Below are 243,793 nucleotides of genomic sequence, written 5' to 3'. Positions count from 1 at the left end.
ATGGACACTTAGGTTGTTTCCATCTCTGGCCTATTGTAAGTAGAGCTGCAATGAACATTTTGGTACATGACTCTTTTTGAATTATGGTTTTCTCAGGGTATATGCCCAGTAGTGGGATTGCTGGGTCATATGGTAGTTCTATTTGTAGTTTTTTAAGGAACCTCCATACTGTTCTCCATAGTGACTGTACCAATTCACATTCCCACCAGCAGTGCAAGAGTGTTCCCGTTTCTCCACACCCTCTTCAGCATTTATTGTTTCTAGATTTTTTGATGATGGCCATTCTGACTGGTGTGAGATGATATCTCATTGTAGTTTTGATTTTCATTTCTGTAATGATTAATGATGTTGAGCATTCTTTCATGTATTTGTTGGCAGTCTGTATATCTTCTTTGGAGAAATGTCTATTTAGGTCTTCTGCCCATTTTTGGATTGGGTTGTTTGTTTTTTTGTTATTGAGCTGCATGAGCTGCTTGTAAATTTTGGAGATTAATCGTTTGTCAGTTGCTTCATTTGCAAATATTTTCTCCCATTCTGAGGGTTGTGTTTTGGTCTTGTTTATGGTTTCCTTTGCTGTGCAAAAGCTTTGAAGTTTCATTAGGTCCCATTTGTTTCTTTTTGTTTTTATTTCCATTTCTCTAGGAGGTGGGTCAAAAAGGATCTTGCTGTGATTTATGTCATAGAGTGTTCTGCCTATGTTTTCCTCTAAGAGTTTGATAGTTTCTGGCCTTACATTTAGGTCTTTAATCCATTTTGAGCTTATTTTTGTGTATGGTGTTAGGGAGTGATCTAATCTCATACTTTTACATGTAGCTGTCCAGTTTTCCCAGCACCACTTACTGAAGAGGCTGTCCTTTCTCCACTGTACATTCCTGCCTCCTTTATCAAAGATAAGATGACCATATGTGCATGGGTTTATCTCTGGGCTTTCTATCCTGTTCCATTGATCTATATTTCTGTTTTTGTGTCAGTACTATACTGTCTTGACTACTGTAGCTTTGTAGTATAGTCTGAAGTCAGGGAGCTTGATTCCTCCAGCTCCGTTTTTCTTTCTCAAGATTGCTTTGGTTATTCGGGGTCTTTTGTGTTTCCATACAAATTGTGAAATTTTTTGTTCTAGTTCTGTGAAAAATGCCAGTGGTAGTTTCATAGGGATTGCATTGAATCTGTAGATTGCTTTGGGTAGTGGAGTCATTTTCACAATGTTGATTCTTCCAATGCAAGAACATGGTATATCTCTCCATCTATTTGTATCATCTTTAATTTCTTTCATCAGTGTCTTATAATTTTCTGCATACAGGTCTTTTGTCTCCTTAGGTAGGTTTATTCCTAGATAGTTTATTCTTTTTGTTGCAATGGTAAATGGGAGTGTTTTCTTGATTTCACTTTCAGATTTTTCATCATTAGTGTATAGGAATGCCAGAGATTTCTGTGCATTAATTTTGTATCCTGCTACTTTACCAAATTCATTGATTAGCTCTAGGAGATTTTTGTAGCATCTTTAGGATTCTCTATGTATAGTATCATGTCATCTGCAAACAGTGACAGCTTTATTTCTTTTCCGATTTGGATTCCTTTTATTTCCTTTTCTTCTCTGATTGCTTGCATATGGTTCTAAAACTGACCTTTGTGTAATGTACAAAATTGACCAAGTAGTATGCATTTCCATTTTTCCATGTAGAATATTCATGAATGATATCTGAAATGTTGTAACACATATTAACAGCAAATGTGGGAGACAAGAGGCTAGTAAATTATTTTATACCTTTTCTTAGTGGACCATTCTTCTCATCTGATTTTTATTTCTGGGATAAAAGCTATTTAAACAATAGTTTTCAGATGATTACTCTCTCAGTGATAACTGGGAAGACTTTTACCCACCCGCCTACCCCAAAAGGCTCAAATAATTTTTAGAAGTACTAAAAATAGTGTGTTTGATTTGAGGAATAATGATATTACATAGTTTCAAAGTATCTCCCCACAAGAAACCTATACATTACAAAGATAAAATAGTAACTTTACTATTTGACTGGAGAAACGTGGCAGGTATGACCTTAATTGAATAATCAAATGTAATACTACCAGTAACGGGATTAATTGACAGCAACTGCCTCTGAAGTGATGCACTGAAAAGCACTCAACATCACCTCTGCAGTATCCCAGCAAGAAGTCCATAACCTGGATCTAGTCACGAGGAGACATCAAACCCAAACTGAGAGCCGTGCTACAAAATAACTGGCTTGTACTCCTAAAAATTGTCAAGGTCATGAAATATAAAGACAGACTCAGAAACTGCTCCAGATTAAAGGAAACTAAAGAGAGACAAGATGAAATGCAATGCATGATCTTGGATTTTTTTTTTTTTTTTGCTACCAAGTACATTATTGAAATAATCAGAGAGATATGAATAAGTTCTGTAGATTATATAATAGTATTATAGCAATATTAATTTCTGATTTCAATAATGGACTGTTTTTAAAAGAGAATTCCTTGCTTTTGGGGAAACACACTGAAGAATTTAGGTGTAAAAAGGCAATATATCCACAAATTACTTTTAAATGAGAGAGAGAGAGCAAGAAAAAAAAATGTAGTAATATATTTACATTTGGAATCTTGGTGATGGGTATTCAGGAATTCTTGTATTATTCTTGCAGCTTTTCTGCAATCCTGAAATTATGTCAAAGTAAAATATTTCTTTTTTTCAAAAAAAAAGTGTGTTTGATTTCTTCACTGAGACTTTTTTAAACGCCCTATTCCAATACCAGCATTTTTTAATGCAAGTAGCTTGATGCATTTCAAAAAATTACATTTAATTCCTAGATTTCAAGTTCAAATTTGGAGCCAAGAAACCAACCCATTCAGTTGAATCAACATTTATTAAATGCAGTGTGTTAGGTCCTGGCAAAAAACAGTGATGGCACAGACAGAATCCTGCCTCCGAAGTTTCCCAAACTAGAGGAGAACCAAACTCATAAATAAGATCATAAGATAGTCTTGAAGTCTTCAAGATTGGAGGAGACTGGCCAAATAGTGACTCAACTTAGCAAAATAAACCTTAATGCAATGTTTTTAGAAAATCAAAATTAATGCAAGACATACATGACGAACAAAATGTCAAATTTTCAAATAAAGAGAGGATCAGCAGTATTGATTGTTTTTTCCTTTTGCCTTAAGCTCCACTAGGACTCTGTTAGGCACTGCTTCACCCCTACCCTCCGGGACGGCCAGTGTTTTCCAGACCCATCTAATTTTCAGAAACGTAAAATTTCTGATATTTAGATCTCAATAAAATTATTATTACTCGGTGACTGCAGTTGGGGTCCTCTGACACACTCATGGTCTCTGGCATATGCTGTCTTTCCGGCATGTATGGCACGCAGTACCCGACGCAGGGGAAACACTAGTGTATCTGAGGTACGACGCGGGGTGTTGCAGGGTCACACGCGCGAACGTCACAGAAGTCAGGATTTGGCTTCAGATCTTCCCTACTTTGGATTGGCTGTTAGTCAACAAGGTTCTGGTAACTGTTGGCAACCGTCAGAACAATCAGCCGCAGGCCAGGCTGGGTTGATCATAGGTGCTGCTGAGTCCCCCTGTGTCCTGATGACTGGGTACCTCGAACATCTGCCCTGTGCCTTCCAACACACGACAAGCCAAGCGAAGGCGGCAGATGCCGCCCTGGAAATCAGCCGTAGAGTAAGCATCGCCCCGTTCCCCAGATCACGGAGCATTTCGGGGCGGGGGCAGGGGCGGGGGCGGTGAGGAGGGGGCCTGTCAGATGCCCTAGTCTTCTGGAAGCCACCCCTGGGATCCAGGGTGGAGGGATGGAGCAACGGCGGACCTCAGCCAAACCCTCCACTGGGGCTAGAGGCCTGTAATCACCTGGGTGGGGGTTGGGGACTGCCCCTGATCCACACTAACTGATATATACTGACTTTTTCCCACTTAATATCTCCTGAATATATAATTATGGCAGTTTAGAGATTAGGTAATAAGGCCATAAATTTGGAGTCTTGACTCTCCAAAGGAGATATATATATACACATATATATAACACTGAAATGTTTCCCTAAAGTGCAGATCGACACACCGGGGAGGAAAAGTTCTTTGAGGGACAATACAAGCAGAGTTGAGGGCAGTTAAGATAATGGCTAAAAGAATATTTGAGTGGAAAAAAAATGTCAAAATTGTGTTATGCCACTTAGGACCTAGCAAGGTGTTCTTGAGTTCTCACACTTGTCTAGAAAGGCTGGGGGCTATGATGATTAATCAAGGCTGAAAGTTCTGTAATGAACTGAAAACTTCACACTAAATCTTAACTAACTTGTGGTGCCTGTGTATTGCATGTAGGTATAGGAATTTATCTATCATTAGTTTTTAATACAGTCTTGATTCTTCTAGGATTTAATAATCCCACAATTTTCAAACATTCTTCTCCTTTATCCAGATTCCAAGGCATCTGCCGTGGAAGAAGTTGCTTTTATTCTTTCCATGCTAGAACTGTCTACACCGAAGTTCTGTGTTGGATTGTTTTTATTTTCCTGTTTTGTCAATCCCTTAATTTGAAAGCTAACATTTCGTCCTCATCAGGTTGCTGAAATTTTTTTTTTTTTTTTTTTTGCGGTACGCGAGCCTCTCACTGTTGTGGCCTCTCCCGTTGCGGAGCACAGGCTCCGGACGCGCAGGCTCAGCGGCCATGGCTCACGGGCCCAGCCGCTCTGAGGCATGTGGGATCTTCCCGGACCGGGGCATGAACCCGTGTCCCCTGCATTGGCAGGTGGACTCTCAACCACTGCGCCACCAGGGAAACCCCTGAATACCTTTTCTGAGTGGTATCCTCTACCACCCTATGCAACACTGCAGATTCAAATTCTACCTTCTTGAAATCCTCCCTCTCAGCTCCCACTGTCTTTTTGTTTCTCTTCCTCACTTTATAAAAATCCCCGTCTTTCTCCTTTTCCATCTTGGTTCTCTCCTCCTCTTTCTAAATATAGACACTTCACGATGATCTTACCTGGGTCCCGCTCTCTCCTCTGTGCTGGCCGACTGGCCAGTCTGTACACACCCACCCTGGAATCTCTGGTGAGATCCGTTCTCCCACTTGCAGCTTCCTGGTGGATGGCTTGACTTGTATGTTCCACCAGTGCCTCAGTTTCAGCATTTCTCAACTGCAAGCATCTTCCCTCCCAGTCACCTGTCTCATCATCATGTCATCACACAATCATCATCACCTGTGACTTCCCTTGCCCTTATTCTCTGCCTCTAGTTACTTGCCAGTTCCCATCAGTTCTCTTTGTACATCACACGTCATATCTGTTCCCTGCTTATTCTCCCTTGCTACTGTCCTGGGGCAGGCTCATCAGCTCTTGACTTGATTTTCCAGAGGCAGCCTTGCTTCCTATCTGGAGTTCTGTCTGCACCCCAGGCCATCATATATGGTGCTGCTACAGTCATCTTCCTGAGATTTAGCTTTGTCACATCTTTTTCTCCAGTTTGAAAATCCTATAATACTTCTCTATTGCCCCAGAATTGAGTGCGGTGATGAATTACCCAATAGTTATTAAGCCCATTCTTTTACAGCCCGACAAAACAAGGGCACAAAAAAAGGAGGAAAAATGATTTTGAAATAACTTGATATTGCATATTACTTAAAAGCATTGATGTAGTTGTCATGGGAAAAATCAGAACTTTATTGGAATTCCTTACACTGATTTTACCGTGCAGTTAGTATATATATTTCATGTATATGTATATATATCTCGTATAAAATTAAATTAAATTTAAATTTCAGATTACATAAAATATGTGATTTTAGGTTAGCATTCTTAGGACCTATAAAAGTTTTGTTTGAGCAGTAGGTGCACACTTCTGAGCCTAAATTTCAAAGTTAGCACAAATAATATGACCCTAATCCACCTTTTAAAATTGATTCCTCACAATTGCCTTCCCTGTGCCTTTCCCTGCAGCCAAAGGCTGTACAACCCTAACGCCTCACACGTTCTTCCCCTGCTTTTTCTCCTTTGTGTACTTACTCCCCTGTGTCTAAAATGCCCATCCATCGATATCTGTGTCTCAGTTCTCCTCACTGTTTCAGACCCAGCCCAATTGTCAGTGCTGCCCTAAAATCCTCTCAAAGTTCCCAGGGTTGACAGTATTTTCTTCTTCCTCTGAATTCACCAGAGCATATTTTCCTTTTCTCTTAGCCCTTAATATTTGCAACCTTCTTTTGCAACATTGTGTATACTTCCTTCTCTTACTAATAGTTTAGTCATAGAGAGTAGGCACCTTTCCTGATTCATTGCTACATTTACTAGCTAGTCTCAGACTAAACTAGTCATAGCCTGAACTAAGACAAAGTAGTTTGTGGTTCAATAAATAGCTGAATGATCTGTTTGGACCTACGACTTAAAAAATGTTCATATTAAAGAGTGCTGTTGTGTGCAGCTGTTGTGAAAAATAGTATCGCAATTCCTTAAAAAACTAAATATATAATTACCATGTGATCCAGCAATTCCACTTCTGAATATATACTCAAACCAAGTGTAAGCAGGGACTCAGATATTTGTATACCCATGTTCATAGCAACATTATTCACAAAAGCCAAAAAGTGGAAACAACCCAAGTGTCCATTGATAGTTAAATGGAAAAACAAAATGTGGTATATACATACAATGGAATATTATTCAGCCTTAAAAAGGAAGGAAATCCTGGCGTACATCACAACATAGATGATTCTTGGAGACATTATGCTAAGGGAAATAAGCCAGTCGCAAAAAGACAAATACTGCCTGACTCCATTTATTTGAGGTACTTAGGGTAGTCAAATTTATAGATTGAAAGTAGAAGGGTGGGTGTCAGCAACAGGGGAAGAAATGAGGAGTTAGTGTATAATGGGTACGGAGTTTCATTTGAGGAAGATGAAAAACTTCTGAAAATGGATGGTGGTAATGGCTGAGCAGCAATGTGAGTGCACTTAATGCTACAAAACTGTACAGTTATAACAGTAAATTCTATATTATGTATATTTTACCACAAAAAAAAAAATAGTCCAGGGCAAGAATTCTTGCGCTTCTTTAGATGAAAGGAATATGCTGCTAGTGAAGTTGTTTGTTGTTTGGGAACTAGAACTGCTCCACCACGGATTCACTGAAAGTTGAAACTTCTTGGCACGTTTTTGGGTTCTTTGGCATTTTGACACTTTCTTGTTACCAGATTCGTATGAAGTTTTCAGTTGGAAGGAAACATGCCATGATAAAGAGCTGTGTAAATAAATAATTAATTACATCAGTGATTCACATATTATGACGATAGTTTCAATTTTCCTTTTCATGTTTTTATTTTCAAAATTTGATTTAAATCCTAAAATACTCATTCCATGGCTAAAATGTTCAAAATGTGTATTAATTTCTGATTACTAAGTTAATATGTGTTTATCATAAAATATTCAAACATTATTGAAAAGTGGATTGCTTTAAAAGTGACAATCCCTCATGATCTCAAGTGATAACTTGTTAATAATTTGGAGTGTGTGCGTTTTGTGTGCATATAAATATCATTGGTAACAAAACTGCCTATGACATTTTAACTTAAAAATATATTTTGGATATCTTTATAGCTCTAGATATCCATCTGTCTACATTTTTAAGCTACTGCACAGCGTTCTATTGAGAAGTTACATTTCTTTTTTTTTCGGCACGCGGGCCTCCCACTGCTGTGGTTTCTCCCGTTGCGGAGCACAGGCTCCGGACGCGCAGGCTCAGTGGCCATGGCTCAGGGGCCCAGCCACTCCGCGGCATGTGGGATCCTCCCGGACCAGGGCACGAACCCGTGTCCCCTGCATCGGCAGGCGGACTCTCAACCACTGCGCCACCAGGGAAGCCCAGAAAGAAGTTACATTTTAATTTAACCCATATTCCAATTAATGGGGCATATTTCACAACTACAATGTATGTATGAGATGAGCAGTGGTATTCACATTTTGCATGTGTGTGTATGTACTGGTGTATTTCTGAGTGCTAGATGTGAAATTGTGGGAGTAAGTTAAAAGCAAGTTTGTAATTTTAATAGATAGCTGCAAAATTTTAATTCTAATTTGACCAGGCTTTAACATTCCAAACACTTTGGTGAAATTGAGATTGACTGTGTACAGTAGAAGCTGATGGTTTGGATGTTAAATTAAAATTCCCAGATGTGGTTGCCTAAGACTGATCTATTGGGTTTTTCTAAGCCCCAGATTCAGCTCACTTACCATGGACACAAAAATACCCTGATGGAAATGCCTACACCTGAGCCAATAAATTCTCTAAGCCCCAAGATTCAGGTTGTGTAGCAGGGTCGCAAAGGAAGTTTGGGATATATATTAGCAGCTGCTCTCCATCCCTGGGGTATCTGCCTTTTTCACTTCTTCAGATATTTGTTCATCCCATTAAATCTAGCTCTTCTAATGTCCTCTACTAAATAATAAAACCATTGTCAAAATTTCATAAATCCCTTACTGACATTACTACCTCACCACCCACAACAAATCCCAGCTGAAATTTGGTGATTGTTTTGACTCTGGTAATTACAATGTTTGTCAGATTCCAGAAGTGCAATGATTATACTTTCCACTTTTGTTGTATCTTGTTAGCTTAACTCCCTCATTGATAAATTATAGATGGGCTTTAATTTTTCCATATCATCTTAGGCCATGTGGCCTATACATGTTATTCTGTAGTTTAGTAAAGGACCTTAAGAAGAAAGAGCAAAGCAGTTAAATAGCTGTTGTTGGATGTGTGTTTTCCAAAAATAACCTATGGGAATAAAATCGCTACTTCTCCACCAAAAATTCCCATTGTGCAAGTGTGTCAGTAACTCTTGAAACATGAATACACTGTTTCTTTGCAGAGAAAAGAAAACATTTATTCATTCATTCATTCGTCTGACATGTATTGAGAATTTACAGGGTGCCAAGCCCCTACATGATAATGTACATTATACTCTACTCCCTCCACCTCCAACCTTGATACTGTGTCTTCTGCAAATATGGAAAACCTACCAAATGTCAGTCCTTCACACTTGAAGGTATATTTACAGATATTTAAAGACCAGATTACTCTTCCTCACAGAGAATCGAATACTTGGTTTTGGTGTATATGTACACATACACATTTTTTCTCTTGATTAAAATTTGTTTACACATCTGTGCCCGAGATTAAGGATAATGAAATTCAACCACAAAAATGATTAAGTAATGTATAATTGTAGCGTTGGAATTTATCAGTTTAGAGTAGTTGCCTCCATATTCACCTTTCTTTTGATCTTCTTGTAGACATTATTGTTATTGACTGTAAATGTCTCAGTATTTTTGCTCAGTGGAATGTGGCTTGACAGATTAATTATATGTTATCAGGCAGTTGAAGATCAACTAAAGATATGTGGCCACAAGAAGGATGCTGATGTCTTTGAGCTGTTTCTTTCTCAAAAGTAAGTGTGCTTTATATGTGAAATAGAAGAGCGTCATGTTATGTTTCATAGATTCAAATGTTCTCTTCCATTGTTTTCCCCTTCTGTGGATAGGCAAGTAGCACACGCTCGTTGGCATCCACAGTCTCTATTGGAGATGCAGGATCCTGAAGTGGATAAAAACAAAGATTATGGAGTCAGGCTGAGTTTGAATCCCAGTTTTATCTCTTCCAGCTGGGTGACCGTGGGTGGGTCATAAGCCTCTCTGTTAGGGATGTCAGGTTTAGCCAATAAAAATATAGAACATCCAGTTACATGTGAATTTCAGAGAAACAAATGAATATAATTTTTTTAGTATAAGTATGTCCCACACTGCATTGGGACATTTGTTGTTTCTTTGAAGTTCACATATAACTGTGTATCCTGTGTTTTATCTGGCAAACCTACTGCCTGCATATAACAGTGCTATCTGCTTCACAGGGTTGTTGTGAAGATTAGGTGAGTTAGTAGAAGGTAGAGAAGGGTCTGGTACACAGTAAGTACTCAATCAGCATTAGTACAGTTAATGTTACTACTACTATTAGAGAATAATGGCTCATTATACCACTATACTATAATAATAACCCCTATTATACTATAATCTCTACCTAACAACCTTTATACTAATTTTACTGGTAAGTATGAAACTTCTCCCTTATATAACTTCTTTATATCGATTTCTTTGATTCCACTCCAACTCCCCAAGGTGGCAGACAGCAAAGTTGGGTTCTTCTTCTACAGAGGAATCACGGTGCCTGAGATAGAACCCAGGTGGAAGAGGAAGTATGTGTTCCGTTAGATGCTGACAGCACAGGTTTTACTAGCCCACAAGTGACACCTGTGTAGTCACAGTTAGCATTTTCATCATAATGACCGTATTCCTACTCTTCTTTCCCTTCTTCATACTTTTTGATCTCTGTGAATTCCATGTATTATTTTTAAAGATACTTAACGTATTTCTACATGTACGTAATATTCGGAACTTAGCTGCTTTTTGAAGAAAATGTCCTACTTTATCAATGAAGTTAATCACTTTATCTCTAGTGATTTGAGGAAATCCTTTATTAATAAACATATTTCTTTTGTTTTATATTAATATGTTTTAGTTTATTAGTGTGGTGAATAATATTTAAAATAATATTTATTTCTGTAATGGCCCTGAATCTCTTGGTAGTAAGGGAATATATAGCTGACAAATATAAGCTTTTTTAAAATATACATCTTAGAATGGAACAAGTATGTGGGTAATTCTGACAAACTTAAGGTCATGCTTTGAACCTTCCTATAGATCAGTTGGTTTTATAATAACAATAAATATTTTTCTTGTCTTCAAAAGATTGCATCTCTAAGCCTTTCATGATTTTAAAAACTGTACACACTTGATCACTAAGATAAGTAGATAACAATAAGAAAAGCTTTAAAACACTAGAAAAAAATAGAAATATTGATCTTCTGACAGTGGTAATTGGTGGTCTTCTCAATTAAAGGACAATACGTTTTGAATCCTAAGAATACTAAGTCATCATTTAATCCATTTGGGTACAAGAAATGTTTCACTGTCCAGATGCCAATAAACTGGGTAAACTGGCTTATTTGCCTAAGTCTTTGTTGCCCTTGGAAAATATCCTATCAGTGTTTCCTTGAGAAATCATGCAGCACATATACTGTAACAACAGAGCTGACGTATTATTGTCAGCCTGAGTCATTGCCAGCATTAGTAGTAGAATTTCCTATCATTGTCTTCCATTGGCCTCACCTTAAAAATGTAACAGCTCATTATTGATTTAGGATGGGTTTATACGCAGAATAAACCCTTCTGACTTGAGTTAAATTCCCCTCAACAGTAAGCCACTTTATTACATTATCTAATAGCAGAAAGTTCAGCACCAGTACTACTAATACAAGAAAATTAATGACACTTACTTGACACAGTTGATATTTTTAAGCATTAATGTATTAAAATAACTTTCCTGGGAATTCTTGGAGAGATACTCTAAGTGGGGCTTGAGTTTCTCTGCTACCATGTAGTGATTGCTTTATTTTCCTTAGGAAATATTGAAGCTAACATAATATCATTGTTGTCCAATGCAATAGTTTAAATGTGTCAGGGTCCAAATTCCCCTCCCAGAAATTAGCTACACATCTACAGTGAAAGAGGAGAATGCATTTTGTGTGTAAATCTATTACAAGTTGCTTTGAAGAAGCCTAGAATATTTTGTTGTGCCAGGGAAGTGCTCGAAGACTAACGGTACATGTCAAAAGGACAAGGTGGGCTGCTTGAAAAGTCTTTTGTTTGGGATAATTTGAGAATAAAAAAAAAAAGTACGAAAAGATTAAGAAAAAACTACTCAAATGAGAAAGGTGGAGATGAGAAGGAATGAGAGAAATAAAGGGGAGGGGAAGATCTTTTTTACGGAATACCAGCTAATAAATGTAAAAAGAATGAGAGCATTAGAAAAATTACCATTTCATAATACCAAATCTACTGATTCAGGTAAAGGTTATTAATCAAAGCTAAAGCCATTAAATAGTTATTGGGGACCACTAATCTGTTCTCTGCAGATTGGCGGTTACCAGAGGGGAGAGGGATTTGGGGGTGGGGCATGATATAGGTGAACGGGATCAAGAAGTACAAACTTCCAGTTGTAAAATAAGTCTTGGGGATGTAATGTACAGCATGACCACATGCCGTGGAGGCTGCAGAGCCTGTTTTCCGCAACAGGAGAGGCCACAACAGTGAGAGGCCCGTGTACCGCAAAAAAAAAAATGAATAAATAAGAAAGTAAATGTTAAAGTCAACAAAGAAGAGAAGGTGACTATTCTAAATTTAAGAAGACTAAGGGGTTATACTAACTGAAAATGCAATGCATGAATGTTGATGGGATTCTGGGTTTAAACAAAGAAAAAATCTATAAAAGAAATGTAGGAGCAACAGGAACAATCTGAATATGAATAGTAGTGTATTAGATGATATCATTGAATTCAATTTTAATTTTCCTAAGAGTGATAATGGTATGGGGGTTATGCAGGACAGCGTCCTTATTTGAGGGATGCGTGTGCCGAAGTATTTACGAATCAGAGTCTGCAACTTATTTTCAAATGATTCACCAAGAAAATTATCAACCCACAAATAGATATATTGTATATATAGATAAGAGAGTGAGCATAAATGTGGCAAAATATTAAAAATTACGAAGGCATGCATTGTACTACTCCTTCAACTTAGGTTTGGAATTTTCCAATATAAAAAGTGGGCGAGAAGGGTTTCATTTGTTTAGAAATGTTGTTTGCATGACAAAAAATATGTTTTCACAAACATTTAAAAAAATTAGTCCCTCAGTGTCCCAAGGTTAAACATAATTGTGAAAGGGTGTTGCTACAAGTTAGTAAATGTAATATTAATTAACATTAGTATTTTTAAAGTGTTTAGAAAAGTACCTTGCACACAAAGTGTGCTCTATAAGTGTTTAATAGAGACATATATGTGTATATACCTGGCCTGGGCTCACGATTTCTGTCCTAAGAAATAAAAGAGATCAGAATACTCCAGCCCACAGCAGTCAAAGGGCCAACTGTCTGCAGAGGCCGTGCTCTCTTTGCTGACAGCTCCTCCACCACACCCTACGTCTGCCCCTTCGCTGAGTGAGCTGCATCACCAAAGAGACTCATGACCACTGGGGCAGCTGGAGTCCTGCACAGTTCAAGAAGGATGGGTAACATTTTTGACCCCATATTTAATAAACAACAAAGGGAGAATAAAACACTTAACCCAGTCTCTGTCTCTTGGTGTCCTACAATTTCCATGTCTTAAATCCAGTTTGGCCAAGATCTGGACAACCTCAAAGTAAGGACCCTGCAGGCGCTGTTGAAGCAGGAGTCAAGGCTGTTTCCCATATTTACCTTAAGTCCCATGTCTTCTGCACTTTTCTTCCTCTGCTCTCTCCTCAGTGAAATCTTTTAAAATTAAGGTCCCCCAAAATTCAGTCATAATGAGGTATAAATTTCTACTAATGTCATAAAATTCTCTTTTAGTATTCATTTTACTAGCTGACAAAAATCTTAACCCAAGTGAATGAAGTTTTGAAGACGGAATTTAGGAAGTTAGCACATATAAGAGTGCCAGTAATTTTGAAAGGACAGAGAGAGGCCTTTCCAGTTCCCCCCGAGTCATACTACATAAGCCACCTTACCCATGAATGAATTAATCATTGCTAATGTTCCCTTTTTGTTTTCCTTTCCAGGGAACTGACAGAGGTCATTGATCTTTCTAGGTTTAAAAAATTAAAATACTTATGGCTACATCATAACAAGGTAATATGATATTTGATCTTAAATGGCTCTATAATTAAATTGCTATCTTAATTTCATGTTTTTAATAGAACTGATCCTGAAAAGTATTAATACTTTATACTCCTAATTTTAATTTAGGTAAGAAACTTTATATATATGCAGGTATATTGAATAGCACGATTTGTGAAATGTTATCAGACTGGAACCTTACTTTTTTCTCCCATGTGCTTTCAAAACTGCTCAGTGGAAGCTATTGCTTCCCAGTTTCCCGGAAGAAAACTTGGGCAGTCTCATGACCTTTCTTATCTCTCTTATGTAGTTCAAAAGCTTACAGTCCATTTTGAGACATAGTCATACTCTCAGTTCAGAAATGAGAATGTGGAGGTGAATATGTTAATTCATAAATGAGACATCCCTCTGTCTCCCCTCCCTTATCCAGCTAGGGCTGACTGCAGATGGCCGCCTGCCTGCTTCATTAGCAAGGGGGGTGTGGTTGGTTGTTTCCCTTGCCTCTCACCTCCACCCAAGCCTTCTCCAGGGTTGGTATGGAATGGGGAGGAGTGGAGGCACAGGAAAGGCAAAGGAAAAACAAAGTTTCTATTTGATTTGCACCCTCTGGTGTCAACATGTTCAGAGTTTACTTCTCTTAATGGGTTATTCAGAAGCTCCCCTGCTAGGTTCCTCCAACTCTAATTTCCTCTTCGCTGGCCACTCCTGACCTCCCTTTCACCTTGTATCCCAGTGGTACTTACAACTGAGCATCTCCTGGCCTTGGCAAACTGCCCATTTGGGCAGGATCCTTTGTAAAGTGCCCTAGATCAGCATTCCTCCAATGGTCCTGCATGTGTTTCCCAGAACTCACACACCTTTGTCCTGCTCTCAGAAGGATTGATTACCTCCCAGTTGCCACCCATACTGATCCAGCTTCTTCAGGAAGTGCCAGGCACTAAGCCAACATGTCCCCAACTGCAGGGAATGCTTTTCAAGGGCACTGAGTGTGGCCCTTGAAGCTTTTCTTCGAGGCTAGGGTTTAGCTGGCAGTGCCTCCTCTGTAGTGGAGTCCTGAGTGGGGCTCCAAGCTCTCTTCAAGTCATAGAGCAGGACTGAACTACAATTCAAGCCAAAACAATCATTACAGTCAGTCACTCTCAAATTTCTAAAGTTGGACTTTCCAACGGCTTGTATTTTGTTCATTATAAATTGATGACCCAATCTTAGCATTTTAAATTTAAACTTTCAAACACCAGCTGATTAAAAAATAATGATTTGAGTTTTCAGTAGTAGTCTGCTTGTCAAGCAATAGTCCAGATTCACAGCATTGAATCTTTAAGCATCCATGTTTATGAAAGTATTTCAATATTACGTTGCATTTTCAGTCTGTTCTTTTAACCAAGTGGAAAATGGAAAATGAAAGTTTTTCTAGTATTAAGTGCAAGCTTAAGTTTCATAAGCTTAAAATAAATTCTAGGAGAACAAACACAAATACATTCAAGGCCCAGGCAGCTAACAACTGAAATGGAAAGTGCACACACTACTTAAGAGCATACAAGTTCAAAACTCTTTTAAATACCCTGCCAAAAATTATCCTGGGTCACAGTGTGTGACCTCTGATTAGAAAAAGATGGAACTCATCAAGCATGGCAAAAGTGACTAATCTTTGCTTTTCATGTGTGTTCCTTGTGGAGTTCAGTATTCAGTTTTGAAGGAAAGAATGTACAAATGTTGGCAGTATTTCTAAAGGGAGAGGTATAATTAGGGATTTTGTAATATTTTTTGGCTTTCTTGTAGTGGACACTGTCCCACCTTCAGCCAGTCATTGAATTTTCACACAGTTGAATTACAGATACATTACGTACATAGGAAGGGATTGCATACACTGTCAACTATTGTACTTTCTTTTGTTTTGGAAGGGGTGGGTGGGGAAAGGGTGCAACAAAGGGCTAAATTATCTTCTTGTGTTTGGTTATTTATGCTCAACATACTATATTATTTCCAAAATAACCATCACTTAACTTTGTTTTTTAAAAATAGACATTTATTCCATATAATCCTGAAAGGATATCATATTTGAAATAAGTTATAAGTGGTCAGGAGATGAGTGAATAAGCTAACGTGAGTTTTTCTATTGATCGATAATTGACTGGTTGCTAAGTTGCCTGTGTATTCACACTCTATGAAAAATTAAAATCTTATTCAGGATCCAAAACTCTAATGGGCATATTACCTATGATAGTACTTCATCAAAATTCACATGGAAAATTTTGATTATCACTTTTCTTTAATATCTAGATTATATTAGGTGGACCACTAAGAAGTTACTTTGCCAGAATAGAAATGGTATGAAGAATCATGGTGAAAATCATCAACATTGACAAAGGAATACAAATATTTAGAATTGTAATGTTTTGTTAACAATGATCTAAATTTGTGACCAGCATTGTTCTTACATTATATTAGGCTACCCTTTATTTAGGAACAAGTAAGGCACAAAATAGTAAAATAAAATGAACATACCTTTTTTTGTTTATTCATTTATTCAATCAACAACTTTGTTGAGATGTATGTACTGACCATTATTGGTTGTCCATTCATTATCCATTCTATTCTTTTACCTATACAGCAGAATCTGGGTTAAGGTATTGGTACATACTTCTTTTTAGTCAGATAGGTGGCTCCATTCCCAGTTCCAAGAGGTGGAGCCTGAACTGTTTAAACCAATCAGGATAATCCCATCTTCCTTGTGAGTGGCTAGTCAATGAATTGGCTCATAACCCGGCTGTCGTAATAGATATATTGGAGGTAGCTACTAGGAGACTTCTGTGAAAGGTTTCCTTATTCCTGAAAAAGAGCACTAGAAGAGAGGTCCCTTGTTCCCTCTGGATGTTTTCTTGCCTGGCTAGTAAGCCAGGAACCATCCTATCAACTTGCGGATGTATCCAACATTGTGAGAAAAGCAGAGCTCAGAGAAGCATTGAGATATTAAAACTGAAGCTTTCACAACCTCTGGACTCCTTGATATGTGAGATAATAAGTGTTCTAATTTATGTGCCAGTTTGAGTTGAGCTTAGGAGTTACTTGGAGCCCAAAGCATCCTCTGTAATATGGTTTATTCTGTACTTGCATTAGGCTACTGATAGAATATAAAAATAAATGTGATGGTGCCTGCTCTAGTGATAGAATTAGGAAGGGCAGAAGGTGTGGCTGTACTCCTGATGAGGAAACTGTGGTTGCGAACTGCCTGGAATGGAATGAGAGAAAGCAGTGGTTTGGGGAGACAAAGGATGAATGTAGTTTGGTGTGTTTGGAGCCTAACATGCTTGAAGGGTGCACACTTCTCCCCATTATTATGTAGTGGATGATAAAACTGGAGCTTCTGGTCTGACCTGGAACCAGCAAATTAGATAGGTACAAGTTGTTTCTGAGGACGTGCAATGCCCCAGCTTTCCTAGGTTTGCTCAGGCTGCCCCGCTTCCTTCATTATGCTCTCCGAGGGCTTGCTTTCTCCTTGTACTGCATAGATATCTACTAGTCCTGCAGCTCCTCTCTTTTCTGGGTCATCTGTTTCTAATCTCCGCCGATGTAATTAGTGGGAGGCAACTGCTCTTAGGTGCGTATTAACTGAGGCCTTCTGAAGACTCCCTGCCTTGTCTCATCTTTTAGCAAGGCTGACCGAGGGAATTTTAGGTCAGTTCATCTTCTCCAGCTTTCCTAAGAAAAGAAGCTGGGTCTGCTCAGACGGGTGATCTAAGTGATTTGCATTTTATACTACAGATTCAAAGGTATATAGACATTTGATCTGTTTGTGTTTTGGGTCATTACCTCAAAATTTTTCTTTTACAGACGTTTAGTAGTGAGCTCATAATATTGTTGTCACAATGCTGGTATCCTTCTATTTCTGGAAGACCTAGCATTACTTGGGTGTATTTCATGTGTCACAGATTAGAGTAAGCATTTGATGAGAAACCTGTATATAATGCCTCACCAAGCAACTGTCCAAAATGGAATCTGAGTTTCTACCATGTAGCAAAAACTGAACACTTGACAACTTTTACAAACTAAATTTAAATAAAAATACCTATTCTGGCAAGGTCATTGTTTATAAACGTCTTCATCTAAAACATAATCAAAATACTTATTTATAATAACATTTTCCACACTAAAATAATATACAATAATGTATGGTGTACTATACACCAACTTTATTTTTTTCTTTTTTCGGTACGCGGGCCTCTCACTGTTGTGGCCTCTCCCGTTGCAGAGCACAGGCTCCGGACGCGCAGGCTCAGCGGCCATGGCTCACGGGCCCAGCTGCTCTGCGGCATGTGGGATCCTCCCGGACCGGGGCACGAACCCGTGTCTCCTGCATCGGCAGGCGGACGCTCAACCACTGCGCCACCAGGGAAGCCCTATACACCAACTTTTGATCCAAGTCAGATAGCCTTGAGTTTGAACCCTTGCTCTGTTGTCTTGAGAAAGTTGTTTTTTAACTTCTTTTAGCCTCAGTTTCCTCCTAGGTAAATAAGGGAACAAAACAACATGGGCTATTAGAAGGATCATATTAGATAATGGTGAAAACATCTAGCTTAGTGCTTGGGTCATAATAAGCACTTAAAAGAGGGCTTCCCTGGTGGCGCACTGGTTGAGAGTCTGCCTGCCGATGCAGGGGACACGGGATTGTGCCCCGGTCCGGGAAGATCCCACATGCTGCGGAGCGGCTGGGCCCGTGAGCCATGAGCGCTGAGCCTGCGCGTCTGGAGCCTGTGCTCCGCAACGGGAGAGGCCACAACAGTGAGAGGCCTGCGTACCGCAAAAAAAAAAAAAAAAAAAAAAAGATATGACTGTCCCCTTGACTCTGAACCAACAGTTCTCAACTAGGAGCGACTTTGCAACCCCTGCCACACCTCCCACACACAAGGAGAACATTTGGCAATGTCTGGAGACCTTTTTGATTTTCACAACTGGGGTGTGTGTGTTCCTGGCATCTAGTGGGTAGAGGCTGGGGATGCTGCCAACCATACTACAATCCACAGGGTAGCTTCCCCAGCCCCCCAACAAAGAATTATCTGGCCCCAAATGTCAATAGCTGTAAAGGTTGAGAAATCCTGCTCTAAAAGAATGCCTCCTTAATTTTAAATTCATGCTGGTGTAAAATTTTCCCCACTAGTACCTCAGCAGTTACGTGTAAGAGCTTTACCTTGAATGTAAGTGCTCTCAGCTCTATGAAAAATAATAATGGTTAAATAGTAAATAATAAAAGCTATCGTTTATTGAGCCCTTGCTATGTGCTAAGCCCTGAGCTAAGATATATGATTTGTGGAATGTCACATTCAGTATAAATCCTATGGCAATCCTTAGACTCAGTAGTACAGATTTTCCTAAATGGATAATTATAATAACATTTTACTTTAACAATGGTTTGAGTGTCAGAACAATCAGCATGTCTTCCAACTCCTATTCCTACATCTTGACTTCAACAACTTGGTACATTGCAATGTCTATCTAAGTCCTGTGAATTCTGCCTTGGAATTATCTCTCAGTTCCCTCTACTTTGCTCTTCTCCCACTGTTATTACTCTACTCTGGGACCCATATATTCTTTGGAATTAGCATAACACCATTTTTGTTCATCTCTTGCTGTTATACTTACTATCTCCTCTAAATAGTACTCTTCCCTGTCATTTTTTTTTTCCAAAATAAAACTGGGCAATAACACTCCTCTGCACAAAATCTTTTATTAGTTCCCCAAGATTCTCATGATCTGGCCTTATCTCTTTTCACTACATTCCTCCCATTCATTTCGCCCCAACAAAAGGTACAATCTTAAAATTCCAATAATCATGGTCCAAAGATGTTAATGCTCTTGGGAAAGTTATTCTATAGTCAAGATGAAATGGTTGAGTTTATTAGTATTCTTGAGTTAATGTGTAACGCAAGAGAAATTAAAACCTCAACTAATTAGAATGTTCTGTTAATGTGTGGTTGAGCAGGCAACTGGGAAAAAAGAGAGAAGAAAAAGTCGTGGTTTGCCCTGGTGTTCTCTTTCTAGGCTGATGTTAGGTGTGGCTCTCATTAGATCAGGGAGTGGATGGAAGGTAGTGAGTTGCTGTCAGGAGGCCAGCAGGAAGAGTAGAAAGGGATATGAAGCCAACTGGGACCCACCCCTCACTGTGTTGAAGGGTCTCTCCTACCTGGGGGAAACATGGCTCCTTTTGTGACTTAACAAAGCTGAAGTGCAGTTACTGGTGGTTCTCCTGCATGAGTGCTCACATAATTAGGTACAGATGAGACTGTGAGACAATGAGATGAGCAGCACATGTGCCTTTTATAGCTTCATAATTTGTGACTGTTACAAATATAAGAAAAAATTAAAGACAATTCACTAAAGAAACCCATTTTCAAACTTTGATTACAAATCTAAAATAGCTTTTCTGAGATACAAGAGGGCATGAGTAAAATTTCCAATAAATCCTCACTAAATCAGACAGGTTGGCATCTGTCTATCTGAATCAACCAATCAAAGGTCAAAACAGTTCTATTTAACTGATGACAGTAGTTACTGTGATAGGCTTTAATAAACATGTGAAACTAATTTACAATCATAAGCATATATTTCTGTATATATAAATTAGGAAGCACTTGATCAATAACTATTTCATATGATTCTTCTCCCTGCTAGATCCTGTATTAAGCAGTAAATTTAGCCTTGTTACATTTAACTTAAGGGCTGCTTTTAGAACATACCAGCCCCACGTTAAGACTCTACCATGCCTCATCCTCATAACTCAAACAAATCTGTCAATTTCTATTGAGGTTATAAAGTCAGTATTTTTAAAAAAGTAGTGGGATTCTCCTTGCAGGGCAACAGAAACATTTCTGAATTCAGTTTAAATACTCCTACCATGTACTTTAATGGTGCATTTGAGGAATTTTCAAGAGCGTTTTGACTATTTTCAATTCTTACAGTACACCGAATTTCTAATCTAACTTTAAAAGCAAGATGCAGCTTCACCATATCATTAGGAGAATGGAGAGGTGGGAAGGACAACAGACTGAAGAAACATCGTTTCTTTCCTTAAGGAAGACACAAAACTAGTGATCAAGTAATTGCACAAGTCATAGGAGGTGTTGGATGTGGACAAGAAAAGGAAGATTCATGGGCATGGGGGTTGTCAGGAAAGGCCTTATTTAAAAAAAGATGAGCTGTAAAGTAACAGGATTATTCTGTGCCTTGTCTTCTCCTTGGGGATGGTGGCTGGTTGAGCTGTTAGCACTGACATCCTGTGTGGTCAGATTACAGAGTCCTCGGCTAAGCTGAGATCTGTTGACCCAAAGGACAGTGAGCCTGAGAAGAGGAGATGGTTCATAGACTGGGGCATAAAGAAAGGGAATTCAGAATTAGACAATCTCGGAGGTAGAGCTTGGGGAGGGGAGGTAGAGCATTGACTGCAGAATTAGACCATCTCTCAGGAGATCTGACTTAAAATGCTGGAGCAGGTGGAAGTTTAGAGAAACAAAAAGTGGGTCAAAACAGAGCAAGAAGACAGCAGTGAGATGCAAAGAGATCAAAGAACGGTCTCAGCAAATCCCTGGAGCAGTGGAAACTTCTTGAGGCAGCCTGCTCAGGCATGGTTGGATAGGCCTTGCCAGCCTAGGGCAGTTCCTTTAAGAATAATCAGAAATGTACCAGGAGGAAAAGCCGTGCAGGCAAAGAGAAATCGTGACTCATACACAGATGCAGAAACGATTCAGCATTATCGGAGGAGAGAGCCCTTGGCACATAATAGGCACTTAATAATATGTGATGGTGAATTAGTGGATATATGGAGCCAAATCCAATGTGACTATAGGGCAGAGAAATGTAGGGAAGGTTGTGAGAGCAAAAGGATAGGCCAGATTCCAGAGGCTTTGAAAACCTTTCAGGGAGTTTGGTGGAGACGTGGTAAGAGAAGTTCGAGTATTAAGTTAGCTAAAAGCACCCTTTTTATCATACGTATCTTCAAAGACAATCCAGACATAAACTCATGGCCCAGATCAAAAGGTTGCACATAATTAATAAAAACAGCAAACGCTGAACTTCTATGGTTCTTATTAAATTTTTATATCTGTATGTAATTACATGTAATTATTGTAGAAAGAATATTGTTCTCTAACTCTCATTTTCAGCTCCATGGAATAACATTTATAACTAGAAACTATTGTCTGGCAGAACTATACCTAAACAACAATGCAATATTTGATATACAAGGTATGTCTTAAATTTTGTCTTTTGATTGAATTGATTTTCAATTAAATAATAACTTTCAACTATGGTATTGCTCATGGCATGCAATAATCTGTTTTAACATTTCTGTTGAAAATATATGATGGAAGCTGTTATTTTTTAATGTTCTTGTGTACATTTCATTTTAAGATGTGCTGTTTGATTATGGTTTTAGCTCAATATTGTCATGTATCTTATTCAAGATGTAAAAGAATCTTTTTTTAGCATAGAAATTTTGCCATTCTACTGCACAGTTGGACACAAACTAGATATTGTGGAAGCAAATTTTAATGTTTGGGAGCATTAATAAAAAATAATGACTTCATAAATAGTTCTAAATATTTTTACAGGCTGTAATTTTTCCCAGCCAAATTTCTGTTTCACTCTGAGTTAATTTTGTACCTGCAACAATCTCTAAACTGACAATTTCAAGCCTGGTATAAAAGTACATGATATACTAGGATCATGAGATACAAAGAAGTATGGTACAAAACATTTTTCTTCTGTATTACATGCTGCAGAATTGAAATATCGTAAATTTTGAGATCCAGTATGATTCCTTGTTCCATGAAGAAAGGAAACCTTGCCAATTCAACTATGATGTCGTTATTGCAAAGATACAACACACTTTCACTTATGTTAAAAATGTGGGAACATGTGCAATTTGGAATCAATAAGATGATAGGAATATTTGGCTTCCCATTGTGTAAAGAAAATATTTAGTTGAGCAGTTTGGGGGAGATACTGATTTGAATAACCATTTCCTGGATGGGCACTATAAACTAAGCAACATTGGCAAAACAAAACAAACAAAATAAGGATAACGAATACAACCCCTTCAGAATCAGACAAAATCATTGCTACAGAAAAAAAAAACAGTGGAAAGAAATTGGCTCTATATTCCCAAATTACAGTCACTTATTTGAATTGTTATGCTTTGTTGTATTCTTAATGAAAATTCATCATATTATTAATAATTCCTCCCTTCACCAGATGTCATGTATTTGCTTTTGCTTAGGTAGCATGTTTAATTAGCATTAAAAATGTTTAAAATCTTATACAAATATTTTAATTTCTTTTAGGCCTGCACTCTTTGCATTCGTTGCATATACTCCTGCTGCACCACAATGAGTTAACAAACATTGAGGCAACAGTAAAGGAATTAAAGGGAATGCTAAATCTGAAGACCCTAAGTATTAATTTGCACTTTTATATAGCCATAACTTAAAATAGTGATAACACAGGACATTTTTTCATTCTTTGAATTTAAATTAGATCAGTGTTTATAACAAAACTACTTAGTTTCCAGAAAACAAGACTAGATCTTTTTCTTTTTAATAATACATTTTTGAAAGAACAACAGGTAGAAAAACAATTTTTGTGAAATGATATGGCATGCCAAATGGAAATGATGAAAGCAAAAAGAGAGGAGGTACATGTTTAAATCTGTGTTTTTGGTTTTACCTCTAAAGGCAGTTTTAGCACATATTATATGATTCCATCTATTTATATAAATGTCCAGAATGGGCACATCTATCCAGACAGCAACACTGAGAGGTAACTGTTTTTAAATAGTGGCTGCCCAGTGCTGGGGGGATGAGGGTCTGGGGAGTCACAGTCTGGGGTTTCTTTTCAGGGTGATGAAAATGTTCTAAAATTGAACGTGGTGATGGTTGCACAATTCTATGAATATACTAAAAACCATGAATTGTATACTTAAAATTAGTGAACCGTGTGATATGTGAATTGTATTAGTAAAACTGACACTCCCTCCCCCTACACTAAAAAAAAGAGCACGTTTTAATGTAATCTTCCTATTGGGTGAACAGCAAACAATTCATATATATATAAATCGCACCCAGCAAGGAACTGACCTCAGTATTTGAAGAAGGTGTGAGGTGGGTTGGAAAAATAGATAATACACAGTTCCTACTCTCAATAAGTTTATAGTTGTTCAGTTGGTTTGTTTGTTTTTAAGCTTATAGTGTCGAAGGGTAAATAAACTGGTACACGATTGCAATTCAGAACAAATGGTTCTAGGAGGACCAAGGGAAAAGACTCAGAGCAGTGAAGGGGTTTTCAAACCTCAGAGTTTGTAGACTTCTTTATACAAGGTCATAAAATAGATGGTTTTTTCCTATTTATTTTCTATTCATTTCTCAGAATTGCCAAAGATAGTGTTTTGAATATGTGTAAAGTGGTGTTGATGGTGGAGCTTCTAACCAGCTCAATACATAGTTATTAAAATTTTCAAATATTTTGAGTGTTAATCAGTTATACCTACTATATTAAGGAGAAATGATTTAAGTTCTTATAGGTAAGATTCTTTAAACCCAACTATTAAAAGTACCCCAAGTTCTAAGGAATTTAATGCTCATTTTTGTGACGTGATAAGGTCTGTGAAAGACTTATCAGGATTGGCCTGCATATTTGAATTACCTGGCTTTTCTGTGCTGAACAAATGCTTAAAATGTCTTTAAATGATTAAAAGACTGGTTATACTAGATCTTGAACTCTCTCTTACCTTCATTTTTCTGTAAAATGGGCTAATAACTACCTCTCAGGATTGCTTCAAATATTAAGCTAACTCTGTAAAGCATTAATTGGTTTGAAGGAGTAACAACAAAAAATTGTTTTATTATGGTTTATGTAAATTAGATAATGAATTAAGATGCACACAGTCTAGAAATTCTGCCGATTGGTAAATAGATTTTCAAAAAACGGACATTTTGAATAATAATTATAATAACATGTTTGAATGTTGAGAAAATGCTTTCTCATTATATTCTCATTTAAATCTTCATAGCAATCCAATGATGTGATTAGAATTATTCCCTCTTTAATGGTAGAAATGCAGGGCTCAGAGCTTTAACCAGACTAAGGAATGTTGAAACTTAAACTCGTGCCTTGTTTCTTCTGTTTATCAGTCATTCATTCAATAAATATTTATCATGCATTCACTAAGGACACTAATAGATGGAGATACAAAAGTAAACAAGAAAGACCCTACCTAGACCTTTACGGAGCTTATAGTTTTGTAACTCTCAGCCTAAATATTTCTTACAGAACTGAGGGGGCTCGATGCAAAACTAATTGGACAATTTGCTAAATGTAAGAACTGAATAATTTAAGCAAGCTTATTTTACAATGTAAGATTTGGAGGTTAGCCATCAAGGTTGCCCCATCATAGTCAACAGTGTTATGCCTTAAACAAAAGTGCCTGGTGGCAGGGGGGGTAAGTGGAGTCTGAAATTCAGCCCTTGCCTGCCTTACCAGCCGTGTGTGTGGGCGCAGAATGGTGTCAGCCCTGAGGTGGGGTGCAGGAGTGCCTTTTCTAGTTCTCTGAAAGGCTATTAGGTCAGCCTGGTAGTATAAGGTCCATATCATTGCCTGTCACAACATTTTAAATGACCTCTATTTAAAATCATAGTGACTATAAATTGTTCCAACTGAGAATCTTGTAGAGGGATCATTTTTTGAAATGGAGAAAATGCTGCATCAGGTTACCCAAAAATGCATTTTCTGAAAATTTTTGGTAGCAAATATGCACATTTTGAACCCTTGCCCTATTTTGGTTAAAGATATTATACAAAAAAGTGTTGGTGGACTTCCCTGGTGGCACAGTGGTTGGGAATCCACCTGCCAATGCAGGGGACACGGGTTTGAGCCCTGGTCCAGGAAGATCCCACATGCTGTGGAGCAACTAAGCCCACGAGCCACAACTACTGAGCCTACATGCCACAAATACTGAAGCCTGCACGCCTAGAGCCCGAGCTCCGCAACGAGAAGCCACCACAGTGAGAAGCTTGGGCACCACAACAAAGAGTAGCCCCTGCTCGCTGCAACTAGAGAAAGTCTGTGCGCAGCAACGAAGACCCAATGCAGCCAAAAATAAATTTTAAAAAATTAAGAAAAAAATGCTGGCATTTACTAGCTACTAATTATATTGTGCAGTAATGTCCCCTGATTACGTTCCTATGAACCTCCTTTGCAATCACAGATTAGATTCAGCTCATTATCTACAATAAGAAATCCATGTATTTAAAAACTATATAAATTTATTAATTTATTTATTTAATTTTGGGTGTGTTGGGTCTTCGGTCTTTGTTGCTGCACGTGGGCTTTCTCTAGTTGCGAAGAGTGGGGGCTACTCTGTTGCGGTACATGGGCTATTCATTGCGGTGGCTTCTCTTGTTGTGCAACACGGGCTCTAGGTGCGTCGGTTTCAGTAGTTGTGGCACGTGGGCTCAGTAGTTGTGGCTCACAGGCTTAGTTGCTCCGTGGCATGTGGGATCTTCCCAGACCAGGGCTCGAACCCTGTTCCCTGCATTGGCAGGCGGATTCTTAACCACTGCGCCACCAGGGAAGTCCCCCATGTATTTTCAAGTGTTAAAACTTCTCAAGTTATAAAACTGTTTAAAATGCTAAAATATTATTATTATTATTCCACTTCAATTACAGCTCTTCATAGGGTGAGAAAATAGCCTGGAGGGTAAACCTCTAACCTATTTCAGCATTGCACCCTCCACTGGCAATGAGGAGAACTGCCAAGAGATTACCCAGTATACACGTGGCTGGGAACTTCAGGGAGGCCTAAAACCAGCTGCAGAGTGTGAGGTCCTACAAACTGGAATTCCTGACTTCCAGGTTGAGTCAGGAGGGCCACACCTTTTCTCTCCAGGCAGACTACCTTTCCACACCCTCCCCCTCTGGCTCCATTTTCCTCTTCCCTTCCCTCCTCCAAACTCTTTCTAAATCTGCATGTGTCAAAGATTTGCTTGTGGCTGTGGACTTTCACTAAACTTCAGTCTCCCTGCCTCTTTCCCAGCACAGAGAGAAAAAACACCACCGACAACAGCAACAAAATACTTAACCCATTCTCCTGTTCCTAAATCTTTAGTCTCCTCATTTTTCTCAAATTTTCTCTATGTTGCATTAAGCTCCAGTATTAGAAAGTATACTTGAACTCCTACATTCCGTAATTGTTAAGACTTGCTTCCTAGCAGAGACTTAAGGATTCACCCTTGGAGACAGGAAGTGCCCCTTTCAAAGAGAAGGTCTCCATTTTTTACAGATTCTGCTCTTAAGCACGTCCTGCCTTTCCTCATTTGGCCGCAGTCCACTGCTGATGGCAAATAGCCAGGGAGTGAAGAGGGATGCTGAGAGGTCAGCGTGGGACTATGGTCTCAGTGGTCTCTTCATCTGAGACTCTTTACCCTGAAATGCCCCTCAAGGTGGGACCACTCCTCCCAAACAACACAAGAGAACAGTCCACTCAATAAAAAGAGCCAACTGGGTCTTTCACTGCTGTTTGTCTTGAAACAGCATCCCTCACTCTCCTAACTCTTGCTTTAGTCCAGGTTTGCCTTTTAAAAATCAGGGATCATTTCCATATTCAGTACAATCATGTGGTGTGCTGTGGCCCAGAGATTTTAGTTAAAATGAGATGGTAACAATGGAGATGCTGACCTTACTAAGTAACCTTGAGCCAGAACCTCTGTCTGATCATTGACAGTTGAGCTTCTTTCCACAGGCTGTTCTGTATGGGCACAGATGGAACTGCTTTTAAATCCTCTACATCATTTTCCTATCTATTAAAACGGATATGTTGGTACATTATTAATTACATCAACTTTCTTCAAAGGTGGTCTAAAAAACATCCAGGTTCATTTAAATGGTGATTTTAAATTTTGCCTTAAAAGTTAAAAAAAAATTAACTGGAGCCAATTATTTTGATGACTTTTTTTCCCTCTTCTGTTTCAGTAAGAAGTAGCTTCACACATGTGACTCATGTAACTCAAGCTTGTGCAGTAAGGTAGTAGAAACATTTTGCTATATTATTGGGTAAATGTAAATTGCTTAGACTCAGAATCCCAAATTAAGATAAGCAAGACAGTGCTGGCGCCACCAAGGTGTACTCTATAAGTAGCCTAGAGGGAAGGTGGATTAAATAGTATTAGCCTATTGAAAGTGAAAGTGTAAACAATTTCGCTTCATAGTTTCTAAAGGAATGTACCCATACATCATAGAAGGTTTTCAGAACTTTCAGACACAGGAAACGAATATCATATCTTAGAAACTTTATTTATGGTAATTTTAGTAGCATCAATCCAAACCTCATAAATCCAAAATGTTAAATGCTTAATAGTATAGAGGGGAAAAAAGATAATTCAAAATAAGATTGCTTCCTTCTAACATTTAAGAGTAAGAAAAAAAAAGTGAAGAATAATAAAAATGAAATTCTTTTAAAATTATTTAATTCTAATTATTTTTTAAAGTTAATTTAGTCAGCGACTAGGCTTAATAGCCCAGTTTTCTGACTTGCTGTCATTTAGATTTTATTTTATGATGAGATGAATGTTGAACCACAATAAGTGCATCAAGTTTTTAGTATTATGACACCTTTTTAATAAGTAATGTAATAGTAGTAAATCCAAATTTGGTGATTTGTTTAGCTGAAGCCAGAAGTTTTAAAATTTACGTAAAGCAGTTATTTAAGCACTAGGAAGAAAAACCAAGAAAAGAAATGAAATAGTAGTGTTCTCAGAGGGAAAAGAGAATATGAAGTGTATCCTAAAAGTAAACATCATTGAAAGATGTTGGTACATTTTCCATTAACATCATATGCAAAGGCAGACTCTACTCCCAGCTGCTATAATGTAGGATAGTGTTATGAGGTGTCAGATGTTATTCTCCAAGACAGTAACCACAGAGCAGACTTCTGCACTAAAGCATCTGTGAATTTTTCTCCCTCCTGAACTCTCATTAAAAAGAACTGTCTTTTGATGGGCTTCCCTGGTGGTGCGGTGGTTGAGAGTCCGTCTGCCGATGCAGGGGACGCGGGTTCGTGCACAGGTACAGGAAGATCCCACATGCCGCGGAGCGGCTGGGCCCGTGAGCCATGGCCGCTGAGCCTGCGCGTCCGGAGCCTGTGCTCTGCAGCGGGAGAGGCCACTGCAAAAAACAATTGCGTTTGGCTTTTTTTTTTTTTTTTTTTTGCGGTACGCGGGCCTCTCACTGTTGTGGCCTCTCCCGTTGCGGATCACAGGCTCCGGACGCGCAGGCTCAGCGGCCACGGCTCACGGGCCCAGCCGCTCCGCGGCACGTGGGATCCTCCCGGACCGGGGCACGAACCCGTGTCCCCTGCATCGGCAGGTGGACTCCCAACCACTGCGCCGCCAGGGGAGGCCGTGTTTTGCTTTTATACCCTTGAAGGGTGACCTTTTTTCTTCTTTGTCTGGCTCAAACTACAAGGTATGATCCCTGTGGATCTTTTAAAATCTATCCTTATTACTGGTTTAGTATACATCCGTTCTATTCCCTGTCCTGTAGTTATAATTATTTGCTACCACTTTAAATTCCTTCTCTTTTGAGATTAAAATTCAAACCAGTTTTGTCACTTAAGAAATCTTGAAAAATATCCATTTCATTTTTCCTCTCATTTCCCCCAATACATACATATTTCCTTTCTTTTAAATTTTCTTGTTGCCCCTGGCTCTACATTTTCTTTTTTGCCTTTCCTCTTATAACTTTTGTTTCTTATGCACCAGGTGTCTTCCATTGCCTGCTTTAAGTCCCTCTAAAGCTCATGTTTTCCACAGCGAATAGCTACCTATAACGATTTTATTAGCCAGAAAAGTTTGTGTTTATACAACAAATATCAGAATATTTTATTGCCTGCAGAGAAAACATTCAGATGATTAACTTCTTCAGTTTTTATCTAGTTTGTTGTCTTTCAAGCATCCCCCTTGACCCCCCTCTTCTTTATGTTGCAAGCTCTTCTTTATAAATATTCATCAGTTTTTTCTGGGTTTCTAATGCTTAATACTTTCATGCTTTTATCAAACATCTTTGTATTTTATAACTAGTCAAATGCTACAGCAGTACTCCTAGATTTAAATGTACGTTAAATGAGCCTCATGTTGTTGAGTGATGTTTTTGTACACAAGCTGGAGCTCTTTCTGCTACTGCCATCTAGTGGTTCTCCTCTTTTCCAGGAGTATTTTCTAGAAATTACGTGTAGGTGGAATTCAATAGCTAAAGATATCCAAGTGGAAATTATAAGAGTTTTATTTCACATTGTATTGAAATAACCCTGTTTAATATTATCTAAAGAAGAATAGGGAAAGTACCTTTTCCATGGAAATAAAATACAACTTCTAGCTGAAGATTTTAAAAAATATACCTACATGCTGATGCCTAAGGGATGTCATGTCAGAAGTGCCTGGAGCTCTTCCGCATCAGCATGCCTCCCACCTCCAGCCTGGTTCATTAAGTATCCTAGCACCTGCGCACAAGGAAATCCGAGTCCCCTGTGCCTGGCCAGAGGTAGATGAGATGCAAAACCCGCATCTCTTCACCTCTACTCCTGCTGAGATCTGAAGCTGCTACTGGCATTTATATGTTCTGAACTAGGTGCAATGGTGTGAAGCCGAGGAAGAAAATTATAATAGAACAGTGTGCCACAACTCTGCCCATCTCCACGCAGGCACCCATGTGACTTTTGAGACTGGAAGAAGATAACTAATGAACAAATACTTTAATAAAGAGCAGCATCAAGAACCCTCTAGAGCTGATATTGCGTTCTTTCTTTACTGATTAATTTACGGACATGTTAAACGTTTCCTCATTTGTGACAGATCTGGGTCAAAGATATGTCCTCAGCACCTAGCACAGTTCCTAGTAGATAGTAAGCACTCCGAAAATATTTGTTGAATGAATGAATTTAACAGATAGGAAAAGTAAGTCCTGCGATGAATAAGTAAGGGTTTGGTGAAACCATTGGTCTGTGAAGCAGAGCTTTATATACTGTTATGTTTTATATTAAGCTTGCAATTTCTCATATTTTATCAAGTGATAAATGTAACTGATTTCGAAACCTGACATCTTAATTTGGATTCTTTCTTTGCAGCTCTCTACCAAAACCCTTTATGCCAATATAACTTGTACCGTTTATACACAATCTACCACCTTCCAGGAGTAGAGCTGCTTGACAGAAATCGTAAGAACACCTCTTCTTGCAGAGAAATATTTGAGAGTCAGTCTTATAACTCAGTGGTTTAAACTGCTGATGTTTTTTTGGAAATAATTGTCTTTGTAAAGTTTTTCAATTATTTATTTTTGAAATTTTTGCTGTATGAAATTTGCTATAGTTTAGGAATTCATGTCTGTTGACCACTTTATAGGAAAGGCCATCTAACTGAGCATGAGGAAATGTCTCCTTTTGATTCTAGTTTTGACAGTAATGTGTTGAATGCCAATTTACTGACCCCCCCGGCACGCTTAATTTTTTATTTCAAAAATGAGACAATTGGACTAAGTCTCATAGGCCTATTTAAGTTCTAAAAGTTATATTCTTTGAAATTCTGTAAATATGTATGTATATATATACTAAAACATATATAATAACTTCTATGTGATATATTTTTAGACATTGTAGATAAACTAGTATGTCTGATTTATATGAGCTACAAAAAAGAAAAATCAACCTCAGTGCATTACATTTTACATTTTTTGAGATCTATTTTACCCAGAAGTTCTTTATTACCTATCTATCTACTTACCTTTCTACAGATTTGAACATTCTTAATAACTTACAATTGAGTAACTTCTAAATGAGAATATATTAAAACCTTATGTTTATTCCTCTTCTTCCTCATAGCCATGAGGAAAAGAAGGGATGTAGCACAGCTGCAATTTCAATCATCCATGGTGATGTGTTAGAATGTGATGCGATAGGATTGATTTGTGCCTTGGGACATGAGGGACATATATTGAGCACTTGTAAGACTATGGAAATAACTTTTTACAAATTAATTTTGACAGGATGTTCACATACAACATGGGATAAATCCATTTTTAAAAGTAATTCTATTTTGAATCACTCTGCATATCTATTTATAATGTTATATAATAACATTACTTTTTGCATTTATCAGAAGTTACAGAAAAAGAAAGAAGATCAATGATTACGATTTTTAACCATAAAAAGTCTCATATTGTTCAATCAATAGCATTCAGAAGAAAAGTAGATGCTTCATGGAATCCAAGATCACCACTTAAGCAAAAACCAGCCCAGAGAGTACCTTCAGGTATTTAGAAAAAATGAAAAAAATGAAATGAAAACTCCTCAAACTTTTGGTTAATTTAGTTATAATAATAACTTCAATTTACAATAAGCTAAACAGATATGTAGTGAAATAAATATTTTCCAATTTTATTAGCCTACCTAAATATATAACTTTCATCTTCATTTGTGTGTATTAAATAAGGTAATGTGATAAGGAGATAATACATTGAAGTCCTTACCCCAGTATCTAGCACAGCATAAAGGTCTCAATGAATAAGCTACACTTGCTATTATTACCATTGATACTGGATAATTTCAACAATTAAGGCTATAAGTTTTTGATAATATAGAAAAATATAAAGAAGAAATAAAGATCATCTGCAATTCCTCCATTCAGAAATAAGCACTATTATTTTGTTGTACTCTCATAGATGGTGATCATATGCAAGTATAACCTGAATATCTTCAGTAATGTTTCATTAGATGGAATTTAATTTCTTGTATGTAACAGAAATCCAACCACAGTGACTTAAGTAAAAAGAGGTTAACTTTTCTCACACAACAAAGAGTATACAGCGTCCAAGGTTAGTGTAAGGTTCAATGATATTTTCAGTGTTCGAGAATACATCTATCTTTTGTTCTGCAATTCTTTTTAAAGAAATATGTTTATTTGGTCACAACAGCTAAACCTGCTATTAGGTTTAGTAACATACCCTAGTGAATTTAGATTTTTGACCCATTTAGGATCTGTATTCTATAAATTTTATTTTATTTATTTTTTTAACATCCTTATTGGAGTATAATTGCTTTACAATGATGTGTTAGTTTCTGCTTTATAACAAAGTGAATCAGTTATACATATACATATGTTCCCATATCTCTTCCCTCTTGCGTCTCCCTTCCTCCCACCCTCCCTATCCCACCCCTCTAGGTGGTCACAAAGCACCGAGCTGATCTCCTTGTGCTATGCGGCTGCTTCCCACTAGCTATCGATTTTACGTTTGGTAGTGTATATATGTCCATGCCACTCTCTCACCTTCTCACAGCTTACCCTTCCCCCTCCCCATATGCTCAAGTCCATTCTCTAGTAGGTCTGTGTCTTTATTCCCGTCTTGCCCCTAGGTTCTTCATGACCTTTTTTTTTCTTTTTCCTTTCTTAGATTCCATATATATGTTAGCATACAGTATTTGTTTTTCTCTTTTTGACTTACTTCACTCTGTTTGACAGACTCTAGGTCCATCCACCTCACTACAAATAACTCAATTTCCTTTCTTTTTATGGCTGAGTAATATTCCATTGTATATATATGCCACATCTTCTTTATCATCTGTTGATGGACACTTCAGTTGCTTCCATGTCCTGGCTATTGTAAATAGAGCTGCAATGAACATTTTGGTACATGACTCTTTTTGAATTATGGTTTTCTCAGGGTATATGCCCAGTCGTGGGATTGCTGGGTCATATGGTAGTTCTATTTTTAGTTTTTTAAGGAACCTCCATACTGTTCTCCATAGTGGCTGTATCAATTTACATTCCCACCCACAGTGCAAGAGGGTTTCCTTTTCTCCACACCCTCTCCAGCATTTATTGTTTGTAGATTTTTTGATGATGGCCATTCTGACCAGTGTGAGATGATATCTCATTGTAGTTTTGATTTGCATTTCTGTAATGATTAATGATGTTGAGCATCCTTTCATGTGTTTGTTGGCAGTCTGTATATCTTCTTTGGAGAAATGTCTATTTAGGTCTTCTGCCCATTTTTGGATTGGGTTGTTTGTTTTTTTGATATTGAGCTTCATGAGCTGCTTATAAATTTTGGAGATTAATCCTTTGTCAGTTGTTTCATTTGCAAATATTTTCTCCCATTGTGAGGGTTGTCTTTTTGCCTTGTTTATGGTTTCCTTTGCAGTGAAAAAGCTTTTAAGTTTCATTAGGTCCCGTTTGTTTCTTTTTGTTTTTATTTCCATTTCTCTAGGAGGTGGGTCAAAAAGGATCTTGCTGTGATTTATGTCATAGAGTGTTCTGCCTATGTTTTCCTCTAAGAGTTTTAGAGTGTCTGGCCTTACATTTATGTCTTTAATCCATTTTGAATTTATTTTTGTGTATAGTGTTAGGGAGTGTTCTAATTTCATTCTTTTCCATGTAACTGTCCAATTTTCCCAGCACCACTTATTGAAGAGGCTGTCTTTTCTCCATTGTATATTCTTGCCTCCTTTATCAAACACAAGGGGACCATATGTTTGTGGGTTTGTCTCTGGGCTTTGTATCTTGTTCCATTGATCTATATTTCTGTTCTTGTGCCAGTACCATACTGTCTTGATGACTATAACTTTGTAGTATAGTCTGAAGTCAGGGAGCCAGATTCCTCCAGCTCTGTTTTTCTTTCTCAAGATTGCTTTGGCTATTTGGGGTCTTTTGTGTTTCCATACAAATTGTGAAATTTTTTGTTCTAGTTCTGTGAAAAATGCCATTGGTAGTTTGATAGGGATTGCATTGAATCTGTAGATTGCTTTGGGTAGTATAATCATTTTCATAATGTTCATTCTTCCAATCCAAGAACATGGTATATCTCTCCATCTGTTTGTATCATCTTTAATTTCTTTCATCAGTGTCTTATAGTTTTCTGCATACTCGCCTTTTGTCTCCTTAGGTAGGTTTATTCCTAGGTATTTTATTCCTTTTGTTGCAGTGGTAAATGGGAGTGTTTCCTTAATTTCTCTTTCAGATTTTTCATCATTATTGTATAGGAATGCAAGAGATTTCTGTGCATTAATTTTGTATCCTGCTACTTTACCAAATTCATTGATTAGCTCTCATAGTTTTCTGGTAGTACCTTTAGGATTCTCTATGTATAGTATCATGTTATCTAAAAACAGTGACAATTTTACTTCTTTTCCAATTTGTATTCCTTTTATTTCTCTTTCTTTTCTGATTGTGTGGCTAAAACTTCCAAAACTATGTTGAATAATAGTAGTGAGAATGGGCAACCTTGTCTTGTTCCTGATATTAGTGGAAATGGTTTCAGCTTTTCAGCATTGAGAACGATGTTGGCTGTGGGTTTGTCATATATGGCCTTTATTATGTTGAGGTAAGTTCCCTCTGTGCCTACTTTCTGGAGGGTTTTTATCATAAATGGGTGTTGAATTTTGTCAAAAGCTTTTTCTGCATCTACTGAGATGATCATATGGTTTTATTCTTTCAGTTTGTTAATATGGTGTATCACATTTATTGATCTGAGTATATTGAAGAATCCTTGCATTGCTGGGATAAACCCCACCTGATCATGGTGTATGATCCTTTTAATGTGCTGTTGGATTCTGTTCGCTAGTATTTTGTTGAGGATTTTTGCATCTATGTTCATCAGTGATATTGGTCTGTAGTTTTCTTTCTTTGTGACATCTTTGTCTGGTTTTGATATCGTGGTGATGGTGGTCTCGTAGAATGAGTTTGGGACTGTTCCTCCCTCTGCTATATTTTGGAAGAGTTTGAGAAGGATAGGTGTTAGCTCTTCTCAAAATGTTTGATAGAATTCGCCTGTGAAGCCATCTGGTCCTGGGCTTTTGTTTGCTGGAAGATTTTAAATCACAGTCTCAATTTCAGTGCTTGTGATTGTCTGTTTATATTTTCTATTTCTTCCTCATTAAGTCTCAGAAGGTTGTGCTTTTCTAAGAATTTATCCATTCCTTCTAGGTTGTCCATTTTATTGGCATATAGTTGCTGTAGTAATCTCTCATGATTCTTTGTATATCTGCAGTGTCCGTTGTTACTTCTCCTTTTTCATTTCTAATTCTATTGAGTATTCTCCCTTTTATTCTTGATGAGACTGGCCAATGGTTTATCAATTTTGTTTATCTTCTCAGGGAACCAGCTTTTGGTTTTATTGATCTTTGCTATTGTTTCCTTCATTTCTTTTTCATTTATTTCTGATGTGATCTTTATAATTTCTTTCTTTCTGCTAACTTTGGGTTTTTTTGTTCTTCTTTCTCTAATTGCTTTAGGTGTAAGGTTAGTTTGTTTATTTGAGATGTTTGTTTCTTGAGGTAGGATTGTATTGCTATAATCTTCTCTCTTAGAACTGCTTTTGTTGCAACCCATAGGTTTTGGGTTGTCGTGTTTTCATTGTCATTTGTTCCTAGGTATTTTTTGATTTGCTCTTTGATTTCTACAGTGATCTCTTGGTTATTAAGTAGTGTATTGTTAGCCTCCATGTGTTTGTATTTTTTACAGATTTTTTCCTGTAATTGATATCTAGTCTCATAACGTTGTGGTCGGAAAAGATACTTGATAGGATTTCAATTTTCTTAAATTTACCAAGGCTTGATTTGTGACCCAAGACATGATCTATCCTGGAGAATGTTCCATGAGCACTTGAGAAGAAAATGTATTCTGTTGTTTATGGATGGAATGTCCTATAAATATCAGTTAAGTCCATCTTGTTTAGTGTATCATTTAACGCTTGTGTTTCCTTATTTATTTTCATTTTGGATGATCTGTCCATTGGTGAAAGTGGGGTGTTAAAGTCCCCTGCTATGATTGTTCTGTTACTGTCAATTTCCCCTTTTATGGCTGTTACCATTTGCCTTATGTACTGAGGTGCTCCTATGTTGGATGCCTAAATATTAACAATTGTTTTATCTTCTTCTTGGATTGATCCCTTGATCATTATGTAGTGTCCTTCTTTGTTTCTTGTAATAGTCTTTATTTTACAGTCTATTTTGTCTGATATGAGAATTGCTACTCCAGCTTTCTTTTGATATCCATTTGCATGGATTATCTTTTTCCATTCCCTCACTTTCAGTCTGTATGTGTCCCTAACTCAGAAGTGGGTCTCTTGTAGACAGCATATATACGTGTCTTGGTTTTTATCCATTTAGCCAGTCTATGTCTTTTGGTTTGAGCATTTAATCCATTTACATTCAAGGTTCTTATTGATATGTATGTTCGTATTACCATTTTCTTAATAGTTTTGGTTTGTTATTGTAGGTCTTTTCCTTCTCTTGTGTTTCCTGCCTAGAGAAGTTCCTTTAGAATTTGTTGTAAAGCTGGTTTGCTGGTACTGAGTTCTCTTAGCTTTCTCTTGTCTGTAAACATTTTAATTTCTGTGTCAAATCTGAATGAGATGCTTGCTGGGTAGGGTAATTTTGGTTGTAGGTTTTTCCCTTTCATCACTTTAAATATGTCCTGCCACTCCCTTCTGGTGTGCAGAGTTTTTGATGAAAGATCAGCTGTTATCGTTATGGGGATTCCCTTGTATGTTATTTGTTTTTCCCTTGCAGCTTTTAATAATTTTTTCTTTGTGTTTAATTTTTCATAGTTTGATTAATATGTGTCTTGGTGTGTTTCTCCTTGGATTTATCCTGTATGGGACTCTCTGTGCTTCCTGGACTTGATTAACTATTTCCTTTCCCATATTAGGGAAGTTTCCAACTATAATCTCTTCAAATATTTTCTCAGTCCCCTTCTTTTTCTCTTCTTCTTCTCGGACCCCTATAGTTCAAATGTTGGTGCACTTAATGTTGTCCCAGAGGTCTCTGAGACTGTCCTCAATTCTTTTCATTCTTTTTTCTTTATTCTGCTCTGCAGTAGTTATTTCCACTATTTTATCTTCCAGGTCACTTATCTGTTCTTCTGCCTCAGTTATTCTGCTATTGATTCCTTCTAGAGAATTTAAAATTTCATTTATTGTTGTTCATCATTGTTTATTTGCTCTTTAGTTCTTCTAGGTCCTTGTTAAACGTTTCTTGTATTTTCTCCATTCTATTTCCAAGATTTTGGGTCATCTTTACTATCATTACTCTGAATTGTTTTTCAGGTAGACTGCCTATTTCCTGTTCATTTGTTAGGTCTGGTGGGTTTTTATCTTGCTCCTTCATCTGCTGTGTGTTTTTCTGTCTTCTCGTTTTGCTTAACTTACTGTGTTTGGGGTCTCCTTTTCGCAGCCTGCAGGTTTGTAGTTCCCATTGTTTTTGGTGTCTGCACCCAGTGTCTAAGGTTGGTTCAGTGGGTTGTGTAGGCTTCCTGGTGGAGGGGACTAGTGCCTGTGTTCTGGTGGATGAGGCTGGATCTTGTTTTTCTGGTGGGCAGGACCACGTCCAGTGGTGTGTTTTGGTGTGTCTGTGACCTTATTATGATTTTAGGCAGCCTCTTTGCTAATGGGTGGGGTTGTGTTACTGTCTTGCTGGTTGTTTGGCATAGGGTGTCCAGCAGTGTAGCTTGCTGGTTGTTGAGTGGAGCTGGGTCTTAGTGTTGAGATGAAGATCTCTGGGAGAGCTTTTGCCATTTGATATTTGTGGAGCTGGGAGGTCTCTGGTGGACCAATGTCCTGAACTCGGCTCTCCCACCTCAGAAGCACAGGCCTGACACCCAACTGGAGCACCAAGACACTGTCAGCCATAGAGCTCAGAAGGAAAGGGAGAAAAAAAAAAAGGAAGAAAAAAGTAATAATAAAATAAAGTTATTGAATAAAAATTATTAAAAATTAAAAAGTAATTAAAAAAAGAAAAAGAAAGAGAGAGCAACCATACCAAAAAACAAATCCCCCAATGATAACAAGTGCTAAAAATTATACAAAAAAAAAAAAAATCCCAAAACGGACAGACAGAACCCTAGGACAAATGGTAAATGCAAAGCTATACAGACAAAATCACACACAGAAGCATACACATACACACTCACAAAAAGAGAGAAAGAAAATAATATATATATTGTTGCTCCCTAAGTCCACCACCTCAATTTTGGGACGATTCGTTGTCTACTCAGGTATTCCACAGATGCACGGTACATCAAGTTGATTGTGGAGATTTAATCCGCTGCTCCTGAGGCTGCTGGGAGAAATTTCCCTTTCTCTTCTTTGTTCACACAGCACCTGGGGTTCTGCTTTCGATATGGCCCCGCCTCTGCATGTAGGTTGCCTTAAGGCGTCTCTTCCCTCCCCAGACAGGACGGGGTTAAAGGAGCAGCTGCTTCGGGGACTCTGGCTCACTCAGACCGGGGGGAAGGAGGGGTACGGATGGGGGGCGAGCCTGCAGCGGCAGAGGCCGGTGTGACGTTGCACCAGCCTGAAGTGCGCTGTGCGTTCTCCTGGGGAAGTTGTCCCTGGATCCCGGGACCCTGGCAGTGGCAGGCTGCATAGGCTCCCGGGAGGGGGGTGTGGAGAGTGACCTGTGCTCGCACACAGGCTTCTTAGTGGCTGCAGCAGCAGCCTTAGCGTCTCATGCCCGTCTCTGGTGTCCGGGCTCCTTTAAGCGGCTCTCTGAATCCCCTCCCCTCGCGCACCAGGAAACAAGGAGGCAAGAAAAAGTCTCTCGCCTCTTCGGCATTTCCAGACTCTTCCCGGACTCCCTCCCGGCTAGCTGTGGCGCACTAGCCCCTTCAGGCTGTGTTCACGCAGCCAAACCCAGTCCTGTCCCTGGGATCCGCCTCCGAAGCCCAAGCCTCAGCTCCCAATCCCCGCCCGCCCCGGCAGGTGAGCAGACAAGCCTCTCGGGCTGGTGAGTGCTGGTTGGCACCGATCCCCCGTGCGGGAATCTCTTCGCTTTGCCCTCTGCACCCCTGTGGCTGCGCTCTCCTTCGGGGCTTCGAAGCGCCCCCCCTCCACTCCGCCACCCGCAATCTCCGCCCACGAAGGGGCTTCCTAGTGTGGGGACACCTTTCCTCCTTCATAGCTCCCTCCCACTGGTGCAGGTCCCGTCCCTATTCTTTTGTCTCTGTTTTTTCTTTTGCCCTACCCAGGTACGTGGGGAGTTTCTTGCCTTTTGGGAGGTCTAAGGTCTTCTGCCAGCGATGAGTAGGTGTTCTGTAGGGGCTGTTCCACAGGTAGATGTATTTCTGTTGTATTTGTGGGGAGGAAGGTGATCTCCACGTCTTACTCTTCCGCCATCTTGAAGGTCTCTCAGCTGCTTTTTCAAACAAGAATCCAGTCAAGGTTCACGATTACATTTGGTTGTTGTGGCAGATTTCTCTTTTAAAATAGTCTTGGGCTTCCCTGGTGGCGCAGTGGTCGAGAGTCCGCCTGCCTATGCAGGGGACGCGGGCTCGTGCACCGGTCCGGGAGGATCCCACATGCCGCGAAGCGGCTGGGCCCGTGAGCCATGGCCGCTGAGCCTGCGCGTCCGGAGCCTGTGCTCCGCAATGGGAGAGGCCACAGCAGTGAGAGGCCCGCGTACCGCAAAAAAATAAATAAATAAAAATAAAATAGTCTTAAATTTTTTCCATGACTTTTTGTAGGGACCAGGCCAGTTACATTATGGAATGCCTCAATTTGTATGATTGTTTCCACAAAGTATAATTCAACGTGTCCCTTTATCCCCTATATGTCCTATAGAATAGAAGTAATGTCTGGAGGACACGTTCTGGATGCGGAAGGCTATAGTGTAGAGCAGTGGCTCTCGAAGTGTGGTCCCAAAATCAAAAGCAGCAGCATCACTTAGTAATTTGCTACAGATGCACATTCTTGCCCCAAACAACATCTACTGAATTGGAAACTCAGGGTGGACCCAGGAAGCTATGTTTTAACAAGCCTTTCAGGTGATTCTGATGCGTACTCCCACCAGAGAACAACCAATGTAGAGGCAAGAACACAAGGTTTAGATCAGATTCTCCTGGATTTGAACACCAGCTCTGCTAGTAATTACAATTTTTATTTTGGACATGAATTTGCTTCACCTTTCTGTTTTTTAAAATGGGGGTAATATCTTCCTTTGGCTGTTAGGATGCTTAATATGCAAACCATTGCAACACCTGATCTGACACATATCAACTGCATGATAAGTTGGACTGTTCTCTTGGTCAGCCACTTCCTTGTTTTTTCTTTTAGTTCATGTAAAAGCTAATGCTCAAACTGAATGTTTACTGGATTAGTGGGGGTAAGCCATGCTGTGGTAGGAAAGGAATCTCGGGATAGAAAATCTCCACTCTTAAAAATAGCTAATACACCCAGTAACAAGCAACATATGGTAACTCCCATCTGTTTTTCAGGGCTAGAGAGTTTTTCAGGTGTGAGGAGAATAGCTGATTGCTACCTTTAGTGCTTTACATTTCTTTCATATCAAACCTCCAAAAACAAAATTAGGGAAGAAAGGATAGGGAGAGTATTTCATTGCATTTGAAATTTTTTCTTCTTAATTCACATTCTTAATTCATAGAAAGGCTGACTGTAAGCCTCCCCCAAATTGGCAGCATAACCGTAATCAATCTCCTCATTTTCTACAAACCAAACATATATAATAAAATTAATAAAACTCACTCTGTAAGTTTTTAAAACTTGTGCCTTATAGTTTTTATAGTTTCTATATTTGTTCTTACTGTGACATGCACATTTAGGACTCTAAATTCTTTTATTGGAAATAAACTATTCTTGAAAATGTTTATAAAGCAATTGTAACACCACATTTTGATTTTATTATTCTTAACCCTAAAATGAGAAAGAAATCAATTGTATTCCAAATAGATTGAGAAGCAAGGACAACTTGAAGTTTCTTCAAATTTCAGGAACAAAATTAAAAGACACAATTGGAAGAAATATTTGCAATACATACAATAGGAAAAGTTAATGCCCATTATCTCGAAGGACTCCTATAAATCAATTTGAAAACTAGTCACAAAAGATACGGACATTTATAGAAGGAAAAAAATGTGATGTCTAACAATCAGCCTCACTAGTGAGCAAGTAAGTGCAAATTAAAACAATGAGATACCATTTTCATCCTGCAGGTAGGTAAACACTGAAAAGGTTGGTGAAGTTGAGGGGAGAAAAGAGCGCAGCTCATAGTCTTCCAAGAAAGTTGAACCAGGGTAAACGGGTTCAACTTTCTTGGAAGGTCATATGGCAGTATGACAGTATCCACCCATATATAAAATGTGTAACACATTCAACACAGCAATTAAATTTGAAATCTGTCTCCTACAGAAGTATTTGCACACATGAACAAAAATATATGTATAAAGTGCTAATTGAAACTTTTTGTAATAGAAAAACAGAAAATCTAAATGGTTACTCATAGAATGTTAGCTTATGGCACATCCATACCCTATGAACAATTGGATTTAGAATCATTCCATGGTATATTTTGAGTACAAAAAAATATGTTGTGGAGTAATATAATGCAGAATAATGACAAAATTAGAATTTCGTCAGCAAACAAATCTTTGTGTATATGTCTGTGCGTGAGTGCACGTGCATACGCACATAGCGGGCTGGAAGCATACATACAAAACTCTTAACGGTGATACTTCTGATATAAGGAATTGGACAGGTCAAAGGGAGATTTCACTTTTTCCTATTTTCTTGTTTATATTCATCAAAAGTAAAATGTGAGCTTTTTGTAATTAAAAACGTAGAAAGAATCTGGGGAGATGAAAAAAGACATGGGAGACTTGGGTTAGCCACTTGTGAAGGGAACAATGCCTTGAACCCCTCTCCTAAGGCAGAGACTGTGTGCTCCCTGCTGCCTGTGAGTTGGCAAGAGCTCAGACTGTGGGCTTTGCTGGCCCAACAGGTGCTGGTACATTCCATCACTAGCCTGGCACTGGGCCTTCTGGAGAGGAATAAACAAAGTAATGACAGTCTCTAGAAAATACCATAAGAAATTCAAGCTTTGAGGACTAGCCTTTGAGCTCCAAAGCTAGGTAAGATGTAGATTCTTGTGATCTAGGATTTGTTTATTTTGTGTCTTTGAAGTTAATGCCAAGAATCCAAGAGGTTTAAACTGCCCTAAATATTTTTTACTCATTTGGTCTATTAGTCCATTTACAGATGCATGTGCCTATCTGAAAAAAGAAAACGGATCCGTTTCCGCACATGAGACTGAGTATCTTAATTATAAAAATTTCCATTTGGATTCCGTTGGTAACTAAATTGATTGAGCATTTTGTTCTCAGAGTTTTGAGACGCGTATTGTATTAAAGAATTTGCCTTAAAACCTTAGACACACCTAAGGCACTATATCTGAAAGAAAATTTGAGTTTGAGGTTAGGTATCACGGCAATTTTGACCGATTGAACTATTTATCTAAATGATTGCTCAAAAACCAGAGAGCCATGCTCTAGACTTTTTCCTTTATAGCATTATTTCATTGTTTTAAAATGTTGACTAAACATTTGAAAAATACTAATTTAGAATTTTTCTTTTAGACTTTGCATTTGCGAATAATGTAGACAAGTAAGTGATTTTAAAACTTTACTATTCTTACCAGATTATTTCATAATCGTGTTGATTCCCTAGATTATTCCCATTTCCCAAAATGGATTTTAATGGGTTAAAAAAATGACTAACTCTTCAATAGATCAGAAAAATTGCTGTCTTCCTGGGATATATGAGTTCAAACTATGTGTTCATATTTGACATATTTAGATTTTTTAATATTATTATTATAACCTAAAATAAATGAAAATGTGGGGTGAGGTGGAGGGAGAAGTTAGACAAAAAAGTTAAAAAAGAAAAAGACAAAATCTTGAAAGTAAGCATAAAAAAACCTTAAGAATTACCTGATATTGTAAATGAAGGTCTTTACTTCTTTGTTTACTGTTCCCCTAAATATGTTCAGTGAGAGCAATTATTAACATTTTATATTCACTGGAATTTACATTTTCAAAAGAAATAGTTCATAAAACTATGAAAAACATTAAATTTATGAATATTGATGAATTTTAAAATCATCATTCTGTTTTAATATTGCACTTAGGAATTTTTTCTTTGGACTCAGTCTTGAAAAACAGTATCTCCAAGCGCTTTTACAAAATATAGTATAATATAGAGTTATATAGTAATTAACTATTATTAATTATAATTAAAAGTTATAATAACTTTTCAATAAAATGTACATAAGATACTAATATGCATATGATATCTCTATATATTTTTTAATCATTTCATTTAACCACTGATTTGAAATATGAATGCTTGAATATGTGAGACCTATTATAGCTGATCCCAAATATATTCACTCTATTTTTAAAATAAACAATATATACAATAAAAATGGTGTTACTTGTCCTGAAAGTCATTTGTCAGTAGGGCCCAAAAGTTATTTGTCAGTGGTACTACACTACAGATAAAAAATATGGCACTGATTCACTTAAATTAAACATTGGTCTAACTGATTTTTTTTCTGACATAATTGCCATTTTTTCAGAACTATGTTTGATGACCCAGAAGATGCTGTTTTTGTAAGGTCCTTGAAGCGATCGGCAATGGCTATTACCTATCTGAACTGGGACACAGTTCCAACACGAGAGGAAAAATACCTTGAAGAGAGAGACACAGAACCTGTCCAAATGCTCACAGTTACACTGAGATAATCCTTGGGGTTTCTAGAAATCCTAGTAGTTTTCAGTTATACATTAAACTTTTCTGTGATTAGCATATTATATATTTATTGTGGTATTATTTGAAACATTTGAATGTAAACAGAAACACCAAGGAAAAATAATTCCTACATTTTATCTTGTTTCTTTTGAAGTAAAACATGTATATAGAATTGTATACAAGTCATAAGTGTTTTGCTCAAAAAAATTTCCAAAAATGAACATGTTCAGGTAACAGGCATCCTAGATCAAGAAATGGAACCTTACCAGCACTCTAAAAACCTCCTCATTCCTGTTACCAGTCCAATGACCTGTTACTATCCACCTATCCTCCTGATTTCTAAACCATATATTTATTGTGTCTGTTTTTGAAAGGCATATAAATGGAATCATAGAAGTTGAATTATTTTTTTCTGGCTTCTTGTACTCAACATTATAAAATTGTAAAATTGACCATGTTGTTGCCAACAGCAATAATTCCATTCTCATTGCTGTATAGTATTCCATTGTATGACTACAGCATATTGTATGACTTTCACTCTCACCTTTGGAGGCACATGCCAGTTCTGGGTGTGGGTTTATGATCTGTGGTTGGCCTACACCAAAGCACTCTGCTAGAGGGAAGGGAAAACAGAAAAGCTTTCAGCAGTTGCCTTGTGCTGATACGCAAAACCGGACATGTAAGGTAACCCAAAACGCATTGCTGATCTTCACCAGCTAAGCTAAAGCGCTAGATCTAAAGCTTATAAAAAGCACAAGGGGGCTTCCCTGGTGGCGCAGTGGTTGAGAGTCCGCCTGCCGATGAAGGGGACACGGGTTCGTGCCCCAGTCCGGGAAGATCCCACATGCCGTGGAGCGGCTGGGCCCGTGAGCCATGGCCGCTGAGCCTGCGCGTCCAGAGCCTGTGCTCCGCAATGGGAGAGGCCACAACAGTGAGAGGCCCGTGTACTGCAAAAAAAAAAAAAAATAGCAGAGGGACATTTCCCCTTATCTGTTGATGCCTAGACAGTATCACACTGTACCACAGACCCACTGGAGAAGTGGGGCTGAAATCAAAACAAGCAAGAGATGAAAACCCTAGAGGGAGTAGTGAACTGTCACTGAGAATCTGTGATCTCCTTCCCCCTGTGGGCACTTGTGATTCTGTGCACAGCCAGAATCTGCAAAGTCCGGTATGGTCCCTGGCAGAAGGTTGCAGCTGAGGAGAAGAAAAAGTTAGGTATTGATGTAGGTGAGTGGCTGATATTAAGGAAAAATGATGGTGTGTTGCTTCCAAGATTAGGTCATAGAAAGAATCAAAGTCTTCTCTTCCTCTCTCTCCTTATCACTTATTCTGCAGGAAGCCAGCTGCCACGTCATGAGGACACTTACACAGTCCTCTGGAGAGATCCATGTGGTGAGGAACTGAGGCCTACTTCCAGAAGCAAATAAGGAACTAAGTCTTCTGCCAACAACCAAGTGAGTTGCAAGCCATCCTCCAGACCCAGTTAACTACCTTGTAAGCAGATCTTCTAGATCCAGTTTAAGCCACAGATGACTGCAGCCCTGGCTGAAAGCTTCACAGCACCCTCCTGAGAAACCCCAAGCCAGAACCACCCCATTAAGCTGTTTCTATTTCTGGCTGCAGAAACTGTATGAGATAATGCTTATTGATGCTTCAAGCTGATAAATTTTGGGATAATTTACTACATAGTAATAGATTAGTAATACAATAACCCAGCCTAATCCATGGTGCTAGAAGTATTTGTTGTAAGCAAGCATGCCTTGTGAAGCCCCTGTCAAGCTGAGAGGTATCACAGTGACGTCTTCAAGGGTCATACGGCAGCAGAGAGCTAGTTACTGGTCAAATAGTAGTTTCTAGGCATGCTACTGCATTCATTCTAGAACTGGGAGCCTGAATTGAACTCATCCTGAACTGAGTACCATTAGACCCACCAAGCAATAATGTTGGGCAGGTAAAGCAACAATCCATTTCATGATGGAAATGGTATATGTTGGCTCAGATTTAAGATGGCTCATAAACTGCATAAACAGTATTAATTTTTAATTAGATTGCAGTAAATTGAGGATGCGATATTGTAATCTCCAGGTTAACCACATAAAGAATAGAAAAAGAATGTGTAGTCTGATATTTTATTTTATTTTATAAATTTATTTATTTTATTTATTTATTTTTGGCTGAGTTGGGTCTTCGTTGCTGCGTGTGGGCTTCCTCTAGTTGTGGTGAGCAGGGGCTCACGGGCTTCTCATTGCAGCGGCTTCTCTTGTTGCGGAGGATGGGCTCTAGGCGCGCGGGCTTCAGTAGTTGTGGCACGCAGGCTTCAGTAGTTGTGGCATGCAGGCTCAGTAGTTGTGGCTCGCGGGCTCTAGTACGCAGGCTCAGTAGTTGTGGCACATGGGCTTGGTTGCTCCGCGGCATGTGGGATCTTCCTGAACCAGGGATCAAAACTGTGTCCCCTGCATTGGCAGGCAGATTCTCAACCACTGCGCCACCAGGAAAGCCCTGATATTTTATTTTTAATCCCACAATTACTGAAAAGGATGAACAATTTATTCCAATTACAAACATATGGCTAACAAATTTTACTTAATCTCCTTTTTAGAGAACTAATGGAAATATATCTCATCTGTATGAAGAAAAAGATTTGCTTTAAAATGCACTCCTCAATACTAGGCACTTTTTGTTCAAGAAAGAAGGGCTTCTAGTGGCCATGATTGGAAAACATTATATTAAATACCATTTGCAGAAGAGCACACAACAGAAGATATGATCCTTACTTAAGTAATCTAAAACTCTACCAAAATTGAACACACAATTGAGAGGGTGTTTTTAATTAAGTTCTTAGTTTTAAACAACAAAGACCCATTCAAATGGGCTCAAGTGAAAGCACATTTATTTCAGGATCCATCAGATGATCTTATAGCTAAGAAACAGAAAACACTGATCCATAGATTAGTGCAGGGCTGCGGTTTCAAGCTGAGGCTCTGGAAGCAGACACATCTAGCTTAGCTCTTCCACTTACCAGTTATGTTACCGGGACAAGTTAGTTAATCTCTAGGCTCTGATTTCCTCTTATTTAAAATAATAATAATAGTTACTTCATAGAGTCTCAAGGATTAAGTTAGATCATGTATGTAACGGGTAAAGTGGCTTTCTCAAAGAAAGTGCTCAATACATGTCGGCTGTTAGAGGTGACCCTTGAACAAACTTGGGTTTGAACTACTCGGGTCCACTCACATGCAGATTTTTAAAAATAAATATGTAGCACTGTACTACACGCTCCACAGCTGGTTGAATCCACAGATGTGAAACTGACAATATGGAGGACTGATTGGGAAGTTATACTTGGATATCGAGGAGAGTCCTAACCTCTGCGTTGTTAAAGAGCATTTGTGCCCCTTAGGAACTATACCTACCATCATAGACTGAATGTTTGTGTCCCCTCAACATTTTTACATTGAAATCTAATTCCCAATGTAATAGTACTTGGAGGTAAGGTCTTGGGGAGGTAATCAGGTCATGAGGGTGGAATCTCATGAATGGGATTAGCACGCTTCTAAGGGGCCAGAGAGCTAGCCTGCCTTTTCTGACATTTGAGAACACAGCAAGGTGGCCCTCTGTAAACCAGGAATAGGACACTCACCAAGAACTTGACCATGCTGGTACCCAGATCTCGAACTTCCAGCCTCCAGAACTGTGAGAAATAAATGTTTCCTGTTTCAACAACCCTAATCTACAGTAATTTGTTTTAGCAGCTCAAACTAGGACACCTGGTCTGTTAGGGTTCTTCAGAGGAACAGAATCAATTGGGTGCATGCATATATAGAGAGCAAGTTACTTTAAGGAATTGCCTCATGGCATTGTGGAGGCTGGCAAGTCCAAAATTTGTAGGGCAGGCTGGTGTAGACTCGAAATTTAGGTATGATATGATGTTTCAGTTTTGAGTCCCAAATCCACAGAGCAGGCATTTGTCTACTGGAGCTTATTTTTGTCTGTAGTTGTTGGTGCTTCCATGTTGCTGGCTTCTTCCGCCTCAAATCTGCTATATATGAGGCAAAAAAAAAGCCCAGAGAAAAAACCAAAGGGTCATTGCCTGGATCCTGAGGGGCCTAGCCAATCTGCCCTCTTCTGATTGTTTTATATATAATGTTTAGGGTTTTTAGTTTTACTAAGTACAAGGAATAAGGAAAAGTATGTCTACTCCATCTTCCCAGAAGCAGAAGTGTTCAGATTTTTTTTTTTTTAAATGTAGTTCAATTTGTTTCCTTTTGTGGCTTCTGAGTTTAGTGTCACATTTAGGAAGATCTTCTTCATGCCAAAGTCATTATTTTCATGGTTTCTTCCGGAATTGATAATTTTTTTCACATTTAAATCTTATCCATTTGGAATCACCTTGCGATTAAGTAGTTTTATGTGAGTTTATGAACTAGCTAGCTACATTGCCCTGAATTGATCAATTACACAGCTACCTGATTTATTCTAGACAAGTTAAGATCACTATTTAAAAAGATGCCTTTATTGATTTATAAAACTAGAACTTAGTCCTTAAAGGCCATAGAAACTAGGCTAAGAGCCACCTTTTGGTGGAGGTGGGGGCAGAATCTCCTGTTTATCTGCTAAAGTAATTATTATGAGAAGAAATCTGCTTTTTCTGAAATTAATATCTTGCTTTTCATCTGTGCAAATGATGCTTTAATATCATCTTAATTTACATAAGCATGCATTAATCTCTATACAATTTCAAGTAAATACGAGGTTTTCCAAAATAAACATCAGTAAAGAGGTGCAAAAACACCTTGTACTGAGCTTCTTTTCCAACCAAAATAACTATAATCTAACGCAAAACTTGATGTGCCTTTGTACTTTTTCTAAGAGCATATAAATCTCAAAAATTTTAATTTATGTGCCTTCATTTTCCTGTTATATTTACATATATTTAACTTTTGAAATTTGATCCCATTTGTTTTCTAGTTGTCACAAGATGTATTACTGATTCTTTGTTTCTGATTTATAGAAAGCCAGATGAGAAATTTGCTCATGTAACCAAACCCCATAAACCTAGTGCAGAGCCCAGTGGATTCAACATTTTCCCCTCCTTTTATCCCTCTCTTGTCTGTGTCTGCTCAGTGGCTACATTCTCTCAGGTACCTCTACATGTCAGCTCTAGCAGCTCTGGAACTGAATCCCCGTAATTTATAATTGTCCCAAGGGAGAAACAAACAACCAACCTCCCTCTTTGGCTTCAGGAATGTAAACTTTCTGAAAAGTATCCTTATTGGCCTAGTTGCAAACCATGAGAACTGGAAGACATCTACCTCCCGCTCAAGAAGGGGACTGATTTGCTTCAGAAGCAGGGGAGATGATCCTGAGAAGATAAAAACACTGCAAGAACATCTACTTTAAGAATTTCTATTAAGTTTAATATCCAATAATATTAAAACTCAAGTAAACTCATATACATCATGATGACTAAAATCACTCATCTTTTTAAGAGCCTAGGGATTATCTACCACATCCTGTAAAATAATGGCTTGTCTTCAGAGCTCTGTTATTATCTTACATCTGCAGAGAAACTACAGTGATGGTAACATATTAAGAGTGTACAATGTTGTAGTCAAAACTGCAGACCTTGTTGAGTTCCAGTTCTGTACTTTTGGATACATTAGTAGACCTCTTTAGACTTTAACCTCCTTATCTGTGTTATGGGGATAAAAATAAAGTCTACTTCATGGGGTTGTTGTGAATATTAAACAAGATAACTTCAGGGATACAGTAACTTTCAGTGGTAGCTATTATTACCACCTATTGGATCAAAAAGCAGAATCCAATTTCCTAATAAACACACTGGCTAATTTAATATTCTATTACATCTGCTCTAAGTATAAGACATATTGGAATAGTAAGGCTATTCTTATCCTTTAGGTCTATTTTTGTTTGAGAAAAGTTTCTTGATGGCATATTGAAAAACAAAAAAACGGGTAACACCTGTTTTGATGGTGTTACAATGGAAACATCTATTTTTGGTTATTTATGAAAAAGGAAGGGAGTATAATGAGAACCAACCTCATTTCTCTTAAACCCCTCTTCTGACCACCCCTTTCTTGAAATACATCCATGGAAATTTTGATATTGACATGGCTTATATCTAAAGTTCTCTTTGTCCAATTGGAAAGTTACTATTAATGCCAGTTGTAGCTGTGTTAGAGTTCTGATTCATATTAGCATTCATTTCAATGAAGGGAAAATTACCTCTACGTTGCCTCATCTCTTGACTTTCCTATTCCCTTCTGCTGTTTCATAACCTTCCATGCTATCCAAAGACAGGGACCATGATAATACCACACACCCAGAAAATAATTAGAATCAGGGAACTCAGGTTAAAAATCATACTTGTGGAAGAGGAAGGCCTGGGAGGACTATTTTTCTGGTCAAAGATAAATGTTTATCAGTGTGTAGATTGAGGTACCTTGATGAGTGAAGGGAGGCTCGTCATGATTGACAAGTTCAGGTAAAATCTGCCTGTAGAATTCCTACCCACTTAACACTTAACTGTGATTTACTCACATGAAGTCTTCCTAGAGCAGCATGGTACAGAGTGTGCAGAAGATGTATGTGCTGGCACTGGGAGAAAAGTAACTGAGTGTAAGGAAGAGGAAAAGCAGCAAGACAGAAAAATCTAATCAGTGAAGTGAGGTGAGAATTCTAGTCATTTTGATTTGTAATTGTGAATATTAAAATAATTATACTGTGTTCTCCAGTATTTGCTAAGTTTCCTAAAATGTTTTAAGTTCTCTAGTATTTCTTTAATATTTGCCACCCTCGACAGCAAAACACTATGAAACAAGATGTGAGGTGGCTATATCATTAGGCACAATTTATTTTACAAATCAACACAAGAAACTTTGAAACACAGCACTATCTTCAGATCTCATACTCTAGCTTTATTTAAATACTCAGACACTAAAAACTGATGCCAGGACAGTCTATAAGTGACAGTTACAAATCAGTTTGTGGACAGGAAGAGCCACATGAAAAGCTTACAGGAAGGTAAAAGCCTTTCAAGTGGAAAATGGCACATGAGTTAGTGTTATAATTGTGGACACAGTATGTTTAGCCTTTGTTTAATTGACAGTTTCGTCAGACATCTTTTTAAATGCACATGCTGAGATAACTGTGGCTATGCCTTAGTTCCTCCTGGGGGATTTGACATTTCTGAAGGTACAAAGACTGTAGATAAAACACCACTGCAGGAACTATGTAAAGTTCAGGCTGCTCAGGATAAATTCTATAGAAAAACTACAATTAGCTGAACTATGGCAAAGATCCTTTAACATGTAGCTTTTCTTCATTTCATTGCATCTTTTTTTTTTTAACATCTTTATTGGAGTATAATTGCTTTACGATGATGTGTTAGTTTCTGCTTTATAACAAAGTGAATCAGCTCTACATATACATATATCCCCATATCTTCATTGCACCTTAATAAGTAGAACTTCACTATTGTAAATGCTATTTATATGCATTTTATTTACATATAAGTTATGATTCTTTTAACTACCCATCTCTATGGCTATAAAATTTTTCTTTCCTGAAAATCTCCTCTCTCCTACAACTGTTCTGCTTGCCTCTTTGTTCCCTGAAACCTATATTTCTTCTTTAAAAGGGGATTTATTTTCCTTTGAGAACAACTGCTGGGAGGCCTGCCTCAGAAAGGGAATAGAAATGTTTCTCCTATATTTTGGAAAAAAATTTTTCTCCCTAGGAATATGTGACCAATTATTGAACAGAATCAGTAGGAAATTAGGGCTTGGTAGACAGAGCTTTGCTGGAGAGCACGTATTCTATGAAAAGTGGAATCCTGCCACAGTGCCATGCAGGTGTGGAGGCAAGGAGGACACAGTCTCGTGAGTTTTCCAGCTGCCTGCCAGGGTGAGGACTGTCCACACTGGCACTTGCTCCGGCTCTTACTCCTCGGACTGCTGTGGACCTACAGGAGCATTCTGTAAGCATTCCAGCCCAGCATCACTCTGAAGAGATTCTCTCTCCCCTTCCACAGAATCTTTAGGATTGCAGTCGTCCTGGGAGATTCCTGTTTCAGCCTCTGTCTGCTCTTCATTAACACAGTTAGAATTGACATTAAGTTTGCCATCTGATAAAAAGAAAAAAAGTGAGTCATTTTGTTCCTACCATGTGCTGGACACTCTTCTAAGTACTTTACGTGTATTCAATCATTTAATCCTCATAACAACCATGAGGCCAAGTATTATCTCTATTATCATTTTTCACAAATGGAGAAACTGAGAAGAGAGGGGTTTGTTAACTTGCTCATAGTTGCACCACTAGGAAAAGAACAGAACTGGCATTTGAACTCAGGCCTTGAAATCAAGATTGCTGACTGGCAAAATCCACATTCGAATACAGTTTTGCCATGAGTTAGCTTGACGTGCTTGGTTAGGTAACTGCCTGTACAAGGCTGTTTCCTTATCCATAAAGTGGGGCATAATAAAGCCTATCCTACATTTGTGGAGAATAAAGGTGTAGAATGGTGTGTGATACGGGCTGATGTCTAACAACCAGGAGTTCCCATTCTACTGACTGTCCTCCCATATGGCTTCTCTAGTACCTGTCAACATAAAGGATATACAAGTTTGGTTCAGAAAACAGGAGAACGCACAGCAGTCAGAAAGTCTGACTATTCTCTTAACAATTTATTTCTAAAAATTTAATTTTGTATGAATTCAGCTTTGTACCAATCATCCGTTCCCACTAGTAGTGTTTCTCCACCAGGTGGTAAAGTGGACACAGTCCCTTGAGGGGTGGAGATGGACGTGCTTAGTGTTAGAATCACCTGGGCAGTGTTTTCAAACTATCACTCCCCAGAATGTGCTATATATCCTCTGGGTAGTGTGGGCGGTTCTCTTCTCCAATATATGAATCATTGCTCAAGCAACTCACTGTTCCTGATGAAAATGAGTCATATACTTCAGGAGGGAGGGAGAGGAAAAATAATATGGAACTCACTGCCCTCACACTTGTAGAAATTTAATTTGTTCAAGTTAATTTGTAATTTATAGATTTACTCTGTAATTTCACCTGAAGTTTCATAGTTAAGAAATTTAAAGGCTTCCGACCTTAAAATTTTTGGGTAGCCATTAGGGGAAATTTAATTATTTTCATATTCAAAGACCTTAAAATCCTTTGTGAGCAAAATATAAGTAACAACTCGTTAAGAGTGCATGGTTCCAGGGCAGTCTCATAAGTCATAACGTAGAATGTGGAATAAATGATATTCCTTAGAATCTTTTTTTTTAAATTAAATTAAATTTATTTTGGGCTGCATTGGGTCATTGTTGCTGTGTGCGGGCTTTCTCTAGTTGTGGTGAGTGGGGGCTACTCTTCGTTGCAGTGTGAGGGCTTCTCATTGCAGTGGCTTCTCTTCTTGTGGAGCACAGGCTGTAGGCGCACGGGCTCAGTAGTTGTGGCACACGGGCTCAGTAGTTGTGGCTCGTGGGCTCTAGAGCACAGGCTCAGTAGTTGTGGCCCACGGGCTTAGTTGCTCCGCGGCATGTGGGATCTTCCCGGACCAGGGTACGAACATGTGTCCCCTGCACTGGCAGGCAGATTCCTAACCACTGCGCCACCAGGGAAGTCCCATCCTCAGAATTTTATGTCTTTCATTTTCTAGTGATGGCTAGGCTGACTACAGTCTTGTACATTATTCCAGGGACTCAAAACAGGGATACATTTAAGCGTGATCCTTATGTTGGTTAACCCCAAGCTTCCTTGGTCCCCTGAGAAGACTCAGTTCCTGTGTGTCCTGTGTTAATATCATTGATCCTTCCTTTCCCCACTGACCAACAGTATGATCTTGGTTTTTATACACTTACGCTTCTCCTCTTCACTCTTTTCTTTGGCAGCCTCCAACTGTTGCTTCTCATAAATGTCCTTGAGACTCTTACAGATTTTCTTATGTGCAAACCAATGTGTTTTCTGGCAGGTTTGATCGCAATATATTACCTGAAGGCAATTGTACGTTTATTTTCAAGAGGTGTAATTGCATAATTTTTCAATTATGACATTCAACCAAGTACTGTGCTGTAAAAACGTTAACTTTTCTATGCTTTATTTTAAAGGACCTCCTGCTGGTCCAAGGAGGATGAGAAACACATGGAACACAAGTGCCCCAGCCAACCCCAGACATGAGAGAAAAAATAAATGATTGTTGTTTTAAGTAAAATATTTTAGAGTGTTTTTACATGTGGCAATAGTTAATCAATATAGATGGTCACATTTAATTCTCACAACTCTAGCCCGATTTCACACATAAGGAAACTGAGGCTCAGAGAAGTAAGTAATTAAAGGAAATGAAACTGGAGAAGTAGGTTATAGCAGAATATGATAAGTTACAGAAGAATATGCTGAAGAATTTCAACCTTAAAAAACAAGAGGAAGTTAACATAATCTATAGGGTAAAGTGAATGTATAGACGCATGCATGTGGGTGACACTTGTATGTGAGAAGAAGAACCCATTCAGATATGCCCTTTATAAAGATAATTCTGACAGAAGTGGGTAGTAATCCAGAAAGCTTAAAGATTGGTGACAGTCAGAAGGGAGTTGTAGTTTTACAAGGAAGAGTTGATGAAGAGATTGTAGTTAAAGTCAACATCAGAAGATTTAAGACTGCATATTTAGAACTGTTCCATTGTAGGTTCTCATATCTGCACCAGTCTCAGTCCCCTATGTATAATTTTTCTCTTGTTTTCTTATATTGATTCATTCATTCATATTCTTTCCTTTTTGGGGATAGTCAGCATAGAAGTTGGGCAGCCTGGGAGTTTGACAGAAGGTAGAGAGGGCATAGAACAACATTTATCCTCTAGTTCTCTTCCAAAACTATTTTAAAATATTAGATGCAATACTTTATATCTAATGGATTAGAATTTATTAGAAAACAGACATCAACTATTATATTTACAGAATATTAAAACTGAATTATCAATTTGGATGAAATCTAAACCAGATGTCAATGAACTGAAAAGAACTTCATTCTTACCATTTTGCACACTGAGCATCTTTTACTTGCTCCTTTTTCTCCACAGGTGGTGCAAAATTCAACATCCACGAAACCCACCTGACCAGTGATGGCTTGGGTAAGTACCGAGAATGCAGTGGGATCAGAACCCTACAGTGGGTTAGAAGAGGAGGAAAAAAACCTCTGAAATCACCATTGAAAGACTACAGAGAAGACATGTCAAGAACAAGAGACAAAATTATTAAGGTGAGAGACTGCACAGACTATGACAAAATGATAGATGCCTTTCTGAGTACGCCTTTTTGTATACAAAGTACATGGCAGGTAAGTCATGTATCCAAATATTCAGAGAGAAAAAAACTGGCCTTATTCTAGAATAAAAGTATTTTTTCAATTAGGATTATTCAGTAAGCACACAAAGATTTCAGATATATGACAATGAGCTCAGAGTGGAATTTCCTTCTGAGAATTAAGACAATATACATATTTTGAGGGACAATTTATAGGGCACATCACAAATGTTTATCTTAATTCTTAAATGTTTAGTGCAATTTAAGTGTTTTAAAGACTTTAAACTATTTACTTGATGCTGGTCTGCAATTCTAATAGTTAAAAATTATCACCTTTATTACTGAAATTTTCCAAACTCTTAAAATTAAAAAGACATAGATGTGATTGTATTAGGGTATTAAGAAAGACCAAAAATATGAAAATTATCATATGGCTACTGAAAATCAGAATGGCTTGCTAAAGAGGATTTATGAAATTTTTTTACATGGGAAATTATAAGGGCAAATATTTATCTGCCTGGGATAATGCTATTAAGACCTATTTGAATGTTTATCAGCCTAGCATAATACTATTAAGACCTATTTAGAGCAATTACAGGGTATCGAGCTGTCTTACCTACTCAAAACAGTTCTTGTTTCTGAGTTTTTCCAATTTGCTTCTTTATTCCCAACTAAAGTTTTGCCAATTTTCATAATTTAAATTTTCATTTGCATTTGCCTTTTCTTCCTAAGTTTATTTGTTTTAATATTATCTTATCAGTTGTACACAACAGAGCTTTACAAATACCACCGTGGAACATTGTTTTACACCGTACTCATTTTGAAAACCGCCTTACTCCTCCTGAAAACAAATGATGACTGAGTTTCCTTTCACATTCAAGGGCTGAGAATTCTCTTTTGGAATGAAGATAGTATAACAGTGAGAAAAAAATAGTGAAATAAAACCTCAGATACTAGATATAAGTTAATAATTTCATAAGGAATGAATGTCTATGGCAGTTGTGCTCAGAAGAGAACTTGTTAAAAATTCAGATTGATCTATACTTTCTAAATTAGAATCTCTAAGGATGTGGTCCATGTACCTGCATTATTACAGGTAATTCTGAAACATACTAAAAGTTTGAGAATTACTGGTACTTAAATGTTACAATGAACACTTATTAATCTATAAAATTATTCTGCCTTAAAAGTAGAGTATTTGATCAGACAACAGTCTGGCCCACAGAGTATGATATATTCAACAGATTTTACAATTACTTTTTTTTTTTTTTTGTAAAAGTGACTGAGGCATGTTCAAAATCTCCCCCACAATAGGACTTCTGTGGGAGTCAGAAAGCAATGACATTCTCACAGATGTAACCGGAGGTAAAACTAAAGGATTTTTTGCTAGAAGTATGGCTGTTAATGTGAACTATTGCGTCAGAAAAAAATTGACGGTACAGTAGAGTAACCACATGAAATCTTTCTTGTCACAGTTGAATGACAAGAATTCTTTCTTGCTGTGCAAAATCTTGTCATCTACTTTGTTAAATAAGAATCTGTTTAGGCACCAGAGCTCTACCTATAGAAGATATTCAGCCTAAAAACGAACAGGATGCTTTATTCAATGTATCCTATAAAATCAGAGACATTAGCTAGCCTTCCAGATGTTGAAATACACACTGTCAATTGAGAAAGCAAAATATCTTTAACAGTTATCATCTGTTACAATGCTGGAGCAGCATTTCTTAAGTGTAGCCATGCCTCACACTTCCTGCTGAATTCTGTCACAGGTGGAAGCCAGAGTTCCACAGTAGGCAGAGGGAATCAAAACCCCTCCGTGAGGGCCCAGGCATCAGCACTGTCAGAAAGTACTATAGGGGACTCTCGTGGCAGCCAGCCATGAGAACCACCATGTCACGGGACAAGCTTAACACTGCTTCAGAGGCTTTTGAACTTGCAGGATACCGGAAGCCATTAGGCAGTAAACAGTGGCTATCTGGGACACTCAGAACCACAAGCATTGCAGATAAATAAAGTTTTCCGGAGAGCAGAATATGTAACTCTTAAAGAACAAAAATGTTTAAAGAGAGAAATTTTTCTAAATTGCATTAAATAAATACTATCTTTTTATTGATGGCTCAGATCACTAGGATAAATATCAATCACACACCATACACTCTAACTACATTCTTTTATGATACAGGGTTAAAATGGATTGTTGAGCCTTACACTGACCTGCTCTGTCTTTTTAAAAAATACTCCAGGCTGCTATTTTTAGTTTTTCTGTTTTCTCCCTTGAAGGTACAATGTCAGCTACACTTGTTAGTGCTGGAAATATCCCACAGCAGCCACTGTTAATTGCTTCTCTGATAGCCATTCCCCCAACTCCTTACTAACAGAAACATAATTTTGTCAGAGCAGCAGTGTTTAGACCAGCCAAAAGCCTTTCCCCAGAATACCCATTTCTCCAAAATACTCACTTCCACCTGTGCCACTAAGAGCACAGGTCAGCATGCGTTTCAGGGAGAGCTTATGTTTTCCAGCTACAGACCAATTTCCTTTGCTTGTCTGCCTAGGACAGGAATGTGAGCTTGGAGGAAGAGCATGAGATGCCTTGCAACTCTGAGGTCATAAGCATGTGTATGATAATCTGTATGGCTAAAGAATATCGGGTGGAAAAATAGGAAGGTGTTTGGGTCCCCAGTCCACTTCTGAGCTACTGTACCAGATCTGGTCTGCCTACCTTTGGGCTTCTGAGCATATGAGAATAAATAAACCCTTATCTATTTAATTCATAGTTGGCTGGAGTTTGATATGCACAGCCAAAACACATTCATAATTGATACACCACCCTCATAATTTGCTAACTTTAATCTTCCAAAAGCTTAAACACCAAATAGCCAAGCATATTAAAGAGCAAGGGGAAAGAATCTCTATGTGAAATCATGGAGAGCTCTCAGGAATAAATCAGTGCATGAACTTCATGAGATCATCTTGTCTGCTTAGGTCTTTCTTCTTCCATGGTTCTGAGTCGGTTAAGTCAATGTATAAAGGAACACCTGGAACCCATTTTTAGTCCTGATTTTTCAGACTGAGAATGATATAACAGCCTAGAGAAGGCAGAGAAGAACCAACATTGCCAGATGGAGGGAGGAAACCAGGCATGGGAATAGTGTCAGGATCAGTTTCTTGCCTAGTAGACAAAGGCTGATAAAGGATTTGGTTGAAATGCATAAAGCATAACTGGTGTAGATAAGGTAAACTGAAAGTTATTCAAAATAGGGAAGGCAGGGAGTGTCTTTCATACTACTTAAATAAATATATGACAAAAGGGCAGTAAATAATTTAAAGGATAGATAATAAAGTTAAAATTTACTTCCCATAACTGGCAAGTATAAATAGATTTTTTTTTTAACGTATGGAAAATTTATAAAATCAGAGGTATTAAGGTAGAACATAAGAAGCTGGGACATCCTTTGAGATTGTTTAGCAGGACACACAATGAGCCTTCTCATGACTTATCCTCTCACATCCCCTGACAGGAAACCATCAACGCAGACATTCAATTCTTACTTTCATCTAGTATGGGATTTTGTACTGGTTTTTCACACACTACACCTGAACAAGTGTGGATCTGTATTACATAGTGGATGTGTACCCACCGTTAAGGTTTCACAGAGGCATTAAAAATGTACGTATCCACTGTAACTATCTATATTCTGACATAAGGATATACTGTTTATTAAACCATGAACCATATAAATGGAAGAAGAGGATTGAGAGAGGGGAAATGGATAAACAGAAACAGTGTTAACAGGCAAACCTATCTCCATGTTCACTTCTGAAATTTTTCTAAAATAATAAAGAATTAAGTCTTTATTAAATAAATAAGTAATGCTAAAGAGAACATGACTTTAATTGTACAAAATACGGTGATTAGGTCTTACTGATAGAGTTAACTTAGTTGCGAAGAGCCTTACAATTTCAACAGGAGCAATGCTTCGCACCAGCTGCTGGAGGAGTGTAGCTTCACAGTAAGGAAATTTTCTGATACTTTCTCTAATGATCTTTTCTTGATATATTGGAAAGCCATCAGAAGGTCGGCCTTTTAACAAGCTGAAAGATATTTTTTAAAAAGTAACTAGAGTTACTTTTTAAAGGAGTTGAATTACTAAGCATTTCCTCCCAGCTGAACCCATGAACTTTGAGTAGTTTCTTCTTTGCTGCGTAAGATTTTCATTGGGTCTTCATATCATGAGGATAGACTCAATTCAGATTGCTGCTCTACCTGCACATTAGGCTAGGCCTTATCAGGTTTAGGGGCTCAGAGATGTATTTATAAAAGTAACCCCTGACATAAAACATACTAAACACTGTTATCAGATTAGCTAGTTACTTATTATCATGTCAGTTATTTGTACAAAGAATGAAAACTCTCATTGAGTCACACCCTTCTGACTTAGTTCTCTTTTCTTAGTAAAACTATCGAGAATTTGACCCCCAGGGGTCAGAGAACAAGGGTAACACACAGCTCTCCCGGGTACAGAAACAGAGATACATTGAGCGCCGCTGTGAATCCAGAGCAGCAATTATGGCATAAGCACTCCTATCCTCAAATTTGGACTTGGGCTGCTTTCTAGCTGTATGATTTTACACATGATATTTAACATCTCCAAACTTCAGATTTCTCACCTATAATCGGGGATAACAAAAGCACTGTTGTAAAGAGTATAGAATGGAATAATCAATTTAGTTATGAGTGCCCCTTGTTTCTTACAGATGAAATGTGATCTCAACATTAACATCTGCTGCTAAAATGTTTAATTTTTAAATCCATAATGAGATCTCATATAATGGAACATTATTCATTTGAGTGTACTTTATACATTGACATGGGAAAAAACAGTACCTTTTGATCAGAGTGTCCAATTTATTCTCTCCGTCTTTTAAGAAGTTAATACATTTCTGAAAGATACAGCTGATGTAATGCATTTTCATAGCCAGTACTTCATTCATGTCTCTTTGCTTCATACATTTCTCACAAATCAAATCCATCACCTTGTAGCATTTATTCAGAGCTGCTGCTTCTGCCAGCAGAGGATTCTCATTTATAAGCATCACAATCTAGAAGAAATCCCAGTGAGCTTAGAAATTCATTGAGAGATTTTCCATGTGCAAATTAGGTAGTCAGTTTTGATTACCAAATAAAGTCTTTCTTATGGTCACATATTTACTGTGTTAATTTAAATTAGAATGCAAATTGCCACTGATCAAGTTGTAAAACTAATACAGAAGGACCCTGACATTATGGAATCTCTTGAATTCTGTGTATCAGTTATCGAGTGATTTGCCATCCAGCTAAACTAGGGTGTTAGTTGGCCAGTAGGAATCATGGTTTCACTATCTCTGTTAAAAGCACTTTCACTAAAGATAAGCATGGCATATTTGTACACCTTTTATATATAGAATCAACTAACAGAGCAATCACTACTTTTAGTTAACATTACTGTTAGGATTTCATGGCTAGGGAAACCACAATTCTCATTCATTCTTGTTAATTATAAGGAAATGAAGAATTTTACTGACAAGAAGTCTAAAAATAAAAGGTGTATTACTTACTGATTGACGACATTTCTCTTTGGAAATTTTCCTAATATGCTTCTAATGACCAATGCGAATAGGTCAAAGCGGAAAGCAAAAATAGCTTTAAAAAGGGATTCTAAGAGAGTTATCCAATCTGATGCATTATGAGTCCCACACTTCCCATATATGCCCAGATTAAGCCCAAATTTAGTGTAATAAGGAGTATTTATTTTTTCTTTATTGGTTGTGGTAGGCTTTCATAGGACAGCTGTAAAAATCCATAGTGAGATACAGTAATGTAAACATGTGTGTAACATAGGCACAGTTGTATTCTCAGAGCAGAAGTTCATTCAGTATTTGTTAACTTACGTGTTACAGCTAAATACCTGTCCCAGGTAATCTTAGGAAACAACAGGTGGCAGATTTCATGAGTTAGATCCTTTTCTTTAGACATGAAGATAATTTGTTAACTTAAGTAAAACCCATGCTGAGCTTCCTACTTGAAAATTTAACATATATTAAATATTCTTGTTAAATTAAGATTTTTTACTTATTTTTGACACTACTAAATTGATATATAACCTAGTATTTTACTTAAAATATAGCACTCAATAACAAATTATTAGACTTCATGAAATAAGTATAATCAGAATCCTTATTGGTAACAAAAAGGTTGCTGAAAACTTTCCCTACCGTAATATATATCATTAATTACCTGTTTATATTTCTGCTGTCAACTGCAATCAATTGAAGCTGTTTGCTCAATATTTTGTATACAGCATTTGTAATCAAAGGATAGGATCTAAACTTACATGTAAGAATTCTTTAAAAAATCCCAAATAGAACCCAGATTAATGATTGATTTTTTTTTGTTTAAGACATTAGACTTTATTTTATAATATACAGCAGTACACACAATAAAAAATGATATATACCCACAGCTCAACATGAGCTCACTGAAGCATTTACATAGCTGCACACAAAATAATAATATTTGAATTAGTTTCCTTCCTTTAATCTCTGCAGCATTATAAAATAATATATTTATTATAAAGGGAATCATTAATTACTGAAGAGGAATAAATAAATTCTGGGCTTAAAAATCATGTTAATCAAAAGATAGGATCACTTGCACACATCTGTTTCCTAATCACTTACAGACTCTGCTAAACTCTATTGTCATTTTTCCTGTGACTCTGTTTTTCTCCATTATAATCTCTGTATTCTGGGCATTAGCACAATTCCCCAAGTCCCTGTTGAAAGCAAACATCCTTATTGCTATAGCAGCCACTTAACCTCCATGCAAATGTATCTGTGTTAGGTACAATGCAGCAAAAAGGTGCACTGTTGGATCGAGTGTTGTGCTGTGCTTATTTTAAAAGGTCTTTGATTTGGTAGAGTGGCTATTAGTTACTTTTTTATAATAAGCCCTATGAAGACCTGTGCCAGCTTGAAAAGGGGTAAAGCAATGAAAACGGGCCACCACAAAAGCAACTGGGCAGATTTTATCTAAAGTATGGATAAAAGAAAGGTTTTCAAGTGAATAGACTATTTATACCTACAAAAAGCAAGGTGTGGTCTGAAGGAAGGTACTATAATCATAGAATAGTCTCTCTTATAAGACCAAGTGCTCTAAAAAATACAATGTAGGCTATTTTAGTTTATATACCTTTACAATTTGTCTGTATAAATATACCCCTAATCAAATTTACTCAAAATGTGTGCCTTTAAAGGTAATTGGAGGTAAAGTAATTCTTAGGATATTTAACCCTGAGAAACTAGGTTCTGTGCAAACATCAAAAATTACTCCATAGACTCAATTATCACAATAATTGAGATTACTGCAATCTCAAAGGGTGGACACAGATATAAGACACAGTGAATCAGATACATACAGGAAACTTCTTCAAATCAATCATACCCAGAATATTCTGTAATGCTCAGGCTAGAGGGGGAATGATAAGGGCCTTGTAAAGCCACACACGTTCTCTACATTGAGAAATACTGTATCCCTGGGAAAAATCCTGTCTTCCCACTCCAGCTTGCTCCACTCCTAATAGAAGAAGTGCCACGGAGAGGGAGTCACTGTTTACAGGAGTTCTGTCTTTCCTGTGTGTGCTGGGAGGGAAAGAAAGACTGAAACAGAAGAGGCTAAATATTTTTTAGAGGTTAAATTCTAAGTCCTATAAAATCTCCACTAGAAACACAAACACCTGATTCATGACTGAATTTCCTTTTTGCCCGATTAGGGTCATAAGTGTTGCCTCTAGCGGTTCTTTCAGAATGTTAAGTAAAACATTTGAGTTTTGAAAAATAAAAACAGAATAGATACCACTTGTCTGTTGTATGAGAAAGGATCTGCTAGTCTGTCATCTCTCTAGATGGTCCAGAAAATTAATTTGGGTGAAGGACCACATGAAAGGTATTTTTTGATTTGTTTGTTCCTCGAGTTTCAAAGACCATATGCAAAGGGATGTAGCAATAAAGTAATAAGATTATACACAATTTGGAACTTGAGTGTTAGTTTTCAAAAGAGTTACTTTATGAGAGTTGTCCACTTACTTTAATGACAATAAGTATATTCCAGATTCTTCTGTAACAGACAAAGGAAGTCTATTTCACTACATTAACACTTTGTATTAAGGGAAAACTTCAATTTTTGACCCAACATACTGTCTTGCTCACCAAACAGCTCTGAATTAGTTACTATCAAATCTATACATTATGAATGAAGACATACGGTAGACATTGAAGTTTGAAAAAGGACAGCATCATTGTTGCACACATGGAGTTTTATGTGATGACTCACTGAAAAAATAATATTAATTTGGATCAATTTAAAAAAAACAATCAGTTTATAAATAAACACAAAGGTCATATATAAAACATGAAGAAAATAGCAGTGGAAATAGTTCACAATAGCCCTTGAAGTTTCCCAGTTAAGCCATTTGAACTTCCGGGTTGGTCTACTGAGTTTGAAAATCTGTGTGATTTGACTATTTACTAGAAGTGTATCACTTAAATGCATCAAATACCTACTTGCATGAAAAAAAAAGTGTGTTCATTGTTACATTTCAGAACATTTCCTGGAAGGATAATTAGTGTAGTAGATGCTGTTGGTTCCCCACCCAGATTCTCTTTACCAGGCCTGTGTACTAGGTCCCTGCTGCTGGATTGTTGGCTGCTGTGGGCTTCGAGCTGCCTCCTTCCTCAGGGAACTTTCTTCATCCAAAGACAGCCACCTCACTTGTCACTATCTGGGAAGCTGTCCTTTCCCTCTGGGGACAGACCCAGCCAATTACAGACTGACATATGAAAGCCTGGCTCCCTTGCCTCTCTGGAGCCATTAATGATCCGGAGCTCACTGTGAGATGGGGTGGAAGCTAGGCTTCGGCTGAACCCATCTCTCTGCCTAGCTTTTCCTCTTGCTCTAGGCTGTGTCCCTCACTCTCTTCTAGGTTTCAAACGACAGCACTCCTTCACTGTATCAAGTGAACAAGAGAGTCTATCACAAGCTTTACATCAGCAAAAAGCAGCCCAAGACAATTATGATCCTATGTACTAAGAGCCGTTTAAATTCTGAAGCAATATTTGAATAGAAAGCAAATACAGTAGACGTTACAGTACCTTGACAGGATGCAGATTTGTTGTGGTGATAATTTTGTGCAGGGGGCTTGCCAACTTCGGGGGCAGCCTCGGCTCTTTATCCAGTCCCTGTGGTTTAGTGTAATAATCCAGTTTCTCTCGAGGAAAGAAATTGTTGATTATAGTCACACAATCATGTTGACCTTTTAATAGAAAAATAGGAAATATATAATTTCATTATTCAAAATAAGACATTTTCCATTTTTTTATTATGTTACTCTGTTTTCTGAAGTAAACATGCATCAACATCTTCAATTTGTAGGAAAGGAGAGTACAGGGGGAGGAGGAGAGGTAAAATGTTCTGGGGAACATCTATAAGCATGCTTTGTGATCAAGAAATAATCTTTTTTTTTTTTTGCGGTACGCGGGCCTCTCACTGCCGTGGCCTCTCCCGTTGCAGAGCACAGGGTCCGGACGCGCAGGCTCAGCGGCCATGGCTCACGGGCCCAGCCGCTCCGCGGCATGTGGGATCTTCCCGGATAGGGGCACCAACCCTAGTCCCCTGCATCGGCAGGTGGACTCTCAACCACTGCGCCCCCAGGGAAGCCCAAGAAATAATCTCCTTTTAAAGACACAGAATTCACAATAAATGAGAAGATTATGTGGATAACAACAACAAAAAAGCAACGTTCAACTTAAAATTGACCCTAAATGTTTAATAAAAGTTGCTTGTAATTTAAATGTCTCTTCTTCCACCCCTACACAAATGATATTCATTCTTCCCTAATCACATCTGGCTTTCTTTACAGAGAATTTAAATTTATTCTGTATAAAGTTATTATCATAATAATTACTGTTCATATTGTAAAGCTAATCTCTTCCCCCCTTGAATTTGAGAAAAACTTGGCCTCTTTGTGAAATGAATTAGAGAAAAAGCTTTTGCCCCGGTAAGCTTGGAATCCACATTACGGCTCCTCATAGATCCCTGTGCCACTTCTCTAAGCCATCTCCAGAGGTATAAATTGTTCTAGGAAAGCAAAACCTTCCCTGGCGAAGCTGGTGGCCTGTGTTTTTCTGCTGCCTCCCCCTCCCTGGCTCCCTCTCCACTACTTCTCTGGAGCAAGAAAGTGGCCACTCTGGGCAAGCAGGCTGTGCCTGCAGGGCACATTTGCAGGTGCAGGCTCTTCCAGGATCTCCGGAGGACAGACTTCTTCCTCCGCTCTGCCTGATGAGGGCTGAGAGACCAGCGGCGGAGAGTCCTGGGGAGCCGGCCCAGAAGCCGGGGCTCCCAGAGAGGGGTCCACCCTGGGTGGCCCTTGTGTCCCCTGCCCACTTGTACACAGTCCAGGGAGCATCTGCTCGATCCTGCCAACAACAGGTGACCTGTGGGGGGATTGCATTGTGGGCCAGGTGGACCCTTGAGGTTGGCCAAGGGCTCAGCCTGCCTGAGAGTTCAAGGAGAACTCAAGAGTGGACCGGCTTCCCGCTGTGTCTCAGCAGAGGACAAAATATCTCGTGGTTTGTTGACCCTAAGACCACAGGTATAGAGAGATGGCACTTCCCTTCACTGCTCCACGACGCTGTCGGCTTTACCTGACTGCCTAGGAGATGCAGACCAAAGGGGATCCAGTCTCGAAAGACTCTGCAATGCCTCCAGCAAAGGGCTTCTTCCGCGGAACATGTTCTTACAACTACAACCACACCACAACCAAACCATAACCACAACCACCAAAGAAGAAAAATTAAGCAGATCAACTACAGTATGTAAAGAGACTTTCACGGACCACAGAAAGATTCCATTTTTAAAAGTTAATAGACAAACTGAAAGAGGTAATCCTGGTTACTACCGAGAACTAAAATAGTAATGTAGAAGATGAAGGGGATGAAATATCTCAAAACAGAGAAAAACTAGGATATAGAAATCATTATGGAAGAGATGAGCTGAAAAACAGATCCAGGAAAACAAAGAAATGGATGGAGAATTAATAATTAAACAAATGATAAAAGAACACATCCATGATATGAAGGGAAATTTTAGTAGTGATCACAGTATCATTTTTGGTATTTGATGTTATTCTTAAATGCTGAAACACCAGTTTCTCTTTCTTTTCTTGTTTTAAAACCAGAAATCTCCATTGTATATATCTTGAGGAGAAGTCAAACAGTAACAGGAAATATTAAAAATATGAAGTGTTCTGTTTAGAAAATGATCATTTCTACCTACATAATCTTCAAGAAGGGAGAAAAATGACAATCAAGCAAATATACTACAAGTAGGATGTAAACACGACAGCACCAAAAGTAACAGAGAGGATGGCGTGCAGGAATTTACAACTGTACATGAAGAAATTAAGAAGATGAAGACAGATTGCACTGCTTTCTAAAACACATCCAGCTTCAATAAAAAGATAGAGGTTCCTGTTTTAAAAAAAAATGGTGCTCTAAAATAGCTTCTAGAGACTTCCCTGGTGATGCAGTGCTTAAGAATCCACCTACCAATGCAGGGGACTCGGGTTCGGGTCCTGGTCTGGGAAGATCCCACAGGCTGCGGAGCAACTAAGTGCGTGCACCACAGCTACTGAGGCCGTGCCCTAGAGCCCGCGAGCCACAACTACGGAGCCCACGTGCCACAACTACTGAAGCCTGCACGCCTAGAACCCATGCTCTGCAATGAGGGGCCACCGTAGTGAGAAGGCCGTGCACCACAATGAAGAGTAGCCCCCGCTCACCACAACTAGAGACAGTCTGTGCGCAGCAACGGAGACCCAACGCAACCAAAAATAAATAAATAAATAAATTTTAAAAAATTAAAATAAAAATTAAAATAGCTTCTAACTATCAAAGTAGTCATAGGAATATTTGAAGGTAAAGGGATCAGAGGAAAATATAGACTTAGCTTGTAACTACATCTTCTCATCAGTCCCCCAACTAGTATACTCAGAAAAAGCCTTGTTAGCAGTTGGAAATATTTGTACATAAAATACTGGCTACCTAACAATGACACTGTCGTAGGACTAGAGGTTTGTTAAAATTACACCTTTGTGAGAAGGAAAAAAATAATATTACTTTACTTTTTTCCAACATTAATCTTTCTCATTTTAGGTAGTATTTAGGTAATTTTGATATTTAATTTTTAAAAATCTGCCAATAATTTATATTAGAGTTATATACATATATATTTAAAGTTTATCTTTATAAATTTTTAATTTATATTTAAATTTTAAAATTGAAATTATTAAATATTTAGTTTTATGAGTTTTTAATTTATGAATTGTGAATACCTACAAATAAAATAGTACTATTAATATAGAAAATGAATGCTGGGGGTGGGGGCTGGGTGGGGACCAGTGCATCATTTTGCGCCATTATTACTATCACTGGACTTGAGTCTTCTAGACTGAATGGGCTCACTGAGTCAGCCCTTGGCAGGATTAATGAGAACATACACACAACCAGACACATGCTAGTAAAATTTTTTACTTTCAAGGATAAACTGAAATTGAAATACAGTTCCAGACTAAGAAATGAAAAGTTGACAAAGAAAAATAAATCACATTCTCACTTACAAAACCAGGATTTAGAAAACTGTGAAGTAACTTCTACATATGATTGAGAGAATAGAACAGTGATATAAGAATCATGAAACTAGCCAACATATGACTCGCATTTCAGAGAAAAAGAGAGTTTTGGTTATGATGGGTTTCAAACAATATACAACCTACGTACCATCTGAGAATGTCCTGTAACCAAAACCTAAATGAGAACAGAGATCTCAAGATGCAGCAACGAGAAAAGAGAGGAGAGAGTGAAGAACAAGAGCCCTTGGCAGCAGAGTTAGTTAATTCCAATGGGTGGAGACAGCATGATGGAGAAATTATACTGTAGATGGTGAGGACTGCTGAAGCAGAAAGAACACACCATGAATGACACTCTAATGACATATTGGCCCAAACATTCTAGACTTTCTCAGGCAAGTCCACAGCTAGTCGTAGTGGTGGAGGAGGAAAGGAAAGGCCTGTTGCCTGACAAGGCAAACACAGAGAATGTGGAGAAATAAATGAGTTACAAGGATTTCATCTTGTTGGGGTTGCTAAATGGGCAAATGCAAAACCTTAAGGGTAGGGCACAGGGTATAGTTTTGCTCTTGTTTCTAGATAGTAACTGAGAAATATGGGTTTAACTGGGAGCATTGTGAAGAGGAGAGTACGCACTGGTAGAATATAAAAGCATTCTTGATCTTTCAAGTTAATAAAAGGAGAAAGAAAATTTACTCTAACAAGACCAGGCCAATCACATTAAGGAAACACACACACACACACAAACAGTCACATACTGAGTGAGACGGGAGGGACTTCCATGGTGTACTGGTAAGTGAGGAAAACAAGTTGCAAGGAATATATTTGTATGACCTTACTTTTAAAAGATGAAAAGATCTTGCACGTGTGTGAGTACGTATGTATACATATTGATCTGCTTGAGGGGAATGAAAGTGGGAGAATGAGTTTTTAATAAGACTAACTATAAGGAAAATATAATGTCAACTTGAAAGGGTACAATGTAATTTTCTGTCTATGAAATTAGTCTAAATAGATTAAAATGGAATGAAAGCATTACCCTCACTTTAGGATGGAATTGTGGACAGGCGTACATTAGATTTTTATTAACGTAGTATTGATAGTATTAAGAAAACAGAGAAAAAGAAAAGCATTGTATTAATGGTTGAAAGTGCAGGCTCCTCCACTTCCAGCCCTGTGATCTGGGGAAAGTTACTTAACCTCTATCTCAGCTCTATTTCATTACATTGTGGATATAATGAAAACTTGTAGAGTTAAAGAGAACTTCAGATCATCCAATTCCCTGGCTTCTTCGTACATATCAGAAAACTGAGGATCTGGAGGTGAAGGGACTTGCCTGTGATCTTGTAACTAATTAGGAGCAGATATGAACTAAAGTATGAGTCTCATGATTCCTAGTTTAGTGTTTTTTCTTACTAAACGGACACCCTCAAAATTAGCTGAGGGCTGAGGTGGTAGCAACCGGGGAGCCCCTAACTGTGGGAGATAAATATTTCTCTGAAGTTTGCACAGCAAAGCCATACCTTTTTCAAATCCTCCTGAACTGAAGTAAAATAAAACAAGAATATTTGTTCTTAAAGAGCTGTCATAAAGTGACTCAGTGACTGTTTTGACTTAATCAACAGTACTTACTATTAGTAGTTTTAAGTAATATAATAATAAAATTTAACACCATATACAGTTACTGTCCCCCATATCTGACTAATTCCCACTGTACCTTAGCTTACATGTAATTTCTCTCTTGAAATTCCCTTGGAATGGGAGAGAAGATCCCTCTCTTTGATGTATTTTATGGAACCCTTAAGTCACCCATTGGAATACATTTTCACACAGTCATTGCCTTTATCCTCTTAGTGCCATGAATGGAGGAACACCCTCTGTCTTATTCACCAAAGCATCTAGAGTGATGCTTGGTCTACAGGTTGTGAATGTTAAGTATCTGTTTAATGAATCATTAGGCCTCACTGAGCTACTTACTACATTCCCGATAAATCAGATATTTCTATCATTGCTTTTCTATCAATGGACTCTTCTAACTGCCAACTCATTGGGGCCAAAATACCAAACATCAAATATTCATTCCCACTCTCTTCTAAACCCCCTATATTATATCAAGTAACAGGATTAACACACCAAGAAATATTGGGCACACGCAATAAATGTTTGTGGTTGATGAGGATGATAATGAAACAGCTGTATATTGTATTATCATTAATGCTCCTTCCTAATCATTGTTGTAATTATTATAAACAGCAATAACTGATGGCATTTATTGAGAGCTACATGTAAAGCTCTTTCGGTCTCTCATCTCATTTAATCCTTTCAATAACCATGTAAACATTTTTGCAATGGGGAAACTGAAGATCAGAATCATTAAGTAACTTGCTGTTAAGTGGAACAGCCAGAATTTCAACCCAGGATCGCTGACTCCACAGTTCCTGTTCTTAAACATTAGGTTAAACTACTTCCTTAGAGGAGTAAAATATTCTCATTCAGGCATTTGACTGCAACAAAAAGGCCTCACCACACTCTGTATTTCAGAGTGGAGATTCAAAATAGCTTGTTCATGTTATCCAAAGTGTCATTAGGTGTTTCATTAAGTTAGACAAAACTGTAAACATTTGCTTTTTTAAAAATAAACATGACAGGGCTTCCCTGGTGGCACAGTGGTTGAGAATCTGCCTGCCAATGCAGGGGACACGGGTTCGAGCCCTGGTCTGGGAAGATCCCACATGCCACGGAGCAACTGGGCCCGTGAGCCACAATTACTGAGCCTGCTCATCTGGAGCCTGTGCTCCGCAGCAAGAGAGACCGCGATAGTGAGAGGCCCACGCACCGCGATGAAGAGTGGCCCCCACTTGCCGCAACTAGAGAAAGCCCTCGCACAGAAACGAAGACCCAACACAGCCATAAATAAATAAAATTAAAAAAAAAAAAAGTGAAAGGGAGACAAGGTCATTTACATGGCTGTTATAAAAAAAAAAAAAAAGAAAGAAAAATAAACATGACAGTATTTACACTCTGAGAAGCAAAGTGGTATTTTTTTCCATGGGGGAACTCTGGGTATAAGCTAATGTAAAACTGCCATAAAAACTCACCCACAAAGGCTGCCATCTGAGCTGCTGTTCTTCCTACAGAGTTGACAACATCTGTCTCGGCACCAGCTTCCAACATTACCCACGTGATGTCTTTATTACCTAGAGTTAAAAAGAAACATACTTGTTAAAATTAAGGACTGCACAATTCAAATATTCCCTTTTAAATAATCTGTACCCTTTTTTTTCCTGCTGAGTTTTAGGTTTCTATTTTGTGGATATTTTCATTTTTTCCAAAATATAAATCATAGCTATAGCAAGTAAAATGCTATAGAACCTGCATAGAAATTAACCTTATTTTCTAGAAAACACATCAAGCAATACAAAAATGGTATGGAATTGAATATAACTTTTTTTTTTTTAACAAGACAAAGTATGTTTTTCCTATGATAATACTTAGTATTAAAAAAAAGAATAATGCTTAGTATAAAGTCAAAACAAGGGGCTTCCCTGGTGGCGCAGTGGTTGGGGGTCCGCCTGCCGATGCAGGGGGCGCGGGTTCGTGCCCCGGTCCGGGAGGATCCCGCATGCCGCGGAGCGGCTGTGCCCGTGAGCCATGGCCGCTGAGCCTGCGCGTCCGGGGCCTGTGCTCTGCGGCGGGAGAGGCCACGGCGGTGAGGGGCCCGCGTACCGCAAAAAAAAAAAAAAAAAAAAAAAAAAAAAAAGTCAAAACAAAAAATAAAAAACAAAGACAGAAAAAATAAAATGACTAAAAGTCTCCCCTTAATGTCTACTAACTCATCCCATCCTTCACACCTACAGGCCCTGAGATAACTACTGACAGTTGAGGATCGATCTTTTTATACTTTGTCCTATCTACACATTCACAGTGATTCTATTTGTGTTCTTTCACTAAAGGAATCCTTACAGATAATCTGCTATTATAAACTATACTCAGTGGACAGCATTTCCCATTACTTTTTGCAGGCTTGAACTATGATTTCCTTAGGAACAGTTCCTGGAAAACACTGTAGGATCAGAGGTTATGCATATTTTAAATGCATTTTACCAGGCTGCCTTCCAGCAAGGTTGGGCTGATGTACACTCCCCAAAACAGTGCACAAAAGTTCCTGTGCCAAGACTGGGCATCATCATTCCTCCTTAACCTTCGCCAATATGTTTAAGTGAAAGGTTATCATTTGTTGTTCTAATCTGCAGATCTTTGAGAGCGTTTTAAGCGTATTAGCCAGTTGTATTTCTTTTGTTCTCTGTTCAATTTTCTGTCTAATTTCCTACTGTAGTATTTGTTTTCTAACTGATTTATAAGAACTCTTCATATATAATGATACAACCCTTTTAGAAATAGTAATAACTATTTTCCTTAATTTTTTAATTTATATTTTAACTGTATGGTATTTTCTATATATGGAAATGTTTTAAGATTTTATGTAATCAAATTAGGCAATGTTGCCCTTTTTGAATTCTATATTTTATACTATGTTTAGAAATGCTTTTTTTCCCCGTGGTTTATAAAAATACAGATTACTGCTTTTAAAGCATGGTAATATTAAGTTACATATTTATTTTCTTAAAAAACTGTAACAAGGACAGATAATTCCACTTAATTTTAGATATTTCCCAATTGTCTTTATTCAGCAAATTATAAGCAACATGAATCAGAGTAAGTTTCTAAATGGATCATCATATTTAGTACTTAAATGTCACTGAAGCAAATAGCCCTATCATAGCAGGTATTCTCTCAAGAGAACAACAAAGAAGCTTTCATATTACTTCAAAATATAAAACTATAGAACAGCAAAGGAACTAAATTGTAAGAATAATAGATCTAGCTCCACAACTCTAAACAAAATATATTGTCAATACAAAGAATCAAGTGATTTAAATAACTAAAGAAACATCACCAAATAAACTATATAACATACTTCATACATTATAGCTTTTCAAAACCGATTCCCACCATGTCTTTCCACAAGACATGGTCTTAAAATTACTATAACAAAAATGTGCTTAATTTAAAAATGTACACATACTTATAACAAATTTGTATAGGTGACTATTATTGGTATATTAGAATAAATGCTAAAACTTCACCAGAAAGTGCAGCAAACATGAGGGCCGTGTATCCATGTTCATGTTGATGACAATTTACATCAGCTCCATGTCGTAAAAGTAATTTGCACATATCAAGTTTTCCTTTATATGCAGCATGCATTAGAGGAGTCATTCCATTCTTTAACAGAAAGGGAAAAAAAGTATTAAGTTTACTTATTTACCTTTCCCCCTGCCTATTAACAATTCCTGCAATTAAATTAAAACACAAAATAAAATGAATTAATAAAATCATCTTTATAATCTGCATTTTTATACTCAATTCCCCACTTGGATCTTCCATAAACTGCTGAAGAAAAAAGATGGTTTTATTACCTGAGGTTTTCTACAGATTAGCAAACAGATTCAGAGAAGAATTGCTCAACTTCACATGACTAGTAAAATGGCCAGGGCAAGGACCAAAACTTAAATTTATCAGGGCTTTCATCTCTACTACACATACTTAGCTCCTGGGGAAACAAATGAACAAGCAGATACAAATGCGTTAAAAAAAGAAAAGAAAAGAAAAAAGTAAGGAAAAACCTTAAAGCAAATAGAATGCTTATCAAGGGGAAAGTTGAATATGGTATATCCATAGCATGGAATAGTACGGACTAGTATGTTACTAATTGAATACATTTGTATCTATTGAACTGAAAAAATTTCCATGAATTACTGCCAATGAGAAAAACAAGATGTGGGTAATGTATATTAGAGTGTTCTCATTTTTAAAAAATGATCCTCAAAATCACATTTATATTTTGATCATATATATGATTTGGTTATATATATGATTATATGAATATGGAGAAATGATTGATAGTGTTTACACCAGGCTACACTGTTTAGTCTCCATATGTTTTGTCCATATCCAATGAAACATCCAACTTTATATGTTGAGTACCTAATACTATTTGGTGGATAAATAAATGAGATGTTCCCTGTAAGTAAATCTTCTCAGAATCCAGGAGAGACTCTCTGAGTGCTGGAATTTCAGAGTTACTCTGGATGAAAACCTCTCTAAAACACATAATCTCTTTTTTTTTTAGCAAATCTTAGAATACTAACATAATTTGAATTGTTCTTGATGATTCTAGACATTATCTAGATAATATTATTTATTATCTATTTAATACATATCTATTTAATTATTATTAAATTATAAATAAATTATAATTTATAAATAAATTATAAATAATTATTATTATTAAATTATTATTAAATTATTATTATCTATTTAATTATTATTATTATCTATTATCTATTTAATAGATATCTATTTAATAGATATCTATTTAATATCTATTATCTAGATAATATTATTATTATCAGAGGCTTGTTGATGTGAGAATCATAGGAAGGTTCTACAAGAGGCAACTTAGTAGTAGTCAATGTTTCTTGAGAGTAGTAATGGGAAAATGATAAGGAGATTAAAACTTTAGTAGTTTTAAAAACATTAAATATGATGATCCTAAAAATAAAGTTTCTCTCCCATAATTTTTAAATCAAAGAATTCATCAATATTAGTCTATTGAGTTACAACTCTATATCATTAAATGCAGCATTCATTCATTCAGCAAATATTTATTGAGTGCCTAAGATATGTCAGACACAGATCTATGCACTGTGGGTGGCAATGAGCAAATTCCATGCCCCTAAAGTCTAAGTCCCTGGCACTAAATTTTAGTAGGGGTGACAAGGCAGATGGTGATAATAAGTGCTATAGGGAAACAGCATCGAGTAAGGGGGAGAGGGAATGGCAGAAGGTAAGACGAGATTGTTATTTTTAAAAGGACAGTCAAAGAATGTCCCTCTGAGCAGGTGACATTTGAACGAAGCCCTGGAAGGAGCAAAGGATGTAAATAACTAGAGGAAGAATGCTCCAGTAAAGAGAATGCAAGTGTAAAACTCTTTGAGGGAGAGGAGCATTGGGTTCAAGGAATACCGAGGAGGCCAAATCTGTACGCAGCTCACTCATAGAAGCTCCAGGAACCTCCTTGTCTTGAATCTGGTGCCCCTAGGTTTAAACATTAAGTACAGGAGTGTGTCTCATGTTTTAACATTAAGTAGGATGCCAATGCTTGTGGAAGGTTTCTGCAAACTTACTCAAGTTACAGAAAAGCCATTCTATCTTAAGTTGTTCAAAGGGTTTTTAATGCATTATATCTATTGAGATGATCATATTTCTCTTTTATTCTGTAATATAGTGAATTTTTTCTAAACTGAACCATCCTATCATTCTTGGAGAAACCTTACTTGGTTAAGTCTTATTATTCTTTTGATACACTACTGGATCAAGTTGGTAATATTTTATATAGTGTTTTTGCATCTGTATTTACAAAGTGAATTGAGCCCACAGTTTGCTTGGGCTTCTTCCTGTTTTGGCATCAGCATTATGCTAACTTTATCAAATGAGTTAGGCAGCTTCCCATCTTTTTATGAACTAATGGTACAATCTGTGTAAAATGAGAATTAAATAGTCCTTGAATGTTTTGTAAAGCTTACTCAGGTGTGCAGCTTTAGAAGGTAGTTGGCACTTAAATACATTTATACAAATCTTCCTTAATTATCCCAGTTTTTCTATTTCTATACGAGATAAATACGTTCATTTTTATTTTTCTAAAAAATCACTACTTTCATATGGGTTTTCAAATGAATTGGCTTTAAAAAGTTATGACAATTCCTCTTATAATTGCAGTTATGCTCTCACTTCCTTGGTGTTTATTTATTATTTTCTTGCTTATACTTTCCAAATTGTGTCTATTTTTTTGGTCTTAAATTGATAACTTTGTTTTATCTTTTCTTTTTTAACAGCTTCACTGTGATATAATTTACTCATTTAACGTTACAATTAAATAGTTTTAAGTATTTTCAGAGTTGTGCAACCATCACCACAATCAATTTTAGAATATTTTTGTCAAAACCAAATGAAATACCATACCTATTAGCAGTCATTCCCGTTACCCCTCCCCATCCCATTACGCAGCCTTAGGCAACCACTAATCTACTTTCTGTGTCTATGAACTTGCCCATTTCGGACATCTCCTATACATGAAATCATACAATATTAGTCTTGTTTGATTGGCTTCTTTCACTTGGCAGAATGTTTTTGAAATTCACCCATGTTGTAGCATGCACCAGGACTTCATTCCTTTTTGTGACTGAATAATATTCTGTTGCATGGATATACTACACTGTGTTTATCCACTTATCAGTTGATGGATGTTTGGACTGTTTCCACCTTTGGCTCTTATGAATAATGCTGCTATAAACATTCATGTTCAAGTTTTTGTATTGTCATATGTTTTATTTTTCTTAGTTACATACCTAGGATTGCTGAGTTATATGGTAACTCTATGTTTAATCATTTAAGGAATTGTCAACCCATTTTAAAGAGCAGCTGCACCATTTTATATTCCTACCAGCAAAGCACGAGGGTTCCAGCTTCTCCACATCCTCACTAATACTTGTTATTATCTATATATATATATTTTTATTATTACCATCCTAGTGGGTGTAAAGTGGCCTCTCATTGTGTCTTTTTTTTTTTGCGGTACGCGGGCCTCTCACTGTTGTGGCCTCTCCCGTTGCAGAGCACAGGCTCCGGACGCGCAGGTTCAGCGGCCATGGCTCACGGGCCCAGCCGCTCCGCTGCATGTGGGATCTTCCCAGACCGGGGCATGAACCCATGTCTCCTGCATCGGCTGGCAGACTCTCAACCACTCTGCCACCAGGGAAGCCCTCATTGTGGTTTTGATTTGCATTTCCCTGGCAGCTAATTTTGAGCCGTTTTTCATGTGCATATTGGTTATTCATATGTCTTCTTCAGAAGAAGAAGATCCTTTGCCCATTTTTTAATAGGGTTACTTGCCATTTTTATTATTGAGTTGTACGAGTTCTTAATACGTTCTAGTTACAAGTCCCTTACCAGATATGATTTGTAAAACCATTCTGTGGGTTTTATTTTTACTTTCTGGATGGTGTGCTTTGAAGCACAAAGGTTTTAATTTTTATTTTTTCTTTATTTTTTCTTTTGTTGCTTGTGCTTGATGGCTTAAAATTTTTTTTATTTCTATTTTATTTTTCTTAACTCACTTCTTATATTTTCTGAGTATACTTTATTCTTTTTATCTAATTTCATGAGTTGAAAGCTCAGAACAACACAAAGATTTAAAGTACAATAACAAGTGCTACAAAATTTCCTCTGAATGTGACTTTGGCCACATGACACAGCTTTTGATAAACAGTAGCTTTTGATAAATGTTGTGTTTTCAGTTGTTTATAGTAGGAAATTTCTATTTCTTCTTTTACCCAAGAACTATTCAGAATTTTTAAAAACATTCAGGTTATATGTTTTATTCTTTGGAACATATTTTTGTTTATTTTCAGTGTTATATTGCATTTGGTAAACTTGTTTAAAGTTAGTTAAATTTTTCCTTTACAAAATAGTATAATACAGGACTTCCCTGGTGGCGCAGTCATTAAGAATCCGCTTGCCAATGCAGGGAACACAGGTTCGAGCCCTGGTCCGGGAAGATCCCACGTGCCGCGGAGCAACTAAGCTCGAGAGCCTCAACAACTGAGCCCGAGTGCCGCAACTACTGAATCCCACGCACCTACAGCCTGTGCTCCGCAACAAGAGAAGCCACCGCAATGAGAAGCCCGCACGCCGCGATGAAGAGGAGCCCCGCCCTGTTCCCCCAAACTGGAGAAAGCCCGCGCGCAGCAACAAAGACCCAACGCAGCCAAAAAATAAATAAATTTTTTTTAAAAAAGAAAAAAACTCGTTTCTAAAAAAAAAAAAGTATAATACATAAACCAATTTTTTTTTTTTTTTGCGGTATGCGGGCCTCTCACTGTGTGGCCTCTCCTGTTGCGGAGCACAGGCTCCGGACGCGCAGGCTCAACGGCCATGGCTCACGGGCCCAGCTGCTCCGCGGCATGTGGGATCTTCCCGGACCGGGGCACGAACCCGTGTCCCCTGCATCGGCAGGCGGACTCTCAACCACTGCGCCACCAGGGAAGCCCATAAACCAGTTTTTAACAGTGTTAAATGTAAATGGAGATGTACTATTTCTGTCTTATATAAAGTGCATAGACTGTTAGGTTATTCAAATTTTCCATCCCTTGAATACTTTTTTCTACTTATCATTTTCTAAAAGATGCTATCGTGGTCTTACAAATTTCTCCTTTGAATTCTACTTTTTTCTTTATAAACCTCAAAGCTTATAAGATTATTAGTGAAGGCTTAAGGCTGGTATATTCCTGGTGGTTTATCAACTTTCTATAAGAAAGAGTCTTCATCTTTTTTTGTTTTTTTTTTTTGCTTTAAACTTTTTTTTGCGGTACGCGGGACTCTCACTGTTGTGGCCTCTCCCGTTGTGGAGCACAGGCTCTGGATGTGCAGGCTTAGCGGCCAAGGCTCACGGGCCCAGCTGCTCCGCGGCACGTGGGATCTTCCCGGACCGGGGCATGAACCCGTGTCCCCTGCATCGGCAGGCGGACTCTCAACCACTGCGCCACCAGGAGAAGCCCTTTAAACTTTATTTTGTCTGATATTAACTTTACTACCCATGTGCGGGTAAAGGGTTAACAAAACACCTCCTTTGCTGCATGAGAAACTGAAATTCAGTTAATGTTCTAGTACTAGAACTGTCCTGTATAATATCTACTAGCCACACATGGCTAATGGCTGCCATACTGGACAGCTCTGAAGAGAAACTACCATCTCAGAAAGTTATTCTGGATTGCAATTCTAGAAAGTTGAGTTTAGGTCAGTTAACCCTCCCGAGAAGTAGAATTGCTGGATCAAAGGTATATACATTTAAAAATGAGAAATATTCTAAAATTTTCTCCAGAACATGATGCCAATTTATACCTAATCCAGTAGCATATAAAAGTCCAATGTTTCACAAGAAATGATATGGAATTGGTTTAACGGTCACTTATTCGATTACCAGTAAAATTAAACATGTTTTTACATCCTTATTATCTTTTGCAACCTGTCTGCTGACATTTGCTTTAGAGCTTGGTATAACTTGAGCACAAATGCTAGAAAACAACTCTTATTATTAGATTTTATCCATTCTCATAGGAAGTAAAACTTTATTAAATGTTTTAAATTTTACCTCATCCAAGCAGTTGACATGAACATTCTTGCTGGCTAACAATGTTCCAGCTTCTTGGACAGTACCTTAAAAAAAAAATAAAGTACAAAGGTTTTTTATATCTAGAACAGAAAAAAATCTAACGTCAAGGAAACAGACTTCAAAGGGTTATCTGTAAAACTAAGATGAGTCAGGTCAGGTTGCTAAGAAATAAAGCATCAATCGCATACTGTTTATTCTGCAAAGTAATTATCCCAGAGAACAGATACATATAGACTAAAATAGCTGCATCTTGTTTTTACTTCCACTGGCCTTATAGTATATTAAACTGGCCACATTTTCCTTTCGGCAGCAATACAATAACCACAAAGCATAACACTTTTAATACTGAAACAAATCTTAAAGGGCATCTAATCCAACCCACCATCTGAAGCTTAAATTACAGTCAATGTAATAACAGTTCAAAATACAGTCAGTATTTATGTACCTTGTCACCACTACGTCCTGTGAATTGATGGCACGCTCCTAATAGAATTCTTGGTTTGGAAATGCTGAGGTAAATGTATCTTTTATGCCTCGTACTATATAAAAGTGCCATATGGTCAGTATTCAGACTCTCATACTGAAAGCCATCTGATGTAAACCTGAAGGTCAGTCTCTGTAAATTTGTAAATAAGCTGTAATTGGGCCACGACTATCAGGTTTTCCAGCCTTCTGTAAGGCATACTAAGGCATAGTTGCAGGAGAGAATGTTGCTATTATCATCCTTAATAGGAGCCAATCACATGTTCTGCCAAAAAATTTCTGGTGTGACAGGGAACAGGATAATGAAATTGCATGTTCTCAGGGAGAAAGGATGAGATAAGCCTCTCCTCTAAAAGGACATAAAAGAATAGAAGCATCCTCAACTAGGAGTTATTTCTTGTCTTTAAATTTAGAATTATAGTTCAAGAATGTGTTAAACTTTGCAATTCTTCTAGAGCTAAAGGTGGAATGCAGAATGAAGCTTAGCCTGCTTCTTTCTACCCAACCTGCTTCTTAGGCACATGGTCTGAGTGCCCCTCACCAACAGAGGGGAGATACAGAAATGTCTCCTAGATTGATAGCGAAATAGCTCAGCTGGGGAAATGTCAAGTGAGTGATCTACGAGGCCCCGAATTATGACAGCAGCTATTGTGCCAATAGTTCATTTGTCTGGTCCCACACTCCACCTGGGCAGTTGGTATCACTGGCTGAATGGCTACAGAGGGAGAGGGGAAAGCCTTCAAGCATGCAAGCAAGTTGTGCAGGGCAGCTTATCCATACCTGTGGCTTCTCACCAGAGATTCTCAAACATCTTTGGAAAGGAATTAGAACAAACTCCTGCACACCAATTTCACTTGAGGAAGATGCTTCAGCTGAACCCCATTATCCACTGAGGAATAACTGAAGTTATTTTCCATCTGACTGAGACATGTTTATGCAATAAAGGGAGAATACTACAGGGATTGTGATCATGCCAGAGCCTGCTATATGTTAGGGAAAGGATGGGGATTGCAATCATAAACATTTGGCTCATATTAGACAACAGGCCAATAATTCTATAAAATGTTTAGCCCAGTGGCTAACAATGCATGGTAAATCTGTCCAATCGCAGGGCAATTAAAAAAAAAAAAGTGAGTTGTTCACTCACATACCATGGAATACCAGTTAGTCTTTTGAAATGCAGGGACCAGGATGGGAAAATTTTTCTGAAACTGTTTGGGCTTTTAGAGAATGAAAACATATTTTGGAAAATAGATGAACAAAATACCCACAAGAGGAAAAACTTTTGATGATTTCTAACTTGGAGTTCCTAATTTAATGACATTAGGAAACTGTAGAAGGTCTAGAATAGCATGGAAATGGGACATACATAGTTTACACAGAAGGATTTTTATTTTTTGTCATTCCTTACTGTGCATAGTATACTCTCAAACAATATTTTGCAATTAAAAGATTATTTGCTTTACTTGGGAAAGAAATATGTTAAATCTGATTTAACAAACTCTTAAGATGAGGGGATGTGGTACTATAAGGGGGATGGGAAATGAGTCAACATTTATCCTCACTGGAGACAAAAAAGAATAGACATAACTGACGAAAATAATATTTAATAATTTGTTTCCCTTGTGAGAATTTCTCCAAGCTGCTCCAAAGAAGAAAACACAACCCAACCTGCTCCATTAGGGTGGGATAGATAACTTATCTGGATGGACCAGCATTTTAGCAGAGAAGAGATGATGATAAGAGTGATATTCTCACTGTTACTGCCCTCTCTTATATCACACTAGAGCCCTTTCAGGACCACTATAAAACTGAACAAGTCCTATAAAACCCTCAGTTTTCTTATATAGGAAGCAGAAATAATAACATCCATCCCACAGTGTTCTTAGGACTAAGGGCTTGTCTTGGTGCGGGGCACAGGGTACAACCTCAGTGCATATTAGATGCTCTTGTTATTTATATTTACAGCAGCATAATATAATTCATTGCGACATTTCTAATATCTAGTTTGGGACCACTGGTCTCTACTGAAGACAAGGAGAAATAGCCAAAACAAACAAAAAGGGAGAAACAAACTAACGTGTCATTTTCTGTTTCCAGCAATCCATCAGATAGTCATGAGATCTGAATATTTATGAGTTTCAATCACTTAGTGGGATCCCTCAACAGGAATGTTTTGAGGAATCTATATCTAAGTTAAGTATTTAAAAAACGATTGGCTTGTTAGTTGCTGTTACATTTATGTATAAGTAAAATCATGTATAAATTAAAGTGTCTGAATTTAAAAATAATATATGGATACAGACTTAATCATAGATACATAGTTATAAATGTATTTTAAAATAGACTTCTAATTACAACATACATTTTGAAATAGTGAATCTGTTTAAGTGTAAAGTTTCTAAATTCTCCTATGTGTATCTATTTTTAGACTTTGTAACAAAATGTCTTCAAGTTAGGATTATGAATCACTATATAAAAATTAGAGTAACTAAAAGAGCTGTTGTTTTGTAAAGGAAGACAATGAAGCCCACAGAGGTTGCAAAACCTGCCCAGTCATATAGTTAATGGTAACTATGTATTTGAATTTAAATTTGTCCTTTAACTCTATTCTATAATTATTAGTAGACCTGAATCTTTCTATATACCAGAGGTACTAGAAATAACATTATTAACTACACAGGACCTTAGAGCAGGATCTCTTAACAGCCCCAAATTGTAAACTGAAATGTCTATCAGTGTCACCAGATAAGCAAATAGTAGTTATATCCATATATAGAAAATAAAAGAAAAAAATAAGAAACAAATTATTGGTGCAGTATGGATGAACATCAATATCATGATGCTGAGTGAAATGTCATGCAAAAAAAAAAGGAATATTTATTATACTTACTGTATAATTCCACTTACATAAAATTCCAGAATAGAGAAATCTAATCAATAGTGACATCTATCAGTGGTTGCCTGGAGACAGGGGTGGAGGGAGTGACAGATTACAAATGGGTATGTAGAACCTTTTGGGAGTGACAGAACTGTTCACTGTCTAGATTGCAGTGGTTTCATGGATGTATACTTCTGTCAAAACTGACTTTTAAAAAACTGTACACTTGAAATATGTACCATTTATCATACTTTAGTTATACTCCAATAAAATTGGTAGAATAAACCTTATTGTCCAAGTCCGCTTCACATCTCCTTTAACACAAACAATAATAATAAAAAAAATAATTACGTTACTTTCTTGTGAAATTGGCAACAGTGATCCCAGGGATTTCAAGTACTAAACAAGATAAGTAATGAAAGACTTTCTGGTTTATATTCTTAAAGTTTAATTTATTTTGAAATAGTGCTTCCTCAGTGTTTAATGAAAAAGATATGAGAGCTTAGAAGAATGGGTCAATCTACAAATAATATAACCCAGTTAACTGTGCTTAAGTGATTTCATTTCTCTTCTGAAATGTTGTGAAATGGATGCTGTTAGTGACTATCATTTAAATGGATATGTGAGAAACAGCTTCTCAGTTTCATCTGGAACTTCTTTTTGGCATTCTAACAAATAAACAACCTGTAGAATACCTAGGATGTGTATTTACTCAGAAGAAGAAATTGTCTAAAAGTGTCCGGTAGCAATGTGCAGTATTCTCTGGACTGTAAGTCCCACTTACAATCGGCTTAACTTCTGGAGGGCAGTGGTTAGCCGGAGGGAGAACTCAAAAATTTGTTGAGTTTATTCCAGATTGGCCAAGATGACAGGTCACACGTGGCTGGAAACTTATTGTTAGTTCCACGTACTAGTACTGACTAAGCCAGTGGTTCTCCAAGTTGAGAAATGTACTGAAGGGAAAAATATCAGAACTTTACTCACCTCCTTTAAAGAAAATTGCTTCTTATGAGCACGAATATAAACTTCGCTTATGAGCTTCGTTCAACTGTAAGCCAAAAATTATTTTACAAATTTTAAATGCACACAAAACTACAAAATCAATGACGTTTACAATTAAAATTAATTTAACTTGACAGATGAAAATATTTTGCTGCAATTAAATTGCCTCTCAAAGTGAATAAGATATGGTATGGACTCTGGTGCTGGTTTCATTTTTTCATTTTGTTTAGTTTGTTTTCAAGTCCAGCATATTTCTAGGACTGTGGGCCATATGATATCTCTGCTCTGCCACTTATTACCTGTATTATATTGGGCAAGCTATTTGAACTTTTCAGTTTCTTGGTTTCTTCTCTATCAAGTAGAGACTGCCATATTTACCATAATAATAGCCAATAGAGTATTTTAAACACATTACTCATACTAACTCATTTTATCCTTATAGCAGTGTTGTGAGGTGGGTACCATTTTTCACATGGAGAACCTAAGGCTCAGAAACAGTAATTTGCCCAAGGCCAAGTCACCAGCAAATGAATGAGGTAGGATTCCAAATCAGACTTGAAAGGTTAACTACCATCCTATGCTGTCCCTCATAATGTTGTAGCTTAAAAATAATTCCTAGCTTATCAAGTTTAAACGCATGGATATATGTAAAGTGCTAAGAATTATGCCAGGCCCAAAGTAACAATCAGTAAAAGTTGGCTATCGTTGTTACTTTCTCTTATCTCCCATTACATTTTTTTAAGAGTATGGTAATGTCCCACAGACCTTCACTTGACAAGAATGTATCACATACTATGTCTATCTCACTTCTTCTCCCATCAGCTTGGACCAATTAAATAGGTGAGACAGTGTCCGTGTAATTTGTTGCACGATGTAGGCCCAGAAAAAAATCACAGTGCTAACCAGGCAAAATTCACATTAATTCTTTTATTTAATTTTAAAAAATAAAAACTAGTGGACACCTAATAATGTATCCAAGGATTCCCTCCCTACGTCTCCACACACACCACCTGCCGCTTTCAGAGACCCCCTTTATAAAACTGCTCACTTGTTTACACTTTTGAGAGAGGGTGATAGCTCTGGACTGCTTAAAAACAGAATTTGCATCCCTGGTGGATTATAAGTTGATGCGTTGTCTCCTTTTTTTGCCCAGCACTGTACTTGGCACAGAGCTGAGACTCACATGGTTGCTGAGCTGAACCCCAGGGCCACCAAAGGCACGGAGACGTGAACCAGAGACAGGCAGAAAAGGGAGACTGCAGTGCCAAACAGGTCAGCGAGGACCGTGCTGGACAAACAATCTGCAACAACTCCAAGTCCCACAATTCTAGGCAAAGAACACATCATAGCAAATTACAGCTGTGACTGAGTTCAGCCTGTCGAGATCAGATGGAGTGGGCTCAGCTCATGAGCACCTGTTGAGTTCCAATTCGGTATTTCTCTCCTTTACGTTTAGACTTTTCTTGTCAGTATAAAGAATACATGTGCCTTTCTCTCTGTAGGTCCAGATGGGAGCCAGGCTACTTAGAAAAAAAGAAAGACTGGAAATTGGGAAGTTTATATTGCAATGACTGGCTCCTCTGCCGTTCGAGGGAGCTTAAAACAGCCAAATGAACAATGCCCGCAGTTCCCACACATCCGTATCGCCGCGCCGTGACAGTGCAGAAGCCACGTAGTCACGCTGTTGTCACCTGCCAGGTAACGGGACTTCGGGAACTCTTCTGGGACGTCCACTCGGAGACGGAGCGGAAAACATGGCTTCTGGCTCGTCCCCGGGGCCTGCGTCTCCCTCCCTAGGACCCAGAGCGGCGGAAGTGGGACGCGCGTTGGGAGAATGGAAGGGAAAGCGCGGAAGAGCGCGATTAGAAGGTCGCAGCCCTGCGAAGTGCGCGGAGCGGTGTGGACGCCTCCCCAGCCCCCTCGCTGTTCTGCGAGTTCCAGCGGCGGCCGGGGGTTTCTGGAAGGAAGCCAGGGTGGCCCTGGACTCAGAAGCCTCAATGCGGCAAATTACAGACCTTGTTTTGTGCCCTTGTAAAGAACCCTTCTCCTTAGGAGCTCCCTCCACCCGCCCCAAGCGAGGGCGGGGACAGCCAAGGGATCCAGATCTTTCGGCCTCCGGAAGTCGAAACGGCCCTCAGACACCGATCTAAGAACCTGAAACTTCCAGGCCACTACCGCCCAGACGGACTGTGGTCAAAATCACCTTAGGAGTTTTGAAGAATGCACATTCTGAGGCCCCACCCCGGGTCGCTCATTATCATCCGAAGTGGAGCCTGGAAATGTGCACCCTTCCAAAAGCTGATTTAGAAGACGAACGTCTGCAACCTCCGCTCCCGTCCCAGCGGCGCTTCTCCTTCCCCACCTCTCCGCCCCCGCAACCGGTCCCAGATCAAAGGTAGGAGTGCTGTTTCCCGGTGGCAGGATGTCAGCCTCGCAAAACCGCAACCCAGGGTCAGCCGGGCCGGGGGCGCCGCCCGGGCTCCGCCACGCCCCCCTTCCCTCCCAGGCCAGGCAGGCAGCGCCCCCGCCGCAGCCCAGCACCCACACCTTTTCCGATGACTTCCAGCAGATCCTTTTCCTCCTGGGTCAGCTCGCCTTTCTTTATGTGAACCATTGCTTCCGCCAGCTTGACAGGTATTGTTTCTTTGGGAGTATTAAAAAGAAACGACGTGTCTGTATTAGGAACGCCAGCCGCAAGGTTAGGCAACTTGAGACTAGGACATTAAGTAGCCAACCGCGGAAGCGTTCGAATTCTCTCCACCCTCCCAGGGGCTGGCGAGCAGCGGGCGAGCTCGGGCGAGCCGGGCGGGCAGTCTCTGCAGGCCCAGCAGTAGTCTCCGCCCCCCGCGAGTCATTGGCCCGGCCGGGAGGAGGAGCTGCAGGAGGCGCCAGCGAGATTCTCCCATTGGAACAGCCTGGGAAGGAAAAACCAAATGGAGAAAATCAGAGGGGGGAAATTAAATGCCTGTTACACGTCTCCCACCGCCATCCTTTCCGGTGCACGTATTTAGGGACACACAGTATTTAAATTCTCTTTCTGGAATTTCTGTGTTCGGCAGTTTCTGCTAGGGGCATGCATCTCCCTTGCTCTCGCTATACACCCCCCTTCATTTCCCAGGGAGTGGAGCGGCCCGGGACGGGGGCGGGCTGGGAGGCGGGGCGGCGTGGTAGGCGGGTCTGCGCCGAGCTCAGTGTGTCGGTGTCAATGTGTCTGTCCTTCACTCCTCCATTGTCTGCCGCCACCACTGCCGCCGCTGCCACCGCCGCTGCCGGAATCGCTGTAGCCCCCAGCCTCGCGCGTCGCCGCTACCTCCTCGGACAGGTGAGAAGCAGCCCAGGTAGGGCAGCGGGGGAGCCGGGAAGCCTTCGACAACCGGAGCCAGAGCCCCACCGGGAGCTTCCCCCCTGCCGGTGCTGGCCCTAAGGAAGCATGTGCCTGCTGGGGCGGCTTCCTTCCTCTCGGTGGGGAAGCCGCCCCTCCACCCCATTACCATCACTTATACCGCGTATCAGTGCCCCGGAGTGAAGACCCGCCACTTGCCACATTTGGCCGTCCCGGGAGACCGAGAGCGGCCAGGCGCCGGCCACGAGGTGGGAAGTGGCGGGTGCCCATCGTCCCGTGCGTGGCATCGCCAGATGTAACTCCTGGGGAAACCAGGGTTGAGGCTTTGGACTCGGGGTGGGGTGGAGAGGAGAGCCTCCCATTACGAGCGAGATGAACGCATGTGAGAGTAGTCTCGGGAGAAGGTAGTTCTCATTTGGCAACCTGCCCTCCTCACCCCTCCACCCACCCACCCCCACTTGTCATCTCCTCTGGCGTCTGTGGGAGCTGTAGAAGAAAACCGGATCTGATCGCTCTATGGTGCCCGTTAAGGACGTTTGGAAGCAATTTACACTTGAACTAATACTTCGTTTATGAAAGACAGCCGGGGATGAGGGGGGGAAGGAGGGCCTCTTCTCTCTTCTAGAGTTCCCAGTCTCTTTGTAACTCAGATCTTGAGATTTATGGAAATAGGAAGGGGAGGGAGAAGGGGCGGAGATTAAATTGGTGTTGCTGTCTATATATAGCATTAGATTAGCCTCTTAATCCAACCTTCATTCAACTGTAATATGTAGCTTCAGGCTTTCACTATAGGAAGCCAGGAGCCAAATACAAGCGTGTACCCTCCTGTGACTCAGAGACAGGACTTGCTTGCTAATACGAAGTCAGTCGTTCCTCCCGGGTGCACATCCATAACATATTTACAGCATCAGCGAAAGCTTCTGTAGAAATTAGTGTTTACTGTTGTTTCTCTACAGTCTAGTATTAGTGTTTCTCCCAAGACGCGTCTGCTTCAAAGAGAAATATTTGTATAATTATGTAGATTTTTTTTGTTAAGCATCCCCCCCATACCATCACTTTCTCCCCGCTGTGCCATATATGAAGTGAAGTGTATTTTCCTCTGGCCTTACGCCTTCATTTCTTGGAAGCATTCACTAACACTTGTGAAATCCTGGAAGATGTTCATTATTTCCTGCCTTTAACAAAATTTTTTCCCCAAATCCCAGATATTTTCTTGTCTAAGGCTTCATCTTTACAGGCTGGGGCAGATCTGAGCCAGAACATATCACATGAAAATGGTTTGAAATTATTCATCCCAATGTATAACAAAGAAACTTTTGTTTGGGAATGCTTTAATAATGATGTGACTGTTCAAACAAGTAGTAAGGCTTTTGAGTGACCCATCTTTTGTAACACTTAGAATACTGCTATTGCCACAGTTACAACTGATTGAAAACACAGTATTATGAAGAAGAAACCCAGAGACCTAAGAAAATGCTTGCGGAGTAACCTTTCCTTACCATGTGACTTAACATTTTACAAGGGATGTTACAGAATTGGGTGCTTCATTGACAGTATTTCCATCTCTTGTGCCAAATTGGGGCCATGGTTACTTGAAGGTCACACCTGTTTGTCTCACTGAAGTTGTCAGTTCCTCAAGGATAGCAACTTATTATCTATTTTCCTGGTGCCTTATGGCACCTCCTTGGTATTTAGTCCTCTGTGAGTACATGAATTCAGTAAAGCTAGAGTCAATGACATTTAAAGTAAAAAAGCTAACATCTGCCTAGAAATGTATATAAATAATATGTTAAGTTTAAATTTCTAGAAGCAGATACGTAATGGATTGTGTTCATCAGATGGATTCCATTAATCGTTTTTGGCCAGTGTTAATATTTAATGTAGGAATAAGATTAGCTAATGACCATACCTTAGACTAGATCAAGGAACTTTTTTTGTATTAAGAATGTATTCCCATCAAAGGAGTTTTGTTGGTAATAAAATAGCTACTACTTATTGTGTCCTTAGTCTGTGCCGATATTCTACCAGATGCTTTGTTATAAGATTTGTTTAATCATTGTTGTAGCGACCTAGGAATTAGCCAGTATTACCCCTGTTTCTGAAAATAAGAGGACAGAAACAAAAAGAAGTTAATTTGCCCACAGACCCACAGTTTGGAAGTATCAGAGCCAAAATTGGAACCTAGATCTGTCTCCAAAACCTTTTCGCTTTTCATTATTCTCTATCTCTGTGGCTAGCAATAAGGGGGAAATTATATATTCTTTAGCTAATAGATAACACATTCATGTGGTTTAGCGTGACAAAGGTACAAAAGACTCTCTGACCTCTTTGCACAGTTTCTTCTCCATGCCCTACAACCCATGGTGTCTATTTTTCTCATACCTTTCTGAGAAATTGTATGTGTTTATATAGCTTATATGTATAGTTCCACTTTTTTTTTTTCTTACAGAAATGAGAGCATACTAACACATTGTTCCACAATATGCAATAGAATTTATGTGTTGCTTTGGTCTCTGTTTCTTTCTTCTCCTTTTAAAAAATAATGATTTCTGAAATGTATGAAATCCTTATATGTGTCCCCATCATCCCTTTTTCTACTGCTACCACCCTGGACGTCTCTTGGCCTGTTGCAATGGATTCCTAAGTAGCCTGCTTTCCAGCCAGCTCATTCAAGGCACCACCATTAAGGCACCACCACCAATATACACTGAGCACTCATCATGCACCCAAGGATGAGACATACTTTGTAAAGACAGAACTGATTCACTTAAAGCATGTCAATGGCTCTCCACCTGCTGCAGAATAGAGGCTCTGGTCTCGTACTTCTGGTTCCTCTCCACCAGCCCAGGTTCGGTCTAGGAGGCTCCGACTTCTGGTCCCAGCCGGCATTTCCAGTCAGCCAGCCCCTCCCACATACTCTGCTCTAAGGTCACCTCACTGCTGATTCCCTAACATGCCAGTAGTTTCCACCCCTTTGTTCCTGCTTTTCTCTTCCTGGAGTGACCTCCCTTCCCTCTTTACCGAGTCTTTCTCTCCTTCCCAGATCTGATGAAGTGTCAGCTTTCAAGATACTTTCATGGTCCCCTCTCCCACCCCATCCAGGAGGGGAATACAGGCCCTAGTAAACATTTTTATTCCCGTCCCTCAGCCAGGGCGATAAGAACAATCTTTCCTCAGGAGTTGCTGGTACAGTTGCTGACATCCTCTAATTTTCTCCTATCTTCTTAGGAGCCCTGGTCCCCACCCGCCTTGCACCCCGAAATTAACATCATCTTTGCTTCTTCATCTGGATCCCCATGAAAATAACCTAAGGCAGGCACCTTTTTCATGACATCCTAGTTCAGTTTTTGGTAATCTATTTGACCCCTTCTCCTTCTAGACTGTAAATTAACTAGAATTAGTTTACCTTTGCTTCTCAAGATTGTGACCCACGTCTCGCACCTAGTGTATGCTCAGTACATGCTGAGTTGAATTCAGTTTGATCTCCAAGTTATTTTAGGTGGATTTGTTTCCCTACTTGACTAATCCTTCCCGGCAATGTGAGGTGATGTGGCCCTAAGCACACACAGTCATAACCAAGGGCAGAAGGTCTGTAAATGTTTTCGGTCTCAAGCTGCTTGACATTCTGATGAATGCTACCAACCAAGAAAAAAAAAATTGTTCATATGTACGTGTTACAAATTTTGCAGACCATTCCTGGACTCCCTCTTTGAAGCCCTTGACGTATAGCTCTGTGCTTTAAGAGAATGCCTTTTTCTTTTTATTGCAGTGTAATAGCTCATTTTTGAGTGTTGTAACTTTTGGGGTAATGTTTTCCTTGACATTTAACTTTCTTTTCTTAGGTACATTTCTTGACTGAGTGGATATTTGATGATATTAAGGATTTTTATTTTCTTTGAAACTAATATTGTGGTTATATGTTTAAAAGGTCCCTTATCTTTTAGAGATATGTACTGAATTGTTTAAGGGGGGGAAATGGTAGGACATCTAAGACTTGCTTCAATATAATTTTGTGACAGTGGGGGACAGGGACTGAGTAAGAGTATTAATGAGACAGAGTTCACTGTGTTGTTAAGGGTTGAAGGTGGGCAATGAGTACATTGACTTCATTAGACTGTTCTCTCTGCTTTTGATATGTTTGAGATTTTCCATAAGGAAGTTTTAAAAAGGAAATCTGGATGTATTACAGCCCCTAAGAAATTGTCGTTGTAGTTTAAACCAAAAAAAAAGAGAGAGAGAGAGAGAGAGAGAGAGAGAGAGAGAGAAAGCAATATGGATACAAATGCTCTTTCTCTATACTTAGAGTTGAGCTTATGCGGTTATCCATTTAATGTTAAAACAGTTACACCTAAATCTGCAAAAGACTGTCTTGTGAACAATGCATTTCCATAAACTGTTCACATCACCCTTTAGCTTCTCCACAAAACGAAGAGGTAGGTGGCATATCTCAGTGCTGTGTCACAAGCTTATGAATATCCTACTGGCAGCTAATCTTCATCTTTTTTAGACCCTGACGAAGTAATTTGCAGACACGTCTCAACAAGGGGTGCAAATATATTTCGTTTAACTGAGAAAATCAAGACATGAATGAAGTGGAGATACTGATTTTCTTCTGTGTCACATAAATCAAGTCAGAAGGCATTTCCAAAAAAAGAAGTACTTTGGTAATGTCATGAGCAATAGTTAGAGGAGGTATCTCACTGCATGAAAATCGGAAGCACACTCAGGTGTGTCTGCCACGTCCTTCCTCGGGATTTGCTTAACTAAATGCCTGCTTTGACAACTGCTTTCTGAATTCTTAAAACTTTATAACTTGCGTGTCTTGATGTTTATGTTTCTTTTATAATGTTTTGCACTTATGAAATGTTAATGTTTCCAGAAGCCAACATGGAATTTTTCGGTATCATTTATAACATTTCTTCCCAGATTTGGTTTGAAGCATTCTTAAAGAATATTTAATTAAGCTTCAAAGCCAAGCCTTCACAGTGTCTAAGGACAATGTAGCCAGTCCAGTCTCATTGCCAGGTAATGCTGAAGCACACATTAGTGTATATCCACCTTCAACTCATATATATTTATATTAGCTATGTCACTGTGGAATTTAAAACTCAAGGCTGGTGCCTCTTATCTCTGAGTATAGTAAAACAGTTCCAGTAATTAAAAATAGAAAGCTATTTTTGCATCAGAAGGGAAAAGGTAGCATTCACCTTCCCAATAAATACATTTAAGCTAGAAAACTGGTGTTTTTATCTCTTGTTATTTGGTTATCTATTGCGGGGTTGTGTTAAAAAGACCCGGCAGACAAAGCAGCCCTTAAAACTACATTCATCAGCCTCTGAGTAAAATCTCTTCCTGGTCTGTTGATGGTGGAGTAAAGCAGTCCCATTAAGTAGCCTCTTCTGACCTGGTAGGAAATGATTATGGATGAGCCCTGGGAGACAGCCAAGCACAGCCATAGCTCTGAGAATTAGAGTGGGAAAACCAAGACTCAGTGATGAGATGGCTTTTCCAAGGCAATGTCTCTTGCTTTCACTTTCTTCATATATAAAACAGGGATACTAACCAAACTTACAGGATGACTCTGAGGACACTTGAGGATCCCCTGTGAACTATAAAATGTTATATAAAAATTAATTGTTATTTTTAGGGCCAATTCTACCTGTTTTTACAGTTGAGAAGAAGATGAATAACACAATTACAGGCCTAGTTAAGAAATCATTTTAAAGTAAAATTGTATAGACGTTAGTATTTGCCATAAGCCCAACTTCCTACATTTTGGAAGAGATTTATTTTTCAAGAGAGACTTTCATAAAAGATATAATTCTAGTAATTCTATCTCAGGATTAACTTATTAAAAATATTAATCAGGATTAACTTTTTTTTAATAATAATAAGAAAGTTCTTGGTATGCATCTGTTGTTTTCAGCGAATCCCAAATGATAAGACATGATATTTGTTCCCAAAAGGCCTCTATCCTTTAGGAGAAGACCCGCCAGCCCCTGAAACAACAGGGACTAAAGTCATCATCCAAAAGCCGCCCCCCGGCCTCTGTCAGCCGACAGGTTAGACCCCTTTGAGAACTTCCCTTTGCCTGTTCAGGTAGCTGTCCGGCTCCGTCCAGTCTTTCAGCTCTAATGTGAACAATGTGGTTACTCCCTACCCACCCACTGGCTTCCTGCTCCCAGAATACCCTCCTCCACCCATTTCTGCATATCACATTTTACTCCAATCCTTCTCAGCTCAAATGACCCCTTCCCCACACAGCCTTCTCCAGTCCCCAACCAGAGCAGTACAGTCACAAGTGCAGATTCCAGAACGTGTGGAGCTCAGTGGGAGGACTAGAGAAAGTGAGATTCTGAACAGAGTCTGGAAGGATTGGTGAATTTGGGCAGGTGAGCCAGAAAATGGAGAACATTCCAGGGAGAACAACCCCCAAGAAAACAACTCCATACAATATTATAACATGTTATAAATATTTATAAAATAAATATTGGCTGTAATTTTCTGGCCAACCGTATTGGAACTAGAAATTTTTTCTTTCAAAGGCACATTTTCTTCAGTATGTCAACTTTTTTAAAATCATGGAAGTGGAGATTATATTTTAAAGCACACTAGGTTTGTTCTTGCTCTCAAGTAATTTATGACATCACATGTTTTAGACTAAACTGAAAATTATAAAGCAGTATCTTCAGAATTGGTGGTAGCAGGAAAGTTAATAACGGACATAAAAAGAAACATAGAAGAGAAAATCATATACTTATTCGGATATTTTGCCCTTGAATACAAACTAATTTGAAATTATCCAAAATAGCTAGAATATCAATAGCCAAAATAGCTAGAAAATAAAATGAGTAGGAAATTGTGAAATTTATTTTGCAAGTAAACTATGATGCATGGAACTGTTTTTATCTATATAGTGCCTTAAAGGAATTTTATTCTCTCAGTTTGATTTGTTTTCCAGTTGGACTGTTCTGATTTTTTGTTTTCTACTTTTATTGATGAATGGAATAAAGACATGGCTGAAACAGTTAAACCTGAGAGATGCAACTTGGGGATTAAATAATCAGGTTAATGTGAATCATTTTAATGCGGGATTGTGGTTGTCGTTAGGAGTTTCCGCAGCATTTTTCCTTTGTATCTATTAGGGGAAAAAATACACGACAATTTAGAATAATTTCTAAATTAAAAAAATCTGCTGCATACCAGTATCAGCAGTATACACAAGAATACTTTTCTTTCTTAACTCATTCTGATGTCTATGTTGGGGCCATGGGTCTCTTCAGCAAGTATCTTTTAGGCAGTTAAATGCCAACTGGAATAATTTGGCCTGTTCTAAATTTGGCATGTGTTGAGTGAAAAGTGCCAAAAAATATTCTGATAGTCATATTTGTAAACTGCTTTGGAAATAAAAGGTTTAGGTAACTCACTGAGTGAACCATTCTTTTGGCAAATGCCAAAGAGACAATGCTTTCATTGTTCTTTCTTGATTTTTTAATTTCAGGTGTATCCTTTGGTGTTTTTTGTTTTGTTATCTTTCATTCTCTTAATTATATATATATAATAATATATTAGTAGGAAAACAATAATAACAAATTTGTGAGATGTGTAGAATTGTGTTTCCTCTTTTCGTAGTTCGACTTATTTTTATGTTAGAAGAGGACTTTTAAAAAATAATTGTTAGATGCACTGTTATTTTGAGGACTTCTAAATAAATCTCAAGAAAAGTGCTAGGCAGAGGTGAGAAACAGTAAGGAATATTAACTCTTAGCACTATGGAGACTATAACATAAGCCACCATGGGGTGTTCAGTTTTATAATATCCTACTGTATCCTCTTCTTTTTTGCATATTCACACAAAAGACTTTAATGCTTTTCAAACCAACCTCGACAGCTTCCTGGATTTGTGATCATTTCTAAGGAAAAAAGAGAACATGACATATGTTTTTCTCAGTATACAAGGTAATAGAATGGGGTTATTGTAAACAGGAAGGAGAAGCCCATATTGCTGGTACAGAGGAAGCTGCTGGCTAGAGGAAAGGACGCCACATCGGGCGTGGAGGAGTATGAAGATGGTGTTTACGTTAGTGTTGAGCCTCTGCAGGAAAGAAGTTGAGAACCAGCTCCAGTAGTACCAGAAACCATGGAGCCATAAATTTCCTACGATTCACATGTCCTTAAGAGGCAGGATTTCTGTTAAATCCTCTTGCTAAAGACAAATGTTTTTCTCCTTACTAGAACTCCACGGAGAACTATTTGGCATTTGGGAGGTAACATATGTTAATTCAGTTTATCCAAGTGCTGAACTAGATGTTAAAATTAATATTTATGCTTCACTTTCTGACTCTAAACCATAAAATTCATGAGGCAAATAATAAAAAAGCTGCTTTCAAGAATCATATAAATGTTACCCAACAACTTCAGTTGGTTCTTTGGAGAAGTGCACTGCAAGTAGACAGTTGACGGGTTCTGGCCCTGACCGTTCTGTGTTTGTGAGGGCCTGATTTTCCTGCTTTGATCTCTGCTTTATCACCAAGGTTAGAATGGAATGCCTGACCTCAAGGCAAGTGGCGTGACATCTCAGAACCTTATCAGAGTGTGAGATGAGGGTCTAGGTTTAGCTCTTCAGGTTTCAAAGTGTTCCATACCTCATGGATATCCATTATAAGTTAAAACGTAAAAAAACAAAAATGCAACACACATTTAATTGTTAAAGCATTAATAAATGCAACTCAAATTCATCATGTGATATACTTTAACATACTGGAGACCATTACTTCTTCTTAACTCACACTGCCAGGTTTTTCTGTGCAGTGCTTGGGTCAAACCTCACCTGCTAGAAAGTGAGCACCATGCATCTTGCCTATGTATTTTGTCTGATTGGTCCCATCTGTATCCCTATTGACCAGTACCAGATAGAGGTATGTTTAATAAATGAATGCAAATGAATGATTTTAAGCCTTTTGAAAAAGTATACTTGAAAGTTTGTAATGTGGCACTGGTCTTCTCTCTCTTTCTCTCTCTCTCTGTCTCTCAATTTGAGTTTCTGTAATTCACTCCTTTAAAATTGTATCTGGGAATACAGTTTCATATCATCAGTGTGCTGTGTCCCATTAAGTCCCAGGCTAGGCTAGGGCATTTCTATCCATTTCACGCTGTCCTCATTGTAAAATAGGCATGTGTATGGTAGGTAACTTTTTGTGTGTGTGCAGCCTTTCAAATAAAGCTTCATCTGCTAGACAGGCTTGGGCAGGTCCCCTCCTGGGAGGATGGGGGCCGGAGTGGCCTGGTTGAGAGAACTCACAAGTGAGAAGACATTTGGACTCCTGTCCGTCACCACCTTTGAACTTCCTGAAGTTTCATTCCCATGTTTTGTAAAAGCCATTGCTCCAAAGCAACATTCTCCCACTAGTAACCAGTCTAGGGTGTTTTTTTTTTTTTTTCCTGAAGATTCTGTCATCTTCTCCTCCTTGATTACAATGCTAAGAAGAGAGGAACAGACTTCAGTCCCCCTCGCCATAATAACTTATCTCCTACTCTTCTATTTGTACTGATAGTCATAAACACTCCCATCAGTTTTGTGTTTGATACAAAATTAGCCTTAATCAACTGAATGCTCTCTGGCATTTGACACCACTCCCTGCTGATTTTTTTTTTAACTTAATTTTTTTTTTAGAGCAGTTTTAGGTTCACATCAAAGTTAAGAGAAGGGTACAGAGATTTCCCATATACCCTCTCCCCCCATACATACGTAGCCCCTCCCCATTATCACCACCTGCCAGAGCTACTCGGTGATGCATTTGTTTTTTCTACAATTGACATTAATGTTTGGCAAACAGAAATAAGTCTTTCAAGGAAATATCTGGCTGGTTGCTGCTCTGATGTGTTTAGACCTGTGTGCACAATTTTCAATTCTTGAGAGCAAGGCCCATCTCTGGCTTTGCTTACCTTTGTTTCCTCTTTAATGCAGGGTTTTCCAACCTTGGCACAATTAAAACGTTGGGCGAGATAACCCTTTGTTGTAGGGGGCTCTCCTACAGCGTTGTAGATCGTTGAGCAGCATCCCTGGCCTCAACCTACTAGATTCCAGTAGCAGCCCCCTTCTCCCAGCATGACAAGCAAAAATGTCTCCAGACACCGCCAAATGACCCTTGGGGAACAAAATTAACCCTGGATTGAAACCAGTGCTCTAGTACAGTGCCTGATACACAATAAGCCCGCCCTAAAATACTTGATAAATTAATAAATATATTTAAACCACAACTAGACATTTAATCATTGGATATTTCTGTTTCATGCCACCATTTCCTCTAAATTCTCTGAACTTACAACTTGAAATACCATAGGTATGCAATTGTTATCACTATCCTGTTGTCTTGCAGACAAAAGTTCTAAGGCTCTTAACTAGAACAGAGGTTTTAAGACATTTTGCTATTCAGATACCCTGAAATGTTACGTTTGAGGAATGAGTTTTCTAAAGGCCAAAGTATGTACAGTGTGTGTAGTTGAAGGTGTGTTTGTGTTTTTCAAAGTGTTGAGACATAAGAATGACATCAGCAAGATTAGGCCATCTGGGAAGCTGAGTGGGGCTGGTCAGTTGCTGGGGGAAGGGAAGGGCCTGGGAGAGATCCCAAATGGGGAAAGTGGAAGGGCCCAGAGAAGGACATGTGCTTGCCCCAGGGACTGCTTACAGAGTCCCTTGAGTAGATGGCATGAATTGATAAGCAGAGTGAAACTATTTCAGAGTTAATTTATACTTCTTGAAAGTTTTTGAAAATAACTTCATTGAGATGAAATAAGCGACATTATGTAATTGTCTTTTTTTCAGTGAAGAGGTTGTACATTAATACTTAAAATGTAATTTCTGGAATATTTTTATTTACAGGGAAGCAAGAATCATTATTCAAAAATAAGATAAAGTTTAAGAAGTGAAATCAATTTGGAAATGTCATAATGAAAATTTAATCATGATGCTTTTTTGTCTTCTTAAGGCAGATTTAAATGAATATAGTTAACTTAGTGTACTTTTTTTCGCAGCACAATTCCTTTGGGCTTCGATCCCTCTTTCTTAAAAGGTCATTGCTTAACACAATTTAAGTTCCTACCATTAATGTCCCTTGCTGCAAACTACCGTTGTAAAATTTTGAGGAGAGAACTATAGTTTAAGTTTTGTGCTTTTTAAGAAAGATATCTTTGTTCTTTTATATCATTAATTATAAGAATGAAGAGGATATGAATATAATAGTAATATTTTTGTATTAAAGAAGTATTTGAATTTATTTAGAAACATTTTTATAGGTAGGCTATTTGTTATTTTAAATTTTTAATGTTTTTTCAATTATTATAAATACTGAAACTTAGACAGAATTTTCTAGGAGCTATAGCGAAGTTTGTTGTAGAGGCTGGGTGATTTTGAGTCCAGAGAGGCTGTTAGAAAATCATGGTAAGGATATTGAACAAGCTAATGTTATTCTGGACAACAAAATTGTGTAGTGTAATTATAGGCAGATATTTAGCGTATCACTTTAGAATGTTCATAATTTAAAGTTTCACAGAGCAATTTAATTTTGTTTTTCTTTTGAGAGAAGGATGCTACAGTGTTATCAATTCAAACGATCCCTAGATATGACAACTTTTTGTACAGGAGTTTATGATGTTTGTTCTTGCAGTTTTAGCTTTAACGGAAAGGAGAATAGTTTATAATTATGGGCAATTTTTAGTTTTCTTTTATGGTATATTATTTTACCCATTTGAAATATAGAATAAAAGGTAGTTCTTGAAACTTACTCCCAAACACAGAGTACATCCTGAGAACGTTGCAGTAAAGTGGGTCAGTTATATTTTGAGTTTTGTGTGCTGGTGTTATTGCATCTTTATGACACACTTTATACTTTGGGGATAATATTGTTGCCCTATAATTTTTATTATCTTAAAATCGGAAGTCTCTCTCTTCCCATTGTCTTAAGTAATATTGACGGTACAAAGAGAGTTTCACTTTGAGCTTTGGTACTTTTTCTTTTCTTTCCTGCTGTAGCCACATAGTTTTGAAATTTGGGCAAAATGCTCTGCAGAGCTACTTTATTTGAAAAATATTAATTAAAAAATTCCTATCCTTTGAGTGTGTTTTCACCTTTTTATCAAGTTTGTGTGTTGGGCCATAGGGAATGCTTTAGAACTGGGTTGCCTGACATGATAGCCACTAGACACGTTGGCTATTTCAATTTTAATTTTAATTAATGAAAATTAAATAAAATTAAACATTTAGTTCCTCAGTCACACTAGCTGCACTTCAAGGGTCCAATAGCCATATTAGACAGTGCAGATAGAGGACATTTTCACGGTCACAGATAGTTCTGTTGGGTACACCTCTCCAGGATGGGTGTTGGCAAACTGCAACCTGGGGGCTCATTCTGATCCACTGTTTGACTGGAATATAGCCATGACCACCTATTTATATATTGCCTATGGCTGCTTTCAGGCTATAACAGCAGAACTGAGTAGCTGGAACAGAGACCATGTAGCTCACAGAGCCTAAAATATTTTCTTTCTATCCCTTTATAAAATAAGATTGACTCCACTTTAGAGTATCCATATTTATAATGTAAAGGTTGTTTGAATAGCATAGTTATTTTATGTGTAGCATATATTAGTAATATTAAATGCCTTACATAAGGCAGATAATCATACTTCAAAGATGAGCCAGACCAGAAGAACAGGCAAGAATAGAGTATCAGGCCAAATCTCTTGATTACTAGTTGAGAACAGGCATCCACTAGTAGGGACAACTAGAAGGTACAGCCTTCTGTGATAGGTCAGACACTTTCCAGAATGGAGAGAATTAAGGAAGAATACGAGGGAAGACAACATGCAAGGTGTCAATCTACTCAGGGTGGGCAGGGCAAGTGGCAGAATTAATACACAGTAGCCATGAGACCCTTCAATGCTGCTGGCCCATTGTCACACTTGGACCCAGAGTCTGGTTGGGAGTAAGGGGTGGAATATGAAAAGAGCATGAGGGCAGTTAGAAGATAAAGTGAGGTGGGGGCGATATTTATCTAATATGTTAGATTTAAAAATCTTTCAATTAAACTTTTCCATTTAGACTTAAATAGAAATTGATTCAAAAATGTTTATTTCATTAATAAAGTACGTGGTTTCTAATGTTTGGTTGATTGTATCGCTTTAGAATTTTTATGGCCTTCTTTTATCTTCTAAACTATCCAAGAAATTTAGTCTCTTAGATGACATGTGAAATACTTAAATCCATTTTGTTTTACCACTTTACATACAATTTTTAAAAATTCTATTTTAAACCGTGGAGCTTTTCCATTTTGGTGGGACATAAGCTTCTTTTCTTTTTATTTTTTTAATAATTTATTTTTATTATTTATTTTTAAAATTTTGACTGTTGGGTCTTTGTGCGTGGGCTTTCTCTAGTTGCAGCAAGCAGGGGCTACTCTTTGTTGGGGTGCACAGGCTTCTTATTGTGGTGACTTCTCTTGTTGCAGAGCACAGGCTCTAGGTATGCGGGCTTCAGTAGTTGTGGCACGTGGGCTCAGTAGTTGTGGCTTGTGGGCTCTAAGAGCGCAGGCTCAGCAGTTGTGGTGCACAGGCTTAATTGCTCCACGGCATGTGAGATCTTCCCGGACCAGGGCTCGAACCCGTGTCCCCTGCGTTGGCAGGCAGATTCTTAACCACTGCACCACCAGGGAAGTCCTTTGAGCTTATTTTCTATGTGAGTGTTTGGGTTATAGTTTTTATGGAAGCGAAATCATCATGATTTCAGTTGATTTCAACTTGTAAGTTGTAATGCAGTCTAATAAAAGTGAGCTTTTGGGCTTACCTGGTGGCGCAGTGGTTGAGAGTCTGCCTGCTGATGCAGGGGACACGGGTTCGTGCCCCAGTCCAGGAAGATCCCACATGCCACGGAGCGGCTAGGCCCGTGAGCCATGGCCGCTGAGCCTGCGCGTCCGAAGCCTGTGCTCCGCAACGAAAGAGACCACAACAGTGAGAGGCCCGCGTACCGCAAAAAAAAAAAAAGTGAGCTTTTGACCTTGGCCTAAGAGAACTGCCTTTGTTAGTCTTCTTTTGTTACTTACCCAGGTTTAAGCCAGCACAGTTTCTTAGTCATCTTCCTTTGTTACTTTCCCAGGTTTAAGCCAGCACAGTTTCTTAGTCAAAGTGCCCTTGCTCTTCTTCAGCCAGAGCTCAGTGAGTGCCTTATAAAGGCTGACCCTCACTGGAGCAGATTATAATGTAGCACCAGAGCTAAATTTAGAGGGAAGCCAAGCCTCTACTCCAAATAGTAACAGCTAAACGATAGAGACTTTTGGTGGACAGAATATCTTCATTTAGTCTTTCAATACCAGTAGGTGAGTCTCTGTGTTTGTTTTATTTTGCATGTCGTGTGTGTCAAAATCTTTGCATACTTTTTTTATGTTTATGTGTTCTTTTATTATTTTCCCCATAGACTATATTGAGGTTGTGTAAAATAAGCCTGCATAACTGGGCTATGAAGAAACAAACTTTTGTATTTAGAACTAAAGAAAGTATAAACAGAGCTAAAGAATTTTTAAAATAGAGTAATTCTCTCCAGTGTAGGCTGTGTTTGGTAGTAATTCCCCATTAGCAGGAAAATAGAAACAAGGTGTAAAGGTAGAGTTAATTAGGGAATTCTATATGTTTATATTCTAGACGTTAAAATAAGTCTTCTAGAGGGGGCTCCCACTTTAAAAATATTTTTAAATTCTAAAATAAAAACATCTTTGGCAAAAAAAGAAACTCCTTCCTTGCTTGTTCACCTCCTGGAGGAGTTTCAGGCTCTATTTTTGGTTTTGTATCTCAGTAGGAGACCCAAACTCTTTAACAGGTATTTTTCTTCGCTAACACAAGAAAATATTTTGTATGGTATTTCGGTATTTGTTGTGTTTTGGGAGGTGTGGAAACATTAAGAAGAACACACACACACACACACATGTATATTCATTACTTGTGCTCCAATGGAAATGTTTGCTGGTATAGAGTGAATCTGTTGAAAATTCCAACAGGGAAAATTCTGAATGAAAGAGTTTTGCAGTGAATATAAATAATGCATTAGAAACTCTATTTCCAACATCTTGCAAATGAAATGAGATTTCATTGATTAAAGTTATTGCTTTTGTAGTTATTTCACTGTGCAGCTGCTGCCCCATACACATACAGCAATCATTCCCTTCCCTATACTGGTTAGCTAGGTGTGTCCCGCTGTTGTTTCACCTGTCACATTGTACTGTAGATGTTTGTGTTTTATCTCTGCTGGGCTCTGTGTTCCTTGAGGGCTTGGAATCCGGCTTAGTCACCTTTATATCTCCAAGCAGGATGTAGTAAGTTCACTTTATAGGATTGATAAAAATTCTCTCTACTTAAACCATAAAAGAAATTACTTTTGGGCTTTGTTACTTTATTTAAAACATTTTTTTTAGTTTCACTTTAAAAATGGTGATTCAAGTTTTCAATGATAAACAGATTGATTTCTATGTGAAAATAGAAGTTTCTCTTTTTTCATGGGGTTGGAAGAAAGTTTTAGTATATAAATTGAATAATAATTTTTCCACATTCTTGAGGATTTTTTTAAATTTTTGAGATATAATTAGTGGTATAAGTAATGGAGAAAATCTATACACTTTCAAATCACAATTTTAAAAATCTTTGAAAGATAATTAAATCATTTGCTTGACATTCTCTTAATCGTTTGGTCCTCATAATTTAGGCAATCTAGACATATTTTCAGATTGTAATATTTATGACAGCAAGGTTATTCTCAGTTTGTAAAAGGTCTTTTAGAGCAGATTTTTCACTTTTTTAAAAGATCATTTTTGATATTTTTAATTATATATTAAATCCAATAGGAGAATTTAAAATACCCAAATACTCATCCTTTGAGGTTAAGCAAACAAATGAAAAGCTTACTAACAGTTTCTTGTATCGTTCTTAAATGTTCCTTGCCTAGAAAAGGAAATATTACATGTACCCCCGTTTTTAACCGAAAAATTATGCTTTACACTCTTTCATTCAACTTGCTTTTTTCCTTTAACAATTTTACTTGAACATCTTTCCATATCAGTGCAACAGCTTATTTGACAATTATTTATTAAATTTAAATGCTTACTCTCAGTATTGTTTTAGGTGCTAAAGATACAGTATTGAGTAAAACCTACAAAATCCCTACCCACATGGATGTTGCTCTTGGGGGAAATAGACCATGGCAAACAGATGCTAATGAAATGACAGGGTCTGCTGTGAGCTATGAAGAGAAATAGAGCTAGATGAGAGGGAGATAGAGAGAAGGAACCTTGTTAGTCAGGGTGGTCTGGGAAAGTCTCTGAAATGGAGGCATTTGAGTGAGTGCAGAGAGTTAAAGCCATGTGAATGGCTTCCCTGGCCCACTGGAAGAAGCAAAGAGGGCAATGTGGCTGGAGCAGTGAATGATGGGACGAGGTATATGTAGGAAACATAATCAGAGAGGTAGCCAGGGCCATATGTAGTACATTGGATATAATTTATTTTGTAAAGCTTCATAGTTCCATTTGATGGCTTATTATAACTTATTGAACTAGATAGGTTTATGAGTATTCAACTTCCATTTTTTTATGCATCCAACAATGTTGCAGCTAAATCCTTTTATATATACACATACACGTATATTTGCATACTCGTGTGGGTATAAATTGTAAAGTTATACAAATTCCTTGTAAAGGAATTGCTGGACCATAGGTTATGCACATGTAAATATTTATAGATATTCACCAAATGCTTCCCAAAAGTATTGCATGGAGTTTATCCTTTATATCAAAGTTTATGTCTGTGGTTATTTTCCTTGTGTCTTTTGTCCACACTAGATCTTAAAGTTTTGCTAGTTCAGTAGTTAAAATTATCTCATTTTTAAAAGTATATTTAGTATGGGTGAAGTCAAACATATACTTATTAGCTATATATTCTATGAACTGCTTATTCGAAGTGCCTAATCTTATTTTCTTTGTTTTCAGAAATTTTATGAATAAGCATCAGAAGCCAGTGCTAACAGGCCAGCGGTTCAAAACTCGGAAAAGGGGTAGGTAGTGTTGTGTGTTTGTGTGTGTGTGGCGGGGACAGGGTTGGGGGAAATGTGTGTCTCAAGTTCTAATCAAAATATAAGGTTGGTGAATGTCACGTTTAACAATACAACAGCCAGTTATTTTACTAGCAAAAGCGAGTTTCTTCGGGAAGAGCCCAGAGGAATTGCAGTTCGGGGTATGTGAACAATGGGGCAAGTCAGAGAACAAGGAAGAGGAACTTGCTATTATAGGGAAAAGAGGAGAGTTGAGAGGAGCTATAATAACCCAACAGTCCATGTGAGGAAGCTGGGAGTCCAGAGTATGGAGGCTACTCATAGGTTGGTCTGGTACATTCTCTGATTGGCTGGGCTGTGGTTAGGTGGAGAGAAGTTCTCTGCTTCTTTCCGGATAGTTAAGTAGGCAACACCTTTCCGTTGGAGACTAGAGAGGAAGGCATAAGTATCTTCCTGTTTGGAGTAATTGATGGTGCATGGCAGGGTATAAGAGCTCCCCCTACAGGTCTGCCCGGACTCCAATTTTAGCTGAAATTTCTTAATTAATTCCACAAAGAGGAATTGGGATTATCTTTGTTTCCACCTGACCTCACTAATTTCTGTCTTTTGAACTCTGACTGTAAAATCTGAAGGTGTGCATTCAAGCCTCAGAACCACCAGTTACTTAGGTGTTTGATTTTGGACAAGTCATTTAACTTGTCTGAGCTTTGTGTCTTCATCTACAAAATGAGGATGATTATATCTGTTCGGGTTGCCTTACTCTCATGTGAGGCTATGAAGGCAGTTGATAAACTTTACTGTTTTTAACATCAGCGTTTGCATTTGGTTTTTGCTTTCTTTGTGTTTTTAAGAAAACATTCATAAGCCAAGATAGTAAAACTAAGAGAAGAGTAAATTAGGGAAGACATTAAAGAGTTTTAGCCTTTTCAGAATTTAGAAAGTCGAATTAAATTTACTGCCCTAAATATCTGTAAAACTCAGGATATTTTCAAGTGTCTTTTATCGTGGGAAGAGAAGTGATATAGCCAGTTTGATGGTGGCTGGTACAATTTCTATATGTGAGTGACTCCTTTTTGTTATGTTCATCTTCCCATTCTTTTTGTGTAAAGAATTTTTAAATCTTTTATAATATTTAATCAGTTTTGTATAATTATGTAGATATCCTCTTGGTTTTAAGAGCAGTTGAGTCGAAAGTTGATAGGGAAACTTTTTAATCTATTTATTTATTTAAGCTGTGCCAGGTCTTAGATGCGGCATGTGTGCTTCTTAGTAGCAGCCTGCAAACTCTTAGTTGCGATATGCATGTGAGATCTAGTTCCCCGACCAGGAATTAAACCCTTGCCCCCTGCATTGGGAGCACGGAGTCTTACCCACTGGACCACCAGGGAAGTCCCAATAGGGAAACTTTTTAAAATATGAAACATGGTATGAAATTATTATGTTGACTGACACTGAGGAGAGTGACTGAAAAATATTTAAGGAAGTATCATGTGTAAAGATAAAGGATGATTGAATATCTTTTTGAAGGCCTCGTAGCTGATTATGAAGCAGAATGCCATGTAATGGTCATCGAGTGCTAAATTGTTGAACTGATAAGCTATATCACATGCCTTTGGCATTTTCAGCCAATGCGTGTAGCTGAAGTTCTCTTGCAATGCTGTGACTATGTAAGTAGCAAGTGTAGCCATTAGAAAGAAAAGAATTCTCAGTACAATAGATCATTTGAATTAGAAGAGATTGCAAGAGTCACTAGGTAACAGTAAGGACTAAAATGCTGCCTGCCAGAAAGCTTCACATTCCCACTAAAAAAATGAAAATTAAAAAATATTTTAAAAACCAAAAGATACGGTTATTTTGTATAGTATTTCTGTCTTATACTCTTTTTTATTTTTATCTTTTGCATCCTTGACTCATCCCCATAAGCTAAGTATAAGTATAGTCTGAACCACCTCCTTCTATTATATTTAGCCCTCTTACAAACTGTGTCCCCACTACACAATGTGGATTGAAATCTGGAAGCAGGTAGCAATGCAAGGTGCTGCAACCAGCGTACGTTCTTTGTCTCATTGTTTAAAGCCGTCTTGAAAAACATAAATGACGTCGATGATTTCCAAAGGACTTAATCAGAAACCTAGTTACAGTTAAGCTATTGTTGCGCCTAGTAATGTGATAATATTTAATGTATGCCCAACTGTCAGGTGAAGGAAGGTTTGCCATCGCCTGCCCGCTGAGGGAACGTGTTAATCTCAGACCTGGATCTCCAACTCGGGCAGCTTCCTTAGTGTGACGCTGACTCACGGTAGCTGAGCTCCAACGCCAGGAGAAGGCCCAAGGATGTCTTGCACAAGAGCAGGCGTGATTCAGCGAGTAAACTGGCCCTTACGGTCAGTCTTCAGTTTTGGACTGGAAAGGTTGCCTCTAGCACTGAACTGGTTTGCCTCTGATTCATTTGGTGGGCAAGACTGTGCCTGTGTCTGATAGCTGCGGGAATACTCACAGAGAGCCACCCAGAAATATGTTATCTATCATTTGTCAGTTGATCTAGATTTATATAACTCAGGTCTGTGGGGGATTAGAGCAGCACTTGGGCCATTTTGTGCCAAACTGCTGACTGGAAAAAAAAAAATGGAGTCAACCTCATTTTCTGCTTTTCATAATAGTGAATTGCATCCTGACGATTCATTGTGCTTTGGCTTTTCTTCTGCTAGTATGATGGGGCTGAATTCAGGTAAATGGTTGGCAGTTTTGTAGAGCCAAGAAAAAAAATCTACGGAGGATATTTCAAGGTCATTTTAATAGGCTGTCTTCTGAAGCTCTGTCTTCAGTTTGTACCTATTTCCTAGCAAAGTTAATGCTCTTCCCTGCCAAGTTAGTATAAAAATGTATTTCTTTTTGCTTAACATCAAAATTAAACATTATGGTTGGACACATCATATCAAACGTATCCTTTGTGAAATATGCACATCTTGCTTATAATATTTTCTCCAGAGAGATTATGTTTTCTAGTGTGACTTGGAGGAATCTGAAAGGATGAACACTTCTCCCTTGAGCCATTGTTATGCTTAGTGAAATGAAATATTTAATAATTGAACTGGCCTCCCTCTAAATTTTGTGGAGAAATTGGATTAAAATTAGTGAAAATAGGAGGGAAAGAAATGACCAAACTTCAGGCCACCAGAGGGACCACAATACTCAGGTTTCTCTTTGAGGCTTTAGATCCGTTTTGGTGGTTTTAAATCACTCTTAGATTTGTAATAAGTGGTGTTAGGAACTAATGAGGTAAATCTTTAAATATATACGGAAGTAAATCTGTGTGTGTATAGTTAGAAAACCCATGATCGTTCTTATTCATTTACTGTAACTCAGTGACCTTCAGAAAGGGAGGGTAGATTGTTATTTGTCGCTTAACACATTGGGAAAATGCTGTCTTAACAATTTACCATAGTTCTTAGAGAAAGCAATGCATTTAGATAACTTACAGGTGTATTTGAGTGTCGGAAATAGGCCTGTTTCTCTATGTTGTGTGAGGGTGATTATGACTGACTCTTCAGTGTCACACTTGTGATTCACCAACACAGTATAAATGTGAGACCCTAATTGTGTACTTCCTACCTCAAGGGAGTTTTGACCTGCCAAATGGAAACTCAAGGAAGCAATGGCATATTTTCGTTAGGATTTTGTTGGTACTTCTGCTACACTGTCCTCAAATGAAATACAAATCATATACACTGTTGATTGTTTCAGATGAAAAAGAACCTATGGGTAAAATATTGTCTTGTTTCCCCAAACTTCCAGTAATGTTCTTGCCATTTTCCTGTACAGGAATTTAGTTTTCCTCTAGATGGACACTTATCTTAGCAGGTGGGAGTTTTGCTTTTCATCCTGCAAGAGAATTATTAATCCTCCCAGGCCATCATGACTTTTTAAGATTCCTAAGCTATACTTGATCATTTTGACCTAGTGCATTATTACTCACTGTTGAAATATGTCTGGCCATGATGTGCTGTCTTCCTCCTTTTACTTTCCCTCTCCCTTAGCAAGTCTTTTGGAAAAGTATAGCTGGTGGATGAGGGCCTTTTTACAAAGAAGAGTTTTTAAGTTGTCTCTTAGATTCAAAACAAAGCTGTCTGCATGAAGTTGTAGCTTACCTTATTGCTCAACTTATATTTTCCAGTGTCTTGAATTTATAATTTTCAAACCACCAAAGTCTGTTCTAACACCTGAGTCAATGTCAAAGCATGTTGGGGTCCATTGTGCAGATGGCCTCAGTTGATTTTGGGAGCTGGTCACGAGACTTAATAAGCAGCTCGTGGTCTTTTTACTTATGCTTTTGTGTTCAAGGAGAGGGAACACAAGGTGGGTGGTGAATTACCCTTTGGCTGGACCCCGAGTAGGGGATGATGCTTGCCAATGAGTTCATCCTGTGGGTCACAGTTACCCACTTCTTCCGAGCCCCGTGATCTACGCTTCTAGGGTGCCCATTCTCTCCCTCCCCCGCTTCACAACAAGACCCCAATTATGTTTTTCCTGCGGTCAACATTTGCATGTTCTTGGCTGCATAATGTTTTGCTTATGGCATCAAAAGGACTTTTATCTCTTGTTCATGACGAATAGTGTTCAAGTTAATTTACATCTGTCTTCATGGTATCTTATGCTGCGTGACTCTGACTGGTACTGGGAATGCCATTCTTCTCTGTTTCTGAGGCTGTGGTATTAACCCCTTACAACGCATCCCTTCTGTTAGGCTGTAGGTAGGCAGTCTGTACAAACCAGGCAGCTGCTGTCTGGTTTTTACATGTAGTTTTTAATTGTTATCAAAGTCATGCGTGTACGTGGTTTAAATAGTCAAACAGTTCTGCAAGACCCCAGCGGAGCTCTTTCTACTCTTTAACCGCTTCTTTTAGCATTTGCATTCCTGTGGCCAAATAACACTGCTGTATGGCTGATGCTTGATGTTTCTGTTGGAGGTATTCTAGATGCATTTCCTCCTATGGGAGATAAGGGTTCAGCTCTTTCATGCCTCACCCACCTGCAAACCTCTTCTCGTTTTCCGTCCTTTCATTATATCACAGTTTTAGCTAGACTCCTGTTTAGGGTGTATATTATTGTGACTTGGTACATGTTCTTCAGAGTGAACTATTATTTGATTTATTTTTCTGAACACCATTTTCTCTTTGGATTTAATGAGTTTAATAATAATCAAAATCTTTTTTTTTGCTTAGTCTTCTGTACCTTAAGACTAGTCAACCCCATCCTTTCCCTTGTTATGTAAATCTCTTAATATAAACACTTTAGGAATTCTAACAATGATATTACATTGAAGGAATTCTGACTACGTATCATATCATATTGTATGATTGTATTGAAAAACCCTCTTCCATTTGGTTTGCTCTCTAGGCCAAGTGTCCAGCTGTTAACCTGAAATGCTTGAAATGTCCTTTCACCACTGTCCTGAAGAGTACTGTTGTCTGTCTCTTAGATTTTTTTTTCTCTTTTTCCTGGGATCTCGTGACTTACTAAGATTGTGAAATCATGAGTTATTCTCTCATTTCGGTGTGGTGTCTGTTTCAGTCGCTTTTAAAAAGAGTGTATCAGAAACATAATTTTTGAGGCCTTGAATGTCTTGAAATACGTTTATTCTGCTCTTATGTTTGATTAGCAGTGTGACCGAACACCGGAATTCTAGTTTGGAAATTGTTTTTCCTCATAATTTTGAAGGAATATCTTCAGGTTTCTGGTATTTCTGTTGCGCAATTCAAAGTCATTCTGTTTCTTGATACTTTATATGTGATTTGGTTTTTTGCACCTGAAACTTCAGAGAGTTGCTTTATTCCCAGTGTTCTGAAGTTTCACAGTAATGAATGCACCTTGTGGATCCATTTTCAGTCCTTGTGCTGGGTCCCTAGACAGTCCTTTATTGGGAAACTCATGTCCTTCAATACTGTAAAGCTTTCTTGAAATTTTTAAATCCTTTCCTTTCCTTTTTAAAAAAATATATTTTTATTCACTTATTATTTGGACATTTGACGGGTCGGCTCTTTTTCTTACCCTTCTGCTCCTATTTTGTAGGTCTCTGACTTTTTTCCCAGTTTCTAAGAGATATTCTCAGCTTTCTCTTTTAACTCTTCAGTTGAGTTCGTATGTTTTTCTGTCATTTTTCATTTCTAGGAACTTTTTCTTTTAATTCATGAAATGTTTCTTTTTCTATAGCATTCTTTTCTTCTTCTCCTTCTTCTTTTTTTACAGTTGCAATATCTACTTATCTCTAAAGACACATGTGATAGAATTTTTTTTCTTTTTTTAACTTCTGGGTTCATCTTTTGCCCCTCTCTCCCCATATGCAGACTCTGCATAAGGGTGGGGGGAAAGGTGAAATCCTTTGAACTGAATCCTACATACTTTGCCTTTAACCTAGCCTTTTTTTTTTTTTTTACACCTCTTCTGACCTCTAGTTTGCTAGCTTCACATTTTTTCAACAACATATGATCTTTATTTTGTTCAAGATTTTGCTCCAAACTGACCTTCCACAAGATGTCTCCCTAGAGTCTGCTGAGGAGAGGAACTTACCTAATATCTGTACCCCTAAATCCTCTGAAATACTTCAGGGCGTCTACAAAGTCCAAACTGTTTTCAAATTAAATACCGAGATATCATTTGCCCCTTTCACACATTCTCTCATGAGTTTACAGTGGGTGGCCACAGGTTGTGTGATATTGCAACAGATTGCATGCAGCATGTTTGGAACTCTGTCTGCCATTAAGCCAGAAATTAAAGAGCTTTGCAACAGTGTAAAACAGTGCTTCTCTTCTCACTAATATTTTTCATGTAATAAGTAATTTTATGCTCTAATTTCTATAAAGTAAGTATCCATGAATGTAACCTCCATAAACAAGAGCTCTTTGGAATCTTTAATACTTCTGAAGGGCCTCAAGGGGTCATGAAAACAAGAAGGTTGAGAACATCTGCTCTGAAGCTGGATATATAAACGTATATAGCTCACGATATTTTTTAAATATTTAAGTACTCTGGAATAATATATCTTGTTAAAAAAAAAATTCCTCCAGGAAATAACAAGTGTTTGGTGAGGATGTGGAAAAAGGAGAACCCTTGAACAGTATTGGTGGGAATGTAAATTGGTGCAGCCACTATAGAAAACAGTATGGAGGTTCCTTAAAAAATTAAAAATAGAATTACACATGATTCAGCAACTCCACTTCTGGGTATTTATTGGAAGAAAATGAAAACACCAACTCAAAAAGATACATGCACCCCAATGTTCACTGCAGCATTATTTACAATAAGCCAAGATATGGAAACAACCTGTCCATTACTCGGCCATAAAAAGAAGGAAATCCTGTCATTTGTGACTACATGGATGGATCTGGCGGGCATTATGTTAAGTGAAATGAGAAAGGCGAATTCTGTATGATCTCACTTACGTGTGGAATCTTTAAAACAAAAACAACAACAACAAAACAGCTCATGGGGCTTCCCTGGTGGCGCAGTGGTTGAGAGTCCGCCTGCCGATGCAGGGGACACGGGTTCGTGCCCCGGTCCGGGAAGATCCCACATGCCGCGGAGTGGCTGGACCCGTGAGCCATGGCCCCTGAGCCTGCGCGTCCGGAGCCTGTGCTCTGCAACGGGAGAGGCCACAGCAGTGAGAGGCCCGCGTACCGCAAAAAAAAAAAAAAAAAAAAAAAAAACAGCTCATGGATAACAGATTGATGGGTGCCAGAGGCACACTGGTGGGGACGTGGTGGGGAGGGGGCAGTGGGTGAAGGTAGTGGTCAAAATGTACAAACTTCCAATCATAGAATAAGTAATGAGGATGTGATGTACAGCTTAATAACTCTAGTTAATAATACTGTATTGCACAAAACAGAAACAGACTCACAGACTGAGAGAACGAACTTATGGTTATGAGGGGGGAAGGTGGAGGGAGGGGATAGTTTGGGATTGACATGCACACACCGCTATATTTAAAATGGATAACCAACGAGGACCTACTGGATAGCACAGGGCACTCTGCTCAGTGTTATGTGGCAGCCTGGATGGGAGGGGAGTTTGGGGGAGAATGGATACATGTGTATGTATGGCTGAGTCACTTTGGTGTGCCTCTAAAACTATCACAACCTTGTTCATAGGCTATACTCCAATATAAAATTAAAAGTTAAAAAAAATACTGTATTGCATACTTGAAAGTTGCTAAGAAAGATCTTAAAATTTCTCATTACAAGACAAAAATGTGTGACTATGTAGGGTAATGAATGTTAGCTAGACTTATTATGGTGATCATTTTGTAATATATACAAATATCAAATCATATTGTATTCTTGCAACTAATATAATATCATATGTCAATTATATCTCTATTAAAAAAATTTAAAAAGAGATACCCCTCTTGATTTTCTTCCTCCCAATCTTTATTTTGTTTGTTTATATATTCTCCCTTATTCTTAAGTGATTCTCCCCGCATCATTTTCTTTTTCTGTCTTAAGTGGAACAAAATTTTAAGTTTTGATTGTTATATTTTATTGTTTATCAGATAGATAGGGTTAGTAGTTTACATTGGCCTATCCTATGAGTGACACAAATGATCAATCATCAATTTTTTAATGTATTAGAGTGTGGCCCCTTGCAACAGAAATAAATTGCTTGAATAAATATTTAAACAAGGGCTTTAACATGAAAAACTAGTAGAAAAACAGTCATCCTTCAACTTTTAAATAATCATACTATCAAATAAAAACCAGTGAACAAAGGAAATGTATGGTTGTATTTGGGAATATGTTGTGTAAGTAAAAGGATAATTGTATTCTGTATTTATTTTAGATGAGAAAGAGAAATTCGAACCCACAGTCTTCAGGGATACACTCATCCAGGGACTTAATGAAGCTGGTGATGACCTTGAAGCTGTAGCCAAGTTTCTGGACTCTACAGGCTCAAGATTAGATTATCGTCGCTATGCAGACACACTCTTCGATATCCTGGTGGCTGGCAGTATGCTCGGTAAACCATACATTAGAGCACCTTCTTGTAATATTATGTACTTTCAATTCTACTGAAAGATTTTCTTATGAGATAGAATCTTTATAAGCTTACATTTATGATAGTTGGTAAAAAAAATGTAAATGGGAGTCTACAACTTTTGCCTAGATTACGATTTAGAATGGTATTAATGTGGCTATGAAATGATTGTTAGTTAAGAGAGGCTTTTTTAAGTTAAGTTAGTTAACTTAACTTAAGATTGTTAGTTAAGAGAGGATTTTTGTTGACATACAACATGATTGGCCCCTTGACTTTAGGTAAAAGCCAGTTTTTCCATGTGTCCCTAATATTTGAATGTTTCTGGAGTGGACTTACGAGGAGTAATTTCTACAGTAGAGTATAACTTTATGTTTGTCATCTAGATCCTTCCAGTATATATCATTAAATGCCAATTGCCATAGCACTTTTCTTTTGAGTCCCACCCTTTTTTTCTTTTTCTTTCTTTCTTTTTTTTTTTTTTTGATATAGTGAGCAGTGAGATTTAACTGTGTCAACAAATTTAAAAAGAATCCCCATTAAATTTAATTCTCATTAAAATTTATTTTATCCATAGAAAACTGTCTACGAAATATAGTTTAAATCTAGTTTTTAAAAAATTCTTGTAATTGTGAGTGTATAGGTAAAAGGATTAAAGATAGAAGTTTGGAAGTTGTTAAAGATAGATAAAAAGCAAAATAAAAACTATGTCTTATAGAGCAGGGACATCAGGGGAAAAGGCTTCAGAATACTATTTAAGTGGTATGGTATATTGTTCTAAATGTTTATTAGGTATCACAACCACCCATTTTTCCTTTCATAGTTATTCTTAGAACTTGGTTTTCATAATTAGTTCCTATGGTAACCATAAATCACTGGAAATTGTCAGATCCCCAGGCCAGTGACTTTCAGCTGCCTAGGGGCCCTTCGCAAATGTGTGGAAGTGTTTTGGTTGCTACAAAGACTTGGGAGTGGAGGCCAGGTATGCCACCTACTTTGCTATGCAAGGAACATTCAGTACAATGAAAAATTGCCCTGCCCAGCGTGCTGTGAGTGCCTTTCATTGAGAAATGCTGCTTAAGCCAATCTACTTTAAGCCAGGGTGTATACATGCATTTTTAGGTAGAGCTACCCTTTAATTCTTCCCTCTGAGCTCTTAGATCTATCTGTACTGGTACATGGTCCCCTTTACTTTCAGACCCCGTTTTGATCTGAACTGCTTGTTTTCACTGCGTACCAAGTTTATTTTGTTTTATCATTTATGAAAGTCTCAGTTTATCCCTGTAGATAATTCAAGTCCACATATAAAAAGCTCTTTATCGTGTATTCAAATCCCAATACACAGAGATAGCTATTGTTAATATTTTGGTTAATCCTTTCCTAGAAATCTCTTTACCGAAATACATAAACTTTTGAGAATGGGATGATATTATACAAATGTGATACTCTACATGCTGTTTTATATTTACTCTGCAGTATGTTGTTGCCTTTCATGCCCATGAGTGTTATGTTACCTTAGATGATTCTAAAAAGAATGAAAACCATAATTAACAGTGAAGTTGAACCTTTCCTGATGTGATTATTGGCTTTTTCCATTTCCTTAGTTACGGTATACTTTTATCAATGCACTGGTAAATTGTCTGCAAGAATAGTCTTCGGTCGGTTTTGGTTCTTGCCAAAGTCACACATGACTTCATCATTTAATTCAACGCACGCTTTTCAGTTCTTAGCGCCTTCCTGGCAGCACTGTTGACCCTTTCATCATTCGTGAAATGCTTTCCTTTCTTGCCTTACATAGGACCATTTAGACTCCGTCCTACCTCTCTAGATGCCACTTCTCACGTGACTCCTAGGTTTCCATACTTGTCCCCTTACATATGTTTAAAATTATATGCTTTGCATTGATTATCTCAAGACTTCATTTACCATCTCTATAATGATGATCAACAAATTTATATCTGCAGCCTAGATTTCACTCCTTCACACCACACCTATCCATCCAAAAGAGGGGAGGGCAAATGTTTGGTACAACTTATGAGCACAGGCAGTACAACCCCAGATGTCTACTGAGGCCAGACCTATGATATAATGAATAAAGTCAGCCAGCTACATTCTTTTTATATAAACATTTTGTTTACAAATGGAGTATGTAAGAATTTTCTTCACACCTACAAAAATATTTACCTTCCCCTGTTATTCTTGAGACAAGTTACCTTGGTTTTTCAGTCGTACCCTTTGAAGAGTAGATACAATAAATACTTTACTTTTCCCGGGGCTTCCCTGGTGGCACAGTGGTTGTGAATCCGCCTGCCAATGCAGGGGACACGGGTTCGAGCCCTGGTCTGGGAAGATGCCACATGCCACGGAGCAACTAAGCCCATGTGCCACAACTACTGAGCCTGTGCTCTAGATCCCGTGAGCCACAACTACTGAGCCCATATGCCGCAACTACGGAAGCCTACAACCCGTGCTCCACAACGAGAGAAGCCACTGTAATGAGAAGCCCACACACTGCAATGAAGAGTAGCCCCCGCTCTCCGCAACTAGAGAAAGCCCGCGCGCTGCAACGAACACCCAGCACAGCCAAAAATAAATAAATAAAATAAATAAATTTATAAAAAATTTTTTTTAAAAATTCTTTTACTTCTAGTTTGAGAAAAACAGCAGGATCACCAAAATTTTTAGAAATGGCAATTCATACTTCGTCCCGATATCAGGGAACAAAATTTTAAATGTGTGGTGTAGCAATATTATCAATGTGTAACAAATATTTTCTTTTGTAAGGGATTGCAATTTTTAAATCTTACCTCTTAAGAGAAAAGACTATAGTTTCAAAATCAGACTTTTCAGTTATGTAACTTCTATCAGATAGGAATCATTAGCCCAGGGTTTTTAGAAGATTATCATCTTAATAAAATTTTGTTCCAGGTGGTTGTATTCATTACAAAGAGCTAATTAAGTCTTGTGCGTAAATTAATTGCATGAGAATAGACTCCTGAAGGAGCGGACTTTTCTAAAAACTAATTTACTTATAAAACTGTATGCTGGAGCCTGTAAAAAAGTTGGTTATGTGTAGCTCATTTCATCCAAAGATCTGAAATATGACTCAAATCAAAACACTAAAATAAATAGAGTGGCCTATACAAGTGTATACTCTGCAAATACTTGTTGAGTGTGTAATAGTTATTACTCTAACTTGGCTTGCTCAAATTTCTACCCTTATTCTGATAAAGTAGAATCAGAAAACAAAAATACCTAGTGTTCTGACTCCGGTCTTCTAATCAACCAATGTTTGTAATGACCACCATTGAAACTTACAGGAGGAGCCTTTGAATGAGGAAAGTGGAGTAACGGAAAAAAGGCATTCTTTTGGTCTATCCATTTATTCCATGATTACTGTATAGGCCATGGGGAAGAAAGGTTAGAGAGGATAAAATACACTCTTTCCTAGCCAGTGCAACTGCTGGGTGATCAAATACAAATGACAAGGGGTCAGAGTGTATACTGTTCAACCCTGTGTGAATAACTGAGTTGGTGGAGGAGGGAACATTTTTAATGCCTACTGAAGTAGAAACCAGCAAGATCTGTAAAAGCCAGGTCTGGGCAGTTCCAGTATTGGTGAACTGGAGTCCAGCAAAATATCATCAAGCCTAAAAAGTGAATCATGTCCCGATGTGGGAAAACATCAGGAACTGCACTGAGAATAATCAAGTTAAATTCACTGAACAAATGTTATTGTTTAGCTGCCATGGTTAAAGATATACTTTGGAAAGAACCAGACTTGTAGTGGTAGGATCTAGTGAAGGCAAGTATGTAGAACAACAATCTCATCATACACTATGGTAGGAATAGAAAATCGAACAACCACTTTGCATTATGTTAGAAATGTAAACAAATCATAACATGTATGCATCTTTTATAAGTAAATTAGTTTTTAGAAAAGTCACCTCCTTCAGGAGTCTATTTTCATGCAATTAATTTTTGCACAAGGTTTAATTAGCCCTTTGTAATAAATACAACCACCTGTACAAAATTTTATTAAGATGATAATCTAAAAACTGTGTGTGTCTACACATGCACATCATTCTATGAAACTTTATGTGACGTCTACCTTTATCGTTTTCCTTGATGTGCAGGAATTGATCTCTTCTGCAAATGCTCTTCTGATTTCAGCATCGTCCTAATGGTCATTACCTTTCCCTTTTTAGCCCCTGGAGGAACACGCATAGATGATGGTGACAAGACCAAGATGACCAACCACTGTGTGTTTTCAGCAAATGAAGATCACGAAACCATCCGAAACTATGCTCAGGTAGAGCCTGTCACTGAGAGATTGTTGTACTGGAAGGGAAACATTTGAACAGGATTTAGGAAAACATTAGGTTCAGAAATTCTACAGGCCACTTTTTAAATAGGGATATTAGATATCCCTATAGGGATAATCTTAAGCATAGGAAGAGACACTGAATTGCATTCGTAATAATGGACATTAAAGCTTCACCAAAGTAGAGTTTCTTTACCTTTCACCTATAAGAGATAAGGGGAATCATAATTTCTGGAGGAGTATATATTGGTCCAAGCTTTAGGGAGAGCAGTTTAGCACTCTCTTTCAAAACTAAAACTACACATTCCCTTTGACTCAGCAATTCTACTTCGAGGACTTCATCCTGCAGACAGTGGCAGGTGTAAAGTGACGCAAACAGCGGCAGTTATTATAGTGTTGCTTGTAATAATATCAAAGGATGAAAACAATATATAAGTCAATCCATAGAGTTTAGTAATTCATATTAACAGACTCTTGGGTAACTGTTTAAAAGAAAGAGGCAGGAAGATACTTGTAATACATAAAACCGATAAAGGATTCATATCCAGATTAGACAAAGAACTGTAAGTCAATAAGAAAAGGACAAGCAACCTATTAGGAAAAGACTTACAGGCATTTCAGAAAAGAGGAAACACAATTCCTCCAAAAAACAAAGGAAATGAGTTCAAACTCATTGAGAAAATTTCAATAATATCGAGATACCCTTTTGCATTCATTAGATTGGTGAAAATTAAGAAGTATTTAGGCCCTGGTGAAGATCAGGAAGCGGTGGTAGTGTAAAATGGGACAACCTTGTAGACATTACCTTCTAAAGCTGAACATATGTGCATTGTGACCAGCCAGCTTAGGGTTGGTGTGTTCCTATTCTGATTCTTTCACTGACTCTTCTTAAAAGTCAGTTTTTATTCTCATCTAAACCGTGAAGGCAAGTCCCAGGTCAACAAGTCTTCTTGTTTTACACATTTCATTATATATATATATATATATATATATATATATATATGAAAAAGGCCATAGGAATCCCTGGCACCTACGTGATTTCAGATGCTAGAAACTGTCTTTACTTTGTTTATTAAAATGTGTAAGGCATGCTAAGCTGAGTAATTTGGGATATGTGGCCATTAAGAATTTAAACTTCAAAAATTATTATTTTAATCACATGCTATTTTAGCATAGATATTTCTTCCCCTTTTTTATATTTAAGAAATGTGTAATAGATAAAAACCAAGGAAATCTTTAAAAATGGACCAAAAGGTTAAGCACGTGGGTTCAGTGGACGATGTTCTAACCTGTCCTCTCTAAATCTTTGCTTCTACTGTCTTACGTCAATGGCCACAAACACCTTGGGCCAGGTGGATACTGAAGCAGATGTTCTCAATTCAAAAGCTGTTCGTTTAAAATTCTCTCTTGCCTTATGATATATTAGATAAGTTCACTGAGGATCAGAATTACTGAGTTCTGTTCCTGCTCTGATACTTAGTAGCAGTTTCCAGGTCTGTCAATGATGTTAACGCCTGCCTTACCTTCCTCAGAGAATTTTTGTTAGGATTCAATTAATGCAAGTACAAGGTGTATTATTTGCTATTTGAGTCCCACTGGGAAAGAAAGATAAGAAGGCCTGGAAGAAAAATCAGTACTCTACTATTCTCATAAAATTGAAAAGATCTATATAGACTTAACCTCATCATTATTTCTAAATAGGATAGTTTCTTTTACTTATGATTTATTTTTTCATATGGAATATGTATATTTGAAAGAACTTTTGATACATTATTGTTTCTAAGTTTATTAAACATTATTATATACTGATAGACTGACAGAGGTCAATGGGGTAGTCAGGGAGAGAGATTAAATTGAGAAAGGTATTTGAGTGGAAGTTAATTTTATAAGCTGTTAGTTCATTGAAGAGTACTTTGGTAGTATAATGACTTTTGCTTTCATATGTAAACATTTACCTGTGGGGATTTGGATAATCATTCTTGGATAAGGAGAATTCTTTTTCCTGATGATAATCACACTAAGAAATATGTGAGTGCTCGTGTAAGTTGGAAATCACATCTGTGGGACTTCAGTATAGTTTATTTATTTTTTTCCTTATTGCATTATCAATTCCCTCCTGGCTCATTTTTCTTTCCTCATAAAGGGCAACACTATAATTTTTACTCTTGAACTCCATCTTGATCACATTAAGGAAGAAACACAGAGTTTTAGATGAGAGTATATCACGTGGGTATAAGAGAAAAGAATTGTATTCAGAAATCATTTTGACACTTATTAAAATAGTATTTATAAAATCCCCATTTAAATAAGAACATTGTATTAGTCTGTTCGGGCTGCCGTAACAAAATACCACAGACTGGGTGGCTTAAACAAGAGAATATTATTTCTTGCAGTTTGGGAGGCTGGGAAGTCCAAGATCAAGGTGCCAGTGGATTTGGTTCCTTGTGAGGTTTCCTTTCCTGGCTCTTAGAAGACCATCAGTCCTGTCAGACTAGGGCCCCACCCTTATGACCTCACTTAACCCTGTCCCGAAGTCCCTACCTCCAAATGGTCACATTGAGGGCAGGACTTCAACATATGGATTTAGGAGGAACAGGAACTCAATCCATAACAAACATCATTCCTCTTAAAAACAGTCTAGAATTCCACTGGCACAGTTGCAAACCCTGCTTGAGAATTCTAACTAGATTGTGGAGGCCAGTAATCTTTATTGCTCATCTGCTGAAATCATGTTTGTGTTCACCTGGAGTATATTCTCTCCTGAACTCTGATCTCCTCTTCATCATATCCAGCGTGTAAGTGATTCTATCTGTGATCCCCTTAGTTTCAGTTATTTTCAATCTCTGCATCACACAGTTTTAAAATTATATTCATTTCATTTTCATCAAAGTTATTTTTGGTTCTCACCTGTTACATTCTCAAGTGAATCTGTTTTATTCTACATGTGCATTTTGATCCTCTTTTTCCCTCAGGTCATAATAACTCCTTGAAATGCTGATAGTTCTCATACCACAGTCTGAGAATGTTTAACTACACCTTTTTATTAGTGTAGACCCTTGTAGTTAGGGTGAGTTTCTACACCTCCTTCTGTTGCCTTTTAAAATTGTTCACGTGATATTGACTGGTTCTCTTTTATGTTTAGGTCTTCAATAAACTCATCAGGAGATATAAGTATTTGGAAAAGGCATTTGAGGATGAAATGAAAAAGGTAAAAATTCAACTGTAATGCTCTGTTTGCTAAAATGATGAAATGATGAAATGAAGAGGGACAAAAATTTTGTGATGGTCCAGAAGTACCATGGACCTCTTAAGTTTTTAATAAATGTTTGTTGAATGAAGGAATGAGTATGACAGATCATTAGCTAATAGCTGTAGAAAGAAAACGTGATTAGCTTAGAATTTTTCCTTCATGTTTAATGTAAGCCAGCATGCTTTGTTCAAAGGAATAACTTTACAGAATATGTAATTAGTTAAAGCTTGTGAAGAGCATAGCACAGCAGCTAATACTCAGTAAAATTCCTTAATTTTAGAAGATACAGTTTAGCAAAGGGGATAGAAGCACATCTTTGGAAATAGTGTCTGGGTATAAATCTCAGTGGTTTTTCTCATCTATAAAATAGCTGCAATAAAAGTACATACTTTATGGTTGTTGTACTAATAAATGAGATGAGCTGTAAGGTACTTAATACAGTAATTGGCCTCTAATAAGTAGCCAAATAAACAATAGCACCTTATTAAAGAAGCCCTCTTTTCAGAAACTGCAGCATGTTCCTCCTTCTAATTTGGAGCTCCTCTGTATTTATATATAGCAGTCACTACATTAACTTGTTACTCTGATTCTAGGTATATGCCTAAATTATAAACCAAGAGAATAAAGAAATCATCTACTTTGTTACTTTGTTACTTTGCAACATCTACTTTGCTGCTTACCTACTCTTACTTCCCTTTGTTCAAAGCGGTTCCATGTATAATGAAGAACATTTAAACAGTAAAATCATTGTTTTAAATTTACATTCTCCATGACTCAACTTTCACACTTAAAAGAATCCTTCGGCATGGATACATACAACTATATGTATAAAGACGTTCATCACAGTATTGGGATGTAACCTAAATGTTCATGGTGGGAGATGGGTTAATTAAATTATGATCTCTCAATACAGTGGAATAATATGCAGTCATTTAAAGAATGAGGCATAACCACGTGAATTGATAAAAGAAAATGTCTATGATGAATTGTTGAATGAAAAAGCAACCATTTGGTAGAAGTTTAACCTTAGGCAGGTCACTTAAGTTCTTTGTGCCTCAGATTTCTTTGTCTTAAAGCGAGGATCAAGACTTTTGTAATTATTAATACACATGAAGTGTTCAGAAGACTGTCTGCTTCACTTAACAAGTTTGAGCTATTATCAGTGCATAATTCAGTAAAAGCATGTGTATATGCATCTAGTTATTTATAAAATGTAGACATATATAATTGCATTTAGAAATCTGAAAGAACACGTCAGACTGTTAATAATGTTAATTCTAAGGAAATAGGATTAAAGAGGAGATTACTCACATTTTTATATTATTCTGTGTTGTTAGATTTGTTCTACTAGCAGGTATTACTTTTTTTAACATGAAAAAACATTTAAATGGATAAAAGTGGTCCATTATATTGATAGATGTTTAGAAAATAACAAGTGCATCATTAAAATAGAGGGATAGATATGACAAAAAAATGATGTTAAAGCATTCAAATAAACATCTTATCATTTTGCCTAATAATATCACTCATGTTTTTCTTTTAGTTCATTTGAACCTTGAAAACTTTCCATTTGATTCATTTGATGAACATGCTTTCAAGAATTATTTATTTTTCACAGTGTATCCTTTTTTTTTTTTTTTTTTTTTTTTTTTTTTTTTTGCGGTACGCGGGCCTCTCTCTGTTGTGGCCTCTCCCGTTGCGGAGCACAGGCTCCGGACACGCAGGCTCAGGGGCCATGGCTCATGGGTCCAGCCACTCGGCGGCATGTGGGATCTTCCCGGACCAGGGCACGAACCCGTGTCCCCTGCATCGGCAGGCGGACTCTCAACCACTGCACCACCAGGAAAGCCCAGTGTATCCAATTTTTAGAGAAAATTCTGCTGCAATACATGTAGCATCTGATTTTAATGCTGACTAGTATAATTGAGCAATGTGGATATTAATTTTAAGAAAAGATAATTTTTGCACCATTTTGTTATAATTGAGGGGTTTTTTGATGCATATGAGTATATTAATGTGCTTAAACAAGTAGTGTTAATATTTTAATCTTGGGGGCTATTTTTCATTATTTACTTCAATCTTACTTATTTTGATAATAAGAGAAAGAAGCCAGATTAATATAAAGTAGCTACAGTTTTGTCGGTTTTTTTTACCCCATTCCTGGGGCTTACTGGAGCTTTAACCATTGATACCTCCTTCCCTCACTCCCTCTTTTCTTGTGAACTTAGAAAGTGACTTCTTTTTAAATCAGTGAGATTTTAATAGGCATAAATTGGGAGTGAAATGGACTGGTTGGTTCCAGTTCTGCCACTTACTCATCATATAAATATTTGGGGTCACATAACCTCTCTGTAATGTAATAATCCTTTAACTGTTGGGAATGGTAAGTTAATATAGTCCTACCCACTGCACAGAGCTAATGGAATTTCATTGGCCCTAAAACATTTAATAAGCCTTTATTGATGCCAGTGATTTTTTGTCAGTACAGAGTAATGAAAAAGTCAACAGGGCCCCGATAGTGATACTGGGCCCTGGGGAATCTCAGTAACATGCCCAAGGTCTGTTGAAACAGAGAAAATAGCCATGGAATATAAATATAATATAGTCAAAGCCCTAAGTGGAGGAGGGTTAGGAAGGAGGGCATTCTATAAGCCTGGATACTCTTAGAATTCAAAATGGCAAGTGGGGTCTAATCCCCTTTGCTTTGGCTTCCCTTCAACCACTCTGGGGTTGCTACTTTGTTACTTTCCCTACTGCTGGGATAAGAGGATGGCAGCATTGTGACCCAGAAGGACCCAAACAACACTGTCATCCTCTCACTACAAAATCACAGCAGAGGCCTTTACTCTGCTAGGAACTTTTCTTTATCTTACATCCGTCATTACCTCATCACCAGGGCTGGTGGTAAAACTGTATGATCTAGGAAATACCTAGTTTGAATTTCATTTTTGTTTGTTTGTTTATTTATATATCTTTTATTGTTTTTATTTTTTTATTTTAACTTTATTTTTTTATTGAAGTATAGCAGATTTACAATGTTGTGTTGAATCTCATTATTTTAAAAGAGGCATCAAGAACCTAGAAAACCCTTTTTTCACTCAGCAGTCTTGTTTTTAGAAAGTTTTTTATGCTGTGGGCTCAGAAAAGTATATGCTACATGTCAAAGCTTATTGACTCCTGTTTTTTTTTGTTTGTTTGTTTTTTGTTATAACCCAAAGAAGATGGGTAGATGTATTGTAGGATGAGGATGGAGGGGGGAGCATGCATAGAAGTGAAAAACATGAAAGACAATAGTGTATTTCAGAAAACGCTTTGTAATACTTACACTTTGTCATATACAAAGTCGAATGTAAATTATTTATGTGACCCATTTACATTGTTCTCCAAATGTCTGTTTTCCTTCCCATGAATGCTATCTATAGCTTTGTTGTAAGTGAACTTGGAAGAAAGGAACTATGATAACGCATCCAATTTATAATCGAACATATGGGTGTGTCTCCAATGAATAAGAAGTGTGCTGCATAAGACCCACCGGTTGTGTGACGTCTAGCTATGGATGTACATTGTGTGTTATTTTTCTACCTTAGTCCTTTACTTTATAGACATGGTTTCTTTTGTTTGACCCACAGCTTCTCCTCTTCCTTAAAGCCTTTTCTGAAGCAGAGCAGACCAAGTTGGCAATGCTGTCTGGGATTCTGCTGGGCAATGGTAACCTTCCTGCCAACATCCTCACCAGTCTCTTCACTGACAGCTTAGTCAAAGAAGGTATTTATGCTCATTTTCTTACCTGTCAGATGTGAAAAGAAAAGAAAAGCCAAAGATAGAAAAATACCAGTACCTCTTCTTAGTGTTCTCTACTTCCCACCCATCCTCCATGTAAGAGACTTGTGTGTGTGTGTGTGTGTCTTCAAACAATAAGAGAATTGTACATATTTATTGTAGGCAATTAGGAGAAAAAATATGCACACCTATACAAAGACAAATAAAGAATAATAATAAGCTGGAAATTTTGGTTTAAGACTCAATGCCTAGGTCAAATACCCTGAAATTGATCTGGACCAACGTAGATGCTTACTGGCATACTTCGTTGGGACAGTGCTTCATTGTGCAGGACTCTTTTGTGCTTTGTGAGTCATTTAACCTTTTTGCCCTCAGACACAGAATGCCAGCCTAAAACACCCGCCTGCATTTAGCAGAATAGCCAAAAATGGCCCTTCACATTCCTAAATGCCCCCTTAAACTGTTTTTCATTTCCCTGGTTGGGGCCATTCTTCTGAACTGTTTCCCCTCAAGATGTTGTGCTCAGATGTTCATTTTGATCACATTTTTAAGATATTCATTCTGTTTTAGAAGTCCAGGTGGCTGCCTCAGAGTTTTGCTTTAATTTTAAGACATTAAGAGTTTGATGGGCATACATACGATTACTTGATTATAGAATAATACAAAAGTGGGCTTTTTTTCTTGCAGGAGGATGATGATATTCAAATTATAATGCAACACAAAACAAAGAGTTCTTTTTTTCTTAAAAATAAAAGAGCTTTTGTGAAAACATCTGTTTCTTCTTAGAACTTGGTTTTTCTCCTATAAATGTGAAGTCCCAGCCCCATTAATACCTGCAGTGAAATGAGTTATAGTTTCTTGTAGCTGAGAAAAGAATAGTAAACCAGGGCTTCCTTGGTGGCGCAGTGGTTGAGAGTCCGCCTGCCGATGCAGGGGACGCGGCTTCGTGCCCCGGTCCGGGAAGATCCTACATGCCGCAGAGCGACTGGGCCCGTGAGCCATGGCCGCTGAGCCTGCATGTCCGGAGCCTGTGCTCCGCAACGGGAGAGGCCACAACAGTGAGAGGCCCGTGTACCGAAAAAAAATAGTAAACCAAGAGTCAAATGATATTACTTAGAGATTCTCTATAGTTTTCAGGCTCTCTAATTGTTATTAATATATTGTTAATACTATAGCACTTTAAAGTATTCTCCTGAAGAGAATTCATGATCCTTCATGTTTTACTTACGGTGCTAGACATTTTATACTAGGAAGACAAGATAAAATGTAAATATTAATTACATCAGATTATCCCTAGTGTTTATAACAGAAAATAATTGCCTTTCTGGTTGTATTAAAAACCTAAATGATGTATACAATTTCTTTTGAAATGTATTAAAAAATAAATTATTAGAAGGATAAATGGACAGACCTGATAAAGCAAATGCAGCAAAATATTAACTGTTATAGAATCTAGATGGTGAGTAAATGAGTGTTTATTGTTCAACTTTTCTTATGTTTAAAATTTTTTATGGTAAAATGTTAGAGGGGTAGGAAAGGAGAAGAAAAATACCTTTGTTATGGAAGTGACGTAGTACCTATGTCATTATGGTTTTTCTTTATACTCCAGCATCTCTAGAAACAAAAGTATTAAGCTTCTGCTTCCCAAATAGGAAGGGATTATGAAATTATACCTTTTCCCCAACCTCCCACCCAACAAATGGCTATGGGGAGACCCTCCACTCAGTAGAATCTCAAGTACAAAGAAATTTCTCCAATCCTTCCACCAAGAGCCACTTTTAATGTAAAATGATAGGTTTGAGCCTGGTTTTTAGACTCCTAGTTTCAAGCATGCTTTATTTCTCTTACTTACAATGAGGATTACAAGATCTGTTATCTTTATTTTTATTTAATTAAATAAATTTATATTGTGTTTTATATTGACTTTTGGAACGAATGGTAATGTTAAAAATCCAGGTCAACAAGTTGATAACATAAAATTATCCAGGTCATATCACAGGTGTTATTGTCATAGACAATTTGGGGGGCTTAGTTTCTCTGCTATTCAAAAGAAAAGAATTGGGTAAAGTTGGTGTCTGTATAAATTTTATTATATATATATATATATATATATATATATATATATATATATATATCTCAATTGAATTTGTTTACCAGCAAGTAACTGGAAGGCAGGACTCAAATTTGTATACAAGGGCATTTCTTTTTTTCTTTCTTTCTTTTTTTTTTAATTTTTTTTTTTTGCAGTATAGTTGATTTACAATGTTGTGTTAGTTTCAGATGTATAGCAGAGTGATTCAGTTATACACACACACACACACACACACACACACATACATACATTCTTTTTCAGATTCTTTTCCCTTATAGGTTACTATAAAATATTGAGTATAGTTCACTGTGCTATACAGTATGTCCATGTTTGTTATCTATTTTATATATAGTAGTATGTATATGTTAATTCCAACCTCCTAAGTTATTCCCTCCACCCAGCCCCACCAAGGGCATTTATTTCTTATGTAACAATAAATATAAAAGCAGAGCAGACTTCAGGGTGAACAGCAATATCATTCAGGACTCAGGCATTTTCCCCCATTACCATAGCATCGACTTCATTCCAAGGGTGGACTCCTTAGCCTTTAAAAGAAGTCTGCTAGTCCAGTTATGGCACAGGCTTCTTCATTCAGGTTCAGTGGAAGAGCACTTCTGAACATAGGATAATTTATCTTGCCTTCAGCTGATTGGCTGAAATTGGTCACATGACCCACCCAGTAGTAATTGTTGGGGGATGCTATGGCCAACAACTTAGATCACTAGGCTAATCATTGCAGAAGAAGGTGGTGCCAGGGCTTAGACTAATTAGATGGAAGTCACCTGGCCTGAGCAACATGGGAACTCTCTTAGGAAAGAGGAAAGGAGAATAGACACTGCTTAGACCATCAACGATACTGAAGCCTTCAACTCAGAAAAATCAGTTTAATATTTCAACTACTCCTTAACTCTTCATTGAACAAATGCAACATTAATTTAGAAATCTGGAGTGTTCACAGAAAAGCTATTAGTTATCTGATTATTTATATTGGAAATAAATCTTATTATAAATATGGGTATGTAATTGAGTAGATTCCTGATTAACATAGCTATTTTTTTTTTTTTTTTTTTTTTTGCGGTTCGCGGGCCTCTCACTGTTGTGGGCTCTCCCGCTGTGGAACACAGGCTCCGGATGTGCAGGCTCAGCGGCCATGGCTCACGGGCCCAGCCGCTCCGCGGCATGTGGGATCCTCCCGGACCGGGGCACGAACCCGCGTCCCCTGCATCGGCAGGCAGACCCTCAACCACTGCGCCACCAGGGAAGCCCAACATGGCTATTTTTAAAATCTCTTTTAAAATATCCAGAAAAGATTTCAGCTTAAAACAGCACTGACATTTTCATACCTTAACTCGTGAATATTTTAAAATGCTTTTTACAAAAAGCAAAACTGGGAAGTAAATGATGCATGTTCATCTATAGCTTTATTTATTTATACCGGTCACTATTGATGTTCTTTCACTGGTATTATTTATCAGCAAATTAGTTGACACATTGACATTTCAGTTTTATGGCTTGCGGTTTATTTGGTGTACCTCAGGATCACGGTTAAAAATATGAAATACTGGTGAACCACAGGGTGAAATAGAGGCAAAACACTAGAAGATCCTTGGCTTTGAATCTGGCTTTGACCAAGGTAAAAATAAATAAATTTACAGTTATAACAGGTTGGAATTAGGGAGTCCAACTTTGAAAAGTACTTTAACATTTTTTTTCCCCTTCTTATGAAAATATTTCCTTGAGTAATGAATAGTACAGTGCCTAGAGAGCTTTCCATTTTTCCTTTGTGCCAAATCAAGTCTTTGAGTTATTTAGTCATTTCAGGACGCCTAATGGGAAATGTTGCCTTGTACATCATCACAAGTGGTTTTTGTTATAAAAGGTTTACTCTTTTTTTTTTTTTAACAGGCATTGCAGCCTCATTTGCTGTCAAGCTTTTTAAAGCATGGATGGCAGAAAAAGATGCCAACTCTGTTACCTCCTCTTTGAGAAAAGCCAACTTAGACAAGAGGCTACTTGTAAGTGTTGTTTGGGCAAAGGGTTGTATGTTTCGTGCTTCTGCCTTGGCTCTGTCAATTGTGATGTATGTAATACATAACTGAAATGCCCGAATCTATGTCGAATTGGAACATGGTTCTTTTTATTTCTGTGTTGTTGGCAGATAGAAACTAATTCCAGTTTAATCTTTGTTGCATAAATAAATGGAATGATAAAATTAAAGAGTCATAGGGAGTGCAGAGACTTTCAAATTTAGAAGTTTGTTGACGTGGTGATAACATTTATCAGAATTAACTCTTTTGCAGCTAATAACTATAGAAATGTAAAGTTTTAATATGAAATTTAAAGTCACATCGATCCCACCTAATTAGACATTTGTGATTATCTTGGGTCGTAGGTGAATGACACTGACCTCAAATACACGTTAGTTTGTTAACAAAATAAAAAGTTAAAGAAGATTCCTTGTTTATACTAAGATTCCTTGGAAATACTTAAGATATTTAAGAAAGCTAACAAGTTAATAGTAGTAATTTGAAGCTCCCAGTGTCATGATTGCTTGATTATATTTTTACTTCTCTTTGTATTTTTCAAAGAAAAGAAAAATGTTTTGTCCTCATAATTCCTATCTGCTCCCTATAATTTCTTTCTGCCAGAACCAACAGCTGTGCAGATGACAGAGATTGCTTCAAGTGAAATTGCTTTTAAAATTTTAGGACAAAGTCTAAAATTGCAAGACATGCTTGCCATCTTCTCTTTACCTAGTTACTTATCTGTTTTCTCTTCCATTGTGTTCTGTGCAAGGGTGTTGATTCATGGGATAATTCCAAATCTGGCTCATTGTAAACTCTTGTATTTTCAATGACTCAAAATTCCTTTATCTCTTGAGGTTTACCTAAAATAGCCCTATTTGGGTCTTGGAAGTCTTTAGAATATGATAAAGAAGAAAAATTAAGTCCAGATTCTTGTTAATTTCTGCCACTGATAATACTTTTCATTTAACTTATATATATATATATATTTTTTTTTTTTGTGGTACGCGGGCCTCTCACTGTTGTGGCCTCTCCCGTTGCGGAGTACAGGATCCGGACGCGCAGGCTCAGCGGCCATGGCTCACGGGCCCAGTCGCTCTGCAGCATGTGGGATCTTCCCAGACCGGGGCACGAACCCGTGTCCCCTGCATCGGCAGGCAGACTCTCAACCACTGCGCCACCAGGGAAGCCCTAACTTATATTTATTAAGTGCCTGCTCTGTGCCAGGCACAGTCCTAGAAGCTGTGGAGCCAGTAGAGACAGGACAGAAATGTTTCTTGCCTTCACGGAGCCTACTCTCTACCAATGAAGGGTATATAGAAGTCACAGAAGACAAGTGAATAGGTTGCTGATGTGGGTGGAAGTTCATATGAAGGAATACATTCGTGTCCCTGAGTCTGTGGATTAGCTGTATCTTGGCAAGGCCCCAGCCCTTTCATTCTGGGTCCCAGGCTGAAGGAACAGCTCACATCTGGGCTATTCTGTCCTCATGGCAGAGGACAGGAGCACAGGTGACTGAAGGGAGACATTCCGGTGCTTTAAAAGCTCACCTTCTTTCGTCAAAAGAAGTCACGGAGAAGCCTGGCATGGGGTAGGAAGATTTAGTCCACTCATGGGCTACTTCTCCACCTGTGAAGACAGATACAGCAAGGAGGGTCTTCACTGAATACTTGTTTAAGGGAGAGGGGTGGGGGATGAATTATTAGGAACAAAGATACAATTACAACTTAACCACAAAAGACTCAGTTATTTCTTAAAGCATGGTTCCTTAAGGATGCCAATAGGCAGAGCTTGGTTAACTTAATTAGGTTACTTCATTAAAAAATTTTTAATGTATTTCCTTTTTGAAAAATACATATCATTTAACTGTTCTTACTAGGTTTCTTTGTCTGCATATGTTTTGAACATGAAAAGCATAGGTAGCAGTTTCTACCAGAAACTCCATGAGGACAGGGTGGCTGTGCCTTAGAACCATGCCTGCCTGATATCATGCCCCCATCCCTGGAAAAGGGAGCAATGATCAAGACATTGGCTAGAAACTTTTCTAGGAGCTGAAGATATTGAAAGAAATCAAGCAGGCAACCTGTGCCTTTATGGGGCTTACATTCTGTTTCAGGGGGACAGGCAATAAACTAAATAAACAATTAAAATAATACATGGTATAATAAAAAGTGAAGAGTGCTCCGAGAGAAAAACTAAATAGGGAAGCACTGAGGAGTGTCAGTGTGGTATGAGAAGGCCTCTCTGATAAGGTGACATTTGTGTGAAGAAGCGATCTATTTAGATATCCCCAGGAAGAGTATTCCAGGCAAAGGCAGCAGAAAATGCAGAGGCTCTGAGGCGTGGCATGTTGGGGACAGCAAGAAAGAGAGGGTAATTAGTAAGAGCAAAAATGTAGGAGATCAGGTCAGAGTCATAGCAGGTCCCCTATCATCTAAGAACTCCGGCTTTTATTCTGAGTAAGGTGAGAAGTTTTTTGGAAAAGTCTCTGCAAAACGTGCATAATGTGATTTTGGGGTCTTAACAGGATCTCTCTGGCTGTTGCATTGGGAGCAGATTCAGGAGGAAGGGCAGAAGTAGGGAGACCTTAATCTAGGGATGAGGTGATAAAGGTTTTTACCTGGGTAGGATTTTTTTTTTTTTTTTTTTTGCAGTACACGGTCCTCTCACTGTTGTGGCCTCTCCCGTTGCGGAGCACAGGCTCCGGACGCGCAGGCTCAGCGGCCATGGCTCACGGGCCCAGCCGCTTCGTGGCATGTGGGATCCTCCCGGACCTGGGCACGAACCCGTGTCCCCTGCATCGGCAGGCGGACTCTCAACCACTGCGCCACCAGGGAAGCCCTGGGTAGGATTCTTGTAACAAATGCAAACTATGTTCCAAGTTAGTAAAGGTCATGACATGATTTATACTGATTTTAGCTCAGTTTAATCTGAATAATAATTTTTAAGATGTTATGTATCATTCATAAGGACTGTGGTTATAGTTCATAAAAATAAATAAAAAACCACTAGTAACATGTTTGATGATGTCTTACTCTGAACATAACTTTCCATCAGAATTTGCAGTCAGATTCTCCCTAATTTGAGTATTGAATGCTGGCACGAGTAACAGAGTAATTATTGCCTTTGGGGTCACACAGCTATGCCCTTAAATATTTCTGGCTGCATAATTTGGGTCAAGCTTCTTAGCCTTGTTGAGGCTTAGTTTATTTTTGTAGAAAAATTTCTACTTTTTACAATTATGAGTAAAATGCCCACCACCTCTTGATTCATAGAAGAAACTCAAAATTAAACTAGTTCCCTGCCCCCCAAAATTTGAAAGGCCTCTTGAATGGTAGAATAAATATCAGTGACAACATTTCAGTCAGGTGTGAAATGTTTGCTTTAACATGAATGTGTGTTTGATAGCTGCTCCCACCAACTCTGTTCTGACATTTTGAAACTGATGACTCAACAAGGCAAATTATGGGATGATGGTACAGAGAATATTGAAATTTGAGTCATGACAGAAGCCATCTGGCTATGTCCCTATGCTTGGTGGCAAACTCGTTGCAGATCTTTCTTCTGAGATTTTTATTGAAGCCACGTAGCCATTGGCCATCTATATATGCAAATCTCACCATCATAAAAGTTTGGATCTATTTTATAGACTCTGCAGCAGTGTGAAAAATGTGAGAGCTTTGAAAATTGCCTTCCTTTCTTAGTTGGGTGTTGGCGTCACACAGGGTTAGAACATGACTAAGTGTTCCTGAGACTCTGCCGAGCTGTGTAAGGTGAAATGGAAGTGAGGTGAGAATATGAGAGCAGCCATGGCGTGCTGCTCTTTTAAAAAATTTCCAACAGAATTATGTAATGAACTGAAGAGACAGTAGGGCGGATTTAGATTAGATCTCGCCATGAACTTAATTTCGAGCCACCACCATTAAGAAATACAACAAAAATTCCCTTTAGCTCTGAGCTGTTATTTTAGAATAATAGCAGCATTTTCCTTAATGAAATGCTGAATAGAGGTCCTTGAGATGATAATAGTCAATGTTGTTTTCCTCATATTATCTCAGATCATTTCAGCATTACTAAAACTGGCTTTGGTCTGTTAACTCATAGTTAAGGAAACAGTGTGGTTAATGATTTCAGTTTTTTCTAGTCGGTTTAAAATAATCCCAACGTTATTCAGTGTTATCATCTTATTGGTACTTAATAGCAAATTTAGCTCTGTTTTTGTACGTGCTGCACTTTGATTAAAGTAAAAGAAAAAGTAAATAGCAGTGCCAAATGAGTGCAACTAGTTTATGTAAGTTGTTTAGCATTTTTTATTCTCTTTCTTTGTCAAATTGCCTAATTTTGGAAGGTACCTTAGCAGATGCTCAAGAAATATATCCGAGATTTATTCTTTTGAAAAACTCATCCTTCTTCTTTTCTTCCAAATATGAGATATTCTAAGTGTTCTCTTAATATGAAAATGTTGTTCTTTACGCTTGCTGAAATGTGAATGGCATGTTGTATAACAGTCTCTCTTCTTTTCTCTCCCAGGAGCTCTTTCCAGTTAACAGACAGAGCGTGGATCATTTTGCTCAGTACTTCACTGACGCAGGTCTTAAGGAGCTCTCTGACTTCCTCCGAGTCCAGCAGTCCCTGGGCACCAGGAAGGAGCTGCAGAAGGAGCTCCAGGAGCGTCTTTCTCAGGAATGCCCGATCAAGGAGGTGGGGACCATGGACTGACATCACTGCAAACCCGTTCAGCGAGAGGGATGACGTAGCCTGTGCAGCACGAGCTTGACCTCCCTTTAGGAGACCTCCCTTTGTTTATTGCTATGAACTCGAGGCCCTTTTCATACCATTTAAGTGAGCTCGCTTTCAAAGTATTGATTCAGACTCCTCCAGGATGTTCCAGAAAATAATGAGTGTTTCCACACAAGTGCCTTATTTACCACGTTGCTATGGTTGTCAAAATGTTTCATCTGTTGAATAGATTTACTCTCCACTAGCAGTATACCTCGATTTATGGTGGTTTTCCCATTTTATTGCAGATTACATAATATGGTTAAGTATTGGGTTAATATACATAGGTTTTAATTTTAAGACAAAAAAGGGGTGATTTTGCAGTCATATCATGGGTAAAGACCAGTTGGACCAGTGACTCATTGGATCCCACTCATAATAGTCACGTATTCACATAACATAAATACTACCTTTTTGTATAGCTATCTTTCATACAGCTATGATTGTATCTTTTTTTTTTTTAAGTCCTGCCTGAAGAAAACTTCCTATTTGAACTTTAAAAACTTTTACATGATAATTCAAAAATTGCATAAAGAGTCCTTTCCTTTTGCCACTTACTCCCAAGTCCCAAATCCTCACTATCCTGCGTGCTCACAGCCTTGCAAGATACCTTTTGCGGTTTAAGGCTGGAGAATTCCAGACTGATGCTGTCCAGCAGGTGGAGGTGTTGGTCCTAAGTCTCATGGCATTAAGGTCAGCAATATATTCAGTAATCTTTCTCCAAGCAAAGAACTTGAACATGATTTAACATGGGGGAAAAAAAGCAAACCAAATAACACTGCGATACCTTTAGGTGCAGAGATGCCACCTTTCTTTGCAGCTGGGGGACGAGGACTTCCCAGTTCCTTCGGTTCTCAAAGGGTGCTTAACCCACAGCTGACCCCTCTGTACCCCAGGCCAGCAGGAAAGAAAGCAACGTATTTTCATTAAAAAAAAAGGAAGGGAGAAAAATAGCTGTACTACTCACAAAGTAGTACACGTGAGATATATTGACATTATGGTGTTTAATCACTTCTGAGGCCCTCACCTCTATTTGTGATTCTATTCAAAAGGAGAAAGATTTTTCCAAACAAGTTTAACATAAGATACACTGTTAGGCAGATTTTATTCCATACGATCAGGTTTTAGGATACATTTGCACATTTAAAAGTAATTCTGAAGGGAAAATAGCCTGCTGAGGGTTGCTGCTTTGATATGTATCATATGTAAAGTCTTTGCACTTCACAGTTTATTTACATGAGGCACGAGGATCATCAAAAGCGATAATTAAAGAATGAATTGCAGAGAATGCCTTGTACAAGCCCAAGACATTTTTCAAGAGGTTTAAAGTTAAGGATTGGAAGTAAAAATTCACAGCTCTGTTGCCTTCTTCAAACCCCAGAAAGTCACACTGGCTTAAATAATCTTGGCCCTGCTTTACTCAAAGGGGTTCCTACCTGTAAGAGAATAGCCCCTAAGAAACCACGATTCTCTTTTTTTATTTTCTATTATCCAGCACCTCCTGGCCAGAGATAAGCCTATTAATTTGGGGACTAAAAATAAATCTGCTTTGAGAACAAATCATTGTGTTTTTCCTGCCTCTCGTAACTGGAGAGTATATGCCAGGAAGGGAGGAGCTGAGCAGAATATTTGCCCCTAACCTTTTACTGATTGGGCACAGTGAGAGGGGAACTCCCCATCTGTCTGTTACTCTCTGACTCCTTTTTTTGTGAAATTTAGGTGGTGCTCTATGTTAAAGAAGAAATGAAGAGGAATGATCTTCCAGAAACAGCAGTGATTGGACTGCTGTGGACCTGTATAATGAACGCTGTGGAATGGAACAAGAAGGAAGAGCTCGTCGCCGAGCAAGCCCTCAAGCATCTGAAGGTACTGGGTCCCAACAAGGCACAGTCTTGGCTGCAGGCCAACTGCAGCTCTTAACAATGTGATATAGATGGGTTCTAATCATAATTCGTTCACACTCAGTCCAAACACGTGCTTCCTAGTGTTTTTCTTTTCAAATTTGCCACTACCTAAAATGTTTCAGATGTAAGAGCTTATGAAATACCTAAGGGTAAGTTCTTACTAAAAACAATGTCAGAAAATCCACAGAATAGTCATATATTCAATATTTAAAGGGAAATATAGTCGAACTATTGGTTCTCCTTCTACATGATAAAAATTCTTAATGAGTATTTTTTAAGTAAACTACAAGCTGACATTAGAATTTGAAAACTGAGTGGTGGAAGAAATCAACCGATTGTGTAAATTATATATTTTTGTGGGGAGATACATGTTTTTGCTTTTATTGTCCTCTCCCTATAAAAGTGTCTTAAGACAAGTGGAAGACTTAGAGCCTGCCTTCAGAGTTTACACTTGAATTGGGAAATCAACAGGTACCTAGTTTAAACTAGGTAGGATGTAAATTCAGATAACTCTCAGTATTTAGGAAGACAGAGCAGTGAGTAGCCTATGCAGGTTAAGTTGACCAGGGAAGGCTCAGAGGAGTTAAGTTTTGAGCTGAGTAGGTCTTAGAGAAAACAATAGCCAAACATCAACAACTGGAAGCCAAGGTCATTTGGGACGAAGGGAACAGTATGAACAAACCCATAAAGATGACATGTGGGGGGTCGGATGTTTAGGAAGGAGACGCCCACTCTTCCAGTGGCAGAGCCACACTTCAGTGATGGAGGGGTCACAGCAGCCCTGGGAGCCTTTGGAACTTAGGAACTCTGTCTTGTTTTCACAGGACCCAATTAGACAGACACAGTAGCATAGCAGTTATCTTTAATATAGTCAGAATTTCATATTTGGTTTCTTTTAGTGGGTACAGTGAGAGAAATCTGATAAGGTGCAGGGGTAAAAAATTCATTTTGATTGGTCACAATATTAGAATAAGATAATCCTCAAAGTGAAGATTTCCTAAGCAAACCTCCAGATTATTGTTACGATTCAAGTGGTGTCAGCCCTGCACCTCTCACGAGAGTAAATGGTTTTACTCCCCACTTCTGTTCCAGCAATACGCTCCACTCCTGGCTGTGTTCAGCTCCCAAGGCCAGTCAGAGCTGATCCTCCTCCAGAAGGTGCAAGAGTACTGTTATGACAACATCCATTTCATGAAAGCCTTTCAGAAGATCGTGGTTCTTTTTTATAAAGGTGTGTATCTATGTCGTCCTGCCACTGTGTTTCTATGTTTTGTTGAAGCTTTTCGAGGGACAGAGTAGGGGGTGAGGCGAGGGGGATATACGTTAATGATAGTCTTTGAGTTTTAGTCATGCAGCCGTATTATGTAGAGAGAGAAGATTGCAAACACCGTAGACATGCGTGGCCTCAGGAACCAGCCTGATTAGGCCCCTGTATACTTGTCACTGGTGGAAATTGCTAGAAGACTGGTGATGAACTAATAATTTTGGTGGGGGGGGATGGTGAAAAAGACTGTAATTACAAAGAATAAGGTCTGTTTTTGCATTGTAAGGATTAGCTATAACAACGGTGATTACCAAATGGTTACATATAGTATGTTCGTGCCTTTTCAGATGCCATAAAGCTGACTTTAAAATTACTGAAATAACTAGCTTTTCACTTTGCATTTTAGTTATTTGGCCCAGCCATTCTCCTGTTTTCCAAGGAAATGGCTATTTTTAGAACTTCACATTTACTGTCTTGTTATTGTATTTATAAGGATTAGGTTGCCATGACAACTGGCACAGCCAGTTTATTAAAAATGAATGCTGTTAGGGTTTTAACTGATCTCAATCTCTATACCTATAGTATATGAAGAAAATGATCCTGGACTCTTCTTTGGTCTAGGTGTTTGTAGTTTTATGAGGCGGGGGGGAAAGGAACACTTAAGAAACGAGACGTTTTGAACATTATAATGTTAATTAGAAGTTACTGCTATCTTAAATGGCATAACACAGAAAAGGCTAAAGTATAAATTAATACCAACCAAGTGTTTCTTTTCTTTTTGATGTGTTCTTAAATTTGTCTATCTTGAATGACAAGTTGGGCATTTGGAATGTAAAAATTTTACATTACTGATTACTAGCTATTTTTAAAACGTTTAATAGCATTTCACAAAGAGTTTTAACTGGCGGTCCAGATTCTTCAAATGCATACGTCTTGCCCACAAGGGTTTGGGTGTCTCAGCACTAAGGTATTTGGCACAATTTCCATATCAGTGGGAGACTGTGATGACTGCCAAGTCCCATTTGAAATTCAGTAATAGGTGTTTTTCTGTGGCCAGATCTGAATTGGCCCTCTTGGATGTGGTCATGAGATAGCAATGTCCTAAAACTAGGGCTTAAATGATACCCAGGGTCATGAGATAGCAATGTCTTAAGTCTAGGTGATCCATCAGAACCAAACCTGCAGGTTCTATGGCCAACCCACCTGTGGTACCCAGGAGCCGAGAAAGAGGAGCAGCCCCCCACAGCCAGTGGCCATTCTGTCCACACTGGCCACACCTGGCCCCATGTTAAACTGGTAGAGAGGCCTGTGAGATAGGTTTCACATTTGCTTCATGAGTGGTCAATATTTTCCACTACAGAAAAGCAAATTGTTTATAAACTAGCTGCCTAAACACATCATTTCCTTTCTTGTTGTCTAATAGCCAACCCAACCAAACAGTGTCTCTTACCAAATCCTTGTTTTTTGGGGTTTTTTTGCAGTACGCGGGCCTCTCACTGTTGTGGCCTCTCCCGTTGTGGAGCACAGGCTCCGGATGCGCAGGCTCAGCGGCCATGGCTCACGGGCCCAGCCGCTCCGCGGCATGTGGGATCTTCCCGGACCGGGGCACAAACCCGTGTCCGCTGCATCGGAAGGCGGACTCTCAACCACTGTGCCACCAGGGAAGCCCTAAATCCTTGTTTTTAATTTATTTTTTTTTTTTTTTTTGCGGTACGTGGGCCTCTCACTGTTGTGGCCTCTCCCGTTGCGGAGCACAGGCTCCAGATGCTCAGCGGCCATGGCTCACGGGCCCAGCCGCTCCGCGGCATGTGGGATCCTCCCGGACCGGGGCACGATCCTGTGTCCCCTGCATCGGCAGGTGGACTCTCAACCACTGCGCCACCAGGGAAGCCCTAAATCCTTGTTTTTAACTGAGATGTAGTTGTTTGAGCCTCGTCTGCAGCAATACCTCATTTCATTATTATACTTAATTCAAAACAACAAAAAATAAACTACTTTTTATCAGTAAAGGCATTTAAGTGGCATATAAACTATCAAAATCCTATTCTTCAAATTTCTCATTTTAACCATTAATGAATGCCAACATCCTTCCCCATTAAACTTTTTATAACAACTACGAACAGCTAGCAAAACTGATTGCTTTATTTCCTATTCTTCAGCCCCAAATGCTAAGGAACAGTGACCTGAAATTATAAAATAACCAAGCAGTGGGCCCTGAGAAGTAAAAAGAAGAGGCATTAGCTCTTCCTTAGGCCATTGATTAACTAGGTAGTCAGCTTTTTTAAATAGATTGTTTCAGTTAGTAAGGTCTGTGGCAAGTACGAGCAGGCCCAAGGGAACACAGGGGGATAAGTGTCATTAACAGTTTTATTCTGGCTCAGTTATTTGGAAATGAAATCAGGAAGCTTTTACAAATGGAAACCTAAACTATATCACTGAAAAGTTAAAACTAAATGTCATTTCCTAGGTAATTTCATAATTTTCCACAAAATTATACATACAGGCTGCTTTTTTTTTAGTAAAATAATTGCTCTTGAGAACATGGAATCCCCAAGGAATGATTGTTCCATACTACTATTAGGAGAGTTACTGTGTTTACCTTCCTTTTTGAATAGTAGCTTTTACTTTGACCTTATTTCATCCAACAAACACTTGTGCACCTGGAGACATATATTTCATTTGTTTTTATGAGGATTTGGGTGCCCTTGTTGTGTATTTCATATGCCTAGGAAGGCTTGAGGACAGCATGTATTAAAGCACTCCTTTCCCAGTGCTCGTGTACACGTGACTCACCTGGAGCGCTTGTTAAAACAGATTCCCCAGGGATTCTGATTCAGTGGGTACAGCACTGGGCCCGCAAATGTGCGTTTTAACAGATTTCCAGGTGATGCTGTGACTGTTCATCCGGGACCACTGGTCTAAAGGGTATCGGATGTGAGAAGTGACAAATCCCATGAACCATGGTAACATGGTTAAGATTATACTTATCATTAATTCCATACACACATATACATTTTACAAATATCAAATAGTGTCTTTGTTTCTTTTATCTAGTGATGTGGATCCCTTGACATTTTGCTTTCAAGCAGGTTTTCAAAAATGTAATGGAAATCATTTCTTCTTTCCCATTTTAAGTCTCTATTACATACACCCACCTTACTGTATTTCCAGAACTTGAGGATAACAGAAACATGAGGGTATGATTCCTCATGTCCCCTTTGAAAACCTAATTACTTAAATGAATGATATTATTAAAGTATTTTTAGATGTTTTATATAAAAAACAGTGGAATAAAAGTGAATAAACTTTAAATAATAATGCTTTTCGGCAATGAAAGGAGAAAGTGGTGATTGGTCACTCAGTGAAGATTTACTTTTTGTACTAAAATCTAGATTTTTATATTTCTAAGGCAGTAGGAAAAATAGTAAATTCATCACTACTTTTTAAATATCACATTATTCACTTTCTAAAATAATTTTCTTTCTTCCTGAAGCTAAGTACCATAGTCTCAGCATGCAGGTCTGAAAAATATATAACTACCTTCTCAGGTACCATTAGTATCTCTATCATGGCTTTTATTGTTTGCAGATATTTCTTAGGTTAAATTCTGTTCCTCACGCACATTTTTCTAAAAGAAGTTTCTTATTCTTGTTCTAAAAAAAAAGGTTATTTGCCTTCTCACCATATAGTGCCAACTTTCTTAAGGTAAATTATTTTTGACTTGTGTCCCTATGTGCCACTGCTAATAAAAAGTACTGAATTTTCTAAGTTCCAAGTGACACAGTTTTCAACTTAAATATTTAAATAACTAACGTTACCTAAAACTTTGCAGTTCTCAAACCACTTTTACAATATTGTCTCTTTGACCCTCATGAAAACCCAAATTTTGAATTATAACTCTACACATTGAGACATATTTAGTTTTTTCTCATCATCGATTTGTACATTATACATTTATTGAATGCAAACTAGATGGCAAGTCTTATGTTGTTAAATGCTGGGAATGAGATGCTGAACAAAATAGCACTTGACTTCCTAGATTTCAGAGTGTAGAAGAAAATCAAGGATCATAAATCACCCTGTCGGTGGCTAAAATAAGGCTCGTACAGATAGATGCTGATGAAGAGTGAAAGGATGTTAAAGGAGGGGCCCCTAACTCAGAGCTGAAGCTAACTTGGAGAAAGAAAAAGGAAGGCTCTCAAGGGACACAAGTATTTCACCAGAGATGATGAAGAAGTTGGCCACATTGAGGGGAGAGAAGTGTACTGTAATGTGAGGGGGTTCTGTGCAATTGTAGAATGTCTTCCTTTCTTGCTGTACTTTTACTGATCCTCCGTATTCCTAGTATGCATTTTGGGAGATCCCAACACTTTGTCATCTTCATCTCCCAGTTATAATGAACTCCTCTCCCTACTTTTCCTTAGTGGGAAAAAAAAGTTCTCTCTCTTCTTCATTTGTCAAGGAGTTCCTTCCTTTTTAGATGAGACTTTTCCCTACACAAAAGTTGACTTTCTTTTTGGTGTTCGTGCTTTGCCGCAAAGTCGCCCTGTGTAGGTGCTTATGTCCCTTCTTTATTATTTTATTCCCCTGGGACTAGAAATTTGGTCTTGCAGCAGGTGTTTATTACTAAATTAGCTTCTTCTAAGAACTCAGCTCTGCACAGTTTGTCTGATTTTCAATGGATGAGACATCCTATAAGTTTCACCTGTCATGTACTGTCCTTTTCACAAGCACAGTCACTGACAAGGATTCTAGTGGTTGCATGGCCTCTTTCGGCCTCTGCGGGGCAATAAAACTCTCAACCTTCAGAGAATGAGCTCTCAGCCTTCAGAAGGAAAACCTGAGACAAAGAGTATCGCTAAACTACACTCTCCGTTGCCTTTCCAACCTGTACATTGTGTCATAACACGATTCATTAAGGCGAGGAGAAAAAAGAGAATTTCTCTTTACATGTTTAATTCTATGTTTTGTTTTATAACATTAACAATAGCAGTTATATAGTACATGCATATAATTTATAAAACAAAAAATACACATATGTTGTGTGTACACACTCAAAATTGTCTTACTGATAGGGGAGCGTGATCAAAACAGTTTGGAAATTATTGGTCTAAATCACAGGCATTTTAAAGATGTGATAAAAACAAATTATATAAAAGGGACTTTAAAAATCCATGTTTGAGCTAATTAGCATTCCTGAAAGGTTTCTGCAAAGCCATCTTACCCAGTAACAGGTCACTTCCTTGAGCTGTAAAGCATCTGCTCCTCATTGGTATGAAAACTGGACTTTGATGGCAAGAGGTAGGAGAATTCTTTCATCATTGTGAGTGGGGAGTGTGGAGCTGGAAGCACGAGAAACTAAAAGACTAGAAGCTAAGAGTAATTCCTTAGGGCTCCTGGTTATAATTTTTATGTCTAGTCCTTATATATGAATAAATCTAGACTTCCTTCTTCCTTTGCAAAATGTAGTGTATTTAATGACCAAAATAAAACAAACTTTATATTTTCTAAAACCAGTCATGTGCATTTTTAGTCAATTTCACCTCTTCAGTTGAATCCAAGAGCCAATTATTAATTTTAAAAAAACAAAGTTTTTGTTATGAAAAGATCACTGAGGTTTTGAATGAAACCAGTATCAAATCATTTCTCTTGTTTTCATAAGTTAAAGGTATATTTTAACTGCAAAAACATCATTAGAATGATTTATCAGCATTTGCAATGGATTGGGAAGGCGTTGGGGACGATAATAAATCCTTTTTATCTGTTTTCCATCTCATTTCCCACACAAGGATCCCAAAAGATAACCCATTAGAACATTGGCAAAGTCTGTAGGCTATTTTTTTCATATTCCCCTTTCTATTCTTAACATTAAATATTCTAAATTAATGGTAACTTGAGGGTATCAAGGAATATTTGTGGAATTTAGAGTTCTAGGTAATAGTTAATAGATAACACTTTTTGTTTCTCTCCTAACAGTGTACAAGGAAAACATTACTCATGTGATTTAGATATTGTGCTGTGGGGAAGTAAATTTAGGACTTAGCGATAGAGTAATGTAGAACTTTGGATTATGTGTGTATTGGTCCCATGGTACACCCAGGAAGCTCATCATTATATTTAATTATTAACATTATTATTGCATCCTGTCTGCATTTTTTTTCATTTGCTTTCTTTTCCTCCTAAAGTAAATCCCCTTAAAAGACCAGTCATTTGTGGTTGCTGCTTAATCAAGATGTGTTTGCAGTTGGTGGCAGGACACAGAGTGTTCTGAAAGGCTGGAATTGATGATTCATTGGCAAAATTACAAAATAACCTAGTTTCCTGCCACCAAATTAGCACTGTGAGATTTTCAAGTCCCAGTCCCATCACCATCACTCCCCTAACTACTAAAATACACAGGGCACTGCGCTGTATGGAAATAAGCTTGGTTCTTGTCTTCTGATAAGTTTCAATACGAATTTCTTTTATAAAAGAGCTTTAATATTTGACGTGATTGCTTCCTATTAAACTATAAGACATGAAGTTGCTTTAAAACATGACATGTATGTAGTAGCTTTGAAACCTTTGATTTGAAATTGCAGCTGATGTGCTGAGTGAAGAAGCGATATTGAAATGGTACAAAGAAGCACATGTTGCCAAAGGCAAAAGTGTTTTTCTTGACCAGATGAAGAAATTTGTTGAGTGGTTACAAAACGCAGAAGAAGGTATGATTCCATTTAACAACTCTGGTGACCATTTAGCCAATCCTTTCTCACTGTAATTCAAAATAGCTCCCCCCTCCACAGATTTTTCTTGCCTTCCTAAAACTAGAGTTCTGAGGTGTGTTCCACAGCAGACATTTTGTCCACCTCTTAGCCTTCCTTTCTGAATCAAGGCAATGAAAAATTCTGCAAGATAAACAAAACAAAACCAAAACCTCTTAAATTATTCCTAATTTAAGGGACAGAGAGGAATCAACAGCTGTGAAAGGAAAAAAAATACATTGGCTTAATCACTTTTATGGGATTATATCGATTTTTATGGCACCTTTACCAGTTGACTGGTATTTAAAATGGCAATACAAGTTGGAAGAACAATAATGATGAGACTTAATCCAACTAAGCATGAAAAGATGCAGATCCAGAAAAATATAAATAGTTTTAGTCACCAATAATATTTCTGAGCATGTTGCATTTTTAGAAAGGTAATTTCGTTTAAAGGCAAAAAGGAGCAAAAGTTCGCTGCCTGCCCTCATATATGACTCTCTTACCTAGTAAATGGATGCCTAGGCGAAATGTCTTTTTTAGTGGGGGAGGGAGATAGAGTAGAAATTCTTTCATGGCCTTATTTAAAGGTGTCTCAGAAGAAATGACCTGACTTTTCTTTCTTCTCTCCTAGAATCTGAATCTGAAGGTGAAGAAAATTAGACAGCTCAAGAAGCACAATACCTAGGTCACCACACAACACTCTTACTGGGAATGCTGAACCATTTGAGGAGAGAAACTTGGCTTCTGTTTTCACAAAGGAAAAAAAAAAATAGGATAGGCTTCCCTTGTGCAGAGGGGGAAATGGTTTTTGTTTTTGTTTTGTTTTTAAATGGAGCCCTGAGGCATCAGCTATTATACTTGGGACTCTACCTCTCACTCACTATATGCTAACTTAAAGCCATTCAACAGGGAGTCCAGTAGGTGTCTGAAATTAAATACTCCACAGACTCCTCTTTTTTAGCTGTATTTTTCAGGTACTGTGTGGTGAATGCCCCACTGGTGTCTATTACAGGGCCACTTTGGTAGTTGTGTATCTGCTCGTGTATGTGATTTGACAAACAGTTTTTTAAAATAAATGGCTTTTTAAAAATCTGGGCTTATATTTTCAGAGATTTTATTTCTTTACTGTCCTGACTTCTTACACAGATGACATTTCAGTGTTAGGCTTTTTTTTCCCATCCAAAATGCTGAATTGTTCTTGTCTATGAAAACACTTCTGTTCCTTTTGTCATCATAAGTAATACACTTCACTTATCTTTGTAGTGAAATAGAAATCAACCCCAAAATACAGGCAGATAGCAGTAATACCAAGAAGTGATTTTTTTTTTTTTGGGTGGTATGCGGGCCTCTCACTGTTGTGGCCTCTCCTGTTGCGGAGCACAGGCTCCGGACGTGCAGGCTCAGCGGCCATGGCTCACGGGCCCAGCTGCTCTGCGGCATGTGGGATCTTCCCGGACCTGGGCACGAACCCATGTCCCCTGCATCAGCAGGTGGACTCTCAACCACTGCGCCACCAGGGAAGCCCTAGAAGTGATATTATTAATAATAATTATTATGTATATGTGAGAATGTCATTTTCATTACACAGGAAATAATAAGGACAGAATAACTGCAGCCAAGAATGACTGGAAGTCATAGGATAAAGAACTTTAAAAGTATTAACTTGGACTTCCCTGGTGGCGCAGTAGTTGAGAGTCCGCCCGCCGATGCAGGGGACACGGGTTCGTGCCCCGGTCTGGGAGGATCCCACATGCCGCGGAGCGGCTGGGCCCGTGAGCCATGGCCGCTGAGCCTGTGCGAACAGAGCGTGTGCTCCGCAACGGGAGAGGCCACAACAGTGAGAGGGGCTCGCATACCACAAAAAAAAAAAGAAAAAAATATTAACTCATCTACTGCAATATAGTACACTGCCCTGGAGATGAAAACCACGTGGTACTAAACAAAGACAATTCTAGAATGCATTGCCTTTATAGCATAGTCCCTTGAGAGAAAAGCAGGAAACCGAAGGGAGGGGTATCTGATTTCTTCCAGTCCGTCAGTTCATGGCAAGCCTCCATCATCTACCTATCCTTCCACCTATCTAAAAATTAGAACTATGAAGTTAAACGGTAGTCACGTTATAGAGTGCATATGTAATGTGTTTATTTGAAGTGAAAAAAATGAATCATTTTCATTGAAAACAAAGTTGGCAAACTAATTTGACAAGTGCTGACTACCAATTGGGATACGTGACAGGCACACTCTGTAAAGTAAGTTCAATCTTCATCTCCGATGTTTTGACGAATATATTTAAAGATAAAATAATGCAAATTACATTCAATTTGTAATAAAAATTTTAGATGTCAACTTTTATGTATTTTATATTTAATTTTATGGCAGTACGTCCCCCTACATTTTAGGGGATCGTGTGTAAAGCATGCGAAGGGCACTGCAGTAGAGGATAATTTCCAAAGGGTCCACACTAAGACCTAGAAAAGCAGAGTTGTCCAAGGTCTTAGAGTTAGTGACCAAGATGGAACTAAAAGTCCCACTTTTGAGTCCCACGCCTTTGCTCTCTTTTTCCTATATTCTGCTGTCAAGTTATTCATGAGAATGTAAGTTTCTACAGTTCAAAAATTTTTTCAACTAGCACTTCTATCGAATAAACATCTGAGAAATCAATTTTGTAGCCTATAAACTATAGGAGTTGTAGAATACTAATACTTATCTCTTCTAGCGCATAATATTTTCCCCAAACGAACTTAAGGTAGTGATTTTCAGGTAAGCAAGCATCTGGGGAGAGGGAGGATGCTTATCAGCAAGAACTTAATAACAAATCATTCAACCAAAGCCCTTTCTTTCTCTGAAAGACGTGTCTCTTTTTCTTTTTAAAAATAAAACTTGTCCTAATTATAAAAGTAATTACATTAGTTATCTATCGCTACACAACAGATTATCGCCGCATTTAGCAGCTTTAAACAACAGATATTTATCCTATCCGTTTCTGTGGTCCGGATCTAGGAGCTGCTTAGCTGGGTGGCTTCCAGCTCGGCCTCTGCTGAGGTTGCGGTCAAACTATTGGTTGGGAGTGCAGTCCTCTGAAGGCTGTAGCATCTGCTTCCAAGCTGACAGCGGTTGTATGATCAGGCCACTCAAGATGCCTGCTCTCTTGCTCTGGCTACATCCCCTGCTCAATCAGTCCCTGCCTCACGTGACTGACCTTCCCTCCTAATCATAGTGTCTAATCAGTAAATGCCTACTTGACCCTGGCCCCAGGTGGTGATTATTCTGATCTTTAGATCAGAGCCCTACTAAGATAGTTTGAAAGGGGCGTGCCCCTCAGTTGGTTTCCCTGGTAACCAATGAGCCCACCTGATATCAATTCCCTCTATAACTGGTAACCTCCCTGTCCCCGTGGTACCGAAGACTGCTGCCGCGTCTCACCCTGGTGTCCTGTCTGCCGTGTGCCGCATCCTGTGGCATGTCACTCCAGGACTTTGCTTCAGACACGTAAGATCCCCCATCCATTAAACCATTAATGTCCCTGTTGCTGCCTCGGGGCTCTTTCTTTGGTCTTGAGGCTGGGGGAGTACAGGGCTTGCCAGCCTGTGGGGTGTAGCCCAGCAGCAGTGGTTGGTGGACCTCAGTTCCTCACTGACTTTTAGCCAGAGACTTGAGTTCCTTACCACAGTGTCCTCTCCTTAGGCTGCCTGAGAGTCTTCATGGCCTAACAGCTGGTTTTCCCCAGAATGAGTGGTCTGAGAAAGGGAGCCCTGGGAGGAAGCCATCTTTAATAACCTAGTATTTGAAATGACCTCCCATACATCCCATCTACACATTCTTTGGGTTACACAGACCAACCCTGGTACAATGTGGAAGGCATCTGCCTGAGGTGGACTACCAGGCAGTGGGGAGAATTGAGGGCCATCTTGGAGGCTGGCTACCACAGTATTACGAATCTACATGCTAAAATAATTCCTGGCTAGGTTAAAACTGTATGTTAACCATATTGTTTTTCATCTGGATAGATTAAAACTAATGTTAAAACAATGAAAGCACAAAAGACAATTTGGAAATATCTTTATAACTGAGGCCTGGGAAAACCATGACACAAAAGCCAAAAAAATCTGATTATAAAACGTTAACACTTTTTCTCTGTATTGAAAGATATGCATAAGTCTTGGGCAGGGATGGGAGAAGGAAAGGGGAAGGAGAGTTTTTTTCTTTTTAATCTATATACTTGGATTTCTTTAGAAAGAGCATGCAATATCTTTATAATTTAAAAACTAATACATGTTTATTTTGGAAAATATAGGAAAGCTTTTGGAAGAAACTAAACATCACATAGTATTCTGCCACAGAAATGAGAACTTCTAATGTTTTTATATTTTTACAAATATGGTTTTGCTTAATTCTTTAAAAAATTAAGTCCATTCTGTACCAGTTCTTTTATTCTGCTCTTTATTAAGTGGTACTTGGTACTACATCAATAACTGTCCTTCAAATACATGATTTTAAAATATATATAATTGGTATGGACGGGGCATAATGACTCTATGTTCAATATAAGGTATTATATAAATTTTTGCTTTTAAAAATAGCCATTTAAAAGATTCTTACATAAGTCTTTGTTCATCTTACGGTTATTCAGAAAAAAATAGAAATGGAATTTGGGTCAAGGGATTTAAATAATGTTAACACAACGTGGTCTTATTTTCTGAATTTGCAGTTTATACATGTGAAGGTATTTAACTCCCAGGCAATATCATTTCAATAAGAAATTGAAAAATTATCTGTTAACCTCTAAAAATATGAAAGTTTTAAGATTCTGGAATTCAGGTCCAATTAGTAAAATTCTAGAAGTGGGGAACTGAAAATATTTCATTGTCAAGCCAAGCAAAGCAGCAGTCTGGAAGCACATCAGGTCCTGCATGGTTATAGACTCATGCGGTTTGAGCCACAGTGGTGTCCCCGACTCAGTTGGTTCAGCGTGTCTGACCTCAACTTCTCCCCGCTGATAGCAGCTATTTCTTAACACTGTCTTTCTGAAAAATGATAGGCTTCAATGTTCCTCCTGATAGATGCCTTTAAACTGCCATGGCCCTCTACTTGTGGAATAGATGGAAATAAAATATTTCTTCCGTGAAAACGTTAGAGCGAATCTTGGCGTCCTTAAAGTCTCTACACCTTGATTTTGTGTGTTTCAACTATTTATTGATGTACAAGAAAGAAAAACGCATAGTCTATGGATTGAATAGAAATTAAGCACACCTGTGGGAGCAGGGCTCAAATAAAGAACGTAAACACGAGCAGAGTCCCAGAAGATGCCGCCTCCCAGCCTCCACTTCTACCTCCTCGAGGTAAGTCATCATCCTGAGCCCTGACAGCATAGGTTCATTTGGCCTGTGTCTGCATACAGTATTGTTTCGTTTGTGCTTTCTTTTATTTGACTTTACCTTGTTCCGTTGTCTTTTTTTGTGTTTAATTCTTTTCTGGTATGTGATTAAGCACACCCGGTCAATCAAGAACATAAGAAACATGAGGACACTGTTTTTTTTAATTTTATTTTACTTATTTATTTTTGGCTGCATTGGGTCTTCGTTGCTGCTCACGGGCTTTCTTTAGTTGCGGTGAGCGGGGGTTTCTCATTGTGGTGACTTCTCTTGTTGCAGAGCACCGGCTCTAGAGCGCAGGCTCAGTTCTTGTGGTACACAGGCTTAGTTGCTCCGCGGCATGTGGGATCTTCGCGGACCAGGGCTCAAACTCGTGTCCTCTGCATTGGCAGGTGGATTCTTAACCACTGCGCCACTAGGGAAGCCCCGAAGACACTGTTTTTTAATGAACCAAAATGCTGCACTATTTCCTTTTGGCACAGGGAATAATTCCTAGGTGCATATCTGCTTATCAGAGATAGTTTTGGAGTGCACATATTTCCTCATAGTAGTCATTACGAAAAAGAAAATTATCCCTGCCTTCTCTGAAGGAGTAGTCCCATTTGATATGGGCAAGATAGATTCTTCAATCAAATTAGAAATTCTTGTGGCTTCAGTTGGGTGTCCTTGCTCCCACACTTTGCTTTTGCTGCTGTGTAAGCAGAGGAGTAGAGAAACGAACTTGGAATTGGTTGGCTTGAACTTGGAGGCACCATTTTGTCATTCATTATCTGTTTAACTTAATTAGCAAGTCACTTAACTCTTGGTATTTACTTTGCTTAATTGTAAAATAAGGGGCTGGACAAGATCAGTCCTTAAACTGGGTCTTCATCGTTCAGAACATCCAAAGTTGAAAGCAAAACTGTTTTCATCAGCTTCTCAGATTCTTAGGGCTGGGACCTAAGAAAGGTAAAATATAATGAGGCTAGATTGCTGGTTCTTAAATCTCAGCGTGCATCAGGACCACCCAAGGGACTTAAAATTGATTGTTGATCGCACCTCCGCACCTCCGCTGCTGAGTTTCTGACTCAGTAGGTCTGGGACAAGGTCTGAGGACAACTTCTCGGTGATAATTGATTCCCCTGGTGTCGGGACCACACTGAGAGCCACAGAGCCAGATGGTTACTAAGGTCCACTCCTGTGCTGACTTCTGCAGTCCATTAGGTCTTCAGTAAAGGAGGTGGGTTGTATCTTGGTCATCACTGTATCTCCGATTGCCATGCATAGCTTCCAGAAAGTTGGTGTTCAGGAAATGTTTGAATGAATAAATGAACAAATGTGTATTAAGAATTCCTTTTTAAAGGGTTCATCAGAAATTCATCCTAATGTGTTCCTATACCTTCTTTAAAATTTTCAGCATTGGGAACACAGCCTGACTGCTACTTGGTGAGAATTTGGATTAATGTGCTATATTAATCATCATTATTGATTGTATCATTCTCTGAAACAGAGCCAATAAAAGGTGGGGCTATAATTTATAAAATGATCTGAACTTATCATTTATTTGTTTCCAAAAGAAGCAGAAATATTTTCTCATGAGGATTGTTTAGCCAGGCTCTGCAACAGTACATTTGTGGGTGTTGACCACACAATGTTGACCGACTGTGAACCCCTCAGCCTACCCTCTCCATCGTAGAACAGGCCTAAGAAAGGGAAACTCTCACTGGGCTAGATCACTAGTTTTCAAACTTTACCGTGCATCAGAATCATGGTAAAGGACTTGTTAATCATTCATCATTCAAGAGGGCCTGTTAATTACAGATAGTTGACAACAGGGCCAGAGTTTCTGATGCAGTACACCTGGGTTAAGACCTGAAGACTTGCATCTCTAACAAGTTCCCAGGTCATGCTTCTGCTGAATCAATGACCACAGACTGAGAACCACTGGACTAGCTGGTTTCTAAACCCTTGGGAATAGGCATGTTGAAGAAACCCAGCCTCACAGAATGGGAACTTGATTTAGACTAACTCAAACGCTATTGAATTTCTATAATTTCTTCCCTAGCTCTCTCAAGCTCCCGTCTCCTCTGTATCCTTAAGTATTCTGAAGAGGTATGAGAGAGAGTTTGAAACATTTCAACTCAGACAGTCTTGACTTCTTGCAATAGAAAAAATCCTTTTGAGTAAATGCTGGAACCTTTCTTAATATTCTCTTTCCCTTTGAACAGGAAAACCCAGTGGTTTTTCTAAGTGTAGACCCCAGACCAGCGGCATCAGCATCACTTGGGAAGCAGCTAGAAATGGAAATTGTCAGGATCCACTCCAGACCTGCTAAATCCAAAACTCTAGGGGTAGACCCAGCAATCTATTTTAACAAGCGTTCCTGGTGATTCTGACCCATGGTTAGGTTTAAGAACCACTGGCCTAAATTAAACTTCAGGTGTCAGATTATCTTGAAACACATCCCTAAAAGACATAAGGGTAGGAGGAAAATTAGAACAAAGGCAGGACCAAGCTTTGGCACAAAATAAGGGGTTACTGAGACGATAGATTTCACTACTTTTGAAGGCTGGATCAGAGACTGAACAATATGTCTGGGGTCAAGCTGACCTGGAATGCTTCAGGGAGGCATTTTTTGTGGTTTTTTTTCCTTCTTCTTTGCTAATTTAAGAGAATAAAGGATGTCAGTGCCCCGTAACATATTATATAACTCACACCAAGCTATGGAAGTGGCTGTTAGCTAATATGAACTCATTCCCAAGTGCATGGGAACACCTTCTGAAAAGTTATAGTTCTTCTAAAAACTTTTTCTCTCAATTTCTTATCTTCTTACTGAGCAATGAAATGAAAAGGTATTGGGGTTTTTTTTTTCTTCTTCACAGTAGCTTATCATGGATAAGTACAGCAGCAGTTTTAGTAGGAATAAGCAGCACATTTTCTAAATACAGTAGAATCTGGAAGATGAGTATTCTCAAATAGACTTCTGTATAATAGAGAGGAACATAGGCGTATCAGAGTAGGAAAAGATGAATTTTATAGGTACATGCATATGGGGTCTAGATAGGAGGATTACATTTAGGCTAACTGGCTTGTAAACAAAAGATTTTAAAATTCGCATGCCATATTAATACTGAGGATAAAATAACAAATGAAATTTCTGATCATTTATCTTTCTTTTGGCCGAAACTTTAAAGGTTTTCCATGGATTTTAGAAAAGGTGTTTACTTTGCCAATACAGCCTCTAGTCTTCTGTTCACATCAAAACCCATCATAGTTCATGTCTGTTGATTCTGTTCACAATTCACATCATAGTGAATACTAAATGGCTTCTGAAATATTATAAACTGTGACAATGGCCCATGAACTATTTACAAGTGCATTTTACAATTTCCAGATATTTGAGTTTTTCTAACATATTATTGTTGCTGCTTTCTGGTTTAATTTCATTGTGGTCAGAGAGCTTGCTCAGTATGATTTCACAGCTTTTACATTTATTGAGGCTGTTTTTTTTTTTTTATAAATTTATTTATTTTTCACTGTGTTGGGTCTTCGTTTCTGTGCGAGGGCTTTGTCTAGTTGCGGCAAGCAGGGGCCACTCTTCATTGCGGTGCGCAGGTCTCTCACTATCACGGCCTCTCTTGTTGCAGAGCACAGGCTCCAGATGCGCAGGCTCAGTAGTTGTGGCTCATGGGCCCAGTTGCTCCGCGGCATGTGGGATCTTCCCAGACCGGGGCTCGAACCCATATCCCCTGCATTGGCAGGCAGATTCTCGACCACTGAGCCACCAGGGAAGCCCTATTGAGGCTGTTTTACACTCACACATTTCGTCTGTCTTGATGAATGTACCACATGCTCTTGAAAATAATGTGTAATCTACAGGTGTTGGATGGAATGTTCTGTAAATATCAATGAGGTCATTGTGGTTGATGGTGTTCAGAGATTCTGTCTTTAATGATTTCTTTGCCCAGTAGTTGCATCAATTGCTGAGAAAGGGGTATTAAAATCAACTCTGGTTATAAACTGTCCATTTCTCTCTTTAATTTGACCTGTTTTGCCTCATGTGTCTGGGAAGCTCTGTTATCAGATGCATACATATTTATGATTATGATGTCTTTCTCATGAATTGGCCAATTCTTCATTAGAAAATGTCCCTTTTTACCTCTAGTAATAACCTTTGTCTTGAAGTCTGCTTTATCTGATGGTACAGCCACTCCACCCCTTTTAAGGCATACTATTTGTTGGCATATCTTTTTTCATTCATGTCCTTTTCAATCTGCGTCTTTATATTTAAAATATGACTCTTGTTCACAACATAACTGAGTCTTGCTTTTTAAAAAATCCATCTTGATAATCTCTGCCTTTTAAATGGTGTGTTTGGTTCATTATTGACATAGTTGGATTTAAGTCTACAATTTTAGAATTTTTTTCCTATTTGTCTCCTCTGTTTTTAGTCCTATTTCCATCTTTTCCTGCCTATTTTTAGAATTAATTGAATAGTTTTTAGAATTCCATTTTAATTTACCTATTGCCTTCTAGCTGTACCTCTTTATATTTTTAGTGATGGCGCTAGGGGTTAAAATGGACAATCTTAAATTTTCAGTTTAGAGGTACTATTGTTATACTTTGCATAAAATATAAATATCTCATAACTGTATAGGTCTTCCTACTATCTCCTCCATTCTTTGTGTAATTGTTATCATATATATGACATCTATAAATATTGTACACTGTAGAATACAATATTATCACTTTTGTTTTCAACAGTTCTGAGTATTTTTTTGATGAAAGAAAAACTTGTTTTATGCCTACCCATTGATTTGCCATTTCTGGCGTTCCTCTTCTTTCGTGAATATCTGAGTGTTCACCTGGTGCCATTTCTCTTCATTATAAAACAAAATCCCAAATCCTGTTTTTACAGTTTGTAGAGGTATAGATCTGCCCACATTCTTCATTATGAAAGAATATTTTCACTGGATGTAGTGTTCTGGGCTTGCAATTTTTTTGTTGTTGGTTTTTTTTTTTTTTTTTTTGCGGTATGCGGGCCTCTCACTGTTGTGGCCTCTCCCGTTGCGGATCACAGGCTCCGGGCGCGCAGGCTCAGTGGCCATGGCTCACGGGCCCAGGCGCTCCGTGGCATGTGGGATCTTCCCGGACCGGGGCACGAACCCATGTCCCCTGCATCGGCAGGCGGACTCTCAACCACTGCACCACCAGGAAAGCCCTGGGCTTGCAGTTTTTAACTCGCAGTGCTGAAAGATCTTGTTCCACTGTGTGAATCCATTTTTTCCAACGAGTTGGGAAGGTGGCTGGGGAGGGGTGAGGAATTCAAGTCATTGTCCGGGAACTTCCCTGAAGCTAAAAGGTACACATAGACATAGATATTATTAGATAGCATACATATCATACTTCTGAAAAAAGGGGAGTGGGATACACTCACCAGGTGCTCTTCTCTCCCTACAAGTGTCAACTCCTCCCATTGCTTGTGTCCCCACCAGTATCTGCCTGATTTTTTGTCTCTCTCCAGTGCCTTCAAGTAATTATTTTTCCTAATGTGTTTAGAGTTTATATCTGTTATCTATGGGGAGTTCAGTCTTACAGAAATTAGCCGTTACCAGAAGCAGGACCTTGAACAATGAATTCTTTAGGGAAGTTATTGACCAGCCCATCACTGCAGCTTGCAGCTGTAGTCACACAATACCCACACCTGTCCTTGTTCGTTTACATACTTATTAGATGTAAGCTTTTTTCGACTCAGCTACATTTGTCTTTTAAACACCCTGGGAAAAGTCTGTAGCCTCCACATTTGGAGAGCTAATTTAAGGAACGATTTATCATGTTGCTGTTAATGGCTTAAAGTGGGGTTCAGTTTGCCCCCAAAGTCAAGAGAGATCTAGGAGATAACAAAGGAGAGCGTGTTTCTGCTATGAACTTGGCATCTGACTATACCACACTCAAATAAAAATTCACATCCTACTCTGTGCTAGATCCTAGTCAGAGGTATGTATGAAAGTTGGTTAACTCATGTTCAACTTGATTGCTCACAGCTCCGAAGAGAAGGCTCTGGTTCCAGAAATCCTCCTTCATCTTAGATTACCATCTCTGTCAGGTATTAGTTACTTTGGCAGAAGTAAGAAAAATCTAATGTTTTGTAAAAATCATTGTAGGTTCCGTAGGAAACAAAAATCTCTATTAAAACTTAATCTGGGGGCTTCCCGGGTGGTCCAGTGGTGAAGACTCTGTGCTGCCAACTCAGGGGGTGCGGGTTCGATCCCTGGTCAGGGGAGTAAGATCCCACAGGCTGCGCTGTGTGGCCAAAAAATAAAAAAGCAACTTAATCAGGAAGGCAGGTATACTCGCCACCATAAATAATAACAATAATCAGGGACTGGAAATTGATGGTGTCATGGGAAGAGAGAATTCCTTTTGGTCATAATTTATATCACAAAATTAATATCAGTGAATGAGTATCAATATCACACCTGGGGTGGGGTGCAGTTATCAGGTCTCTGATAGTTTTGTTTCATTAAAGCCACCTTTAAAACCTAGTATGACTTCTTACATTCTAGTTGACGGAAAAAAACAAAAAAATACAAATACTGGCATATTTCCTGGTAATTGTAGTATCACCTCTACTGGCAACTTGTTGAAAGCACTTAAAAATAATGATGATAAACCACTGTAGAAATAGATTGTGGGTTTCATTACATCCCAGAACTTCTTCAGTGAGCTATGATTTCAAGATATAAGGATACCAAAATCTGTACTGGTTAGAGTTCTACCAGGGAAATAGAACCAGTAGGATATACATATATATCTATAGATATAGATATAGACACAAAAACACAGATATATACATACATGGGGACATATACACTATTTTGCATAGGAGCTACATGGAATAACAAAATTATATTAATCCCATTTTAAAGTGCTGAAAATATGACTTCAGTTTGTCTTCAGGTTAAAATAAAATCAACAATGTCAACAAAAATCTCTAAAATGGATATTATAACCTTTTTCATTCTTAAACATATTCTACAAAACTGTGCTATGTTTGAAGTCTGCAGTAAATGGTTTTGGAGACATTTAGTCTCCAAGTGCATCAGATTGGGATTCAAAAGACCATGGTCTCAATTGTTGTTTAATTAAAAAAATGAGAGACCATGATCTCTCTGTTCTTCATTCTTCTCTTCTCTTGATGGGTTTCTTCTTGCCAAATCAGAGGGTTAGACATGATGACCTCTAAGAACACAGATCTTTCTAAGTGTCCGTGATTCCATAATTCCATACATAGGAACTGAGACTTGGAGCTGCTCTAAAACTGCCTTCTGATCTCTATGAACCATATCGATATGCTCTCAGGATACCCTAAAAGAATGGTTGTAATAGGAAAATTTAATATTTGCCAATGTCACAAATCACCATTTTTTTTACATGCTCCATCAAATTCATAAAAGCCACTGATAAATTCCTCTACCACACTGTGGTTAAAAATAATCATTTAAGTCAAATGTTAATTCCTGAAGTTGTTTTAGTTAGATGAAGTCCAAAGGCTTATTTATTTTTTTCCCCTTGTGTATATAGACAAGTTATCTTCCATATACAATGACCAACAAAGTTTCAAGCAAATAAACTCCCAGGAGGTTTTTATGATTTGTGTATTGTTTTAAATGTGGGGAAAATATTCTTGTTCTTAAAATCATGCTGAAAATAAAGAATGATTCTAATGGTAAAAGATTTGCTAGTTACTAAATGAATACAGTAGATGTCTCTAAAGATTGGACTGCAAAATATGTTAGAAATGTGTACACTCAGGAAAATTACACAGAACTCATGAAAGAACGTACTGCTTCTTGGAAAAATAAAATGAAATAAAGAAGCCACCTGGCAAGGGCTTGCCAAATAGTGGTATCAAGGTAGCTCAGGCAGGTAGTTAACAGCAAGACAGCCCCACTCCCATGGGAAATGTATGTGCCTTTGTCAATATCAGAGTCCCCTACTAGCATCTCACTTTTGCCCCGGGGGCCATTTATCTTTCCTTCGGACATAATTTCATAATGCAAAAATGAAGAGGAAAGGGAACTCGGGGTATAGAGAATGGAAGGGATGGGAAAAAGGAAGAATTGAGGCTGATTTAATGAAATGCTTGTTCCAGTGACCCACTTACTATTTGTCCATCTCTGTTAGGAGGTGGCCTCAGAACAGGATACTGTTTCAAAAAAAGTAACAGCCCATTTTCCAAGAAATACGGAGTAGTTTAGATAACTCACTGTACCTTTCAGTTGTTAAAAACTCGGGTAATAAACTTGATTTGTCCAACACAATAGCCAACTAAAGTATGTGGCCTCTTAGTGTCCGTTTGGGAAGACAGCTATGCTCTCTAGCATATCACTGACGCTGCACATACTGGTGTCTGTTTTGGACGAATTGGGTTTTCTTTTCTTCACTTTATAAACACTGATAAAGAATTTTAAAAGTAAAACACATCGTGCTAAAGATCCAATTTTTGAAACTGGATTGGAATGTTTAGAGGGGTTGCTGGCCCTCAGAATTGCAGAACCCAGAGTGAATTAAACGTGACTTCATGCCTTAACTTAAAAAAAAAAAAATTGATCTCTTACAGGCCATCTTTCACAGGATTTTAGCAGAAAGTGCTGTAAGACATGGACAGACACACACACATACACACGGAGCAGCTCTGAGGTTATTATCTTGGAAGGTAAATGAGGGATAAGATGAAGAAGCAATCACAGAATCCAATCCAGGAGAATGAAGGGAGACAAAATAATATTCTTAATTCTACATGGAAGCAGAAGGAAGCCACAGGCAATCTGGGCTCTGAACCAAATAGGAAAGAGGATAATCAGAGAAAGCCTTAAAGATCAATATTTAATTAAAGAGCATAAGAGTATTGCAGTTAGGAAACACTTTTCATATCAATTTGGTCTCATAGTTCCAGACTTATCTCAGAGCAATACAGGTTCAAGATGAGTTTACTCCAGTGAAATTTATAGAAACTCAAATTAGCTTAAGCAGTGTTGAAGAAGAGCTAAAACTTACTGCTTAGAGTCACTGATTGGGCTTAAGTATTAATGTTTCCTTGAATCTTTCTCTAGGTGTCTATCTTATTCAAAATTAATTTTTTAGTATTTCTGATAGTGAATAGCCTTCTAATCTGTATCTTAGGTAGTCACACATAGGAGAAACGGAGCTCTTTATTATAAGGCAGCTAAAGCAGCACCATTCACCTAGGGTTTCAATCACCTTTAGGCCAGTAACCAGAGGCACAGGCTCGAGCAGTGCTGGCCTCAAAAACACACCTAAAAGCAGCACTAGAGGCAACAGGTACAGATCCCACAAAGGAGATGAGTGAAAGCTGCTTATAGACCATTGTTGGATTAATTTCCTATTGGCAGACAAATCACCACATGTATAGTAGCTTAAAACCACTGTCTGGTGGTCAGAGTCTAGAATGGGTCAGCAGACCTGTGTTCTTGTGTAGGCTGTAGGGAAGAATCCAGATCCTTGCTTTTTTCAGCTTCTAGACACTGTCTGCCTTCCTGGGCCTGTGGCTCCTTCCTCCATACTCAAAGCCAGCAGCATAGCCTGTTCTGTGTATGCCTACTCTCCCTCTTCTAGGACTCTTGTGATTACATTACACCTGGATAATTGAGGAAAATCTCCCCATATCAGAATCCCTAATTCGATTACATCTGCAAAGCTCCTTTGCCGTGTAAGTAACATATTCACAGGTTCTGGAGACGAGGATGTGGATATCTTGCAGGGGTATGTGTGTGGGGTAATTATTCAACCTACTACAGTTGTCAAAATGTCAATCAGAATATAAGGAAGCTTCCTATTGTATATAAGGAAGGTTACAATGCTCATTCGCAATGAACTAAGAGAAAAAAGAAATTATTAGCCCAGGATACTTTAATTCAGCCTTGATTAAGTCAAAGGGGGAAAAAAGTCCCTATTTGAAGATCCTTAAGTGAAACAGAAGAAAAAATAGAAAGATGCTGAAGGAAGTGACGCATGAACTTACGTCACTAAATTAGTCACTACTATATGTTACAGAGAAAGGAAGACAGATAGAGGACAATATATAGCCTTTATTTACCATAAAAAGTAAGTTAAATCTACGTTTAGTCTGTTCCTTATCATCCTAAAGTGAATATCTTTGTACTAAAAGGGGAAGGAAATTTCCCCTAATATTTCAATTTTCTAACTTTTTATATTCCTATTTTATATTTGTTTTATTAGAGATTCCCTAAGCATTGTTGACCCTAGAATTGTTTTGTTTCATGGAAAATGGTGTTTGTGAAAATATTTGCTTTGGAGAACAGCTTGTTCACTTAAAGTTGTAGACAATGTTTGTTTTTAGGAGAATGAATTTATTCACCAGCCTCCTGATAACTGCTATGACTTCACTGATCTTGCAAAAGCAACTCAGCCAAAAAAAAAAAAAAGGAATGACAAGAAAATTTTAAATTAGAAGACTATCTCATGGACTCTTTATTTGTGAAAGTTGATTTTGCAAGTAAACACTTTTTTATTTGATTTTTGATTTTAATAGCAGTTCATTTTCATTTTAAAAAGCAGTTATTTTTTAACAACTTAAAATTCTCTATTCCTCAGTAACATAGTACTTTTGAGTCTTCTGATTCTTCTATCAATTCTTCGGATAGTGTGCTATTGGATCTTGAACATAAGTCTCCAGTTTTCCCAGCATCTCTGTTCTTCTTTTATATATTTGAAAATTTTCATAATTAAAAGTGAAGAGATTTTAACTGTTCTTGCAACTATTCTAAAATATATATTTGAAATTATATTTTAGGATCTGATGGCACTTCACTTCTTTCATTGCCAAATGAAATACTGAAAGTTCTGTGATAATGCAGATGGATTTCAAATCCATACAAATTTTGGAAATATCAAGTATATCAAAATAATATTGAAGCTTTTATTTATGACATGGATTTTTATCACAGTAACACTTTGGCTAAACTAAACTTAGTAGTGAATACCATCAGCCATAAATGGAAGGAAGACCCAAAACATAGGGTATCTCCAAAGTCTAAGATATTCTTAAGTTTCAATAATCTCAGAAGTATAAATGGTTCAAAATAAAAAAAAATTGAAAATGTAAATTATTTACATTTACCACATCATGCGGTTTTGAGAAACTTTGAATAATAACTTTTTTATTGTGGTAAAAATCCCATAACACAAAATTTACCATTTTAACCATTTCTTAATGTACAGTTAAGTAGTATTAAGTGTATTCACATAGTTGTGCAACCAATTTCCAGGACTTTTTCATCTTGCCGAAACAAACTCTATACCCATTAAACAACAAGTGCCCATTTGCTCTTTTCCACAGTCCCTGACAACCACCCGTACACTTTCTATTTCGATGAATTTGACTACCCTAGATATCTCACAGTAAGGAAATAATTCAATATTTGTCTTTTTGTGACTGGTTTATTTCACTTAGCATAATGTCCTTAAGGTTCATCCACACTGTAGCATGTGTCAGAATTTCCTTCCCTTGCAAGGCAGAATAATGTTATAATATGTATATAACCACATTTTGTTTATCAACTCATCCATTGATGGACATCTGAGTTGCTTCCACCTTTTGGTTATTGTCATTAATGCTGCTATGAACATGAAAGTATGAATATCTTTTCGAGACTCAGAGTATACTCTCAATTCTTTTGGATATATATCTAGAAACAAAATTGCTGGATCATATAGCCATTCTATTTTTAATCTTTTGAGGAAACGCCATACTGTTTTCTCTAGTGGCTGCACCATTTTGCATTCCCACCAACAGGGCACAAGTGTTCTAATTACTCCACATCCTTGCCAACACTGGTTATTTTCTATTTTTTGATAGTATTAGCCATCCTAATGTATATGAGGTGATGATATCTCATTGTGGTTTTGATTTTGCTTCTTCCTAATGATTAGTGATGAGCATTTTTCATATGTTTGTTGGTCAAATAATACATTTCTAATTTAATTTTTTGTTTTAATCAGTGTCTGCCATCTTCAGAGTGACTAAAAAAAATTAATTTTTCAAATATTTAAAAACTAAATAAGTACAGATAAATAGTCTACCAAATCATGCTCACTTTATAAATTTGTAACATCTATACTACTGAAGATATTAAAACTTAAAACTGAATGAAGAGTTTTGGGATCCTGTGAATGTAAAACAGAGATCGGGTTTGCTGTTTGAAGCTGTACTTGGGCAGAGCCCCTACTATGCCTCTGGGTGTCACCTGAAACTATTTGACTTGCTTCCACCTGGGATACAGCTCCTATAGCTCCTCCCTGGACAACTTGTCCATGATGGGCAGTGTCACCCTCGGTAGCTCATTGTTTGGGAGAACCAGGGACACATCCTTAAACTCCTCTTGCTTCAGAAGCCCCTAAGTCAGCTGGCCAGGGCTGGATGTCACCAGTGAGGAGTCTAACACTCCCAGAGCCTGCTTGGTCACCAAGGAGCTACAGATGTCCTGCTGCGTTACATAACTGAGTCTTCTTTCTTTCAGCGTGATTATTACTTAGCTCTTAAAATGTTGTATCAACCTAATTGTTCTCCTGTAAGCTGGTAAAACTTTTTGAGCTTCATATTTCTCTGGACTTTTGAGTATTCAACATATTTCTAGCATCTTCTTGGCTTTTGATCTCATCAGAGAACGCATTAGCTGGCAGCTTTCTCTAAAGGCTAACAGATACAAACCCAAAGAAGGAAAGTCATAATTGTATTTTAAATGTACCCTGAGTGTCAATGAGCCCAAATCTGTAAAATGTTACTTGCTATTCCTTCTAAATGATTTGATACCCTGAGTGGTACATAAATAATTGAATAGTGACTTTTAATTAAGGGTCTGAAGTGAAAGCTGCTTTATGCAAAATTAAATGCTTTTTGATAGCTAATTGAGAAAACACTTTTAAACACTAAAAGTACCGTATCAGGAAACTGAGCAAATTGCCAATTTGATTTGGTAAAGTGTTCTCTGATGACACTTAGGATTTAGTTTCTTTTTGTAAATGAATGTTTCTTTTTGTTCACAAGGCTCAGAATTTTATTTCAATATGGCCAATACTTCAAACACAGGCCATGTAATGTATTAAATAATATATTAATGTGAAAAATCAATATATCCTATGACTACTTAGGAACTAAATAATATGTTTCATATCTTTATCTAAGTTTTGCAGATAGTAAAGGTAACTAAGCATTATGTATTGAATTGTGCCTCCCTTATTCATATGTTGGTGTCTTAATCCCCAGTACCTTAGAATATGACCTTATCTGAAATAGGATCATTGCAGATGTAATTAGTTAAGATGAGTTCATTCCGGAGTAGGATAGGCTCCTAATCCAATATGAGTGGTGTCCTCATTAGAAGGGGAATATTGGATACAGAGACGCACACAGAGGGATGCCAAGGAATGCCAGAGGTTGCCAGCAAACCACCAGAAGCTGTAACAGTGGCATGGGACAGATTGCCCTGTGCTGCTCTCAGCAGAAACCAACCTTACCGACATTGATTTCAGACTTCCAGCCTACATAACTGTGAGACAATAAATTTCTATTGTGTAAGCCACCCTGCTTGTGGTACTTTGTCATGGCAGCCCTAGCCAAATGTTATGAACTGAATGCTTGTATCTCTCAAAATTCATATGTTGAAGCCATAATCTCCATTGTGAGGGTATTTGGAAATAGGGCCTTTGGGAGGTCATTAGATTTAGATGAGATCATGATGATGGGGCCCTGAGTTGGAATTAGTGTCCTCATAAAAAGAGCCATCAGAGAGCTTGCACTCTCTCGTTCTCTCTCTCTGCCCTATGAGGATACAGCAAGAAGGTAGCCATCAGCAAGGCAGGAAGAAATTCCTTCACCAGAACCCAATGATGCTGGCACCCTGATCTTGGACTTCCAAGCCTCAGATCTGTGAAAAAATAAATATCTGTCTTTTAAGCCACCCAGTCTATGGCATTTTGCTATAGCAGCCTGAGCTAAGACACCAACTAATATACTAGGTAACCCACATGGAACTCCAAGTTGAATATGGAGCACAAACAGCTCTGCTGAGTGTCTGAAATCAAGTTGACATAAAAATTTCTTTTAAAACATTGAAGATAATTATAATTAATTGTCAAATTTGTGAGCATCCAAAAATTGATCAGAAATTGTTTTTAGAGACAGATGAATAAAGCAAATACTTTTAAATTTGAGTGTAATACTGTGTTCTAAAGTGCTTCAGTATTGGGAATCTTGCCACTCAAAGCTAATTTAAACATTTGCGAAATTAAAGCACATAGTAATCAAATAAGTACACAGGCTCCTGTAAATGTGAGTAGGCAAATATAATTGTCATTTCAGTAATTATACTTATACCCTAAGGCCAAATAATCAATTTTCATTTTATCTTCAAAACAACCCTGCAGGGTAAAACTATTTTTAGTCTGACTTTACAGCTGATGAACCAGATTAGCAAAGCTAAATTACTCATCCAAATTTTTACAGATAATAAACCATGTGTGACTTTTAGGTGTGGATATTTAAATGCTATAACACCCTTAAAGAATATGCATAAATTTCAAAATACAAATTTTAGTAAGTTTATTTTACAAGTCTATCATTATTTTTATAAAAAACTTAAAAATGAAAATTATCCTTAGAATTTCTATATCTGAAAGGCTGGCTCTTTGAAGTATGTAGTCATTTTAAAGTTGACCCTTGAACGACGTGGGTTTGAATTGCATAGGCCCACTTATATCTGGATTCTTTTCAATAAATATAGTACTTGTATTTTCATTTTACAGCTCTTTAAACAGAGTGTGGGGGGAAAACCCTGTGTTGGATTAGAGATCACAATATGTGGGATCCAAAAGTGCTAGGATTTGAGTCCTGATTCTATTCAAACTGTTTAAGCTTCCTGCCCTTGGGTGAATCATTGGTTACTTTCTTTGTTTTTGAGACAGAGATAATACTTGGATTTTTGATTTCACTGGAGGTTGGCACTTCTAACCACTGCATTGTTCAAGGGTCAACTGTATATTTAAATATATTATCTCAATGAGGTTTTTTTTCTTAAGTAAAGAAGAATTTCTAACTCATTGGTGAGATTCTTATTTATTTATTGTTTTGATTCTGTAACAGACTCTTAGTTAGGATTTTATCCTTAACTTTTCTATCTAGTGTTTTGAGAATTATGTAGAATGGAATAAATTGTGTTTTGCAAGTGTAAGTTGCTGTTTATTATGACTGATACTCTAGAATATCAATGCCATCTTAAAGGTCTCTAATCTTATATTCTGTTTAAGATCTGTTGGCTTTCCTTACCAAATACATCAAAACAAACTATTCTGCTCTTATTTGTCAAAGGTTTTACCACAATTATTACTTTTCCACAAATATTTCCCAACCTTCCTTTACTGTAGTTATTGTAGTCCCTATTACAGAAGTTTATTAACGTCTCATACGGTTGCTGTCACCGTTGAGTGAGATGAAATTTATTTCATAGTATAGGTCCTCTCATACACAAGATTATGCAAATTACCCAGCTTCTCACAAAACTTTAGTGACAATTAGTTGAGATAATCAATGTAGTATGCTTGACACATTGTCAGCACATAATGAGCCCTCATTACATATTAGTTGTAATAATAATAATGTTAACCACAAGATGAGATTCTTTTAATAATAGAGATTTATGTTGTAATAATGGGTTATCATGTACATACTGATAATAGTTCATTTTAAATGTTAAGAAAAGGAATGGGAATAAATCTTTTGCTTATGTTCAATAAATTAAAAAAAAACAATAAATAATTTATTCTTTTTCTTTATACTTTTACCTATTTACCAGTAGGGCTACCCCAGGAGGTTAAGCCAAGAGACCCAGCTTGCTACTGGGGACCTTGGAGGAATCATGGTGCCTGCGCTGGTGTGGCACTTGGTGCCTACCGGTGCTTTATGACCTGAGTCTCATTCTCTAGGACTCCCTATGGGACCAGAAAATGGTTTCCAAATTGTGGATGACTCTATTGGTCCATTGCCCTAAGACTGCTTCCTTTGCAGTATTTGCTGAGTGGAGGTGCTAAATAACTTGAAAAGTGCAGCTCCTCGTGCAGAAAAATAAGTTCATGGTATCAGATGCCTGGAAGGATGAGGGTTTGGGGTATTTCTGCTGGGTAATGCCTTTGGAAGTCCTCAGAAATTTCCATGGTGAGTCCTAGAACTTAGTTAACTATATCAGTGCCAAGCGGCTGAAGAAAATTATGTCTGTGCTGTCTTCCTTCACAGTTCTAGGTACTATGATCTCAATTTTTTTGACTGATGACTGTAAAAAAGTAGATTGTTCTTCGATTGGTAATTAGATGATTGGATGACTGCCAAAAAAGTGTAGATTGCTCTTTGATGGTTTTAATACCTGGCATATATTTTTGGGCCAGAACAAGACTAGCAGAAGCATTTTATTATATATTTCTGTGAGTAACCTCTGAAGCAGAAAAGATTCAACTATTCAAATTAAATAGAAACTTTAAATAGCTAATATAATAGTGGAGGAACTTTAGAAATGTCCATGTAGTAAAAGGCAAAGACAATTCTGGACCATTCTAAGAAAGATCTTAAGCATTTCAGCAAGAGTGTGTCGTAAACAAATTTATGTGGAGCATGAATTGTGTGAGAAAAAGAGTGGAAGAAGGAAAACTGGCTCAGAGACTGTCCTGGTAATTCAGGTGCAAAGTGAGTGTTGTGTGCGTGTGTCTGTGTGTGTGTGTGTGTGTGTCTGTGTGTGTAATATGAGATGTGCAAGACCTACTCTGAAGCCATTGAATCAAACTGTGTGGAAGTGAGGCCAAGAAATCCAACCATATTTTTTAAAACTTCCTCAAATGATTTCAAGGGCAACCAGGACTAAACTTCCTGGCTGAGATGAGGATAAAGCTAAAATTAAATTGTTGCTTTTTGCCCTATCTCCAAATTTTATCTTGTTCTTAGGAATCTTTGGGCTGACATTGCTACTGAAGCAACCTTGGGTCCACTTGCCTGCTGTGTAGCAAAGCCAACTGACTGACAGCAGGCTGTGGTGAAGGAAAGTACAGTATTTATTTGCAATGTGCCAAGGAGAACGGGAAGCTCGTCTTCCAAAGACCCAAACTCCTCGATGGCTTTCAGGGAAGAATTTTAAAGGCAGTGTTTGGGGTGAGGGCTACAGGGTGTGTGGCTTTCTTCTGATTGGTTGGCAGTGGGATAACAGGGTGATGTTTGAGGAGTCTTAATCAATCTTCTGGTCCCCACCAGGGGTCTTGATTTCCAGCAGAACAACTCAAATATGTGTGTCAGATTGTTATGCATTTCCTTTGAGGAGGAACTAAGAATGTTTATAACTAAACTATTGTCATTACTTTTCTTCTTTAACTGCTTTTCCTTTGTTTCTGCAGTCCCTCACTTCCCTAATTAGTAACTGCTTGAGTCTGCTCTTTGGAACTCAGGGAAGGCCTCAGAGAGTAAAGCCTTTTTCTACAAACAAGAAATGGCAGGCATGGAGAGGCTTTTGTACCCAGGAGGGCCCCTCAGGGTCCTGCTCAGTTTCAATCCCCCCTTTTTCTTTGATGCTTCTCAATCCTGAGGGCAACAAGGGAGGGACAAGAAAGGGAATAAAGTTTTGGATAGAGAGGTTCATCTTATACTCGGCAGAGGAACTCGGTTTTAGGGGACTCAGTGTCAATATCACTTAACTGATGATGGACTTCCCTTCCTCACAGACCCTTCCTTTTGTCTATATAGCCCTGTACCCTGTTCTTGCTTTTCCTTATTGCCTAGATGAAATCTCTTGGGGTTGAACAAGAACAACAAAATTTTACAATGAAAAAAAATCTAAAAGATATCATCAGTGGAACAACTTGAAAGTTCAGGGATCTTCTGAATAACTAATAGTCAGAGGTCCCTAATAGTTACAGAATGAATGACCCTGGATGACATTACCAAACAAAAAGGATCATGTGGAAAAGAACAATGTTATTGCAATACTGTGTAACATCTCTTTTCAAATGTAAACATTTCAGATGCTGGATAACCTTTTACTCATTCTAAAGAAGAGATCGATGGCCTCAGACCTTGACAGGGCTTCACCTCATCACCCTGGTTCTTTAGTCACTGTCAGGGCAACCAAAAGCATCATTTCCCACCTGGGGAGTTGCTGTGGCCTGCCCTTTCAGAGGCCTCCTCTAAAAAGTTAAGTATAAATAACAAGTTCTGGAAAGTCTTTAATCCGTGAATTAGCATTTCAAAGATCAAAGATAATAGACCTCTGAAGTCTCTCTCTGTACCAAAGAGCTGTCACCACGCTAATAGTTCAGAGGCTCCTGGTCTCCCTGTTTCCTTCCTGTCTCTATCTCTGTTCTCTCTTTCTCTCTCTCCCCTCGAACCGTTACAGTTTTAGGAATATGCTCTTTGTTTCCTTTCCCTTGGTGGTTATTCTACGATTGTCTGTCTTTCTCTATTTTCTGTGCTCATCCGGCCGTCCTTCCTCCTGTGCCTCTCATAAAGCAAATATTGTTTGAGCTTCCACTTTGTATTTGGCTCTGGACTAAATTCTGGATATTCAACAGAAAATAAAACAAACGTGATCCTTGCCCTCATATGTATATATGTTGCTTGCATTTTCCCTTTCCTTCAATCTACTTTCTCTTGCTCTTTTTCTTTCTACTTCTTTGACCTCCGTTAATTGGCTATAATGCAGAATGAAAAAAATATTTAACGCAATTTATATGTATATATTGCTAATCTCTCTCCTCCCACTGCCCTACGTTTTGATGTTTGTTTCACTTAAAAATCAAAGTAAAACAATAAGTGAAACTAACCAAGCAGAGTCTGGGATATTATCCAGTATTCAAACACATTAATAATTCTCAGTAAAATGTATCAGGATTTATTTATATCAAGTGGAGTAAATGAAGGTTAAATTGATACTTAGTCTCATGATATTTTTGGTCAAATTTTGCTACTAAAAGAATCTCAGCATCAGACTGATAAAAAACTTTGCTAATTTCAGAGCTTCCTTATTTTAGAAAAAGGACGAAGGATTTCAGACCTGCTTAGCACATGCCTGGCGCATAGTAGGTAGTCTTAGAAATATGTGCTGGATGAAATTTCACCCACTTCATTGTCCACATGTGTGCAGCATGTAAGGACAAGTGTAACTCAAAATTAAGAGGTTGGATTCTCCCTATTGACAATAAGGGAAGAGTTTTCCTCCCTCTCTTTTTCTTGGAGCATTTATTTTAGAAAACTTATAATTGGAAGTACTTTCTTCTGTTTTTGAAATGTACATAAATCCTTTTGAGGATGACATTGGCATTTGGTCAGCTTTGTGACCCAAGAATATGTTTCTCAAGAACCTGGGAGCCATCTCTCTGAATATGAACATCAAGGGAGATAGCACCCCTCTCTCCCAGTTTCTGGGGAATGGTAGTACACTAATTTAGGTGGGTGCTTTGTTCTAAGTTGCAGAACTACCTCCTGTCATAAAGATCTGAGAATTTTGTTTTTTTTCTTGGTAAAGCCAGCTAGCTAATATAGATGGTTACCTAATTACCGGGTAAAGTAAGGATGAACTATGTGTGTGTGACAAATGGTGCTGTCAAGTCCTCTTACTTGAGAACTAGTTATTAGTTATTTTTTTAACATGTATAAGGTGAGTTGTATCTGCTTGGCTAAATAAAAGCATAAGATTCCTCTGTTCTTGCAACCTCTTAGAGGGATTTAATGCTTATGCAATTAAAAAAAAAAAGGTGTTTCTTTCTCTACTGTCTTTGTGGAGAGGATTTCTGAGTTGGGAGATGATTTTGTTTTTAATTCTATTTCCCCAACGATTTACACCATGATGTAGTAGCCGTATTTTAAAGATAACGTTCAGCTAATTGTAACTCCTTCTTACTGAAATTTTTGTTTGCTAGTGATAGATTTCAGTTAATGTTAAATTAGCCTTTTGTGTAAAGCATGGGCAGTTGGTAGGTGTCACTTGTAAAAGTCATATGTGCACTTCTTAAATATTGTGGCCTGAGACGGAGATTGCTGAGGTGGGGGATGGTCTACTGATATCTGAGGAATTTGAAAGAAGAAAAGAAGGAAATCTTCTAAAGTCAATGGCAAAAGCTAAAAAGAGAAAAGAAGTGTGTCTGAGCTGAGCAAGTTTGAGAGATTATTTTACTCCGTGGGTGTGATGGTTAATTTTATGTGTCAAATTGACTACTCTAAGGGATGCCCAGATAGCTGGTAAAACACCATTTCTGGGCATGTCTGTGAGGATGTAAAGAAGGTCACCCTCACCAATGTGGGTGGGTGCCATCCAACTGCTTGAGGGACTGTGTAGAGCAAAAATGCAGAGGAAGGTCGAGTTTGCTCTCTTTGCCTGAGCTCAGACATCCTTCTGCCCTTGGACATCAGTGCCCCTGGTTCTCTGGCTTTCAGATTGAGACCTGGACTTGAATCACCGGCCCCCTTCTGATTTTCGGGTCTTTGGACTCAGACTTACACTACTGGTTCCCCTGGTTCTCAGGCCGTCAGACTTGAATTAAATTACACAACTGTTTTCCCTGGTTCTCCAGCTTTCAGACGTCAAATGATGAGGCTTCTCAGCCTCCATAATTTTGTAAGCCAATTCCTATAAATAAATTCCCAATGCCTCTCTCTCTCTTTTGGTCCTGTTGCGTCTGTTTCTCTGGAGAACCGTAACGCAATGGGACTCACTACAGTGTCCCTGTGGAGTTATTCATTTTAACTCATTTAGGATCACAGACACGGGTGCTCTCATGTAAACTTAGTTTTATCCAGACTTTTGAGTGATGTTTCTTTGGTCACCTCTGCATATTTTTGAAATAATTGTGTACATTGTAGATCTGCAGGTATTTTTGGAATTTAGATATTTAATCTGTTAAAATATCTTTGGCTGCATATAATAAATACCTGACTCAGTGGCCTTATGAAGACATACGTTAGCTCCTGTGCAAGTTTAGAGGAAGGACAGGGCTTCATGATTGGCTAAGCCCAGTGGCTCTGATTTCATTTCTTTTTTATTCTGTTGGTTGTGCCTTCTTTGTGTTATCATAATCCTTAGACTGGTTTCCCTTACCATGGCATGTGCCATGCTTTAAAACTGCCTACTATGAGAAGCAACTTTTGCCCCAGTATTTCAAGTAAGACTCCTGAGATTCTCCTTTATCAGACCACTTTGTTCGCATATATACACCTGAAGCGAAGCCTGTGGTCAAGGAAGGCCACTAAACTAGCTAAGAACCAGCCTTGTAGATAGAGTGAGATTCCCCTTCCTTTGCATCACATGTGTTACTGGGAAACAGTGTATACTTTCAGCACGGGAGAAGGTAGCTGGAGTAAATGGGTACTGGATAGGTACCAAGGCACAGTGTGTTGAATAGGCCAAGATGTGTCTGTTACGTAAAATTTTACAAGGTATAACCTGCCAAGGCACCCGTGAGCTAGTGTTACTAGGTGCTAGAGAAGACTCAGGGTTCGCACGCTTTGCATAGTTTCTCACACTGTTATTATCTTATAGGAATGATTCATCACCCTGTGACACATCTCTACTGTGGTAGAGATGAATGGTGCTGACTGCAGTTCATTCTCTGGAAGACTTCACAGTCTCTTGCACCAATTACCTCAGAAAATGAGCTATATGGAGTGACTGGGACATTTAAGAACAGGTGCAAGTTTGCTTTTCTCCCTTCCTCTTCCCAGGATATGACAAGCCTAGAAGCCTTGTATTGAGAATAGTCACATCACTAGATAAGGGAGCTTCTGTCATCCCGAATCCAGTGGCAACACAAAGCAGAAGGCTCTGCTATCTCTGATGAAACAGCATAAGCAAGGAATAAACTTCAGCTGTGTTAACGCATGAGATTTCAGGGTTAACATGACAACATCATAACCTAGCTTATCCTGATTGACTTATTATGTCACATTATTGGATCACATCTGGCATTATTCAAGCCCTATTATAAGTTTAAGTGCTTTTTTCTCATATTTATAAAGTAATATTTATATTTGTGGGGGTTGGCCACTGCTTTATTACAACATTTTCTCTTTATGGTCCAACCTTATTATCTTTCGGAGCTATAAATTAATATATAAAACATGCCTTTCCTTACCTAGCCCTGCCACTTGGCCTATAGGCTAACAACATAAGTATATGTTACTTTTATGGGTAAAATGGTTAAAGTTTTAAATATGAGTCTTATGGTTAAGAATTCAAGTAATTACTAGAAGAGAGTCCACTTAAAAGCAGTTTCTTAAGAGTACAAATGAGCTACCTTGAAAATACTGCTTTGTTGCCGTTAAGTTGAGAACATAAAATAATGTTTTACATTCACATACTACTTTAATGATTCCAGATTTGTTTCATATGTTTTATCTCTTTTCCTCCTCACTCTGATTAAATGAGATATTGGAAAAGTGGTATCACTTCAGGCTATAGACGAGTAAACTGTACGGTCAGACTTACCCAAGGCCTAACCCATGGCTAAACAAGATTTATAGACTCCCAAATAAGTGGTATTTATATAATGCCACATGTCAAAACCACTTCTATGAATATAATAGTTGTATTTCCTATGATTTTCTTAAAAGATGAGGCAATAATCAGTCTTACTTTTTACAGCATAAAGTAATTTACTGCATTTTTGTCTTAATACTTGATGCTTGCCAAGAAACACAAGAAATGATTTAAAACTCTCTTGTGTGCTATCTGGTGAGTTCTTATAACAAACTTCAAATCTCAAACTATGTATCTCTGAAAATAGCATGGGAATATTTTATTATAAAGAAGTTAATTATAAAAAGCATTTATTTTCCAACTGAAAATCTAGGTTTACAATGAACGTACTTTAGAACCTGGCAAGGCAGGTAGCATGGTGTATTAGATATTGTGCCAGGGGTCCCCAAATCCACCCTGTATCAGTGAGTCACTCGAAGGACTCTGAAAAGCTGTTAAATGCATGGTTACAAGTTATTACAGTGAGAGCACACAGATTAAGATCAGCAGAGGGAAAAGATGCATGGGGAGAGGTCCAGGAGTAATCAGGTATAAACTTCCAGGTGTTCCCTCCCAGTAGGGTCACATGGGGACATGCTTAATTCTCCCAGCAGTGATGTGTGACAACACATGCAAAATGTTGCAAACCATAGAAGCTCCCATTAGCCTTGATGGTTTTTCTTGGGGATCAGTCAGGTAGGCATGCAGCCCTGTGTGAGTGACCACAACTCAGACTCCAGTCCCCCCAACCCCTGCCAGAGCAAAACAGGCATTCACCACAAGAACAGCATGGCCTAAGGCCACAGGCATACAAAGCACTTATCAGGTAGAATATGCCAGGGCTCAGCTCGTCTCCCAGGAACTGGCCAAGGGCAGTTCTAAAGACTGGCCTCTGTTTGCAATGTGCAGGGTTTGAGTAACTCAGGCCTGCTCAAAAAATTGAACACTTTTGTGACTAGATATAAAATGGGACCTGGAATTAGGAAGAGGCAATTCTGCTGTGTGACCAGTAGCAAATCCCTTGTGATCCCTAAGCCTCAACTTTGTGATCTTTAAAATGATGTTAATAACATAGGAAACCATAATGATCTCATTGGAGTATAATAAAAAAAATGAAGGAATGTATATAACGGAGTCTTATAGTTTATAATTTATTCAAGTGATTATGGAAAGTTGGGGATAGGAGCCTCATAATAAACATATGATAGTGTAAATGCATTTATTCATTCATTCGATAAACATTCATTGAATGCCTAGAATTTGCTAGGTACTAGGAGAGAACAAAATGTTAAAGCTTACTAACATGCTTCTTGCTCTCACAGAAGTTATTATATATTAAGAATGGGTAGAGAGCACTCCCTCTTGCGAGAGCACCAGGATCACAACTTACTGCTGAACAATCATCGACAGGAAGACACTGGAACTCACCAAAAATGATACCCCACATCCAAACACAAAGGAGAAGCCACAATGAGACGGTAGAAGGGGAGCAATCACAATAAAATCAAATCCCATAACCACTGGGTGGGTGACTCACAAACTGGAGAACACTTATACCACAGAAGTCCACGCACTAGAGTGAAGGTTCTGAGCCCCACGTCAGGCTTCCCAACCTGGGGGTCCGGCAACGGGAGGAGGAATTCCTAGAGAATCAGGCTTCGAAGGCTAGTGGTATTTGATTGCAGGAGTTCAACAGACTCCACTCTTGGAGGGCACACACAAAGTAGTGTGTGCATTGGGACCCAGTGGAAGGAGCAGTGACCCCATAGGAGACTGAACCAGACCTACCTGCTAGTGTTGGAGGGTCTCCTGCAGAGGTGGGTGGTGGCTGTGTCTCACTGTGGGGACAAGGACGCTGGCAGCAAAAGTTCTGAGAAATATACCTTTGTGTGAGCCCTCCCAGAGTCTGCCATTAGCCCCACCAAAGAGCCCAGGTAGGCTCCAGTGCTGGGTTGCCTCAGGCCAAACAACCAACAGGGAGGGAACCCAGCCCCACCCATCAGCAGACAAGTGGATTAAAGTTTTACTGAGCTCTGCCCACCAGAGCAACATGCAGCTCTACCCACTACCAGTCCCTCCCATCAGGAAGCTTGCACAAGCCTCTTAGATAGCCTCATCCACCAGGGGGCAGACAGCAGAAGCAAGAAGAGCTACAATTCTGCAGCCTGTGGAAGGAAAACCACATTCACAGAAAGATAGACACAATGAAAAGGCAGAGGACTTTGTACCAGATGAAGAAACAAGATAAAACCTAGGAAAAACAACTAAATGAGGTGGAGATAGGCAACCTTCCAGAAAAAGAATTCAGAATAATGATAGTGAAGAGGATCCAGGACCTCGGAAAAAGAATGGAGGCAAAGATCGAGAAGACGCAAGAAATGTTTAACAAAGACCTAGAAGAATTAAAGAACAAACAAGCAGAGATGAGCAATACAATAACTAAAATGAAAAATACATTAGAAGGAATCAATAGCAGAATACCTGAGGCAGAAGAACGGATAAGTGACCTGGAAGACAGAATGGTGGAATTCACTGCCACGGAAAAGAATAAAGAAAAAAGAATGAAAAGAAATGAAGACAGCCTAAGAGACCTCTGGGACAACATTAAATGCAACAAGATTCACATTATAGGGGTCCCAGAAGGAGAAGAGAGAAAGGACCCGAGAAAATATTTGAAGAGGTTATAGTCAAAAACTTCCCTAACATGGGAAAGGAAATAGTCACCCAAGTCCAGGAAGTGCAGAGAGTCCCAGGCAGGATAAACCCAAGGAGAAACACACTGAGACACATAGTAATAAAACTGACAAAAATTACAAAGAAAAATTATTGAAAGAAACAAGGGAAAAATGACAAATAACATACAAGGGAACTCCCATAAGGTTAACAGCTGATTTCTCAGCAGAAACTCTACCAGCCAGAAGGGAGTGGCATGATACATTTAAAGTGATGAAAGGGAAGAACCTACAACCAAGAGTACTTTACCCAGCAAGGATCTCATTGAGATTTGATGGAGAAATCAAAAGCTTTACAGACAAGCAAAAGCTAAGAGAATTCAGCACCACCAAACCAGCTCTACAACAAATGCTAAAGGAACTTCTCTAAGTGGGAAACACAAGAGAAGAAAAAGACCTACAAACCCAAAACAATTAAGAAAATGGTCATAGGAACATACCTATCAAGAATTACCTTAAACGTGAATGGATTGAATGCTACAACAAAAGACACAGGCTCGCTGAATAGATAAATAAACAAGACCTATATATATGCTATCTACGAGAGACCCACTTCAGACCTAGGGACACATACAGACAGAAAGTGAGGGGATGGAAAAAGATATTCCATGCAAATGGAAATCAAAAGAAAGCTGGAGTAGCAAAACTCGTATCAGATAAAATAGACTTTAAAATAAAGAATGTTACAAGAGACAAGGAAGGACACTACATAATGATCAAGGGATCAGTCCAAGAAGAAGATATAACAATGATAAATATATATGCACCCAACATAGCACCTCAATACATAAGGCAACTGCTAACAGCTATAAAAGAGGAAATCAACAGTAACACAATAATAGTGGGGGACTTTAACACCCCACTTATACCAATGGACAGATTGACCAAAATGAAAATAAGGAAATACAAGCTTTAAATGACATTAAACAAGATGGACTTAATTGATATTTATAGGACATTCCATCCAAAAACAGCAGATTACACTTTCTTCTCAAGTGCACATAGAACATTCTCCAGGATAGATCACATCTTGGGTCACAAATCAAGCCTTGGTAAATTTAAGAAAATTGAAATCATATCAAGCATCTTTTTCGACCACAGTGCTATGAGATTAGAAATCAGTTACAGGGAAAAAAACCGTAAAAAACACAAACATACGGAGGCTTAACAATACATTACTAAATAACCAAGAGATCACTGAATAAATCAAATAGGAAATCAAAAAATACCTAGAGACAAATGGTAGTGAAAAAATGATGACCCAAAACCTATGGGATGGGGGCTTCCCTGGTGGTGTAGTGGTTGAGAGTCCACCTGCCAAAGCAGGGGACATGGGTTCATGCCCTGGTCCGGGAAGATCCCACATACTGCGGAGTGGCTGGGTCCGTGAGCCATGGCCGCTGAGCCTGTGCGTCCGGAGCCTGTGCTCCCCAATGGTAGAGGCCACAACACTGAAAGGCCCGTGTACCACAAAAAAACACAAAACAAACAAACAAAAAAAAAACCCTGTGGGATGCAGCAAAAGCAGTTCTAAGAGAGAAGTTTATAGCAATACAAATCTACCTCAAGAAACAAGAAAAATCTCAAATAAACAATTTAACTTGACACCTAAAAGAACTAGAGAAAGAAGAACAAACAAAGCGCAAAGTTAGTAGAAGGAAAGAAATCATAAAGACCAAATCAGAGCAGAAATAAATGAAATAGAAACAAAACAGTAGCAAAGATCAATAAAACTAAAAGCTGGTTCATTGAGAAGATAAACAAAATTGATAAACTTTTAGCTAGACTCATCAAGAAAAAGAGGGAGAGAACTCAAATCAATAAAATTAGAAGTGAAAAAGAAGTTACAATGGACACCGCAGAAATACAAAACATCATAAGAGACTACTACAAGCAACTCTATGCCAATAAAATGGACAACCTGGAAGAAATGGACAAATTCTTAGAAAGGTATAAGCTCCCAAGACTGAACCAGGAAGAAATAGAAAACATGAACAGACCAATCACAAGTAATGAAATTGAAACTGTGATAAAAAATCTTCCAACAAACAGAAGTCCAGGACCAGATGGCTTCACAGGTGAATTCTATCAAACATTTAGAAAGAGCTAACACCCATCCTTCTCAAACTCTTCCAAAAAGTTGCAGAGGAGGGAACATGCCCAAACTCATTCTACGAGGCCACCATAACCCTGATACCAAAACCAGACAAAGATACTACAAAAAAAGAAAATTACAGACCAGTATCACTGATGAACATAGATGCAAAAATCCTCAACAAAATACTAGCAAACAGAATCCAACAACACAGAAAAAGGATCGTACACCATGATCCAGTGGGATTTATCCCAGGAATCTTCAATATAGGCAAATCAATCAGTGTGATCTACCATGTGAAGAAATTGAAGAACAAAAACCATATGATCATCTCAATAGATGCAGAAAAAGCTTTTGACAACATTCAACACCCATTTATGATAAAAACTCTCCAGAAAGTGGGCATAGAGGGAACCTACCTCAACATAATAAAGGCCATATATGACAAACCCACAGGAAACATCATTCTCAATGGTGAAATATTGAAAGCATTTCCTCTAAGATCAGGAACAAGACAAGGATGTCCACTCTCACCACTCTTATTCAACATAGTTTTGGAAGTCCTAGCCATGGCGATCAGAGAAGAAAAGGAAGTAAAAGGAATCCAAATTGGAGAAGAAGTAAAACTGTCACTGTTTTCAGATGACATGATACTATACATAGAGAATCCTAAAGATGCCACCAGAAAACTATTAGAGCCAATCAATGAATTTGGTAAAGTTGCAGGATACAAAATTAATTCACAGAAATCTCTTGCATTCCTATACACTAACAACAAAAGATCAGAAAGAGAAATTATGGAAACAATCCCATTCACCACTGCAACAAAAAGAATAAATTACCTAGGAATAAACTTATCTCAGGAGGTTAAAGACCTGTACTGAGAAAACTATAAGACACTGATGAAAGAAATAAAAGATGACACAAACAGATGGAGAGATACACCATGTTCTTGGATTGGAAGAATCAATATTGTGAAAATGACTATACTACCCAAAGCAATCTACAGATTCAATGCAATCTCTATCAGATTACCAGTGGCATTTTTTATAGAACTAGAACAAAAAGTCTTAAATTTGTATGAAGACATAAAAGACCCCGAATAGCCAAAGCAGTCTTGAGGGAATAAAATGGAGAGGGAGGAATCAGACTTGCTGACTTCAGACTACACTACAAAGCTACAGTAATGAAGACAATATGGTACTGGCACAGAAACAGAAATATAGGTCAATGGAACAGGATAGAAAGCCCAGAGATAAACCCACACACATATGGTCACCTTATTTTTGATAAAGGAGACAAGAATATACAAGAAAAGACAGCCTCTTCAATAAATGGTGCTGGGAAAACTGTTCAGCTACATGCAAAAGAATGAAATTAGAACACTTCCTAACACCATACACAAAATAAACTCAAAATGATTTAAGACCTAAATGTAAGGCCAGACACTATCAAACTCTTAGAGGAAAACACAGGCAGAACACTCTATGACATACATCACAGCAAGGTCCTTTTTGACCCACCTCCTAGAGAAATGGAAATAACAAAAATAAACAACTGGAACCTAATGAAACTTAAAAGCTTTTGCACAGAAAAGGAAACCATAAAAAAGATGAGAAGACAACCCTCAGAATGGGAGAAAATATTTGCAAATGAAACAACTGACAAAGGATTAATCTCCAGAATTTACAAGCAGCTCATGCAGCTCAATATCAAAAAAAAAATCCAATCCAAAAATGGGCAGAAGACCTAAATAGACATTTCTCCGAAGAAGACATACAGATGGCCAAGAAGCACATGAAAAGCTGCTCAACATCACTAATTATTAGAGAAATGCAAATCAGAACTATAATGAGGTATCACCTCACACCAGTTAGAATGGGCATCATCAGAAAATCTACAAACAACAAATGCTGGAGAGGGTGTGGAGAAAAGGGAACCCTTTTGCCCTGTTGGTGGGAATGTAAATTGATACAGCCACTATGGAGAACAGTATGGAGGTTCTTTATAAAACTAAAAATAGAATTACCATATGACCCAGCAATCCCACTTCTGGACATATGCCCAGAGAAAAACATAATTGAAAAGACACATGCACCCCACTGTTCATTGTAGCATTGTTTACAATAGCCAGGTCATGGAAGCAAGCTAAATGCCCATCGACAGATGAATGGATAAAGATGTGGTACATATATACAATGCAGTATTACTCAGCCATAAAAAGGAACGAAATTGGGTCATTTGTAGAGATGTGGATGGATGTAGACACTGTCACACAGAGTTGAAGTAAGTCAGAAAGAGGGAAACAAATATCGTATATTAATGCATATATGTGGAACCTAGAAAAATGGTACAGATGAACCGGTTTGCAGGGCAGAAATAGAGACACAGATGTAGAGAACAAACGTATGGACACAAAGTGGGGGAAGTCATGGGGGGGTTGGTGGTGGTGGGATGAATTGGGAGATTAGGATTGACATATATACACTAACATGTATAAAATAGATAACTAATGAGAACCTGCTGTACAAAAAAATAAATAAAATTCAAAAAAGAAAAAAAAGAAAAAGAATGGGTGGAGAGATAAGTGAAAAGACCTGGGCAAAAGGAGTGATAAAAGTGATGATGGGGTTGGTAGAAGGTGTGATGGGAATAGCTTAGATGGGTAATGTCACCTGGTTAGTGTTCCTCACCAATTATTCCAGCAATTCAGTTTATTCTGGCCCAGGGACTGTGACCAGAAGGTGTTTGGACCCCTTATGACTGAAAGCTTTATAAGCAAGTGTGCACTCTGCAGGCCCTCACCGAGACGTGATAAGATAGAAGCTGCTTGGGTTGCTGGGTCAACGCATAAAGACAGCTGTTTTGACTTTCAGTTTTGCATGTGTGAGGAATAAACCTTTGTTAGAATTATGAAAGTTCAGGGTCACATTTTCATTGCAGCATAATCTACCATATCTAATAGAGTACCTAACCCAGACTCAGGAATTAGGAAGGCCCAGAGTGAAAAGAATACCAGGGAATTAAAATACTTCAGTGTGCTTGGATTAAAGAATGCTTGAAAGGCCAATGAGAAGAATTAGCATGAAAGGTCCAGGCTTTGAAAAGCCTTGTAAACCATGTTAAGGAATTTGACAAATGGCAAAGAGCCATTGAGAATTTTAATTTAGAATGACAAACAGGTCAAATTTATGTTTTAGAGTGATTATTCTTGTTGCAGGATAGGGAGTAGATTGAAGCAGGACAAAATCTGAGGAAAGGAGGCATGTTAATAGAGCCTGTAGCAGCAAGCCAGAGGAAAGCTATCCTCAAGTGTTGGGGAGACTGGAGGTGAAGGAAAAGAGTGTAAATAAGCCTTTACAAAGGCTTTGGGAAGGCGTTCTAGCAATGTGTTCAAATAGTCCAACGTTTCTGTAAAACATGCAAACATAAGATATTTTAACCCTAATCAGCTGACATTCTCTGCTCCAACTTCTCCTCTGTCACACTTCTCCCTCCTGTCAGGTGGCTTTGTAGAGGCTGTCCACATATTTGAATTAAGCTAGGGACATATTTAGTTTGGGTTTAGTGTGATATAGTTATGTAGCCTGAAGTCACTTCCATATACAGATGTTCCATATATATATTCCATATATAGTTTAGCTATTTTCATGTAGGAATGTCTTCCAGGAAAACTCATATTGCTACCATGTTAATCCACTCCATGAAACACAAAGGTGCAGTGCCAGAATCAGAACCTGTTATGAATTTATCCTGTGGAACCCAGCACAAAAAGAACATGGAGGAGAAAGATTGTGATTTGCAGAACCAAAAGGAAGTCTGTGGAAAATTCTTTCAATCATTAGATATGTAAACTTGTAAATGGAAGATTCTGTCTCAACTGTATGTATCTCATCAAAATGGAAGTTTTCTCATATCAGGTACAATTGCATAAAACCTATAATATGTCACTACTTATGGACATCAATGCAAACTTACTGAGTTGTCGATTCAAGAGTATTTAAGATTATGAAATGCCTTGAAAGGAAGAGAATATATATGAAAGAAATTTGTTAGCGTGAGACCACTAACATCAAAGATACCCCCAATGCCTTCTGGTATTCATGCCCTTGTACAATCTCCTCCCTTAAGTCTGGGTTGGCCATATTGCTTGGCTTTGACCAATGTGGTAGAAGTGATGAATTCTTAGTAGGTGAATTCACCTACCAAGTAGTAGATTCACCTTAGTAGGTGAATTCTGAGGCTAAGTCCTAAGAAGTCTTGCAGCTTCTGCCTGGATCTCTTGAAACATGTACTGTAGGGGAAGCAATACATTGTATAAGAAGCCCAATTACCCTAAGATTGCCATTCTGTGAGGAAGCTCAAGCTAGTCATGTGAGAGGGCATGCATCCTCCACCTATTTCAGCCATGACAGCTGAGGCTCCAGGCATTTGGTGAGAAGCCATCTTTTATGTCCTGCCAATTCAAGCCTCCATGTGATTGCAACAGATTGAGAAACCTCAAGTGAGAAATGCCTGACTGAGTCCAGAAAACCCACAGAACCATGGGTGATAATATCAAATTATTGTTTTAAGCTTCTCTTATTGGGCGGGGGGTGGTTGTTAGGTAGCAATAGGTAACTAAAATAGAATCAATGTGGTATAGTAAAGACACCCCCCAAAAATCTTTTCCACACTCCTATCAAGAGATTGGGTCTAATTTCCTCTCCCTTGGAATCTGGCCTGACCAGTTAATTCTCTGCCCAGAGTACAAGAAGTGATACTGTGCCAGTTCTGAGGCCTGTCTTTGAGAGGACCGTAAGCTTCCACTCTGTTCCTTAGAGCACAAAGATGTTATGTGGTAAATTCACACAGAGACCATGTGGATAGTCCCCAAAACTAAGTGGAGAGAGAGAACATCTCAGCTGAACCCCAGCAGGTGAGGATGTGAAAACAGACTCTGCAGACCAACCTGGTTGCCACCTCAATATCACCTAAGAGTCCTATCAACGTTATAGGGAGCAGAAGAATTGGCCAGCTCAGCCCTGCTCAAATTCTTGACCTATGAAATTATGAGATAGAATAAAGAGATTATTTATTTATTTATTTTTTTCGGTACACAGGCCTCTCACTGTTGTGGCCTCTCCCGTTGCAGAGCACAGGCGCCGGATGTGCAGGCCCAGTGGCCATGGCTCACGGGTCCAGCCGCTCCGCGGCATGTGGGATCCTCCTGGACTGGGGCACGAACCCGTGTCCCCTGCATTGGCAGGCGGACTCTCAACCACTGCGCCACCAGGGAAGCCCCAAGAGATTATTTTTTAAGCTATCAAATTTAGGGGTAATGTAATATATTATGCAGAAATAGATAATGGAGATCAGGGGTTTCTCCAAATTTATGAAACATTACCAATAATGCATTGTGACTGTAAGTTGTAGAGCAAAAAAAGTTAAATTATTGATAATAAATAAATTTCAATCATACTAGAGAGAAGATAATGACTTTTCTATTTTCTCTGTGGAAAATATTACAAAACATTTACCACATAAAAAAGAGATCAAAGTAAGTAGCCAAAAAGAAAAAATGTATTATACAGTTATATAAGGCAGTAAATTAATAAAAGCTATGTTTTTTTTTTCAGGATTTTGTGAGGTTTTAGGACTGATCATTTTAAAAATTTATAATTTGTTGTGTTTACCTATTCTAGACAATTACTTAATTTTGTACCAGATTTTATTTTTTGCACTTTGTTATTCTTTTTCTTAAAGTGTTCCTCCAAATTTTCAGAACACTGAGGTCGAAGAGAAGATTCTATAAAGAGAATAGAATCTTCAAAGAGAATAGAATAGAATAGAATCTTCAAAGAGAAGATCAAAAAAATACAAAATGTCATGAGTTAAGTATCAGGAATCATAACGGCTTTGGACTTTTCAACAACACTGCAAGACAGAATTTAATAAAGACCTTCAAACTTCTAAGGAGAAATAATTTCCAACCTAGATCAATACACTGGGCAATTTCAATAAAATGAGAGAGACGAAATATTTTCTGACCAGTTGTATAAAGTCTCAAAAAATTTACCATGCTCCTTTATTTTAGGAAAGTGCTAAACAATGTGTTCCAATATATTTGAACTTGTAAACAGGATATGACTTAACTCAGACACACTTTTATTTCCCAAAATTATGTGTCTTTGCCCTAAATAGTACCTGGTAGATTGCCAAAAATATCATGAAGACACAGTTGGCATTTTATGGCAGTAACAGCTACTATACAAAACCCCCTGAGTTGAAATGACAAAAGTCACCTTACGAACTGTACTCCTTAATAAACAGTTATTGTTTTAAAGAAAAATTTGTGCAAGAAACTAAGTTTGAAAAATACACAGGTGGTTTTACTATTTTTTTTTTTTTTTTCGGTACACGGGCCTCTCACTGTTGCGGCCTCTCCCGTTGCGGATCAAAGGCTCCGGGCGCGCAGGCTCAGCGGCCATGGCTCACGCGCCCAGCCGCTCCGCGGCATGTGGGATCCTCCTAGACTGGGGCACGAACCCGTGTCCCCTGCATCGGCAGGCAGACTCTCAACCACTGTGCCGCCAGGGAAGCCCGGTTTTACTATTTTTTTTCTAGAATACCATTGTTTATATAATTTAAAATATCAGATTACTGCTACTTTAGGCTGTAAGTATTTCTCTCCCCGCTCTCAACTCTTTCACAGTCTAATCCCAAAGTGATCATCCAGGAACACTGTCAGCGCCCGGGGAGTCCCCGTTCACCCTTTCCCAATCACTGTTTCCACACACACTCCCTCAAATGCACGACTACCTGATATTTATGGTTATCGATCCCTCGATTTTATTTATAGTTTTTAAGTCATCTCTAAATACTGTCATTAAATTTATGGTTTTGAGTTTTATATAAATGGAATTATAAAATCTACATTCTTGCGTTTGGGTTTCTTTCACTCAACTCCACGTTGGTAAGACATATCCATATTGTTGAGTTAGCTGGATTTTGTTCATTTTTGGTTTGGGATAGGTTTCCACTATGTGAGTGTACCATGGTTTAGTTATCCATTTCTAGTATTGATGGATATCTGAGTTGTTTCCAGCTTGGACGATTTCCAGTGCAACAGAAGCTGCATTAGACTATATCAATCTCACTTTTAGATCTCATAAACTGTTTATAGGTGAGGCAGAAAGATACATTTTTATAAAAATTAAGAACATTTAGTCACCCTTATAAATGCTAGGTTTCCTTCCATTTTTCTCAAACATAATGATAGCTTATTTAAATAAGCTATAAAGCTGTTGACCACTTTAATTGCACCTTTTCCTGTTCATTCTAATATATTTGTATTAATTATTATTAATTATTCGCTTTCAAATAAAAATAATGTATTTACTGAAGTAGCCATTGGACTAAATAAATACAACACATACTGATCTACAGCACTTAAAATGAAACACACTCAGGCCTCAGAATTGAAATAGGGTAGATTTCCAGAAAGATTTTTTTAGGTGTGATGGAACATTAATAAATTGCATCAATTCCCTCTAAATTGTAATCTCACTGGTACATTGTTAATATAGTGAATAAAGAAAAATTGGAAGGGAGAATGTGGAGACAAAAGAGGCAAAGGGCCAAGAGGATTATCCTGTCACTAAAGCTGATTGTCCCACCTCTTTAAAGTCAGCTGATCAGGTTGGATTTGTCTGGCCATCAAGCTGAATTTGCCCATTAGGCCCTGGAACTGTATGTAATTTTGTAATAGCTGAATATGCCACCAAAAATAGTCACTTACAGACATTTAGAATTGAGATTTTAGTGTCATATATGAGAAGATAGTCATATATATCTATATGTTTTAGTCTTCTTGGCATCATATGGAGGGGAAAATAAAGCAAGTAAAAGCAATAACAAACTTCAAGTTTAATTTGTGGTTAGAAGAAAAACATTTTCTGAAAATGAATTATGATTTGAGGTCTTTTAGCATGAATTGTGAAACATCCTGCATAGCAAAAGGGAGTCTGAATATTATTGTAGGAGGGATGAATGTGTTGCATTTAATTGCTAAAGTTTGGCAAAACATCAAAAAGGATAACAGAGAAAATAGAGCAAGAGATAGACTCGGAAGAAGACAGACAGTTATTGATCAGCTCCTTCGTCTCCTTCTTGGCCAAGAAACTCCCTTCTCAAGCTTCATTCAATGCAAAAAGCTGCAAATCATTACAAAGGAAAGTTTCTACAGTTCTTTCCTTTATTTCCCTGGAGACACAAGAGTATCAGAGGAATAGATGACAAAGAAGTTTGTAATAAAAAGAAAATCGTTATAAATAATTTAACTGGATCAATTCTAGTAAAATCACTGAGAGACATTTAAAAAATTGGCGCTTAATTTATTTAAGGATATTTTATTGACTAAGGAAAATACAGTGGGGTTTAGATATAGCAAAGTGTACTGTAGTTGAAGCAATTTAAATTTGCAGTATTACTGATATTTTATTTGACTATAAATTGTGCACGAGCAATTTTATGTTTATCAATTTCATGTTTATATTTCTGAGAAGTCTAGAAAGTCTTTTGGTAACATAGTTAAAAGTTCTGTACAATACCTTAGGAGTAATTTTGCTTAGGATTTGTTGAACACAATCAAGTCTTGGTGTTGAATTATTAAAAAAAGAAATGTTGACCTTAAACTGAACTGATAGAAAAAGAAAAACAGAATTAAAAAAATTAAGATCATGTTAAGCTAAATCTAAGCCACAAATAAAGAATTTTTAGATAAGGATTGTTAAAACATGCAATAGATTACCCAGATGAAGTGAGAGAATTTCCTTCCATGGTAAAATGATGAAGACTGAAAAATTGAAAGATCGTTTGAAATGTGACTAGAGAAATATTTTTAGGACAGAAGGGGAATATGTAGTCACAATTATTTTTCAGGAAAACACACCTCTCAGATCTCTCGTGGGAGCATAACTGAAGCCAGCCCCAACGCTATACTCTGAAATTCATCACAGCATTTGTGCTGATGTTTCTAGCCAATTACTGTGGCAGAGATACCAAGGCAGGCTCATTACAGGAGGGTGTGCTGGATGTCTCTGACATTTGGCTTTGGCTTGAAGACTCCCTGCTTTCCTTGCCAAAGCTTTTAAAATGTGCACTGCAGTCTAAGACTTTCCTTCCTTCCTCCCTCCCTTTTCTCCTTCCTTCCTTTCCTCCTCCTTTCCTCCTTCCCTCTATCCCTCCCTCTCTTTTATCCTTCCTTCCCTCTGTCCTTCATAGAGGTCAGACCTGAATTGTGTTCTTTTAGCTCTCCTAGCCTCCTATGGCTCCTTTCCTATTTTCCCTCACAGATGTTTCTCCCAATGAATCTCTTGTGCATCTAATCCAGTCTTGGTGTTTGCTTCTCAGAGAATCTGGACTAATGCATGAGAATTCTGTTTGAATTAGATCAAAAACAAAACAAAACAAAACACATTTAAAACAAAGGAGAAAGAGAAAGGAGTATAGCAATCTCCTAAATTGTTAGAAACTCATCTCATATTAAAGATTTATTTAAGGATTAAGAAATTATATGTAAAACTGATTAGATTTAGTTTGTTATTCCTATTTAAAAACAGTTTAAAAAGCTGTTTTCTAGGAGACTCAATTTTTTTTTTTTTTTTTTTTTTTTTTTTGCTGTACGCGGGCCTCTCACTGCTGTGGCCTCTCCCGTTGCGGAGCACAGGCTCCGGACGCACAGGCTCAGCGGCCATGGCTCATGGGCCCAGCTGCTCTGCGGCATGTGGGATCTTCCCAGACCAGGGCACGAACCCGTGTCCCCTGCATTAGCAGGCAGACTCTCAACCACTGTGCCACCAGGGAAGCCTGACAAATTTCTTTTATAAAAATAAAACTTCCTCTTCCACTTAACAAAATAAACAGTCTCTTACCTTAGTCTCCAATATAATTCTCTGAGAAGAACTACAGTCCAATGTCCTATTTTTTTTCCTCACTCAAAAACAGCAATTTGTCAACAAAGGTGCAACATCAAAGCATAATTTGGAAAAAGGACATTACCTGTGGCAGATTTTATTTTCCAAAGATACACTACAGTACCTAGCATCCTCTATGCTCTTCTGCAGTGTGACTTGTAACCCTCCCATCACGAGGTGGGTCTGCTTTCCCCTCACTTTGAAACTTGTCAGGCTTGGGTTCTCCTGACTAGTAGAGAATGGTGGAGGTGATCTTCCTTGGATCTGTGCGTTGATATCTCTTACTAACTTTGGAAAATTCCTGACCATTATTTTCTCTTTACATATTCCTTCTGCCCCGTTTTCTTTCTCTTTTCCTTCTGGAACTATAGTCACACACACACTACTAGATTTTTGTCTCACAGGTATCAAATGCTCTGATCCATTTTTCCACTTTTCATCTTTGTGTTTTAGTTTTGACTTATCTTCAAGTTTACTTTTTTCTTCTGTTGTGTCCAGTCTGCTGAAATCACATTTTCAAAAATCTCTGATTATATTTTTCATTTTATTTTCATTTTCCCCTTAGTAATCTTTATCTTTCTGCTGAAATTCTCCGTGTGCTCCTGTATGTTTTCCACTAAATCCTTGAACACATTTATCATTTTGAGTTTTCAGGACCTGTCTGATAATTCTAATATCTGGATCATCTCTGGTTCTGCTTCTACTGACCATTTCTTCTTTTGACCATAGGTCAAATTTTTTTGATCATCCAAGTCTTTCATAATTTTTGATTGTGTGTCAGGTAGTGTGTATAAAAGGACACTGAGAGTAAAGTAAATAATATTTACCAGCAGAAATGGGTACATCCTTTATTCTGCCAGGCTGCTACTATGGGTACCTAAGTCAGTCTGCACTATAGTTGAGCTGGATCAGGATTTGTTACAGGTTTAGTTAGGTTCAATTCAGCATTGGCTTCAAATGTTTTTGAGGACACAATCAAGATTTTCCTTTTATAGGAAGGAGACCTCATACAGATCTCTTTGTACTTTACAGCTCAGTCACCAGCATTCTCAGCCTCAGATGTGCTTTACAACTTGGCTGTTACTTTTTTTTTTGCTGGGGAGTGTTCTTTGCTCTTCTGTCGTGTCCTTGGCTTTCACTCATGTCCTTATGAGTCCTCTCCCTTTCTTGCTGTTTTAACTCAGCTTTGGAGGGCTCTTGCAGTATACTGTAAAGAGATTTTTCTCTTCTGCTAATTCCTTAGTCTTTGGCAGCCACTGCTTTGGATTAGGTAAAGACCCAGATTGCTTTGTCTTTCCTGTCCTAACCTGTTTTTAGCCACTGTCATACTTGAGGATGTTTGTGCCCATTGAGATAGCTGGGGAGGGAGCTCTCTTGCCTGACCACAGCCTATAGAGCTTCAAATCCTTGTACTATGTGAAGGCCCATGGGTTAGAGTTGGCAAGTAGTTGTACACTCACTCTGTGGCTTTTGATCCTTGGATTATAAACTGTCACACTAGACCATACACCCACATTAAAAGATGGTTAAATGATCAGCTGGTTTCTCTTTATCCCTCTCTATGGCAGTCTTCTTTCTATAGCTAATCCATAAGAGATAAAAACACTGTGGGCTTTTTCTTCCTAAGAATGTCTTATTACTTCTTGGATTTTAGTTCCTTTAGATGTCTTTGGTTCCTGAGTTCCATGAGAGATTTTTTTTTTTTAGTTGAGGTGAAATTGATATATAACATTTCATACATTTCTGGTGTACAACATTATAATTCTACATCCACATACACCACAAAGTGATCATCACCAAAAGTCTCATTATCATCCATCATCATACAATTGATCCTCTTCACTCACTTTGCCTACCTCCCCACCCCTTTCCTCCCTGGTAACCACCAGTCTGTTCTCTGTATCTGTGAATTTGTTTGTTCATTTGTTTTGTTTTCTGATAGGTTTTTTTTTTTTTTTTTAAAAACTATAGTTTTGTAGCTTTTCTAGCTCATTCTTGTTAGGGTGGGAGCAAATGGTCTTTTGCAAATTTCTACATTCAAATTCTAAGGTGGAATCCCACTATGTTCCCTTGTTTTGTTTTCCAATTTGCAGTACTTTCTTTGTTTTCCCTCTTAAAGGCCACAACTCCTAATGCAACCCTCCTACAACTTTAGCTCTTGCCTGGTTTCCATAACTGCTCCCTTAAATTGCCCCCCAGACTTAAGGGGAATTATAATAACTACCTGCTCTTGCTAGCTCTGAGCTGCTTCACTATCCTTTGTTGGCTTCCTTTAACCTTGTCCATATTTTTCAAAACAGTCCCTTTATTAAACTCTTCTCAGTCATTGAATGAGCCACCTCCTTCCTGCTGGGCCCCTGACTGATAGGGGACATTCCTATGAGAAAAAGTAAGAGATTCAACCCACAGACAGATAGTAGAGTGTATTATGAAGAAAGCAAATAGAGAATTGTCACAGTTGGTTGAGTTATGTTGAAGTGGTAGTAACATTGGTGACATCCACGAATGAGAAGAGAAAGAATAGATTTCCCCCCTAATTCTTCTTTAATAAGCCTCTGGCTTCTCAAATGGAAAGCTGAGCCACCAAGTTTTATTTGGGTTTGAAGGTCATTTTCCAGATTAAAATTAAAAAAAAAAAAAGGAACTCATTTGGGTGTATACAAAAGGTTAATGTGGAATACCAAGGCTAAAGAATTAATGTGGCTTTCTTGGTGAAGTCGGGTCTGGGAAGGTAAAGAGAGATTAGAAGAGGAAGCAGACAATTCCAAGAAGACAAATTATTTTTATCAGCTGCAATATTTTATTTAACATATACAGTATCATTTGCTATCACATAACTTACTCAGCATGAACCCTTAGGTTTCATATAAGTACCTGAATATTTCTCTCTAAGAACCTTTTATGGTAGAAGGCACCATGAAATAACCAAACCTTTATTGGCTTAGCTTAGTGCTTGGAACACAGCAGGTTTTCAAAAACTGTTAGATATATTAATACTAGCTGACATGTATTAAGGACTAGCTGAGTCCTTACACTGTGCCAGGCGCTCTGCAAAGAGTGCTTGACATACCGTTAATATCCCAATTTATAGGTGAGGAATCTGAGGATACATGAAGCATTTCTATAATAGACACTCAAAATGATAATGAATTGACAGAGGTGGAGACTGTGTCATTAAAATTTTTTCACAGTTGTTTGTGGGAAAAAACCCCTCAGCTTATTGAAATGCAAGATTGGAAGACAAAAAAACCTCTTGATTTTCTTTTGCATGTATGATAAAGTTTATCAGCATTTTTGCAAATCCCTGAAGGATACATCTGACCTGACAAGAGTCACAATTATGGGCCATATACCTTACCTATTTTCTGAGAAAAGCAGAGATTTCATCTCTCCGTTTATTCTTTCACTTATTTCCTTCCTTTCATTTTCCCCCACTTCATTCTCTCTTTTAAATCGTTCACGTTCATTCATTTATTGCTTCATTCCTTCCTTTTTTTCTTCATTCAAACAAGGCCAGGTGCTTAATTTTAAAATCTCATTCAAAATGGTGCCACGTCACCCGCTGGGGCCAAGAACCGAGAGGTGCTGTCATCTTTCTCCCTGCCAGCGTGGATCTCCGTGGAGTCCCGCCCTCTTCTCCTCACCTGCTCCCCAGGAACCCGCGGCGAGGTCGCTGCCACACACTCTGGCCTCAGGCACTCTCCCTCAAGGCCTTCGCCCCTTCTCCCTCTCCCAGGGGCAGCCCCGCCCAGCCCCTGCCCTCCCTTCCCCTCCCGGATCCCAGCTAGCTGAGCGCATTTATTTGCATATTTCTACCTTTGTTCCCCGCCGGCGGCCAATCAGCACGCGGGGCGAGGCGGGGGTCTGGGCGGGGCTCGGGCTCCGACTCTGTCTTCAGCTGCTGCGGCCGCAGGTTCCAGAGCGGGTAGGAACGGCCGCGGGCACGACGCGCGCTGCAGCCACTGCCCAAGCCCCGGGCTCCCCACCGCGTCTCCGCTGCTGCGTCGCCTCGGCCAGGCCCCGAAGGCAAGGACAAAGAGGCTGCCTGGAGGCTCCGCCGGAGCCAGACTTTACCTGCAGTTGCCGGGAACCTCAGGCTCCAAGATGGTTTGCGGGGGCTTCGCGTGTTCCAAGAACTGCCTGTGCGCGCTCAACCTACTCTACACCGTGAGTATCCCGAGTCCATTCCTCCCCGCCTGGGGGCTTTGCACCTGTTCGGGTGCTCCGTGACTTCCCTGTCTGGCCAATGACTCTCACTTCATCCCGCACCCCCTTTCTGTCTTCCCACGCTCTGGCCTCCCCCGCTCGGCCTCGCCATCCGTCCCCGCCGGGGACCAGGAGCCGGCGACTGTCGCAGTCTTTTCCTTTCATTGTGAAGCCGCCGTCTTTCTGGCTCACTGGCCGCGTCTCTTCCCCATTGCTCTACCCCGCCCCCTCACCCACCGCCTTGTTTTTCAGTTATTTGAACAGACCTCTCCACTTTCCCATCCTTATACCTTCTGCAACTCGCTCTTGGCTCCCAAATCCATCTGGGGCGGATTTGGAGGCGGGAGCCGCCTTGGGTTTGAGGACAATTTTGCAAAAATAGCGTGATCTGAAACTGACAAGGCGGCATATGGATGGTGTGCGTCGTGTTTAGCTCTACGTGCGCCTGTGATTTTAATTGAGGCCACCGTGTAGGTTCACAGGATATCCGCAGCTTCCGAAGTTTGTTTCGTGCTTACATAAAGGAATGCCTTTTTGCGGGGAGCGGGAGTTGGGGGGGGGGAGTTTTGCTTATACCTGATGCTTTTCCCATGTATCTCCCCTCTTATCATTATCCTAAATCCATTTTAAGCTAAATTCTCCAGTAAATAAGCGAGCCTCCACCCAGGTTGTTTCTTTCCCTGCCAACCAGCTTGGGCTTTTTAGTTTTAACCCTGCAGTGTATGTTTGTAATTTTTGAGGGGCAATTCAGGGTGAACAGGAGAATGGGAGAGTAGATTGCCGTTTACCAATGGCCTACCACGTCCCAGATTTTACATACACTTTCCTTTTTCTGACAATCATCCGAGGCAAGGGGCATTGTCTAAATTTTATACGTAAGATAATAGACCGAAAAGGGCTTTAATAACTTTACATAGTTGATAGTTGGCGAGTCAAGAAGTGGAACCCAGGCTGTGGGATCCAGATCTTTCCACAGGCTTCTTTACCATGCAGAAGAAACTTCATCTTCTGTCATCATCCCTCCATCATAGTCTTGCTCCTGTCTATAAATACACCTGGGTTTGTTTTGCAGCACCCACCCTGAAAACAAGCCCAGCTCCTGTGCATTAGCAGAGAGCTAGGCCATCTGTGCAAGCTTAGGTTACATCCTTGGAGTGCGGAGTCTGCCTGTGGTCCCCAGCAGGAGGGAGAGGCTGGGTCCTTTTAGCATTACTGTTCCCTTGTATGTGAACAGGGTTGCAAAGCTTTGAAAGCAAGACATAAACCTGTAAAAAGTATGTCTTTCTGACTAGTTAGTAGGAATCTAATCAACATGTCACTAATCCTAGATTTGGGAAAAATTCTAGACCACCTGGTGATTCAGGTACTTGTAATCGGAGATCCATGTCAAGTTTCAGATGAGAATCCACCTTTGTCTCACCTGAACATGCCTATCACATTGATTATTTATTAAGTAAAAGCTGACCAATTCTCCAGGTATTTTCTTTTGTTAGCATGAATGGCCTGTTTAGAACTTCACATTCCCCATTTTATGCTGACTTCTGCCCCTCCCCCTCATGATTTAGCTACCTGTTTGCCAGACATTTAACCTTATAGTATCTGCTTACACACAGTAGAATGTCTGCGTTGCATACTTACGTCACTGAGGAGGTCTATATAGATTAATATGCCGTATATATATTTTTTTCTAAAGGCAAGTTATTTTTAAATCTGGTTCTGTTGCTTTTGAGATATGTCATTTCTGCTTGAATCTCTTGTGTATTAGGAAAGCAAAGAGAAAGGTAACTCTGAAGGAGCATATTATATAAGACTTTTATATCTGTTCTAAATGATTGACCTTCAGAGTGTATTCTATTGATTTTAATAGCACTGTAGTAAAAATTAATTGGAAATTCACAGGACTGTAAAGATGGTTGGCCCTTTTAAATCTAAACCTTTTTATTTTTTTTTAAATTTATTTATTTATTTATTTATGGCTGTGTTTGGTCTTCGTTGCTGCCCGTGGGCTTTCTCTAGTTGCAGCGAGCAGGGGCTACTCTTTGTGCGGTGCGCGGGCTTCTCATTGCGGTGGCTTCTCTTGTTGCGGAGCACGGGCTCTATGCCTGCGGGCTTCAGTAGTTGTGGCTCGCGGGCTCCAGAGTGCAGGCTCAGTCGTTGTGGCACACGGGCTTAGTTGCTCGGGACCAGGGCTCGAACACGTGTCCCCTGCATTGGCAGGCGGATTCTTAACCACTGCACCACCAGGGAAGCCCTAAGGCTTTTTAGAAAAAGGATATTTCTTAAAATGAATTACTGTCTACTGCTTATACATTGTGAACAAGTTTAGATGAGTTCAGCAGTTTAAACTGGAAATGAATGAAAGGTAAACATTGAACCAGGACTTAAATAGATGATGAAAATGTGCCATTGCTATTATTTAGATTCTGTATCTTCCCTGGTTTCACCTCAACATTTTAAGATGGGAAATGTCAAGTGGTTGGGGGAAGGGTTAAGGCTGAAGACTTGGGAGACATTTCTTTTTAAGGCATGAATAGGAGGACCCTTTATAGGTTCCAGTCCCACCTGGTTCGCTGCCTCCGAAATAAGCTCAAAGTTGTGGGATTGGATCTGAGATTATTTCTAAAAGTGTTAGTAAATCCAGGATTGCATATGGGTGTGGTAGGTGTAAAGGCCATGGTCTGCGTTGAGTCATCACTCTTGCCTTGAAGCATTTTCTTGAGGAACGTAGGGCAGCCTAACTGTCCACATGCTCAGGTGGCCTGCTTATGACCTTGAGATTAGGGCAGAATTCATGACCAGTCCAGAAAGCATGTCATTAAAATAGGTTGGATGGAACATCCCCCAAACTTGTCATGGATTTTTGATCACTAGCCAAAGGTGGGGCTGATTTTTGTTGTTGGTTATGGTTTGGTGGTTTTAATTAATAGAATCCCTAGTAATGAACAACTTTACGTTAGTGTAGTGAATATCAACAGTTTATAGATACAGGAGGAAAGGGAGAAGCTATGGTTTCTTTATGCACTTTCATGATGTTAAACAAAAGAGAGTGACTTGCTCTAGAACTTCCTACATTTATAGAAACTGAATGTTTCTTCACTCAACAAATATTTATTGAGTGTCTACTGTGTGCAAGGCACTGTTCTCAGTCTGGGAATACAGCAGTGAACCAAACTGGGCTTTGAAATCAACATGCCTTATGAAGCCTCTTTTTCATTCACTATCTTCTCTACATACGATCTCAAGAGCTTTCTTCAGTCAATAAACATTTGCTTACTGTGTGCATTCTGCTGAGAACTGTGGGAAATAATAAGCACATACAAAGGCAAGTACCTCCTCTGTGAAGACAGGATCTAGTGGGGATTTATTTGTGGCACTTTAGGTGCCACAAAATTTAGGACTAGGGTAGGTCTTTGTGGGTTGGAGAAGAAGGCATGATTGAGTTGAGGAAGTGTGGAAATAGCTTGGTCTTTTTGATACTGTTCAGGATATAAACACAAGTGAAAACTGCTTTGGGAAAACGGTCTATTTTATTTTTAATCGCTTATTTTAAAATAATTTTGATTGAAAGTATTTTAAAAAAGTGAAAAATAACTTTAATTATTCCTAGTGATTTGTGGGGAATTTTAGAAGGTATGAAATAAGTGTTATATTAAAATATGTAACGTTTTGAATATGTCTCCTTGTGCTTCTTAAGCAGAGAAAAAAGACTTCTAGGAATCGACTGCTGTTTATATGTATGTGTATGAATAGTTTTAATTAAGAACGTAAGGAACAGAATATAACTCATGGTCTTTAAATAAGGGTCATTTCAGTTTTGCTTCTTATTCTATATTTATTCTTCTAAAATCTAAGTTTGCTTCTGTTGGTTTTTTGCAATATTTTTTCTATATCTTGGGTTGCTTTGGGGAAAAAATCTCCATGCAGTCAAAAATTATACCAATTTACATTCATTTTAAGACATATGTTTATTTGCGTTTTAGGTATCTCTGAAATTGAGGTTGTCTTAAAATAGGTAAAACATAGCAGATAAATATATATATATGTATGTATGTATATATATATGTATGTATGTATATATATATACATATATATATATATATATATCTGTACAGTCTATGGAAAGAAAAACAGCTGGGTTTCGGAAGAAAACCTAAATTTGAATACCAACTGTACAGCTTGCTTGGAATTTAACCTTGGGCAAACGTCTCCATCTGAGTTTCACTTTTTTCATTTATAAACTGGTGATGATATTTTTCATTCTTCCCTTGTGGAGTTGTTAGGATAAAAGGAGAGAATGTGGATAAATGCTTTGAATGTGCTATAGAAAAAAGAGCAAGTTGTTACAGCTTCGTGGAAAAAGTTGAATTATTTTAAATTTCTGAATTACAAACCTGTAAGTTACAATGGAAAGGTTTTCAAGCTACTGGGATTTCTAACACTTACAGGCTGGTGTTAACTCAAGCAGGCCCTACGGGGGCAAGAGTTCATACCCTCAAAGCAGTAGTATTAATCTTTCAGTTGTAAGAAAAATATGACTGAGGTATGGTGAGTATAAATTTGGAATGATTTTCCTGTACATTTTTAAAAGTCCTATTCTGGTCATTAGAGGGCTGGAAAAGTATAATTTTGTTCAGTTTCTACTCCAAAATAAATGAAAAACACTAATACTTCAGCCAAAGAAAAAAAATCTACTTTTGTAATTGCCTTCAAATTATTATATTTGACATTTTTCAAAATTCTGATCATTATTTTTCAAATTATTCTTATTTAATATGTGGTTAGGCTTATGTTATTTCTCAGCCCTTGTTCAAACTACTGAATGAATTTAAAATATTTAAGTGGTTGCTGAATATTTACTTGGATTTTGAATTTAAAAATGATTCACTGTTTACAGAACCTGGAATTTTCACGTGATGCTGTTGAGCTGGTGTTCATAGTCGGCCTTTGTGCCAAATATGTTTGTGAAATTTCCCAACTTTTGATTTTAAAACAGTTACCGAAATGTGCTATTTATGTCATTTCTTACTTGAAATGAGGTCATTTTCTTTCACAAAGTTTAACAACATAATTAAGAGGCTTTTAGAAAGAAAGCAAATTTATTAGGGGAATAATTGTATTTCAGCCTACGTTTGAAAAGTGAGATTTGAACATCTCAGTGGTTTAATTTGCATACAGTTTTAGGTAGTTTAAAAGTGGGCCACATCACCTCAAACACATATGAATTACTGGTGAAGACAGGCTAGGTTTAGTTCGTCTTCCTTCTTATCACATTTCACCTGAATTGTTCCTCCATATTGTCTTATCACTGTAAACTGAATAATGCACTTGTAATAGTGGATGAAAACTCTCAGAGAATAAACCCGAATTCCTTAGCATGCCATTTAAGATCTTTCACCATCTGCTCTTCCCGTGTGCATGTCTTCATATATTTCAGCCACAGAGGGTTCCCCAGACATTTTGCCCTTTGTTGCCTGTCTTTGCTGATCCTCTGCTCTTGACCTATAATACCTTGTTCTGTCTTTGAAACCTACTCAAATAAAGCCTCCCGTTTCTTAAGTCAGAAAGAATTGTTTCCTTAAATTTTCACTTGGGAATCAGTCTTACTACTTGAGTGCCACCCCAGACTAATTCAATGAGTATTCAGAGAGAGGGAGAGGCATGTGATTTTTTTGGTTTAAAAAAAACCCTTTTTAAAATCTTCCTAGCTAATTCTAAATTACAGTGAGGGCTGAGAGTCAGTGTTGTAAGATTTAATTTACTCTATCTTTGCCATTAACCATACCAATGCTCCATACTATAGATTGCTTTGTGTTTGCTTTTTCCCCAGCTAGACTATCCACCGTTTATTGGCGGAGATCATAGCTTTCTCTTTGTTGCATCCTTTGGTTTGTAGCATTTTTTTTTTTTTTTTTAGCACAGAGCTTATACTTTCTAAATACTTCTTGAATGGAATTTGCAGAATTGGCTGTTCCCTTTTCACCAGAGGTTAAAACATACCTAATGAAAGCTTGCATAAACAGGATAATTTGCTCAAAATTAAATCTAGAAGGCAGCCAAATATTTTAAGACATGAAAATTAGCGTTGGGTTAAAAATAATAAATAGGAATTGCTTTTATCTGTCTACTGTAGAGTCTAATATGTTTCTTGAAATACTCTTTTCTCTTTTCTCTCCCATTGTTGGCCAAGCTCTCCTATGCATCTGAGGTTTTCCTGTAACCTTTCCCGTGAACAAATCAGCTTTCCGTAAAATTGTACTAGAATCATTGTTGGATAGGGTTCTTTATATTATTAGTCTAATTTATTATTATTAGTCGAACATAAATGTTAAGACGAACCCAAATAATTTTTCTTTTATTCATTCCAATAATATTAATTAAGCAACAGCAGCAGTAAGCGAAACAAACCAAAAGGTCCTGCGTTCATGGATCTTATGTTTGGGGAGGAAGGTAGATGATAAGCAAATAAGCAAATAAGTTATACATCATGGTAGAAGGTAAAATGCTATGGAGAAAAATGGAGTAAGAAGGCTGAAGCACAGTGGGGCAGTGTGGGGGGGTAGGGGAGGATAAGGGCATATTTTTATGTGTGGTGGTCAGGGTTAGCCTTCTCGGTAAGATAGCAGTGGAACAAAAACTTGAAAGAGATGAAGGACAGACATCTGGAAAAAGTCAGTGGAGGGAACGGCCTTTGAGAAGATCCTGAAGGAGTATTTCTGATTTATGCAAGGGACAGAGAGGACGCCTGTGGCTGGGACCGAGTGAGCAAGCTGTGGGTGGAGTGGTTGGAAATGAGCCAGAGACTTTCTGGGACCCAGATTGAAGGAACTGAACTTTTACACCAAGGGAAATGGGGAGCCATTGGTGGCTTTGGGCCTGATTTTCATTTAAACGTTTGTCTGGCTCCTGAATTGAAAATAGATTATAGATGGCAAAAGTAGAAACAGTGAGATCACCTGTAAGGCTACTGCAGTAATTTAAGCAAAGATGATGGAGGTTTGGACCAATATGATAGCAATGGAAGTAAGAGAAATGGTCAGATTTTGGGTGTATTTTGAAGGTGGTGCCAACATAATTTCCTGATAGATGAGAATGGGGTGTGAGAGAGACCAGTCACAGATTACTTGTGGTTTATGGCCTAAACAACTGGCTTGCTGAATCTGCTATTAATGGGAATGGGGAGACTGGGTGTAACAGGCTTTGGAAGGAACATAAGAGGTTCAGTATTAGATGTGATGCCAATCAGATACCCAAGTGGAGATGTCAGATGGCAGGTAGTCTAATAACAGTGGAGTTCAGGGGAGAGGAATAGCTGGAGGTTGAAATTCAGGGAGCCATCATTGTAGAGAGTGGTATTTAGAATTGCTACTAGATGAAATCAACCAGTTAGTGAGGATAGGTAGAGAAGGGCAGTGATCTGTGAACTGAACCAAGGACACTCCTTTTCTTTTTTTTTTTTTTGTGATACGTTGGCCTCTCACTGTTGTGGCCTCTCCCGTTGCGGAGCACAGGCTCCGGACGCGCAGGCTCAGCAGCCATGGCTCACGGGCCCAGCCGCTCTGCAGCATGTGGGATCCTCCCGGACCGGGGCACGAACCCGTGTCCCCTGCATCGGCAGGCGGACACTCTACCACTGCGCCACCAGGGAAGCCCAGGACACTCTTATAATAACAGTTTTCGGAGACAAGGAGGAACCAGCCAAGGAGCCTGAGAAGCAATGGCCTGTCAGGTAGGAGGAAAACCTGGTAGAGGTGGGTGTCTTAGAAGCCAAATGCACGTCATTTTAAGGAGGCAGAGTTGAACATCTGTGTCAAATGCTGGTAAGTAAGATGAGGACTAAGTTATGATTCTTAAGTTGGTCAATGAAGAAGTCACTGAAAAAAGCAATTACCCTTTTATTTTGTCATATGATAGACTATATGTCCCTCAACAGTAAGGACCGTGTCCCAATCACTCCGGCTTTCCTGAATGCCCAGCACAGCCTTGCCATATGGTTGACATTTAGTTGATTGAAAGAAGGAGGCAGTGCAGGGCTGTTTTGCCCATAATTCCACGTCTTCTCTCCCAAAACTGCTCCGAAGAAGGAAGACGTAGGGTGGGGTTGAAACTTCGTTGGCAACTGTGAGTGCTACCTCAAACCAGTTATCCTTGGAAAATGGCAAGTCAGGATACCTTACTTTTGATTCTCTTTATATAATTTCTTCACAGCAGATATTATATATTATGTATTCTGTGCCTTGTAAGTATAAAGCAATCTGCTTGGCACCAAGGAGAACATAGAGAAGAAAAATATGTGACAACAGCACATGAGCCTTCCTTGTATCACTTGAGGAATGAAAATGAGACGAAGAACTGCAGTCTTGGCTTCAACACTAAATGTCTGGATATTTAGCAGTATCCAGATTATTTACAGAATTTTCAAATTTCCATCCAGATGTTTGGTATCAGAGAAACACATGCTTCATAATCACTGAATTGTTCTTCAATTGTTCACATTAGGCAGAAGTTCAGAGGGAGAGTTCAGTGTCACGTGTAATTACTCTTATGACTGTTGAAGCATGGAGAGGTCTGGGGCCTTAGTTTTTAATGTATCGGTGGATGCTGCGTTACATTTTGGTGGTATAGTCTTTGTAAATCTTATTACTGTTTTAAGTTTCTTACGCTCCACTATCATCACGTCTTCTCTCTTGCTTTAGTGCTGACAAAACATTTGTGAATGATTTAACTGCAGAATCGCATCCAGTTTTTTCAAAGTTCTACATTCCTCTTTCGTCCTCAAAGCAATTCACTTACCCTGGTAGAATTTGGATGCTCAAAAAGTGTAGCTGCTCTAGAAATGATTCAGGTCTCTCTTTGCATGTTGTTTCTGCAATGTGGTGGATATTTGGTGAAAGAATGAAACTCTCTTTTATAGGTTATATAGAGAAAGAATAATCTGGAACACACGAGGCTGGATTTCTTCACCCCAAATATTGATTACGTTCGGGAATAAGCATTTTCCTATCCCTAAAGCATAATGAACAAGATCATGAGCTCTTTATGTCTGCAGTGTATTTTGAGTACCTCTTCTGTACCAGGCACTTAGCCACATGCTAGGAATATCAGGTCAACATGTGCTTTGACTGTATGGCTCTCAAAGTGTAGAGGGCTCATTAGAAGAATTCAAAGTATGACTGGAGGTGGGGAATAGTGGCTAATGAGTTACCTTGAGAGGTAAGCCAGGCCCTTCGCATTCTTGGATTTGTCAGTCTGGTATTTGGACTTTATTCTGAGATTAGAAACAAAAGATAGCCGGCATGGGAATCACCTGATCTATTGGCTTTAAGTTAAAGACCATCAAAGACTACCATATTAGGAATAGAGTCCAGCTGCTGGTAAGAGAAACCCAGCTACTGCTGCTTCAAATAGTAAGCTCTATTATTTTCATGTAGCAAGATGTCTAGAAGTAGGTAATCTAGAGAAGGTGCACAATGCAAGCATGTTATCAAGGTCCCAATTATCCTGCCCTACCATCCTTGGTATGTGACTTTCTTCTTTGTCACCCAATTACATCTGCAACCCTAGGCATTAGGATTTGTTCCCTGCTGGAAGAAGGATAACGCTGTAAAATGCTTTTCCTCATAAAGCTCTCTCTCTCTCTCTCTCTGTGTGTGTGTGTGTGTGTGTGTGTGTGTGTGTGTTAGTTCTATTGAAGTATTAATGACATACAATAAGCCGCACATATTTAAAGTATAAATTTGATAAAGTTGTGACACATATATACACCTGTGAAGCCATCATTGCTTTCACGACCTTGAACATATCAACCCCCAAAGTTTCCTTATCCTCCTTTATAATCCCTCTCTCCTGGCACATAACCTTTGCTCCCAATTTGCAGGCAACCACCGACCTGCTCAGGAGTAAAATTGAGGCTGGAGTCCGATTTGGCAAGCCTGGGGCGGGTGTTTGCAGGAGGGAGATGGCCTAGGACATTTCTCTGGCTCATTGAGTCCCTTCTCGTTTGGCCCTTAGAGTAAAAAGTTTCAGGAAGGTCTTTTAGGCTAAAAGGGAGTGCTCCTGTTTTGTAAAAGCCCATTGACAAAGTGAAGTATTTAGAGTTAGTCTAGGCGGGGAAGGTGGTCCCAGTGGGGAAGGTAGACAGGGTCACTGCAAGTTTGCAAGTATTAAAAATGTTACGATAAACACTTGCAAGATGAAGCTTGCGTTGACCAGAATTCTTTATAAGTTATAAATGAACGTAAAAGAATGTGTTGGCAAGATAGCACAAACTCTTAGAAGGATATAATTGGGAGATTCAATAGTTGGATCATCAAGTATGGCTGGATCAAGGGGCTCAGAAAAGGTCAGAACTCTCTTGTTCCTTCTATCCACTTCTCAGCCCAGCTTGCCTCTGCATAGATTCTTTTTGAGGCCAGAACTTTCCATGTGCAAGATGGCCACTGACAGAATCAATTTTAATTGTCCTTATGGCTTGCTATACCAGAGGAACCCTTTTTTTCTCTTTCAATATTCCTGTATGATCATATGGGACATACTAATTAACCCTGTTGGTTTATGGACCCAACCCATGAACCAGTCACTGTGTGTAGGAGGATGAGCAACCATGATTGCTGCTGGCAGTGGTTAGAGGGGGCCAGTGAGACGCTGTGATTATGGGTTTTATAAGAAATGTATGTGCTGGGTTGTAAAAACACCGTATGTCCCCTACAGAGATCATTTGTCCTCTGAGTAGGAATTTGAATCTTCTATTCCTAATTCTAGAATGTTCTAGCAACTCCATCATTTGAAAGGCCTACTGTAGTGGTTTAATTGTTCAACACCTACTTAAGCTAGATTGTAAAGAACATTATGCACAACACTTCTTTTCTTTCTCCTGGAGTGGCATTGTGTGTAGTTGATCCAAAAAGTGCGTAAATACATGTTTATTAGTTTTGAATAATTTTATTTGCTAGAGTGATCTCAGAGATAAAGACTGTGCATCCCGACTAGGATTTCTTGCTCCCCTACTCCAGGCAATGCACTGTGTGCTTGTGTATGAATGTTGGCATATGTGACAAATTTTCTAGGTCGGGTAAAAGAAAAATAAGTACAAAATGAATAAGCAAGGATTTGGTAGTTAACTAATAGCAAAGTTGTATGAGTGAGGACCTTATTGTTCGTTTATACATGACTGTGCAACCAGATCTCATAGGGAGTAAGTCAAGGAGACGCTAATCAAACCTATATCAATCGGGCTACAAAGCAAGAACTACAGTTTCTTATGCATTATAATATTGTCTTTACTATTATATCTCGATGTTAAAAATTACTTAACTATGTTGCTAGGCACTATGATATGGTCCTACAGGAAGAAAAAAATGCACCAAACAGAAAGGTTGCCACAGTTCTGCCTGTGTCATTGGGTATGTCATTTTGCTACTCTGATTTATCACCTATAAAATGAGGGGACTCGGTTAGGGTCACTGGCCAGATAGCTTTGTGCTGCTAGTGCCCTCCTTCATCAGAATCTATGGGATTTCCCTGGCAGTCCAGTGGTTAAGAATTCGCCTTCCAATGCAGGGGATGCGGGTTCGATCCCTGGTCGGGGAACTAAGATCCCTCATGGCACGGGGCAACTAAGCCCACGCACTACAACTACTGAGCCCACGAGCCTCAAGTAGAGAGAAGCCAGGGTGCCACAATGAAAGATCCCGCGCAACTAAGACCCGATGCAGCCAAAAATAAAAATAAATAAATTTTTTTAAAAAAAGAATCTATCCATGTGCGCACTAATGGTTTTGCCACCACCTCCTTTTTTAAGGATTTGCTTGGGGAAGCAATACCAGTTGTAGACACTTTTATAATCTTGCCTTGGTGTGGCTTTTCATAAATTTTAGCTTTTGTACTGTCTCTTTCAAAAGCTCTTTTTTGTATGGTTCACTTTTCTTTGTTTTAAAGAGAGAACAGGAAAGGTTGGTGCTTCCTGTTCATAAATAACATTGCTATCAACAAGTTAACAGATCCATAATTTGTTTTTATCAGCCTTCTGTCTCCCAAAGGAAGGAAACTATTTGTCATAGGTCTAAATTTACTTTCTATTACCATTGGTCTCATAAGGAAACTGTTGTTATTATTACACAAAAAATTCATGCAGTTTCTTTGTCTACCAGGTTCTAGTTACAAGCAGGCTTTTTAATTATACAGTTAGAATCTTATTGGAATCCATAATTTGTATATCACTCATTTGGAAGACGTCACATAATCCCATTCTCTTCAAAATTAAAAACCAACCATAACATACAATTACCACTATTCAGAAATAAATTGCTTCATTATTACCTTTAAAAGGCTCCTTCTTAGTAAAAGTTAAAGAAACACTGATAATAAGATCTAATTAGAGGCATATCATAAAACTTTAGGTGTTGTTTCTAATTTAAAAAGTTAATTATGAGTACTTGGGGATTTTTGTTACAGTGTGTTAGAGACAGCAGTCACACCCAAAAACATTTATCTTGTTTTCAATTTTGCTTTATTAAAAAAACCAAACAGGGCTTCCCTGGTGTTGCAGTGGTTAAGAATCCACCTGCCAATGCAGGGGACACGGGATCGAGCCCTGGTCCGGGAAGATCCCACATGCCGCGGAGCAACTAAGCCAGTGCGCCACGACTTCTGAGCCTGTGGTCTAGAGCCCGCGAACCACAACTACTGAGCCCCTGTGCCAAAACTACTGAAGCCCGCATGCCTAGAGCCCGTGCTCCGCAACAAGAGAAGTCACTGCAATGAGCAGCCTGCGCACCGCAAGGAAGAGTAGCGCCCACTCACCGCAACTAGAGAAAGCCCGCATGAAGCAATGAAGACCCAATGCAGCCATAAATAAATAAATGTTTAAAAAAACCCAAACATATTTTGGGGGTTTATCATAAAATTGAGTCACTTAAGTAAGTTTATGTTTGGACAGTTTCTCTGTTGTGGTAATAAATGCAAAATTTGTTTTTGATTGGACAGTTAAATCATGTTCTCTTCTACATTACAAATGAGAATGTGTATTTAGGAGTCGGGTACCAGAAGGAGGTGATGGGTGGTGTCAAGATGCATACGTGAGTCTACCCAAGTATGACAGACCTAGAGCTTCACTTTCTGTTATAAACAAGTGGAGAATCAGTGAATTACTGCCTACTGTCTTCAGGTCTCTACCACCTTCATTTGAAAGCTTTCCTTTTTCTTAAGTGGGTGCAAATTGTAGGGGAGAATGTGGGCAGTACCTGGAGATGCACAGTTGGGAATTAATGTGAAATATTTGAGAGACAAATGAGAATATCTTGATGTGAGTAGCCATGTTTGGGGAATTGTGGGAAAAAAGGCTGGATGAGGCAGGTTGGACAGATTTACAGAGGAAAGCAAAGTGGAAGAGTTTAGTATTGGTGTTCCAGTAAGAAAAGGGTTGTTACATTTTCAGGCTACTCGTAACTTGGAAATGCTTTATATGCACAGAAAGTAATATGGTGGACTCATGTGATCCCAACAGCCTGATTTCACAAATGCCAGTGTTTTGCTATGTCTCTTCTTAAGAGGTTCAAAGTTATAAAGAGCCCCTCTCTGTTCCCTTTCCCAATCCCCACCAAAAGTATCATACTCACTATCCTAAAATCAACATACGTCATTTCTATGCATGTTTATATATGACAATTTGATCTGGTAATCAACCACAGAGAAACTATAGTGGTTTTTTTTAAAAATAATTAATTTATTTTTGGCTGCGTTGGGTCTTCGTTGCTGCGCATGGGCTTTCTCTGGTTGCCGAGAGCAGGGGCTACTCTTCCTTGCTGTGCTCGGGCTTCTCATTGCAGTGGCTTCTCTTGTTGTGGAGCACGGGCTCTAGGCGCGTGGGCTTCAGTAGTTGCAGCGTGTGGGCTCAGTAGCTGTGGCTTGTGGGCTTAGTTGCTCCATGGCATGTGCGATCTTCCCAGACCAGGGCTCGAACCTGTGTCCCCTTCATTGGCAGGTGAATTCTTTTTTTTTTTTTTTTGCGGTATGCGGGCCTCTCACTGTTGTGGCCTCTCCCGTTGCGGAGCGCAGGCTCAGCGGCCATGGTTCACGGGCCCAGCCGCTCCGCGGCATGTGGAAATTTCCCGGACCGGGGCACGAACCTGTGTCTCCTGCATCGGCAGGCGGACTCTCAACCACTGCGCCACCAGGGAAGTCCTAAAGTGTAGTTTTTGTGTTTGAAAACTTATGTAAATGGTCTGTTTTATCAATATTTATACAATTTGTTTCATTTTTATGTTTGGAATTTATAGATTTAATATGTGAATTCCCTAGTCATGGTGTTTGAGGTTGTTTTACATTTTTTACTGTTACAACCAAGGCTGCAGTAAAATCCTGATACATGTATGTCTGGCTGGGGACATGGGCATTTTTCTTGGATATTAACCTAGAAGCAGAATTGCTGGGTTAGTAAGAGACACGTATCTGTAACTTTTTGAGGTGCTGCCAAATTGTTCTGTAAAGTGCCTGCAACAGTTGACACTTCTACTGGAATGTGAGTTCTAGGTTCTCTGCATCCTCGTGTCATCAGGCTTAATGTTTGCCAATCCAGTGAATGTGAGATCCACTCTGAGGTTCACTAGTGAGTACCTCATTGTTCTAATTTTTGCTTTCCTGATATATAATGAGATCTAACATCTTTCATTTGTTTATTGGCCTTCTTCTTCAGTGAACTGCCTCTCATTACCATTGACCACTTTTCAGTGTGCTTTTTGTCCTTTTAAATTGATTTGTAAGTGTTCTTTAATATATACTTCTGTGCTGGAAATATCTTCTAGTCCTAGGTATATCTGACATTTTTCTGTTTTTTTTTTATCATATAGAATTTAAAATTTTAATGTGAGGTATAGTTTGGTGGGTTAGAACATGGATTCATATCACAGTTCTATCCCTTCCTTGCTGTGTAACCTTGAGCTAATTTCTTAACATCTCTGTCCACAACTTCCCCCATCTGGAAAATGGAGGCAATAGTACTACCTACCTCTTAGGGTTGTTGAGAAGACTGAATTAGTTAATAAATGTAAAACATTTTGAATACTTCTTGTATGTAGTAAATGACATATTTGTATTATATGTGCTTTTGGGGGGTCTTGTTTAAGAGTGTTTCTTTAACCACAAAGGCAAAATATCTTCCTGTATTTTTTTCCCCAAAAGTTAAAATTTTGCTTTTTATATTTAGGCTTTAAAAGAGATTACTACTGTTATTTTTCAAAATGGGAAGGTAGTTGTGGAAGAGCTATTAATTAAAGACTGCTCTTTCCCTACTGATAAATCTCTTCATTTAATTTAGGTCTTTTCCATGTTCTTCAATTCATCTCATAATTTTCTCCATGGGTGTGTTGTAATACTTCTTTTAGATTTATTTATATGTACGTCATATTTTGGAGACCTATTACAAACTGCTTTTAAGGAAGTGCATGAAGAGATATGGAGGTGCGTCAGCATGCTGTTGATTTTGTATAGTGACCTTTCTGTGACCTTTTACACTGGAAATACAGCTTTCTGGAGGTCTAGACATGCAAGGGTCTTAGTTCAGCTTCCCGCTTCTGCCTGGTTTAAAACCCAAGTCCTTCCCCTTTAGGGACTCTTCTGATCTGGGAATTCCTTTGCACCCTCTCATGGCCACACAGTGCCAGTTGTATGCTTGCCGTCTGACTTTCAGTTCTCCTTTCCTTTCTGGCCTGTGGGAATTTCCCATAGTTTCTCTGCACTCATATATATATATATATAAATAAATATATATTATTTCAAAAGTTATTTGTTTATCTTTTTTGTTAATTAATTAATTTATTTTTGGCTGCATTGGGTCTTTGTTGCTGCACGCGGGCTTTCTCTAGTTGCGGCAAGCAGGGGCTACTCTTCGTTGCGGTGCACGGGCTTCTCATTGCGGTGGCTTCTCTTGTAGCGGAGCGGGGGCTGTAGGCGCATGGGCTTCAGTAGTCGTGGCTCAAGGGCTCTAGAGCGCAACCTCAGTAGTTGTGGTGCATGGGCTTAGTTGTTCCACGGCATGTGGGATTTTCCTGGACCAGGGTTGGAACCCATGTCCCCTGCATTGGCAGGTGGATTTTTTACCACTGCACCACCAGGGAAGTCCCTCAGCTAAATATTTAAATAAAATGTTGTCTTTTTCAATATTTTAAAGTATGAGTAGCAGGAAGGACTCAAGTTACATGGGTAACTCAGTTGCCCAAGTTCTATAGTAGGATGAGTAATACTCTTCTCCCACCAAAGTAAGTTTCACATCCTCATCCTTAGAACCTGTGAATATGTGACCTTATATAGCAAAAGGGGCTTTGACGATGTGATTAAATTAAGCATCTTGAGATAGGCGATTATTGTGGGTTACCTGGGGGCCATATATAATCACAAAGGTCTGTATAAGAGGGATGTAAGTGGCTTATACTCAGAGAAAGTGATGTGCTTAGAGAAGCAGGTTGCAGTCTGAGAAATTTGAAGATACAACACAGCTGGCTTTGAAGATGGAGAAAGGGGATATACTGGCCAAGGAGTGCAAGTGACTCCTAGAAGCTAGAAAAGGCAAAGAAATGGATTCTCCCCTAGAGCTTCCAGAAGGAATGAAGTCTTACTGACACTGTTACTTTAGCTTAGTAAGACCCATGTTGGACTTCTGACCTCCAGAATTACAAGAGAATACGTTTGTGGTGTTTTAAGCCACTAAGCTTGGGCTAATTTGTTAAAATGGCAATAAGAAAGTGATACATCCTCTCAAATGTTTTTGAAGGAGAGGTGCCTAGTATCATTGATGGGGATGACTAAAACTATATTAGAGACACAGCAGAGTGAACTTGGTGAGGAATACTCTCGAGTGAGAGGTACATAGAAGGGTGTAACCTTTTTCTTCTACCTAGAAAAAAAAAATCAGAGCAAAGATACTTGTGAATGTTCTAGATAATGTTTTCAATAACAGCATAAAGCCTAGTCTGGAACCTAGAACTTCTTATAGAAGTGATAAAGTGCCCTACCCCCCTTTTAGTTATAGACATTATTTTTCAAAGGGGAAAAGATTCTCATTATTAATATGCCTGTAACTTGGGTAGCTGAGAGAGCAGAGAGCAGTTTTCTCCTTTTGTTGAAATGCTGCTGTTGTAAATAAAGGATTTGGTTTGCTGGGAGGGTACTGACAAGGGATACCTGAATAATTCACTCCAGCTATATGGTAGGGATAACGTTGATGGTAAAATATCAGGCAGCTTTCTGTAACATGCATTCCTGACTTGTTCGTCTCCAAATGCGAGAATTGTTTTGTGTGGGCTGCTGTGACAGATTACCACAAACATGGTGGCTTCAAAACAGCAGAAAGCTATTCTAACAGTTCACGAGGCCAGAAGTTAACCATCAAGTTGTTGCACTCCCTCTGAAGGCCCTAGGGGAGAATCTGTTCCTTGCCTCCTTGCCACTTTGCCTCTTCTGTGTTCTGGTGGCTGCCAGCATCCCTTGCCTTGCGGTCACATCACCCTCTGCCTCTGTCTTGATATTGCTGTCTCCTCTCTCTGTCCCTACTCTCCCTCTGCCTCTCTCGTAAGGATACTTTTGATGACACTTAGAGGCTGCCTGATAATCCAGGATAAGTTTGTCCCTTTTAGACCCTTAATTGAGTCACATCTTTTGCCATGTGATATAGCATTCATTCTTTTGCTGTATACGGTAATATTCAGTTGGGGTCATTTTTCAGCCTACTATGTGTTCTGTTATGGTTCCTTTGCAGTCTTTGATGTGTTCTGTTTATCTGGATATTTTTGATTATTGTTCTCTACTCTGACCGACTTTGTAAAAATCTCTGACATAGCAATGATTTGTCCCATTGTAGTTTTTCATTCTCTCCTACATTGAATTCTAGAATGAAAGTCAGCAAGCTGCAGCCCATGGACCACATCCATTCCATTGCCTATTATTGTACAGCCTGCCAACTGAGAGTGGTTTTACATTTTTAAATGGTTGAAAAAAAATCAAAGGAACATATTTTGTTCCACATGAAAATTATAAGAATTTAAATTTCAGTATTTAGGGGTAGCTTGTCTCTGGCTTCCATGTGTAGTGGGCACCAACCATTTGTTGATGAATATTTAACTCGTGGTAAGAATTTCATTAATGTTGTTAAGGATTTGGTACAATTCCCAAAGGATTCTTTAAAACTGTGGGTTAGAAGATTTTTATGTGTCATATTATTCATGCTTCTGATCTTTTTGGCCCTAAGACTCGAAGAAATATAGGGTAAATGTCCTGCCCCTGAATTTAATTAAGTTAGTAAATAGTCATCACACCCAGGACTTGAAGCTGCCAAGTGTTGGTTAATTTTATATGTCACCTTGGCTGGGCTGTGATGCCAAGATGCTTTTTCAAGCATCAGTTTAGATGTTGCTTTGAAGGTATTTTTTAGTTGTGATTAACATTTACCCTCAGTTGAGTTTAAGTAATTATGGGCCTCATGTACGATATAAAACATGAAATCATTAAGAACAAAGACTACGTTTCCTGAAGGAGAAGGAATTCTGTCTCAAGACTGCATCACTGAAATTGTGTCAGAATTTCCAACCTGTCATCCCGTCCTACACATTCTGGACTTAGTGGACCCCACAATTCCATCAGCCAGTTCCTTCAAATAAATCTCTCTCTCTCACTCTCTCTCAATATATATCCTATTGGTTCTGTTTCTCTGGAGAACCCTGACCGACACAGCAAGTTACAATGATGTGTTGAGACTGTGGACCATCTTCAGTGTTGTTGACTATGCTAAGCATCACTCTCTCCCCTCACTGAGGTGAGGCCCCTCCGGCATTATCTTCCTCTCCTTCCTTGACACCTCCTTCAGGCTTCTGCCTTTTACACCTCGTGAAAGGAAATGTGTTATATTCGAGTATAACAAAGTCAGAAATAAGCTCATTTGTGATGGGCCCAAGGACTTTTTCTCAATCCAAGATTGTTTGAAGTTGTGAGAAGACTGTGAGTTGATAAAAATGAGACAGAAGGAAATGGATCTGCTGAGAAGAAGCATTTGAGAAGATGAGGAGGACTAATTTCTGGGTAGCAGTATTTGTGAGAAGTTTTTCCTCTTCTCCCTCTAAAAAGAAAAACTTCCTCTGTGTACTAATTCGGTGGAGAACATCAAGTCCATATAACACCGTAACTTGTTCCTATCATGCTACAGATAGTTGCTTTCATTCTCCAGTTTTGCTGCTTTATAATAAATGGATAAAAATGCAAATAGCTGGGCTTCCCTGGTGGCACAGTGGTTGCGAGTCCGCCTGCCGATGCAGGGGACACGGGGTTGTGCCCCGGTCCGGGAAGACCCCACATGCCGCGGAGCGGCTGGGCCCATGAGCCATGGCCGCTGAGCCTGCGCGTCCGGAGCCTGTGCTCCGCAACGGGAGAGGCCACAACAGTGAGAGGCCCGCGTACTGCAAAAAAAAAAACCCCCAAAAACAAAAAAAAAACAAATAGCTGCTGTATTTGTCCGTATTTAGCCATTTTACTTGTATGTCTATACATATAAGAAGTTTTACATACCAAGGCATTTAAAAATTGTGTCTGATAAACAATGACTACACTTATAAAAAATTACACATTTGAGTAAAGAACCATTTGAGTGAGTGATCATTTATTTTGCACCTCAAAACAAAGTTTATTAGGCCTTGAAGTGGTGCTAGAAAGTTTATTTTATATACTTTGATTCCTCCCAACAAGGTATTAAGCTGTCAGCTTGCTCCAGGAAATGGCTGACTCTCGATTGACTTGAAGATACTGGCTCTTTCCTGTTCCACCCTCCACCCCGGGCCCCCCCCACACCTATTTAAGTTGTATCTTCTATCAGTTGATTATAATCTTTATATGGCATGCTATTGAAGTGTTATTTTAAAGAAGTAACTGTAACTTTGAGTTGTACAGGTAATGACTGATTGAGACGTGTTTTACCTCTTACCCTTGATTTTGTTTTATAAGAATATAAATTAAATGATTGGGATGTAAAATAATTTCTTCTTGCTCAGAATGCCATTTTTACTCTGAGTAGCTAAAATCTCTTATACTCTTTTCATCCTAAAAGTTTTAATAGTCTCTCTCTATGTTTGAATTCTCACAGAATAGCCAATGATATCTAAAGCAATTCATTTCATCAACAATATTGTAAGATAATTTGACTGTTCCAAAGACGAGGTTCTGTGATAGGTTCTGGGGATAAAGAGAAGTGAAAAGATGGGGTCTCTAAGTTGCTCAGAGACTCCTAGGAGAGACAGGCTTGGAAACAGAATGTTAATGTGTTGAAGGGAACAGTGGAACCATATTTGAAGAACAGAGATTGCTCAGAGAATGGAGAGATGAATTTAGTTTGCTGGGGACTAGGAAGGCAGCACAGAGAAGGTTACAGTCCGGGGCTTTTTTTTGTTGTTGTTTTTTTGCAGTACACGGGCCTCCCACTGTTGTGGCCTCTCCCGTTGCGGAGCACAGGCTCCGGACACGCAGGCTCAGCGGCCATGGCTCACGGGCCCAGCCGCTCCGCGGCATGGGGGATCTTCCCGGACCGGGGCACAAACTCGTGTCCCCTGCATCAGCAGGCGGACTCTCAACCACTGCGCCACCAGGGAAGCCCCAGTCCAGGGCTTTGAAGGAAAGATATGTGATTTCCACGTGAAGAAACCAGTATGTCGGACTGAGATGTGTTGGTGTCTAAAAGTTTTACATACGCTATTATTTCAAAAGCTTAAGTAGAAATCGTTTAGGTTTAGTAAGCCAGATGGCCTCTGAGGCTCCATAATAATTTTATAGATTATTGTTTGTATTTTAAAAACACGGCCAAGGGGCTTCCCTGGTGACGCAGTGGTTGAGAGTCCGCCTGCCGATGCAGGGGACACCGGTTCGTGCCCCGGTCCGGGAAGATCCCACATGCCGCGGAGCGGCTGGGCCCGTGAGCCATGGCCGCTGAGCCTGCGCGTCCGTAGCCTGTGCTCCGTGACGGGAGAGGCCACAACAGTGAGAGGCCCGCGTACCGCAAAAACAAAAAACAAAAACATGGCCAAGGATTAATATAACTTGTTAAGACAATACTCTCTGTGAGATCATGTGTGTATTCTAGTATTGTTAGCAATCATTAGTAAGATACTAAGTAGGTGCCTGAAAAATGTTCTTGATATTAATACATAAATTGACGCTCTTCCCCTCTTTTTTCTCCCCGCCCCCCGCCCCCCGCCCCCCCCCCCCCAACTGCCCTTTGTGGTTGTTTCTGCAGTTGGTTAGTCTGCTGCTCATTGGAATTGCAGCGTGGGGCATCGGCTTCGGGCTGATTTCCAGTCTCCGGGTGGTCGGCGTGGTCATCGCAGTGGGCATCTTCTTGTTCCTGATTGCATTGGTGGGGCTGATCGGAGCCGTGAAACACCATCAGGTGTTGCTTTTTTTTGTATCCTGTTTTACAGGTGGGATTTATACCCCACTTGGGTTTGCTCTTATCTTACTGATTACTCCTGTGATAACTACAACTAATTTAAAATAACCATTAGGAAGTTAATTGCCAGAGAGCGCCTCCTGGCAAGCATCATGTGTATTTGTCCAACCAACATTAGGAACATTTCTTAGGGTTAAATTATTGTGTGTTTACATATTCTCTGTCCATTTCACATCATGACGAATGTATTCTGCAAGTTCAGTATCATCCTATTTATGTGTTGAAAATTCAGAGTTACATTGAACTGATTCAGAGACTTCTGTGTCCTTTCCAAGTCATTAATATTTGGTTGAGAATTTCACAATGATTATTTTAAGAGTTGATATTAAGAAAGCTTACATACATTTATCTCTACTTATTTCCTATTTTATCTATGTAAGAATTTTTATTTTAATCTAAGTGAAATTATAATAGATCAGCTTTTATTTATTTTTAATAATTTATTGAAGTATAGTTGATTTACAATGTTGTGTTTAATTTCTGCTGTATAGCAAAGTGACTCAGTTATACATATATATTGTTTTCATATTCTTTTCCATTATGGTTTATCACAGGATATTGAATATAGTTCCCTGTGCTATACAGTAGGACCGTGTTGTTTATCCATCCTATGTATAACGGTTTGCATCTGCTAATCCCAAACTCCCAATCCATCCCTCTCCACTCCCCTCCCCCTTGGCAACCACAAGTCTTTTCTCTATAATAGATCAGCATTTAAATAATTATTGTTGTTAGTATTTTTCTATATAATTATACCTACAGTGTATTATCAAAATAAAAATTACATGTATTCTTCTTGGACTTTCTCTAAGTGCCATTTGTTCTGTTTTCGGGGTGACTTCCTTCTAGGGAGTTGTGAAGTTGCCAGTAACTCTGTTTTATGTTATTTTAAGCATTTCCAGAAATATCCTTAACTTTGATTCTCAGTACATGATTATTCTCTTACTTGTATTTATTGTCCAGTTTTCCGTATCATGTGCTTGCTTAGCCCTGAACCAGGAGCAACAGGTAAGCAAAGATTTTTTTTCTTTCTACTTTATTATACCACATAGTACATGTAGGAAGAAAGGGGGGGGAATGATTGGAATATAAAATAATTTCTTCTTGTTCAGGATGCCATTTCACTCCACATAGCTGAAGTCTTTTGTTCCTCATTGCTTTAGTGGGGCTGCTTAGAGCCCTAAAACACCACGTGTTGCTATTTTCTGCATCCTTGAATTTTGCCCTCACTGGGTAAAAAGTGCTCCTGCTAATGGATATTCACCCAGTCTTTCCCTACTTTTATGCAATGAAACATTTGCTCCAGAATGTTTGTGGTTTCATTCTGGCAATTATTCTCTTCAAACTCTAATTTGTTTGAAGAATATGGGTCTCTCTTTTGGGGCAATGGAAAATTTGTCTTGCTACACTCTGAAAACTAGGCCTTTGACCTAAGTGCTTCTTTTAAATCACATGTGAACGTGAAGACGTTTTATTCTTGGGATAGAAATCACGCCTTCTTTTTGTTGCAGATTGAAGTGTAACCCTTTGAAAAGTTTTGATGCTCTTATAAAGAGTATTATATTAGGTGCACTCAGTTTTAAGAGTTGCAGGCTCCAGCTTTATACATTTTATGCAGGGATGACACTTTTTTTTTTAAGATTTTTTTTGATGTGGACCATTTTTAAAGTCTTTATTGAATTTGTTAAAATATTGCTTCTGTTTTATGTTTTGTTTTCTTGGCCACGAGGCATGTGGGATCTTAGCTCCCCGACCAAGGATTGAACCTGCACCCCCTGCCTTGGAAGGCGAAGTCTTAACCGCTGGACCTCCAGGGAAGTCCCAGGGATGACACATTTTAATGTATGTTTAAATGCGTTTTCTAGGGTCAGCTTTTGGAAGTTGGTTGGAACAATACAGCAAGTGCTCGAAATGACATCCAGAGAAATTTAAACTGCTGTGGGTTCCGAAGTTTTAACCCAAATGACACCTGTCTGGCTGTAAGTACAAAGTATAAAATGTTTTTTGGAGATGTATTGCCTACAGATGCATAATGGTTAACATGGAAGAAGTGGACTTTCTGATGCTGAATTGTACTTTTAAAGTGTTTTTTATATACCAGCATTACATTCAGTGTACACTATTGTATCAATTATCTGTTCTCAAATATCCATCCTGAGGATACTGAATATTCCAGGGCCCAGACAGGCACGGATGCTTTTGGTTCTTTGCCCCTAATTCCTTCCCAGTCAAATCCTCCTAGAACAAGTTGTGAAAGAGAAATAACAGCAGATCAGCAAGTAAATATCTTGGTTTGGAAGCCTATCAGGGTGGTAGGAGGGGAGTGGTCTGTATTAAATTGGGCTTCTCAACCAGCTAAACATCCCCAGGGTGGAGGACACAAGGAACCACCCTCTTTCCTCTCTCCCTTTTTCCCCATCACAACTTCATGCCCTTTCTCTCTGGGAGCTGAGCTAGCAATAGATCAATTAGAGCCATCCTGCTGCCCCAGGCCAGACCACTGACCCAAGTCCAACCCAATCCCGTATGGGGATGGACTTGGAGCTTGGCTCTCTTGGGAAGTTTACATGTGTTTATATTTTGGGGAAAATCCTATTACCCCCTTGCTGAGCCCTGAGCTGGACATCCCCTTGTTGTATCCTCTTTTGTGGGTTATTAGTTTTTTATTGCTATATAATACATTATCACAATTTTAGTGGCTAAAACAACACCCGTTTATTGTCTTAGTTTCCCTAAGTCAGGAGCCTGCGTATAGTGTAGCTAGGTCCTCTGCTCATCAGGATCTCACCAGAATGAAGTCAAGGTGTTGGCCAGGGCTACAATCTCATCTCAGGTTTGGGGTCTTGTACCAAGCTATTGTTGGTTGAATTCAGCTTCTGGTAGTTGTAGGATTGAAGTCCCATTTGCTTTCTGGTGTCTCTAAGTTCCTAGATGCTGGTCAGGTCTTAACTATACAGCCGTCTCACAACATGGCATCAAAGTCAGTGTGAGAATCTCTTCACTTTATTAAGACAGTGTCTTATGTAATGCAACATAAACATGGGAGTGACAGTGCATCATTATTCACAAATCCCGTCTGCTCTCAAGGGGTGGTTATTCAGGGCATGTACCCTGGGGGTGGGAATCTTAGGAGCCTTCTTATGATTTTGGACACTACTAAAGAACCGTGGCTCCAAGTTGTATATGATATTCGAGACAGTAATTTTTATGTGGGTGTTTTGTTTTTTAATCTGCTCGTTATAAATGTACTTTGAAATAAAAGTTCTTTTTTGAAAATTAATACAGAGCTGTGTGAAAAGCAGCCACCAGTGCTCACCCTGTGCTCCAATAATAGGAAAATATGCAGGAGAAGTTTTGAGATTTGTTGGCGGCATTGGCCTCTTCTTCAGTTTTACAGAGGTATGTACAAATAACTCAATATCTTCCGTTCTTTGTCATGAGATTCCTGTTTTACAGGGCAAGAGGGCATGGCACTTAACTTTTGGAATGTATCAATGGATGTTTTCACTGGGAGCTAGTACTGTAATAGGAGGAGCTGTGGCTTGAAATCAGACGTCACAGATTTAGCACTAAGTTTATACAGGGTGAAGTGCTTGATCATTAAATTATGTAAAATTAAATGAAGATATTAGACTGGGTTATCTCTTGGGTCTCTTCTATTTCTAGAGTTGTATGATAAATTATAATTTTGGAATAGGTAGGACATTCACATTGTTTAATATATATATTAATGTGTAATAAACACACATTTATATACAGGTATGCTTTGAAAAGTTGCCTTCCAACCCTATCCGCACTCCCCTTTGTTCCTAGCCTTCTAAAACCTGTAGGTAATCGTTGTTATTAATTTCTTACCTATATAACATATATTTGTTATATTAATATATTTACTATATTAATACATTTATATAAATGTCTAAGCAAAACCACACACATATTATTTTGATAATTTTTGAGGAATGCTAATTCCTCGTTGTCTTTATTAAACACTCAATAACTCTGGACATTTTTGATGCATCTGAATTGGCAATATGTATTTAAATTAAAACTTTTTTCTTTAACTCATCAATTCTACTTGCAGTGCTTTATTTCATGGAGATAATTGTATAACTATGTAAAATGAATACACAAGAATGTTTATTGTTTATAACAGCAAACCTTTGGGCCAGCTCATGTTTGTCAATAATGAGCTGGTGAAATTAGAGTTTATTAGACAAGAGCAAATAGTTAAAAAATGCACTGTCTGGGTTGGAAACCTAGTTCTCCTGCTTTATTAACTGTGTTACTTTGGGCAAGTTCCTTAAGCTTTCTGTGCTGCTGTTTCGGCTTTGCAAACAGGCATAATAATGGAAAGCCTCTATTTCATAGGGTTGTTTTGATGCTTAAAGGAGTTAGTATATGTAAAAACTTGTAATATTTAGAAAAATGCCTGACATAATGGCAAGTGCTGTGTGTGTTAGCTGTCATTTTGTAGACATGAGTAAATTATTGATGTACAAGTCCCCATATTATACCCCCTTAAAAAGAGATGATGGGACCCCTGTGATGGCTGTGTTAATTGCCCATGTCACACCTGTTTTAAACAAAGAACAGCATGTGTAGGATAATGCTATTAAGTAAGATTGTGCATATAACTGTGGAAGTATATGGTAGGCTATTGTAAGAATGAGCATTTATCTTTAAAAGGAAATCAGAAAAATCTTAAGTGTTTTGTATATTTGAAGTTTACTGTGTCATTTAATTTCTTGCACATTTGATTTTCCCATCAGTATGTCCCTATAATAAGTAATTTCATGGTCAACTTCCTTGTATATATATATATTTAATCTATATTCCCTAGTTTTTCTTTAGAGTATACCTCCAGAAGTAAAATATGACACGTTCAGTATATGGGCATTTTAAAAGAGTTTGATAAATATTGCCAAATTGCCTTTTGGGGGAGATTCTACCAACTTTTGGTTCAGGCACTAATTTTCGATATTTTTATCTTACAACATATTTGCCAATTTGATAGGTAAAAATAGTGTTACAGTTCTGTTTGCTCTTTTGGAAATGTGACTAGTGAATTTGAAAATATTCATGTGTTTTTGGACCACTGGTATTACTTCTTTTGTGAATTGCCCACCTACTGTCTGTCCTGATCAAGGACCTTTGGATCGCCTGTAACTCAGTCTATGCAAAAAAGGGGAATTTTGTAAAAGAATAGGAGAGCGGGCCTCAGGGCCTAGAAGGTGTTTAGAAAAGAGACCTCAAAGCTGGGGCTCACCGGGTGCTTTTAGAAACCCAGGCGCCCCAGAAAGCTGCCCACTCACCTTTTATTTCCTCCGTTCCCTTCCTGGCTCCCTCCTCCTCTCATCACTCACTCTACTTGGCTTCTTTGTCCTGCTTTCAATTTCTTTCGCATTTACTTAACTTTTTCTTGATTTTTAAATAAAATTTATAGGTTTTACTTTTTATATGGTTCAGTTTATTGCTTTTTGCCTATATGCTTTATCCAGTTGATTTTTATGTTTAGAAGGCCCTTTCTCATTTTGATTATATATGTTAAAAATGATTAAAGAAATCAGTTTAGGTGATACAAACAAATTTTAACACTTCATGGACAGTCTCCTTTCAGAGAACTGCAAAATAAGGCCGAAGGCAAGGAGCTTTTATAGGATAAAGAATAAGGAAGGGAATAATAGAAAATATCTGATTGGCTGGGGCCACATAGTCAGTCTTGTTTGGGGTGAGAAGGCCCAGAGTTGGCTTGGCCTTTGCGGATTGGCTGACTGAATATATTGCACTTCCGGTCAAGAGGAGCATTTACAGGGACACAAAGGTTACCCAAGTTTCGGTTGGCTGATGTGGCACCCTGGATAAGAGCAGCTTCATCTTGGGCCTAGAAATTTATTTCTCTCTGTATAATTAAATATAAAAATACAAAAAAATGTATTTTTTGTTTTATCAAGGTATAATTGACAAATAAAATTGTAAGATATTTAAAGTGTATATCATGATGATTTGATATACATATACATTGTGAAAGGGTTTCCCCCTATCAAGTTAATTAACCCATCCATCACCTCACATATTTACCTTTTTTTTTTTTTTTTGGTGAAAACATTTAAGTTCTACTCTCTTAGCAAGAGAGTAGATTGTACAGTACAATACAGTATTTTGTACAATATTGTATTGTACAATACACTTGTACAATACAGTGTTATCAACTGTAGTCACCACGTTACACATTAGATCTTCTCATTTTGATTGTGCGTGTGTGACATGTATTGAATTTGTGTATATAATGTATATATTACATATATATGTATAAAATGTGTGATTAAGATAGCATATTATATATACATAGATGTTTGTGTATATTGTATATTCTAATTCAGTTTCTTTTTCTCCCTTTGAGAATGAAAAATCTGTACATGGCTGTTATTATCAAACTGGAGATAAAGACCAAGCTTAGTATTCACTTTTTTTTTTTTTTTTTTTGGCCTCACCACATTTGCGGGATCTTAGTTCCCCGACCAGGGATTGAACCTGGGCCCCCTGCAATTCCTCCCAGGAATTCTCATTAGTATTCACTTTTCAAAAGAAGTTTTCACTGACATCCCTTCCTACTCTAAGCATATTTTCACTTCACTTTTTCTCAGGAAGGAGCCATCTTACTTCTGGGTTGGTCATGGCATTGATTCAAGAAAATTCATATGCCGTTTGAAAACAATCCTGTGCATTTTTCCTTTCTTTCTTTTAAAATAAAACATGGATTTAAAAGTAAAAAAAATTTGTCATAAAAATTTAAAAATATAGGTGGGAAAAAACCAGAATGAGCAACCTCCATACACTCCATTAGCCAGAGTCGGTAATGATCAGAATTTCGCCGCATGGTTTCTTTTTTATATCTGGGATTTATTTTGAGAATTTAGTTCTTTTGAGCAGCTCCATTTTCTTCTCATCAGATCATACTGCCTTCAGCTATGCATATATTATCTTAAAAGGAGGTTATTTATTTATTTTTAGAGCAGTTTTAAGTTCACAGCCAAATTGAGAGGAAGGTCCAGAGATTTCCAGTATCTCCCTGCACCCACACAAGCATAGCCTCCCCACTGTCACCATGACTCACCGGATGGTGCATTTGTCACAGCTGATGAAACTACATTGGCACATAATAACACACAAAGTCCATAACCTACATTAGGGTTCACTTTTGGTGTTGTACAGTCTATGAGTTTGGACAAATATCTCCATCATGGTATCATACAGAGTATGTTCACTGCCCTAAAAATGCTCTCTGTGCTCTGCCTGTTCATCCCTCCCAGTCCCCGCTGTCTTCTAAAATATTAAGCATTGAAGAATATGAACTCATGGGTCTTAGATTTGTAAGGTGTTCTTTCATAGAGTCCTGCTCTGAATTTATACACCATGTCCTTTTGAAACCTAGCTAGAGATTTTTTTTTTTTTTCCGATTCACAGGCCTCTCACTGTTGTGGCCTCTCCCGTTGCGGAGCACAGGCTCCGGAAGCGCAGGCTCAGCGGCCATGGCTCACAGGCCCAGCCGCTCCGCGTTATGTGGGATCTTCCCAGACCGGGGCACGAACCCGCGTCCCCTGCATCGGCAGGCAGACTCTCAACCCCTGCGCCACCAGGGAAGCCCCCTAGCTAGCGATTTTAACAGTAATTTATCCAACCTGATATTTTTTGGATAGTGACTATTTTATAGGCTCTCTCACTTTTAAAATTTTTATTTTATTCAATATTTCACAGAATCAGCGATTCTCAGAGTTTGAAGGGATGAAACTAAGTAGCTGGTGATTTCCTGACATAGATGAAATAGAAAGATTTCCTTTGAACTAATTGTAATACATGAAAATAAATTTAAACCATCAAAGAAACATTGATTTAGAATCCCCCCAAAAAAGTTATAACAATTAGTACATGTGCTTTGTAGAAAATTTAGAAAATACAGACAATTATGAAGCTGAAAGAGTAAATGTATCTACTAACTAAAATTACCTCCTCAGAAATCATCATTAATATTTTGTCATATTACCTTCTGCCTTTCTATATTTAATAAATATAAAATAAGTAACAAAGGACATGCCTTTTGCACACTGTGTAGACATTTCATAGAACTGTACTCTGGTGACCTCTTGCATCCTGGGTGTAGGTTCTAGAGTCACCAGAGTTTATGATCGGGTCAAAGTTACCCTTGAAAATCTTTAAATCATGAGCACCTTTGTAAGCTAAAAATCCAGTAATTATCTAACTTTGATCTTTTTGCATTTTGGGCATGACCTTTTCATGCTCTCTCTGGGTGTGAGGAGATAGTGGTCCAGCAATGGGACACAAGAAGAGGTTGTTCCGTTTTATCACAGCTTAATTGGAGGAATTCTGGTAAAACGTAACTCCAGATTATGAGTATTTTATTTACCCGATAGCTTTGTTTCCCCTAAGAACTGTAACTTACACCATCGGCACATATTCTGGGGTGATTATAAAAATATTTAACAAACTCAAAAATTCTAACCACAAGTTCCCTGTGTGCCAGTATTTCTGAGGCAGGGTCAGGGAAATGGTGCTCGGGCAGGCTGAGAGGTGTCAGAGAAGTAGCTGCTTGATAACAGGTGTGTAAGTATTTCAGTACTGTAATAACAAGCATGGCTGAAACGGTAGGTGGAATGTTGTTAGCTTGAGAATGGCCTGTAACACATCAGATTATCATATAAAACAACATACGTAATTAAGAGCTTGGATCCAAGATTTGAATCCTGGTTCTGGCACTCATGACCTGTGTAGCTACTATCCAGTTATTTAACCTCTCGATGCCTCAGTTCCCTCACTGGTAAAATGAGGATAATGACAGTTCGTATCATATAGGGTTTTTGGTCAAATTATATGAAGTTGTGAAATGTGAAGAATAGAGCCAGTCACAAAGTACTCTTCATAGGTTTAAGTAAATTCCTTCCCCCTAACCCCCATCATACAGACACCAAACCAGACTTTCCACTTCCTTAAATTAGACTTATGTTTCCTTGATTCAACACAAAGCATAGTTCCATCAGCCCTTACATGTTATAGTAAACATTGCCAGTCATGAGTTTTATAGTAACTCAGAAATTATTATTGTGGTAAATGGAGAAAATTTTAGATTTACCACAATTCTCTACACGTAGTTTCAAAAGCTAATGAGTAGTTATGAAGGCAAGTGAACAAAAGTTAGATTAAAAGTTGGCACGGGTCTGAAATGGGAAATATAATTTGAAATTCATTTTGTTCCATTAAAATTTTGCATCTTATTCAGTCTAAGAATTTTTGATTATTTTAATAAATAAATCAACTTTGAGGTAGCCGAACCAGAATGAACACATTTCTCAATTTAAAAAAAGGCAGGTTATATTGGTTAACTCGTTAGTGAATGTGGTGTGAGAAATGGCACGATAACTACTTATTACTTTTCTAAAAGTATACGTCCCCCTCCCTTGGAGAGGTAGGAATTATGACATTTTTTATGATCTGTGTTGGAAAATGTATTTATTGTAGGATTTTTGTTATTGCTTAAGTTTTGCCAAACTCTGTTTCTGATTTAGCAAAATCTATGATTTTTTAGCTATTAAGACATTTCAGTCTTATTAGCTAATTTGTATCACTTTCCTATTGCCACTCTAACAAGTAATCACAAATGTAGTAGCTTAAAGCAACACAAATCTATCGTCTTATACTTCTGGAGGTCAGAAGCTTAAAATGGAGACTCATTCTGGAGGCTCTAGAGGAGACCTCTTTTTTTGCCTTTTCTAGCTTCTAGAGGCTGCCTGCACCCCTTGGCTCGACTTTGGCTTGACTTTTCTTCATCTTCAAAGCCAGCAGTGTTGCATCTTCTCTCTCTGAATCTGCTTCCCAGTGCTTCTGTCATGACATCACCTTTTGGCTGTGTCTCTGATTTTTGTCCTTTCTGCTTCCCTCTTTTAAGGACCCCTGTGATTACATCACAGAGCCCACCCAGATAATCTCCCTGTCTCACGAGCTTTAACTCAGTCATGTCTGCAATGTCCCTGTTACCACGTAAGGTTGAATATTTGCAGATTCTGGGGATAATGGTGTAGACAACCTTGGAGGGCCATTATTCAGCCTACCACAATGTTCCTATTACTTTTTCTTAGGATCTCTAATTTGGGTTACATACTACATTTTTTTTTTGCGGTACGCGGGCCTCTCACCGTTGTGGCCTCTCCCGTTGTGGAGCACAGGCTCCGGACGCGCAGGCTCAGCTGCCATGGCTCACGGGCCTATCCGCTCCGCGGCATGTGGGATCTTCCCGGATCGGGGCACGAACCTGTGTCCCCTGCATCAGCAGGCAGACTCTCAACCACTGCGCCACCAGGGAAGCCCCATACTACATTTTAAAAACAACTCTCTTCCTCTTTGAACAAATAATACAAAGTGCTTCAGAGGTTCCAGATTATTTTGCTGATAAACTGAATAAATACACACAACTGTTACTTTCTCTTTCTTCTTTTCTTTTTCCCGTTCCAGATCCTGGGTGTTTGGCTGACCTACAGATACAGGAACCAGAAAGATCCTCGTGCTAATCCTAGTGCATTCCTTTGATGAGAAAACAAGAAAAATCTTTCATATTCTGATCTTGTACATTTCCTCTAAGTTAAGCTAATTTGCCTGTTTAAGGAAACAGTATATGAAAAATTACATAATTGACAGTGAATGATATATTTTTATGTTTCTCTAAATGTTTTTCTTTTTCCATTGCTGAAAAAATCTGAAACTTGTGGTCTCCTCTGAACCTCAGTGGTACCTTGTAATCTACTGTTTTTCACAGTGTCTGGCACTGTCCACTGTGGCCTTTCTTAGCGTTTTTACCTGCAGAAAAACTTTGTATGGCACTATTGTGTTGATCATATTGTGAATCTAAATGTACATCTCACTGGAATAATTAATTGTATGTGGCACTGTGCTGTGTAGATAGTTCCCACTGGAAAAAAGAGTTGAAGTTTATTAAAGCCAGAAAGTATGAGATTCTATTCTGTTAAGTTCAATAAGGGAAATCTAAATTCCTCAATTTTTTTGTCCTTTTATTAGGAAAGATGTTGTGGTGAAAACTGTTAACATAAAAGTGATAATTTAGTTCTAGTAGTCTTTCTGATTACACTAATGTACTCTAGAAATAGCTAGGTCTTTAGGAAATTGTGGTTTAGTTTTTGATTTTTACAGGTAAGTGCAAAGGAGAAATGGTTTCACGAATGTTCTAATATGTAACATTTGCCTTCAGCCTTCAAAATGAAATGAGTTTGAGAAATTCAGAAAGTATATCTATATAATGTTGATATTCTTTTATAATAATTTGAAGTCCAAAAGACTGCCTTTTTAATCAAGTTACTATTAATGCGTTGGCCCACATAGCAAAAAGATATTTGACTATCTTACAAATTCTAAATACCTCTTCCGTGAAATTTCTCTGTATTGTCACAGCAACTCGTCAAATCCAAGCCTATTTGAATGTGATCTCCCATAATTTGGAATTTAAATAGTATTGTGGTTCTGTATATTATGTTAAAAAATTAAGTATGGAAACCTTTCTTCGTCTATGAATGTTTGAATTAAAAGAAAGTAATGGAAGGATTGATAAATGAATTAAGTGAAGTGGAATTCTTCTCTTTTTTGCTTCGGGTTCCCTTTGACTGACCTAGAGCTGAGTGTTGCTATTTCAGTGTATAATCCAGCCATGGAATTAACTTCCAGCACCAGTAGTCATCCCAAAATCTTTCCTTGAAATGTTTCAGTGTCTAATATTTTCTCCATAGCGAAAATTGTTTTTTAAAAGAGAAGTCGCTCATTTTGGGGGGAAAAATATGTAAAAGTTCTTTCCTGTTACTAAAAATTACTAATTTCCTGTCTTATATTTTATGTAGTGTATGGTATTTCATTAGTAATCGTTTTGATGGCTTTTGGACCAAGAAAGAGGATAAATAGTTAATCTATAGAATTTTAGAGCATTTTGAGGGTGAGTCACGTACATGCCTCTGGAAGACTGGCTCATCTTTCAAGAAAGCTAAATTCCCTTGGTGCAATTTCCATGCTGTTGTAGGGGAAGAAAAATAATTTTTTCTCTGTTCTTCTGAGTTCTTGGCTGAGACCCCGTGTAGCAAATGACAGATAACAAGAGAAACAACAGAAATTTATTAACATGTATACCTCATGTATACATAGGAAATATCCAGAAAAACTGCTTAACTCCTCGAGATGGCTCAAGCCATCATCTTAAATACCACATCTTCAGCTAAAGGCAAAAGAAAGGTGTGTGTGGGGGGGAGGGGGGCCGTCAGGAAGCCAGTTATGGGAGGTTACTAGGAGAGACACAGTAAATAAGGATAAGGTTTGTTAGCAGTTTTAAGCCAGTGCCATTGATAAAAGAGTTTCTTGTGATTTCGAATCATCCTTTTCTTCCTGGTACAGAGAAGGAGACACCTTCACAAATGGAGATTTAAGTGTAAATTTACCTTACAGAAGAGTAAATTTCTACTCTGTTTTCAGAGCTTCTTCTGTCTGTTCTTTCTCAAAAATAATCAACTCAAAATAATCTTAATGCCGAAGAGGCATATTGTGGGGTGGCGTATTCTGCCCTCCTTCAATTTCATATTGAGCTCTGGGCGACCGTCTAAGTGTTGCCACTTGTACCATAAGATAAGATTGTAAGTGACTCATGAAAGAAGTGAGATTTTTGGACTCCGTCTTCCTTTAAGGCATTTTGTATTTTCCCGGTTTGCTTTGTTGCATTTTGAAGTTTCCATGAAGTTCTGGAATCTCCTACTAGAATACTTTTCTTGGCGTGAATGATTTTATGTGGCAAGGGCTGTTCCAGAGAGAACCAACCCATAGCCTTGGTTTATACTCTAATTGCAATGACCTTATTTAGGTCACCCTAGTTACAGACCAGGGACTGAGAAGCAAGAATCTTTAGGACTACTAAACTCTGAATACTGTCCCGAGTTCCGAATGGCTGCTGGTGAGCCTGCCGAGGTCAGGCCGATCCCAGGATGACAGGAGGGCCACTGCCTCTTGTGCACAAAATGTTGCCACAAACACATTTTGTGTCCTCAGAGGAGGGTACGTTTCAAATCAGGGTCTGTCCTGGAGCGGTAACAAATGTCTGTAAGGCCAACTCAAGACTCCAGAGCTTCTTTCTTCTAAACCTAGCATTTATTAAAAAGCAGACAAACAAAAAACCTATTTTAAAAAATTCTTTCATTCTCTATGGACTTATTTCATTTAGAGAAATGTTTCTCAGAACATTTACCCAGTCAGCCTTGATGTTAAAGTTGAAATTTTAGAAAATATAAGGCTAATACAAAGGGAAACAAAAAGTTAGGTTATAAATTCTGGAAATCCAAGCTCATATAGCTTAAATTCATTTCAGCTACTGTGTTATCTAAGCGACAGTGAGTTTGTGAAAGCCAGTTATGCATGTTCAACCTAAGTAATATGCTGCTGAATGGAACCTTTCAGAAGAAGAAGAAACCAGAAGGGTGGCTTTTAGTTCTTAGTTTCTTCAGCCAAAAACCTCCTCCCACAGTTTTTCTAAATATTTGTTTAACCCTGTTTGAGTTTTTCATCCTTTTGAAAATGCACTGACTAAATATATGAAACTGTTTCACCCTTTAGCTGGTACTGAGAAAGTTAGAATCACGTTTTTACTTAGTATTTTCTAGGGGAAAACCACTTTTGGGCATCATGATTATACAAATAGGATCATTCACATATCAGTTGTTTTATTGCGGATGACAATAAGGTTAAAGACCAAGTTGTCCAGGTTTCTGGATAAGTGAAGGGATTTGTGTAAAGTTGTTCTGCACTTGGTATGTTTGGGTCTAGCAGTTAACTTTTACACCAGGCTCTCTATGCCAGATGCAATTACAAGGTGGGTTTTCAATGAATATTTTCTAAACAATTTTAAAGGGGCAGTGCCCTTCACCCCACACCTCCACCTGACTCCAGAGGGAGAGGGAGGGAGAAAGAGAAAGAGAAAAGAGACCACAGCTTTTCATGTTGAAGTTTATCTGGAATGTCATGATCACAATTGTAGTCGTTGAAATGACTCTTGAAACAATGGGAAAGGGGAAGAGCGGCCCCCCCTATACCATGTGCCAGGCTGCTTCTCGGGTCCTCTCCTCTGCTGAGGAAACTCAGCTTTTGGAATTCATTTTCAAAGAAGGGCTTGAGGGAGTTCCCTGTGAGTGAAAATATATGTCAAAGAACGGACTTTGACATCACTTGGAGGGTGAAACCGTTTCTGCTTACTTTTGGGATCTTGCTTTTGACAGGTCGATGACGTCACAACTTGACAGGTGGCCTCTTAATAAGTTAGGCTGACTTCATCTGGACTTTGAAGTCTGCCTCACTAGTGGGGTACTGGAAGGTTTCGTGCTTGCCTTCGAGCTCTTTCTCTTCTCCCTCCAGCTCCCATTCTCAACAGTGATTACTAAATACGAGGACCTCAGTACCTACTTAGGATTACTGGAGGCATCGAACAAGCAAAAAACCAAAGCAGAGATAGCTGGTTATAGGTGATCGTTTGAAGAAGACCGCGGTTCTAAAACAGGTAATAAAGGTTTAGTCAGGTATGTTGATCATCTACGTAAATGACTTTTACAGATGACTTCTGTTACTCATTTTTCAAAGTTAGTCCTCTCCCTCCTACCCTCAGATAAAACTGATAAAAATTAAGGTGGTAACATATACATAGAATAAAAAGTATCATTTTAACTGTCTTAAGTGCATAAGGGGTTCAGTGTTATTAAGTACATTCACATTGTTGCACAACTGTCACCACCATCCATTTCTAGAAGGTTTTCATCTTCCCAAACTGAAACTTTGTATCTGTTAAACAGTAACCCCCTCATTCCTCCCTCCCCTCAGCTGCTGGCAACTACCATTCCACTTTATCTGTATGAACTTGACTGCTCTAGATACCTCATCTTAGTGAAATCAGACAGTATTTGTCCTTTTGTGACTGGTTTATTTCACTTAGCATAATGTCCTCCATGTTCATCCATATGTCAGAATTTCCTTCTTTTAAAGGCTACGGAATATTCCATTCTATGTAAAGCACATTTTGTTTACACATTCATCCATCAGTGGCTATTTGGTTTGCTTCTACCTCCCAGCTATTGTCAACAATGGTGCTGTGAATGTGAGTATACAGATATCTTTTTGGGTACCTACTCAGAAGTGGAATTATCAGATTGTATGGTAATTCTGTATTTGTTTTTTGAGGAATGGTTATATTTTTTTCATAGTGGCTGTCATTTTACATCCCCCCCTAGGTTACCAACATTTTAATTCAGCTGTTCAAAATAATACTCTAGTCTTAAGGCATTCTTCCATTTCTCTCTCAAGATATGCTCTCACTTAAATTTATTTAAACACAAAGGAAAGATTGTGAGATGACAGTAAAGGGTTTGGTAGAAAGAGCAGGCATTGTTAACATTTCCATGAGCTTAAAACAACCATTTTTATGTTTGCAACTTGTCTTTCTAACCTTTGTTAAGTACACATGTCCTATAGTTGCAATTATAGCATAGAAATTCTTAAATTCTTTTTCACTTACCCTTTTTGTTTCTCTGTGATGTTTATAACTTATAGATGACAACATAGTGCACTTTGTGTTAATTATGTATTCATTAGATTTGGAGGTGGCCCCTTTCTTTGGGTATGTTTAAATAATGTTGCCATTGGCATCTTCACAGAACAGTTTCTCTTGAATGATTTTCTTAGGACAAATTTTCAGAAGTAGAGGAGACTGGGTCAAAGTTGATCAATTTTTTTTTTTTAATGACTATTGCTCTGTCACTTTTCTAAGGGAGACTCATTTCCCTTGCAGCCTTGACATTTGACTTCTCAGAGATGTATTTATATTTTAAAAAGTATATGGGTGGCTAAAATAGCATGTCATTCAATAAATTTTAAGGATTTAATCTTATTTCACATCAGCCCAATTAAAAAAAAAACTATTTTGCTGTACAATAAAGGAAACCTGAAGAGCTTAGAAGTTGTCATTCAAAATATTTGTTTATACACGTGGAAACTGTTTTTTTCCTCCAGTTAACCCTCAGAGAGCTTTCTAAATGGGATATTTTACCTTTTTAAGTACATGTAGCTTACCTACTTACAAGGAGGGCACCCAGTCCCTCTGGTGATATTTTTGCTGAGGATTTATATGTCATTAAATCAACAACATAGGTTTCTGTTGCAGAGCTCTTTGACAGTACTGTGTGAGGGAAAAGTATTTTAAAAAGTATTAACTGGGGAAAGTTAATAATGCCAAAGAATCTATTCAGAAAAGGCTGTATCCAAACAAACAAACAAAAAAAGTTAATTAAGACAAGCAATAGATAACCAATAGACAAAGCATTGCACAGACTGTCGCAGCCATTCAGGGGCCAAAGAAGGCAGTGGGGTTGGGGTGATAAAGGAATTTTATCTAACAATGAATGTGAGAGTAAATATGTAGTGAAGTAATGAATACATGGTTCTAATTTTTGTCAGCAGAATAAAGAGTTAAAAGTAGTTAAAGTGCTTCCCTATCTGATGGCACCTCCTCTTTCACCTCTTCCAAAGATAAGTAGTAACCTCTGATCTCTACCCCATGGACATGATGTCAGTGCCCTTTGCTCTTGACCCAGCAGGTCACATTTGGGTGAAGAAGATGGGAACATATCAACTGAATTTATTCCCGGCCAGTACTCTAAAACCTTAAGAAAACAAATATATTATGAGTTTAATTTTCACAATTTCATTAGGGTGTGTTTAAGGATGCAGATGTTCTTTGAATGACTTTTTTTTTTTTTTTGTGCGGTACTTGGGCCTCTCACTGCTGTGGCCTCTCCCGTTGCGGAGCACAGGCTCCGGACGCGCAGGCTCAGCGGCCATGGCTCACGGGCCCAGCAGCTCCGTGGCATGTGGGATCTTCCCAGACCGGGTCACGAACCCGTGTCCCCTGCATCAGCAGGCAGACTCTCAACCACTGCGTCACCTGGGAAGCCCTGAATGAACTTTTTTTTACAAAATTAGTCTTCTGAAGGAGAAAGCTACCTGCCAGAGGCTTTCTCAGAGAGCAAAATCTAACTAAAACTGGATTGCTAAATTCAAGAGTGTCCCTTGGGGTTTCTGGCCAGGGTGAGGAGGGGTGGTCTTCAGTTAGGTATTGATTTTCCTGGGATGCCTTTGTAGATATTCTTTCACACTAGAGCGTATTGTTTGATACTTCTGTTGTTCAAGCTCATGTCTACTTTTAGTCACCCAGTGAGAAACTGTAGCGAGATGAGATGATAACTTTGTTTTTGGGCTTTGTTGCTTGAACTAGGTTTGTCTTGTCCTCTTTTGGAACATTTTGTGTGTATGAAAATCCTATTTGGTGAATGAACCGAATAGCTTTTCTGTGAAAGACCAAATTGGGGGAAAAAAGAACAGTTTGAACACCCCTAAAAGGATTTATTTTTTTAAAAATCATGGCTCACTATCATAGTATAAGATATTGTTTTCATGCATGTATACTTAAGACAAAATTTTAAAAAAGAGCTGTTGTAACATGAAACCATCATCTAATCAGTAGGTTCACCAGTGCTTCTGCCTTCTCCACAGTCTTCTAAAATCTCCTCTGGTTCCAAGTCTCAAGGCCCAACACAAAGGGAGGAGCTTGCAGATTTTGTTTTTTCTCTACAATTCAGTCTTCAGGAACTTGAGAGCTTTCCTCATGTTGTCAAGCACTAATGTGGGAAAAAGTTAAGAGAGTCAGCACATCATCAGAAATCACATTGATAGATACAGCATGAATGTTGGTAACCTTGTAAATTTTTTTCTAAAAGTATGTGAAATGGCTTTTATTATTATAATCTAGTTCTCTTCCAATGTTTATTAACTGCCTTTTTGGACAAGGCACGGTGATATTACCTGTGCGGAATACCTACCTTTAAGGAACCCAAAGTCTTATTAAGATCTGTACTGTTATCTCAAGAATGGTCAATACATTTGGAATGTGCTTCCCTTGGCACACCCAGAACCTACTGGAGACATTGATAATGGACCAGGACATTCTTTCCTGCTGCCCAGACACAACCTCCTAATCCTTCCCAGCATAACGTTCTAGGTTGGTGCCACCCAACGGAAATTTCTGTGATGATGAAAAATAGTCAGTGCCTATCCACTGAGTACTTTAAATGTGGTTACCGTGTCTGAGGATCTGAATTTTAAAACCTTAATTAAAACAGCTACATGTGACTAATGGCTGACATATTGGGCAGTGCAGGTCTACATAGTCACTAGTCATTGAGTGAATTGGTTCTTATGACAAGACTCAGTTTTCTTCCCAGGAGGACTAATTAGATGTCACAACTAGGTACAGTCTCCCATTGAGGTTCTTCATCTGCCTTGAGTCTCACACTTTTTATTTTTTTCATGTTATGGCAACCCCAGGGGAAGTGAGTATCTTGGCAACTCTTTGGAACCATCTTTCCTACTGATCTTTAAAATTGAACTTGAATTCAACTTTAATAAGCTGGACTAAATGATTTCACTTTTGTTACTTGGAGAAAAGCATTTAACAAAGCATGCAGATTGCTACTGTTGCTATTGTAATGGTACGATTACTATTGCGCTCAGGTCTGTGGTAGAAGGAGTTAAGTGAGCCTAAGAGAAACCTGAAAAGGAGGTAATATGGTCCTAGGATTCTCCTAGAGGAAAAGATACCTGATCTAAATAACTCATCTTTAATTGAGTTTTTAAAAAAGTGAGATCAATGCTTGAATGTAATTTGCTGGAGGACACAAGGCCAGTTAGGGTCAGACTGGTTCTCTGGGGTCTCTGAGCTCCCCATGTGAGCTCTCCTCCCAGTACAGCAGTGAAACAGATGTTCAAAGGAGGTAGCACTTACATAGAGCCATATCCGAAGGTTCGTAAGCATAGAGACGATTTGAGTATCTTCCAGTGATGTCGGCTCTAACTGTCAGGGATGGGTCTACAAAGAAAAAGCCAAAGGGAATGGAGTACTATGTTTCAAAATAACCCCTATTGCATGATGAAGCCTACACGTTTATCCACATCCCACGAAGAGAACACAATGTGTCCTGCTGGATGAGATTCTACTCCATCCAGTCTGCAACCTGGCCTCTGCAGCTGGTACCCAAAGCCAAACTGGGAGCATTCAAGAGCCGTGCAGTGCTATTTGTGGAAAAGGTTAAGAACCCTGCTGCCCTATCTATAGTAACCTGAAAATAGGATAATATACATTCTTGGGATGGTGTTTTGTTTTTTTGGTGAAACCATTGGCATTCTCTACTAAAGAATTATTTTAAATTTTTGAAATGATTATATTGTAATTGAAATATGTTACCAAGAGCAACCTGGATAATTAGGAACTCACATCAAATGCTAGTTTTCCAAACCAAAGTTTTTTTTTGTTTGTTTTTTAAATGAATAAAAGAATGCAAGCCCTTAAGATCAGCCAAGGTGAAATAAGTGTGTAGTTTTTTTACTTTATTGTTAAGTAGCTGCATTTTAAAAATAGAGATTTAGGCATCTTCCCTTATACGTATATTCCTAAAGGTTTAAATCCTTTTTTTTTTTTCGTGTTTTATATTTACTTGAAGTTATCAGTTAATGAGGAAAAAACAGGTATAAATAAGATGCATCCAGAAGGGAGGTAGTAGGATATGCAAAGGCCTAGCAACCTTGCCTTGAGATAAGTGATTGAAGGAGGCTATGGGCCGTGTCGTGAGAATTAGGTGAAGAGGAAAGATGAGGCCCAGCCACATGGATGCCAAGTCCGTCACCTGAACTTGATGGACAATCCCTGTCGTTTCAGAATGTTGGACTAGGACCAGCAGACTTAAATTACAGGACTTTCGTTTGTTCAAGAAAGACTTCAGACCTACTCTACTCCTGCTCGGTGTAGAGGATACAGACACAGGGTCTCATCTTCATAGTACAGTGACATCAGAAAAGCTTTTTCACCTCCCAAGCATTGGCTAACAGCCTAGGCTACACGGTGGAGTCATCTGCAGGGCTTTCAAAGGCTGCCACCTGCGTCCTAGCCGCTGAGATTCTGATTTAATTGGTTTGAGGTGTAACCTGGGCAGCTTGATGTTTAAGATCTTCCAGGCAATTCACATGTGCAGGCCTCGTGGAGAACTACTGAGCCGGAAGGAGCAAGCTTCCTGGGACCTAGTTCTTATGACGAAAGGAATTGAACGGGGGTTAAAAAGCCCTTAGACAGGAGCATTCTGAAAAGAATTCCTGCACAGGGTGTGACTGGATGACCTATAAGGGCCCTTTCATTTAAGGGTCTAAATTTTCTAAATCGTAACAAAACCAAATCTGTAAGATTAGCTCTAGTTCAGCCTTCCTCCTTTTCTCCCTTCACTTTTTCTTGCCCCCGTTTTATAGGTTAGTGTAACTTGGATGCCTTACAGAGGTGATCTGCTTGATCCGTGTGAGCTCTGCTATGTGATGGCTTTAATTATGGATTGCCCTTTTATCAGTATCACTTTGATCAAAGCCAAACTCAGTTCATTTGTTCAGTCATTTCACAAATACTTATTGTGAGCCTACCACAGGGTCATGCTGAAAATATGATGGTGAGCTGAAGAGGATCTAGTCCCTGCCACATGGGGGGGGCAATATTTATTCAACAATCACCCAATAAATACAAAATTAAAACTGAGGAAAGAGTGACCATTGAGAGGAACATGGTGCCACAAGAGCACATCGTGGCAGTTTGAGCAGGTCAGTGAATGACAGTGATTAACCAGGTGACCTGGGGGTACCGAGGGGGGAAGCAGAAAAGCTTTCCAGCAGAGGGAACGGCACGTGAAAAGTACCAGTGGCCGGAAGGAGCATGTCTCCTTTGATTTTTGTTTCTTTCAGCCCATATTTATAACTTGCCTAGAAATAATGATCAGAAAATGTCAGAAAGAAAAATCCAGCACAGGAATCAAAAGTTTGCCTGATTAAATATTTACAGACCTGATACAATTCAGGGAAATGATTAATACGTTTAAACAGTTAACGGGGTGCTTCTTTCTCAGGTGTACTTGTGGCAGAAGATGAGAAGTTAGAATTAGCAGATGAAGAAAAAATGTCATGTATGGAAATAGGTAGAAGCTTGCATTTCCTAATGAAAATAGGTTGTGAAGCTGAAAGTTAAACCTCCCCAGTAGAGCTTCGTCGTGGCCTTGGCCATGGTGGAGCAGCACATGACGGTGTGGAGGACAGAGGCAGAGATGTGGCGGCACTTGTGTAACGTTCAGAGTGTGTTTCATCTCATTGTCACTTTTACTTACCAACAAACATAATCCTGGGGACGTACTGGCCATCAGGAGAAAGGTGTTTGTCAGTTGTTTCATACTAAGATTTAAAAAAAAGCAGCTTTCAGTTTGTTTATATTCTTCGGTTATTTTCAAACTTGTTAAAACAGTGTGTCCATTACTGGGCTAGGCATATATATATATATTTTTTGTGCGGTACACGGGCCTCTCACTGTTGTGGCCTCTCCCGTTGCGGAGCACAGGCTCCGGATGCGCAGGCTCAGCGGCCATGGCTCACGGGCCCAGCCGCTCCGCGGCATGTGGGATCTTCCCAGACCAGGGCACGAACCCGTGTCCCCTGCATCGGCAGGTGGACTCTCAACCACTGCGCCACCAGGCAAGCCCTGGGCTAGGCATCTTAAGACACTATAAGGCACATCTCTAACACAGAGAGTTTATAATAGAGATGGGGAGGCAAGTTACATGCATGAAATAATAAGACAGAGCAGCCTGTGAGGTAGAACATGAGGTAAAAAGCTGATGCATGTGGTGAACAAAGAGCCAGAAAACTCAGTAAGGGAGAATTTGGAAGGAATACAGTGTTTGGGGAAGGAGCTTGGATGAGGTAGGAGGAGCTAGCATAATGAAAAAAAAAAAAAAAGAAAGTCATTTTTAGAGAATCTGTAAAAACAGGATTATCTTGAGAATTCGTTTATCCATTTATCATTTTTAAATTTTCTTTGTTTAACAGGGAGATACAGGTAGGAAAAGGAATATTTAGGATCCAGGGGGTGAAATGTTATGATGAAGGATATACAGGTGCATTGGATGCCCAGAGCAGGACATTTAGCTTTATCTGCAGGTTCCGCTAGGACTTTCTGAAGTGGGTAAAGAGGAATTTTTAAAAAGTAAATAGGAGTCAGTTATATAGAAAAGGAGGTCACTCCAGGCAGTGGAGGGGGGAAGATTATACAAAGGTAGAGGAAAGGCCTACCACTTTATATAACCAAGTGTTTGGATGGGACTAAAGGATAGGGATACCTGAGGCGGTAGTGAGAGAAGATGCTAGAAAGCTACTTCAGGGGCTGGCTTGTGACTGGCCTTGCACACCATGCCACAGTGTTTACGTCTGCTCATAAATAAATAAGAACCACTGAGACTGTCATACAGAGTGAAGTAAGTCAGAAAGAGAAAAACAACTATCATATAGTAACGCATATATGTGGAATTTAGAAAAATGGTACAGATGAACCTATTTGCAAAGCAGAAATAGAGACACAGACATAGAGAACAGATGTATGGACACCAAGTGGGGAGAGGGGGGTGGGACGGATTGGGAGATTGGGGTTGACATAAAAATATACACTACTACGTATGAAATAGATGGCTGGTGAGGGCCTACTATATAGCACAGGGGGAAGAAAAAAGAAGGTACAATCTGTTTGTAGGACACATATTAAGTTAACCTTAGAAATGCATTCCAGTATACATTAGGGGCAGACAAATACTGTTTGATTCCACTTATGTGAGGTACCTACAGTAGTCAAATTCATAGAGTCAGAAAGTACGTTGGTAGATGCCAGGGGCCAAAGGGGGACAGTGTGGGGAGGGGGGAGGGGGGAATGGGGAGTTAGTGTTCAACGGGGACAGAGCTTCAGTTTAGGAAGGTGGAAAATTCAGGAGATGGATGATGGTGAGAGTTGCCCAACAATGTGAGTGTACTTAGTGCCACTGAACTGTACAGTTAGATATGGTTAAAATACTATGTTTTACATTATGTGACTTTTATCACAATAAAAAGAAAAAATATTAAGAAAAAAAGAACCACTGGAGGGGTGTTAGAAGTGCCATGATTGCAGTTTGGTTTTTAGAGTGATTACCCCGACAATCATGGGGGATTAGATGGGATTTATTTTGTAGGCAGGGAGCCACTTAGTAATACTGCAATAAGCTAGGCAAGGTGAAAAACTCTTAGGCTAAAACAGCGGTCCTCAATTGATAGGGAAGTGACCCATAGCAGGAATATTTCAAAGTTAGAACCGCAGGGCTTCTTGACTGCCAGAGGTGGGTGGGAGGCTCAAATCTAGAATAACACTCTAATGGAATAATGGAATAGAGAAAAAAGAGCTTTTTGAAAAACCTGGGCCTCGCTGATCAATTCGGTGTTGAACGTGTCGAGTTGAAGCTGATTACGAGATTTCTGGAACTAGGCTGTGTGCATAAGTTGGAAGCTGTTGCGTGTTTGGGGAAGATGTGGGAGTTATCGGTAAGCAGGCATTGATTAATGGCTGATGAAATTGTCCATAGAGAATATAAAATATAAAAAGAGAAGTAGGTCAAGTAGAGACTCATGAAGTCACTCATATTAAGGGGTAGAAAGAGGAAGAGGTGCCTTGGAAGGGAGGTGAGGAAGAACCGCTGGCGTGGATGCTCCTTGAAAAAGCCAACTTGTCAACCTGGAAAGAGGATGACAGAGAGAAGCCTCAGGGACACAGAGTTAGGGAGAGTAGTTTTCTGAGTAGTTTACTGATTGTTTGCTCTCGGAAGGAAAGTGGATACCGTTTGTATACCAAGCAGGAGAACTTGTAAAGGCAGAAAGCTTGACCATCAGGAGGGGTGGTGATGGTGAAGTAGGACGGGAAAGCATGAGGCCACAGCACGTGTGGAAGGATTAGATTTGGACACCTGGAGAGCCATCTCTTCTGGGGAGAGACGGCACACGGACTAAGAATGGGTGGAGAGCAGCCAGGACTGCAGGCGAAAGGGGCACAGCAAGGAATTTTTAATGACAAAAACGTTCCACTTATTACAGCAGCAGAGAAATTCTGGACCACAGGAGAGTATTTTTCAGACAACTTAAAATTATTAATTGCTAAATAAAACTGTAGACATGCAAGAAATAAAATCTTTCCTCATTGTAATCTATGAGATGAGATATTTGGAGCACATCCCCGTTAATGCAGTATGACTAAGATGTATAGGGAAAATGAACCATCCATTTCAAATTGTAAGCCACAGAGAAATGGCAGGATGAAGAGTAAACTTACAACTAGATTGAGGAGGACAAACTGCTCTGCCAATTTCTGGATTTCTTTATTTTCAGCAAATGCCTTCTTTAAAGCTATAATGTAAAGAAAAGATTGTTAAGCATTCATTTCATCACCAGTCAAAACCATCATTCTCCGTTGGATTTGAAGTTGAACTGTATTTGTAATACAATATTCAACTCCGCCCTTTCTGCAAATGGTTAGTGAAGTAATATCTAGGCCATTGACTAGCTTTGCTTCGCTACTGACTCATCCAATCATTCATTCATCCCTTAATTTTTTTACCTATATTTACGGAGTGGTTACTATGTGGCAGGACTGTTTCATGTACTGGGAATAGAGCAGTGGGGGAAAAAAAATAATGTGCTTCCTTCATAGAGCTCAAACGCTTGTGTAGGAGACAGGTCATAAACAAGGAAATAATTTTAGGTGGAGATAACGGTACTTTGAAGAAAAATAAAGCAAAGCAAGAGGTTTAAAAGCTACAGAGTGGTTAGGGTAGACTTCTTTGAGGAGGTGACATAGAAATGAGAGGGCGCTGCATTCTGAGATGTTAGGGATATGTCACACATGGCAGAGGGGACTGCAAGAGCAATAGCTCTGAGCTGGGAATGGGTTTGGATGCTTTGAGGGAAAGCACAATGGCCAGGCTAGATGCAGTGGAGGGAAAACACGGCGAGAGTGGTAAGAAAGGAAAGGCAGCCAGGGGCCAGGTCATGTCCAGCCATTCGGGCCATGATCAGGAATCTGGATTTAATTTTACCTGTGATGAGAAGCCATTTGAGCACATGAGTGTTAGGATATGATGGCTTCCGTGTGGAGAACTGACTGTCGGGTGACCAGGTAGGTGCCTGTTACAGATCAAGGCAAGATCTAAACTTGGTTTGGATGAGGGCAGTAGCAGTGAGGCAATCGGAGGTGGCTGGATTTGGGCAGGACCTACATAATATATGGGGCCCATTGCAAAATGAAAATATGGAGCCTCTTGTTCAAAAATTATTACGAATTTTAAGACAGCAACAACAGAGCTTTACAAGCATAGGAACCTACTAAGCACTGGGTCCTGTGTGACCGCACAGGTGGTGTGCCCATGAGGCTGGTGCTGGCTTTCAGATAGAAGGTGAAGATAAAGCAATGGTATTTGCTGATGTATTGGATATGAGATGTAAGAGAAAACAAGAAGTCAAGGATGAATTCTAGAGCTTGTTTTTGAACCAATGGCTAATACAAACTGTGGAAATATTTGAAGTTACTTTAAAATATGTTTTTACTACATAAAATATTCTTTTAAATTCAGCTGTGCTAGGTGCTAAGGATGTAAAGATGAGTGATCTGGACCCTGGCCCTAGAGCTAAAAGCCTATAAAGAAAATTATATTTAGAAGTATAAATTACCTTGACTGTGTGGGCATTCATCCAAGTGATGAATAATCATCAAGGGTTTATTGCTTTAAGAGACAAAGAGAGATTGGATCATCTTTAATGAGTAGGATTTCATGTGTAGCTAAAGATCACTAGATGGTGCTCTTGAGAGCTTTGAGGGAATTCTGTAAAACTTGTCTTTACCTTGTCCTGGATTTGTGTAAAGCTTCTTCATATGTCTGAGTCCAGATGAGTTGATCGCCCCAACCTAGAACAAAATGAACCAGTATATTTAAAGTGATTATATTCTCAGGTCCAAAGCTGTTGAAAAGCACTGGTAAAGCTGGGATCAGTATATACTTGATGCTAAAGAAGAGCAAAAACCTCTAGAGAAAGCAGAAACAATGATAAACTTGGATCAATCTAGAACCAACACGTAAAAAATATGCTCAGCACACAACTCTCGGCTCTGAGTGTTAAATCTTTACCAATTGAGTATAACTGGAGGCCGACAAGAAGCTGACTCCTACCTCTGGAGAGGGTCTGGGGCAGTTTGGGTTGAGAGTCCTTTGTGTCCTTCTTAGCTCCTGGTTTGACTGTGGTTTCTTTGGCCAGAGTGTAGGAGAGGACCACAAGTAGCAAGAATGCTGACACTGAAATCTTCTCCATGGCAAATCTGATATGGAAGACAAACAGATAAGCAAAAAGTCAATAAAACAAAAGAGAATTAGCAGTTTTCGAATCTTCAGATTGTAGCACAACCATGGGATACAACAGGAATTGAGGCTTAGATGAGATTGAACACGTGCAATTGGAGTAAAAAACTACCTTCCACAGAATTTTCCTAAGAATACATAGTATGAATATCTATCTACCATCTATCTATCTATCTATCTATATCATCTTCTACCTCTATATGCTATAGATAAAATATGAAGATCTCCATAGAAATCGACAATATAGAAATAGATATATTTCTATAGATATATATCTATATAGAAATAGATATATTTTAAGAAAATAAGTAGATAGATGTATATATTCTTATAGCTAAGGGAATTTGCTTTTAAATTTATATTTAAAAAATTGTTGTACTGGAAAACACCTTAAGGGTTATATCCTCTTTTCCCACCTCCCCATTGTCTCATTTTGTAGATGAAGAACCTGAAATTCAGAGAAGTGAAGACTCATGAGATGGGCATAGAACCGAGGCTTTTGGATTGTGCCGTTTTGTAGTGCTGGCTCCCATCTTCCCATCCTGAAAAAATTCCCCTAAACATACATACTTCTTTAACATTTTGTTAAAATGGGGACACTGCCACTGAAGAATAAGATCTGAGTAAAATGATTTATTTCATTTCGAAACTGCCAGCTTTATCTTTGAACTAAAAACTTGCACCCAGAAAACTCTCTCCCTAGTGTAATATTTACTCAAATTCTATCTATTGGTTTTGAATTGGTTAAAATACATCAGTGCAGGTTTCTTTCAGTGAACTAATTCTTTGACTCTCAGTGCAGGCCTGTTAGGGTAGGTGGTTGTAGGCATGTACTTTAGCGCACAAAAAATATTCTACGGGACTCATAACACAGAGAAACCAACCCCATGATGTCTCTTTGTTATTTTTTTTTCCTTCCCAGTATTCCGAATTTAATTCTCAGGGATTGTCACACTACTGTGAAGCAGATGCTTATGAATGGCAAAGTGAATGACAAGGTAAGATCCATGAATGAGTGAGGAGGTGAGCTAGCTAGCTAGCAAAGTGAATCGCACTAGCCAATCACTAGGGTTATCCAGGGACCATAACATGCAAAGCTGGATACTCGGGATGCCAATAAAGCCAAAGACTGAAATTTCCTAAAAAGAAACACCTGACTCTAATATTCGTGTATGTTTCAAATTAAATCAGCTGAACTCTGCAAGGGAAGCAGGATGGACCGTCAATGCTTAGTATTTTTAGGGAGTAAAGTTTCTCATGTTCTGATAGAGCAAGTGGGAACCTTTGTTAAGCATTAGCCAATTCTAAAAAAAGACATTGCTAAGTCACCTAATCCAGATGATGCCTTGTATTAAACTGACAAGTTGTTACCTGTGTTATAGTACGTAGCCACACAACATCTCACTCAAAAAAGACAAAAGCAAAAAACCAGGGATACACTTTGTTCATTTTCTATACCCATAAAGATATGGAAATGCCAATAACAATTTTTATTATTAAAGAAACAACTAAAGTGTGCTCCAAGTCTTCCAGCCTTTTTGGTACAAAGGCTTCTTTTTTTTTTGTGGTACGCGGGCCTCTCACTGTTGTGGCCTCTCCCGTTGCGGAGCACGGGCTCCGGACGCACAGACCGGGGCACGAACCCGTGTCCCCTGCATCGGCAGGTGGACTCTCAACCACTACGCCACCAGGGAAGCCCTGGAGCTATTGATATCTTATACGTGTTTTATGGCAGGACGACTCAAGGGAGCCGAATAAAACTCCTGCTGTATAGACATCCTGCTCTGAGCTGACTTTCTGAGATTCACTGTACTGAGTTTTCATTACTGAATAGACTGTGATCTGCAAACTGCCTGCATAAACCACCTCAAAATAGAAAGGTAACCACCGAGGACATTGATAATTTGGAGACACGCACACACACACACACACACACACACACACACACACATCCTTCAAAACCAGAACTTTTCACTTTTCATTGTATCTGTCTTATCTTCAGCAAGGAATGCCTTGCAAGAGGTTTCAGTGTCCCTGTTCATAAATGCCTCAGGAAAGCAACCAGATCTCTCCTTGTACAGCCTATCCCATGAATTTAAAGACTGAGGAAGCAACAAGGATATCTTTGTATTAGACACAGAAAGAAAACTGTTTTCTGATTTGCAATAATATTCTGAACTGTAATTCCGAGCAGCCAATCTGAGCTGAGCTTTCACAGTCCTGCGGGTCTTTGCTTTCCAGTGGGAAAGAAACAGAGCATGAGATGGTGATCAGGGCTCAGTAACTAAGACAGGGGATCCTGGGCCCTGTGCTGGGCTTGAAAACTCCTGGAGTTCGCTCACTCTTAAACCTTTCATTTCCTGACCGAGAAAGCATTACCTTCAACCAGCTCTGGAGCATAGCTCTGCCAAAGAGAGGTCTCAGTAAGCCTCTGGTGGAAATCCCATGATTCCTTCTCCAAATCCCATTTCACTGCCCATGGAACTACCCTGCACTCCTCTGCCTGTGGATGGCCTGCAACTTTACGCAGGAACCAAAGGCCAAAGCTCATTCTAACAAGTGCCCTTCCAACACTGCTGTCAGGAGCCTTACCTGGATTTTCCCACCCACCTGTCTGTGTGAGCCAGATGGCCTCAATGCAGTCCAAGCTTCCTAGTATGCTGGCTCAGCCCAAACCTGTATTTATGCACCTGAGCTCACCTCAATCCCACCCACTAATCCCATATTCACATGTTGCAAAGTCGGAGAGGAACTGTTCTTTTCCCAAGTCTTCCCTGGGCTAAAGAGTTCCTTGTTTTTAAGGATAAGGTTGCAAACGAATGCCTTTCAGTATGCATGTTTTTAACTGTTTGTGAAAGTAGATTGTTAAGAGATTGAGAAAAGATGGGCAGAGTGCCAAATCCAGGTAAGCTTTGACTGAAGACATTTGATTTGCCTGAAGGCTGATTTGTCTTTTTGCGATTGGATGGAGTTTGTGGTTTGTAGAATTTTTTTTTCTCCCTCCTGGGGAGATTGCCTCTATTTAGTTGGAAACACACAAGAGGTGATACACAATTCTAACCCCTACAGTCATATAAGCTGCTATCCTCCATTATGGTATAAATTACTTTACACAATGTACTTCCTCTTTCTGGCAAACAAAATGTATAGTCACTATAGGTATGAAAACAATCCAAACCAAGCATTCACATCATATTTTAAAACTAAGGAACTTACTGAAAAAAGATATCCTAACACTATGAGTTTTTATTAATTACCTTGCAGCAACTTCCCTCCAAAGAATTCAAAGGCATTTCACAGCTATTCTTTTATTTAATGGCAGACTTTCCTGCTAGGCCTGCAGGAAAGTATTTACATCATTTTTCAGACCTAGAAAGTAAGGTCTGCAACTACTTTCTCATTCAGGGTTATACAATTATTCGCTCAACATTTTAAGACTGGACTTGGGTTTTCTGTAAAAAAATTTTAATCCTGTGTTTTGTTCTTGAAACTATGCGCAATCCTTAAAAGTTCAGAATAGAGAAATCTTTAACAACAGAAAATTAACTAATGGGATGCAAGCCCTATAAAAATAACTTTTGAAATGAGTTAAGATAATATTTCAAAACATTTTGAAGTATTTAAATTTTTGGATAGAGCCTTAATTTCTGCAGGCAAAATATGAAGTGATTCCCAAAACGGTAAATTTTCATTAGAAATGAGTTTACAGAGATCATTTCTTTAGGAGTTTGAGTGAAAACAATGATTTGAGCTCAACTTTTAAAACTGATAAGCCTTTTATATAGACTCAGTCTATTTAGTCTTTAGAATAGTCAATTCAACCCCCTCATTTTGCAGATGAAAAAAATGATGTTATAAAATAAATGACTGTGTGAAGATCTCACAACTTGTTAAGGGCATTGCTGAGACCAAAGCTGTGGTGTCCTCTAGTCTGTCACCTGCTAGGAATGGAAAGTGGGTAGCATGTGGGCTCCATAAGATTCTTGTCTCAGTCCTGCATCCTGTGTTCACTTGCTGGATGGTCTCAGAGACATCATTTAACATCTCTGAAACTATAGTTTCCTTATCTACAAAATGGGGAAAAGATTACCATACATGTCTGTTTTGAGTACGTTGAGATTTTAATGAAATAAGAAATGGGAAAGTACTTGGTACATTCATTTGCTAGGCTGGTATATAGCAAAATACTATAGACTGTCTGACTTAAACAACAGCAACTTATTTTCTCACAGTCCTAGAGACTGAAAGTCTGAGATCAAGGTTATCAGCGAGTTTGATTTCATCTGAGGCCTCCCTCCTTGGCTTCTAGATGCCACCTTCTTCCTATGTCTTCCCACGGTCATCCCTCTGTAGCTATCTGTGTTCTAATTTCCCCTTCTTGTTAGGACACTAGTCATCTGGGATTAGTGCCCATCTTAATGACATATTTTACTTAATTACATCTTTAAAGACTATCTCCAAATATACTCATATTTTGAGGTACGGGAGTTAGGATTTCAATGTCTGAATTATTTTTATTGTGATAAAAACAGATCATGTGAGATCTACCCTCGTAACAAATTGTTAAGTGTGCAATACGGTATTGTGAACTATAAACATAATGCTGGGGCTTCCCTGGTGGCGCGGTAGTTGAGAGTCCGCCTGCCGATGCAGGGGACACGGGTTCGTTCACCGGTTCGGGAAGATCCCACATGCCGCGGAGCAGCTGGGCCCGTGAGCCATGGCCGCTGAGCCTGCGCGTCCGGACCCTGTGCTCTGCAATGGGAGAGGCAAAAAAAAACAAAAAACAAAAAAAACATAATGCTGTATATCAGATCTCCAGAACTTGTTTCTTGATGTTTAATTAAATGAAATTAAAATGAATATCAATGGATTAAATTTACCTAAATTAGGTAAATTTAATCCATTGATTACATTTCAATATATTAAATTTAATATATTAAATAGCTGCTTGTACAAAATTCTTTAATGAAATACCCCTAAGTATTTTTACCTACATTTACAAATTTAATACCAGTACATCTAATTCTTTTAAACTTTTTTTTTTTTTTTTTAATTTTTTTTTTTTGCTGTACGCGGGCCTCTCACTGTTGTGGCCTCTCCCGTTGCGGAGCACAGGCTCCGGATGCGCAGGCTCAGCGGCCATGGCTCATGGGCCCAGCCGCTCCGCGGCATGTGGGATCCGCCTGGACCGGGGCATGAACCCGTGTCCCCTGCATCGGCAGGCGGACTCTCAACCACTGCGCCACCA

General features: G+C 38.6%; 5 protein-coding genes across 8 annotated transcripts; 3 read left to right on the top strand and 2 right to left on the bottom strand.

Annotated features, from left to right (window-relative positions):
• Positions 1-3,535: 3,535 nt before the first annotated feature.
• On the top strand, positions 3,536-44,463 carry LRRC72 (leucine rich repeat containing 72). The gene is made up of 9 exons (XM_065884267.1): positions 3,536-3,696; positions 9,392-9,465; positions 13,725-13,794; positions 21,936-22,017; positions 23,115-23,225; positions 30,944-31,033; positions 31,971-32,123; positions 43,233-43,260; positions 44,234-44,463. Exons 1-9 carry the CDS (start codon positions 3,604-3,606, stop codon positions 44,397-44,399), a joined length of 867 nt encoding a protein of 288 aa, XP_065740339.1. The 5' UTR covers positions 3,536-3,603; the 3' UTR covers positions 44,400-44,463.
• A 6,791-nt stretch (positions 44,464-51,254) lies between these two features.
• Positions 51,255-86,946, bottom strand: ANKMY2 (ankyrin repeat and MYND domain containing 2). The gene is made up of 11 exons (XM_065883860.1): positions 86,662-86,946; positions 79,728-79,792; positions 73,603-73,741; positions 71,554-71,652; positions 64,923-65,083; positions 60,622-60,836; positions 59,693-59,828; positions 55,462-55,590; positions 54,294-54,423; positions 51,885-52,555; positions 51,255-51,765 (listed from the first exon to the last, which is right to left on the bottom strand). Exons 1-10 carry the CDS (start codon positions 86,726-86,728, stop codon positions 52,371-52,373), a joined length of 1,326 nt encoding a protein of 441 aa, XP_065739932.1. The 5' UTR covers positions 86,729-86,946; the 3' UTR covers positions 51,255-51,765; positions 51,885-52,370.
• Positions 86,947-87,314: 368 nt separating this feature from the next.
• Positions 87,315-144,819, top strand: BZW2 (basic leucine zipper and W2 domains 2). Of its 3 annotated transcripts, XM_065883409.1 has the most exons (12): positions 87,315-87,436; positions 104,479-104,543; positions 113,373-113,549; positions 117,773-117,876; positions 121,031-121,096; positions 124,768-124,903; positions 128,916-129,025; positions 133,565-133,735; positions 135,533-135,679; positions 136,810-136,948; positions 143,563-143,685; positions 144,359-144,819. In XM_065883409.1, the coding sequence occupies exons 2-12, from the start codon at positions 104,486-104,488 to the stop codon at positions 144,385-144,387; spliced, it is 1,260 nt and encodes a 419-aa protein (XP_065739481.1). In that variant the 5' UTR covers positions 87,315-87,436; positions 104,479-104,485; the 3' UTR covers positions 144,388-144,819. The 3 variants fall into 3 exon arrangements, with proteins under 3 accessions (XP_065739481.1, XP_065739482.1, XP_065739483.1); XM_065883410.1 differs by lacking the exon at positions 121,031-121,096 and having other exon boundaries at positions 87,331-87,436; XM_065883411.1 differs by lacking the exon at positions 87,315-87,436 and having other exon boundaries at positions 104,486-104,543; positions 113,373-113,480; positions 117,782-117,876; positions 144,359-144,387.
• A 45,464-nt stretch (positions 144,820-190,283) lies between these two features.
• On the top strand, positions 190,284-223,698 carry TSPAN13 (tetraspanin 13). The gene is made up of 6 exons (XM_065883856.1): positions 190,284-190,608; positions 211,907-212,074; positions 213,047-213,127; positions 213,985-214,098; positions 215,405-215,518; positions 222,641-223,698. The coding sequence occupies exons 1-6, from the start codon at positions 190,546-190,548 to the stop codon at positions 222,713-222,715; spliced, it is 615 nt and encodes a 204-aa protein (XP_065739928.1). The 5' UTR covers positions 190,284-190,545; the 3' UTR covers positions 222,716-223,698.
• Positions 223,699-229,582: 5,884 nt separating this feature from the next.
• On the bottom strand, positions 229,583-241,196 carry AGR2 (anterior gradient 2, protein disulphide isomerase family member). Of its 2 annotated transcripts, none has more exons than XM_065883943.1 (8): positions 241,153-241,196; positions 238,357-238,502; positions 238,031-238,094; positions 237,860-237,912; positions 236,466-236,539; positions 233,455-233,518; positions 231,048-231,131; positions 229,583-229,884 (listed from the first exon to the last, which is right to left on the bottom strand). In XM_065883943.1, exons 2-8 carry the CDS (start codon positions 238,493-238,495, stop codon positions 229,835-229,837), a joined length of 528 nt encoding a protein of 175 aa, XP_065740015.1. In that variant the 5' UTR covers positions 238,496-238,502; positions 241,153-241,196; the 3' UTR covers positions 229,583-229,834. The 2 variants fall into 2 exon arrangements, with proteins under 2 accessions (XP_065740015.1, XP_065740016.1); XM_065883944.1 differs by having other exon boundaries at positions 229,798-229,884; positions 241,135-241,161.
• Positions 241,197-243,793: the final 2,597 nt, after the last annotated feature.

The sequence above is a fragment of the Phocoena phocoena genome, chromosome 9 (genome assembly GCF_963924675.1).
Source record: "Phocoena phocoena chromosome 9, mPhoPho1.1, whole genome shotgun sequence".
Classification (NCBI taxonomy): Eukaryota; Metazoa; Chordata; class Mammalia; order Artiodactyla; family Phocoenidae; genus Phocoena; species Phocoena phocoena.
This window is presented reverse-complemented; position numbering and strand designations above follow the sequence as displayed.

What these genes read in the sequence shown, in the direction of transcription:
- ANKMY2 (XM_065883860.1), bottom strand. Translation starts at nt 86,728, where the DNA reads ATGGTTCACATAAAGAAAGGCGAGCTGACCCAGGAGGAAAAGGATCTG. An exon ending in ATGTCAACTGCTTGGATGAG is followed by an intron (nt 73,742 to 79,727) that starts GTAAAATTTAAA and finishes TTTCTGTTAAAG; the next exon opens with AATGGAATGACTCCTCTAAT. An exon ending in CATGTTTGCTGCACTTTCTG is followed by an intron (nt 71,653 to 73,602) that starts GTGAAGTTTTAG and finishes TTTTAACTCTAG; the next exon opens with GTAATAAAGACATCACGTGG.
- LRRC72 (XM_065884267.1), top strand. Translation starts at nt 3,604, where the DNA reads ATGACTGGGTACCTCGAACATCTGCCCTGTGCCTTCCAACACACGACA. An exon ending in CCCTGGAAATCAGCCGTAGA is followed by an intron (nt 3,697 to 9,391) that starts GTAAGCATCGCC and finishes ATATGTTATCAG; the next exon opens with GCAGTTGAAGATCAACTAAA. An exon ending in AGAGCTGCTTGACAGAAATC is followed by an intron (nt 31,034 to 31,970) that starts GTAAGAACACCT and finishes TGCATTTATCAG; the next exon opens with AAGTTACAGAAAAAGAAAGA.
- BZW2 (XM_065883409.1), top strand. Translation starts at nt 104,486, where the DNA reads ATGAATAAGCATCAGAAGCCAGTGCTAACAGGCCAGCGGTTCAAAACT. An exon ending in AAGCCCTCAAGCATCTGAAG is followed by an intron (nt 135,680 to 136,809) that starts GTACTGGGTCCC and finishes CTTCTGTTCCAG; the next exon opens with CAATACGCTCCACTCCTGGC. An exon ending in CGTGGTTCTTTTTTATAAAG is followed by an intron (nt 136,949 to 143,562) that starts GTGTGTATCTAT and finishes TTGAAATTGCAG; the next exon opens with CTGATGTGCTGAGTGAAGAA.
- AGR2 (XM_065883943.1), bottom strand. Translation starts at nt 238,495, where the DNA reads ATGGAGAAGATTTCAGTGTCAGCATTCTTGCTACTTGTGGTCCTCTCC. An exon ending in CCCCAGGATTATGTTTGTTG is followed by an intron (nt 231,132 to 233,454) that starts GTAAGTAAAAGT and finishes TTTTCTTTGTAG; the next exon opens with ACCCATCCCTGACAGTTAGA. An exon ending in ACCTTCGGATATGGCTCTAT is followed by an intron (nt 229,885 to 231,047) that starts GTAAGTGCTACC and finishes TTCCCACATTAG; the next exon opens with TGCTTGACAACATGAGGAAA.
- TSPAN13 (XM_065883856.1), top strand. Translation starts at nt 190,546, where the DNA reads ATGGTTTGCGGGGGCTTCGCGTGTTCCAAGAACTGCCTGTGCGCGCTC. An exon ending in CAAATGACACCTGTCTGGCT is followed by an intron (nt 214,099 to 215,404) that starts GTAAGTACAAAG and finishes AAATTAATACAG; the next exon opens with AGCTGTGTGAAAAGCAGCCA. An exon ending in TCTTCTTCAGTTTTACAGAG is followed by an intron (nt 215,519 to 222,640) that starts GTATGTACAAAT and finishes TTCCCGTTCCAG; the next exon opens with ATCCTGGGTGTTTGGCTGAC.